Raw genomic sequence first — 288358 nt, forward strand, 5'->3', positions numbered from 1 at the left:
ATGGAGATGTGATATTGTGTGAAACTGTCAGGTCAGGTTTTTTTGCCCTGGTTGTAGGGGGCGGGGGGGGAACAGGTTCACAGTGAATGGATTTAGAAACTACTTTTAAAGACTTGTGAGATAATTGCTCCCCCACCAGCAGCTACATGCAGACCACCCCTTCCTGCAACTGGGTCAGACATTTCTAGGGCACTGGTTCCCCTCTATCTGCCGCGGTTTCACATGTTATGGTGAGTATGAGAGGGAGGAGAACACACCTCTACCTCCTCCCACCACCACTGCTAAACACTCCCCAGTGTTTGTCTAATACCAGGGAAGGGCCATCAGAGCTGGTGCAGAACCTCCCACAGTGTCTCTTGAAGCCACATGATATTTAAGGGAAAACAGGGATGTTTTGGTGGGGATAAATGTTTTGGTTGGAAAAGCTGGGGCAGGGTTAGGGGAGTTTTTCCCCAATTGCGCCATCAGAGATGGGGATTTTACCCACATTTTAATGTAGCACAGATCAAAGGTGTTTTAGGTAAATTTTCAAGTTAAACCTTTCCTGAGGCAAGTGCCCTAGTACCGACACTGTTTTGTCTTGGTTTGTAGGAGTGAGGATGATACCATATGGCTTCAGAACAAATCAGCCACCTGCCCGTTGATAGGAAATAAATATCCTACCGGTGCAGATTACCTGCTGCTTTCTTTTCCTCTTCTGAAACAGAATTCAAAACTTAGCCTCAATGAAAGCAAAAAGGCTGTTTGAACTCTGGATTCAGGAATCATCACATCACTGCACAAGATTAGCTGATCTGCCCTTGGAGTTCAATGATAGTCTCCTTGAGAAGTGCAACATCTACATTTCCTGGAGGGGGCGAAGTTTCGTAATTATTTGTATTGCTGAGCCCTGCAACACTAGAACATATATTCTGGAGGTTTTTATGATAACATTACCAGTTCATTTAACTATACAAGTTGCTTTAAATTGAGCAACGTGAAGCCTCTTTCATGTAAACCCTATTGATGCTGGTTTTTTCTCTTTGCGTGACCAGACTCCATTGCAAGCAAGCCCTGAAATCTTCCTAGAGTAGTAGTAGCTACTGACAGGTTTCAGAGTAGCAGCCGTGTTAGTCTGTATTTTCAAAAAGAAAAGGAGGACTTGTGACACCTTAGAGACTAACCAATTTATTTGAGCATAAGGTTTTCTCATCCCCCCCACACAAACTCACTCTCCTGCTGATACCAGCAGGAGAGTGAGTTGGGAGGGGGGGTGAGAAAACCTGGATTTGTGCTGGAAATGGCCCAACTTGATTATCATACACATTGATCACTTTAGATAAGCTATTACCAGCAGGAGAGTGGGGTGGGAGGAGGTATTTTTTCATGCTTTGTGTGTATATAATAAAATCTTCTAAACTTACCACAGTATGCATCTGATGAAGTGAGCTGTAGCTCACGAAAGCTTATGCTCAAATAAATTGGTTAGTCTCTAAGGTGCCACAAGTCCTCCTTTTCTAGGAGCTACTGAGTAACTGTAAAAAGTACAACTGGATCGAGTAGTGTAGATAGAACTCACCCTGTGCCCCTAAAGAGTTTTCTATGCACACGCCTATCGATTGAGCATATATAAACTTATACCCTAAAGAGTCTGTTCACAGAAGAAGGTTGTGAAACAAACCCCCACTAGAATTTTCCTGCTTCCTACCATTACTGTTGGTATCCTGCTATGTTTTTGGTTGCACTTTCCCCCTCACCTTCTTACCTGTGCATTCCCTGTCTGTGGCCCCACAAAGTCATGGGACCTCCTGGCCCTGGCTAAAATGGCCATCTAGAGGAGGTTGGCTGATGGGGGTCTCCTGTGACTGTGGGGCCTATTTCCGATCCTCCAGCCGCTCACACAGCCAGGCAGCGTTCCTCTGGGGGGTGTTCACTGGCTCCCTTGATGCCTTTGAGGAGCCCCATCAGGTTCCCTTTGTTTGACCCTTTGACCTCACTCCTGTCCCTGTTATTTCATTAGTTGTCCCACAGAATTATTTGGTTTCCAGGTCTTGTGGACACTCCCTTTAGGCAAGGGGAGGTCCTTTAGCAGTGGGCAGGATCCCAATAGGATCACTTGCCTATAGCCATCTGGCCTGACCCTGTCACACAACACTATTACTGTTGGTTCAGTTCCAGCACTGAAAGCAGCATGGCCACCAGCTGTGAAGCAGATTAACAAAAGCTTCCCCCTGACTCTACTTCTGCATGAGCCTCTCTCCTTGTCAGACCTTTCTGAGGAGCACGCCAAGCCTGTAGCCAGCTGAAAAGGAGCAAGACATCCAGGAGTTACTCTCATTTATTGTAGCTCAGGAAGAGCCAAGGACTAAATCCACAAAGAGGATGTAGGCTCAGTGTTTCAACACCTAACTTTAGGTGCCCTGCCCTGTGGTTTGTACTGGCTGCCATGACAGCAGGTGCCTTCCTTTAGCTGCCCATAAACTAGGGCCTGGCTATTCTCAAGTCAGCTGTACAAACGAGATGCCTAGTGCAGCTGTTTTATGTGCCTGCTTTGGGTGCCAGACAACAACTAGATTTCCCTATTGGGAATCGTGTTCCCACCCTTTGTCCCTGCAAACTGGTCAAAGCTCTCGCTGTGCTGCAGGGAGAGAGTTCGGTACCGAAGAAAGGGCTCCACAGCACGCTGAGGAAGGTGCCACCGCACCTAGCCAACAGGAAAGGCCAAGGGTGGGTGTGGTCCAAATCCCTCTCCTGCAAGAGAATTAGGTGCCTATGTCCAGGCCAGAGGGAGGCAGCTGGCTCTGCCTGGGATTCGCAGGCATGAACCAGCTCTTGGAACGGTAGTGCCTGAGCCCTTCTGTGACAGACAGGAGGTGGCCGTTCCCCTTGGCCCAGAGGTTAGAACAGGTTAGAACACTAACCCCTCAGGGGGGAGATGCAGGTTCAAGTCCCACCTCTACCCTGTGGAACAGCCCTGAACACACGTTCCCCACCTCCCTGGTAAGCGCCCTAGGCGTTGGGCTAGTCAGTCCCACACTGATTCAAAGCCTTACGCCAAGTGGAACAGGAGCGACAGCAGGACAGACCTGCTGAAGAATACCCCAAGGCCCGGTGTGCAAGAGCCCAGCGTTCAAGCCCTGCGCAGCAGGCAGTGGAAGGAGGTGAACGGGGGGGGGGGGGGGTGGGTGCCAACCCTGAGTTGTTACAAGGCAGGAGTGAAGCCAGTGCAACTAGGGGTATTCTGGGCAGCACCCACACTCTGAAAACAGGGGCTAGGCCCCAGCTGTTAAGACCAGCGTGGCTGTGAGCATGCTCACTGCCAGCCCCTTAGCAGCCCTGGGGACGTTAGGGACCGGAGCGGCAGGCTCGGCAGCAGCTGAGCAGGGAGTCTGAGGCTCAACATTCTGAACGTAGGCCTGTAACGGCGCTGGTACCTCAGGTCCGTTGGGGTTTGAGCCGCAAGGGAATTGGAGCAGCCTGTGTTAATTGTTCCTCTTCCTGGGGCAATGGCTCCCGGGGCGGGCGGGGGCACAGAACGGCCAGGCAGAGGTACAATTCTATCCACAGCAGAGAGCAGTATAATCCCGCTCATATAATTTACATCCTCCTCCTCAGCACACAGATAAAAAGGCAAATTAGGATGACAAAACTAAGACAGCACCAAATTCCTTCTAAATACATCCCAGGTCACTTCAGGATGCAATCAAAGCAGCCGCAGAAGTACTACAGGCCACCACTCCCCTTCTCCCCAGACCGGGGTGACCTTATCTTGCTCAACCAACAGATGCAGCAAGAGCAGCCCTGCTACAACATCAGCTCTTCCTGTTGAAGTAACTTCCTGACTGAGGCATTTACTCACCATTGTATGGACTCATAACAACAGAAAGTCAAAACTGAGGCCCCAGGCTCATTCAGCTACTTTGCCAAAGCAATTCTTGCACAGAAACCCCTTGCTTGCAGCTTGCAAGGAGCGACGCAGTTACTACGGGGTCCCACGCTACCAGAACATGGTACAGCGTGATCCCATGAATGGAAGTTGAAACTAGACCAATTCAGATGGGAGCCAAGGCACCCATTTTTGAGAGAGGGTGTAATTAATCCTTGGACCAAGGTGGATTTGCCATCACTGGCACCTGGTAAATCAAGCTTGGCTGTTTTGCTAAAAGAGCTGCTCTAGGAATTAGTTTGGGGCAGTTCTATGGGCTGGGGTATGCAGGAGGTAAGAGCTGATGATCACAATGGTCCCGTCTGGCCTTGGAATCTAGTGGCCAGTCTTCCAGCCAAAAAGGAGTTGAGGGAAGGAGACGGGCCGGACAGAAAGTGTTCCTGCTCATGCAAGCACAGACATGGCCCAGCTGCTTTTCAGGGTTGGTCCCTCTTTGTGCCATGGCTGGATCATGGTCCCATGCTGCACGTCTCACACTTTGTGCCCTGACCCTGCCATCCCACGGAGCACTTTCTTTGTCCAAACCGGTCTTAGCCGCACAAAGGTCATCCCCGCCTCCCTGCTCACTGACTTTGCTCAGCCTTGTTTCAGACCATCAGTTCAATGGCCCCTTGAAAAGTCAGGGGATATTAGCACAGGTAGGCACTTTATTTAGAAAAACCGCTGCCCACCCCCCGCCCTAGCAATGGTCGAAGAGAAGCCAAGTCCTGCCTGAGCTGTGGTAACTGCCCTTCTCTCACCTTTAGACATTGCCCCCCCAGCAGGGGTGAAGTATGCGAGGAAGCAGCTAGTGAATGTGTTTCAGAGTAACAGCCGTGTTAGTCTGTATTCGCAAAAAGAAAAGGAGGACTTGTGGCACAAATAAATGGGTTAGTCTCTAAGGTGCCACAAGTCCTCCTTTTCTTTATAGTGAATGTGGCAGCCTCTCACCCTTCAGCCCCACAGCCAGCTCATTAATAAAGAATCAGTCACTCCGCTGCCAGATCCAGTCACAGGCCCACGGGCTTAGCAAGTGACTTTAGCCTGCCCTTCACATTGGCTGCATGGAAGTTTAAGAGCGTTGTTTGGGTTTTGGCCGTAGGCATGTGGCTGAGGGGTGCGTAGCTGCCACTGCCCAAGCACTGGGGCTGTGCGAATTCATTGAACGAGGAAGAGCTGGGATAGCTGAGTGGGGTGGGAAGTGACACTATCCCTCTGCTGAAAAGAAATGGCTTGTAGGCGGAGTCCTAGGACAGAATAGCTGCCAGCAGCCTCTGTGTCCCTGTTCACAAGATCGCTCTGTTAACACTAGCTGGCCCTGTCCTTCCACAGGCTGCAGCGGACAGGAGTTTAGGCCAGATTCATCTCCAGCAGCCACAGTGGGAAGAGGGGTCTCCTGAAAACAGTTTGACCATTCCTCTCTCCTTTCCATCTGCCCCGTTCACCGTGGGGCAGGGGCTTCCATTCACTATTGGCAGAGTTGCCCTTGGCTTCCTCTTTGACCATACATGGATGACTTTCAGTTTTGGTCCCTCTCCTCCCACTTCGCACTGTGTAGGGCTTAGGGTGGGTTCTTTGGCTTGTGCTGCCCCCTGCTGGAATTCCACTGGTCCTGTTCTAAGCCAGAGTCACTTTCATCTCCAGTTCTTCCATCTCTCATTTATAACTCTCCTGCCAAGAGGCTGCAGATACCGAACACCGAGAAGTCTCTTGAAGGACAGAATATGGCACTGTATGGCAGCTCAGGGCTTATGAAAGTCACAGCCTATGCACCCACACCTGGTGTCTTGGAAGAGAGGGGTAGGATATATTACAATGCATTGGGCCATGCAGGAGAGTGGGCCTAGCCAGCTGGTCAGTTCATGAGTAATAAAGTGGAGAGTGAGTGAATTATGGCCTTCAGACAGCTCACAGAGTTAACCACCAGGCTGCTGGGGAAATGACAGTATTGGAATGGTCACTTGAGAAGAAACTATTCTGTCTTTCTATGCCATAGGTCATGTGTCTGGCCTAGAGGATCTAGGCTTGCTTGCTCTGATGTTTGTCTAGTAGTCTATCGTGTAGAAGATATGATATCCCACTGCTTCAGCACTTTACTACCCCACGCCGAATTAGGGTTTCACGTGCAGCAGATTGGAGGGGCCAATCCAAACAGCAGCTGATCTTTCAACAGCTTCTGTCTCAAAGGAGGCTCTTCACTGTGATAAGTTTAACCTGTGGCGCTGTGTGTATTCTGGAGCGAGGGTCACTTAGTAAAGCCAAAAGGTAGTGCAGTAGGATTTCTCCAGCACCTACAGCATCTCCCCCTCCTTTTCATACTACACTAAGGAAAGCCAAAGATATTTACATTTTCATCCTACTCACCACTCCTTTTGCTTCTCAACGTAAATCTCATAGGCGAGAGCAATGCTTGATCACACTCACACTCTCTTTAGGACCGCTGGCTGGCTAATCATATAGCTTTAAAAAAAAAAAAAATCCAAGGTGTGCATTCGTGTGTGAACACTCCCTAGCTCACACAATGGGCTTAGCCCAAATTCTTGGCTCACTTTTCTAGCCAATGGTTCTCAATCATTTTTGGGCTCAAGACCCATTTGCAAAACTTGAGGGCCTGTTGCCACCCAGTAAATGGCTTTAGAGACTTAAAGCCTCACTAAATATGTCTTACCCATGCTATATATTAGACACATTAACATACTAAATAAGTACCCCGTGCATACCCCAGTGGTGGCTCCTGTCCCATGGCACTGGCTGGGCTTAGCTCCCTGCTCCAGTGTTGCGACCTCCAAGTTTGCAGTAACGCTCAGGTTTGACTGGCCCCCCACATGGGATGCTGGGCAGGTCAAATTTGAGAGAGAGACACTTTAACCTGGCACATGGGGGCACAGTGCCACACTTCAAATTTAGCCTGGCTGGAATGACTCTGTCATATTCCGGCACCCCAAATTTTGGGACATGACCCATGGGTTGAGAGACTATGTTCTAGCCTCTACGGTCCTTGCAGAATGGTTGAAACAGCTACAGTGCTGTAAGCAATGGAGGTTTTGCTCTGTATTTCAGTGACAGGCCCATACCCCACTCAGCTCATGTCACCATTATCTTGGCCTTGTTCAGCATGATTTCCAGGTTCCTCACCTGTTTACCTACCTGACACCAATGGCCATTTAAGTAGCTGACTGATGTTAATGCAACAGTACAATTCACCGTGGCATTGTTTTGGGTGGGGAGTAGCCCCTGCATTTTGAACAGTGTTTCCTTTTTAAAGCAGCTGCTGTCTCACGGCGACACTGACAGGAAGCCCAGGTGCAAGTCCCGTGAATTGTGCTGCACAGCCGGCAGAGGAAGTAGGAGCGAAGAAACACAGTCCGAGCCGTGTTGCTGCCACTGATCAAGCCGGGACAAACTGACAAGGTAGCTTAGTTTCAGGGGGCACGAGGCTGGGACAGGGGAAATCGCAATCTGTCCCATGAAAAGGAGCAGTGAGAAGGGAGACTCCTTATGTTCAAGTTTCACAGATGCGGTTTTGCAAACTGCTTGGATGGAGCATTTCCAGCATGGCAGGCTGGGGGTGGAGATGTTGCAGCACCTGCAGTTACTAAGCAATGATGCTTCCGGAATACTGCAGTCCAGTCACGGGTTCCAGCAGCTTTTCTATTCAACTAAACAAAGCCAAGCCCCCTTCCGTACCCTGTGTGGCAGCTTCAAGTCTCACTTTGTCAGGTATTTCTTGGGTATAAAGTGACTCAAGATCAAATCTGGGGCTGAGCCCAAGGTTGCGGGGGCAAAGACGCAAGTAGAAATTCACCTGGAGAGATCAGAGCAGCAGGGGCTGCAGGCCACCTGGGGAGATTTGGTACCAAGATTTCTTTCCTCCAACTCCGTATACAGAGTTGGAGGAAAGAAACAGGCACGCCATATGGGGAACGTACCCAAATCGCCACTGAACTGAAGTGAGCTTATTTTCACCTTGTCCCTTAACATGACCTTAAGTGAAACCTTAACACTCGCACCAGGGTAGAAGTTGGACCAGATCTGACTTTGGGGCTGGTCTGTAGCTGCAGAATAGGTCTAACAAAAACTATGGAGCTTGCATCGCTCCCCTTTGGGTTTTGGGCCTGTGTAGCTTAGACCCATCAAGACTCCTAACAGTCCTTTCCCAGTTGCTGTGGGAATCAGGAGAAGTCTGGGAGGGGCTCTTCCTTGTACCCCACTCTGACAGATCCAGTAATTCCCAAGCTCGAAGAGGTTATTACAAAAAATGAAGGGTTTACAAGAAGGACTCGAAAGCTCACTGGCCCTTTCAAGATGAGGCCACGGCAGGATTTACTATGTTTAAAAGTTGTTCTCCAAGTTTAGACATTTGAATTTTTTAAGCTTTAGCTCAGCAGATTGAGAGTCCCTTAAGTTTTCCTGGGGATGATGGAACAGCTTAAAATATTCTGCCTTTCAAAATGCTCTCCACAAATAGCCTACTTCCAAACAACTGGCTATTTATGACTATGTGATGCGGAGAAGCCTCCTCTAGGAGCTGGAGTTATGGAAACTATTTGACCCTAACTTGCTGCTGGGAAAGTGGCAGGAAGAGTCAGATGAACACCCACAAAGTTACTGCAGTGCAGATCCCTCCCCGTGCCACAAGAAGTTCTGCTCTGCTCCTGCACATGCCATAAAGTTCCAAGCTGGCTCCAGAAGCTTTTCATAAACCCAGGAAACGAGCAACTCTTTACTCTTGCTCTTCAAGCCCTTGTTTGCTTGATGCAGTTTGGCATTCCAGCAGCAAGCCCAACTCTTGCCTTAGCATGTCAACCCTCTCCCACGTCGACTAGCTCCCGGGACATGCATCTGTCTATTCCAAACTCCCCTCGCTCTGGCCTTGTTCGGAGATTAAGATGCAAGATTGAATTCTTGCCTGAAAAGCATTCGCTAGAATTTCCTGTGATGAAGCTGGGCTGGAGTTGATAGATCCTACTTTTGAAAGCGGGCCTTGCCACAGCTCAAGTCCAGAGCCTGGGCAGGGGTCAGCCAGAAAAGCAGATGAACAGCTTTCCCCAGGAGGGCGATCTGATGGCTGGTGTGATGTGCTGCAGGAACACGAACAGGCCCCTAAGGAATGGACATGAACTACAGCCCGATAGGGTCAAGATGCCCTGAACATGGTCTCTCCCATCTCCCCACAGCCAGAGTGGGAACATTTCTCCTGATACATATGAATGCTACAGTGGGCACTGTTCAAAACTCAACATTAACATTGCAGACATTAACACTGCAAAGGGAAATAGTCCTCTCTCTCTCAGCTACCATTGGGTGGGAACTACTGCACATGGGCCAGGAACCCCTCTGCCACAGTCTGTGGCCTCTAACATGTGTAACTAGGGTATCTTAGCTCCACAAAACTATTAAGCAGCATTGAATATGCATTGAAGCAGGGCCTCCCAAAGCACAGGTGAGGATCCAGAATATTCATATTCCATGACCAATAAAGAACAAGCCCCTGATAGGTTTCTGCCATCTTTGGTTTTATGACAACGGGGCAGCTGATACTTCAATTCTCTCCTTCAAAACTACACCTCTTGCTGGTGCCACGATCACTGCCTCCAGACAAACTCAAGACACACATAGGGGAGACTGTAGCAAGATGCCCCAAAGCGGCCATTCAAATCAGAGGCCACTGTGGATGCCAGAGCCACCTCACGATCCTGCAGCATTAGCATTAAGCCAGATGCTATAGGGCAGAGGAGACAACATCTCTAAACACAAAAGGGAGACAATGTCCTTACTGCAGGTGAAAGAGCATTCAGATTAACTTAAAACCAACAATAGAATCATAGAATCATAGAATATCAGGGTTGGAAGGGACCCCAGAAGGTCATCTAGTCCAACCCCCTGCTCAAAGCAGGACCAATTCCCAGTTAAATCATCCCAGCCAGGGCTTTGTCAAGCCTGACCTTAAAAACCTCTAAGGAAGGAGATTCTACCACCTCCCTAGGTAACGCATTCCAGTGTTTCACCACCCTCTTAGTGAAAAAGTTTTTCCTAATATCCAATCTAAACCTCCCCCACTGCAACTTGAGACCATTACTCCTCGTTCTGTCATCAGCTACCACTGAGAACAGTCTAGAGCCATCCTCTTTGGAACCCCCTTTCAGGTAGTTGAAAGCAGCTATCAAATCCCCCCTCATTCTTCTCTTCTGCAGGCTAAACAATCCCAGCTCCCTCAGCCTCTCCTCATAACTCATGTGTTCCAGTCCCCTAATCATTTTTGTTGCCCTTCACTGGACTCTCTCGCTGGACTCTTCTGGGGGGGAATAGTGGATTGTTCCCCCCCAGAAGATTTGTCAGTTTTCATTTCACTACAATGCTGGCTATAAATAACTCAATTGGGTGCTTGCTCCTCAGTAGGCTCCACAGTGAACTTCCTGCAGCTCCAGCCCACAGTAATGTCTAGACTAAGCTCGTGTGTTAGCATTTTACTGCACACAGCTGCGACAAGAACCTGAAACAGCTGTGTGACTTTCCAGGCTTTGACTCAGTGACATTACAATGCAGGCATCATGGGAAGAATGTGATGTCGCAATATAAGTCTCCCTCCCCCACGGATACTTGGAAACAAGATTTGCCAAGCAAACTTTCCTGGGGGTGCGAAAATGACTGTGGCCATCTTCCAAGCCACAGCAACACCTACATACGTGATCCATTAAGGCTACAGCCAGCAAAGCTCTTTGGACCCTGTTGAGGGTAACCAGAGATGCTCTCAGAACATAATCATTTCCAGGAACAAGGAAACTACAATACCGCTGTTACACTACAAAGAAAAGGTGATGCTGACCTGTGTTAGGAGCCCAGGCCCAGATCCACAAGTGTATTTAAGCGCCTAACTTCCACTGAGATCAATGGAAGTGAGGAGCCTAAGTACCTTTATGTGGACCTGGGCCCCAGTGTCTATGCCACAAATTGTTCCACCACCCAGATGCTGCTCACAGAGATGGCTGGAAACCACAGACCTGCTGTCTTAGGGGATGCCACTTCTCCACTAGTAGATGTGAGTTGAACACTGCCATTGCAAGACAGTCTGGCTCCTGTGCGTTTGACTGTCATGAAAAGCCCCTTGATTAAAAGCCAACAACTGGTTGTCACCCCGTGTTCCGGATAAAGTACCCTTCTCTTAACAATCAGAGCATGTATGATTCTGGCCAGTCCCTGTTTCACCAGAGCAGAAAGCTGAATGCAAAGCAGTCCTTTGTTTAGAAGTTCTTGTGCTTGTTCCCTCTTTGGGGCAATTAGTGTCCTCCCATGCTCAGCAGAAAGTGACGCATGGGGGCACACAAAGGAATGGAAGGCCTATCGGTTATGAAGACCAATGGAGAAAGGAAGTTCTGAAACCAGCCGAACTGCGTTTAGCAGCCATTAAGCAACAGTCAGCTGGCTTTTCCACTGGGGTTTAATTGTAACTCATGGCTATTAAAGTCATTCCTTTTCTAGAGTATAAAATGACAGTTACCAGAAACCAATTCCAGGCCCTGCAACACAAGCCTGCTTGTTTAAACCATAGAAACTCCGCGGATGATTTTGATACCATCAGTTGCAGTGCCAAGGGGGAGGGAGGGTGAGAAGTAACGCAGCGATATCCGAAGAGAAGAATGGACGCACATCATCAAGATAATGCTTAGGGATGGACTGACAATTCAGTGCACTGAAAAACAGTAAAAGCAACTCCGGGGCAGGGTTACACTCCTTCCAGTTCAGTAGCCCACAAGCAGGTGAGGGATATTGCCCTCAGAGAATTAAAACAGCCTCCACTAAAGAGAAGACAATCCAAATGGGGCTGATTGAGAATTTCTGTCCTGGTCAGTTTTATTTTGATGTTATTAAAAAAAAAATGCTCCTGGGAGGTAAGAGGGACAGCCCTAAATAGTAGAACTTGGCTAAATGATTTGGGGTGTGGGGCACAAGGAGATGAGAGGCATGAGAACAAGTCACAAATATTAGCACTCACCAAGAGCAAACACCAAAGCTGGGAGAGAGACTGGCGTGGGCCAACTTTCACCTGGACATCGTCTGATAAATCAGTATGATGGCTCCAGAGAAGAAGCCAAACAAATGTCACCTTCTTCAGCAAACAGAGTCCAAGTAAAAGCCATTTTCAGAGCAGAGCAGTCTGGAAAGAGAGTTGGAGTGTGGGCAGGGACAGTACCCACATGCACCATCTACCGCAACTCGAGACCTGGGTTTACACAGCTGAAGCTTCTGTGGAATTCTACCATCAAACCTCATTCTGCAACCTAGGTAGAGATAACGTGAATGAAGTCTGTGAGGTGTAACAGGAAAGTAACATGGTAATTCATTACTTTACATACACACATCTGACTGAGCAGCTGTGCAACCCATCCCAAGTCCCTCGGCTGGCTTTCCAGATGACATTAATGCACAGCCTACAATAAACACAGTACAAGGGACACATTACACATCACTTCTATTTAATGGCAAACAAATCTGTGATATTGGAAGAAAAGGGCGTAAAGAAGGGATTTTACTAGAGGAAGAAAAAGGAGACTCCTGCTAGAAGTGTCCTGATGGAACATTCCACCAGGAGCTAGTCAGCCTGTGTTCAGTGCCGTCAACTCCTCAATGTTCTGACAGACAGGAATGGACTAGTGGGAGTCTTTTTTGTCCCTAACATATATAGCTCTGGGCCCCATCCAGTCCCACAAAAGCCAGTGGCAAGACTGACTTCAATGGGAGTGAGATCAGGCTCTCTGACACTCTTGGCAACGTAAGAGGGCAGCAACAAGCTGGGGAAGTATTCATCATGATCTGTGATCAACAAGGAACCCTGATCTGCTGCCATCACTGGATTCCTTCTCATGAGGAGGAAATTATCAATCTGTCCTTTAAATAAAATAAAGATGAAACATGGAAAAGGGAAAATGCATAAATTGGAATGTTCAACAGAAAAATCATCATTTATCTAAAAAGAGCAGAAATAAACAAAATGTTTTTAAACAAAATCACAAAATATACAAATAAATCAGGTACAAAATAAATAGGAGAGATTGGAAATCTACAACACAATTGGAATAATTATAACATTCATTCGTACGACAATCGGTTTATGAAACGTATACACTTCGTTCATGGATTTCATTTGTGCTTATTCAGGTTTATGTACACAATTTGAAATACTGTAGTCAGAATACTACATCTCTGATAAAAAATGGAGTAATGTACAATATGATACAATTAGTGAAGACCACATATGAAGGAATATAAGACATAGTGAAAAGGCCTAGGAATAGCAGCATAATCTAAAGACAATTGTGTAAGTTTAAACAGTTGTGAACATACATTTTAAAGGTGAACTTCAAAGCTTTTTGGTGGAGAAAAAGGAAAAGTTTTACGAATAGAAGTCAAAGAAAAACTGTACAGACTTCAATACGTAGTCGTACAGGTTTTAAAGGTAAGGTTTAAATGTAGGGGAATGGCTTGATTTTAGGGATTAGGTGATGTAGCTGCTGTTACAGAGAGACAGCTGAATGTAGAACCAGAGGTCTTGGACTGTTAAGTGACAGAGGAGCATATTTGCCAACAATTTGGCTTCCAGATTAAATTAATTTGGCATCGACACATCTGCACCTTGATTTAGTTACTAATCTGGGATCTCAAGTAGCGTTAAGAGCAAACAAAAGCTTTGCAGTTCACCCCCTAGGGCCCAACCCTACAATCCTTGTGCCCTTTAAAATCAGCAGGAGTTCTGAGGACAGGAAATGCAGGATCGGACTTGAAGGGTACACCCGCACAGTGTTTCGGAGCCTACAGCAGCGAGCCTCCCAGCCTGGGACAACAGCCTTGGGCTTGGTGGCACTCTAAAAGTAGCTGTGTAGACAGCACTTTGAAGTTGCAGCTTGGGCTAGAGCTCAGACCCTGAACTCCACCATGGCTATTTTTAGAGTGTTAGCACAAGGCCCACTCGCCTAAGTCCATCAACCCAGGCAGGGCGGATCGCTTCCATGGGCTCCAAAATGCTGCGGAGATGTGCCTTTAGTGTCGGAGGGGCAGGTCCTGAGATTTTCCCACTATCCAAACGCCATGTGAGTGTGCAGCAAAGCTAAGACAGCAAATCTTTGAGTGATGTCCCCTCCCTCTTTAATAGCCACAGTTATTACGGGTGGAGGATCAGAACAGTACAGTCAATTACTGCCTTCTGCAACTGCATGTGGCTAGACGTGCAGCATTTCTTCTCCTTCCCCCTAACTCAACCAAAGCAGTGGGAGGATGGCAGGGAACTAGACACAGTCAGAGCAGCAGCAGTGTCAGAATGTTGCATCCACATACCAAGAGACTATTATCCAGAATGACAGAATGCATTAGCTAAGCAAGACTCCGGCAACGAAAAACTTCCCAGCCCAACCATGGAACATGGACCCTAGCAAGTAGGAACTGTGTTGGAGATTATCGAGCTACCACATGTCTGTTGCCTTTGTGAACACGGGCTCACAAACCTAATTAACTTCTTAGTGATGGAGGCACTAACCTATGGATGGGCCCAGAAGGCATTAATGCAAGTATCTACACTTTCAGTGACAGGTGTAAAACCCAGGTTACCTGGTTACCCATCTACCTGGGTTCTGCACTCACTCCAGATTCAGAACGTGCCCCGCGTGCTGACACACTTCTGCACAGAATGGGGCACTTGAGATCTGCAGCACAGAAGAAACCAAATTTTTGCTCCAAGAGGAGCAAATCAACCAAATGCTGCTCGTCAACCAGATTCCACTTGCCCTATGTCCAAACACTGCCTTACAAAGGACAGAGACCTCTAGAGATACCAGCACATCCCAGTAACTTCTTGAGCGTCACAGCAGCTTACAATCTCAGATTTCGTTCATGTAGACTCTTTGCTGTTGCTGATGTTATGGCTCTGACTTTCCATTACTAGTGTCTATAAAATCTCAACCACCACACTGCAACAGACAGGTTCTCTTCATAACCCTCCAAATCATTTAGAGAAGAGGAAAAAGATTGACTCAACAGCAAGCACGTGTCTAAAATGGAATTAGATTTTCTTAATAGCATTTTCACGGCAGCTGGGAAGGCACTTTACTCTGCAGGATTCCAGCCGCCAGCCCTGTTCAAAGGTAGAAGTCTCAGGAGAAATCACCAACAATAGGTTTGGGGTGGGGAAGGTGAGTCAGAAATCCCAAGAATCTTATCTCAATGTGAAGAAATATTATAATGGAATCAGACCTGAGGGACGCAAACATGACTAATTAACAGTCATCTTGGCTTGCAGATGAAGATATGACAAGAACAAAACCAGGCAATGGAATTTAATCCACTAATATACACACACTGTAGGTTTCTAAGGGTTTGATCCCATCCATAGGTGAGACTTTAAAGCAGCATGTGAATGGGGGTGGGTAGGACGGAAGAGAGGGCTCCATGTGACTCACAGAAACTAGGTGTTCAGACGACATCTAATGTGTCTCACACGTGCACCAGAAGTCAGTGCTAACGACAATTAAACATCTCAAACCAGGCTTCTTCACTGGGCAAGAGGCTGACTGCATCATTTTATTTCCATGCCTCCTACATTCACCTTCCCCAGCTCAGGAGGAAAGAAGCTGGGATTTCCTGCATTACCGAGGTCTTCCCCCTTCTCTCCTAAGGTATGCTCTAGCCACCCCAGCCCAGTTTCCCAGGTGTTAATGTAGAAAAGCAATAAACACATGAAATCCAAACTGAAAATCTAACCTGTGCTATTTAGGAGAGGGAAGTACCATTGCCATAATGCGCCTCGTGCTGAACATGCCCTCATGGTGTGGGCAGCTAACACTGTAGGGAAGCAAAAGGTGGAGAGATTAATCAGAACATGAAGAGTGGCCTTCTGGAGGAGAGGGGCAGAGCAGGACAAGGAGACGAAACCCTGATAATAATTTGGAGGGGGTGGCAAGCCTAGGTTTTGCTCTTAGGCTTCTCAGTGCCAGTCCTCACTTGCTATATGTCAGCTGCCGCATCATGTCGGCGTGCCGTTGGGGTAGCAACACTTCAGAAGCAACTCTCCCCAGGGAGACCACAAAGGGAGGTGCACTGGGACTAATGCGCAGACACACAGCATAGCAGCTCCGCTAGTTACTCATTTAAGATCTCCCACACACGGGCTCGCTTTGCCCCCTAGTCAGAACCAGGATGAGGGTTACTTTCTGCAATAATTCAGCCAGGATAAACCACCTGGCCTTTGGCATCCCTCATCAAGATGATTATTTCCCTGTCAGAAGAGGCCAACCCCCTATTGTTCTTTCAATCCAAGGGTCAAGTACTTCTTTAGATCCTTTTGAAGCCACAGGATGGACAGCCTAAAAAAAGAACACCACACACAAAGCCAAAGCAGCATGAGGTACAGCAAGTCCACAGTGCTATTGAGCATACCCCAGGTATGGCATCAAAGTCTACAATATACACATTTCTATACAACATATTAATGCCAGTCAGACACCTTCAGTATAAAGTCTCAAGTTATAATGTTAACAAAGATACTGTAATGGTAACACCCACCCCTCCCCAAGTTTGCTAGTTCTAAACTAATCCAGTCACTGGATAACGTAACAACTGGTACACAGGTACTAGTTTTAAACCAATGATTTGTGTATTCAATATCCTATCACATATGGTACGTATATCACATGGGAATGATCTGTGTGTCTATTCTATATCAGCACGAGGAAGATGCATTTCCCAGCAGGTCCTGGAGAACTTGGTCACCCCCTCTGTCATCCTTACCTGGGATGCTAGCGAGAAGACAATGCTGCCATCTGCCACTCACAAACAACTCCCTTGTGGCGGAGCTCCACAGAGATCACGTGAAGCACCACTGCACCCAAAGGGGGCGGAGCACTGGTGCTGTCCAATCAGCCACTCCTTTTTCCTTTGAGCCGCTTTCAAACAGAACACAACAGCAGCTCCCTGCATCACCTTCTCCAAGGCCAAATCCCAGCCTGTTTAAATGCCTGCCCATTGAGGGGTTAGGAGCAGCAATGGGGAGATATTAGCGGGTCTCCCAGGTGCCACTCACTTTTTCCCCTTCCCACATGCCTTCTCCCCAGTCATCTTTCTCCCCAGGAGAGGTGAACGCCAAGGGAACATTAACAGGAATATGAGTCAGGAGGAAGTGTGTGTGTATGGCATTACCACCACACTGCTAAATCTGGCGCCAGGTTAGACTTTGACTGCCACATATGGAAACAATACAGGACACCACACGGAGCTCAGTATAGGAACAGTGACAAAATGGTCTGGGAGAAGTTGGAGAGAGAATTGTATGGGAACGAAAGCAACAACCAAGGCAGGGAAGTACTGTGTAAGCCTGCCCCTTCGAGCTTTACTGATGCATCTCAACCCTGATCTATAGCACCCCCTGCTATGCAATCCTGGGTCCCCCCCACTCAGCTTTGACAACGCACATCAATCCCAGGCTGCACTGGCTATGCCAATCCTGGGCTATCCCACACCTCTGCCAATGTACCTCAATCCTGGCCTTCATTCTCTGCTATAACCCAGTCCCAAGTAATCCTTGGGGAAAGGCTTCCCACTTTGCAGGGATTTTGGGATACAGACAAGAAGCAGATGAGGGCCCTGCAAACTCTCACCTGTGATTAGGGTCTGCAGAAGAGAAAGGTTATATGCTAAATCCACCTCCACACTCAGAGCTCATGTGCTTCATATGATCTCCATGTCACCAGAGTCAGCCTTGTTTGGAGCGAGAGATTGTCATTATAAAGCAAGAATATTCCTTTCCTCTTTACAAAGATTTGGCAATACACAGAATTAAAAATCATGGTTACAACAGATTCAGGTTCATTTCATTCAAACAGGATTCAACCAACAGGAGTGTAAAAATTAATTCACAGTTGTGCATTTAAGATATTAGTGTGGAAAACCTCACTTCAAAGAACTTTTGTGCAAAAACTGTATTGACATAAGAAACTGGAGGCATGCCTTCCTGCCTCCCAGAGACCACCAGCTAACAGGCTGGATTCTGCACTTCGTGTTGCACTTCGATGCAGGTGGAAGAGGGAAACAATACAGGCCACAGGAGCCAATGTTGAAAGATACCGTATCCTTTCTACAAATCAAAGCCTTGCAAAAGGACAAGGACTGAAATCAAGTCCAACGGTTCCCAAAGCTTTCAGCTGGTGTCTTGTTTCATGACAGTGACTGATTGACAGCTCTGCTTTGGGTGTGCATGGCACTGTACCGCAGCATCCAGAACCTGAGCTCCCCTGAATTTGGACAGCCAAGCGGAGACTCACACAATGCTATGTCTGCTCTGGGTAGAAGCTTACGGCACAGGAGGAGCTCTTGGAAGCCTGGGGATTTCCACTGCAGCAGTAATAGACGGAACACTATTTTTGCAAACACGGGTTCAAAAACTAAGACTGGTTCTTGAGTTGGGCTTGTCTTCCCTCTGCTTGCATTGGTACCTGCCACACGGCCTGCTAGCCATTTCCCTCGGAAGCCCATCTCTACTGTGTCCCTCTTCGCATTTCAACAGCCCCATGTACTCTTACAGCAGAGAGACTGGATTTTTTCAAGGAAGCCAGTCTATGGAAAGACAGCATGCCTTGTCCCTGAAGCCAATTCGTGGGAGCTCCTGTCCCCCTAGAGAGGATGTCCATTTTCCATAAAAATCACACCTGTGACCAACTAGCTTTATGAAAGTTTCTTCACCTTCTCTTACCAAATTTGGAAGAGTGATGAGGAAAGTTATGTAAAACCAGCCTGGAGAGTTTGGACTGGCAACCCACGGACAGAGACAGGAGTTACTCGCCTTTGGGATGACATGGCTTTTGTGGTTTGTGTTACAGGAGAACAAATATTTTCAAAAAAGCCACAACACAGCATGAAAGCCAGAAATCCAGTCAAATTAGAAATCTCCCCGGCAGAACATTTCCAGCAGGTCTGAGACTAGGCATACTGCGTCCCAGGGTTACCAGGCTCTGCATCGCTTTCAACAATGGTTCACAAGTAGGAACATTAGGGCACAAAGGCAGCTTAAATAAAAGGGACCAGTGCAAGGAAACAGATCACTCCCTTTATGGGGATTAACGTCATAACATTTCATCACTCTGCTCTGGCAGAAAAGGTGCAACGTTAGCAGTCCTCCTTGAGACAGCTAAATGGGGGGCTGCTGGGGCTAGACAATTAGGTGCTGTAAATAACCCTTGAGTTGCCAGCTCCATCTGAGGCATGTGTGGCACATACGTCCACAGGTGGCCGCAGTTCTCTTGCAGCGCTGTACCAGAGCCAACGGGTGGGCCAGAAAATGCTGAAGGAAACAACAGGCACACAGTTTAAAAGGAAAAAGCAGGAGCATTTTTTTAAAGTACAAGGTTAAAAAATGAGGGAGTTAAGTTTCAGGGCCGAATTTCCCAGTCTGACGATTCCACATGTTAAATACCATGCATGGAACTACCATGCCCCCGTGGGGAACTTTATTAACTGCCCTCAAAAGGGCTGGAGTGCCTTCTGTGAAAGGGGCCAGGAACTGCCTCTCCCCATGCCATCTCTCCTTGAGGGGCACAGAGGACCCGTCTGTGGTCCCTTCTCAGAGTAAACAGCAAAATTCTTCTTAAGGCCTAAAGCAAATGGGACAGACTCCCATGTAGCAGCAACACACTCTGGCTTCCCGCAAGGAGTTGCTGCATGAAATACTGCACCTTTCAGAACGTGTTTGCACAGACGTAACTTGTCTCGTAACCACAGAGAAGGTGCTTCCCACCTGGACTAAGGGACGGGGGAGGCAGCTCTGACACCAAGGATTCCACAACTGGGCTTTGCTTTTAAGCTCAGAGTCCGGTAAAGCTTACGTGAGCATAAAGGAAGAAAATGGTCCATGACAATCAGGCCACGGGACGTTCTTGGAGCAGTGCAGACTGAAAGTCAACAGAGGAACCACCATGTAGCATTTGTTCACTGACAGACTCTGCATTTTGGGGGTTTACAATATACAACACAGTGAACTCCCAATGAACGTGCTTCCCCTCCACTCTGAGGCCAGGCTCCAGGATGCCTGGGATGGGCAGGTGGAGTGGCACTGATGGCAGTCATGGAGGACGCTACTGTGGACAGCTAGAAGAACAACAGATAAAAGGGAAGAGGGAAGAAAATCCAGCAGCTCCTCAGAAATAGGGGAATTGCCTGGAGACTAACCTCTCCAATCCCTGAAGTGCAATATGCTCCCTCAAACTCCCTCCACAGATCCAGCTTGTAGTGGAAGTTCTTGGTCAGTCTTTGGGGAGATCAGAAAGGCCCTGACTCCACCATGAAATCCATCTTGCAATGGCAAAGGTTCAGGATCCACCTGGAGGATTTGCTTTGGACATTGTTGTAGCAGCATCTTTTGTCTTAACACAAACAACAATTCTGGGGGAATGGTTCGTCCTGAATTCTTTCCCAGTTATTTAATATGCCCTGCAAATATGCTTTGGGTAAAGAGAAGGGCACTCAGACTACTTCAGTATGTTAGAATTTGAGATTGGACATTTTGGGGTGCACGCTTTCAGTACAGCAGGGGAGGCAGGGAAATTGACCATGTGATTCCCAGTAACATTAATGCAAATCCCAGGGGGACAAAAATTGCCCAGTACACTACTAGGGAAATTTATCCCAGTCTGTAATTTGATGAGACTGCAGTTATGTCGATTAAAAACCCACCTTCATATTCAAAACACACAACATCTGTGGAGGTTACAAAACTGTAAATGTAACAATCTTTTTGTTTGTTTTACAAGGAACCGTCTGAAATTTCAGATATTATGAACGCATGCAACCAAAATAACCACCCCTTCCCTGAAACTCAACTGGGGAGAAAATAATGCCCATTCCCCCAAACTTCCATACTGCTAAGCCCCAAGTTCCTTGAAATCTCATCCATTCTTTGTTCTCAGGACACATATACATATGGGTACCAGTTGCTGTTTTAACAACAGGGCAACAGACAGGACCAAAAGGAGGGGTGGAAACAGGTCTATGACACTGGAGCTGATTCACAAAGTCACAACAGAGCCTATTTGGGGAAGGGGAGGGACAGCAACAATTTAAAACTCTGCAAAATTCTTTTTAAAAACATGATCTCTCTTGAAAAAATAATCAGAGCAGTTTTAAAAACTTCTTTGCGCGCATCTAGGAAGGAGGGAAAACCAATGAGGATCAAAGATACGGCTGAAAAAATAAACACGATTCTACTTTGCGAGGAAGAATTCCATCGTTCTCCAAGGGGCACTCAACATGCCCAAGGTTTGTTTGGTTTTTGTCTTGCTGTGTTCTCGTTTCTTCCTCTTCTGTTCCCAGCAAGGGCGCTAAGTCTTTGGTCTCAGAACACTGGATGCAGCACAGCATTGCAAGCACATACTAAGAGCGTTTGCAGTCAAGAAGGAGCAAGGACTGGTCCTGCTGAAGTGATGGGTGGGAAAGGATGCAGATTGTTAGCTCCTAGATGGAGCCTTCGCTGTGCATACTGTGATTGGACTTGTTGTGTGTCACGCAGTTCTGTTCATTCAGCAGGTTTGCCGTCTCATCCGGCAAACCATCATGTAGCTCCGTAAGAGTCAGTTCGATTTTAGTGTTTTCACTGTCCGAGGACTGAGGTGTCTTGTCCATCCGGGATGCCATCAGGGCATTTTGGTACTGCTGTCTTGAGATCTATTTCATGCAAACAAGGGGGGTGGGGGTGGGAAACACACACACAAAAAAGACACAATAACACTTTGGTTTCTAATGCTGGTGTCCTACAGGACACACTATGAACATAAACTCTCTCCTCTTGCCAAATTCTCCTTTCAGCCCTGTTTTTCATGGGATCGTCCCACTTTCTATAAGACAAGGCTGAGTTCTGCAAGCCTAGCAGGATAACAGAGAATCCTAACTTAATATCATGATGTGGTGACAGTTCAACGTGACACAACATTGTGATGATAATGTTGCCACGTGGTTCTATCCTGTCTCAGTGTTGTGATGCATGGATTTGTCTCACTCTCAAGAGGCCCAAGAGACTTCCAGTTACTCCTAGCTAAAAGCCATTGATGTTGTGATGCAAATTTTTAGGGCCTCATCCAAAGCCCATTGAAGTCAATGCGCTTGGGATCAGATTCTTAGAGCCCTCTGTAGGAAGGGAGTCAAACAAGTGTTGCAATTCTGACACAGTTCAGCAATTCATGGTCTCACATGCAGCGTGGGCCAAATCCTGAAGTCCTTGCTCTGATTCCAATGGGTATTTGCCTGAGTAAAATCTGAGCTCTACATAGGGCCAACATAGATCATAGAATATCAGGGTTGGAAGGGACCTCAGGAGGTCGTCTAGTCCAACCCCCTGCTCAAAGCATTAGCCATTTGAAAAGTATCTTAGGTTAGCCAGCTTTTTGGGGTTTGCTATACTGGAGTAGCATATAAGTCAAATATTTCAATACCTTTTCCTGGTACCTGACGCTCCAGAGGAAAGAAAACCCACTAATTTCACACTATACCCGATAGTAGTGCCATGCTATACATGGGGAAATGGGGAACTCCTTCCTGAAAACAGTGAGCAAACCCCTTGCACTGCATTGGATTCACCTTCCCAGTTATATCAGCATATCGCTGTCTGAAATGATGTACATGTAAGATGACCCCAACTTCTGAGCAGCAACAACAGACCGACATGTGGGTTGGGAAAATGAAGGAGGTGGGAAAGGAGTTCTGCTTCTCCCTCACTAGGATCGTATCTCTCAGAGCAATTTCAAGGCATGCGGGTGCAACATAAACTTGGGTTGCCTCTCAATACAAAAAACTAATTGGCCATTGCAGTGTGTAACAAGGGCCTGTAACACTGACAGTGAACTCTCAATTCACCCTGGCCAGTTTTAAACCCTTATTAATGTAAGTCTGTAAGACTCAGTGCATCAGTTGCTTGGAGCACGTGTCTCTGTGTTAAGACAGCATCACTTAAATCTTATTCCCAGTATACCTGGGAACATAATCAACATCTCAAACATTAAAATAATTTTTTTTATTCTCTCCCTTATTTAAAGAGTTTTGAGTATCTGATTAACTGTGGCAAAGGGCAAAACAAGTTAAAGTGCACTGTTCAAGCAGTGTGCTTACAAAGAAAGTCTGAATGTAAGTAACCAATTGAAAACGGTTTTGTTTAAATTAAGCACCACGATCATTCAGGGACAGTGGGATACCAGCTTCCCTAATCTAACGGGGGACTTCAGCTAGGTTTGAATTTCTGGTTCCATCACATTGGTCTGCTCATCCCACAAGATCTCTACATATTTCAGCACCTTGCCTGCTTATCATGATGGGACACAGAGAGCTGAAAAACAGCAATATGCATGTGCCCAATGGTAGTTAGCACGAGAGGTGGGCCTGACATGGGGAGTCCAGATGCAGAGATGAAGTCAAGACTTCTCCAAAGTTGAGGAAGGGGAACAAGCTGGGAGGCAGGCTGGATTCCAAGTTACATTCTGGGCCAATTTTTAGTTAGAAAAATAAATCAGTTGCAGCCACCAACAAATTCTTCATTCTTCAACTAATGAGAGCGGATTCAGATTGTTCAAAAGGCTTTACAAAACTTCACAGCAATAGATGGGCTTTCAAGACTAACTCCAGTGGAAATTTTCTTTTTAAAGCTTCCTCTGAAGTGCTGGTAACCAGAAAATGAAGTGACCAGTCCGATTTCACTGTCCAAACCGAGCAGTGGAGGAAAGTCAACCAACAGCAGAAACAGGGGAAAGCAGGCAGTTTAAAATGACTACAGCTTGCATAATCTTAGTTGCTCTTTGTAACTCAAGGACATAACAGATCTGCCATCTCCCTCCCCTTGCCTCTCAGCTCTGCAACGTAGTGCAGCTTTTCTGAGAGGGAAGCCCCGCTGACTCTTTTCCTACCTTGACAAACTGAATATCTGAGAGTGCTTTCACTGAATAGTCTGGGACGTACACCTGAAGAAAAGATGCATTCAGCTGATTGTTGCTGCTCCCCAACGTTGGTGTCACTGCTTCAATGCGATCACCTCGATTTAGAGAGTCCGAATGATTCAAGCCACAAGGACGAGGGGGTGACTTGTTTTCAGCTGAAGAATAGGAATGAAGAGAGAAAAACTTTTTAAATAAAGCAGGAAACAGTAATTAGTTCTCAAAGACATTTGTTAACCCATGATATAGCACGGAAGACTGCACAGGTACTTAAGTCATTGAGTACACAAAGTACAGTTCAGCAGCAAAATTACCATGAGTGTTAGGACATTTTAAATCCTGAGCTAACTCGTGACATCACTATAGCTAGGATAACCTGTAAATGATTATGATCACGCACATTGTACAGTGCCTTTCATCCAGGGACCTTGGAGCCATTTACCAATATTTACTTCATTACACCATTTAGTACATTTCACCTACATCACAGGGGTGTCCTCTACTATATCACATCTGGTTGCTTCACAAGGTAGGGTGCATCCACCTTTAGAGGCTAAGGGACGTGGTTCTGATGGGCCAAAGGGCTCTCTCTTTATTTCATCTGTTTCTGAAACATTCTCCCTGACACCTGCCAGGGCTCAAGGTTTGAAGGGATAACTTGGGCGGATGCAGTTCAGAACCTCTGTCAGCCAGGTGAGACAGTGGGACCAGCGAATTACTCTACTCCCTATGGAGAAACACCCAGATTCTGGAAAGGCCTTGGCGTGCTTGTCCTCTGGATAGGGCAAAATCATGACTGATCAGCTTCTTGCTCTCACTTTTTTTTAAAGTGCTGAGCTTTGCTGGCCGACCAAAGCATAGTAGCCATCCCAGAAGGGTGCCCTGGCCATAATGTACCTACTGCAAATGGTCCCTTCTGGCTTTAAACTACGAAAATACTAAAATGCTGCTTTCCTTGTAAGATGACGTTCACTTCCTTAAGTTTCCACCAACTCAATGCCCTACACGGACTGGGGCTCTACGACACAGCAAAAGAGACCCACAGCAGTGAGTCTAAGAGGCCAGGTCAACTGACTTGGGCTCACATGGAAGGGCTACAAATAGCAGTGTAGATGTTCGGGCTGGAGCCCACACTCTGAAACCTGGTGAGGGAGTTGTGTCTTGGAGGCCCAAACAGGCCAGGCCCAAACAGCTACATTGCAATTTTTAGCCTTGCAGCACAAGCCCGAGTCAGCTGACCCAGGCTCTGAAACTTGCTGCGGAGGGGTTTTTTGCTGTGAAGATGTGCCCACAGAAATGCATTCCAAAATGCAACTTGCCAAGACTTTTAGCAGGTCCTCTTCCCTGTCTGGATGCAAATACTGTGTGTGTTGATCAAGATACAGATTATCTGCAAGATCAGCGTGGTTTTGGTCCCTATCAGGCCCAAAGTTCACCTATTCCAAATTAAAGCTAAACCTGGCTTGTTCTGAAGAGCTCATTGGGTAGCAAGTGCATCAAGTGAGAGGTCTCACTTTAAGACGTCATGGTGAAAGCCTTTTTGCATGGACTTAGCAACCAGCAGAACAGCATCTTGACAGCTGGAGCCTTTCTACAAAGGAGCTTTGATCTTAAAAGGTTTCACAGTGCTCTGAGCATTGTCTCCTTCACTTAATCATAAAATTCTTAAAGCCCTCCTTGGTGGCTGGACACAGATCTGCCTTGTCATGGGCAGCACAGCCCACTCTCTGCACTGGCCACATGGATATGCAAACCATGCCGTCCTTGTAGGAAAATGAAATGTGGTTCTTCACTTCTTGCGTTCTTTTACCTTTTATCTCTTTCTAAAGTCCTAGCATCTCAGACTCCTCCTGGCTTATGGCGGAATTGAAGTGACCCTCCATTTGCCAATTGCTTTTAAAATCCAGTGGCTACTTTACATCTTTCATTTCAAAACAGCAAGGAGGAAAATAAAGGTTTTGAGAAACAGGCAATTCTGTGCTGCAATTTCCATCAGCGGGGCAATCATTTTGGCCTCTAAGAGCAATGCCAAGCTTAGACTCAGAGGCAAGCATTCAGATTTCTGTCAGCCCTCCAAGTGGATACTCCCTTGTCGTCTTGGAAAACCACTATAAGGCTACAAAGGCTATTAGCAGAAGCAACCCAATGCTACTAGGCATCTTTCTTCACAGAAAGTAGTCTGACAATATGCCATCATTCTGTCAACAGACCAAATCAGTCAGCCTTTGCTTTGCCATACTGATGCACAAAATACATATCTATGTGGCAAGAATAGCACATCACTAGTTCTTGGAAGAAAGTTTTTTTCTGAAGTAGCTTCAGCATCAGTGTGAATCTGACATGGACTCCTGAAATCCCCATTTATCAAGGGTAAGGAAATTATTAGAAAAATATGGTGAATGAAGGGGGGGAAGTGAATGGAAAGAATGCATGTGCTAAAAATATGGAGTGGATGGAGGAAGAGGACAGAACAAGAACAGCGAGCATGCAGGAGAGCACAAAAAGCAAGGGACTGAAAGCTTGGCTCTTCCCAAATTCCTACAGAAAGGATCTAACGGCACAAACCACAAGCCTAACAGCGAGTTACACATTTGGGATTAACACAATGGAACCATTTTCAGAATGCCCCAATGCCACAGCCGAGAATCCTGGTATAGTCACCTCTTGTACCACATGTTCAGCAACACAACTGACATTGAGCTGCATTGTCCGTTGCCATTGCAACCAGGGTTACCATATGATTTCATTTCAAGTGGTATATCCCCTCCCCCCCTGCATTATTATTTTCCATTATTATTTTATTTCTTTCAGTGGGAAATAGCTAGGAAAAAATATCTGGCATTTATATTGGAAATAGTTTGCAAGTGTGAGGGGTACATTTAATTTGTTAAATGGACAAATAAAAAAAAGATGATCTGGGCACAGCAAAATAATTGAGCAAAAAAGATAATCAAAGCTGCAGAGTTTCAAGAAAAAAAATAAAGCCATCAAACAGTTTAATTAAAGAAAGATTAAACTTTTTCCCCTTCAATTTTAACTGCTGGAAACTTTAACTGGGCATGGAAAAAAAATCCCCTGCAGGGCAATAACCTGTAGTTTGTTTGGAATGTGCGTAATACTAATTTCAGGACAGAGGGTAAAATATAGCAGAAAGTTAAAAAGAGAGAGGAAAAACCCAGGGAGTAGATGCCGCATAAACACCAAAAGCTCAGGAAATGGCCAATGAATGAGAGCTCCTTTTGGTTTGTATATTAAAGTTTGGGGAAAAGGGGACGGTTTTGTTTTTTTAAGCACACACACACATATTGTCCTGTTCATGTTCTGGTTAGAGGTACAGAGAGACAGTGGCATTAACATGAACATGGTAACTTCAATGGAAAACAAAATTTCAGCACGGCTCAGCCTCTGTTGAGGAACAGTCATTCCAGTACACTCTGCCATTTCCCTGGGGTAGCATTTTCATTTATCTCCTAACTAGAAAAGGCACCCCCGGTGCTCACTATAGGTAAGGTTGGCTTCCATCTTCCATTCTGGATTCCTCTCCTCCCTGTTTCCAATCATTCACAAATGCCCCTAACAAGGTCTTTTTGGCCTGATACATTCCATACTTGGTCTCAGCCCTGAAGTGAAACGTTTTGGGGAAGTTTAAGCAAAATCAGCTCAAGTTCAGTCATCCGAGTAACATGGTCTTAAAATAAACAAAAACCCCAATCCCCACATATCTCATTCACACATTACGTGTCTGAATAACTCAAATACCACTATGGGCAGAACTATCAAATTTGGCTTTATTTATAAGTCTCCATAGAAATCTGTGAAATAAATTAATTTTGAAGACAGAGTTTTTGAGCATTTGAAACAGGATATTCTGTGTATAAACAATATATAAATTTAAATTTTGTTTGGAGATAAGGTACCTCTTTCTCAGTTAATTTTTTTTTTTTTGGCAGTTCAGCAGTATGCTTTCCTCCATTTTAACTCCATCTTCTGCAGAATTGAGACATTTTGTATATTTTTACATGAACCCAGGCTAGGGACCAGAATATTATCTTTAAAAAAAAATCACTCTGATACTGTATCAGTGTAGGAGTAAGAGAAGCAAGAAGCTTTTCATTACCAAATATGTTCTCTTTAAACAGTTATTACTTTTATTTCATTTTGATGTGTCTGTAAGTTTGCTACCAATTAGTAATTAGTCATAAAAGAAAGTTTAGGATACTTACCTGTTAGGCATATCTCTTGGCTGAACTTCTCTCTAACAAGTAAAGGGGTCAGACAAATACAGACTGCAATGGGCTTTTTATTGTGTCAGTTCAGGCACAAGAATGATGGAAAAGAAGCATGCGGATTTACCTGGAGAACCTGCTGCTAATAATTCTGTTCTGCTGACAACAAAGGTACGAGACAGGGACAAGGGAACTAGAAGAAGGAGAGAAAAAGGGTGAGATCATGACTGGGAAGGGGACAGCTATCCACATTGCCAGGGAAAGAGTCAATTCACACTCTTTGAAGAAACCAGAAGCACAAATCAATTGCAGAAAAGAAAAGGGGGGAAAAAGCTGATTAGGCAATTTGTAGAAATAATTAAAAAAAATAAATCAGCAGAACTACATACATTCCACTTGGTAATCCTAACTGGCATTCAGTACAGAGATCTCTATTTACATTTCAAGACCCATTCATTTAAAAACAGTACACAATGCAAAAGCAGCAACCACTTTAGCCCAAGAGATGAAGAATAAAAATGAAAACCCGGCAAGTCATCTTGGGGGAAGGCCCAACGGGGGAACTAAACACAGAAACAAAAACAGGATAGATTTCACTATTCTTCAAATTCTTTTTATCAGACCATCGAAAAGAGCCCGCAATTCTCCAAGTTTAGCCATTTTAGGGTGAAGAACATAAGAGCAGCCATACTGGGTGAGACCAATAGTCTACCTAGCCCAGTATCCTGTCTTCCGACAGTGGCCAATGCCAGATCCTTCAGAGGGAATGAACAGAACAGGTAATCATCAAGTAATCCATCCCTTGTCACCCATTCCCAGCTTCTGGCAAGGGAGGTTAGGAACACAACAGAGTATGGTTTTGCATCACTGCCCATCCTGGCTAATAGCCACTGATGGACTTATCCTCCATGAACGCATCTAGTTCTTTTTTGAACCCCATTACAGTCTTGGGCTTCACAACATCCTCTAGCAAAGAGTTCCACAGACTGACTGTGCATTGTGTGAAGAAATACTTCCTTTTATTTGTTTTAAACCTGCTGCCTATTAATTTCATTTGTTGACCGCTAGTTCTTGTGTTATAAGGAGTAAATAACACTTCCTCATTTACTTTCTCCACACCAGTCATGATTTTATAGTAACTTTAATAGTGATAATTTGCACTTAGGTGGCACTTCCCATCTACAGTTCAAACTGGACTGTACAGATATTTAAGCCTCAGCAACCTTGTACTGTCTTCACTTTCTGGATGGGGAAACAGAGGCATGAGGGTTGTTAGGGATTGGGAGTTTTAAAGAGTCAGGTAAGAGCACCTACTCTTGCTCTGCAGTGCCTCTCTCTGGCTATTACCCAGAGTGCTGAAGGGGAACAGCTTCCAGACCTACATGGAGAAATTACAGCCACTTTATTTATAAGAGTTCATCCTGGACATAAAATCTCAAAATAAAATGTACTCTCTTAACATATAGAAAAATGCATCCACAAACTAACGGCTTTGCTACTGGAAAAGGGACTGTAGAAAAAGTAATAAATACAGAGCCACTAGCAGTCAATTTAAAACAAACCCCAGATGTATGCACTTGGAGTTTGGTGAGAGGAAGACCAACATGGATTTCAGAGTAGGAGGGCCCACCCTGGGAAAGATGCAATGACACAATCTATGGTGGAGTGGTGGGATCCCTAAAAAGACAGGTGTTGTCTGAGTGCAAAAACTGGAATGAAGGAAGGAAGAACCCAGAGCATGTCAGCACAAAAAGGACACTAGGAAGTTCACACTGAATAACAGTAGCCAAAGGAGTAGCTGTGAAAGGTTTTCCAGTGAAGTGTTGGTACATGTAAGGTGAGAGATGATGCTCTAACATACCCCCAGACTCAGCTGTATTGTAAGAGCTGAACCTCAAAATGGAGGGAACAGGGAGGGTGTAACACACACACACACACGACTGTTTCTAGAGCACAGACAAAACTCTTCCAAGGATCTGTCATTTAGCAAATCTGCTGTTCAAAAACCTACAGGGTAGCAGTAAGATCTATTTAACTTCAGCACAATCATAATCAAGGAACAATTGCTCTCTACTTTGAATGTGAAATTGATAACATATATTCAGAAAAATGTCAGCTAAATGGCAACATAGATTACTGCTTACATCTCATATGTCCCAAAGAATTGCTTTTGTCTTTGGAATTTACTCTAATCATCTGCTCTTACAAGGAAATGATAATACCTTATTTATATATAGTACTTTTCATCCTAAAGGCTCTCAAAGCCATTTAACAATATATACTGAAATCATTAACCCACTTTTGAATTGCAGCTATTTCTTGGGTGGAACATGGAAGGTATTCTACTCCAGTAACACCAGAAACAAATTTCTGTGTGAGTGAAGAAAAACTTGTTCATTTGAAGCCATTCAAGGAATTTTAGGTTGGCAGAATGTAACTGCTAGACTAAACCACCAATATTTGTGAAAAGTGTTGTGGGATTTTTAATTACTTCAGCTGATCAGAATGTTGTTTTTTTTGTCTCTAGCTGAAAGGCAGCATTTCCAGCAATAAAATATGCCCCCTGGCACCATGGTGGAGGCAGTGGCTCAATACGGTCTAAGATGGACAAGTACTACCCACTGAATCACTAACATCATTTTCTGCAGCACTTGAGATTTCTGGGAGGTTTCCCATTAGACACTGAGCCAGCCCAACCTAGTTTAGCTTGTGAGATTTGACAGAATCACAGCCCAAGATGGTACAGAGAGAACAGCACACTTATAGAGACAATTGAAGTGTTACCTTTACTTCTTGTCATCAGGGTTAGCCCACAGTGAATATCTAATACATTCTTATGTGATGGAGGTGGCTTGACAGGGTACCTGGCTCACAAGATTATGGTTTTTGTAATGAGGGTTCGCCTGGGTCCCAACTTGCTTTTCTCATTGTGATTCCCCACATTTTTACTTACACATATTTTAAAGAAGATACATTTCTGTGCAAGTTGGTTGTACGGGCTGATTTTCAGCATCTTTGCATGATGGGAAAATCTCTCTTCCTCATTCCAGTATAACTGATAATTCTCAGAATCTCAGGCTTGTTTCACAAACTTCAGACTTGTCTACATGACAAGTTACTGCTCCCGCAAAGCAGGATGCCAATCTACAGTGCACCAGCTTGCCACGCAGTAATGCCCGACGTGGACTCTGCTATACTCTGGGGCTTTCAGTATGCTGTAGCAGCATCCACATGGGATGTTACTGCGCAGCAAACTGGTGTGCTGTAGATTTGCACCTGGGCTTGCTGCACAGTAACTCGCCATGTAGATGATTATTAAGATATATCGTTATTCTTTCTTGATATGTGTCATTTTCATTTGACAGCACCATATGTCTTTCTAGTACTTAGTATTACTTATCCTGTTCCTTCAGCCCCTATTGTGCTGCTACTAAAAACAAATAAAAAACCCCAAACCCAACTGTCCCTGTATTCAAACAGAAAAACAGATCACTAACTAGCAGACTTCTTGTCTGCTCACAGCCTGGAATCTGGCAAACTTGTGACAACTGGTCATATTTCATGAGTTAATACCACAACCATGATCAATCTCTCCCAGGTGTGAAACACCAGCCATCTAGTTACATTGGCAGGATGTATTGTGGATGCCAGCCGCATCAAACACAACAGGGGTCTCTCCTACACAGCTCCCTCCATCCACATTAACACTGAGAGGCATGCTTGGGCATGAAAGAATTTCAAAAGCAGAAGGTAAGAGAACATACCTGGCGATGCTGTGAGGGCCATCACCCCATAATAGGAAAAAGCACCAGCTTCAAACTTCATTCCCTCTTTCCCAGCCTCCACTTCCACTTTCCCCTGTTGAGGAAAACGAGAGAACCATAATTAAAAGGGGCCTCAAGCATCCCAAAGATCCAGAGACCTTATAACAGGCTGGCACCCTGAAAGCTGCAGCCTTGCCTGAAGTGGCAATTTAGGGTTAATTCCTGCCTTCTGCTGAAGTCCGTAAAAATGCACAGACAAGGGTAGAACTTTCCACCTCAAATCAGTCCCATTGCCCCACAAAACTTTCCAGCCTCATATCTGCTCCAGCTAATTTAACTCAGCAAGGTGGACGGGCTCATCACTGCAAAGAAATACAGTAGCTTCTCAATGGTACTACTTTTTTCCACTTCCAAAGAATGTTTGTGCCCCATTAAGCCATTTACTTCGAACTGAAGGGAAGGAGTGGTCTCCAAGTCTGAGAAAGCCCATACTTACACACAGTTTGTCCATCAAGCCAGATCTACTCATGTCAGGTAATTGCCCAAAATTCACACAAGGCCCTTCCGAACACAAACACAGGAAATCTCAACTGGGAATGAGAGTAAGCTCAACATATTTTGGGAGGCTGAAGTTAAGGTTGTATGCTTTTCCACACAGAAAAGAAATCCACAATTCCTGAAAGAGTCCTGAGTCTTCTTTCTCAAGGTTCTTTTGGGTTAGTTGGTTTCCAACGGTTTTACAAATTCCACATCCCTTACTATTTGATACTGACATTTATACAGGATCTTATCAAAGGATCCCAAAACACTTTACAAACTATACACAAGTATACCACCACAGAAATGCAGCCGCTTCTGGTGTGGAACACAGAAGTTATTGAACAGCACATAACCACTCTATATCCGTAAGTCTAAGACAGAAAAAGAACAGAAGTATCTATTCTAGAAATGCATTTTTAACATTGAAAGTATAAAATTAGAAGCTTCAGTAACTACCTAGTGGGACCCTATTTTCAACGCCACTCCCAGTGCAGTGACACCACTAGTGGATTTTGGGACAAGGGAAGTAGAAATCTGATTCCATATCAAGCTGAAACTATATTTTGCAGGAGGAAGGAAGGGTAAACAAAAGTTAATTAATTACTTGCAGTGTTCTCAGTCTCTGCTGGGCTGGAGAGAAGGAACAGACTGGGTCCTCCCACATGTAATGGATAAATACGCCACTGAACCCATAGTCAGGTCAAACTGAAGCTAAAATTTAGGTTTTGTAAAAACAAGCTTACACTAAACCTAAGACCAATATCTATGTTTCCAAGTGTTTTTTTCAGTTCAATTAAAAACCATTTAAAAATAATCAGCCTTGCCCAGCAGTATTTTCAATCCAAACTATGCAGCGGTGTGCTGGTACAGTCAAGTGCAATCAAATTATCTAGTCTAACTGTCCAAAATGAGAGTAGCGCAAAAAGGACTCCAACAGCATAAACAGGTCAGAAGTACATTTGATCTTTATAATTATTTCAAAAACATACTGTTAATAATTTGTTAAAAATACTATGCTCAGCCTAGTAGAATCAATTGAGTAATTACTGGCAATTATTCATCACACAGTCAAAGACTCCACCCCTGAAATTAGATGTATGCAGGTGGAATCCTCACTTGGGAGTCCCTTTGAAATTAATGGTTGGAAAGTTTGAGCTGGCAGTTAGCTGTAAAAATGGGCCCTCAATTCTGCGACCTAGTTATGTCATTAGTTACACACTCCAAAAATGTCACCCTTGCCAAATCTGGGCCACACGACGAGCATGTGGCATGCTGAGCAGCTTGATAGCTGAGAATCAGGCAGCAAAATTTCACATGCATGATACTAGAAGTGTCCTGCCACACTTTACAGGTCTGTCTTTGCATTTTTCCCAACATTGTTTAATGACACAACATGGATTTTGAAGAAAAAAAAAATGTTACAAATTGCTACATAATGTATTGCTGTAGAAGAGATGAGCCTATCCAGTGGAAATAAATTACAGTTCAGAAATCAGTAAATTAGACTATTTGAGATTAGATTAAAATTAACTTACAGAACTGTACATTTGTTTTCTTGTATATTTCCTATGTGAAAGAGTATTAATATACCTTGGGACATCCAGATCAGAGACTGACCATATTGCCAACCAAAGGGAAGTACCTATTATACGCTGATACTTATTGTGGTAGAACCAAACCTTAGTACCACTTTTACAGCATGTCTTTTTATACACTCACTTGCAGATGTGCCACACAGCATGCAGAAAAGTTTCTTCTAAAAATAGCATGTTAGTTTTTACTAATCATATGCTTGCTTATTACGAGATGGTTTGTTTGTCTTAATGTGTGCTCTTTATTATGCCCATGCAATACTGCATCCTACAGCACTTGATCTATTATCTTGCCTACAGTGTATTTCAAGCTGCAGTGATCCACTGCAGAAGTGTGGGAGTTCACAGAGCTGATAATTCCTCATGGAAAGCAATCCATATTAACAAAGCTCAACTGGATACACAGCACTACATTTTTGGTGCTCCTTTCATTCTTTATTACTAAGATCATGGAAGAATAAAGACATCTTTATGTTTAATGCCACATAAGAGAGTCTACAACCCTGGTTTACAGCATAAGTTATAGTACTATAATGTTGTTTTGAAAGCTATTTTGTAAACACAACTGAACCCAGTCTACTCTGAGATTTGAGAAGTTAGCACCTTTCCAGCGAGATCCATGTTTAAATACCATTCTTGCTAGAAAGGTGCTACTGGGTTTCAATCTCAGTGTAGACAAGTATTCCTATGCGCCTTATCTCCTGAGGAGTAAAGTTCAGTGTTCATCTCCTGAAGAAATTAATGAGAAAATATACTTCCTAATCTCGAAGACAAAAGAGTATTTCCTCATCGCCTGGGCCTGTAATCTCATTAGATCACACAAATTAAGCAGGGTCAGGCCAGGGTTACTGCTTGGATAGAGGACCTCCAGGAAAACCCACAGGGCTGGAGAAAGCGAAGTTGGCAGTTCAGTAGGTGGCGCTCTTCCCTAAATTAATACTGAACGATTGTGCTGTGATTCTGGAGGTGCAGACTTTCAAACATAAAAAATGAGTTTTTGATCAGCTATCAAACATCCCACGGCACTTTTTGCAAGGAAAAAAATGCATTCACTAGAGTGTCCTGGCCAAATGTCAATTCCAGTCATTACATTTTGCCTACCAATGTTTTCCCAACTTTTTCAACTGGACACAAAATTCTTCGCTGCCTGCCCAAATAATACTGGCTGCATTTCTGTTGCAATTTTCAACAGATGATCCTTTTTGAGAAGTAGGGGCCTATTATCCACACCGTACAGAAGGTTAAAATTGAGTCTGGGAGCAGTTGAATGAGTTGCTCAAGGTTAGCAACTTAGCAAGAGTGTCAGGAAGAGAAGCCTGGTGGCCTGGCTCCATACCTTAAGAAGTAGAATAACATAACAATTTAAGTTTAGATATGGAGGGGAAGGAGTAAGGAGACAGATATCATGATACACATATATCTAGTCATGTGCCTGACCTGTAAAATGAGAACAAAGTAGTCGACAGGCTTGTTTCTCTGGTAGAGGTAGTATTCTGGGGCTTTCTTGTTCTTCTCATCATATTTCAGCTCCTGGATGACATGGGGATGTTTTAGCAGCCTTAGGAGGATCTTCTCTGACATCTGGGATGGGCCAAATGCTTCTACTTCTAGAAACACAAGATATAACTTGGCATTACACCTTACATGCATGGGGATGAATTGGCATTAGTTGTTAAAAAACATGGAAGCAGAGGCATATGTTACAGAATTGGAGTTTTCCTGTCTTTTGAGCCTCTTAGGGTACGTCTGCACAAGGATAAGGACCCAGGTCAGCTGACTCGGGTGCAGGCTTTGGGGCTAAAAATTGCTGTGTGGACACTTGGGCTCTGGAATGGACCACCCTCAGCCCGAGCCCAAACATCTACACAGCAATTTTCCAGCCTGAAGCCTGAGCCCGAGTCAGCTGACCTGGGCCAGCCAGTTTTATCCCTGTGTATACATACCCTGTGGAAGAGTTTCACGGGAAAACAAGACCTACTGCAGTTCCCAGATATTACAAATGTATTTGCCCTCCTTGAGTTAATAACATACATTTCAGATAACTGAGAATGATCTCCCCAACATGAAGAGAAAAGGAAGAGGAATCTGCCCAGCTGAGAGCTCAGAAAGCCATAGTTGTTTGGGCTTGCTCATGGACTGTGAAGGGAAGGGGTTTACAATTAGGGTCCCAAGGACCTTTCAGTTTGGTTTTGAAATGATGTTAACGTGGATTCATTATTTATTGCATTTGTTTCTAAAGGTCCCTGATTGTTCATAGACCTAGAAAATGGCTATAGACGGGCCCACTGCGTAAACCCAAAGAAGAAATAAAGGAAAGGTGCCACAGCCCACATGGGGACAGCGGCTCAAAGTGAGAGGCAGAGTGCAGGCAAATTCACACCAGTGGGATTAATGCATAGCACACAGAACACACCTTATAATCTCTTGCTCTTATTGTTCAACCTTCCCAAGGAGAGCTATTTGAAGTGAAAAAAGCCCAGCTTTTGGTGGGATGGATTAGGCCAGGGACACTCAAGAAGTAGACATGCAAATTGTCAATACTTGCTAACGCTGGTTTCAGATCAGGACTTTGGAGACACAGGACTGTCTGCAGATCCTGGTCTGCATTTAGAACAGTCCAACCAAACTGTAATATCTGACTTACATAGCAATGCCTCCACAGCCAGACTTAGATTTAAATTATAAAATCATTTTACATTTCCTAGACAAGCACAGAAACAGCACCACCAAATTAAGTCAATAAAAATCTGTCAAGACGGTGTTTGGGAACTTCCATCGAACTTCGTGCACATAAATGAACGAAGTGCTATTTGTTATTAAAGCCGCGTCTTCCTGTTGAACGGTTTTCTTTCACTGGAAGCAGCAATGATGAAAGGTGCTGACTGAAAGGACTGTACATGGAAAGCCACTGCCTACACACCAAACAGGTACAGCATGAGCAATAGCAGGTCAAGCTTCACACACGCTGCTGCTAATGGCTCTTATCTCTGATGCAGAGAGACCAACTCTATGATGAAAAGAAAATCCAGTCGCAGTAGCCTACGCAATCTATGGGCTCTCTGCAAAGACTGCCCAGAGGGGGACCAACCATCATGGTGATTTGGGAATGCAGACATCTGCCCACTAAAAACTGGACTGAAGCCACCAACTCATGCCCCAGAGGCCAACAAGAAATCCATTTTAAAAATACAATTCCACAATCTGTTCCATTTGCATTTAATTTGCAAAGAAAGATTTTCATTTTCATTCAAAGCCTCATGGAACAGGTTACACTTTCCCCCTGAAGTCCAGGATCTCTTCCCAGATGAGCCACCAAAGGGGAATTACAGTCAGCAGTCCAGTGAACTGGCCAGTTGGCACAGAGTCCTCATTAGTTTGTTCCCTGAACTCTCCCTAGTGGAGTGTACTTGCTAGTCGTTAACCTGACTGACTCTACACATGCAGTGTGGCACTTGCATTCAACCTTACCTTTCAGACCAATTTAAAGTTACTGGTCCACCCCTTGTAAATGTCTCAGAGGGTTCATGCCGACACCGAACACAGGAGAGGAGAGAATTTAAAAAGAAAACACAGAATACACAAAAGTGGCATTATTTGTCACCCCATTGTCCAGCCTCCCTCCCTGCCAGCACTGCCCACTGGCCTCGCCAGCCTCCACTGACAATCTAGCTCTCAGGCACTTGTGTGATTGCAAGCTGCAGTAAGCCGTACTTGCCTGTTGCCAGGAAACGGTGCATTGCCAGGAGGAGTTGTGGTGATATTTTAACCTTCATCTCACTGTCTGTCTGTTTGAAGGCAGAGAAGTCCTGCTTCCTGTCCCGATGTGCTACTTTCTTTTTTGTCTTGTTATCAGCTGGGGAAGGGAGGGTAGGAAAAGGAAGGAAGCAAAGTCTGTTAGAACAGGGTCCAATATGAGCTTGACTGAATGTAGTTATCTGAGGCCTTGTCTACACTACAGGGAAAAGTTGATCTAAGCTATGCAATTTGAGTTACGCAAATAGCATAATTCAAGTCAATGTAGCTTAGATCTACTTACCGCGGGGTCCACACTATGCGACGTCGACGGGAGACGCTCTCCCGTCGACTCCCCTTACTCTTCTCGATCTGGTGGAGTACAGGAGTTGATGGGAGAGCAATCTGTGGTTGATTTAGTGGGTCTTCACCAGACCCAATAAATCGACCGTTGATGCATCAATCGCCGTGCGTCAATCCCCTGGTAAGTGTAGACAAGCCCTAAGACAATCCAAACTGCAACAGCCATCTAGAATAACAAACAGGACAGAGAGACCTCCCTACAATATACTCAAAGCCGATTATATGAGTGATAAAATTTTAATTATACTACAGAACTCATCTTGCATTTGCTCCACAGGGTGTGGTCTCAGGCAGCAGCCCAGAATCTCACCAATTTCAGTGGGATGAAGGAATCTGCCTGTGGAATTTGGACTGGAGGACCATGGCCTGTATTGTTAGACCTAGTGGAAGGTCTTGTTCTCAACAGTTTTACTAATGATAAACAGAGAAATCATTTCAGTATCTTTAGCAGTCACTTTCGTTCTCCTATGCACATTATAGGAATACCTTGCAAATACTCAGGTTATTTAACTGCAGACTGAGCTATTTAATGTAACTGATACGCATTAAAGAACCACCATGGTATGCTACCCCCTGACGGTACAGATCATTATATCTATTTTCTATGTATTATAAAATATTTCACACACGCTATGTTAAAAGGTTGTGAAGTCAAGCACTCAAAAGTTAGTCTTAATTCTAGTATTTTCTATCTGTGCAACTTTCATTTGGCCTCCTTGTCCATATGTAGTATGGTACAGTCTTTCGTTACACAATCACATCCATTCTTGGGCTTCTCATCTCAGTCCCAGTCTCCTCGGGTTCTTCCCTTCCAAGCTCCTTATCTGATTTGTCGCTTCCCCTTGCCCTGGCCTCCAGTCTTAACCCCCTCTCACACTGCTTGTCCCAACTGCTCTCAGACCCAATCTACCTCTCCTGTCTCCTTATCCCACTCTTTGCCCAGCCAATGCCAGTTCTCCCCCTATACCCCGGCTCCTCGCCAGATCTTCCTCTCCCCCCAACCCCACTGGTTCTCAGTCCCAATCTCTGCCAACCTACTGGTTCCAAGAACTCCCACCTCATCTCCTCCCAGCTCCTGTCCCCTTACCCAGTCATTTCTTGTCCTTCCCCCACATGTTCCCAGAGGCACTCTACCTTTCCCCTTAACCTCCTGGCTATGTCTACACCCCAGTCTCAGGCTATGTCTACACTACCGCAGTAAGTCGACCTATGCTACGCAACTCCAGCTACGTGAATAACATAGCTAGAGTCGACGTACCTTAGGTCAAGTTACCGCAAGGTCTACACCACAGGGGGGCGACGGGAGAACCTCTCCCATCGACTTACCTTACTCTTCTCATTGGGGGTAGAGTACAGGGGTTGACTGGAGAGCCATCTGCTGTCAATTTGGTAGGTGTTCACTAGACTCTCTAAATCAACCGCCGGTGGATCAGTCTCAGAGCGTCGATCCCAGCTGTAGTGTAGACCTGCTATCAGTTCCTTCTCCCCCAGTGGCTCCTTTTTCCATTCTACATTCCTCCCCCAAGTCTACCTCTTGTTCCTTGAGCATTTGAATCAGATGTTTCCTTCTCAACACTGCACAGGCTCCTCCACGCTACCAGGCCTCACTGAGAGCACAGCAGAGACAGACTCCCTGCTCCCAGTTCAGGTGCCCTGACCTGGTACAGCGCAGTGGCAGCAGCCCAGAACTGCATATGCCCCAGGCTGAAGCATGACCAAAGCAGATAGAATCTTTGGGAGTCTACTGAGCATGTGCAAACTGCAATTTTTCAAAGGCTTACAACTTAGCCAAATTTGGGCAGATTTTCATGGAGATGGCAAAAAACCCATCCTTGACACAAAGCCCACCCCTACTGGCAAATTTCATGTCCCTGTCCCAAAGCATGGGGGCACTAGAATGTTTCAAACAAGAAGTTGCTACAAATTTTTAATATGGGCAAAACGAATTTTTGCTTGGCCTAGTTCTTGGAAATAGCTGAGCCATGCTGACTGAAAAAATGTGAGCCTGACGCAGAGACCCAGCAAGGAAAATTTCAGCCCAATTATAACTAACTGAAACCAGATGGAAGATGGGAAGCGTCAGGTAACCTTAATTGTAGGTAGTGCCATGACTCTTGCCTACAAAACTACACACACAGAGTGATGTTTCCCATACAAGAAGCTTGACTAGAGTTCAGGTTGCACAAGAGTTAATTTCCACCCCGTTACAACATAATCACTAAACATTAAGGAAACCTGCAGTTAAGACAACATTAACGTCAAACCCCACAAAATTTATATGCTTTACCTCCTACTCACAGCTCATATACCATGCACAAACCACTTGTACTTTCCATCACTACACTGATTTGGAGTGAATACTTGGAGTGAATACTAAATAATATAAATACAAAATACTGGTGGAATGGATTCTAGTGTTTCATAATGAACCAACAGGTCCCCTGGATGCTTTGTATTAATTTACAGCAGATGGTTTTGGATTGCCACAGCATCTTCCAGGAGGCCAGGAGAGCTCTCTACTATTTGTATTATACTGCATAAATGTACAATAGTTAAACTTTCCAAGGAAGAAAAATTTCACATGGACTTATGTTCACCAGATCTAATTTATCAGCCTACAAAGACCATGAAATACAGAGCCTAATTTTCTGGCCCCTTTCATAGCATTAATACAGTCAACCCCTTTTTATTTTCGGTATAAAATATAGAATAATCCAAATGATCTCTCTTTATAAAAAAGCAAAAAAGCTATACCAAAAAGCATAAACAGTACCTCCCACCTCTGGGAGCACCCCACTATCATCAAAGAGGCAGGTATAATACATCCAAAGGGAGGATGTTTTTGCAGTGTAAATGAAATCATAAGATCCTACTGTAAAGCATTAAGCCACAATCCTATTGAATGGACAATTAGAAGAGTTGATAGTAATGAGAGTTCCATCACACAGATGGTGAATTCTAGATGTATTATAACAACACCGCTCTTATATTGGTGCTTTTCATCAGTAGGTCTCAAAGCACTTTACAAAGGAGATCAGTAATAATATCCCCATTTTACAGGATGAAGAAACCGAGGCACAAAGCAGGGGGCATGCATGACTTGCAGAAGGCCACCCAGGAGGCAAGAGCCAGGAATAGAACCCAGGTCTCCTGAGTCCCAGTCCAGAGCTCTATCCACTAGGCCATATTGCCACCTTATAAAACACACTTAAGGTAAGAATATTATGTCTTAAAGGACTGCCATACAGGAACTTCTGGGCACCTGAATACTGATACGATACTGACAAACTGAAAATGGTTCAGAGAATAACATACTATTAGGAAGCTGAAGAGATGGACCTAGGAAAGATTCACTTAATATTTACAGAAGGGGAAAAGAACAGTGAACCAAAGGATATCTGAATAGCATAGGGGTATTTCAAATGATTATTTGTATTGTGATCATGCTTATAGGCCCCAATGTGCTAAGCCTTACCCAAACACACAGTAAGAGACAGTGCCTGCCCTCAACCAACTTAAAGAACAGTTAAGACAGATAAAGGACGGGAGAAAAGAAGTACTGCATTTGTAACCCAGTTGTACATGTGGGAAATGGGCAGAGGGAAAGATTAGGTAACTGGCCCACAGTGAGACAGGAAGTCTGATGGAGCTGGGAAGGGACCCCAGATTTCCGGGGTCTCAGTCTAGGGCTCTAACCACGACACCTTCCTTCGTCTCAAAATATATTAACATTAAGGAGGGAAAGGAATTGTATTAAGTGGTGCAGGGAGAAATAATTACGGGCTGAGTAATCACAGTACTCTGAAGGAAAGTACCTCATCACTACTGTGTCCCTACCAATTCACTGGCAGTGACCAACTCTAAAGAGAAATCATCCAACTTTCCTCTACGAAAGAATGGGAGTAGTACCGAGAGTTCCCAAGGGTGACGTGGATATTAATCAAGGAGAGGCGTGGAGATCTCGACAGGCGCAATAAGGACACAGAATAGGATTGTTTGAGGTGGGGAAATGATAACTGAAGAAAACTGAAGTTTTGCTCACATAAGCCATTGGGATTGAAGGGTTCCACAAAAAAACTGTCCTGTCTCAGCTAGAGGGTCATGCACAGAGGGGGCCATATTGCAGAAATGAAAATGTCGTCAGCCAGCATGTGGATTTGTGTGGAAATTTGAGTTTCTAGATCTTAAGTAATATGTCATCACCTCTCCCAAAACAAATTAGCTAGACCGAGAACAGAGATTGGAAGAATTCTCTTTGATGTTTAAAGAAAAAGCACAAAATACTTCTACTCACTGTACAAATCAGTTTCATCTAGAATCTCAGACTTGATGATTTCTTCAATCACATCTTCTAACGTGACAATTCCCAGGACTTCATAAAAAGGGTCCCCTTCCCCTTCATTGTTGACTCGCTGTACTATTGCCAGATGAGATTTGCCTGCAGGGAGACAGATTAACAATTATGACTTTAGACTCAGAGATTAGAAATGGAATTATGAGCAAAGGATAAAAATAGACACTCATAAGAAACCGTGTTTCACACATTCTAGAACAGAGCAACCATAGCTTAAAGGGATACTGTCAGGTAGAAGAAAAAATACATCAGATTTCCATATGAAAATGCCATTCCTGTTGCTGTCACAAGTTGCCTCTAAGATTACCAGAGCTGAACAGTTAGACATATTGAACATTCCTCCCAGTTTCGCAAAAAGAAAAGCTTATGCTCAAATAAATTTGTTAGGCTCTGAGGTGCCACAAGTACTCCTTTTCTTTTTGCAGATACAGACTAATAGGGCTGCTACTCTGAATCCTCCCAATTTGTTTACCCTGTGCATTTGTCAGCACTTGGTGTTAAGTCCATTTCACTGTTTTGTTGATGGTCAGCTTCACTTCCTGTCTTGTACACCAGCACCAGGACATCACACCCCTCCACTGCTTTGCACAGAGCTTCCATACATGCATTTCCTCACACTCTAACATCAGCAACAAAGCTGAAACTGAAGTAGCAGCAGGCAGGTGTGTGCAGAGGGCAGATGTGGGGGAGGAGAGGTAGGTCCGATTGTGTTTGGTGGCAGTGGTCTGTCTCTGCCTTCTTCTCCCCCCACCACCAAACAAGAGATTGGCAGGCAAGTAGACAAGCCCATAACATTATAATTTTTTTTTTAAATGTAAGGCATACTATTTAAAGGGATTTTTTTCAGAAAACAGAGTATTTTGAAATTAAAAAGAATTCAGGTTGACGTCAAAGCACGTCAAATTACAGCAAAGAGGCTAAAGCTGAAACGTGACATGCTAGTAGCAATGAAGCTCCCTCCGATGTCATCAGTGGCCGTGCTTATTTCACAGTGCACTAACAACTCTTAAAATCTTCTCTGCCACCTACTTTATCGTTTTGTTTCATAGAACATGATAATGCCATGGACACAGAATGAAAGAAACACATTTGATAGCCGATTTCTATAGCCATCACTGAAACTCACTTAACGGCAAAGCTATGTAGAAAAATGCCTCCGACTCTGGGATCAAAGAGTTTGCCAAGACACAACCAACCAACCAGACCTACATGCTGAAGCACAGGTATAGTGGTCTCAATGTATATGGTCTATTACGAACTGGGCAATATTATGTTGCATCCCCTTTGTTGGTCTCCAGCCTGGCATCTAAGCCACCCATTCTGCGATCCATGGAACATAACCAAAATAGTCCAACTTTTGTTTCCTTTGCTCAGACCCCTTTATAGGCAATAATGTCTGGATGCATAAGGATTTGGATTATTAGACTAACAGGCATTCAAACTATTCCAACCCAGGCTCACTCATGCTCAAAGAATGAAAATATCTTGAACAAATTAGACCAGAGAGGAAAACTTATCAACGACTGATATAAACACTGCATCAGGTCAAGTCAATTCACTTCGGTAAGATTTTCACATCTGCTTTCCCAGGGACCCAACATAAGCAGTTAAAAACAATTCTTGGTGAATGCTGTCTGTCGAAAGTTAAATTCTTTTGCTATTCCCAGCTTGTAATCATTTAAAAGGAATTTTCCAAAGCAAGGTCTAATATTAGACTCAAAATGAAGTTTCCATTCCACTTAGGCGATATTCTCACCAAACTAACTACTGCATAATCGGATTGTCTTGGAGCTACTCGTTTAGATGCAGATGGACATACTTTAAATACCAGCTCCACAGAACCAATGAGTCTTATCTTGAAGGGACCTTATTCAAGAGTGAGTTATTAGAATGATTATTTGCAATTTAAAAGATCAACATGCTTAGTGAGCTGAAAGTCTCACTGATCTCTCTTTACCAGCATTTCTTTCTTTGTGTCCCTGGTGAGATTTCCAGATCTCTCAACCTCTCTCAATTTCTCAGGAGACACCACTTAAAACTACTGGGCTTTGTTCCCCGCAACTGAGATAACATTAGCTAGATACAGTGCTGTCCATGCAATAACTTTTTTGATGTTAGCCTGAAGATCTGGAGGTAACATCAACGCAAGCTCCAGAAGTCAACACATTTATTTTCAAACTAGAAGGCACCACTCTTTTCAATGAGCTGTTGATTTCTATCACATCCCAGAATGGATAGAAATGAGTATGCAGTCATTTAGATGTTAATACAACAGAATAACAGTTCTAGATCTTAATAAATAGAAGAAAGTATGCTCAACTCTATACAAGACAGAGGACAACAAAGTCCCTTTCCCAAACAATTCACAATCTATTGAATTGTTTCAGCTCTAGATTATATAAACACAGCCTTTTACTCCATATCTATTGTCCTTTCAAAATAAGGCAGAACTGGTTTATCTAATTTTACATTTCAAACAGAAAATAAGAATCATTTACTAAGTGTGAGGTCACGGAGTTAGAGACACATCTGCCAAGCATTTGCCACCACTAAACATTTCAAAGTGTAAAACATTCTCCATGACAGAATCCACCTCATCTTTGTATCTGTGGCATCCTTGTTATTTTGGTGGAAGATGCTTAATGTGGGAAGGTGAGCTATTCCATTAACCATCCGTATTTATGCAACTTTCTTTAAGGTTCCTTCCCCACTCTGAACTCTAGGGTACAGATCTGGGGACCTGCATGAAAAACCCCCTAAGCTTATTTTTACCAGCTTTAGTTAAAACTTCCGCAAGATACAACTATTTTACCTTTTGCCCTTGGACTTTATTGCTGCCACCACCAAGCGTCTAACAGATATATAACAGGGAAAGAGCCCGCTTGGAAATGTTCCCCCCCCCCCCACAAATCCTCCCAAACCCTACACCCCCTTTCCTGGGGAAGGCTTGACAAAAATCCTCACCAATTTGCATCGGTGAACACAGACCCAAACCCTTGGATCTTAAGAACAATGAAAAAGCAATCAGGTTCTTAAAAGAAGAATTTTAATTAAACAAAAGGTAAGAGAATCACCTCTGTAAAATCAGGATGGTAAATACCTTACAGGGTAATCAGATTCAAAACGTAGAGAATCCCTCTAGGCAAAACCTTAAGATACAAAAAGACACAAAAACAGGAATATACATTCCATTCAGCACAACTTATTTTATCAGCCATTTAAACAAAACAGAATCGAACGCATATCTAACTAGATTGCTTATTAGCCCTTTACAGGAGTTCTAACCTGCATTCCTGCTCTGGTCCTGGCAAAAGCAACACAGACAGAGAGAACCCTTTGTCCCCCCCACCTCCAGCTTTGAAAGTATCTTGTCTCCTCAATGGTCATTTTGGTCAGGTGCCAGCGAGGTCATCCTAGCTTCTTAATCCTTTACAGGTAAAAGGGTTTTTTCTCTGGCCAGGAGAGATTTAAAGGTGTTTACCCTTCCCTTTATATTTATGACATGAACTATGAAGGATTTTTTTTAAAAACGGGGCTGTGCCCTTTTTCACTTCTTTATGATGCAAAAAGAAGGTCAGAGGGGTTTTTGTTTTTTTCCAGGTTTATTTTTTGGCTTGTTACCTCACAAATATCAATTATGTCAAGACTGCTCTTCTCTGACTTTGCTGGAAGACGTTTTGGCAGGTCATGTTATTGAGAGAGCCAATCCTTTTGTTGAAGGGATGGGCTGTGGAGAGTAAATCTCTAGGAAATACACACTTTATCGATAATGTTAGTCAGTCATTGAAGTAAAACAGATGTTAATAAAAATACATACCCTCTCCCCACATTTTTTATAATTTTATTTTAAAAATAGTTTGACTAAAAGTCCCATCCCATCTCATCCGGCCGACTTGCACGCTCGACTCCTGTGGTATTGTCATTTCACTGGGTTCCCCAGTCATCAGTCTTTCAGCCTAGACAGCAATTAGCAGGGGAAAAAAAGGCTAAGAGGAAAACCGTATGCCTTTCAGGCCTTTTTTATACATCATAAAGATGCATTATAAGGCACAAAACCAGGTTTTTCTTCCCTTGCAGGCCACCTTTAAGAGACCTTCCAGATTTATTAAGCAGAACCAAGCTCCACCTTTATTAAAAGATTACATATATGAAGCAACCAATTTTTGGTCAAATCCTTTAGTGGTAATTTAAAAACAGGTTTCACTGCATCTTTTGAAGCTAAAACTAAAATATATACACAGCTGAGTAGTGATGTAACTCACAGAAACACCTAACCAAACAGACAATCCATAATGACTGGTTAGCATTTTAGGTACAGAACAAAATTTAAAAAGAAATATATAGCAAATATATATGGTATTCTCTTACCTCACCTAGACACCTCAAATGTGCCTTTTGCCATGATAAATAGCAGCCATGCATCTACTACATCAACCTCTTTTTACCTGCCCACTTTAAGTGTCAGTCCGGTGAGATGCTGATTCTGTCAATGCTGCTGAACTGCATAATGGCCCAGACTGCTTGAGAGAGCTGTGATATAAGCAGCTACTGGGAGACAGGAACTCCTGAGTTCTTACCTTAGCTTTACGGACTCGCTCTGTGGTCTCAGATAAGTAGTTTCATATCTCTGCCTCAGTTTCTCCACTATAAAATGGCGGTAACAGTAACAACTCACAATCTTGCTCCAAGAGCTAACGTTTGTACTGAACTCTGAAGGTGAAATGTGTTAACTGATAATTAGGACAAGAAGGAACGGGCTTAAATCTGTAGCAAGGGAGATTTAGGTTAGATACTGGGAAAAACCTTCTAACTATAAGCGTAGTTAAGCTTTGGAATAGGCTTCTAAGTGAGGCTGTGGAATCCCCAACAATGGAGGTTTTTAAGAACAAGATGGACAAACACTGGTCACAGCTGGTCTAGGTTTGTTTGGTCCTGCTTCAGCATAGTTGGACTGGACTTGATGACTTCACAAAGTTCCTTTCAGCCCTACATTTCTATGATTCTAATTATTCAAATTATCTTTAGGGGTGACAATAGCTTCTAAGAGAGAATTTCGTTAAGAGCAAATCCCATCTAATTCTATTGTTCAAGAACTTGCAATACTTTGTTTCAGAGTAGCAGCCGTGTTAGTCTGTATTCGCAAAAAGAAAAGGAGGACTTGTGGCACCTTAGAGACTAACCCATTTATTTATAAATTGTAGTACTAGTACTCCTTTTCTTTTTGCAATACTTTGCTCTCTAGGTAGCATACCAGCATAGTCAGGATTTTGCTCTATGTCATAACTTTTGCCTTCAGTATAATAAAAAGTATTTTAAAATCCTGAAGGCCCCTAACTGAAATCTCAGTATGTCAGTGAATGTTCTAGACACAATCTTTGTTAGATGGGAGCGGATTCCTTGAAGTTTTCAAAGGGAAGTATTCCAAAAAGAACGGAAGGGAGATCAGGGTTAGAAATTATATTTGAAATACAGAACATACCTGGCCATTCTATTTCTGATTTGGGATCTTCATATTTTACGTTTGGGAATATATATGTGTGTTAGGTTTTCAGTACACAAAGATGATATGTGATCAGAACACTGATCTGGATTGACATACTACACTTTTGTAACCAAATGCAATAGCAGAATGCCATTATTAACCTCAGCAGCACCAGAATGCTCAACAGTACTATGCGGCAGCTGCTATTTATACCACCACCACAAATAAAACAACTTTAAAACAGACAGATGTCAGGAAATAATTGAGCCACAAGGGAGAACACCCACACTTCATTCTGGGCACTTTTAACTGGGAAGGGATAGAATGAGTATGAGCTGTCAAAGGATAAACTTGTGTTATGGGTGGATAACTGGAAACTCCTGTATCTCTGGAAGTGCAAGGTTTGCTAACTTTGCATCTAGAAAGGAGAGTGCCTTACGTGAGTTCCACAGAGCAGAAGATCTGGTTTGGCCATTTTATTAAAGCCTTTTAATTCAGTATTATTAAAAAATAAGGGACAACATAAGAATTGCCATACTGAGTCAGAGCACCACTCCAACTAATCTAGACTGGCCAAGACAGTAGCCAACCACCAGGTATTTCAAATGAAAGCAATCCATCAATAGACAATTATATAATAGCATGACTACATGCAGGAAGCTTTTTCCTAACCCTATGCCGTAAATGCTTGATGATTGTCTTAAAGCTTGTAGGTTTGATCTCTTTTACATCAGATAAGATGTATAAATGAATGGGGAAGATTTTCTAAATCATAAATGACAGGTGCCAAACTCTCCTTAACTTTCAGCAGGAGTTTGGCGGCTAACAAGTATTTGTGCCTTTGAAAATCTTCCCTGACATTTTTAAGATATGATGATTTAATCCTCGTTTGAATCCTAAACTTTCAGTAATATCTTGTGGCAGTGAGTTTCACAGGTTAATTGTGCACTGGGTAAAAATTACTTTAATCAGTTTGAAGTTTGTTGTATAAAACTTCAAGTGAGTTAAAATGTTGGTTCACAGATTCTATGTCCAGAAGGGACCATTATGAACATCTAGTTACAGGTCATAGCATTCTCCCCAAATAATTCCTGTTTATCTTTACTTATGTATTCAATTACATCCAAGAAAGAATTATTTAAATTGCTTTCCCTACATTACTTTTCTGCTACATGGTGGATGAGCATTAATGCTCTTCTGCTTTCTGAAATCTCCACCCTTGTTGTTTGCTTTTGCATCTCCACCCAGAACTATCTGTTGCACTTTCTAATTACTCTTTGTTTCACTATCTGGTTTGCATGTTCTAGCAAAACTCTGTGTGGATTCAAAGCACTGCACGAGAATATTAAAAGGTTTTTATTTAAACAAATTCAAAGGTTCAATAGATGCTTCCCTTTCCCTCACTCCAATCCTATCCCCCAAAACCAGAACACAAAACACTTTATAAAATCTAAATTTGGGAATGAAAACTAGTTGCCAGTGACCCTTTAACATCCACAGTAAAATCACCCAGAATGTGTAAAGAAATGATTAAGAATCAGATTGCTAGCACAAGGCAGATAATGATTCTTAGTATTTTATGACATACAGCTTTACAGCTTCAAAATCCTGAACAAATACTGATAAGACAAACACATCAGCTCTTTCCTCATATTCAAAATGCCATATTACAATAACTTCCTAGTATTAAACCCCCCACTCCCTACAATCAGATCTTTCTGATGTAGTGGGATAACACCAAGACAGGGAAAAATTAAACTGAGTTTCAGGGAAAAACTTCCCAACAGTGAGTTGTATTAGTAGCGGAATGGCCTCCCAGGGGAAGTGGTGAAAGGTCAGTTGCTTGGGACTTTTAGAACTAGACGGGACAAAGCCATAGATTAAAGCGTATCCCGTATCTATCAAAAAATCCTGTATTGGCTCTAAGCAGATGGAATAGAATGGATGATCTAATAGGTATTTTCCATCTTTAACTTGTAATATTCTTTCATTCAGTGCACACACACACTCCAACTCAACTGCTGTAGCCGACAATTCAATTTGCTTTTGTATGAAGCTGGTATCCCTGGTGAGGGGGCATTCTGCCAGCCGCCCTTGAAGTAAAAACATCGTTAGAGGCAGCTGCCACCTGCTGCAGTTTAGAAGGTAACTTAGCAAGCATGTCTCAGTCAAAAAAAGGGGCCATGGCCTCACCCATAAAGTAACGTGCAAGTCAGCAAAATCTACAGGAGAAGGACAAAGGTAATTCAGAACTGAGCCCTGCTGTCAGAAATGGAGTCTTAAGGAGGGATCCAGAGAAAAGAGAGAACACTTGGGAGTCTCAAGATCAGAAGACTCTTACCACACATAGGGGACAGTGTCAGTGAAGGTCCAAAGCAAAGAAACGGAAGATATTAATCAGGGAACACTAAGGACATCACTGCATGAAAAATGACCTTCTCTCTGGCCCATATGTACCACTGCTGGCCACTGGTCAGTCAGGCCACCTTTAACTCATCATGCAGCTTGGGCTGACTGTGATTCTAAGACTGATTAGTAGCCCCAGTTGATTTGAAGCTTGCTCAGCTGAATGGGTTACAGTCAGCGCTGGCCAGCACAGCTGACATCTATCTGGTAAACTGGTACAGCTGCCTCTCAAAGTTGTCCCCAATATCTTAGAGAATGTATCCACTAGATCATACTGTAAGAGATTATGAGATTGGAAACAACACAGAACAAGGCTCAAAGAGCATGTTACCTGAAAAGCAAATACTCTACACAAACTGTGAGGAGCCAACTTGGCAAGATTGCTGAAAGGGAGGGACACTTTTCTGTGGGGCACGTGAACTTATCAGAGCACTGACTGTTTCAACACAGAGACAGGTTAGGAATTTAAAACATCAGGGAAATACTTCAGAAGAATTAAGCAAACTAAAGCAGAGAGAAGGGGTTGCAATTTTAATAAGGGAAAATATTGAGTCTGGAGAGAGAGCTATCAGTATTTTGGCTAACTCAAAAGAAAAAAATTCAGATAAAATTTAAGGACAAACAAACATACAGCATTAAAGTCATTTTTGGTCATAGTTCATCCAGGACAATTTAAGATAGTATTATTATTATTTAGACAGTTCTGATTCCCCCACCCCACATGCCCCAATTTCCCATGGTAAAGTGGATCTTTTTGAAAGACTCCTAAAACAGACTTCATTTCCATACAGATTTGCCCCTTTACTAGTCAGTAAATAAAAATTGATTTGTCCCTTGGTGTCTAATTAAGTTTTAAAAACACCACGCTAATTTTATTATTTCCTTGTTTATGCAAGACAGTCCTCACTGATGTCAACATCTCTCTGGGACCAGTAGCAGCCATTAACTAGCAGAGATGTAGCCAGCAGGGGGAGCACAAAACATTAGGTTTTGCTAAGCTAAAACAAAGGTGCGGTAGGTATTCTCTGGATCAAACATTTCATTCTCCAGGGCTGCCACTTTTCAAGGGAGACAGGACAAGGAAGCTGGATTGGGGAGGAAGGAAGGGAGACAATTTTCTGAGAGCAGGGCCTTTCTCCGGACCCTTGTCCATTCCTGCACGCAGGCAACGATCCTCTGGGAAGCATCCACTGACTCCTTTGAGCAGAGGGTGTTCTCCAGGATTCCCCATTCAGTGTCCCCCTCTTTATCACTGTTTTGCCCTTGTGACCTGCTCCTCCACCCCCCCTTTTTGGTACCCTGTAATTGTTGATTTCTGGAGCTTGTGGCAGCCGCCTCACCTCAGGCTTTTCATTGCTTTTGGGCTCCTCCCACCAAGTCCAGTTATCACATAGTTCTGGTGAAGGTACCATGCTAAGTCCAATTTGAAAAAATAAAAGCGAAAAGGTCAGGAGATGTTTCTGAGAAACAAAGATCAAAGCCTGTGATGCTGAAGAATTCTAATTGCCTACATACTGAGGTAGCTCATATGTCAAGTTGAAGAAAGCAAGCACTCTGCTGCTCTTTAAAAGCCAGCATCACAGCATAACCTACATTTAACCCTACTTGGCCCATTTCCTAGGGTAAGTACAATTTAATTTGGGGTGCTTCTAGATCCCAGCATCCACAATGCTGCTGGATTTTAAATCCCTGTAACAGTAAAGCACTAGTGGCAGCAACAGAAACATGCTTAGACTTTAGGAAGAGGTTATCTGAGGACACCGTGCTTATATAAGGATGTAAATAGTGCTGAAAGCAATGTATCAACCCAAAAGAAAGGCCAGCCAGCCTCTCTGGAGAGTGGGTGGCGGAGGTAGGGAAGGGAAGTGGGGGCTGGGTATATTTCCTTTTTATTATCTTCTCTTGCACTTTACTTTTTGTCCATTAAGCACATTCATTTTTAAAAATGACTTTTAACATAAGTGCCTTTGCGTTTCTAAGATCTTAGATCATTAACATTCAGTTTTAATGATCTAATCGACTTTTTGCCATTTACGTTGTTCATGTTTTGCAATTAGGCTGACAATGAAAACAGCTACACCGTCTGATATTCCTGCACTCCCATAAGGCTGCATCATTTCAGTTGCAGACTCTGCAGGGGAATGTTTAATTCTTAAAAAAACAACAACCTACCCTCTGACTTTTTTAAAGTGACAAATACATCTTTAATAGAAGGATTCATAAAAAACTTTAAATACAAAAGTTTAAACAACATGAGAGTAGAGGCTACAATAATGTGTGCAGTTTGGTTACAAACATGGCTAAAGTTAGTGAAGCTACTTCCAATGAACACCAGCATGAAATCAGTACCAGGACAACATGTATATTATCTTTGTATGCTTAATGTACACAGAAATGTACATGATATCAAAAATCAATTAAGCATGGCAGAGTGTTGTGATTACTATTGAAGGTTCATTTAAAATTATCTTTACACTAGACAGAAGATACCTTAGAAGTCTACCTAAATACTTACAACACCCCTGCTTTGTAGTTCCTGAGCACTATGGAATGTATCTACACAAAATCCCTTCTACGAGAACTTTTTCTGGGTTAATTTCATTCTTCTGGAGGTAAAATGAATTGCTGTTATCAAATGTAGATGTCACAAATGCAGCATGGATCACTGTGATCATTTCAGAGAGAGAGGATGGGGCATCACCTTTGGTTGGCCATAGACAAAAGGTGATCTTTTAGTAGCCGTAGGTATTTGGATATCTAAAAGTAACTATGAGTCCAGAAGGATTGGCCATTGTAAAGAATTTTGATTGAGGGGAACATTGTAAAAGTTTTTCCACAGTACTTCCCTTGCCTCCCCAGAAATCACCTCCTACTTTCAGTTTCAGCCAAGTTAATCTTCATCAACATGCTGATAGCTCCTAGACACTGGGACAGCATGGATGATCACTAGAAACCCCCTGTGAACTGAAACATTTGTGCATGTGAAAGGAAAACTCATTTAAACTATCTGAAGACATGCACAAATGATCTGATGTGACTAGTACGAAGCAGAGAATAAATGCCTGCAGTTTCAGAAGAGCTGGGTGTCTGTCCTAACACCTGAGAAACAGTGTTTGAGAGATTTCAGAGTAACAGCCGTGTTAGTCTGTATTCGCAAAAAGAAAAGGAGTACTTGTGGCACCTTAGAGACTAACCAATTTATTTGAGCATAAGCTTTCATGAGCTACAGCTCACTTCATCGGATGCATACTGTGGAAAGTACAGAAGATCTTTTTATACACACAAACCATGAAAAAATGGGTGTTTACCACTACAAAAGGTTTTCTCTCCCCCCACCCCACTCTCCTACTGGTAATAGCTTATCTAAAGTGATCACTCTCCTTACAATGTGCATGATAATCAAGTTGGGCCATTTCCAGCACAAATCCAGGTTTTCTCCCCACCCTCCCCCACCACAAACCCACTCTCCTGTTGGTAATAGCTTATCTAAAGTGATCACTCTCCTTACAATGTGTATGATAATCAAGGTGGGCCATTTCCAGCACAAATCCAGGGTTTAACAAGAACGTGTGTGTGTGGGGGGGGGGGGTGGTAGGAAAAAACAAGGGGAAATAGGTTACCTTGCATAATGACTTAGCCACTCCCAGTCTCTATTCAAGCCTAAGTTAATTGTATCCAATTTGCAAATGAATTCCAATTCAACAGTCTCTCGCTGGAGTCTGGTTTTGAAGTTTTTCTGTTGTAATATCGCAACTTTCATGTCATGCATCACAAATTAAGTGTCTGAGAACGACACTGTCTATGGAAATAGAGACCTTATATAAATTTTAAAAAATGTTATTTCTTAAGTCCATTTCATCCTGACAGAGAAATGTTACTGTAAAACCTATCAAGAAAGGTTTTAAAGTAACACATCAAGATGATTCCAAATAAGCTGTTTGTTTACAGCCCGGTTCCAAAATAGAAAGATCACTCAAAGTTGTCTTATTGGTGAGAAGAATGATGACATTAATCATAAATTTGAACTTATTTTTCATATGGCTGATGAATTAAATGTTGTGACGGGTTTTTTCAAACTTTCCGTAAACTGGTGACACGTCATCTCAAGATCTTTTCACCCAGAGAAGATCATGTTAGCCTCCTCAAATGGTCTCATGTGTACAGATTTTTTGGGGAGAAGACAGGAGAGTGTCTGTAGATATCAATCTCTGTGATATGGAAAACTTTGAATATTTTAAAATTGTTGATTTAAAAATGGGACTTTTTCTAACTTGACACTCGCTAATAAGTGACCTAATTCGAGCCTGACTGCACCATGTTGCATGGCTCCAATGTAGGCTGTGCATCTGATTTGTCCAAAGACCTTTTAGAGAAAGGACTGAGTAAGCAAAGTTCACAAACCGTATGAATCAAGGGTAACACTAAGATGCCTCATCTTTCAGGAAGACTGATTTTCTAGAGTCCCCACACCTGATCACCCTGGGGAGAGGAAGTCACAGCATCAATCACCAGCCCCCTCTAGCCTTTGGCCAGTCGCTCTCTGCATCTGAAGAAGGCCCCACTAGGAATTACTGCAGCCTGACCGCCTGACTCCTTGACTGCCGTTCTAGCGTCTATCCGAACATCCAGAAGATGGCCAGAGCTGAAGATTTTGCAAATCCCCCTTTATCTTAAATATTATTGTTTTTTCCCCCTTTTTTTTTATCTTGTTTTAGTAGCTGGGAGATGTCCCAGCCTTTCTATTTTTAGGGTGTGGAAGAGAAGGTTTGGCTCTGCACATGCACATGAGAGAGCATCCAGAAAGTCCATACAGAAACAGGGCCAGAAAAAAAAAAGTTTCCCATATTTAAACAGCCCTAAACATTGTCTCAAAAGATACTCACTGAAGTGTGTTCTGTCCTTTATTTAAAAGTCACAAGGAGCTGTCAAGATTCTGTTTATTGGAAGTGTTCCGTTAAAGTCTGTGTTATAAAATCGGTTTCTTTTGGGCAGAAGTTAGACACCACACAATAACTGGATTCTAAAAATGGAAACCTGACAATTGGCTCTGAGGTTGTGATTCAGACATTACATAATAATTTGGTTTCAGAATTAAGATATTTAACCAGCTTTAAAGTCACAGATTTGATTGACTCTGGACAATTCTTTCATCAGGAATTATAACCCAACAGCCACCTTCTTAGAATCATCTTTACTATTTATAAGGATTGATTATTTTTAATATTAATTTGATGATTTAATGCATATGATGATTGAATTCCAATCCCACGTTGAGACTAATTTATTGATTTGATCTTGATTTGTGTTTAGTTTAGTATGAATAACAGCTTAGCTTTGATTATATGTTTTCTTGATTTTATTTTCTTGATTTTTAATTGTTACAATAAAGTTTATTAGAAGATACTGGGTTGTGATTCTTTCAATGAGCAACATGGGTCCAAAACCTTTGAGGTCGGTGGTGGACGCTATCCAGTTAATATAAAAGCCTGATCAGCTCCCCTAATTAGTCTTTGATTCTCAAAAGGTCCTGATCCTGCTGCCATTCACTGACATGAAGAGCAGCGCTTACTCACATCAGTGGGAACAGGATCAGACCATTAAGCCTAAACTCACAGAAACAAACATTGGGCCACTTTTGCTGAGTGTGTGAACATGTACTCCTGCACATGCACAGCATTGGTCCTCAGGGGATTCTAGCCCACAGCAAGGACTGAGTGTTACCCACTAGTTGGATCCAAAAGATGACCGTCCTTGGTTGGCTTCTACTATATGAATCTACTCAGCTTAGTTTCCTAGATGTGGGCACTAGAGCAGGTTGCTTGCAAAGGTACGTCTGTATGCGACTGAACAGTATCATGGCATAACGTCGGCTAGAAGGTGGATATTGGTATATAGGTAACCACCAAGACTTTCAGCTCTCAGGGATACTAAAAGCAGAGAGAGGACCCCTCTCCCCCCCCCCAAAAAAAAAATCAAAGGTTTGAGATAAGAATAAGTTTCGGATAATTTGCCTCCAACTGAAAAATAGCAAGATGGTGTATGGAGGAATTACAGTCTGAGTTCTACTCCTGTCCCAAACTCCCCAGTGTTAGCATAAGTAAACATGCTCCACAGACTCCATAACTACATTTTCCCTCTGTTGTACATCCAGCCAGACAAACCTCCTTAGGGAGTTGGTTGCAGCTTCCTGATCCTGAACCACACAGCTCCAGGCACAAATTAAAGCTGCAGAAGAGCAGCTATAGTTTACGCCAATTGGGAAAATCTTTGCTCCACCATGCCCCAACCTGCCCACACAGATTATGCAACACAAATGGTTTTAGTTGATGGGAGAATCTGGCCCAATATCACTCATAATATGCTTTACATTTATGACACATTTCATTTAAAGATCTCAAAGTGCTTTACAAAAAGAAAATAAGTCTTATCCCCATTTTACAGATGGAGAAATAGGCACAGAACGGTTATGGGACTTACCCAAATCACACAGAGAATCCGTGGTAGAGTTAAGAACAGAGACGACGGTCCCACATTTTAACCACAAAAGGATGCTGCCTAATCACTCCTATACAGACTCTACTATCCTTTTAGTTCCCACCCTTGTTAAGGTGTTTTGCTGTGACAGTTATTTATCATGAACAGTTGTCTTAAGCCAGCATGAAGTCACACAAGGTTATCACACTGAAAAATAAACACCTAATAAAGTAACTGGGGTTTTTAACTTCAGGCTTCTTGGACCCAACTTCTTTTAACGATTGTATAAAACCAAGTTAATTCAGTAGCTTTTCAGTTACTGGCTGGGAGATGACCTGATACATATTAAATTTTTGTCTAGGCATTTATTCTGCACTTACTGCCGTATTATCCAAGTATGCCTCTTGGCAAATTCTTTACCAGTTTCCATAGGCATTTCTGACCCATGTCAGTGCTTTGATCTTCGCAAATGGGTGATAATTTCAGTAACAGAGCAGAAATCTATAGATATGGCTTTTTTAGACAGGCTGCCCGGTTAACATTTGAGGAGGTTTGGCAGAGCCAATCTCCTGGATTTCTTTGCAATCCTGCAGAAGCTTGTATTTGATGCTGCTATTTTATCCCCTTCCAAAATGAACCTGGAAATATCTGTACAGAGATGAGGAGAAAAATTGTTAAAAGCACCTACTTGACTTAGGTGCTTATGTCTCATTGATTTTCAGTTGCATATTGTTGCTTTTGAAAATTTTATCTCAGAACAAGGCTGACATCTGAAGGGCATAGATACTAACAGAAGAACAGAATAGGACAGAATAGGAAACTTTAATGCTCAGTCTGCCAGGATTAGGGATACCACTGACCACTGCTTTAAATCTACTGTTTTTAAAAGTTTGTTCACATAGTTTGATGAAGTTGGTATCCTACAGGAGCTCTTGGTTCAGGTGTGTTTGTCTAAGGCATCATCTTTACTCCTTTTCTAGCACTTTAGAGGAAGTGTGTCCTCTTATGACTTTGGCCTTTAATTTGTTTATTTTTTTTAGCTAGGATTAAGCTGAATTCCTCTACCTCCCAATAAATGCTAAACTAAACTCAAACAGCTCTAACCTCTGCTAGTGAAGATATGGGCAAGTAGGTCACTCAATATGCACACACACTTCACAATTGTTTGCTGTGACTACTCACAAATCCAAACACTTTGGATTTGTATATACAAAATCTTACAAAAACTTTCAACACATATATACTGATTAAAACTCAAACTATTATATTCTGGGAGATGTACCCTAAATCTACAAAACAGTGGTACTTATTCAGTATACTAACAGTAGCAGAAAAAATATGTATCACCATATGTGGCTCACAAAGCAATACCCTACAATAATTATATGTACAGATACAGTACAAGAGAGATATGGAACAGATCACAGCTTGGGCAGACGTGTTTGGCTTTAGTTAGTGAGCTGCCTTTAACATGCAAAAAACAAAAGAAATATTTGAATATCAAACTACCCTGTATTAATTACATCTAGAAAGATATGATTTGCCTATGGAATAACCATGTTATTCATCCTTACACAACTGGAGCACTTCTGCACCAAAGATCCACGTACCTGGCTGCATATAAACATTCTACAACTCTTCTTGATTCATCATTGACTAATACTGCACCTAATACTGCACCAAATGCTGTATATAAACTAGCAAATATAGTACTGCTATGTCAAGTGCATACACCAATTCTGTTTACAGATCCACACATAAAACCTGCACACACATTTATGTTAACCTGTATGCTTACATATGCTTCCCTTTAACTATTCCTATGAAACAGTTTTTAAAATCACAATATTGCCACCATTTCATTAATAAGGAGGCCAACATCTGTGAACTCAAAGTAAAGCCACAGAATGACCCATTATAATAAACTGCAACTAAAAATGGTTATTCAGATATTGTTATTAAGACCTAAACCCTATGATGTGCTGTGTGAGCTAAATAACTCTAACCACCTCCTCATTTCAATCGGGGGGACAGATATCATCTCAATAAGAGGAACACTATACGCTCCAACACCCTGCATCTTTCCCATACACAGACAGAGAATTTAAAGAGGCAGAGAGAACAATAGTTCAGTTAAGTTCCACACACTGCCATGTGCACTTAAAGGTTCCATTCCAGGCCTAGTGAAAGTTCACATATCTGGTACTGCATATTGTACTGCTGTCCTTACAAGGGTTAGACAAACAGACCAGCGAATCCTGGCAAAAAGAAAATGCATGCTGAGTTCATGTTGGGGCTATCACTCGGCTATTTCTGGAGCACCCGTAACTAAAAAAAGATCCAGTTCACACGAGTAGTTATTTTACCTTACTATCCCACAAGAACTAAATGCATTTTTTCCGATTACATTTTCCCACAATAAAATACACTACAAAATGTGACAAATACTCCTATAAAAGCATATTTATTAATATATACAGAAACCTAGGCATAAATAGAAACATATAAAAGGGTATGTTTATATATAGACATGTCAATTTCTAACTAAGGCTAGTCCATGGGATTGAAGTCATGTCTCAATTCATTCCTAAAAATTCTTGTTTTACAAAAATCAAATGCTGAAGTTACAGCCATCATCATATCCTGCCCCTTCATTAACAGCTTGCCAACAGTTCAGTTTATCTGAATTAAATAAGGGTCATTACATTTGGATAAAAGGGATTTTAGAGAAGAAAGGCAGTTTTCAATGGTAACGTTCCAGATACTTTTCTGGTATCTCTCAGGGAAATTAAACATCAATAGAAGTGATCTTTACAAAGTGACAAAAAAAGGGAGGGTAATTTGCTCCAGCTCTTTTCTAAAATATGAGAGCAAACGGCTGAAAATGCATGGATTCCCAATCCTGTTTCTCCTGATGTTAAAAACCACCAGTGTAGCAGCCGTGTTAGAGCAGCAGTCTTTCATCAGTCAGAAGAAGAGCAGCTGGGTAGAGAATTCAAAAACCAATTCACATTGTGTGAGTTTACATTAGCCTCCCATTAAAAAGTATCAACAGAGGAGTTGTTAGGAATAGACATCAGAGATCCTTGCATGCCAGCTAATTGCAGTGCAAGGTATAGTGGGGATTTTCTGAAATCAAGAATTAGAGTCTAATGAACTTCAGTAGCATTCTCCCATCAATATGACAGATCAGCATCACCTTTCATGCTTAGTTCTCATGCACAGTGTTACCATATTAGGCTGCTTTGATTTCTTATTTGAAAAGCAGAGGTGTTTTTCTCCCCCTTAGCCTTCCCACTATGTAGGGTAACTGTCAATCAAAGGTCTGGATATATGTTGGACAGTGGACAAATGAATACAAGATTCTTACCATTGTACTTAAACAGTTCTCTGCATCCTAATGAATCCCAAAAGCCCTTTACAAACATTACTTATTTTACAAGTCACTCTGCCCCAGCACTGCAACGCAGTCCTCTTTGGGGAAACATAGTAGGTTCAACAGTTACCACACATATGCCAGGCTGTAGGGGGAACAGTTACACAAACTAGAATTAAGGCCAAGACACTGGGGTAAACAACCTCAGTTCACACCCTCTTGCAGAAAGGCCATGGACCCTTAAGAATTACAAATGGTCAAAATCTACATTCTACATTTCATCCAAGAGATGACATCTCTGACAGCTGAGGCATTAATGCAACTAACAGAAGAAAACCACTTACTGCACTAACCTGTTTCCTGAAGCATTCTGGAATTTCCTAAGAGGTCCCCCATCCAAGTATCACCAAAGCCAACCTGGATTAGCAAATGCTATATGAGGAGATCAAAGCTTGAGGCAGGATGACTACAGGTCACAATAAAGGAGGACACTTCTTACCAGTGGTGTTAGCAAGCAGTGGACCCACAGACGCAGGAAACACTGAGATTAAAGGTCAGACAAATAATGGCATATGATGCCTGGCACTCTTAGCCAATGAGTCTGTTCTCCTCTTGATGCTCATGTGTCACTTTCATTGATATCAATCAAAGCTTCATATACACACACAAAAGTCTCTAGCCTGCTTTCAGAAGCATATGTAATAAAACAGACTCCAGTAGGAACTCTATAATCATAGAATCATAGAATATCAGAGTTGGAAGGGACCTCAGGAGGTCATCTAGTCCAACCCCCTGCTCAAAGCAGGACCAATCCCCAATTTTTGGCCCAGATCCCTAAATGGCCCCCTCAAGGATTGAACTCACAACCCTGGGTTTAACAGGCCAATGCTCAAACCACTAGCATAGGTTTATGGACCAGTTAATGTTACAAGACAGTTGGTCAACAGAAAGCTAGAAAGATTCCCTAGTAGAGATCTAGAGATCACGTAAACTCGGCTTCCACACAATCAGCACTGCTACTAAATTAAGCATCAGGATGATTTGGGTTGTTTTGTTTTCAAAGCTGTTTATTCCCTTTGCACATTAGTCCACAAGGCAGTGGTAGCCATGTAACTAGTGTATCTTGCAACATACTGCTCTGCTTTCCAGCTGAATGGAAGTTAGGGTTTGGCTACAATGTGTTTTAAAAAACATTTGGAGACTTAACAGAAACAAACTATGCGGGGGGGAACTGGATGAGTCTGGGTAGTTGCAAGTGGGATAGTTATTTGTATTATGGTTGTACTTAATCAATACCCAACTGACAACTGCATCTCACTGTGCTGTGCAAACACACAGGGATGGTCTACATTACAAGTTAGGTCAGTTTAACTACATTGCTCGGGGCTGCAGACACCTCTAAGTGAATGGAAGAATTTTTCCATCAACCTAGCTACCGCCTCTTAGAGAAGTAGGTTTACTAAAATGATGAAATAACCCTTTCCATCACTATAGTACCTATGCGACAGTGCTACAAAGTGCAGCTGCAGCTGTGCTCCAGCAGCATGACTAGTGTAGACATACCCAGAGAGAGATCCGGTCCCTGCCTCAAAAAGTTTACAATTTAAGGTAAGAGGAAACAACTAAATATAACACACTGGGGGAAAACATCATAAGAATGGCCATACAGGGTCAGAACAATAGTCCAGCTAGCCCAGTATCCTGTCTTCCAACAGTGTCTTCAGTCAGAATGAACAGAACAGGGCAATTATCAAGTGATCCACCTCATTGTCCAGGCCCAGCTTCTGGCATTCAGAGGTTTAGGGACACCCAGAGCATGGGGTTGTGTCCCTGATCATCTTGGCTAATAGCCATTGATGGACCTATCCTCCATGAACTTACCTAATTCTTTTCTGAACCATTTACAATTTTGGCCTTCACAACAAATCCTAGCAATGAGTTCCAAAGGGTAACTGTGTGTTGTGTGACGTAGTACTTCCTTCTGTTTGTTTTAAACCTGCTGCCTATTAATATCATTAGATGACCCCTAGTTCTTGTGTTATGTGAAGGGGTAAACAGCACTTCCCTGTTCACTTTCTCCACACCAATCATGATTTTACAGATCTCTATCATATCCCTCCCTAAATCATCTCTTCTCTAAAAGGAACAGGCCACATTCTTCTAAACTCTCCTTAGATGGATGCTGTGTCATACCCCAAATCATTTTTGTTGCCCTTCTCTTTCCAATTCTAATATATCTTTTTTGAGATAGGGCAACCAGAACTACATGCAGAATTCAAGGTGTGGCGTACCATGGATTTATACAGTGGCATTATAATATTTTCTGTCTTATTATCTATCCCTTTCCTAATGCTTCCTAATACTCTGCTAGCTTTTTTGACTGCTCAAAAATGTTGATCGGATGTTTTCAGAGAACTATCCAACGACTGCAAGATCTTTTTCTTGAGTGGTAATAGCTAATTTAGGCCACATAACTTTGTATGTATAGTTGGGATTATTTCTTCTCCAATGTGCATTAGTTTGTACTAATCAACATTGAATTTCATCTGCCTTTTTGTTCCCCAGTCGCCACGTTTTGTGAGATCCCTTTGTAACTCTTTACAGTCAGCTTTGGACTTAACTACCTTGAATAATTAGGGTTATAATAATATAAATTAGGGTTATAATAATATAAATCTGCCCACTCTATTTTCCACTGAATGCATCAGATGAAATGAGCTGTAGCTCACAAAAGCTTATGTTCAAATAAAATTTGTTAGTCTCTAAGCTGCCACAACTATTCCTTTTTTTTTGGCGCATACAGACTAACACGGCTGCTACTCTGAAACTTGAATAATTTTGTGTCAGCTGTGAACTTTGCCAACTCACTGTTTACCCCTTTTTCCAGATCATTTATGAATATGTTGAACAGCATTGGTCCCAGGATAGATCCTTGGGGGGACCCTGCTATTTACCTCTCTCCACTGTGAAAACTGATAATTTATTCCTACCCTTTGTTACTTATCTTTTAACCAGTTACTGATCCCTGAGAGGATCTTTCCCTCTTATCCCATGATGGCTTACTTTGCTTAAGAGCCTTTGGTGAGGGACCTTGTACTCGAACTTTCAGAAAGCCTTTGACACTATATCCATTGAATCACCCTTGTCCACACTGACTCCCTCAAAGAACTCTAATAGATTGGTGAGGCATGATTTCCCTTTACAAAAGCTGTGTTGACTCTTCCCCAACAAACCATGTTCATCTATGTGTCTAATTCATTTTTTTACGATAATTTCAACCAATGTGCCTGGCGCTGAAGTTAGTCTCACCAGCCTATAATTGCCAGGATCGCCTCTGGAGCCTTTTTTAAAAACCATCCTCACATTAGCTATCCTCCAGGCATCTGGTACAGAGGCTGATTTAAGTGATAGGTTACATACTGCAGTTAGTACTTCTACAATTTCATATATGAGTTCCTTCAGAACTTTGGGGTGAATACAATCTGGTCCTGGTGACTTATTACTGTTTATCAATTTCTTCCAAAACTTCCTCTACTAACACCTCAATCTGGGACAGTTTCTCAGATCTGTCACCTAAAATAAATGGCTCAAGTGTGGGAATCTCTCTCATTCTCTGCAATGAAAACTGATGCAAATAATTCATTTAGTTTTCTGCTATGGCCTTGTCTTCCTTGAGTGCTCCTTTAGCACCTCGATTATCCAGTGGCCCTACTGATTGTTTGGCAGGCTTCCTACTTCTGATGTACTTTAAAAAAATTTGTTGTTAGTTTTTGTCTTTTGCTAGCTACTCTTCAAACTCTTTTCTGGCCTACCTAATTAGACTTTTACACTTGACTTGCCAGAGTTTTTGTTCATTTCTATATTCCCCAGTAGGATTTGACTTCCAATTTTTAAAAGATGGCTTTTTGTCTCTAACTGCCTCTTTTACGCTGTTTAGCCATGGTGGCATTTTTTTGGTCCTTTTACTTTTTTTTAACATGAATATACATACAGTTTGAGTCTCTACTATGGTGTTTTTAAAAAGTTTCCATGTGGCATGTTAGTCACTCTTGTGACTGTTCCTTTTAATGTCCATTTAATCAGCCTCCTCATTTTTGTGCAGTTCCCCTTTTTGAAGTTAAATGCTACTGTGGTGGGTTTCTTTAGTACAGTATTTTCCCCACTACAAGGATGTTACATTTAATTCTAATATAGTCGCTATTACCTACGCGGAGGTCACTAGAGGGAGGGCAACATTTATGTAGGCTACCAATGTGCTTAACCTGATGGTCTGCATCCTTTACACTTCTTTTTTTGTAAATATCTATAAATAAATGTCAGCAAATTTCCCTGGCCAGTATCAAATGGCAATTTCCTGTAGGCATCCCAGTAGAAGGGATCTTGTGGGAAAGATTTGAAGGAAGAGTCTAATGGCTTTACAGACTAGACTAGGGAATGTGTTCCGTGCATAGGGGACACTGTGAAAGCGCTTGCAGGAAAAGAGAGCAGCTAAAACTGACTCTGTTTGTGCAACCGTGGGGGTGGGTGATTCAATAAAGTACAAGAGCTGTTAAGAAAGGAGCAGCAGAGTGCCTTTACTCCTTAAAATCACCCCATCAAACTTGGTAAAAATTTCTGGGTCAGATGAACAGAGTGAGACCATCTGCTAGGTACTGGGTGGGCTTCAGTAAAAGCCAGCTGGTGTTTGCAGTTCACTTCCTAAAAGGTAAAACAGACATTACATGAACTTCTGTCACTAATCGAGCCCTTTGATAGAAGTTTCAGGGTCCAAATACTGAATGACCCATGGAGACTCAACATCCCTCTTATCCCTTGAGTGTGTGGGGTAGGGGGAGGGGATGGGGAAAGGGTAGGGGGGAGAGAAAAACTTACTCTGTTCTGCCCGTTCAGTACCTGTTCTGTGGGTAAAGGGCTTCAGTCTCCACGACTATCAGCCTGATACCTTTATTCAGCACTGACCTCATGCCAAAGAAACATCACTTTCCCCACCCATCTCTTGCTCCTTTAACCATCTTCCAGCAAAATATGAAGCATATGTGCAAAAAGCATAAATAAACACAGCTCCTTCCCCCATGATGAGGGTCTGATCCAATCTCTGAAACTATGCAAGTAGGAACTCAACATAAAGAAAACTCATACCTTTAACAATGGGATTTCCCCACCCATTAGCCTTTACTATCACACCAGTTTCTTTGTCATAAAGGAGGGGAAGTGGATTCTTTCCACAAGGTAGAGTTAGTCAGACAAAGAATGAGCTAGAGCAAAAAGGTAGTGATCACAAAAGGTCAAACACTAGATGGCACTGTTACTGAAATGTCTAAAGGTACTAAAGGAAGGTGCAGATAGCAAGAAGGTAACCTGACAAAGTAAATGCACTGAACTGAAAGAAAAATATCACCTCAAAGCAGCTTAAAATTTTCAAGGGGAAAGTGCACTTAAATGTTGAAGGATTTTAAGAATAATAACTGGACAGAAAACACTAGTTAATGGCAGAGGTACATTGGGGTGGGGTGAAATGGTGAGATGACAGATAGGACTATCACAAGCTCTGGGTTACTGATGTCAGCAGGTCACTTGCCCCAAGAAGAATGTTACTTACTAGAAAGTGAGCGTGAAAAGCAAGTACCCATGGGACGAGGCAAGAATCTTCCAGTTAAAAGGAAACTATGATGTTTGAGAGATATAACTGAGGATTGGACAGCCTGTGAGAGTTCATGCAGCCCAGGAGAGTTGTGGTGCTCCCCACACTATCTACAATTTGCCTCTCTCTCCTCTTCATTAACTGATCAGTTACCCCTGAAAAGAGAGGGCCTTCTATGTACAGGAATCTCTCCAAATCATACTGACTTGCCCACTGGGTTCCGCCAAGCCTCTCGTGAGAAAGTCTCCTGAACCCTGTGGACAATGAAAGCAGCCCTTTTTCCATCCCTCCCAAAGTATTTAAAGACTTTAATTTTCCCATCTCTGTTTTGGTTCATCTCTCTCTTCCTATAAATAGAGAAGGAGCAGTGCACCCATCTCCTCTTCATTTTTCGGGTGGTCTAATATTGTATGCATGCTGGAATGTTTTTCTAGTAAACGATAAGCGATGAGAAACATGTCACAGACAAAGGATGAGTGACCTTGAGCTCAGAGAGATACGAGAGAGGGGAGCTTTCTCCTCTTTCCCAAGCGGCAGGTATCTTTTCTCTGGACCAAAGGGTTGTGTTTTGGAAACAAATGTATCTATTTCTGTCATTTCCTTTAGACTTACAGTCTTCATAGGGCTGATAGTGAGACTGACTACAGTGTCTGAGAATGACAATTTGGCCCCATCAGAAAGCATTTCCAATCTAAATATGAGATTTTCAAAGGAAATGTGCTCCTGCTGCTAAGCACATGTCTGAGTGGACTAATGCTGTGATCCCAGAGCCTCCGCTTTAATCCAGTGACTCATAATCGAGTTAGCACTTTGGGTGGAGGGCCAAGTCTTCTGAATTCAATTGAACACACCGCTGAGGGACTGAAATAGAACTCAGCAGGCATTCTAGCTGCCATGGGAAAATAGTAGGGTAACTAGTCAACCCACCCTTTTGAGAAGAGCTGAAAGAAGGCATGCAGCCTTGAGCCTCACCCATAGGTGGTGCTGTGGCTAATTATACAACTATGAAAGGTCCCAAGAAAGCCAAAAAATTCCTATAAGTGAGTGAGGAAGAGCCAGAGTGGGGGGAATAAATGCTGGGCCCTATTGGTTTGGTCACAGAGCTGGCTTCATACATCACCCACTCATGAGTGTAGAACATAAGATACTACATGACCAACAGTAAAATATATATTTTAGGCTGTTCACACTGGACTGGTGAACAGGCAGGTCTGCTGTATATTCATTTCAGTTAACTGAGGGAGAAGTTGGAGGGGCACAGGGGAAGAGAGGGAAAGAATTAATGAATTCCAGAAGGCAATGGTCCTCAACATCTTTTTAAGAACAAGAACTGCAGTCAAGGGTTTTAGATGGAAACTGACTGAAACCTCAAAATCTGGCTCTGAATTTGAACACCCCAATGGTCAGAGTTAATTAGATTTGGAACATCTTAAAAATCAAAAATATCCTGCAAGGTCTGGACCAAGCTACCTCCCACTCCAAATATGTGAGCCCCTGAAAGCAGAGGATGGTAAAATGGAGCTTTGATCCAAAGTCACCTGTCCACTTTCTCACCCTGAAGTTGCAATGCTGCCTGCCAGTACCTTAAGAGAGCTGTTGGCAGTGTCACACAGACTGGTTGGCAAAGTGAATGAGTTAACTTTCTAAGCAGTATTCATTGGGCAGTCAGGTTCTTGTAGAGCTGTCAGGGCCCTTGACTCTTGGCTAGCCTAATCCATTAGAAGGTAAATCCTTTCCAGAAAACATTCCTTACTGCCTGAAAAAACTCCTTTGGCAACTGAAGGCCCATACTTTAGAACAGGAGCCTGAGAGGAATGTTCTCTGCTGCTCCTGATGGGGGAAGACAGGACACAGCTGGTGCCCCCAGCCTCAGCATATGAAAATCTCCAATGAACAGCCCTGATTTGAAGGGGGAATGGGAAAGCTGAGCAGAGTATGGGGGGCACTCACCAGCCCAAGATGAAGGGCACCCAGACTCCCAGTCTGCTGTCACAGCCATGGACCTTGTTCCACAAGGCCCTTCCACCTCCCCTGAAAAAAGTCTGAGCCTGGACCTGTACCAATCAGCCTTGAAAGAGTGCAGAAGGGGGCATTATGGTTATGGCAGCAGGAGTTTGCCAGTGAAGAAATTTGGACTTAGCCACATATGTGGCATTTTCTGCCTACCTGGTTACAGCTCCATTAAGTGCAAGATGAACAAACAAGAAGTACAAGTCTGCGCCCTCAATCACTCTGTCTAGCAATCTGAACAACAGAGGGAAATCCACTGGGGCCCAGACTGTGGAACGAGAGGAACTGGACCCATTTCATGCTTCTTGATTCATCATAAGAGCAGCCCCAAAAAAGGTACAATCCAGTTTTTAAAACTCTTCCGCAGAACACCTTCAAGGGAACCGTTTGCCAAGGCCTACACAAAAGGTGCTTCTTTAAATACATTTTCCTACATTCTTCCTTCCTACCTCCCTACAGCAGAAGAAGTTTTGAAATACGGAGAGCTAGCTCAAGTCACATTATCCAGGCATGTTGCTGTTAATAGGCTTTTGACCACAGCGGGTGCACACCATCTTTCTTGCGTGCACATGTACCAAACCTGTTTATCAGCTAGGGCAATATGGTTCACTCTAGATGATGGAACAGCCCTTCACCACTGCTTTGGTACTAAAAATAAGACCACAAAAATATAAGTTTAGAACAAAAAAAAAAGTGAACTAATGGGATCCCACTCCTAACATTTTTCACCCATTCTTGTGTTTAATCCTGTAAAGTCACTGTAACTCTAGTGCAACTTCTCAAATATGCAGGGACAAATTTGATTACAAAGCAAGTACGGTACGACGGTTAACTGTTCTCCAAACAGAGCCATCATTAAGTTGATTCTAAGTTACATTCATTAGCAGATGATGCCTTCTGGGGACACAGTCAAGCCCAATGCACGACGTACTTTAGAAGTGTTGAGAACCTAGGAACTTTCGTGTTGTTTTTATTCTTCAGATCACATAGAAAAAAGTCTAAGACACTGCTGCTAAAAATGTTAAAGGGAACCACATGATATTACATAAAAGAAACTTTACATTAAAAAATTTCTCTCCTCCTGTTATTACAAGACATGCCCAAGATTACTGTAACCAGTAATGGGAAAATACTTTTTTATTCTTACTTTGTGCATTTGACAGCACTTTGTTTATGGTCAGCTTCATTGTTTCCCCTGGCTGTATGGGTTTTTCACTCAGCAACATGGAAGCGAAAAACAAAAGAAGGAATCTTATAGTAAAACCATTCGGAACTAGTAGGGAGACCCAGGGGCACTTATACACTTGTGCTTGCTTTAAACTCAATTTTATGGAACTGACTAAATTTCAAGCTGGTGGTTTCCTATTAAATATATCAAAATTAGATGCTATTTCTGAGCCACCCCTCCTCCTTCCCTCTCAAGAAAATTATACTGCAAGTATGCCCAGTTAAACAGGCCTATCTTCTTCTCATCCTCCAAATTTCTCTGATCACCCATAGTTTGGAGGACCAGCAAAGACCAGCTAGCTACCCTCAGAAATTCTGGCTACAGGGATGAATATATTACTGAATCCAGGCACAGTACTTCCTCCGCCCCTGTACTTGGCACTGTGAAAAATAAGACACATTTATTCAATGTCCAAATGCTTGACACTTCTTTTCACGGGGGCTTATGATATAGCTTACATAAAAAGGGTTCAGACGTGCTGGAAAATGGAGTCCTTACAGATTACAGTTGCTTACTGAAACATGAGGGCACTGCAAGCTGCTCCATTTTATGCAGATACAGCCCTTCTACACTTGGCAAGTTGCCAAAGTGGCTGTCAGCTTGGCAATGTTTATGCCTTCCTAGTTTATGGCACCTTCAATAGCCAGGACCAGTGATCTAGTGCAAGACCTTTAAAAGAAAACATAACCATTCTAGAAGTCTGAGTTGTCAAGTTCCTTCCCCACTCTGAATTCTAGGGTACAGATGTGGGGACCTGCATGAAAGACCCCCCTAAGCTTATTTTTACCAACTTAGGTTAAAAACTTCCCCAAGGTACAAACTTTGCCGTGTCCTTGAACCCTATGCTGCCACCACCAAGTGTTTTAAACAAAGAACAGGGAAAGAGACCACTTGGAGACATCTTTCCCCAAAATATCCCCCCACGCCCTACACCCCTTTTCCTGGGGAAGGCTTGATAAAAATCCTCACCAATTTGTACAGGTGAACACAGACCCAAACCCTTGGATCTTAAGAACAATGAAAAAGCAATCAGGTTCTTAAAAGAAGAATTTTAATTAAACAAAAGGTAAGAGAATCACCTCTGTAAAATCAGGATGGTAAATACCTTACAGGGTAATCAGATTCAAAACATAGAGAATCCCTCTAGGCAAAACCTTAAGTTACAAAAAGACACAAAAGCAGGAATATACATTCCCTCCAGCACAGCTTATTTTACCAGCCATTAAACAAAAGGAAATCTAACGCATTTCTAACTAGATTACTTACTAAATAACAAAAGTTCTGAGACTGCATTCCTGGTCTGTTCCAGGCAAAAGCATCACACAGACAGACAGACCCTTTGTTTTCCCCCTGCCAGCCTTGAAAGTATCTTGTCTCCTCATTGGTCATTTTGGTCAGGTGCCAGTGAGGTTACCTTAGCTTCTTAACCCTTTGCAGGTGAAAGGGTTTTGCCTCTGGTCGAAGGGATTTTATAGCGCTGTCTACAGAAAAGTGGTTACCCTTCCCTTTATTTTTATGACATGAGTCAAGCACAGTGTAAAATGGATTTTGAAACCCAAAATGCTATCCTTGTGGTACCACTCACACCACAGCAGGATATCTTGTTGACATCCAGTTTGGCTGTAAGAATACGCTCTGGGCTAAAATGTCGCCTATGAGAGCTCAGCCTCAGCTCATATTTCCAAATGAATTCACTAACAGTCATTGCCTTAGTCAAGTACAAAATACAGCAAAGAGAAACCATAACACAATTTAAGATGCTTTGTGCTTATTCAATCACCTTATGAATTTTCTGTGGCTCATGTGTTCCTAAAAAGGACTGAATGCACCAGGTACATTAAAAAGGGGAAATCAAGGCTCATTGGTTGTAATGCCATCAAAATCAACAGCTGAAAAAGCTAAGGGGAACTGCCATTTCTGAGGCCAGGCACTGGTAAAGTGGGAGATAGTCCCCAGGATCTAGTTTTCCTTCTACAGCAGCAGCAGCAGTTTTGTGATCTGTTGATATTTCCCTCACATAGGTAGTTCTGGCAATTAAATCTATTTTGGGGTGAATGTGATCTTCACCCCAGAAGTTGCTGTATTTCAGCGGTGCTGTATGTGTTTTTAAAGCAGTTTGGGATGCCTCAGGATATAAAGCATTACAGCAATGTATTAACAAAAACTCATCTCCTAATCCTGACATGAGTCCCAGAGTATCTGCTTAACCAAGGATTACCAAGTGTACTCTATCAATGCACAGGTAGACCGAGTCCCTACTCCAGGAACAAAGCAAGATGTGGCTTCCCTAAATGATATTAATTGACCCCCTTGCTGACAGTCTCAGCAGAGAAGCCAAGAACAGAGTAGACCACAGAGATTTAATGACCCTCTTCATCCTTAGGTAATAGGAGGTAACAGTCTGCGCTCAAGAACTGAAATGACAGCAGTTATTGCCGGTTTTCAAAGCTCGATTCACCAGGAGATGGATTCACTACAAAGGACAGCAACTCCCCAAGAGGGGAAAGGGAAGTCAGAAGGGAGCTGCACATGTTGCAACTGGAGAAATGCCAATGCTAGCCTGGTTGGGGGGGGAAGGGACCACATTGTTTGAAAGCTTGTGGTTAATTACCTCTCTGTTGGCAACAGATATGGTAGCCAGAGGCAGACCCACGATCTAAAATGCACTCTCCTTCAAACCTTGATTTTATAAGTAGCCACCTCTAGAATGAAGGGCAGGGAGGACATAACAAAGATAGGGAGCTTAGGTGATCACAAATATCAACTGTTGTAATTCACTCCTCCAAAACTACTGCATCTCAATATTCAACTGAGAGTGCAGGGAACTTCAACCTCCATAATGCCAAAGGAAGCTCAGTGTTATGGATCAGCCAACAAATACACATTCCCTCCAACAAAATTAGTTCAGAGCGTAACAGGGCTTTGTGTGAGAGCATGTGTGTGGTTTTTCCCAAAAATCTTCCGATTCCCTTTCCATCAGCAGCTTTCCCATCAGAGAATCTGTTGTTCCACTGAAAGACTCAAGTTTAAGTACGCTTGTTACTGAAATCTTCTTTGCTCAAATCCTCTTCTCTCCCTCAAAGAGAAACACATCAACTGACACCTGTGTTCCTGGCCTCTTTTGCAGGAAATGCTCTAGTCTACTGTGTACTACATAGGTTCTTATATTATGCTCACCACTATTGTACTGCCAGTCTAGTACTGGAAGCTATTGGGAATCAAATAGACTCTGCTTATCTCATCATTCCCTACATAAGAAAGATCTTTCTTTAGGCTAGCAGCAGAAAGTATTGGATCTTGCAGCTCTAGCCCACTAGACATTTTCAGTGTAAAGCAGCAATTTCACCATTTAAAAAAAAAAAAAAGACACGTACTGAGTAGAAATTTTATGCAAGAGCTCCGATTAGCGTGAAGGCACAAAACCACTCAGCCTTTTATAGGGCTTTAGAAGTCCAAACGCAACTTTACTGTGAACAGGGAAGGAAGAGTGGGAAGCTGGATTGCATGTTGCTTTTGGCAGAAATGGAGAAATCATGATTGGGGGTCATTTGAACTCTTCCCCTACAAGCTCTTTTACACTAGGGAGCTTAAGGAAAACTGTAGTGGAAAGTAAGAGATTCCAATTGCTACATTCAACTACAAAGAAGAGTCAAACTTTTAACATCTTACAAGTAATTTCAAAAGGTATTAGACCTAATGAACCATTGCAGTTTCCCCTGTAAAAACCTGCAGCTCTGTCTGAATTAAAGTCCAATCTAGCTGTTAACCCCTGCAATGCACAATGACCTTTTTATTTTCCACTGCTCTTGCAATTTTCCAGCAGTTTGAGTTCATTTGGGCTAATTGTCCCAACACAGAGCTGCAGATGGAAAATGTTGCTGCTAAGTTGTTCCGTTCACAGCCCTTTCGGCCTACCCTGGTTGTGTCAGGTTCTACCTATTTTCTCCGTTTCCTTTGGCAGCCCAACTTCAGGCCTCCAGTGCTACTCTACTTTCAGCAGTCACATGCCACAGACTACATGAGCAAACTCTACGAGGAGGCCATTGACCTTTCATCTGGAGTGCTCCATCAAGTGCACAGGGTTTGCTCCTGGGCACCTTTCCTTTGCTGCACATCATGGGTTGGTAGCTGAGCGGACGCACATTGAGCCACCTAGAATTGCTCTCCAGTCCTGTGTAAGAGAACACACTTGCTGACCACTTTGGAAACCGACACTCCTTGCAGTTTCATTATGGAGCAAAAGCAGTCACTCCATAGTTAACGTTGCATTGACTTTCCATTATAAATTGGATTTTTGACCCCACCTTTAAAATCCAGAAAACGGCATATCAATCTCAAAATTAGTATTTTGAATCCAGCATGGAGGCTGAATTTTTCTACTGAATTGAAAGTTAATTGGACAAGCAGTTCTTTAATTCTGACACTACAAACCGGAACTGCTAGATTCAGTTTCAAAGCACATGCACAGAAAGGAGGCCATGCTTCTACACACTTTAGAGATCTGCACGAGGGGGATGGGGATATCAAAAGGCATTTGTCATCCTGTGACCCTGCTGAGGTCTGGAAGGGAGAACCCCCCCAGGTATGTCTACACTGCAGTGGACAGCGAGCCTCCCAGCCCACGTAGACAGACTTGCACTAGCTTCACTCGAGTTAGGGTGCTTAATATAGCAGTGTGGATGTTGCAGCACAGGCCTGGGTCTGAGTACTTATAAACTGCTCTCAAATCCCCAGTTAGTCATTGGTTCAGCCAGGCTATAAATACTTAGCTCTTTTACTCTTTCCTCATTAGTCAATGCCTCCAGCTCCTTAATCATTTTTTGTTGCTCCTCTCAAAATTCTCTCAAGCTGGTTGTGATCTTTCATGTACAGCAGGCCCCCGGAATTGCTGGCAGTACTCTAGGTCCAAAGAGCTGCTCTAGGAAACAAGCAGCGTTCTTTACTACAAAAATACAAGTGTTACAGTGAGATGGATGGTTGCAGAGAAATAGAATTCACTGTATACCATATGTCCAAGTGAACACTCCAGTTTATGCCTTTTAGTGCTTCTTTAACTAGCCCCCTACAGATGGCACTGTACCATCATCTACAGCACTCCTGCTGGGCAAGTCCAAGCTTGGAGCTGCTAAGAGTTCCTAACACACAGAGTCAGCCGTGAACAGCCAGTTGATGCCACATGATGGAGTTTCCCCACTGTCGGATGATGAAAGCACCAAGGATATGATGATAGGGACACAGAACAATGACAATGGCTGGGGGGCACAATGCTCTTGTACATCAAAACCTCTCTATTTAAGATTAGGAGGAGACCTAATGGAGGGGGCAGATTATCCCACATCAGCCTACCACAGGATTCTGGCACCTTATCTGAAGCAAGTGATTCTGGCCACTGTTGGAGACAGGGTATTGGACAACATGGACAGTGGATCTGATCCGGTCTGACAATTCCTATGAGAGGCAACAAGGGAACCTCACAAGAAACCAGGCATCTCATGTGACATACGTTGGACTGACATGTCAGATATTATACAAATGCAATAAAAACTGCAGATATTTTTCCTAAACGATGCCAGGTATTTATATTACCTTCTCTGTGACTGTTTTGCATCCAATAAAAGCACACTGGGTAGAAAACATAGTAGTAGAAGTTACCCTTTGCTCTTGGTGAGAGGAATAATTAATTGATCTGGCACTTCCCAAGACAAGTTCTGCAGAAAAGGACCTAGGGGTGACAGTGGACGAGAAGCTGGATATGAGTCAGCAGTGTGCCCTTGTTGCCAAGAAGGCCAATGGCATTTTGGGATGTATAAGTAGGGGCATAGCGATCAGATCGAGGGACGTGATCGTTCCCCTCTATTCGACATTGGTGAGGCCTCATCTGGAGTACTGTGTCCAGTTTTGGGCCCCACACTACAACAAGGATGTAGATAAATTGGAGAGAGTCCAGCGAAGGGCAACAAAAATGATTAGGGGTCTGGAACACATGACTTCTGAGGAGAGGCTGAGGGAGCTGGGATTGTTTAGCCTGCAGAAGAGAAGAATGAGGGGGGATTTGATAGCTGCTTTCAACTACATGAAAGGGGGTTCCAAAGAGGATGGCTCTAGACTGTTCTCAATGGTAGCAGATGACAGAACGAGGAGTAATGGTCTCAAGTTGCAGTGGGGGAGGTTTAGATTGGATATTAGGAAAAACTTTTTCACTAAGAGGGTGGTGAAACACTGGAATGCATTACCTAGGGAGGTGGTAGAATCTCCTTTCTTAGAGGTTTTTAGGGTCAGGCTTGACAAAGCCCTGGCTGGGATGATTTAACTGGGAATTGGTCCTGCTTCGAACAGGGGGTTGGACTAGATGACCTTCTGGGGTCCCTTCCAACCCTGATATTCTATGATTCTATGTGTGAAAGGGAGAAGTACTTGGCTCACACAGGCCCATGTTTATTAGCAGTGAATTCAATCCATGGTGTATTTTACCCACTGCTTCTTAATTTCCCTGCCTCTCAGCTGAATAGATTTGTAAGATAAGCATTTCATCTCAACATTCCATGACTGCTGAATCTTTTTTGCTTTTGATTCACTACTCTTATTAGGTGAGGGCAAAATTTTACCCGTAGATGCACATATACAGTTCCTACTGACTCCTAAAGCAGATTTTCATTAACTAGTGATTTCAGGTGCTGAGCCTCAGACACCTTAAAGGAGCCTGAGTTTCATGAAGTGCTGAGCAACCACCCTCTGAAAACTGGGCTCATTTAAAGGCTCTCAAGTTAGGAGACTGAAAATTGAGGAACCCAAGTATCACTTTGCACTTTTGAAAATCTTGGACTATGATAATAGAAGACTAGCATTTTATTAACATAATGGTGTCACTGTGCCCACCACTGAAATACATGCACCTCTGGGTGAAACACAGAAGCTGTTTAACAGTACACATCAACATTCTGCAATAGTTTAAGACCTGGAAGTGAAAAAGAATACTGCAATCTATTGAAGCTGTGTAAATGAATTTAGTATCAGAATGCAATTAGAAATTGACCAGGGCTAGCTGGCCTTCAGTTTTACCAACCAATCAAGAAAAGGCACCTCCATTGAGCTACTACAGACTCAGGTGACAAAGAAATACCATTTTCTGCAGCATCCCGATTGTCTTTGATCAGAACTAGCTTTGCCTAGCTTCTGAGATCTGAAGAAATCATAGCCCAGTGTATTACGGAAGTAGACTTACATCTTTCTGTATTATTGGTTAGTAATACCATCGCCCACTGTAACTTTCAACAATCAGCAGCAATCCAGGTTACTTGGGAAGCAAGGAAGAGCAGACACCAAGGATTCAGAACCTGCTAGATTTCACACTTCATATGAAGAAAATAAAGCCACAGGTAGCCATTCAAATAAGCACACAGCACTTTATCTGAGTGATGGTTACCCAACAACGGATGTTACTTAGCACAACACAGCTTTCTGAAACACTTCAGTTCAAGGACAAACTGAAAAGATTCTTCTATCACAAGATGACTTAACTAGGGTGCTTTATCACCCACAATTTGATTTGGGTTATAGATGGATGAAATCATGAACTGAAATATGTTTCTAAGTTCAAAATACCTTCCCCTTGGTCATTTGTTAATGTAAGAAATACTTTATTTTGTAAAATAAATACAATTTCATATGATAGTTATTTTAGTAGGTCATAGTTTAGAGTATCTGTCTTCTATTCCCAGCTCTTCCACTGATTTTTGCTGTATGACCTTTGGAAAGTCACAGCCTCTCACTGTCTCAGTCCTAACTAACCAAACTGGGCTACCATGAAGTTTAATGTCCATATAATACTCGGACTCCCCTGAGGACAGTTGCTATGTATTAACTACAAAAAGAAAAGGAGTACTTGTGGCACCTTAGAGACTAACAAATTTATTTGAGCATAAACTTTTGTGAGCTAAAGCTCACTTCATCAGATGCATTAACTGTATGTGGAAGGAAGATAAATATATTTCACATCCAAAAGAAAAGCTGAGGGAGGGAGGTTGACAGTTCTGGAGCCCCAAACACCTGCATCAGCTCAGTGGTCTGGGGCCCCCACGGTGGCTGACAGCTGAGGGGCCCCCGCTGCCTGCGGTGGCTCAGAGCTACAGGGTCAGCAGCTGACATCTCTGGGGCCCCAGAACCCAAAGCTGCTGAGAGCTTCGGCTCCACCACCTTGGGATATGGTGCTGAAGCTGAAAATGTCACAAAAGTCTCTGAAAGTCATGGAATCCGTGACCTCTGTGACCAAATCTCATCATCCTTACAACACAAAAACAAGGAGACATTTAATGAAATTGAACGTGTGAAATACAAAACCAATAAAACCAAGTACTTTCTCAAACAATGTACAATCAGATTGAGGAACCCATTGCAATGTGGAAGTCATTTAGGCCAACGATTTAGAAAGATTTTTTAAAACACTTGACATTTATATGGGTAACGAGACTATCAAGGGTTGTCATATCTAACCCTAACAAACATTTTGGAAAGGGTTTAAAACCTCATGCTTCAGGGATTCAGCTACCCTGTATTAGAGAGCAGAATATAACCTAATCTGGAGATCAGATTATCCTACACCTGTTACTGTAGGGTTCTTACACCTTCCTCGGAAGCATCTGGTTCTGGGCTCTGTCAAACAGGATACTGGACTAGATGGACCTTGAGTCTGATCTCAGATTAAATGTTGTCCCTCCTAATTCTGAGCAGGGCTTTAGAGAGTGGGAAGAGGGGCAGGGAAGAGAAGACTGCAGCTTCCCTTCTGCAAGAAGCAGAGAGATAAGCACCCCTTCTTTCCCCAGTTCCTGAAAGCCTTGCTCTCTCACAGCTCCCCCAGTTTTGGTTGGTGTGATGAGAGCTCCCCCTCCTGCTTCATTCTATTTTAACAACTGCTTTTGACAAGTCCCCAGGAAAGAGATCAATTCCCATACAGCTAAATTAAACATTGGCTGGGAGATGTTTTGGAATCAGAATTAGTAATGCCTGAATCAACACCCCCCCTCCCCCCAAGAGAAAATGCTAAATGAGTCTTGTCTTCCTAAATATTTAACCATAACCATCAGTAGTGACTAAACAAACAAGGAAATGCTCCTAATGAGGCTTGCGCCTATTTTGGGAGGCTGAGTTGTGTAAGCAACTCACCTCTGAAGTAATGAAGCCGTTTCCCTATTCCCACTTTCCAAAGTGATCACATTGGGGCAAGTATCAATTGGCTTATTTCTGATTTCCTCCCTCCCCAATCACACACACAATCTATTACCCTGGCCAAACGGGAGAGGATAAGATAACTGCTGTTGGCTCTTTGCAAGATGGTCACAGTGCTAGATAACATGTTTTCTGGGGTTGCAAAGCTTCTGGGAAGGTGCCTTGAAATTTTTGACTAAAATACTCCAGGTGGTCCCTCCATATTGCAAAGTGAGGGAGCTCTCTTCCAACCCTAGACCTGAATCCATCTAGCTTGTGCCAAGAAATGTGTGGGTGGGACAAAACAAGTTCTACTGGCATACAGTGACTGACGGGAAGACAATAACATTTATGGAACGGACAGTCCAGGGCAGACCTCTAGAGAGTACTTTTCTTGAGAATGCACAACTGCACAGACCAGCTTGAGGAATGTGAACAGGTGGAATTTCCCGTCTGCTCTGAACAGAGCATACAGTCAACATCTAGTCCAAGTTCCCCCTCACTGGGATTTGGCTTTATTGATAGCCAAATAATACCAACATAAGCCTCAGCCTAAGCTTACTCCTTTAGCCTGGCTGTTTCTAGGGCTTCCCCGCAGAGTCTTCTCTGTTGCAAACCCCAGTCCAGAGATCAGACCCATCTTCTAACCTCATAGAGTTAAGTTGCCCATATCACAGTAAGTCAGCCACACTTACTCCGCAACTTCCAGAGGGGTTCTAATAGGGCCGAATCAACAAGAGAAACCGGACCTCCTCTTACAAGCACACAATCATCCCAAAGAACACCTTTTCCCACAAGACTTTGCATTAACAAGATTTGGAATTCTGAGGGCATGAGCTCCTCCCTTCTCTTCTCAGTTCACCAGCTCCAGTAAAATTCAGGAAAACTGCTAAAATGACAACAAGTTACATGAGAGACACATGAGCTAGTGAGCTACATGGCTGGAGATCAGGAACTTTGGGGTACAACTCCTTCCATGGCTTTGAGCAAATCACTACCGCTAACCATTTCCTCATCTCTAAAATGAAGATTAGAGTGTTATTTAAGTGGCAAGTAATAAATTAGCATCATGATCCCCATGTACATATGGAATTGTGCTGTACTGTGTCTTCCTGAATTTAGGTTTCTCTTCCTGCATCAACAGCAACACAGTGAAAAATGGGAACAATACAATTACTGTATTATGTTTCTTCACATTTTATCTCAAAAACTCAATTGGCAGAGAAGGGGGAATGAGGACTGGACACGCCAATACAATTAGTCACTAAGTTCACTTCCAAACAACATCAGGACGGGGGAGGGAAGAGAGGAAGAGAACCACCATTGATGACACAGGCTGCATCAGGATCTGTCCCACCCTCCAAATCCTTAAACCCAAGAAAACAAGTTAAGGGGGGAAGTTCCCTGTGTTCCTTGTCCCCATCACATTCCCTACAATGTTGCTGCTAACACTACAACACTCCATTGGGCACTGAGTCATAGATTTTTAGGCCAGAAGGGACAATTATGATAGTCTAGTCTGGTCTTCTGTATAATACAGGACTGAGACCCTCATCCACTAAACTCCGCATCAAGACCATGACTTCACTTCTGTTTGAGCTATAGCATATCTTTCAGAAAGATATTTAATCTTGAATTCAAGACTGAAATTCAAGTGATGGAGAATTCATCATATCCCTAGGCAAGCTGTTCCAATGGTTAATTACCAACACTATTAAAATATTATATTTTATTTGTAGTCTGAATTTGTCTAACTTCATCTTCCAACCATTGTATCACTATATATTTCTATGCTAGACTAAAGAGCGGTCTACTCTCAGAAATCTCTTCCCCATATAGGTACTTGCAGATCATGACCAGGTCACCTCAACCTTCTTTTGGATAATCTAAATAGACTGAGCTTCTCAAGTCTTGAATTACAAACACTGCAGCTAGGAGGTATCAGTCCCAGGGCAGGCAGACATACACATACTTGCTCTGCTCGAGCTAGTGTCTAAAAAATAGCAGGGGTGGTTGCAGTGGCACAGGCAGTGGGTCAGGCTAGTCATCCGAGTATGTACCTCGCATCTGGGATAGGGTTGACGAACAAGCTCTGCTGTGACTACTCTGCTATTTTTTAGCATGCCAACTTGAGCATTATGCCTCCTAGCAGCAGTATAGATGTACCCTGTAAAGGCACATTTTCCAGACCTCAGATCATTCTTATGGCTCTTTTCTGAACTCCTTCCAATTTTTCAACAACCTTTTTGAAGTGCTGACACCAGAACTGGCCGCAGTATCTAGCAGTGGTCTCATAGACAGTTAATATCACCTCCCCACAGGCCCCTCATTATGTACCTGAAGGTCATGTTTGTCCTCTCTGGGTACATTTATACTGCAGTCGGAGGTATGATTGCAGCTCATGTAGGATGCCCATGCTAGCTTTAATCGAGATAGCACGTCTAAAACTAAGAGCGAGGATGCAACGGCATCGGAGGTATCAGCCTGCCCAGCACCTGGGCTCGTGTGCCTTTTTTGCCTCCTAGTGGCTAGAATACATTTTAAGCTTTGTGAGTCTAATGTTGCCTCTAGTCCTTTAGCCCTAGTCCTTTAGCTCAAACAGTTGAGGTTCATACTTTTAAATTCAAATCCTGAATTCTGGAATGACTCGAGTAGGGTCACTATTACATACAACAGAGTTACTAGAGAGGAACAACAAACCCCAGCATTGCGTTAATCTGTGTTGCACACTCTCTTAGCCAAGTAAGCTAGTCCCTAGCTGCAGAGATCCCCAGAAATTTTAATCCCTTTGTGCATCTGTAGGAACTGATTCCAAGATTTCTGGATCTAAAAACCCACCACCCTCCATTGCTTGAGCTAAAGGACCAATCTAGTTAGCTGAAAAGCTGTAGCAAACTCAAAACCCTCTACAAATGATTTAGCCACTAGAGGGTGACAGCTAGCCATACTCCATTAGCATGGGCAATCCTCCTAGCACTGGAAGTTCAGCAGTTCTAATCCCCATGTATATCTGCTGGAACAGAACCAGGGACCTCTGGATCTAAAGCACGAGTCCTAGTGCTTGAGACATGGGAGCAGGTCCATTAGCTCAAAGGCAGGAGCAGACTCAAAATACTGTATGTGCTCTAGCCCCAACAGGGACACAACAAGCCACAGAGCGTTAGGGTGGGTCACAATTGCATCGTCTTAAATCCTCTACTGTTGCAGCAAGCATCATGTTGAAAACCTTATTCGGTTGCAAACCTTCTGCCATTACATCCACATAACTTCTATGATGTAATTATATCTTATGTCATCAGTAACAGTGTCAATGCAATTTCTGCTTATATTCAAAACAGCTCCTACTAAACATTAATTGTTCATAAAAACATGTTGCAACTTTTATTAAATCATCCTCCCAACTACTCTTAGCAAAGAATCACACAAATTTAATCTAATAACTCAGACTGCTTCAGCATCTTTTAAAGAGGGGTCGAAGAAGACATTATACATTGGAATATTTTTGGTCAGTTGGTGCTTATAGAAATAATTATAACTAACCTCATATTGGACTCCCCTCCCCCTCCATAATCCCACAGAAAATGCAAGCGGTTCATAACCACAATAAAGCATTTGAAATCGTTCCTCAAGCTCAACACTGAGATTTTAAGTCTTGTTAAAATGAAATTCTAAATGTAACCTCAGGAAACAGGAAAATGGTTTATTCACTGAAGCACATTCTCTTGGTTTTGCTGATTTTCCTCTTATCATTGCACCCTTTCAAATGTCTCCAAAGAAACTGGATTAAGTAACAAGCTAACAGATCTTCCCCAGGCCCAACCAGCTTGTTCACTGAACAGCGTGCCTCCTGGGATCTGCAAGTGGTACCTTCAAATAGCCAAAGTCTTCCCTTTCCCTGCTACCTGGTTCTGGAACTCAACCAACAGGGGACGAAATTTCAGGGCTGCTCTCTTCTACCCTTCCCCCCTCTACCCCCACCCCAGCACACCCCCTGGGCGGGGGATTAACAGAATAAGATCAGGGTAGTGATGGCCCAGGACATTTATCATTAACATTTATTTTTTTAAGCTTTAAAAAAAAAATAAAAAGTGTTTTAGTGGAGGTTAAGAACATGAAACTGTCCCAGCAGGTCTGTCAGAGACTGTGTGTATATCCTGAAGATGTTACAACTAGTTCATGCAACTTTGCAGGAATTTCCTAATTACAGTACCCTGTTTTAAATTAACTTAAATCCAATTTTGTCGCTTGGTGTTTTCATTCCATTGAAGGGATTTGTCGTTCTTGTACATCTGTGGAATGTTAAAGATTTTTTTAGAAAAACATTTTAAGCTGTCTCCACTCCCCTTCACCCCATTTTATTATAGCTTATATAAGCCATAATAAAATGAATGGAATAAATACAATTTAGGCCTAACAATTTTAAGGGTGCAGATTTTTCTGTCCACGTCAAAGAGTTTTTTTGGTCAACTATTATAGTCAAGAGGACCAGAGTTGTTAGTTTTGTTGCCTTTGCAGCATAGCTGGGTGATGTCTTTTGGGGAGGCAGATTAGTGGAAAGAGGAATTTTCTATCCTATAAAGAGATCAGCTACTATAGGCAAGGCTTCAATTCTGCAGACACCTATGAACATGCTTAACTTTAAGTATGTGAGTACTCCCATTAACTAGGCGGTGTTCTGATACAACTATTTCAGAAAAAAAAAGTCACAACCCTAACAGAAATAGTTATACTGGTACAAAAATCAGTGTGTGGACCAGGCCTGAGTGAAGAGAATTCCGTTCCTCAGTAGCAGGGAATGGAATTCCAGGAACCTGAAACTTGGATCCAAAGATATTTTGCAACCCATGCTGGATTCTCTACTGCTAACAGAATGCCCTTTGCTAAATGTAAGTAAGCAGGATCAATGGGAGCAGGACTAGGGACTTACTTAAGGTCTAAACTCACCTGTTTCCCTCCACTGAAACTGATGTAAGTATCAAAATTTCAGGGTTTTCCTGCTCTCACTGCATTGCTTTAGAGGTCAGTCTTCTGCCTGGAGAGTTGTTTTTCCGTTTTAAATAGAATTTCTTTCTGTGCCTGCTTCAGCAATTTTCAATCAGGAGACAGCAAATAACAGCAGTGAAAAAAATGATCTTCAAGGAGCCTGGCAGATGGGGAACTATTTACTTCAGCAATTACTGACCATTGACTGCACTACAAACAGTTCTTTTATTATAAAATTTCAGTTCCTTTGGGCTCCATCCTGAGCAGTGCTGAGCACTTACTCCCGAATGAATGGGAGTTATAGGTGCTCAGCACCTCCCTCAATTCACACCCTGATCCTACTGGTATCTGACATTAGACAGTGTTCCAACCCCAAGCATTTACAACTCATAAGTCAGGACCTAACAAAAGCATAAGATTGGCTTTAAAATCAGGTGGTTTTTTAAAAGTATCAGTTTTGAGGAGTTGGGAGGCAGCCTTCTGGGTTCCGAGTCTTCAGGGGTCATATTGTCAAGCTTTTCTCCACTACACCACATTGGCTTCTTCTTTTTTTAAATGAAAGTTGAGATTCACTCACCTAATCACATGACCCCAGATGCATATCCTCCCCACCACCAAGCGTTACCCTACAAATCTGAAAACCCAAGCAGCACAGAACATCGGCACCACAAAATCAGGAAATGCAATTTACATTAAAAAGTGACTCAGAGAACTGAGTCAAAAGAAAGATGCTAACGGCTCCTAAGAGGAGCCATTTCTTTCATTTCTGATCACTGGTTTTGGGCAAGTGATTTGAAAAACTTAATGGTCCTGAAAGCATGTCTGCAGGTGTCACCAAACATTCTGTGATCCCAGAAAGCAGGGAGATGAGACATCAGACCTTCAGATCCTGTCATTCTGCAAAGCACCTTGCTCCTCCATGCCCACATGTCAACTGGAACAGGATTTTAGCAGCTGCTATCTCATGAACTGCTAGAGTTAGAGATTATTGCTTTACACAGAATTTGAAAACTTGGATTCCAAAGCTGCTTTCAGAGGGAATAAAACACTGGTTTCTTGCTCTCACGGTTCTCAAGGTATCAGCCTCTACAATCAGGTCAGAGTTCAACTGGGGAAATCAAGAAAGATGGTAATAAGGGTTATGGGAATTAAAGTTCTAATATCTTCCAAACTAGCAGAAATAGAAATACATTTATCAGTGGAAAGGTGGGTTTTCCAGCCTGCCAGAGATACACAGCAGCCTTAGTGGCATACAAGATATCGGACCTTAAAATGGTCATTAGCCTCTCAGTCTCACTGGGTTAGTCCATACCTAACAACAGTAAGCCCCAGGTCAAGGTATTTTTCAGTTGTTCAGCCCAAGAGTCTTAACGTTTGTTTCTCTTCTTTGCAGCCATCATGCACAGACCCCTTCTGAATTCACCACTATTATCCTTCAATGGAAAAGTGCTTTATATAGAAAAATCCTCAAGGACAATATGCAGGCAAAAAGCCAGCCCCAGATTTGGCATGTGCCTTTCCAGGGGTCAGTGACCCTGACACTGCTACATGTTGTTAAAGCTCCTTAGTTTGATCCCTCAACTTTGGAAACTTGCCACGTTTTTGCATAATTCCCCCTCCTCCCAGCCATGACCTTCCTCCCCTCCCCCCACTCCCTGGGTTAATTTTACATCAGCCTCCTGGAAAACAATGGTGAGACAGATGCCTGTAGGCCGAAGCTAGCTGCAAACACAATTCCAGAGGACCAAAGCAATTAGCATTTGGCAGAGAGTTCCATTTCAGCTCCAAATCCCATGGCCAATTTCACCTTCTCTCCACCTCCTAGAAAGGAGAGCACTTCGGGGAGTCCGTGCTGGGCTCAGAGCAAAATAGTCCTGCTTTATGTAAGATTCATTTTGGAATCAGGGGAGCTGAGTTCGAACTGAGTGGGTTCTGCACTAAATCGGAGGATTCGGTTCTCCACTGTTTCTTTTGTCATTTCAGTTGTTCTGTGTACAAGGGCAGAAGTGCCAAGTGATCACACAAGCCTATCATCACAGAGAGCAAGGAAAAATCATAAGCTGCATCTAGTCCACCTCCGTCACCCCAGCCAGTAAAGGACTGTTCATCCCTGACAGAGTTTTCTTCAGGGCTTTGCTTAGTCCAATTTTAAATAATCCAAGCAAGGGGGAGCAGATTATTATGCGATTCATTCATTTTTATTAAACGCCAACGAAACCTGTAACCTCTCAAATGCTGGTACGTAACACATGTGCAAGGCCACCCAGTTGAATACATTCCCTGGCTGTGTTCTGCAAGTCCACACAACCGGGCAGTGCCAGTATACTGTCTGTACATCAGTCTATATGCTGGGCATGCTAAGTGGTTTATATGATTATGGTGTATTTTAGTGGACAAGGACCATCTGGGCTGGGAGCTTATACAGCACATTTTTTAAAAAATAGAAACTAAGGTCCACGAGGCAGTGTGTGCCGGAAAGATCCTTGGGAAGGCTCTCCATGGCCTGCCCCACAGCCACTTATGGCCCATTTCCCAGATAAGCTGAGACCCTGTGGAGAGGAGGATGGGAGGAAGGATGCATTGACTCATCATTCTCCCACTCAGGGCTAGAGGAACATTTACTTTGCTGCATGCTGGGATGTGACAGTAACCTGCCACACGCTAGCTATTCACATGGACCCTGCTGACACGCACAAAAGTTCTTTAGTACATGTTGATCAACTCCTGCTTTGAAATGGGAGAAGATCAAAGCACACAAGGGAAATGTTAGTGTGCGGCAGCAGGATCCACACGGACAGTTAGGCTAGTGCAGGACAGAGTCACACACCAGCTTCCCACAAACAAAACGTTCGAGTAGACAAGCCTTCAGAAAAGGCAGTGGTCTTCGGCAGCGGAAAGGGGAGACAGCACTTGGCTCCCAACTTCCATCACCTTCAGAGTAGAAGGAATTTCTTGGGGAGAATAGAGAGGAGATGCTCACTTATTGAATCTTCCTCTACCTTTCTCCATTGAGTTCCTTTTGACCAGAAAGAAGTGGGAAGAAGGGCAAACTCACAGCCTGCCCACGTCCCTCCAGAATGGCAGGGATGGTCCTTGTGAAAGTGGGTTTGGAAGAGACACAGCCCAACTTCTCCTTACTCTCAAAGAAGCAGTGACCAGAGAAAGAATCACGATCCCCTAGAGCAGAATAGCTCAGCTACATTGGACTGACTGAAGCACAGTGATTACTGTGAAGATGGAACTGATATCTCCATGAGCTTTTTTGAGGTGAGAGAGGCAGTTGGGTACTGGTCACAGTTAAAACTCCCCCAGGATTACACTCCCCCAACTCCAATTGGATTTTACTTGAACTGACTATATACAAACATGGAGAGGGGCTGGTCTTGTGATCAAGACAGATGATGGGAGACAGATGACCCGCCCTCTAGTGAGCACAACTCTAGAAAAGTCACTTCCTCTTTATATCTTGGCTTTCCCCATCTGTTAAATGCTGTAATACAGACCTACCTCACAGGTCAATGTGGGGCTTAATTCATTAGTGTCTGTAAAACATCTTTTGACCTTGGAGAAAAGGTGTTAGAGAAAGCAGTAAAGACTTACCTTTATCTTAGATTTATATAACTGCTTTCAGCTCAAACAGCATCCAAAGTGCTTTACAAAGTTTACAAACTATGTATACAAAACATTACATCCACCACCAATATTCAGCCACCTCTAGCTTGGAACACAACAGCTTTTTAATAGCACAAAGGAATGCTACCGAACAGTTCCACTTAAGAAGTGAAGAACTCCACTCCAGTTGCAATTACAGAGCTCATTAGAAAACTAGAACAACCCAAATAAGAATTTGGGCAGGAAATAAGGACAAACTTTTCTGAAAGACGCCGTAAAACCTCTAATAGACACCAGAGGTCAGGATCTCAGTACTACCTCATACTAAATATGGCATCTCCAGACTCAAAGCACCCACTGACACCATGTTTGGGCACCGGCTCATTATTGCCTTAGAGGAAAGAGTGACACCTCCTGCTACACTAAAACCTCTTTTTGTAGCATTTGCTTTTACTTTGAGGTCTTCCATCCAATATCAGTATAGCTCAAACCTGCTTAAAATTGTGCAAAATAATGGGATCACTGCCTGAAATAATTTGGATATGGGATGCAGAGGGCACTATTTTTTGTGGAAGAATATCATGGTTTAACTGAAGGGAGTCCTGATACATCATGAACTGCGTAACAAAGGCTACCATGCGTGCTTGTCAGCAACACAGAGCCAACAAAACATCTGAAATATAAACTCTAGAAAAATCAGAGTTCATATGAGAAAATGCTTGACTAATGACCCCTAACTACAGGAACATGAGCACTAACTAGCCATGTCTGCTCCAACAGTACAGTGTGCTGGGCTGATTGCACACTGTTGTGTGTGCACCAAAGGAGTCAAAGACACTGGTTCCTAATGTTCCAAACGTTAGTGAAATTGGCCACTTTAGTCACCCATAGAGAACATTTATGCAATATCTGCCTTCACAATAGATTTAATGTCAATACACTGGGCACAGATTGGAACCTTTATGAACACAATGTTGATCATTAACCCTTAGAATACTAGCATTTTCCTGCCACCTAAGTAAATCCCTAGAAGAAGGTCAGTTGGAATTGACTGAAAGTAGTTCCCACCCAATTGCTCTTCGGTGGCCTATGTGAAATGAGTTTGTTGATCTCCAGTTTCTAGTGGTCAATAGTTCACATGATGAAAGTACCACCAAAATAGCTGGCATCCTTTTTGGCCGTCTCAGTAAAGACAAAAGGACGGAACGGGCTTGGAGACGAGTCTTATGGGGCAGTGCTGAGGTTCAGTGATGGCAAGGTGAGGAGGTACGTGTGCTGTGTGTTGCTAGCACGGCCTCTGCTCTATTTGTTGGTTAGATAAATAGAGAAGGTCAGTCTCCGAGGGCTGTCAAACCAATAATTTTCACCAATGCTAAAGTATCTGATAACTTTTTAAAATGAATACTTAGAAGAACTACATTAAATATTCAATACATTACCCCACGGGGGCATGCACCTGTAAGCAACATGATTTTCTTTTAGAAAAACATGATTAAATCCAAGCACTATTCTAGTTGACTAAATGGTATCTCCTTTGCATGGCTCCTGTAGCACTGTCTTCAAAGGGTTTGATTCTGCAATGTGCTGAGCATCCTCAGCTACCCCTGATTTCAACAGGCATGAGGTGCTGAATGCCCTCCTTAGGAGCATACTGCATCTTGCAAAATTGAGCCCAAGAGCAGCTGTAAAAAAGGCTAGTGTAAGCTGTCTCCCCAGCGGAATCACCATTCATTTTAATCAGTTAAGCACTGTAATAAGATTAGAGGTGATTGGATTGAGAGTAGTGGGACAAAACTCATCTATTAATCCTCAAAGCTTACTATCCACAGCTCAGATGCATTACCCTTTATGAACAGGATGGGCTCAAACTCAATTTTACAACATGTCATGTTTAGAAAGGAAGAGGAAGTGAACATTAATATCTTGTAAATACAAGATACATCATGCTCCCTGACTCTGGATAACTTGTGCCACAAGCTTACTAGACAGCAGAAATGCAGTTTTTATTAGTTGAATAGCTCCATAGCTGTGCACTCTACAAAGGTGGGGAGGGGGAAAGGAATCTGTCCCTACAAGGAGGGTACAATTTCTCCAGGAGAAGGGGAAATTTTTATAGGTACCACACAGAGTAGATTTATTTTGCATCCTTGATTTCTTTGATTTGTTGAACTTATTTTTTATTAATTTAAATTCATGTTTAACTAGAAACTCCCTCAGATGTGAGGGCAGGGAAGGTGAGTATATGCGGAAGGCAGAATTCTCCCACAAAACCTAGCCAGAACTGTTCTAATGTCCTGGCAGAATGCTGTTTTACAGAAGCAGCTCTTGTATTCCATTGAAGCTATCCAGGTATTCTTCTGCAACATCTCCCCAGTACGCAAGCATCTCAAGTCATTTTACAATGCAAAGCAACAAGAATGGAAGCATTTGTCTGCTCATTTGCTAAGGTCACTTATTCAGAGATCCTATGAGTGTGGAAACCGACTTAAGACAGCAAAGTTAACTTGCAACCACCAAAACTTTGCCATTTGATAGAAACATCCATTTGGAGATAGTCATATGTGATTCTCCCACCTCCTGCCCCCCCAATACAAGACCTGGATTCAGAGTAACAGCTGTGTTAGTCTGTATTCGCAAAAAAAGAAAAGGAGTACTTGTGGCACCTTAGAGACTAACCAATTTATTTGAGCATAAGCTTTCGTGAGCTACAGCTCACTTCATCGGATGCATACTGTGGAAACTGCAGAAGACATTATATACACAGAGACCATGGAGGGACTGAAGTCGTTAGGCAGGCCAATTAACTGCCCAGGCTACACCTGAGTAAGGAGACAGGGAACAGGTCATTAACTGGAAACGAGCTCAGCTGGATAGGAAAAGGAGGGGCCTGTATAAAACCCAGGAGCTGTGAGCAGCAAGACATTGCAAGGAAGTAGTCTACACTCACTCTCTTGGAGGAGGGAGCTTGGGCTGGCAAACCCAGAAAGAGGGGGAAGCCAGATAAGTAGGAAGCAGTCCAGGGAAGGAGCAGTGAGGGCTGAGAGAGTAAAGTCCAGAACTACTGGGTTGAGGGTCCCTGGACTGGAATCCAGAGTAGCATAGAGACCTGGGTTCCCCTACCAGCCACTGGGAAAGTGGCACAATCATGGCACTACTGGACAACACTTCCTGAGACTGTGCAGGCCAGAGAGCCGAGTCACAAAGAGGAGGCTGCGGTTCTTGGAACAAGAGGGGCCACTGGGTGAGATGAAGATGGGAGGGACTCTGCCGGAGGAGAGTGCAACATCTAGCCAGAGCTAATCCCCAGAACGGCCAGGAAGAGGTGCCACCTGAAGCCTGTGACACAATTTATTAAAGCTCATCTGTGAAATGAGGCTAATAAAGATATGATTAAATAACCTGTCCAGCATTACGAAGTGAGACTCAGTAGCAGAGCTAGGTGAAGCCCAACTGTTAGTCCCTGCTCCAACTACTGTATCAAACTGCTTCTCAATGATTCTACTAAGCCAGTTGTTCCCAAACTTTAAAAACCTGTGAACCCCTTTCACTAAAATGTCAAGTCTCAAGAACCCTCTCCTAAAAATAAATATTTCCAGGGATTTTCTCCTTTACCTGACTATAAATTATAAAAGCAGTGATCTTGGAAATATAAAATTTGTTTTTATGACATGCTTATTACACACTATTTATTGTTAATTATTATTTATCATTACAGTATTTTTATTACATTATGAAAACGGCAACACTCTTCCATGATCTCACTTTTGTAGCTTGTATCACTTTAAATAAGCCTGTTCTAAAACAAGGCTCCTATGTTTCATCAAGAAGCATCAGATGTGAAACAGCATGAAGGTATTTAAGAAGCCAACTCAGAGAGTTCCTCCTACACAAGCATTCAGGTCTTGAGCAGTCCAGGCAAACAACGCACGTTACAACAAAGCTTAAACTTGTTCTTCATAATAATTTTAAAAACAACACTAGCTGCCTATTTAATTTTAAAAACAGCAAAAAATATCCACCTCCCTTTCCATTTTTATAAGGAGTCTTGAAGTTTAAATCTCCTCACTGTGATGATATGCTTGCTTTGATCTGCTTAGCTCTTAGAAGTCCAGGGGCTCCAGGCTACTGGCCCCATACTGCCCAGAGTCCCTAGGGACAGCTCTGTCCGCCATTATGGAATTTTTTCCCGAGAACCCCCTGTAACATTTTGCGAACCCCAGTTTGGGAACCACTGTACTAAGCTACTTAAATTCAGCATGAATCACCTACTCTTTTCGAAGATTACCATACGATTTAACATCCTTTCAGAATTCCATTCAGATATATTCTCCCTAGAGTCAATATTCATCTCTTTTCCCTCTCCCATAGGCCACCAGTAATCAGATCATGGACTAACCTCCTAATAAACTTAATTGAACAATTCCGGCAATTATAGAAATTCATAGATACTTAGAAAACGAAAACTTCTTACTTTATTTTGCTTGTCCAACGTTAAAAAAGACAGCATTATTGAGATTTCAGAAATTTAGCACAAAAACAATAGATATCAGGGATCTTGAACGTGTTAAAGACTTGGGGTTGTAGTTGCACAGTTAAAGTTATACAGTATGACACCTCCATTCTTCTGTAAGAGAGGATGAACATACTCAGGGTGGAGGCTCCATGCATTAGCATTCTTTATTGCCCAACTCCCTTACTAACATTCCCAGAAATGTTCTTCCACCATTTCAGACCCATGTAAAAGAAGAAAGATGAGTCTGAAAAGGACTAAGTCATCAGCAATTAGAAAGTCAAATGGAATAGGTGCAAAACACAAATTCAGAGACATCCACTTGGTCTCTTGTTGACCTTTGCATTAAAAAAGATTCTATTATTAAGTCAACTTGTAGTGCTTAGAAGCTCATGCATTGAGTGGGTGTCCACTGACCTATCATTTCCAAGGACATCAATAGAGTCTAGAATTTCTGAAACTGGCAAAGTGCTGGACTCTGCATGAGTCACAAAGGCTGAAGCATGGCAATTTGTGACTTCTTTTTTTGTTCCGAAGGCTATAAGCCAGCAGGGCTTCTACTGTAATTATTGTTCAGGGAGACACATTAGGAAACATGCTCAGCATGCAGGCTCTTTTCCCTAAAGCAAGCTTTTCTATCTTAAGATGTTAAAGATCCCTCCAGCATGCTGATTTCTGAAACGTGAGAAAAATAAGAGCAAACTGAACTGCTCTTAAAGCTAGTGCAGCTGAGCATTTCTAAGCTTATTCCACTACTGCAGGTGAGATAAGGCACAAAGCAAGAGACAGCATGCAGCATGTACCAGCCTAGAATGAAGACTGCAATGACACAGTTGTTACTGATCACACAAGAATGCAACTAGATAACGTCCTTCAGCCAAAGATCTTGAAGTGCTTTAAAAAAAAACACTGATAGTTCTACAGACATCCCTGTGAGGAATAAACCTCTCGGTGTTTTCCTTTACCACTTGTAAAATGGGAGTAAACAATTAATCCAAAGCCATACAGCAGATCAGTCAAAGTTGGGAGCAGAACCCAAGAATACTGACTATCCCTTGCTCTGACCATTTCAGAACATTTCCTTCCCTGGAGGGTTACAATGGAAATGCCTCCACAGTGCGTGATGTGAACTGCAAAGACGCAGATGACTTGGCTACATGCTCACTTCATATCATACTCTTCAGAGCACGAGCACAGAAACAATCCTGACAGGAAGACAAGTACAGCAAAACGTACATCGTATGTGCAGCAAGTCTGCATTTCTGTAATGGGAGAGAAACTCCAACCAGCTACATTATAGTAATTGTTAACATAATGCCAACATGAAGTTACAGCACAGCCACCTAATACTAAATGAAGAGAAAGTGGAAACTGTTGACCTTAAAGTATTAAGTGCTCTTCACATCAATTATGTATTCCAATGAGGTTAGTGGAGCAGTTTCCTTCGGCTCAGCACTAGACGAAGCCTTAGGCATAATGTTCTGTACCTGATACCCACACAACTGCCATTTACATTAATGAGAGTTCGATGTAAATCACAGGATTATACCCTTTAATGTAGCTGTTCTTACATTTACAATTAAGTATCAGTAAAAACAAATTATTGTGATCTCTTTTTTCAGGGACGTGATAGTAAACAATAATTCTACACACAGCAGGCTGGTGCAGTTAACAGCGCACGTTTAGCCAACTGTAAAAGCTGTTAAGAATTTGGACCCTAACCTTTTTGTGCTCAAGGAGGTCCAGTACCAACAAGCCTAGTACTTTCAACTTCAGTAACATTGTTCTTTCAAAGTTCTTTGACTAGTTTCTCTGCATTTCCACCCGTGCAACCAGCCAGCACTGCTGTATCAGACAGAGCAGACTGTTTTCCTAAAATGGGACACTGATCTCTACCCCCAACACAAATTTTTATTTTTTTTTCTGTTTTAATATCTAATTTACTGTCACCATTCATACTGTTTACTTTTTTCATTTCACTCTGTTTGGACAGCGATAATCATTCTTCACCTGAGGAATAGCACTTCACAAGACACCCCCTAGGACTGTTCCTATTTTACAGATGGGAAACTGTGGGACACAGAGGCAATGTGACTTGCTCAAGATTACACAGGAAGTCTGGTGTGGAGCCAGGAACAAAACCCTGGCGGTCTGATTCCCACTTCTGTGCTTGAGCCACTAAACTATGGTCCACCTTCCACTTGACTTGCACTAGCTAATGGCTGGGTTCCCAACACTGCAGAGGAAGAGAGTTAAATAAAAATAAATCTTGCTATTGACGTTTTTAAGAATTTATTTTTTTCATTTAAAATAAAATCTAGCTCTGGAGGCTAAAACTACATGTCAGAGTCCCTTCAAACTTGCTCTGCAATATGGCTGCCGCGAACACTGCAGTAACAGGAATATAAAGGAGATGGACACTATTTGCACTGGTTCCCATCTTTTCAGTATCCCACAGCTCATGAATAGAGAAATCTGTATCCACTTTCGATCCGTGATCCACAAACATAGTCCGTGGATGCAGATATCTGCATATATAAAGTAGACATTTGCAGAGCTCTACTCAAACGGTCTCAAAACTTGGATAATAAATAACTCACCATGGAAAGAAAGTGGCTACTGGCCTTTTTCTCTCTCTCTCTCTCTCTCTTCCCAAAAGGGATTCATACACGAGGAATATTTACATGGGGCAGGTTATAGAACTAGGGAAGACTGTAATAAACCCTAGGTAATAGCAAGCCTGGAGATTCCCATCCCTATCTCTAATATCACCCTCTTCCCACCTTTACCCCTTTTTGTTATTTTTGCTCCTTTTTCAGCTCCCTTCCCTAACTCCCAAAGCTACATGCTGATCAAAGTGGGTGTGTGCGAGTCACCTTGTGGCCTCAACAGGCTGGAATGGCATGATCTCATAGCTAAGCAATACAAGAGCAAAAGAAGAGCACTTATAGGCCACTAGGCTGCTGCCCAAACATCCCAATGGCTAGCTGCATGAAGGCCCACTGTGACAGCAGGGAGGGAAAGCAGGCAGTATCCCAAAAGGCCATCTGCAGCTTTCTCCATGTCTGAAGAAACATTTGCCGTGGAGATGTGAGGCAGATCTAGAGCTCTGGAGCTTTTCCCCTGAGCTCAGAAGAGGATAAGATAGAACAATAGCTATCAGATTTCTTCAGCACTAGATTTAATCCTGCTGAACTGCAGCTTTCGAGATGAGGCAATGAGAAGCCTAGTCTTAGTCCTAATCTTTCATTTCCTACACTAGTACAAGGCCCTGGAGGAGTCTGACTGCCAGCCACAAGAGGCTAAGGCACAGGCTGCTGTCACCACTTCAGGAAGGCAGCATTTCATGTGGTTATTGCAGCTGTACAAACTCAACAGGCTACAGCTACAATTCAGTGAGTGAAGCATTGTTAACCTTGTGCTATCAAGCTATACAAATAACAGAGGAAACAATCTACTAATCCGGAGCCAGTTTTTGACTGTGCTAACCCATGTGTCAAAAGGAGTGGTTCTGCCAACCTAGGCAGAAATCCCAGTGCCAAGGCAAAGATGTTTCTGGTTTGAACGAGCATACGGAGTTCCAGAAATTCTTTGCTGTAACTCCCTCTGATACTTGCTCCTTTTCATCAAGGTGATCTACTTCAACAGCTATATAAGTTGGCTAGTGTTTTTCCTGGGCTCCTTTGCAGCCCTGCTCAGGTTTGGTTTGGCTGGGCTCCCCTCATGGGGCGGGGCAGGCCAAATCTGTGTGAGTGGCGTTGTGCCCTGGCACCTGGAGTCGCAATACCACTGACTCAAATATGGTCGAGCTAGCCCCCCGGCATCATGGAAGAGGAGCAGCTGGGCCAATCCTGAGCAGTGCTGCGACCCGTGCACCAGGTTGCAGCGCTTGGACGAGGGAGCAGAGCAGAGCCTAGCCAGTCCCATGGGATAGGAGCCACTACTGTGGGATGAGTGCTGAGCAGTCTCTGCAATCGCCTTCTAAGAGAAAAGACCCATTATCCCCTCACTGATACATTCTGACAGGTTTCAGAGTGGTAGCCATGTTAGTCTGTGTCAGCAAAAAGAACAAGGAGGACTTGTGGCACCTTAGAGACTAACACATTTATTTGGGCATAACCCACTTCTTTTAGCCCACGAAAGCTTATGCGCAAATAATTGTGTCAGTCTCTAAGGTGCCACAAGTCCTCCTCGTTCTTTTTGCTGATACATTGTGGCATCCCATTTTTAACCCACAGGTTGAGAAACCCTGGCCTAGAGGCCCCAAGCAAGGTGGGTGGGGCCTGAGGAGGAAATTAGTAAGAAGAGGTGGCAAAGGAAGAGGGAGGGGGGATAATGGAAGGAGGTAAGGGGGGAGGCAAGAAGAGAAGTAGGAGTTAGGGAGGGAAGAGGGTGAAAATCAGCCTATCACCAGAGGGAAAAGCCTGTGCAGACCAGAGACTGCAGAAAGCAATCTGAGAGCACCCTCAGCATCCCAAAGCCCCTGCTGCAACTACTTCCATTTGCTGCTGCAGGCAGGGACTCTGTCCCCCAGCTGATCCCACCCTGGAGTTTCTTTCTTAATCTGTCCCCTATTCTGAGCAGTCCTTTGCAAAGGAGCTCGTTACTTGAGTACCTAATCCAATCAGCTTTTGAGATCACTCAATGTCTTATTTTCAGTCTCAAATAGGAGGTAACCATTCATCTATAGACAAAGTCCTCTGGAGCTCAACCCTACTGAATAGCCTTGTAGGATGACTGGGATGCCTCTACTGGCTGGGTCAGATCTTCCAACTGAAGTGTTAAATCAAGGCCTATTCTGTACACTGGACTACTCAGATAGACATTTAAGATCTCAGCAGCAGAAGCAGCTCGTGCACCAATTGCTGCACTTGGTGGTGGGAAGGAAAAATTGGGCCCAGCCAAGGCCACTGCTCCCTACCAGCAGACCCTGGACAGAACTCTGCAGGAGAGATCCCTACTCCTCCAGGGGCAGTAGGACCCATGCTGTGCCTTCCTTCCCCACAGCCACCTGCACTTTGAGAAAGAAACTATAGGGAGAAACCAGCCAGAGAAGCTGCAGAAGCAGGGATCCATGTACATGGATAATGTTTTCTACAGTTTGATTGACTTCAGGCAGAGAAAGTTCAATTCACTATCTGCTCCAACCTCTTCCCATCCCAGCCTCAGTCTTCCACTCAGTCTCCCTCTACACCTGCCCCTCAGGCCTTTCTCCCTTCCCTCTTACCATCTGCTCTCTCCCTCTCACTCCTCTCCCTTTCCTTATCTTTTTGTTTCTCTAGTTACCCCCCTACACACACTAAACCACCCCCCAAAATAGCTGTGGCCCTAGGATGACATTGGTTGCAATCACAGTGAACACTCTGTATGTTCTATCCCTTTCTCCTACCTTTTGCTGGTCTTGCCTATTGATATTGCAAACTCTTTGAGGCAGGGACTGTCTGTTACAGCACCTAACACAATGAGGCCCTGATCTTAGTTAGTCCCTAGACATTAGTGTAATAAATATGATAATAATTATGCTGTCCCAGGCAGCCTGTTCTCTCTCATTTGAGAGCAATGCCCGAGAGATTACTGAATCACATGCACTTGTTCCACTGCTGAGATAGATAAACTGTCAATGGCCTCAAGAAGAGTGACTCAAAGAAAGCTATTGCCATTGACTCATTTTTAGAGTGCTCTAATCAGGGATGACAACACTGAGGGTTATTTACCAAGACAATATATAAACTGCAACTGTTACATCACCTCAAGGGAAACAGAAATTATCTAGTTCTAAAATCTTCCCAATTGAAATGCAATCCGATTAATTTCAGAGTAGCAGCCGTGTTAGTCTGTATTCGCAAAAAAAGCATAAGCTTTCGTGAGCTACAGCTCACTTCATCGGATGCGTTCAGTGGACACTGAATGCATCCAATGAAGTGAGCTCTAGCTCAGAAAGCTTATGCTCAAATAAATTGGTTAGTCTCTACGGTGCCACAAGTACTCCTAATCTGATTAATGCAACTGAAGTCACAGGTTCTCCTTCCATCACAAACATTTGAGAACTTTTAGTCCTGCTTTTGATATACACCTGCCTTCTTAATGCTAATGCTAATAGAGTGATGCCTGCCCAGTAGCTGCTGCAAAAACAAGGATGTTATTTCATCCTCTACTGTAGGAGCTACTACAAAGAACACATTCAAAATCCACAGGTAAGGCAAGACTTGCTTAACAGAGGTCCAAGTACCCAGTGACCACAGAATCATGAAATATCAGGGTTGGAAGGGACCTCAGGAGGTCATTCAGTCCAACCCCTTGCTCAAAGCAGGACCAATCCCCAACTAAATCATCCCAGCCAGGGCTTTGTCAAGCCTGACCTTAAAAACCTCAAACCAAGGAGATTCCACCACCTCCCTAGGTAACACATTCCAGTGCTTCACCACCCTCCTAGTGAAAAAGTTCTTCCTAATATCCAACCTAAACCTCCCCCACTGCAACTTGAGACCATTACTCCTTGTTCTGTCATGTGCTACCACTGAGAACAGTCTAGAGCCATCCTCTTTGGAACCCCCTTTCAGGTAGTTGAAAGCAGCTATCAAATCCCCACTGATTCTTCTCTTCTGCAGACTAAACAATCCCAGTTCCCTCAGCCTCTCCTCATAATTGGGGATTTAATTGGGGATTGGTCCTGCTTTGAGCAGGGGGTTGGACTAGATGACCTCCTGAGGTCCCTTCCAACCCTGATATTCTATGATTCTATGATAAGGCATGCGTTCCAGTCCCCTAATCATTTTTGTTGCCCTCTGCTGGACGCTTTCCAATTTTTCCACCTCCTTCTTGTAGTGTGGGGCCCAAAACTGGACACAGTACTCCAAATGAGGCCTCACCAATGTCGAATAGAGGGGAACGATCACGTCCCTTGATCTGCTGGCAATGCCCCTACTTATACAGCCCAAAATGCCGGTAGCCTTCTTGGCAACAAAGGCACATTGTTGACTCATATCCAGCTTCTCATCCACTGCAATCCCCAGGTCCTTTTCTGCAGAACTGCTGCCAAGCCATTCGGTCCCTAGTCTGTAGCGGTGCATGGGATTCTTCCATCCTAAGTGCAGGACTCTGCACTTGTCCTTGTTGAACCTCATCAGATTTCTTTTGGCCCAATCCTCTAATTTGTCTAGGGCCCTCTGTATCCTATCCCTACCCTCCAGCGTATCTACCACTCGTCCCAGTTTAGTGTCATCTGCAAACTTGCTGATGGTGCTGTCCACGCCATCCTCCAGATCTTTAATGAAGATATTGAACAAAAGCGGCCCCAGGACCGACCCCTGCTGCACTCCGCTTGATACAGGCTGCCAACCAGACATCGAGCAGTTGATCACTACCCGTTGAGCCCGAAAATCTAGCCAGCTTTCTATCCACCTTATAGTCCATTCATCCAGCCCATACTTCTTTAACTTGCTGGCAAGAATACTGTGGGAGACCATATCAAAAGCCTTGCTAAAGTCAAGGAACAATAACACATCCACTGCTTTCCCCTCATCCACAGAGCCAGTTATCTCATCATAGAAGGCAATTAGATTAGTCAGGCACGACTTGCCCTTGGTGAATCCATGCTGACTCTTCCTGATCACTTTCCTCTCCTCTAAGAGCTTCAGAATTGATTCCTTGAGGACCTGCTCCATGATTTTTCCAGGGACTGAGGTGAGGCTGACTGGCCTGTAGTTCCCCGGATCCTCCTCCTTCCCATTTTTAAAGATGGGCATCACATTAGCCTTTTTCCAGTCGCCCGGACTTCCCCTGATCGCCATGAGTTTTCAAAGATAATGCCCAATGGCTCTGCAATCACATCCGCCAACTCCTTTAGCACTCTCGGATGCAGCGCATCCAGCCCCATGGACTTGTGCTTGTCCAGCTTTTCTAAATAGTTCCGAATGACTTCTTTCTCCACAGAGGGCTGGTCACCTCCTTCACATGCTGTGCTGCCTAGGTGCAGTAGTCTGGGAGCTGACCTTGTTCATGAAGACAGAGGCAAAAAAAGCATTGAGTACATTAGCTTTTTCCACATCCTCTGTCACTAGGTTGCCTCCCTCATTCAGTAAGGGGCCCACACTTTCCTTGACTTTCTTCTTGTTGCTAACATACCTGAAGAAACCCTTCTTGTTACTCTTAACATCTCTTGCTAGCTGCAACTCCAGGTGTGATTTGGCCTTCCTGATTTCACTCCTGCATGCCTGAGCAATATTTTTATACTTCTCCCTGGTCATTTGTCCAATCTTCCACTTCTTGTAAGCTTCTTTTTTGTGTTTAAGATCAGCAAGGATTTCACTGTTAAGCCAAGCTGGTCGCCTGCCATATTTACTATTCTTTCTACACATCGGGATGGTTTGTTCCTGTAACCTCAATAAGGATTCTTTAAAATACAGCGAGCTATATTATCTATATCATTCATCCATTATCAGAGATAATGTCATCACGAAGTGACCAAAAGGAGCATGGAGAGACAGGTAAAAATACATTGCATAAGACATGGACAACGTACAAGTTCAGCAAGAGAATACACAGCATGAAGGAGTGCAGTAAGATTTTTTTTTTAACCTCCCACCCTAGCTTACTGAATGTACCAAGATGACAGGAGCAGAGATCAAAGGTGAACAGACAGCGGTTACCTTATAACAGAGGGTACACTACAAACCATTCAGGTCCAGAAGTGTAGGAGAATCCCCCAGACAGTCAAACCAACACTGAAAATTTGAAGACATCTGAATGCAGTAATTTAACTTGGAATTTGGTCACCACCTAGGCTATACAAACCTACTCCTCTGAAAGTAGCTACAGAATCTTTAGTGACCAACACAAGTTATCATGAACTCTTGGCCTCCATCCCAGGAACAACACCCATAACACAGTGTCTCCAAGCACCATGCTGCAGCAGTAGGAAGAACCTACATTTGCCATCCAGTTATTGGCACAGAAACAGCTTGTGGGATCCAACACAACCACAGGTCAGGGTAATAAGGATGAGCTTTTTGCTGCATTCAAAGTTTTAAAAAGATACTGGACTCCTTAAGGTGACACTATGGAAACAGTCATGGGAGATCAGGGTTTGGGGAGTTTTTTGCTTAATTTTGACAGTTTTCCTGGAGGAAAGTTTACATTTAACTTATCTATTAATGCCACAGACTGTAGGGTCTGAAAGACAGTACAAGGGGAAGGGAAGAGAAACACATTTTTCTTGTTTTGTTTAAAAAGTAGTTTTAAAAAGTGAGGGTAGGAGAAACAGTCCTCGTGGAAGTCCACGAATGTTCACCCAGCTGTACCATATAAATGGTTTAGCCAAGGGACTGAAGTCTCTCACTCTGGAGCTATTGAGTTAATATATTTTTCAACGGTTTTTAAATGCACATTCTTCAAACTCAGGGAAGAGCTTTGATTTACGACAGATTCTAGCCTTCTGGAACAGAAGTGTAAAGAAAAGTAGCTACATACTGCATTGAAGTTAAGAAAGCTCACCCACTTCAACTATACCCAAAATTACGCCTAGCTAAATTCAGTTAGAACATATTATGAACTAGTGTGCTACCCAGCTGATTTTTCTGGTGAACCATTTCATAATTATGATGGCAAACACAGCATCTCTAAGGCATAAAATTAAGGTAGCCCGACTTGAGCATTTGTAGGATAATTATCTTCTCATTCATAAAAATATCTATCAGCCATACCATCTTCAGGCTGTTTTCAGAGAGACCACAAACAAGGCCTGAGCAAAAGACATCCAAGAAGAGAAATTCTACACAGGAGGGTAAAGCTACACATCAAAATGCAGAAACCTGCTTATTCATCCTTTTTAAAAATCCTTCCTTACTCTGAAACCTTCCTTAGAACCTATCTCTGCCTGATGCCAACATATCACTCCCATCTGTCACGGATTAGGCTAGTAGAAAGCTGCAAATTCTGTTTTTCGGCTCAGTTCTGTTCAACTTGGAGCATTTCGACACTGCAATTAAAAATCCATGGCTGGCCCGTGTCAGCTGACTGGAGCTCGCAGGGCTCCAGTTAAGGGACTGTTTAATTGTGGTGTAGATATTTGGGTAGATATTTGGGATAGCCTGGGCTTTGGGACCCCATGTGTGGGGAGGGTCCCGGAGCTCAGGCTCCACCCGAGCCCAAATGTCTATACCGCAACTAAACAGTCTCTTAGCCTGAGCCCCACAAGATGAGTTAGCTGACACAGGCCAGTGGTGGGTGTTTAACTGCAGTGTAGACATCCCCTTGATGGTTCTCATCCTCCCAACTCATCTCCAAGTGCAGATTGTGAGGCTGCTGGGAAGACGCTGTTTAGTTACTTGTCTGTACAGCACCTAGCACAATGGGGCCTGCTCACCGGCTGTATTACAGTAGCATCTAGGAATCCCAAATAACCAGGGGATTACCTGCTTTATTACTTCTGTAGGCCAAGCTTATCGCACACCAGGAGCAGCTTGAATCCCTCCATTCTCTCCCACAAGCTCTGTGCAGGCCACCCTTTCATTCCCACTCTGTCTCCAGGGCTCCCTGCATCCCAACACTACACTCATGCCAGTGGCTCTTTGCCCCCTTCCCATTCCTTCTTCCTCACCATTCCAGGGGCTGCAGACATTTGTATCTGACTCCCCGCTCGAAAGTTCCTTTCTTTTCCCTGGATTGGAAGGAATAGGCAGATGGCTGATGGCCTCTCCCTCCCTCACCATGGAGTAGACTTTCAGGAGGCAGCACACTAGGAGAGAGGAAGGAATGAAGCCACCACCTCTCCTGACTCTACCTCCTGTTAGGTGGCAGGAGTTCCATGTGTCCCCCACTTTCCCCCTTTTGATTTTCTCATTTTCCCCAAAATCAATAGCCTAGCACAGGGGTCGGCAACCTTTCAGAAGTGGTGTGCCGAGTCTTCATTTATTCACTTTTAATTTAAGGTTTCGCATGCCAGTAATACATTTTAACATTTTTTAGAAGGTCTCTCTATAAGTCTATTTATTATATAGCTAAACTATTGTCATATGTAAAGTAAACAAGGTTTTCAAAATTTTTAAGAAGCTTCATTTAAAATTAAATTAAAATGCTGATCTTATGCCACCAGCCCGCTCAGCCCACTGGCAGCCTGGGGTTCTGTTCATCTAGGCCGGCAGCGGGCTGAGCGAGGTCTGCGGCCGGGACCCCGGCTGGCAAGGGGCTAGCAGCCAGAACCCCAGACCGGAAGCGGGCTGAGCGGCTCAGCCTGCTGCCATTCAGCCCGCTGCTGGTCTGAGATCCCGGCCCTGCCCACATAGAGTGGGTACCTACCTTCTCACTGGTTCTAGCCCATTCTCTTCCTCTCTCTCTACACCTAGCTGAGGGTGGGAGTGCACTGAGCACAGGGCTGGGGGTGAAGGAGTGGGCCGGGGGTTGGGGTGTAGGGCCTTGCCAAGAGCTAGAATGAGGGAGGGGGCTCAGGGTTGGGGCAGGAGGTTTGAGTGTGGAGTACTTACCTGGGCAGCTGGGGGTATGGGGTGTGCAGGGGTCAGAGCAGGAGGCTGGGAGTGTGTGAGGGCAGTGCAGAGGGCAGGGGGTTGGGGGTGAGGTCTAGGGTCATGGGGGTGCTCGCAGCCCGATTCCACACCCCTTCCCCAAGGCTCCGTCCCCATCTCTTCTCCGCCTCCTCCCGAAGCAGCCAGTGCACTGCGGCACTGCTTCTACCCCTCCCTCCCAAGGGCCATCAGCTGATCCGGTGGCAGGGAGTGAGAGGAGGGGGGGCAGGAACCCAGCACACTGGGGGAAGGGGGGGGGGAGCTTGCCTGCCCTGCAGCAGTAGCCAGTAGGACTAAGCTTCTTCACCCTGCCCCCGCGACGGGGAGGCGGGGGGCGGCAGAGGAAGCAAGCCGGGGTGGGCAGGATTTTTAATGGCACGCTGCTGCCTGCCAGGGTCCCAGCCTGGGTTCGGCAGCGGATTGAGTGGGGCCGGCAGCTGGGACCCGGCAGGCAGCAGCGTGCCATTAAAAAATCAGCTCACGTGCCATAGGTTGCTGACCATTGGCCTAGAACATTCCCAGAAATTCTGAAATTGATCAGATGCAGCATTCAGAAATGCCACCATGATGAATATAGGGCCTTACAAGATCAGCCAAAAACAATCTGTTGATGTTGCAGTAAGAGGTGGCCTTCTTGCCAGGTCAATACAAAACAAATATCCCAGTTAGATGCATCCTGCAATTAATACCCAGAGGGTTGCCCACTTCTGGTCATTAGAGATCCCATATCTTTTTTTTCTTTTTTTTCTAAAAGAACTATTAACACCATTGCCATAGCCAAACTCCAGTTTAGTTAACATTCTGCTACTCAAAATTCCCTCAGTTGCTTCAGGCCCTTACCATAGCCTTTATTTCTTGTTCTGCACTGTGTAGTGTAGCTTTGCTGTGAACTGTTAAACAGATTCCATGTTCCAGCCCAGAGGCAAGTGCAATTCCATTGGAATTTATGCAACCAAATAATTGACATAAGAAAACTAGGAGTCAGTACTTGTGAGTCCTACTCCCACCTCTGCAACTAACTTGCTCTGTGATCTTAATAAGTCACTTCAGCTCTATATGATTCTGTTTCCCTTTCAGTAAGATAGGAATAATCAGGAATGTTGTTAGTTTTATAGAGAACCCCAGGTAGAAAAAGAGCATACTACTATTTCAGTGGTGGTGTGACGCTGGCAAACCAAGTGGCAGCTCATGCCAAAGTCCCCATGCAAGGGGACACTGCCAAATACATAGCTGGACTCAGGCTGGATCACCTGTGTGCTAACACACTTAAAACAGATATTTGAATCACAAGAATGTGTTTAGTGCTTAGTCTCTATTGAATGCTTGTGAGTTGCTGCATGCATTAATCTCTCTTATAGCATCTGTATCCCCTACTGTAAGGTAATATTTGAGCAGTTGTCTTGTGAGCCTCTGTGTGCGTAAAACACCAGACAGCAGAAAGACATTAACTAGTGTGAAGACTGATTGTCAATAAAAGGTGTTATGTCCTGCCCAACAAGAAAGGTCCATTGACCGGTTGTGCCCTCCTTCCTGTGATGATGAGTCACGCAAGTAGATTCCTCCCATCATCTGAGTTTGCGGCTCAGAAAACATGGCAGGAGGGAGATAAAATTCCCAAACAGAAGAAACTGATTATCTCTATCCTATTTGGACTTTAGGGGGCTGGGTTTACTCTGCATAAACAAGAGATCCCCAGTGCTTAGCCTGGGTTAGCCCTAAAGGACATATAGAGCTTCCTTATTATAGAAGCTTCTACTACCTTTTGAAACTTAAGATTGGAATTATTTGTGTATATGTTTGTTTACCTGTTTTAACTCTGTAAATAACTCTTGTTTCCTTTTCCTATATAATAAATCTTTATATAGTTTACTATAGGATTGGCTACAAGCATGGTCTTTGGCGTAAGATCTAAAGTGCAACTGATGTAGGGTAAGTGACTGATCCTAACATTGCTGTGATTTTTGTTGTGAGGGATCATCTATCACAAGGTACTCTCTCCTGGATGGCAAGACAGCACTGAAGCCAAGTGTGAAGCCACCTTCATCTCTTACCAGCGGGTGTGTCGGGGGAGGAGAGGAGTAGACACAAGAGCTACCAAGAAATGCAATTAGGGTAATGAGATCAATCTGATGCACTGCTTGGTGGAACTTGCAGAATGCAAATACTACTCCTCTCTAGTCGAGAGAGAGACACAAATGACATTCTTGCCACCCCAAATTTACAGTTTAATAAAAGACATTGAAGTCTATGGGTGGCAACAGTCAGGCTCCTGAGGGAGCTACTGCACGCCAAAACTTGTGTCCAATTCCTCATTTGTAAAATGAAAAGATCAATGCTCATGCTGTGAAGTTTATTGTAAAAAGCTCACATCGGAAGCACGTGAGAAGTATTTACTATTATACCAATAACCTAAGGAAGTGCAACAGTGGGTATGCCACATGGCTGGCTGGGGCAAGTCAACACACATTCTGTACATGAATTGTGTGTTTTTAAACAGGGTCTGAACAGACCTAAAGGAAAAGAGTGTTTTGATGGCTGGAATTGAGTGGATTGCTTTTGCTGCCTGTTTCCACGACTTCCACTTCAAACTTCACCTTAAATGCAGTATTTATTGTACTAAAATATCAAACAGTTTAAATGCCACAGCAGAAAGCTAGCAGAAAGCAGCGGATTTCTGTAGCGACTGAAGAATGGATTGACTAGCCAAGTAGAGCTAAGGAACAAGGAGGACCTTGCAGGGGATTTCTTTCACGTTAACAGGGGCTTGACCAAAGCTTTCAGGGAACAGACCAGATTCAATGTAAGGCAACTGCTGCCACCACGCTCAGCTGCTGGGATTTGTGTTTTCTCTTTAGTGGCATACAATGAAGTTTCCAGAGGTCAATCGCAGGTGCTGGCGCTCATGCACACACATTCGCTTCCTGTCCCGCAGAATGAATAGCAGAAGAAGTTGACTACAGGAGCGTAATGACCTACTTTTACTAGCAATCACAATTTAGACCCATCTTTCACTGATAAAGAGCCCACACTAACTGATGTACCTGACTCTAATTTGTACTCCCCCAAATATGTCAACCCTGGCCTGAAGCACTCCTGCTATTTCATTATCCTTTTTGATTCTTGAGCTTAAAAACATGTGGAAGTTGTGATAAGACTTTTTTTTTTTAAAGGAGGACAGGCCTGCAAGTGTTCTGGAGAGGCATCACCAGAGTGATGCACAGTGCTCTCACCAACAGCGCACAGAGGTCTTTAAACATCTGTTCACTCGGTACATGCACTTCTAGTAAGGAGTACATAGCTCCCCTATGGTCAGGAAAGCAGCCAAGTACAAATATCACCTTACCCAACCCTGTTAGTTTTAAAATGTTATTCCCTGAGTGGGAAACCAGAAGGTATGATATTAGAAGATTTCAACACTGACTTGATAAAACCAGCCAAGTGGGAGTAAAGAGTAAAGTGGGAGTAATTTTGTAGTAAAATTATACACTTCCTCCAGAACGAGAGGATCACATACACCATTGCTCACACAGGCCAAGCACTGCGTGTTAGCCAACTTAATGTGCAAATAGCTTTTCGGGTTTAAGGACCATCTGAGAAGGTATTCAGGAGGCAGAATCTCAGAGTGGCTACCACCAGTAACTGAGAATTTAGCTGTGGAAGTTGTAAGAGCTGACATTTAGGAACTGATCAAATGCGGTATTTCAAAAATTATCACATTACATCCACAGAGAGAGAAATACCATCAAACTGAGGGTAGATTTGCTTCACTCAGCCAACAAATAAAACCAAAACTTTACTACCAAAAGGGTTTGTGTTTATACAGTGGAGGAAAGCTTCTCTATAAGAGCATTCTGCAGATACTGAGTATTAACCCAATGCCATGATGCCTTTCCCTAAGGGGCCTCCTCTTACTCTGACGTCTGGAAAGTGAGAGGCCAAAAACTACCACGGATAGTATTGCTGATGGTATATAAAGACCTTCATTGTCTAGAACAGGGAACCATTTGTATACTGGGGGTGCTGAGAGCCATTGAACCAGACTGGAAACGCTATACATGATAGAAACCACTTCAAGGCAGGGGTGTGGCAGCACCCCCGAAACCCCTAGTTCCAGCACCTATGGTCTAGACCCAGAGGTTCTCAAACTGGGACCCTCAGGGGGTCAAAAGGCTACTACATGGGGGTCACAAGCTGTAAGCCTCCACCCCAAAGCCTGCTTTGCCTCTTATAATGGAATTAAATATATTTTTTTAAAAAGTGGTTTTAATTTATAAGGGGGGTCGCACTCAGGAGGTGTGCTATGCGAATGGGGTCACCAGCACAAAAGTTTGAGAACCAGTGGTCTAGACCCAAAATATTTGGTCAGCCTTTTCCCATATGTTTTGCCAGGGCAACTGAGGATGGCTGGTTGATCCTGTACACTTAATCCTCACTTAATGTCGTCCCAGTTAACTTTGTTACGTTGCTGATCTATTAGAGAACATACTCATTTAATGTTGCACAATGTTTGTTTATAACATTGTTTGGTCATGGGGGCCTGGAACCAGGGTGGGCTGGCAGCCCCCCCATCAGCTCCCCTCCACACACACACCCCAGCACCTCCTGCCTGCCAGCGGCACTGCAGATCAGCAACTCCCTCCTCCTTGCCCACACCTCCCGCCTGCAGCAATCAGGAGTCTTGGGGGGGGGGGGGGGGAAGTGGTGGAGGGCGGAGGAGTGAGGACGCAGCGTGCTTGGGGGGCGGGGGTGGGAAGAGGCGGGGCAGGGTGGAGCTTGGCATGAAGAGGCAGGGTAGGGGTAGGCCTGGGGAAGAGGCAGGGGTTGAGCACCCCCTAGCACATTGGAAAGAAGAGCAAGAGGAGCAGCTGGATGATCCATCCTCTTTCACCCTTTGACTCCACCACCTCAACCAAGCTTCACAATCATCATTGCTGAGTACAGTATTAAATTGTTTAAAACTTATACCTGTATATGTATATAATGTCTTTTGGCTGGCGAAAAAAATTTCCCTGGAACCTAACCCCACTCCCCATTTACATTAATTCTTATGGGGAAATTTGATTTGCTTAACATCGCTTCACTTAAAGTCGCATTTTTCAAGAACATAACTACAACATTAAGCAAGGAGTTACTGTCTGCCATTCCGAGATTCTCTTTTGGTTCATGGGCACCATCTACAAACCATCCTCCACTCCTGAGGGACTCTGTAGCTGTCTTGAAGATTCTGTGCAAACCCTTTTCTGGGTGCATACTTTGGGCATTTAGGCCTCCTTTCTCTCTCCCACTCCTACCCTCCAAACACACACAGCTGCTCCTTCTCACACTGCTTTCTTTTGTAGGTCTTTTTTCGAGGAAATAGTTGGTTTCTCAGGGTCCTGAGCTCAGACATTTAAACAGAAGCAGCTTATGTCTGTTCATATCCAGAGAAGGGTGATTTATTAGTAAGGATATGATTTTGTCACAGATTCCGTGACTTTAACAGACCTCCATGACTTCCACTTCAGCTTCAGCCACAGGCAGGACTCCAGCTGTCTCTCTCACACACACACACACACCCCCCATGCAGGGCTCTGGCTTCCATGATTTACGGTTTATTGCCTACATCATACCCATGAATTTTAATAAAAATCCCTGTGCCAAAACTTAACCTTATTTATAAGGCATCAATAAATGCTACGTTAAATGATGTCTATGAATGAGATTCGTGGACTAGATTGTGTATCTGAGGTACATGGCATTCTGTTAGTTCTACCTATTTAATATGCCAAAGGTTACTTTGAGATATGGATGAATATTGTATTTATTCCTGTAACCAAGTACTCATCTTGACTTGGTCAAGTTGCACTATTTGTGGGGTTGGCACAAGTTTGCAAGCACTCAATTATCCAGAGGAGCACGTGTGGCTTATTTCACTGTTTAAATTAAGGAGATTTTGAATAGATTTCAAGGGAATTTTAATCACTTGCTTTTTTCTCCTCCCCCTCCTACAGCAGGTTGCTCTCTGTATAAAATGTCAGCTTTCTGGCAGAGAGCTAAGCTGAGAGCTCCTTCAACAGTACTTTTCATAAACAATTAAACTCAAGTTTGAAGATTGCCAACCGGTTCATCTAATGGTATCGTTCTAGGAACCCAGCAGCCTGGACAGCTTTCGATTAGGGCCAAGAAGAAATAATGAGTTCTTAAAGATTCAGTGGCCACGGTAAACGTGTAGAGGAAAAGCTACTCCCTCTTGAAATGATTGTGTTACCATGCACACAAGTTTCTGTACCCACAATTCATATGGTGGGTTTATTGTGCCTTTCCTCCTCTTTTACTAAACACCACTACAAAAAAGTTTTAGTGTAATATAGCTTTAATAAATATATTTCTCACAATTTTTGCTCAGAGAGTTTCTGCACCTCCCATAGCTAGAACAGCAAAAGCCAGACTACACAAATGAGTTTCACTTTGATAGGTACACATTAAAATACAGCAGCTACACTGTTTGCAATCACAAGGGAAGGGAACATTCAAGACAGTTTTTAAATCTAAGATTTTGCAAAATGAATTTCCACATCATTCAACCGAAATTTGAGGGCTAAACTATCTAAGTTATGGATGTGAACACAAAAGAGTACTGCAGCCTAAAGTCATGAAGACTTCATTAACAATCCATAATAAAGACCTACAAGTAACTAGCTGTATCCTTACAGCATTTACACAGCATTACCACTCAAGATTCAAAGAAGGCAAGGGGCCTGCTTAGGAGTGGGTTGGAACTTAAAGTCAAAAACACAGTTATGAGCTGGGATCCCCAAGAAAGAAAATGTTTATTTAATTGTACTCTATTTCTCATAACAGAGGCATCAATGGTCTGGACATCACTGTTGGACTGAACCAGCTATTTCACCCCACTAGTAGTATCCAGAACAGTGGAAGACCATGTATGAGTGGGCTTTTACCATAACTTTCTCTCTTGGCCCTGGTCTACAGGTGTGTGTGTGGGGGGGGGGGGTGTCATCAACCTAAGATACGCAACTTCAGCTACGTTAATCGCGTAGCTGAAGTCAGTGTATCTTACGTCGACTTACCTGCCGCTCCCTGTCGACTCCGCTTCTGCCTCTCACGAGCTGGAGTTCCGGAGTCGACAGTGAGCGCGTTCAGGGATCGATTTTATCGCGTCTCATCTAGACACGATAATCGATCCCCGAGAGATCAATCACTACCTGCTGATCCAACGGGTAGTGAAGACGTGTCCTTGGTTTCACCTCAACCTCTTGTTATCCTGCTGAACAAGTAGCCCACAAAGAAAAACAGGGAGCTTCAAACACAAAAAGTAGAGATAGGGTTGCCACAAATTATACATTATCATTTCATAAATAATATTTCTATTTAGATTTTAGTGAGAGATTATACAGTGCCAACATGAAACCTGAGATTTGAAACAGGTAGTGGAGCCAATAAAAAAAATGGCATGAATGAGATATCATTATGAGTGGTTGGTATTCAACGTGTTTCAAGGGAATGGTGAGAATATTAGTGATGACAGAATTATTCTTCTACACCTAAAGGAAACAAACGTGAGCATTTTTGAAGCTAAATGTAACCACACAGATAAGGGACTGTAGCTTTAAAAAGTAAAACTGCATAACTGGAGGTCAACATTTTTTGGTTTTAGTTTCAATCTAAGTATCATTAACAACTTTCTATTCTTTGTCCAGGTGCCTGCTAACACCTCAGTAACCTATTATTTACTGTTTGTTAAGTGGTAAGCACTTTCTTTTCTTCAGTCTTGGATATTCTGTGTTTTAAAACTCTTGAAATCTAAAATAAATAAATCAGACACAAAATACAGAGACAAAGCCAAAAAGCAAAACATTCTTTTTGTGACTCAGAGTCTATATTAGTGGCAGAATGGTTACTTTTCCGGGTTAGCATGGCTGCTATGAACTTTTGTGAGTAGTAAGTGTTAATTTTAGGTAGTGTGATACTGACTTTGGAAAGGAAGTGGGGGGGTGGGGGGTGGGGGAAATGAGTATTCCTGAACTTGGAGCTTGGCACTTAAAAGAAAAATTGATTCTCACATACCACACATTGCAGGAGTCATATCTGGAATTTAGTCTACCCATAAATTCTGTTTAATGATGTAGGATCAAAGGATTACCCAAGTTTTGCAACTCACTGAAGTGCATTCTAGATTTGGACATAAAAAGATTTTAAGTGTTTAGTTCTGAAGTCAAGTATATTGTGACTAAAAAAGAAAAATGAAGGTTTATTAGTTTAATGACGTTTCGGAGCCAAATTTACTGTCAGCCATTATGTAATCATCCCTTTTGATTTCCCAAGGCAAGGATGATGTGTGGCCTGCCAAAGACAAACCTTCATATTACTTAAAAGCTGCAATAATCCAAGTGAGAGGGATTGACCGGGAAGTGAAAATAATAAATGAACGAAAGTTAACAAATGTTTTCTGCCTGGTAGGGAAGTGCTGAATTTTCCATGCTGAGTCAATAAAGGAAAGTTAAGAGGCCTTCTTCTCACAAGCAATAGAGCATCAAGGAATTCCATCCTTAATTAAATGTGAACTGAATCAAAAGTAACTGGAAACTTTACCAACAGGAGTTTTAGGTCTACTCTTCCAATTTAAGTGGAAACTCAGCAAGGGCAGTACACAAAGCCAGCCCTCAACCATGGGGGCCCCATTTTGGGGGACAAGCAAAGTATCCACTTACAAAAAGTATATTTGAGTCAGAGTTAAGGTTATCCAGTGGTATATCATCCCCTTCCAGAACACAGAGTTCAGGAAAACTCAAATCTTTGAAAACCAGGAAACAGAGAGATTTAAAGTATGTGCCAATACAACTTTAACTCTGCCCTGCTGGAGCTGGCAATAGCCAATGAGAATTATCTGCAAGCACTCCAGCTGCGTTCACTGTGTTAGTGAACTGTATTGAATGATGGAGAGCCTCAAAAAGCTCAGCAGAGCTGTGAATGTGGTATGAGGCAATTCGGAGGGGAACGATATCCGGGGGCGGGGGGAGGCCCGAGGGGGAGGCTGAGCACCTCTCCTTGCCCCCTCATCCTGTTTGTGAGACAAAGGAAATAGGTGTAAGTACCGTAGTAGATGTGGTTTAACTCGTTTCAGCACTCAGTCGAGTAGCATGTGTTACTAATTGTACTCAAAGCTGTTTGCCATAAGGACTGTTAGCAGTGAAGGGTGGGATATGAGAGCCGTCTATGGGTTTAATAATGGGTCAGTGAAAGTATATTGTTAGATGGCACCCTGGGAAGGGGGTGAACAGGTGGAATTCTTTCTGTGGAATATGCTAACTGAGAAGGTGAGGGGAAGAGGTGTGAAGTGGCCCATTATTCTCAGTGTGGTGTCCTCGGCTAAACAAGAACACCTCATGGAGATGAATACAGCCTGAAACACTAGCTCAGATTTGCCAACTGCTCAATTCACCTCAGACTAAATTCTGCATTTAAAAGGCTACACTACAGCACATTGTATACCTACACCGACTGGAAGGCGTCTCCTGTCCATTTAGGTAATTCACCTCCCTGAGAGGTAGTAGCTAAACCAGGGATTAGGCAGTATGGCTATGTCTCAGGGGTGGGGATTTTTCACACCCAAGACATGCAGCTATACCAATGTAAGTTCCCAGTGTAGACCAGCTCTCTGGAGGTGTGCTCTTCCCCCCTGTGTGTCGTCCATGCTCATGATATGTACCAAGCATGCCTGTTCTCAGCTCCCCATGCTAAGAAGCTCAGACACTCCCTAACCCTGAGGAGTAAGGCCTGCCCAATCCCCACACACAGAAACATTGTTTGAGACTGACAGGCCCTTTGCACCCCCCTCCTCCACTCCCCTCCAATCCCCACTCACTCCCTAGGGCCTAAATTCCCTAATGCAGCTCCCCTACTCCTCCTCCCTCCCCTCACCGCAGCACCAACCTCCTCTCTTCCCAACAAGCATACACATGTAATTTATTTTCTTTCACAAACCCAAGCCCCTTGTGAATTATCTACTGTAGTCAGAATACATTTTCCAGAAGTTAAATAAAAAAAGAAACCACCACCAGAGAGCTGGAGGGTACCAACATACCTACAGATGGTCATTCTCGGTTTTCTCCCAGGGCAGGACTTGAAGTTACATTGCCTCAGTGTAGCTTAGTTTCAATGCCCATAGCATCTGCCCCTAAGCCGCCTTGGTCACACACAAGTGGACTGGTTAGGAACCCTCTTACCTAGTCTTTCTACATGTAACCCTTCTGCCCGTCAGAGTTGGCAGCAACAAGGGCCGGGTTCAGTATCTAGGGGATCCATTCCAATAACACAATGCAAACCGGCTCGAGCCCCCACCCAGTGACCTGGGACAAATATATACCACCCCCGCTGGGCGCCTCCAAGAGGCAATACTTCCCCTCTCGCAAGCACATAGTCTGAGTGTAGCAAAAGTCTTTTAATAACAGAGAGAAACAATGTGGCATTATGTTGGGGAAACACCACCAACCGGATTCATAACACAACCCATGAGCAAAAAACAACCCCACCCCAGGCAAATTGGGGCATGCCCTTTTCCCTTTGGTTCTTGAGTCCAGCAACCCCAAATCACCCAAAGTCCCAAAAGTCCAATGCCCCAAAAGTCTCTGTCCCTGGTCAGGGCAGCCCCAGAGTTCGAAAGTTTATCGGCGGAGCTTTACCTCCCAACCTGGGTGGAAATGGGACGGGGGTAAGAGGCACCTTACGTGATCTGAAGCTGACCGCCCCATAGCTCCATAGCGGCGCTCCGCCAGCCGCCCCACGAACTCCTTCGCTCAGCTGCGCTCCGCTCCGCCAGCCGCCCCACGAACTCCTTCGCTCAGCTGTGCTCCGCTCCGCCAGCCGCCCCACAAACTCCCTCGCTCAGCTGCGCTCCGCTCCGCCAGCCGCCCCACAAACTCCCTCGCTCAGCTGCGCTCCGCTCCGCCAGCCGCCCCACGAACTCCTTCGCTCAGCTGCCCCACGAACTCAGCTCCACGGCCCACAAGCAGCTCCTGCCATCCACACACTGCTCCGCGTCGAACTGCTTCACCAGCCGTCCCGCAAACTGCTCCACAATATATCTTCAGGCTCCCCCACTACTTAACACAACACTCAGTGATTTCAGCTCTTAGGTGAATTCAGCTTATAGTAGGGGAGCCCCAGTGCTGGTGCACTGTCAGCCCAAAGTGAGCTCAGCAGCCTATAACTAGACTTCTAATGAAATCAAAATTAGCTCTGATAGTCCACAGTGGAGAGAGGAGGAAGTGCAATCAGCATGTAAGGCCCTCACCAAGGGGCCCATGCCACCAAGTACTACTACTTGTCCCCAGCCTCTCTCCATTCACACAGTTTTGGAACCCATGACCCTTGCCTAGCGAGTGCTACTTAGTTGATGGTGAATCCCTCCATCATAACAAAAGGCCACGTACAGTTCCAAGCACAGTTCCCATAATCAGGGTAATAACAATTTATTCTTCCTGCCCCAATAACAGAGACACTGGGGATCCCACAGCAGCCAAAGTGACCATTTGGGCAGCTATGGTCTCATTCTAGGCGTGGTGGGTGTGCCTATGCAAATGAGATCGGCCCCTGAAGTTCTTTTCCACAACTTGCCACACCTCACCACCAGATGTCAGGGTGGAGCTCATCCTGACACTGCTTACATACACATTGCAAATCTGATGGGTGTGAGAGACTTTAGCATATGCCAGTCAAGAGCGCTCAACTCTTCCTTCAATAATGCTTTCAGTTATTGCTTCCTCAAAGAAGGAGCGAGTTCCAGGTATGATCTGAGATAAGCGTCAAGTGACGGAGATCAGTTGGTGGACAATTAGAGCCACACGTGCCAAAAGAAGTTGGTAAAATCTGCTGACTTCATGAAATCCTGTTTTTACTGAAGGTCTATCTCAGGAACTCCTAACTCAAATAACCCCAAATTTGCTTCACTAACCCTGCCCTGTATCTCATAAGGCACAGCAAATTCCAAGGCAATCTTAGTAAGCATGCAGATTCTGGCATACTTTGAGTGGACCTTTAAGCAGAAAGATTTCTCAAACTCAACTATAACAGAGCTGGTGCTCCACTATGATATTAGGAAAGTTGTTTCACAGACCTAGACAAAAACACTAAGACTGGGCTCCAAAAGTCAGATCACTTTTGGACCCTCTTTTAGGTTTTGTTCTGTATTTGCAACCCCTTTGGCTGCAGTGCTGTGTAAAGGTATGAGGACCTGAAAGTGAAACTGACTAGAAGCGGACACATTTTACTTGTCCAACCCTAAGAGAAATGCAGAAACTAAACAAAGCATGAACAAAAGTGTATTAGATTTCCAAACCTTCAGTTTTAATAATCAAACTATAATCTGTCATTCATAGACAGAAAATTGTATTTAAAATGTTCTAACATGACAGCATCATTTAATGGACAAAGACACACATCCAGAGATATTAACAGGAAAGACTTGTGTATTTAGAGTGTTAGTGAAGTAATAGACAACTCTCCTGCCAGCTTTAACAGCTGTTACATGTCACTATAGCTCTTATGGTAGGTACCACTCCTAACCGGAAACATTTTACAGGCTGGTCTTTTAGATTCTGGGTGATTTAAGATTAAAGTGAATAAATCCGCTTAATTCTGGCTGTAATTTTTTTTAGAACACTAGAGACTCATTAACTAGTAATGCAGTAATGAATATTTGTGCAGTAACTTGCTGCCTTGGCAACAAGGGACTGTATTTATCAAGCGTGAAATTAGCCTTAGAAAGTAGCCTTCTGTGGAAATTTAAGTGGAAGCTGTTGTAGCACTGTAGTTTGCTATTCAACATTTTAACAGTTATTGTGAGCCAAACCAGAAAAAGAAGAGTAAAGTAAAAATAAATCTCTTCTTACTTACGGTGGTGAAAATTAAGAGTAGCTCCACTTAAACCAGATTATACTGGTGTAAACCCAGCCTGAGAGGAGAATCTTTATTGCTGGAGTGACACTTACTACTCTGCTGTAGTTAAGGATCATACTCAGTTTTCTAGGGGGCAGTTCACTTATAGGACATTTCTACAGCACTCACTGTAATTTCTAAATGCCCTTGATATGAATATTCTAAGCAGAAATCTGAAACAAATCTGGTTTGAAGTTGTGTAGGCAGTTAGTCCATCAAGGGGATTAAATACCGCAGGTAATTAAAAAACAAAAGGAAAATAAAAGACCAGCACATTTAAGTGTTCAGTAAATGTTTGAAAGTGAATTTTAGTGCTCTTGAAAAAGCTTCACTGGGGAAAATGCTGGAAACTGGAGTAATCTATCCACAAATACAGCCTAGGTAGCTGAAGGGCAAGTTTCCCTGCATTCTGACCCACCAACAAGACTCAAGACTGTCTGGAAGGGACCCACAGCTAGTGGCAAGAGGAGAGAGCTGAGTCTAAGGGCAGATCTACACTTAAATCACTGCATCTGTGCAGCTGCATCTGTGCAGCAGCACTGCTGTAGCACTTTAATGAAGATGCTCTACGCCAGTGGTTCTCACCCAGGGGTACGCATACCCTTGGGGGGTACACAGAGGTCTTCCAGGAGGTACATCAACTCATCATCAACAGTGTACTGTAACACTTTTGTATTTGTTTGATTTTGTAAGTAAGCAGTTTTTAAGTGAGGTGAAACTTGGAGTACACAAGAAAAATCAGACTCCTAAAAGGGGTACAGTAGTCTGGAAAGGTTGAGAGCCACTACTCTATGCCGACAGGAGAGAGCTCACCTGCCAGCATAGTTAATCCATCTCCCACAGGTAGTAGCTATGTCAACGGGAGAAGCTCCCTCACCAACATCACACTGTCTACACCAGGGGTTACGGTCACTATTACAACATCACTCAGGGATGTGGATTTTTCCTGCAGCGCTTCAGTGTTGACACTATAGCGAAAGGAACATTTCTCCCATCATCACACGTAAACCACCTCCCTGAGAGGTGCTCGCTAGGACTATGGAAAAATTCTTCCATCAACCTAGTACTGTCTACACTGGGGTTAGGTCAGCTTCACAACATCTCAGGAGTGTGCATTTTTCACACCCCAGAGACACATAGCTAAGCCAATGTAACTTTTCAATGTAAGCCAACCCATAGGTTTTTCTGAGAATCAACAAGGAATCTAGCCATGTCAGTTGTAATGCAAACGCCTGCTCACCAGGAACTGCAACAGAGGCCAATAATTTGTTTCACTGGGCAGTAAACAGAGGGATGACATCTATTGGTCACTACCAACCTATACAAGATTCAAATCAGTGATCTAGAAGCAAGAGGATCTATATTGTCACTTTTAAACTACACTACTTTTCATATATTTCTTAGTCAGAACTCATGTTCATTATACCGCATGCTGCAGGGTGACCCAGTGTATTATTTCTTCAATATGCAAACTCTCACTGACATTAGAGATAGTAGGTATAGTCCATTACAGACATTAAGAACAGAAGAATGGCCAGTAGTTCAACTAGCCCAGGATCCTCTCTTCTGCAGCGGCTGGTACCACATGCTTCAGACAGAATGGACAGAACAGGGCAATTATCAAGTGATCCTCCTCTGTTGTCCCATCCCAGCTTTGGCAGTCAGAGGTTTAGGGGCACCCAGAGGACAGGGTTGCATCCCTGACCATCTTGGCTAATAGTAATGGATACCTAGCCTCCATGAATGTATTTACTTCATTTTCTAACCCAGCTATACTTTTGGCCTTTACAACATCCCCTGGCAATGAGTTCCACAGGGTGATTGTGTGTTGTGTGAGGAAGTACTTCCCTGTGTTTGTTTTAAACCTGCTACCTGTTAATTTCATTGGGTGACTCCTGGCTCTTGTGTTGTATGAAAGGGTAAATAACACTTAAGTATTGACTTTTTCCACACCACTCATGTTTTATAGACCTCTGTCAGGAACCCCCCTTAGCCATCTCTTTTCTAAGAGGAACAGTCGCTGTCTTTTAAATCTCTCCTCCTATGGAAGCTGTTCCATACCCCTAATCGTTTTTATTGCCCTGCTCTGTCCTTTTCCAATTTTAATATATCTTTTTTGAAATGGGTCAACCAGAACTGCACACAGTATTCAAGGTGTGGGTGTACCATGGATTTGTATGGTGGCATTATAATATTTTCCATCTTCTTATCTATCCCTTTCCTGATGGTTCCCAATATTCTGTTAGGTTTTTTGATTGTCACTGCACATTGAGTGGAGGTTTTCAGAGAACTATCCGCATTGACTCCAAGATTTCTTTCTTGAGTGGTAACAGTTAATTTAGACCCCATCATTTGATATGAAGAGATGGGAATATTGCCCCCCCATGTTAATTACTTTGCACTTATCAACACTGAATTTCATCTGCCATTTTGTTACTGTCATAAATATAAAGGGAAGGGTAACCACCTTTCTGTATACAGTGCTATAAAATCCCTCCTGGCCACAGGCAAAACCCTTTGAGCTGTAAAGGGTTAAGAAGCTAAGGTAACCTCACTTGCACCCGACCCAAAATGACTAATGAGGAGACAAGATACTTTCAAAGCTGGAAGGGGGGAAACAAAGGGTTCTGTCTGTCTGTGTGATGCTTTTGCCGGGAACAGATCAGAAATGCAAGCTTTCCAACTCCTGTTAAGTTAGTAAGTAATCTAGCTAGAAAATGCGTTAGATTTTCTTTTGTTTAATGGCTGGTAAAATAAGCTGTGCTGGAGGAAATGTATATTCCTGCTTTTGTGTCTTTTTGTAACTTAAGGTTTTGCCTAGAGGGACTCTCTATGTTTTGAATCTGATTACCCTGTAAGGTATTTACCATCCTGATTTTACAGAGGTGATTCTTTTACCTTTTCTTTAATTAAAATTCTTCTTCTAAGAACCTGATTGATTTTTTATTGCTCTTAAGATCCAAGAGTTTGGGTCTGTGTTCACCTGTACAAACTGGTGAGGATTTTTATCAAGCCTTCCCCAGGAAATGGGGTGTAGGGCGTGGGGGGATATTTTGGGGGAAGACATCTCCAAGTGGGCTCTTTCCCTGTTCTTTGTTTAAAACACTTGGTGGTGGCAGCATACTGTTCAAAGACAAGGCAAAGTTTGTACCTTGGGGAAGTTTTTAACCTAAGCTGGTAAGAATAAGGTTTCATGCAGGTTCCCACATCTGTACCCTAGAGTTCAGAGAGGGGAAGGAACCTTGACATGGTGGCAGAGCGGTGGGATCATTTTGAACCAGAAGCACAGCAGGATTTTAAAAGGTTTTGTAAAAGGTGATTGCAGCTGTTGATTCTGTGTCTCTGCCTGCAGGACAGAGCAGCAGGCATAACAAAAAGATTTTCTGTAGGCCGAGAACAGCTATCAGAGACAAAAGGTATCGGGTTACAGACAGCAAAATTTTACAAGCCAGGTTTTTTGTTTTTGTTTTCTTTAACTTTCGGGTGTAAAGTTAGTTAAAAACAGAGGTTAGGATGACAGAATGCAATGTTCAACAGAAGCTGGAATTAGCCAGATTTGAGGCTGAAGAAAGACAAAAGGAACATGAAAGACGGGTAGAACTCAGACAGATGGAAATGGAGGCAAAAGAAATGGAGGCTGCCCACAGGAGAGAAATGGAGGCAAGAGAAAGAAATGGAGGAGAGGGAAAAAGAGAGGAAGCATGTTGAGGAGGAGAAGGAAAAAAAGAGGAAGCATGCACTGGAGATGGAGAAGGCAAGGGCTAAGCAGAATCTACTGGATAACCCTAACAATCCTTCCCCAACAATCCACAAATGGGAGCGACTATGTCCACAGTATGATGAATCCAGTGATATTGCTGAATATTTTCTCACCTTTGAGAGACTGTTCACTCTCCATAAAATTCCTGAAGCTCACAAGATGACCACACTGGTCGCAAAATTGACTGGAAGAGCTCTGGACATATTCAATAAGATGCCAATTGATGAGGCTTCTGACTATAATAAATTCAAGGATTTGGTTTTAAAGCAATTTCAAGTTACACCTGAAACTTACAGAGTAAAATTTCGAACCCTTAAGAGAGGGCCTGGACTAAGTAATGTGGCTTATGTAAACCAGATGACAGATCTGTTTGATAAATGGCTCAACGAACAGGCCGTAACTAACTTTGGAGGAATGCGGGATTTGATGATACAGGAGCAATTCCTGAATATGTCCAATGTCCAAGGAGGATATAAAACAGTGTTTATGGGATAAGAAAATGGACTCAGCAGGAAGTCTTGCTTCTTATGCTGATCAATGCGAGCAGTCCCAGACCACCAGAGAGATGGGGCAACCCAGAACAAAATGGGTGGATGGAGGAGAGGGGAACAACCTTGATCGCAGTTGGAGCGGATACCAGAAAGGACACCCTCAGACCACACCCTACTACCAGGGGCAGCCCAAGGCCCCAACTACACTGCAAGGAACACTCCAGAATGTCTCATTATCATCATTCCACCAAGTTTCTGTGATGTCTATTATATCAATTTCCTCATTTAATACCAGGCAATCAAGTTCACCCATCTCAGCCTTTACACTTCTAACATTTGTCTACAAGCACTTACAAAATTTGTCTATATTTATCTGCCTTCATGTGATGTAACTGAAAGGGACTCTGTTTTGTTTGACTGTTTCTCTTCAGTTTCTAACTGTACTTTATCAACTTCTATCCTTTCTTCTTTATTTGGATACAAAGTATCCCCTTTAACAAAACCTCCCCTAAGGGAGGTCTCTGTCCAAACTGTACAGTACTAGCCTGCAGAAGTTACGTGACATGGCTCGGGCTGGAAATTTCTATTTTACCAGTAAAATCAAAGCCATGAAACCATAGGATGAGGAATTTAATCTGCTTATTGTAGTGTACTTCAAAGAATGCGGGTTTTTTTTGGTGGAGCTGAGGTATTCTGTTCATTAATCCATTTTGATTTTGGATGTGTTCAAGAATTACAGTAATGCTGGAATAGCTATGATATTAAAACCCAGGAAGACTCAACAGCTGAAAACCAACAGCCTTGGAGTGCTGGCTGTAATGGAATGCACCCTTGTATTCACAACCTACACTACACCCTAGTGTAGTGATCTTTGTACAAAATATGGTTTGGAAGGTAACATTTGAAAACTAAACCTGCTGGTCAATAATATGATAAAAATGTATGTAGTAATATTACATATAAAGTTATGAATCCCCCCCACCTTCCCCGGAAGATGTTGGTGATGTGTTCAAACCCACATAACCCAAATTAGGCAGAACTGGTCAAGCACGTCTCAAACAAAGGAATGTGTATTTACTTCAATTTACATACAAGTTGGAAACAATGTCCTCAGTAAGAGGGGGAAGACAGAAGACAAGGAAAATCTGCATTTCAGCTTACAGAGGTAGGAAGAAACAGCATGGAACCTCCTTTCCTCTGAGTAAATTTTGGTTTGAGGGGTAACCCTCAAGAAAATGTACCTCAAAGGGGGAATGGTCTATAAAAGTGAGGGGGAACACACACCCCAAGTTCTCTCTCTATCCATCTCTCTCTTTTCACTTAAGATGACAAAAAGAAACAAGTCTAGTTTGTTAAGTTTAAAAAGCATTTTATCTTTATTTTTCTTGTAACCATTTCTGACTTTAATGCCTCATTATTTGTACTCAGTGAAAATCTCTAAGTACGTAAATAAACTTGTTTTATTCTTTAATTAAAACTAATCCAGTGTTGTGGATTGTGTGGGTACTCCATTTAAGGTAGCAAACTGTTGTACGTGGAACCCGTTAGAGGGACAATAGACCTAATATATCTGGATCATCCAGGGGAGGGCAGGACAGTGCAGAACACACCTTTTTGAGGGAAAATCCAGAACTGGGAGTGTATTAGGGTCACCCTGCAAGTAGTATCCAAAGCTGTTGGAAGATAGATACCCAGGGTGTGACATGCATGCTGTTTGGCTGTTTGTGAGGAGCCCAGGTTGGGAGTTACAGCAGCAAAGCAGTGTAAGGCATCCCAAGTTGCAGGGCAAATAGTGACACTGCCCCTCACTGGTCCGGATCGCAACCCAGAATGTCAAACTGGCCTCAGTTTAAAACTCTCTAATCTGAATGGCAACTACTACATGAGTGCTGGCAAATCACAGCTGCTAGTTAGTCCTGGAAAAAGCATTGTAATACATGCAAGGTCACTCTGTTCAACAATTGCTAGGCCTCATTCAGAGCCCTATGCTGGGAACCATTTCCTTCTAAAGCAGGACTGCAACAAAATGAGGAAAGGTCTAAATATATGACAGGTTTCAGAGTAACAACCGTGTTAGTCTGTCTTTGCAAAAAGAAAAGGAGGACTTGTGGCACCTTAGAGACTAACCAATTTATTTGAGCATGAGCTTTCGTGAGCTACAGCTCACTTCATCGGATGCATACCGTGGAAACTGCAGTAGACATTATATACACACAGAGACCATGAAACAATACCCCCTCCCACCCCACTGTCCTGCTGGTAATAGCTTATCTAAAGTGATCATCAAGTTGGGCCATTTCCAGCACAAATCCAGGTTTTCTCACTCTCCGCCCCCCCCACACACACAAACTCACTCTCCTGCTGGTAATAGCCCATCCATCACTTTGGATGGGCTATTACCAGCAGGAGAGTGAGTTTGTGTGTGTGTGGGGCGGAGAGTGAGAAAACCTGGATTTGTGCTGGAAATGGCCCAACTTGATGATCACTTTAGATAAGCTATTACCAGCAGGACAGTGGGGTGGGAGGGGGTATTGTTTCATGGTCTCTGTGTGTATATAATGTCTACTGCAGTTTCCACGGTATGCATCCGATGAAGTGAGCTGTAGCTCACGAAAGCTCATGCTCAAATAAATTGGTTAGTCTCTAAGGTGCCACAAGTACTCCTTTTCTTTTTTCTAAATATATGGTACCAGGAAATGTCTTTGAAAATAAGACCACCAAGAGGAGACATGTCTACAAATAAGACACACACCCTGGGGCATGAATGAGAGTAACATGATAAACTCAATCTGGATAGAGCAAGGTCATTATGGTGGACAGGGGAAGCAAGTGGAAGAACTGGATGAACTTATATTGCCCCCTCATTGAGGGTGTACACCCACTATTGCATCCGATGAAGTGAGCTATAGCTCACGAAAGCTTATGCTCTAATAAATTTGTTAGTCTCTAAGGTGCCACAAGTCCTGCTTTTCTTTTTACGGATACAGACCAACACGGCTGCTACTCTGAAACCTGTCATTATTTGTTTTGTTTAGAGTCCCTCTTTTTCTAGGGAATCAAACAGCAGCAGTGACCAAAACTGCTCCTGTCTCCTCCATCATCTGCACTTGACAAAGCAACTGCATCCTTATTTTCAGATGCTACAGGGATCTTGCCTTTGGCACCTCTAGATTGTGCTACTTCAATACATTCTATGGGACTACACCTTTCAACCCATTCCCAACATGGTTTTAGTGCATAACACGGCACTTTGTTTGAGTAGAGTAATCTGCCAGCATTCTGTGTTCTGCAATGGCTACCCACTGGCTTTTGGGTGGAATTTAATAGGTGTTGCTTTTGATCTATGAAGTCATAAGTGCCCTGACACCATCCTACTTGAGAGATCAATTCTCTCCCTCAGACTAATATTGCAGCTGAGATCAGCAGAGCCAGTGGAGCCAAAGGCACAGAGTCAGAGTTCACACCTCAACCCACTCTGCTACTGTCAACAGTTTGTTGATTTTCAAAGCTTCTACAAAATCCATTATTTAATCAAATGCCGGGGGATCCTTTTGGAAATTTAAGGGGGTATGGAAGATTATATTTTGCTTCCTGGAGACTGTAGGTATGAAAGGGAAGAGGCATATTCTGTTCTCTTCTTAATGATGTAATCAAATTTTTAACTGATAACAGGAGCTCCTAGAAGCCATGAAGATGTTCCCATGTATGATTTAAATTTAAATAAAGGGGGAAAAAATAGGGAGCTTGATTCTTCACATGCCAAGTGCCCTCCCCTGAAGGTCAGTGTGTTATGTACATCACAGGCCACAGACAAACAGTTTACAGAGGGCAGGGATCAGTTATTAGTCAAAGATGGAATCACAGTTGGGGATGGGGGTCGGGGAATAGTTTGAACACTAGGAAAAGTTCTAAGAAGGGTTCCAGGAAACTTGCTGCCAAGGGAGGTAACTTTCATTGGAGATACTCAAAGCTAGACTGATAGCTAACTGTCAGGGATGGTTTATGGATAATAAAGTCAATCTTGCCACAATGTAAGCACTGAATTGATGGCACATAGGAATCCTTTCCCACCAAATGACCCCCATGATTTCCACACTCCAACTTTACATGCTTGGTACACCCACAAGTAATAGCCATCGTTGGCCAGAACTCAACCATTCAAAACAAGGAAGGAGAAGAATTGTTTAGCCTGGTCCAACAGGCTACATCTAGGAGTAATTGGATTAAATATAAGCAACAGAAAATTTAGAAAGATTAATCAGTGAAAATCTTTCTGACAAACTCTATAAAACTGATCTCCCAAGGGAAATGCTGGGAGCTCTGCCCATGAGAATATCTGCAGCTTGTCTGGACAAAGCACTAACATACTGAGGGAAGTGGGTGGGGTGAGCAGGTAGCGTTGGAGTAGACGGCTCAATTACCATAATGCTTAATAGGAATTCCAACACCCCATAACAGAATGTATCAGGATAACTTTTAACAAGAGAACTCAATGTTTTGCTTATTATCTATTGTATAGGACAGACTGCCATCCAAGCCAAAACAGTCTCATACACAATCAAATAAGATCATGTAAGGCAGCCACGTGCTAGTTTTCACAGGAATTAGATACTCTGTTCAAGAAAGAGGCAGATAATGCTATATACAACTTCAGCCTGAAAGAACCAGCTCATCCATGACAATCATTTAGTTGCACTTCATTGAACAGACTATCTCAAAAGACACGGATCAATCAAGATATGTAACTTCATTGCCAGGAGGCAAACGGATGGGCAATGTAGAATTAAGTGGACTTATTGCTTCGTGCTCACTATTGTAAATAATTTTTGAAGTCCTGTAACACCAGAATGTTTCCCATTGATGTCACATTTACAGCCTGGTTTAACCACTGTGGTTTAATCACCAAAGGCGCAGTTTTTTTTAAACTCCTTCCTTGCCTTTTAGATGAAATCAAATCTCTTTTCAACTTCCTATAGTTAACCTTAATACATCTGATGAAGTGAGCTGTAGCTCACGAAAGCTTATGCTCATATAAATTTGTTAGTCTCTAAGGTGCCACAAGTCCTCCTTTTCTTAATGCAAGAATGACTAACTACTGACCCATCACCGTACAAGCAGAAGGGACAAAATCCAGGCTATATTGAAAAGAACAGAAAAAGTCCCATTCAACGGAGTCATAATTTCACCCAAGAACTATAGTAATCTTGGGGCTCTCTCCAGTTTATAGCTTCTTGATGTTCCTAATCAGCAATGAGTGCTCAGCAAAAGCCTTTCATTAGTGAAGTTACCTCAATAGCAAAGGGAATTCTAAAAAGCTGCCTAGCAAGGTTGAACTGGTTAAGAGACTCCCGGGTGGACACTAACATTGTCCAGCAGACTGCAGGGAAAAGGTCACTGCCCAATAGTGCAACGGGTGTCATTTAATGCTGTGCTCACTTCCCCACAAAAGGTAACACAAAGCCACAACAAAAATTTGAGGATCAGAAACAGGAATCATATCAACCCATTTTATTAAAACAGTGATCCCACAATGGAGATTTCCAAGAAGTGTGACCATATTGCAGTAAAGCAAAATCATCCAAAGGGACTTTACAAATTTCACGGAAAACTTTACTGCAAGATTTTCAGTGCTGCTAACAGAACAAAGATTTTAGTGTGTACTCCACTATATGTACAGCTGACCCTTGTTATGGTTATGCACGCTGGCCAAGAAGAATCTTGTCACAGTTCAGGGCAACCGAACCTGTATTTCTCCTCTGTGAGTCAGTGAGGGCACCCACTTTCAGACTTCAGGCGCCCTAGCCATTGCCTTTCTTGGGTGGAAACCCACATCTCTACGCCACCTGATCAGGGTATTTGCAAGGCTGAATGGTTCCCTGCCTTCACTGTGTTATTCCCAGCAAAAGACAGTCTGCCTAAGCAGACAAGCTGCTTGCTTTCCCTTCAGACACTGTTAACAGTGTAATGTGTACATTTACGCTACCACCGAGCTCTTTCTATGCAAGTTTAATTATCCTTTGGATAAAAGCATTCCAAAGGAGACATAATACAAGCATTCCAAAAGAGACATAATAAGAACAATAAAATACATGCTAACAAGCAATAAGACAATAAGACAACAATAAGACAACAGTGGCCAGCATGACAGGCACTGGTCTCAGCACTCCAGCAGCCTAACCATTTTTTTGTAGACATCAAAAGAGAGTTTTTAGGAGGATTTCAAAGGAGAACAATGTGGGCTTTGTGAGCGTTTGCAGTGCCCTCCCTCAAAGTACAAGAGGCAGCATGGGAGAAAGCATGAAGATGCATGTTTGAAAATGTAACAAGTGGACAATAGAAGCTTGCATCATGGGCTGATCAGAGTGGGAGCCAACCTTTCAATACTGAATGAGAAATGATAGGTAGCGTGAGGATATGCCATGAAAGTAAAGAAAAGCAGCTTGTGGTTTGGTGTGATAGAGAAGGGGGAGCCTGTCCAGGGATGTTAAGAGAGGGGTGATATGGTCAAGGTGACAGCCTAGGGGAATGATTTTACAGCTGCATTCTGAACAGATACAAACAGAGCAAGGCTACATTTATCAATCAAGGCAAGAGAGAAAGATGTTGCAGTAAATCGAGATGCAAGATGAGAGCCTGATTGAGGGCTTTAGTTGTGTGGATTGACAGAAAAGGTCATATCTTAGATATTCTGTAGAAAGTATTTGCAAGACAGACACAGCTTAGATTGTGAGGACCTAGCCAGGTCTAGGTCAACAATGACACCCACGTGTTAGGCAGGATAGTGGTGTTGTCCGCAGTGGTCGAGGACAACGTATACAATAATATAAAGTAAACAAGGTCAGGTATTGACCACTGAGTCCTCTAATCATGTTCTGAGCAGAGTTAGATGACAGCAGTAAAAACAGCTGTGACTTTTCTACACTATACATTTCCACCTCTGCTATAACCAGTTAGACAGCATTGGTAGTAAGTTTGAGGACTTAGGTTTGCCAAGGAAGACAAAACCACAATGACGCAAATGGTCAGGATTTCAACCGCAGCCCTTTAGTGGAAGGCAACACTTCCAAAAGCACATCATGCTGGGGGCCTGAGTTGTTTGTTGAGGAGGTGCCAGCCTTTTGACCACTGTCTGTATTTCTTTACCATTACCTATAAAGACTCTGGATTCCATGGAAGCTGCAATCTGAGTACTAGCCAGGTCCAAATGTGCTTAGTCTATGAGATCAAAAACCAAGATGCTACAAGTAGAAGCAAATCCATATAAACTCTAAAATCATGTACCCAGCTTTCCCCCTTTTTGTCTGACTAATCAGCTCTTTTGCAAACTGAAAATCCACAATTTCTGGAAAGACTACCTTCTGCATTGAGCCAAATGATTATGGTCCTTTCCCTCCTTCTCCATAAAAGGGAGTGCACAACACACCGATTCCATTTACAGTACCTTAAGCCACACATGCCAGACCATTTCATCTTTCTTTATATCCTTTTACTTTTGTACAAATCTAACGAACAATTCAATTACAATATGGAATCTCTTGGGGCTTAACCTTCACTGGAGCAACAGTAAGAACAAGTTGTGCAGTTACCTACTCTCTGTATCTCACCAGAAATAAATGATTTAAGATGCGCTTTTTAAAATTTGGCTGTATTCTCCACAAAACAGAACTTCAAGATTCAGCACATTCTGAAACTGAGCAACTGCATGATCCAGTTTTTTTTTAAATGCATACATAGTCAAAGCCTACATTTCACCAAGGTCTTTTTGAGGCTGCAGCACTGGGGAGAAGTTTGGGGGCAGGTCCGTAAATGAAATCAAAGCAGAGTAAGCGAGAAAAGCATGTTTTGGGAAGACAGGAAGAATATCAACTTAGGGTTGTTTTGCGGGGAAAAAAACACAAGACAAACAATCCCAAGTAAAATGCATTTCTCATGATCTACAAACAATGCAGAAGTTTTGTCTATAGTCTAGACAAGAGGAAAAAACAGCTTCCTTTCTTGCTGGATAGCACAACTAACAAAGTGTAGCACTGTTCTGACCAAAACAGCAGCTCCATTTGAAATGATTATCACACAATCCAATGTACACATTAATATTTAGAGCTCTCATTTTGAGACACATCCTGAAACTATCCCCCAGACATCAACTTTTTATGGATAAGGGGTCAGACCCTGGCTCCACTGAAGTAAATGGGAGATTTGCTATTGACTTCAATGGAATACAGGATTTCACCCAAGACCTTAGTCTGGTATCGTTGAGTGAAAAGGGTCAGGAACCAATGCTGGAGTACTGTACTCCTATATTGTAGAAAGGCAGGACACTAAACTGATGTGTTTACTGAAATAGTAAGTCAAACTCAAGTGTATTTATAGTTGATGGTATTCAAAAACATTGAACATTTTGGCATATGTTCTCCAGAGGTGCTTTGTTTTGTTTTTTCACTACTCACCTCTATCTATTCCATAAATTACTGCTCCCCAGACTGAATGTTAAATCAGAGTGCCTATAAAGTAACTGGGAGGACTGCTAACTCTATACTTTCCCACAGAGCTACATAGGCACTCAAAAGCATCTATGAGGTTAAAAACATGTTTTCCCATACACTTCTTTGCAATAACAATGAGGGCAGTGTCGAGCTAACCCAGAGCTGAACAACAAAACAGTCATATCTGCAGTCCTGCACATTCTTGGCTATAGCTGTTTACAGGTTTGTGATTCATAATTAATACCCCCAATGACAACAATTACTTGTGTCTGAAAGCCCTAAAGCCACAACGAGCTAATTACCAATCAAAGCTCTACAGTCTCAGTTAAGCTGTGGGAATGTCGCTAGGCACAGCAAATAGCCCAATGGTGAGCAAAAGTTTAAACTCTCTGGGAACTTTTTTGATAAATGTTCTACAGTTTTACTCTTCCTCTTTTCCTCTCAGCCCCCCCAGGCTAAAACACACACACAGCAAATAACAGTGCAGAGAGATTAACGTCAACCAGAGGCAGAACATTCTCTAAAGGACCCTAAAGGAACTTCAGGGCAATCTTCATTCCTATTCAGGTGACAGCAGATATTTGGAGCAATATTAGACTCTGTTCATCCAGAAAGGATGTCTGATTTGCATTCTTCCTCTTCAGGACAGACCAGCTGGGATCCTCCTGAATTTGTTTGGTCTTTTTTATACAAACTCTGTAGATGAACTAAGTACCATGTTGTCCAGGAAGAACTGACACTAGAGTTCCTTGAATGATAGATACACCCCTTCCCCAACTCACTCATTCTCTTAGTTGAAGTGTGACAAATAAAGGAGACACAGGGATAAGTAAAGAGGCCACCAGCACTTCAAAGGGGTTTTGTGAAGGCCTGTAGAACTGATTTTCTTAGTGAAGTCCGCTCTTATTGATGCGCCTAGATAACAGTGATAGTTACCTGCAACTGAGAAAGTCTAATAAAAAAAAAAGATGGTATGAAAAAATATTTTAATTAATAACCAAGGGTTAAGCTCTAAGTTGCTGGTTTAATAGAGACTTGGTCCTTATGGAATCAAGCAAAATCAGAAGTACTTTTTGCCAGGCATAGGGGGCACATTTAAACTACTGTGTGCACGCACTAAGTGAATCTCCAATCCTCTACATCCACACAGGCTCTGAACGTGGAGAATTTCTGAGAGACTTTAATAATCAGTTAACCAGCTCTGGAGTGTATCCATATTGAAAGCTCAGCCTCCATGATTTGAGATTTATTGGAAGGTGAGTGGGATTCTAAGGAGCCCAATGAAGAGGACCACTGAAAACTGGCCTCCTGTCTGTCTTGTCTTCCAAACCCCTCTGATGATGAGAAAACAGGGAAAACACATAACAGTGAAAAGGTAAAGTAGTCTGTCAGCCACAACTTGGGATGTCAATGTCAGCAGTAAGACACTGGTTACTTTATGCTGATCCCAGTTGCAAACAAGCCTATGTGAGGGAGAAGCCAATTGGTAGATTTTAGTAAAGATCTCCTGGTTCACCTCCCTCTTGTCCGCTGCCAGTTCATATCAACTACACCACATTTACTATGTGCTGGGTGTATGTTAGGACAGTCAAATCTTGATTTCCGGATACTGTCCTGGTGGCATCTCCATTCAGAGCGGTTTTTTACGCCTGATGGTTTATGTACACCGTTCTCCAGGATCGATCTGCAGAGTGCAAAGCAAGTGATGTCTCTGGGCATTTTGTGAAGCAGTGCTTCAGTGACATTGCGGAGTGCTTTTGGGGGGAGAAGCGGGAGGCAGAAAACAGAGTAGGGATAGCTCAGTGGTCTGAAAACGGTGCTTCTCTGAGAAGTGCCATTCTTCAAAAGGAAGAACTGAAGAGTCTGATGAGGCCAGAGTAGATCATATCTTACCACCACCATTATGAGTATCTACTAAAGATAACACTGAAAGGCAGTTACCTAAACAGAAAAAAGATTTTTTTTAAAAAAAGATGATTTAAGAAGTTTTCTTACTGAGAGCTACCACTTGTGGTATTTTCAAAGTGTATCTTAAAGTTTGATAAAACCAAGAAATTCCAAAGACATGCGTCTCTTTTCTTTAATTGATATTCCCTGCTTTGCGAAACTTCCTGTAAGTATAATTTTTACAACAGATATTTCAGATCATATAAATATAAATACCCTCCCTTTCACAGGTTAGGCTACCAAAAAACAAAAAAACAACAACAAAAACCCCACACAAGCTTTGAGAACTGTGGGAACAGGTGATACACCAAATGACATAATTATGATCATCAACAACAAAAACGGTTTCTCAGAATTGCAGAAAGTGACAGTGACCAGGTCTGATAAATAAAGGCAGGATTCCCCAAAACTGTCATGCATGAAAAAGACAATTAACATTCTCTTCTGCGTAAGTCTCAGCATTTATCAGGGATGTATGCATAACATCTTCCAGTCTTCCATAGGGTCTATATAAAGAACATATTTAGATGTTGCTCCAAAGATGGCCAGTTATTTTTTTAAAAATGAGTTATAGCCAGGGAACAGATGGAAGAGGAGAAGCAATCTCTTGGAAATATTCCTTTTTACATGTTATTTAGAACCCATCTGCCTGAAGCAAGATTGGTCCCAAAGAAACAAGGAAAGGTTTAATTGGCCCTTTAGTCTTGAGGACATCTGGACTGACAAGTTAAAGATTTGTTTACTGGAGGAGAAGTTATGTTGAGTTTTGCCCTGCGACAATGGAAAAATTCTTCTGGGCTCCAGATGGCCAAAATGATCAGAAGAATTGCCCAAGTTTTCTGGCCTAGCATGTCAGCATGTACCTCCTTCACAGAGGGTTTCATCCCTATTAGAAAAGGTGAGCTGAGGAGGTAATCTGTGAGAAAGCTTGAAGGTGGAGTCTCTAACCAGGATTCTTTTATTTCGCAAGCTACTGCAGTGGTATCTGATCCCTACCATGACTCACTTATATGGTGGAAGATTAACCTCTATCCCAAGCAGAGTTTGAACAGCAGAAAACCAAAAGAAACGGGCAGAAGCACCAGAGTTTGGGAACTTTCCCTTGCTCTAAAATGCTCTTAGTGTAGATCGGCCTTCTGGCTTTAAAGCTTAAACTACTTTCTGGGATGCTTTTCTCCCTTAGGGTGTACTGGCCTTTGCCTGAAGAATTACAACTGATGATGATGCTGGAAGGAGTTACCTGAGGGTGCAGTATATAGGGTTCCCATCACTCTTGTGCTCAAGGCAACTTTGTAGGCAAAGCTTCACTCTAACAACGACAGCGTGCAGGCACAAAGCAGCTTTATATGGGATGGATAAGATTAATAAATAGTTAAAGAGGATCACTTTCCCTCCTCCTCCCCCATCAATGGCTGAGTTGTAAATTAAGGAGACAACTGACTCCACAGTTAAGTTTGCAAGACCTTTTCCATTCTAAACTTGACTGTACATTATCATGTTGGATGAACTCCTTGTCGAGTATCAGATACCATGCATCAGACATCTCTCAGCAATTAAGATGGGTTATTTTTTTTAGCAGCCAAAACTATCTGTTGTACCTCCAGGAAATTACTGAAGGGTGGATGAATAGCCGTGGGATGGGATTAACAAGGCAAATCAGTGATGTGATGATGCGTATATAATTGCTTCTATAACTGAAAACCTCAATGTGACAAGACAGTTTTAACATGAAATCAAATTCCACTCACAACTACATAATTTCTTTATACTGTTTGTCTACTGAGCTTCACTAGTTAGTATATGCCTGAAAGATGTAGGATTATTCCGGTTAGTATCTGATGAGCTATTTAAATATTTAAATGCTGGTCACTCAATCCAAGCCTTAGGCAGAGACGGGAAACCAGATAATTCAAAACAGCCGCCTGCCAAGACAGAAGTTGAAGAGCTCTCCCAGAAAGCAAAAACAGGCTAAGTCCCTCTGTGCATTCCTGGAAAGCAGAGGAACAAGAGCTCCTGATTTTCTTACCCTATGCTTTCCCGTCTGTCCACTATTCAGTCACCCTTTTGGGGGCTGCAGGTGAATTTAACTGTGGCAGGACCTGAGCAATGAAGGTCCTTTAGCAATCAAAAGGATAGTTTAAGGCCAAGCTGCATAAAAACTCAATAGCCATTAGCAGAGGAGAAGGGGGAGGAAGAACCCCAAGAAGACAGATGAAAGGTTGCTCTCCCACAGGGAGGTCTGCCTGTCAATTGCAGCTGTGGAGACAGAGCAAACTGACAGACATTTCAGTGGTTGGGCCAATGACTCCCAGGTCTGGTTCTGCTTCCAGACTTGCAAAGAGACTGAAGGATCTGTAGACCTGATTATGAAAGCAAGTGTTATTTTACAATACAATAGCTATACAGTCCCCCACAAAATAGGATCATCTTCTTTCAAGTTACCACATGAATTTCATAAGGTTGGGGAACATTTTCTAATTTTACATTGAAAAACTATGACTCAATTTTCCACCTTCTACTCAATATTAAAAGCAATTTAAAACTTGTGATTCTCTCAAAAAATTCTCATTAGATTTAGCAGTACCCTGGCAAAATTCCAGGATAAGTAATTAGATTCAGGGTATGTTTACACTGCAATTAAAAACCCACAGCTGGCCTATGCCAGCTAACTTGGGGTCGTGGGGCTCTAGCTAAGGGGCTGTTTAATTATGGTGTAGAGTAGACATTTGCGCTCAGGCTGGAGCCCAGGCTCTAGGACTCAGAGGTAAGAGGGTCCCAGAGCTCAACTGCAGCCCAAGCCAGAACATCTACACTACAATTAAACAGCCCCTTAGCCAAGACCAAGTCAGCTGACACGGGCTAATCTCAGGTTTCTAATTGCAATGTAGATATATACTCAGTGTCCCTGAATTACTCTGCTGATTTAATGGGATATGGTGCTCTTCACTTCCTGTCCCTAGGTCACTTTGCAATTAGAATTCTATTTCAGGATGTTTTGAGCAGTATTTTTATTGGCTTGCTGCCATATTATTAGCTCTTAGACTTTGCAAGCTAAACAAAGTCCTGGTGGGTCACTACATGGATGGGACACCTCAAGAATGCTGCAGGAAGAGTTACTGGTGATTCAGTAGGATGTACTCTTTCCTGACTTGAACAGAATTATCCGGCACATAGACAAAAGTGATATGTTAAGGAAGAGTCAACAAGGCTTTTGAAAAGGGCAAATCATGTCTCACCCACCTATAAGAATTCTTTGAAAAGGGGTCAACAAGCACATTGACAAGGGTGATCCATTGGACATAGTGTACTTAGATTTTCAGAAAGCCTTTGACAAGGTCCCCCCAAAGGCTCTTAAGCAAAGTAAGCAGAGAAGGGATAAGAGGAAGGACCTTTCATGGATCAGTAACTGGTTAAAAGATAGGAAACAAAGGGTTGGAATAAATGGTCAGTTTTCACAATGGAGAGAGGTACATAGCGAGGTCCCCCAAGGACCTGTACAGGGACCAGTGCTGTTCAGCATACTCATGGGTGATCTGGAAAAGGGGGTGAATGGTGAGGAGGCAAAGTTCGCAGACAATACAAATTTATTCAAGATAGTTAAGTCCAAAGCTGACTGTAAAGAGCTACAAAGGGATCTCACAAAACTGGGTGACTGAGCAACACAATGGCAGATGAAATTCAGTGTTGATAAATACACAGTAATAAACATGGGAAAACATAATCCAAACTTTACATACAAAATGATGCGGTCTAAATTAGTTGTTACCACTCAAGAAAGATCTTGGAGTCATCATGGATAGTTCTCTGAAAACATCAGCTCAATGTTCAGCAGCAGCCCCAAAAAGCTAAACAGAATGTTAGGCACCATTAGGAAAGAGATAGATAATAAGACAGAAAATATCATAATATCACTATATAAATCCATGGTACGCAGCACCTTGAATACTGTGTGCACTTCTGGTCACCACATCTCAAAAAAAAAAAAATAGAACTGGAAAAGGTACAGAGAAGGGCAACAAAAAATGATTAGGGGTATGGAAGAGCTTTCACATAAGAAGAGCTTAAAATGACTGGGACTGTTCATCTTAGAAAAGAGATGACTGGGGGAAGGGGGAAAGAGATGATAGAGGTCTATAAATCATGAATGGTATGGAGAAAGCAAAGAGGTAAGTGTTATTTGCCCCATCATATAAACACAAGAACCAGGGGTTACCCAATGAAATGAATAAGCATCAGGTTTAAAAACAAACAGAACACACAGTCTGTGGAACTCATTGCCAGGATATGTTGTGAAGGCCAAAAGTATATCTGGGTTAAAAAAAAAAAAAAAGATAAATTCATGGAGGCTAGGTCCATCAATGGCTATTAGCCAAGATCTTGGAGTGGCAGTCAGGGACTCAACCTCATGCTCCAAGTGTTCCTAAACCTCTGACTTTCAGAAGCTGGGACTGGAAGATGGGATGGATCACTCAATAATTGCCCTGTTCTCTTCATTTACTCGGAAGCATCTAGCTGGTCAATGTTGGAAGATAGGATACTGGAGTAGGTGGACCTATGGCCTGACCCAGTGTGGCCACTCTTATGTCACAAACCTAGGTGCTAGGTGCACTTTGATGCTGAAGATCTTAACACATGTAGTGATGGAATAATCCATAGCAATTATCACATGAGTAGGAAGAAAAGGAGTACTTGTGGCACCTTAGAGACTAACCAATTTATTTGAGCATAAGCTTTCGTGAGCTACAGCATTATGGACAAATTAGACACAGGAGGTCCTCCCTCCCATCAGCAGCTTTCCCTTAAGAATATAGGATTTTCTGACCAGTGAGCTCAAAATGCTTTACAATCACCACATTTCAGCAACTTTGAAAGAGGCAAGTCATATTCAAAATCCTCATCCCTCAAGTCATTCAGCAACAGCTCCCATTGACATTAGCAATAGAATTCAAGAGTCACTTAAAATTCCCATCTAAGGCATGCAGAAGGTCAGCAGCAAAAGGAGAGACACACCAAGTTAACAATGTTAACATGTGATGGAAATATCAAGCTGAGGATAAAGAAAAGTCATCATTATTTTGCAGTGGAAAAGTTTAAACTATAAAAAAGTGACCCACATGACTTATTAAATAGTCTATTCTGGGACCATGGAAAGAAACAAAACAGATTTCCCTTGAAGCAAGACACACCACAGTGTATCTCAACCATCTACACACAACTGTCCATGAAGTTCAAGTAAAACATGTTTGCCTTGCTGCCAATATGTCAACCCAGTCAACCAGATCTTAAGGTTTGACCTTCTACCCATTTTGACAATGTTTCCAAGCTAAACTACAAGGCATCTATAGCCAAGCTTGAATACTTCTGTGGCAGGGAAAGATTAGGGGATGGTAGGAGACTATTGTGCTGCAGCATATCTCTAACTAATGAAAACTAAACTAGGGTATAGTGCACAGAAGTGCATAGCAAATGGCCATAATGAAAGTCAATTAAAAGGAACAGAGGAATTTTGGCTGTCAGTTTTCTGTAAAGTCAGGCTTGTTTCAGGACATCTGAAGTCCAAATTTTCCACCAAAAAGTCTGTTCTAGAGAGTGGTAAAATCTGATCCTAAGCAGGAAACGACCATGGCCCAGAGCACACAGCATAAATCTGAGTTGGGAGACCCATTTTCTATTACCAGCATTGCCACTGACTCACAATGTTGATTTCTGGCAAGTCACTTTATCTATATTCCCCTGCCTAATGTGAAGGGTGATACTTACTCAACTTTGAGATCGATGGATGAAAAGTGCCATATTATTATTTGTATTTCTGTAGTGCTTAGGAGTCCTAGCAATGGACCAGAACCCCTCCGTAGAAACAGAGAACAAACAAAAAAAAGTCCCTGACTCAAGATGTACTATATAGATACTAGTAGCAAAGGGAAAGGAGTACTTGTGGCACCTTAGAGACTAACAAAAGTGTTAGAGCATAAGCTTTTGTGAGCTACAGCTCACTTCATAGGATGCATACATGGTGGAAAATATAGTGGGGAGATTTTATATACACAGAGAACATGAAACAATGGGTGTTACCATACAGACTGTAACAAGAGTGATCAGGAAAGGTGAGCTGTTACCAGCGGGGGGGGGGGGGGAGGGGAGGGGGGGGACATTGAGGTATTTGGCATCTCATCACAACCTGATTAGCAATGAAAGTCAAGGATTGTCAACATCAAGGCTGTAGCTTTTGAGTGGAGGCCTAACACATGCTTCCTCTATAGCAGAAGCTCTCAAACTGGGGGTCAGCCCCCCCAGGGTGCATGGAATGTATTTGGGCTGGAATACAAAGCTGTAGGGAAAAAATTTACTGCACGCATTTTACCCACAGAAATTAATAACTAGCAAAGCTGGTTCCTCCAGACATATCAGGTCCTCAGATGGTGCTGTTCATTTTAATGGATTTCTGTTAAGCTTGCAATAGCATTATACAAAGTCATTGCCATCTGTACATTAACCCATTTGCTACGACACAGCGTGCACATTTAATTGTAAGCATTGACCACAATCATAGTTTTGCTTTTGCTCTTATTACAATGGCTTGTGGACTCTGTTTAAATCAATGCCTTACTGGTTTTAATATTTAGTGAGAGATGCATGGTGATTTTTTTTTTATCAGTATATGTACTTGTGTGGTGGGGGAAGGGGGATAAGAGAAACACTGCCTTTCTTAAGGGGGACACAGTACCAAATACAGCCTCCCACTATCTCACCCTGTTGTAACAAGCCCCAGATCCTGTAGGGTTCCAACCCAAAGCCACAGAACAACATGTTGACACCCCACCACCTCTCTGAGGTTTAACAGTTCCATCCTATTCCCCACCTCCTGAAGCTAAAGGACAGGGCATTTCCAACCCCAGTATTTTAATTTCTCCTTCCCTTATTGCTCCATCCACATAGGGAATCAGTTCTTCCTCAACAATTCAAACCAACCTCCCCACACTCCTGCAGAGAGCCTTTCACATACACAGAAGGAGGGACATCAACCTAATCCAGTGTAGAACTCCACCTTTGAGAATGGATTAAAGGGTATGGTCTAGTACATTGGTTCTCAGTCTGTGGGTCAGCACCTCAAAGTGGGTCGCCAGGGCTGACTTAAACTTGCTGGGGCCCAGGGCCAAAGCCCAAGCCCAAGGGCTTCAGGTGAAGGTTATAGGCACCCTGCCTGAGGCTGAAGACCTTGGGCTTCAGCTTTGGCCCCCCGGCCTGAGACAGTGGGGATTTGGCTTCCCCCCCCCCAGGGTGGCAGGGCTTGGGAGGGATCCGGTTTCGGTCCCCCCTCCTGTCAGAAGTGGGTCCCGGTGCAATGAAGTTTGAGAACCCCTCGTCTAGTATAAGAGAGGAAAGAACCAACTTCCCGAGCCTCACCCTAACCTCACTGGTCATGCACATCACCATGCACAAAGAAAAATAAAAACAAAAGGTTCCCTTGTCTTTGTTCCACCAACGATGTGACGGTAGTCCTAGCCAGTCCTGGTGTATGGCTGGGTCCCTCTAAGGGGCATCCTAACCCTTAAGGGCTGTTTTATTTTTGATCTGCTTCTCGCAACAGCCTTGGTGTTATCATGCCTTTGGACTCCCATTAGACAAAGGCCCTCCTATTCGCGTACTCAAGGTCAGACCACAAAGTACTTTAAATTCAGACCACAGGACACTCCTTTTTTTAATCTCAGAAGATTTTACCAATCAATCTTTTACAGTCTAAATCAAGACAGACACCTCTGTATTAAGAATTAGCAGTTTCTACAAGGCTAACTTGTATGTAAATTAGGCTATGGCTACGGCTACACTACGAGGCTTTTAGCAACACAGCTATACCGCTACAGTCGTCCCGCTAAAAGGCATGCAGTGTAGCTGCTGTTACAAAAAACTTCCACCCCCCCCCACAAGCGGCAGCGACTTTGTCAGCAGGACAGCGCTCCTGCCAACAAAGCGCTGTTCACACTGGCACTTTGCATTGGTAAAACTTCTGTCGTTTGGGGGGACGGTGAGTTAAAACCCCTGAATGACAAAAGTTTTAACGACTAAGTGCCAGCGTAGACAAACCCTTCGGTACAGTCCTTATGCTCCAGGAAAGATGCCAATGCAGCCTTCCTCAGGGATGTTTGGTGGACCTAAAAACAAAACACCCTCATTCATGTTTTTTAAAAAAGGACACCAAGCCTGAGACTTTAAAGTTATACCTCCACCTTTCCTTTGAGGTACATGGTGCAGTCTTTCCACTCCCTTTTGCTGCTCTATTCTAACAAACAGCCAGGGAACTGAAATTTACAAGAAAACTGCTCTTAGAGAGTGGGCACTTTAAAGCTGCAAAGCCAAGTGAAGCACGCACACACTCATGCACTTTCCAACATCTTAAAGGACTTCATTTGACTTAGACTTTTCAGTATCAGTTACTCCACTGGCCTGATTAAAGGCTCAACTTCTGACAGGATTTGGCAGAATTCTGCAAGAGACTGGATTAGATCTCCAAAGTCAAGAGACATGTTTAATTTGGCATTAAAATCCACAATAGCATTTCCAGAAATTTGAATTGTTCAGCAGATAATTTAGTAAAGCAAGGGTAAGCCTTATGTAAACTGGCTATTCCAAACCTACGACAGTTACATTATGATCAAGTCAAAGGAACAGCAAATATGAACACTACTTTTAATTCTGGCAAGTCTAGATAGCAGTAGGAAGCTTTGCACAACGAAGTAGGGACCCATTTTGCATTCTCCTCCATGGCTTTTTAGCTGAGCTTTAACTCCTTCTGTGTCATTTGGCAATACAAGTGACACCTGTAAGACCAAAGGCCATACAGCATCACGGGAAAATTCACTGCCCTAGAGTCCTCCAAGGGCTCCACCTTGCAAAGTACCCAGCAGTCTGACCCCCATCCAGCACAGCTTGTAAGCACATGCTTCACTTTAAGCACACATATACGCACTGACTTCATCCAAATCAGAATTCTACAATTAGGGACCATCCCTAGTTCAAACACCAAACAGCTTCTGGCTTGCCCACATACTCAGAATTAGCCATTAGTTGGATCTAATTCAGTACTGGAAAATGTTTTGAGATGCCTTACGTGCAGTTATTTTATTTTGATTTCTACAACAGACACCAGTCCAGTGCTCTGATTATTATGAGTATTATATAGACCATATAAATATGTGCAAGTCCGGATATCTAGCCTCAACCCACAGTCAAGAAAGAAATACTCATCCCCCCTAAATACCATTCACTATGTTCTTGCCTTCCCCAAAGCCTGTGATAATGCAGTATGCCCCAGACGTCAATAAGTTCCAGCTATTTGGGACCAAGGGGTTATCAGCCAGATTCTATTGTGTTCTTGCCAAAGGTTTCTTGGATTGCATGTCCTTATTCTCTCCCAGACACTGGAATCCAGACAGATGATCGTACCATTTCCCACTTCCCCAGATGAGTTTGGGTAGTTGCAAGAGATCAGTATAAAGTGCACTCATCTGAACTGTGGTCTCACCTCGAGGTCCAAGGGCCCCAAACTGAACAACAGTTAGGCAGCAGGTGTGCCAAGACCATTGCCGATCATGATGACCAGCGTTGTCTCACTGTTTCCTTGTATTCCTCTGTCTGTCTGTCTCCATCTATTGTCTCTTTTTATTCTTATATTGTAAGTTCTAAGTGTCTTTGCTCGGTGCTGGACCATGACTGAGGCTCCTAGGTGCTACAGGAATACAAATAAATAATGGTTTATCATCCAGTAGACAGGACGGGGGCGGGGGGGGGAGCTTAACAACACAACACAATGATTGTTTGCCAGAATCATGTTAGTTAGTTCTACAATTCCACCCCACCCTCAACTTGTGTATGTTTATTGTAACTAACTAGTTTTTGGGTGGAGGAGCCTGAAGAGAAACTAAAGGAAGTGGTTCAAGCCAGCAGCCAATCAGAGGAAAATGAACCTTCTAAGCTAGATTCTGAGGATAGCGTTAAGGTCCATGATGAGGCTGCTTTCTGCAGTTGTGCTGACTGGAGTTTCTCTGGTCCTTGGAATTGTCTCATTTGTTCTTCCCCAGGGTTCCTTTCTTCTCCAAGCCCACACAAGTGGGATACAAGGAGGGACACCACAAGGTCCTAGACCTCGGAGAGGGGAGGGGATCTCTACTGCGCCATTCTATGTCCAGGGAACACGGGGGTGGGGAATGTATGAGGCAGCACTGGCTCATCAGGATGGATATGTTTTATAGCCTGATCTGCCTCAGTGGAATGGGATTTTTTAATCACTCACTTCAATGAGAGCTGGATTAGATCCTTATTACAACCCTTTACTAATCTTTCCCCCTCCCTCCCCACAAATGAGTATGCCTCTTTAGTTGATGGCACAATATTTGAAATCCCAATAATGTTTGAATTTTAGGAGCAGTCAATTGCAACTTCATAAATTTTACTTAAAAATAATAAAAATAATAATCAATCATCATCATCCCAGGCCTATAACAGGAATACTTAGGGCTTGTCTACACTTACCGGATGATCAACACCGCAGCAATCGATGCATCAGCAGTCAATTTAGCGGATCTAGTGAAGACCCGCTAAATCGACCACCGATTGCTCTCCCGCTGACTCCTGTACTCCACCCGATCAAGTAAGGGGAGTTGACGGGAGAATGTCTACCATCGACATTGTGTAGTGTGGACCCCGTGGTAAGTAGATCTAAGTTATGTCGATTTGAGTGGTTTCAGAATAACAGCCGTGTTAGTCTGTATTCGCAAAAAGAAAAGGAGTACTTGTGGCACCTTAGAGACTAACCAATTTATTTGAGCATGAGCTTTCGTGAGCTACAGCTCACTTCATCGGATGCATACCGTGGAAACTGCAGCAGACTTTATATATACACAGAGAATATGAAACAATACCTCCTCCCACCCCACTGTCCTGCTGGTAATAGCTTATCTAAAGTGATCATCAGGTTGGGCCATTTCCAGCACAAATCCAGGTTTTCTCACCCTCCACCCCCCCACACAAATTCACTCTCCTGCTGGTGATAGCCCATCCAAAGTGACAACTCTTTATACAATGTGCATGATAATCAAGTTGCGCCATTTCCTGCACAAATCCAGGTTCTCTCACCCCCTCACCCCCCTCCCAAAAACCACACACACAAACTCACTATCCTGCTGGTAATAGCTCATCCAAAGTGACCATTCTCCCTACAATGTGCATGATAATTAAGGTGGGCCATTTCCAGCACAAATCCAGGTTCTCTCACATCCCCCCCACCCCCATACACACACAAACTCACTCTCCTGCTGGTAATAGCTCATCCAAACTGACCACTCTCCAAGTTTAAATCCAAGTTAAACCAGAACATCTGGGGGGGGGGGTAGGAAAAAACAAGAGGAAATAGGCTACCTTGCATAATGACTTAGCCACTCCCAGTCTCTATTTAAGCCTAAATTAATAGTATCCAATTTGCAAATGAATTCCAATTCAGCAGTTTCTCACTGGAGTCTGGATTTGAAGTTTTTTTGTTTTAAGATAGCGACCTTCATGTCTGTGATTGCGTGACCAGAGAGATTTGAGTTACGCTATTCATGTAACTCGAATTGCACAGCTTAGATAGATTTTTCCTTTTAGTGTAGACAAAGCCTTAGAGAATACCTGCCATTTGGAGGATATTAAAATGCTTAAAATAATTAATTTAAGCTCAACATCTCTGCACAGTCCCCTTTTACATAGAGGGGAGCCAAAAACCGAGTTTAAATAACTTGTCCAAAGCCACAGAATCATTGTGATTGAGTTGGATGGAGAACCCAGATCTCTCAATTCCAACTCCTATTTTTTTCCAATCAGTTTGCTACAAACTATTGGTGTTTTCTACCATGGCTATCTGAATTACAGGGAACAATCAGTCTTGAATCAAAATTAGTTTCTATCAGCAGCTTATAATTAATGATTTCAGTTAAAGCAGATGGAGACCAGCTTTTGTCTTCATGCTGAGTTGGTCCTACTCCGGTGAAGGCAGCACAGGAAAATTGTTTTGACAAGCCAACTGAACAAACATGATATTGGAAGTCACTCAGAGAGTCTCCTTTCCGCAAGAGGTCTATCTGAACCTGATCAGAAGGACAAAGTACAAGTGACCTGCTGAAGTACACATACTCTGTAAACAGAAAGGATTTAAGACAGAAAAATTAATCCCTGGACAGGAGACAAGGAGTTCACAGCTCGCCTCACGACTAAGTTGAGACATCGAAAAATAGACATCCAATATGGCCACTTTTCTTTAAGTGGATTTTATGCTAGTGAAAGTTGTTGGATTGACAGCCATGGAGTGCACTGATCCAGCAGTGACCTTGTCTACACTACAGAATTTTTTTAGACAAAAGTCAGGTTTTGTCGACAAAATAGCAGAGGTGTACACACAACAATGCTCTTTCCGCCGACAAAACTGTCCTGCTTTGCTGACAAAATAAAACAACCTTGATGAGGGCGCAGAGCTTTTTGAGGCAAAGTTATAACAACAAAGTGTCAGTGTAGACACTGTGCTTGGTTATGTCGCTGTAAATGGCCTCCAGGAGATGTTTCACAATGCCCATCCTGACCACTTTGGTCAGCAGTTCGAACGCCACTGTCCTGCATCCAGCCCTCCCTCTTTAAAGGCCTGGGAATTTTTGAAATTCCACTTCTTTTGCTCAGCATGGACAGCTCACATTACATCTTCCCAGCTGACCATGGCGGCTCCACGCAGCAAATGCTCTTCTGCTTGGAGCACACCTGAGTTGTTGGATCTGCTGGCTCTGTGGGGAGAGGAGGCTGTGCAGTCCCAGCTCTGCTCCAGCCATAGGAGCTTAGATATTTATGGTCTGATTTCTCGGGGCACATTGGATAAGAGCTACAAACGGGACATGCATCAGTGCTGTGTAAAGATAAAGGAGTTGAGGCAGGCACACCAGAAGGCAAGGGGTCATACCGTCGCTCTGGTGCTGTGCCAAAGACCTGCCACTTCTATAAGGAGGTGGGCGCTATACTTGGCGGCGACCCCACCTCCACCGCCAAGAGCCCAGTAGATACCTTAGGGAGGCGGGGGGCTGGATACAGTGGACTCAATCCCGAGGATGAAGTTGTGAACGAGGAGGTCAAGTTGGAGGATGAGATAGGACAGGGTCATCTGGTACCGTTGCAAGCCAGGACTTCTTCTTGACCCAGGACGGTTCAAGCCAGTCCCAGCACTCCATCTCTGGTGCACATGATGCAGGAGAGGGGAGAACATAAGAATGGCCATACTGGGTCAGACCAAAGGTCCATCCAGCCCAATATCCTGTCTACCGACAGTGGCCAATGCCAGGTGCCCCAGAGGGAGTGAACCTAACAGGTAATGATCAAGTGACCTCTCTCCTGCCATCCATCTCCACCCTCTGACAAACAGAGGCTAGGGAGACCATTCCTTGTCCATCCTGGCTAATAGCCATTAATGGACTTAACCTCCATGAATTTATCCAGTTCTCTTTTAAACCCTGTTATAGTCCTAGCTTTCACAACCTCCTCAGGCAAGGAGTTCCACACATTGACTGTGCGCTGAGCGAAGAAGAACTTCCTTTTATTTGTTTTAAACCTGCTACCCATTAATTTCATTTGGTGGCCCCTAGTTCTTATATTATGGGAATAAGTAAATAACTTTTCCTTATTCACTTTCTCCACACCATTCATGATTTTATAGACCTCTATCATATCCCCCCTTAGTCTCCTCTTTTCCAAGCTGAAAAGTACTAGCCTCTTTAATCTCTCCTCATATGGGACCCATTCCAAACCCCTAATCATTTTAGTTGCCCTTTTCTAATGCCAGTATATCTTTTTTGAGATGAGGGGACCACATCTGCATGCAGTATTCAAGATGTGGGCGTACCATGGACGTATATAAGGGCAATAAGATATTCTCCGTCTTATTCTCTATCCCTTTTTAAAATGATTCCTAACATCCCGTTTGCTTTTTTGACTGCTGCTGCACACTGCGTGGACATCTTCAGAGAACTATCCACAATGAATCCAAGATCTTTCTCCTGATTAGCTGTAGCTAAATTAGCCCCCATCAGATTGTATGTATAGTTGGGGTTATTTTTTTCCAATGTGCATTACTTTACATTTATCCACATTACATTTCATTTGCCATTTTTTTGCTCAATCACTTAGTTTTGTGAGATCTTTTTGAAGTTCTTCACAGTCTGCTTTGGTCTTAACTATCTTGAGCAGTTTAGTATCATCTGCAAACTTTGCCACCTCATGGTTTACCCCTTTGTCCAGATCATTTATGAATAAGTTGAATAGGATTGGTCCTAGGACTGACCCTTGGGGAACACGACTAGTTACCCCTCTGGTAAGTGAGCTTTTTGAGTTGATGCTGCTCGGTTATGAGGTAGAGCTGCCCTTTGCTTTGTTATATGCTAGAAGTGGGTTCAGGAATAGAAATATAAAAGAGTAGCTTTGTCTTCTACATTCCCCCATGCAGTTACAGAGAGGGGTGGAACAGTATGCTACTGCACCCCAAGATTTCACATGAATCCTCTACAGAGAGCTCTAGGAAACTTTCCTGGAGGTACTCGCCAATACTCTGCTGAAGGTTCCTTGGCAGAGCTGCTCTGTCCTTCCCCTGCTATAGGGCACTTTCGCGCACAAATCACTGTGACACCAAAACGGTACACAGTCAAGCCGCATAGGGACCTGGTTTGAAGCCGCACGCATGCAATAGATGCATCTCTGGGTCCTTGATTATCCTCAGGAGTGAGATATCGGCTTCAATAACCCCCAACTGTGGAAAATGGTGTCAGAATTTACAATTTTGTCCCTAGTCACTTGCAGTGATCTCCTTAAAAAAACTGCCTAGACCCTTTGCCCCATCTTGAGCATTCCCTGGGCTGAACTTACCATGTTTAGGGCATATGCTGAGCTGTGTGTTGGCCAAGAGACAGCAAGAAACTGATTTGTATTTTAAAAGAGGTGTATTTTATTATCATGATTCGATGTTGTGAGTGCATTAAAAGTCATGCTTCTGTTTATTGTTTTTTTGTGCTTCACCAGATGTGGCCTTCCAGGGATCCCCCTACACATCGGCAGAGCTCCTCCGCCAGATAAGAAAGTGACCGAGAACATGTTTTGAGAGGTGCTGCAATTCTCAGATGCAGAAAAGCAAGAATACAGGGCACGGAGAGAGACTGCAAATGAAAATCATAAACTAGATAGGTAGGACAGGAAGGAGAACCAGAAGCATACTCTACAGGGCCAGGAGCCGATGATAAAAGTGATGGAGGAAGAAACAGATGTTGACGTCCCTACCCATGGTGCAGGCAAAATACGTGTGCTCCCTCCTCACCACCACCACCACCACCCTGCAGTAGATACAGAACTGGTTGGCATGCCCTCCCCAAAATCCTCCCACGCATTCCTTGCATCTTCCCAACCCATTTCAGGACCCCGTTCACTCCACCCCTTTGGACAGCTTCCAAAACGATAGCTGGAGTTACACACAGCTATGAGAGCCTATATCAGGATAAGCTTTCGTGAGCTACAGCTCACTTCATCGGATGCATACTGTGGAAACTGCAGAAGACATTATATACACAGAGACCTCATTATATAAACAATACCTCCTCCCACCCCACTCTCCTGCTGGCAATAGCCCATCCAAAGTGACCACTCTCTTCACAATGTGCATGACAATCAAGGTGGGCCATCTCCAGCACAAATCCAGGTCCTCTCACCCCCCCCCTCCAAAAACCACACACACAAACCCACTCTCCCGCTGGCAATAGCCCACCCAAAGTGACCACCCTCCCCACAATGCGCATGACAATCAAGGTGGGCCACCCCCAGCACAAATCTAGACCCCCTCACCCCCCCACACACACAAACTCACTCTCCTGCTGTGTGTATATGGGGGGGGGGGCGAGAAAACCCGGACCCGCACTGGAAATGGCCCACCCCGACCTCCACACACACTGCAAGGAGAGCGGTCACCCCGGACAAGCCACCATCAGCAGGAGAGTGAGCCCACGCGCGCGGCCCCCGGGGAAAAAAGGGGGGGGGGTGAGAAAACCCGGACCCGCGCTGGAAATGGCCCACCCCGACCACCACACACACTGCAAAGAGAGTGGTCACCCCGGATGGGCCACCACCAGCAGGAGAGTGAGCCCGGGCAGGCGGAGGGCGAGAAAACCCAGACCCGCGCTGGAAAGGCCCAACCCGATCACCACACACACTGCAAGGAGAGCGATCACCCCAGACAAGCCACCACCAGCAGGAGAGTGGGGTGGGAGGAGGTATTGTTTCATGGTCTCTGTGTATATAATGTCTTCTGCAGTTTCCACAGTATGCATCCGATGAAGTGAGCTGTAGCTCACGAAAGCTTATGCTCAAATAAATTGGTTAGTCTCTAAGGTGCCACAAGTACTCCTTTTCTTTTTGCGAATACAGACTAACACGGCTGTTACTCTGAAATATATCAGGATATTGCCCTTCCCTGTTATAGCCCTTTCCACCAGAGTTTTTGGTTTCTTGTTAATTGGTATTTAATAAAAACACACTCTCTGAAAAATAATATTTAGTGTCTCCTACACACAGTGGTTTGCTGTTGGAATTAATACACAGTTGTAACTAGGACAACTGCAAACTATAAATCACAGTCAGAAAGCTATCATCAAAATTTTTGTGCACAGTGGCAAATTAAAGCATGGCAGTGTTATATAGAAAGACAGATTACTGGTGTTCACTGTCAAAATGGTGCCTCAAAGCCTTCCTGATCCAATAGTCCCCTGTTGTGCCCCTCTAATAGCCCTGGTCTCTGGCTGCTCCAAATCAGCCACCAGGCAATCCACCTCTGCACTCCACCCTGCAGGAAACTTTTCACCTGTAGCCTCACAAATACTATGCAGTGCACAGCAGGCTGCTATCAAGGAAGTATTTTCCTCATTTAGGTCTAGCCTGCCGTAAAGGCAGCATCAGCATGCTTTTAATCTGCCAAATGCATTCTGCACCTGCTCAGCCTATTGCTGAAGTGCTCATTGCTGTTGTCTAGGTTTCTCGTGTAAGGCTTCATGAGACATTGGAGTAAGGGGTTTGCTGAGTCTCCCAGGATCACTATGGGTATTTCAACATCCCCCATTGGAATTTTCTGGTCTAGAAAGAAAGTCTCTGCTTGCAGCTCTCTGTTCAGACCCGTGTTCCTGAAGATGCATGCATCATGCACCTTCTCTGAGTACCCCACGTTGATTTCAGTGAAAGGAACACAGTGATCAACAAGCACCTGCAATACCATAGAGAAGTACCCCTTTCTATTGATTTATTCGGTGAAAAGATGGTCCAGAGCCAAAATTGGGATGTGTGCACTATCTACTGTCCCACCACAGTTAGGGAATCCCACTGCCGCAAAGCCATCCACTATCTCACTCGCATTTCCAAGAATCACAGTCCTTCATAGCAGAATGCAATTAATGGCCCTGCACACTTGCGTTAATGCAGCCCCAATGGAGGACTTCCCAACTCCAAACTGATTTGCGACTGACCAGTAGCAGTCTGGAGTTGCCAGCTTTCACCCAGTGATCACCACGTGCTTCTCCACTGAGCTCTCATTTTGATGTCCTTGCAGCACAGTTCTGGGGCGAGCTCCACACACAGTTCCAGGAATGTGGCTTCCCTCATGTGAAAGTTCTGCAGCCACTACTTGTCATCCCAGAGCTGAACAACGATGCAATCCCATGACTCAGTGCTTGTTTCCCAAGCCCAAAAGCGATAGTCCACCATGTGCAGCTGCTCTGTGAATGCCAAAAGTAATCTGGTGTTGTTTCTTCCCATGGCACACAGCAGATTAGCTACCTCGGATTCCTCTTCAGATTGCTAGCCCATGATATACCTGCATGACCAGCCACGATATGTTCATAACAGTGACCACAACAGTACAGAGCAATGCAGAATCCATCCTTTCTGACAGAAATGGCGGGTGCACAGTAAACAAGGGCCATTGAAAAATGGCACGAAACACAGTCAGGAGCCCATGGAATGATGGGACAGAAAACACTGCATCATGGGACAGTGAGCACGCACCCATAACGCACTGCGATCCACTCTGTCTTCCCACAACTCTTAGCTGCAGAAGATGGTGAATAGCACACTTGGATAGCCACCCACGGTTCACTGCGCTCACTGTCGATGCTAAAGCACCAACTGGGGATGCACTCCGCTGACAGAAGGAGCATTGTGTGGACATGCACAAGCAATGTAACAATAGCAGTTTTGGATCGTGGGCGTAACTTGTGTCGACAAAATGCTGTAGTATAGACAAAGGCAGTGACAGTGCAAGCTGTCCCCATGCTGCTCCTGCTTTGACTAGAAGGGAAGGAATTTTAACATTTTTGAGACCTTCCATGTAATCACAGATCAATGTCTTTTTTTGGTTGAAGTTTTATGGAGAGCTAAGACATTTGAACAATTTTTAAAAATTGCATCTGAAAAAGTAATTATGCACCCACGAAATTCAGTGATGGAAACCTCAGCAAGAAGACTAGCTGAAGAGGATGGAGAGAGAAATCCCAGCCAGAGGTGTCCAGCCACCCTACCACACTGGAGGCTGTACCAACCCTCATATGAGTCATTCAATACTGAAGGGAGCACTCTGGACAATGAGTCTCTGCATCACTCAGTCCAGAAGTGTCACTCCTAAATCAGCAGCATGAATGGTCAAAGCAGGGGCTCATCTTTTTAATGTTGTGACCTCACATTCAGTCACTCAGTCCTTCCTCAGAATCTTTGCACCTTCCCAGTCTTATCTCCTGGAAGAGCCGAGTGCTGAAATGCAGTTGATGGGGCACTTCTAGAATCTGAGGACAGCCACTATGCAAGTTATGCCTTGGCTGCACTAGAAAGGATTTGCCAGTATAGACGTAGCAGCAACCTCTCCTCGTGAAAATGCTTTCTACCAGCAAAATGAAAAACTGCATCTACAGCGTAACTGCATCTGTACCAGGACTTTTGCCAGCACAGCTTTGTTGGCGGGGTGGGTTTTGAGGGGGGGTGGCAGCAGGGGGCATTTTGTCATTAGACAAATGGCTTTTACAAGCCCTATTTTATAAAACAATGAAATTAGAGTAAGAGCAGGAAAAGCAGATTAAGTGGCCAAACCAAACAGAAAGAAAGAAAAGTCTGGTGTGGCTACCTGATGAGGGACCAGCAGGATCTGCAAATTAGCCATGCTGATTATAAAGCATCTGGCAACAGAACTAATCTAGAAAGACTGACAACAGAAATCCCCTAGAGAGAAAGATGGATGAATTTGCCTAAAATTAAAGCCTAGGTCTGTTGACTGCAATTTAGCTTTCTTCCCTCCTGCCCCATCTTAAGTAAAAATGCAGTGGAAAATCAGATATAGTAGGCAAATCCAGTCATTTGTTTAAACCTCCTTAGCAAATATGCAGTTAGAGTTGAAAGCCTTCACAGAAGCGGGTTTTATGGAGGGATTATTTGAGCAATCATCTGGTGCAAAAGAAATGGGACAGTCCTAGGTATCATTCTCTCTCCACCATTCTTTAATGTCATCAACCGTCAGGACTGTGCTAAAAAGTCATTTTTTTCTAGTGGAAAGAGGTCTTGTCCCCAGTGTTTTATCACGCGTGGTCTGAAATTGTGTCATGTTAAGTTATTGACATAAACATGAAATATTTGAAAGCCTTTTATACACTAGAAACATGTAGCTCTAATTTCAATCTATGAATGAAATGACCACCTAGCCTAACAAAACTAATCAGATTACCACTTTTCAGGAGTCTTGATAATCAATCAATTTCTAGACAGTGGATCAAAAAACTCTTGGACTTTGTATTAGTTTTTGGCTTATAGATGTCAGGTGTGAAAATTGTGGACTTTGACAACAATATTCTAGACCAGCGGTTCTCAAACTGCGGGTCGGGACCCCAAAGTGGGTCGCAACCCCTTTTTAATGGGGTCGTCAGCGCTGGCATTAGACTTGCTGAGGCCTGGGGCCGAAGCCGAAGCCCGAGCCCCACTGCCCAGGGCTGAAGCTTAAGGATTTCAACACTGGATGATGGAGCTCAGGTTATAGGTGTCCCGTCTGGGGCCAAAGCCCTTGGGCATCAGCTTTGGTCTCTCCACCCAGGGTGGTGGGGCTCAGGCTTCGGTTCCGCCTCCTGGGGTCGTGTAGTCATTTTTGTTGTCTGAAGGGGCTCACGGTGCAATGAAGTTTGAGAACCCCTGTTCTAGACCATGTTTAATCTTGAGAAAAGAGAAATTAAAAGTTCAGCAACAGGGCATTGTAGTAACAAATCAATACCATGAGTCAAGTTAGTACTTCTCTAACACGGATAATAGAATAATTTGTTAGTGTCGGTTTGCTCATGAGCAAAACATTTGCACATTTCTTTTAAAGTAGCAGCAGCACAGCAACGATGAATTTGTTCTAAAAAGTAAGACTAGTCACAGATACAGCAGATCTATCTTGGCAGGTACAGCACTATCTGTCAAGTTCTGCCTTCCCAAAGCACAACAAAAGTCCATTTATAAATACTGAGATTTTATTTTGGATCCACAAAGGAATACCTTAAGGGTGGCGCCTTAAAGGGGTTTTTAAATGGTGATCAGTCAGTACTTTCTGAAAAAACCCCTTATAAAGTGTCTCAATTTGGGCCCCCAGGAATGGAGACACATAAAAAAAGCGTCATTTTCCAAAATCTTAGCTTTAATATATATAATGCTGTGACACTTCTTTCTTTTTCCCTAGAGTGTGAATGGTAGCACAAAAGTAGAGGTTATCTCAGATACAAAATCATACTGAAACTTGTTAGGTGATCTTACCTATACTGCAACCACAACCTTAGATTTTAAATTTTTCATTTTTCTAGTTTCCTGCACTCTCTTTCAGTGCAAAAAAGGATGTCTTGTCACTTTTACTTGACAGTTTCAATTTCTTATAGTAGGATTCTGTATTGTTCAGGTTGCAAAACACTGCAGAAGAATGCTTATGTATTGAAAAAAGTATTTCTAGAAGTTCTCGAATTTCACAGAAACACTCTATTAGTCTTAGGTTCTGAACAATATCTCTGAGAAAACCATGGAGAAATGGGAGAGGAGTGTGTAGCAGAAGATTGATAGAAGGTATCTTGAATAAAACAAAAACATACACCAGTCAGAGGACTGAACCTTTAGGTGACAGAGACTTAATCTTTATGAAGGTCATCCTTTAGAAACTGGAGGATGTCTGACAAGCATGTAGAATGAATCTGGTGGAGAGTCAGACAGTTCCCCAAATCCTCTTGTAGCGTTCTGAGATTTTAAACTAGAAAAATAATGAATTCCTAGGAGCGGTCAGACTTTGTTTCACCAAAATCCAGTGCTTCCTCTGTCCATGGGGAAGATTCCAATGTTTGCAAACTGCCATTTTTGTGCCCAGGGATCTGCTGCTGGCCCCACTAGCCTTAATTTCCAAAAGGAAACAGGGAGGGTTCCTATATGGTCCCATAAATTTATATTTAAAAATACATAAACTGAGAGAAGATAGAGAGAAAAATCCCTTGAAATTCCTATGGTACCATTTGTATAACATTTAGAATTCACGTGTCTTAGGTGGCACTGGTCCAGAAGAAAGGAAAGTGTTTAATTTTCTCCTTAGGCATAAGACTGTCTAAGATTCCAAGTTTACATTATCTTTTGTCATTTGAGCTGTTGAAGGAAAATCTGTGTTGACCTCTGTCCTCCGAAGTTGGAAAAAATACTTCCTGGCTTCACAACAAAACAACAGCTTGAAGGATTGCCTGTTAAGTGGAGCGCTCACCCTACATCAAACAGCTGGACTGAGAAAATATTGTTCAATTTGGATGAATCCTTCAATGCCTCAGCAAATAACAGTCCCACTCAAGAGAACATGAATGATATTACTACAGTTTAAAAAATGGGGGGAGGGGTTCCAGATGTGATTTAGGGTTTTATGGCACCTTACACCAAAGCAAGAGGACTGAGTGAAATTATGCAAGGTCGTCATCACTTGCAGCTAATTTGGCTCTGAAATCAAAAGGTTTGTTTAGGGGCTCAGCAGTACTGGAAAAATATAAACTGATCATTTTAGATTTAATAGAACAGTGAAAACATGACAACATTAAGAAGTTCACTGAAGAGATTCCTTCCCCTTTTGGTTAGAGCATTATAATTAAAAATACTCTCCAACAAGTTGGCTTAGGTTTGGGCTTTCAGGCCTGGATGTTTGACATGAAGCTGTAACTCCTGTTGCAGGATTCAGAGTAGCATCCGTATTAAGTCTGTATTCGCGGAAAGAAAAGGAGGACTTGTGGCACCTTAGAGACTAACAAATTTATTTAGCATAAGCTTTCGTGAGCGACAGCTCACTTCATCGGATGCATTCAGTGGAAAAAAACTTTACAGAAATCTTCTAGGGCAGTGCTTCTCAACCAGGAGTCCGGGGCCCCGGGGGGCCTTTAACAGGTTTAAGGGGTCCGCCAAGCAGGGCCAGTGTTAGATTCACTGGGGCTCAGGGCAGAAAGTGGAAGCCCCGCTGCATGGGGCTGAAGTCCGGGGCCCTGAGCCCCGCCACCTGAAACCAAAGCCTGAGCAACTTTGCTTCATGGGAGATCTTGTGGCATGGGGTCCCAGGCAATTGCACTGCTTGTTACCCCTTAACGCCAGCCCTGGCTTTTATAGGTAGAAACCCCGTTGTTGTGGCATAGGTGGGCCATGAAGTTTTAGCATGTTTGGGGGAACCTCAGAAAGAAAACTGTTGAGAATCCCTGTTCTAGAGGGTACATCAACTCATCTAGAGGTTTGCCTAGTTTTACAACATTAAAAACACTAGCAAAGTCAGTACAAACTAAAATTTCATACAGTTACTTGTTTATACTGCTCTGTATACTGTACAAAGAAGTATAATATTTATATTCCAATTATTTTATAATTATATGGTAAAAATGAGAAAATCAGTCATTTTTCAGTAATAGTGTTCTGTGACACTTTTGTATTTTTATGTCTGATTTTGTAAGCTAGTAGTTTTTAAGTGAGGTGAAACTTGGGGGTATGCAAGACAAATCAGACTCCTGAAAGGGGTACAGTAGTCTGGAAAGACTGAGAGACACTGCTCTAGCATGCATATGGAGGAATTCAAGTTTACCTTTTCCTGCAGATTCCATTGGTTAGAATGGTCTGCTGACAAAAAACAGGTTGCTACTTCTGCTCTCTAGTGTTAAACCAGCAGAAGGCTGGAACAGTTTGTCAGGCTGGGCAATGTTTATAAGAGCATTGTGGGAGCTGGCCCACTGGCATAGGCAAGCAGGTGGTATGGACTAGGATTCTCTAATGCATGCCTGAGGAAAGCCAATGGAAGGTGTAATAAAATGAGGAGTTGGGGTGGGCTGTGAAGACACTCAGAACTGCAAGCAATGCAAAATTCAGATCATAGAATCTGCAAGCTGCTCTTAAAAAAAATAAATAAAAAAACCACACAACAGGCCATCAGGTTCAGATTACTAAAAATCGAATCCAGATAAGTTCCCAGCAGTTAGCATGAAGAAATCCCCACACTCTAAACCTCTGTTATGGAGAAAAGGTGGTAAAGTCTGCTCTCCACGGAGTAAACTTGGATCAGAGTGTAATGTTGCAGCAATCCAGTAGAGGGAGACTGAATTCAAAGGAAAATAGCATTAACCACCTCCCTAGGGGTGGAAAGAGCTGCTCCAACCCCTGTAAGTTAATTAAGTATCCAGAGCAGTGGATGCCCATAAGGGGGGCGGGGGGAAAGCAACCCAAAGCAAAATCCTACTCTTCAATCTACAGGGCAGTTTTGACTCCACTATTCTGCTGATATCAGTAGAGCAGAAGAGGATGAACAAACTGTCCAAGCAGAGTCCTCCCACGCTAAGCCAAGCTGTGGTTATCTCCAGTCCCCTTTTAGAAATCAAATCAGCATTTTGTACTGCAAGGGACTGCATCCTTACTGCTGTGGAGGGGGTTGTCATTCCTGTAGGGCATTAACCCAGCCTCTCCTTTCACTCAGTCACAAATCCAACACAAGCTATCAAGAGCCAGCTTTATAAAACCAATTATAAGCTAAAAAAAAACCAACAACCAGTGAGACAATCTTGTGCAAAATCTTTTTGTTCCAGAAGATTTTCCCGACATTATGTAATTTTTAAAATTATTTCTGCTCCTAACCATGAAAATAAATATAGGCTGATCTCATTAAAGCTTCCCAAAGCCTTTGATGTAATTTTAATATGTTACTACACTTCTGTTCCTAGAGCTCTCTTGGGCTGCACTGACACAGTTTTGCAAATATTCTGCTCACAGGAACTATAGAACATAAGTTGGCATGAGTCAGCCACCTGCTCCGTGCTGTTTTATTTGGAGAACAGAGTGGGGCAGGGGCAATTTTTTTAATGTTACATTTTCTTGATACAGTTTAACTTTCTTTAATATTTATAGCTGGTTTCATCTCTCTTGATATGGGAACTGCAAATACTTGACCTAAATGTGATTTGGTTTCACAACAGCCTACGTCCCACTGTTGAAGTGCTGTTTTGTAACTTCTTACAGTACCACCCTTCAGTGAATCCCCACAGATACCAATATGCCTCCTGAAATACCAGGATTTTCCCCCTCTACTACAGGCGACAACATGGTTTTAAGAGGCTATGCAGTTTTCTGCACTGTGAGTAGGTGCTATACTGAGCAGTGGCATGGACCCCAAGGAACCTGGATCAGGCCTAAGCAAGTCCCATTACATCCAATCAGAATCAAAGATTTTCAAGAACCAGTTGCTGGACAATCAGCAAATTGTGTTACAACATTCCAAATGCTGTAGGCAACAGCTGATTCAATATAAAGGCTCTTTAAACATTCATGGGAGCCAAGTCCACACCCTTTGTCTAAACGCGGCTTTCTCACATTTTTCATTTGCTAATAACTATTTTAATTTTGTTCCACTGTAAGTTTTGCATCTACCTTAAAAATAAAAGCACCATGCCATAAGTTGCACATAAGATATTCTTTATCTCACTCCCCAAGTTTCATCTGTGACAGTGAATGAAAGTGAAAACTGAACCCACTCATGACTCAAAGTAGCTGTTTAATTTGGAAGTACCAGAGATTAATGATATCATACATTTGATTTTTCTTAGCGGGACAGTAGTTTGTAGAAAACCAAAGACACTGATTTACCTTAAAACGCTGCACTGATTTATTCACTGCAACCAGCTGACAAAAATCAGTGTCAGTCTGGGATAAGTAAAATCCTCTGGGCTGCAAAAATAGATTGTTTGACAGACCAACCAGAAACACAGTTTCTCTCCAGTCACCGGCACACAGGCTGAGAAGCCACAGTTTGCCCTGGCTTCTAAGTCAAAGAAAGCTACAATCCTCCAACTACTTAAAACAAGGCACAGCAATCAGAATTTTCAAAGACTAGAGAGCCCTTTGCCCAGTCTGAGAGCTTAGGCTGTGTTTGTGCTAATCGTGGAGGAGAGGACAGTGCAACTGGCTTTAGTGCCCTAGTGTTTCAATGCCTGGGGAGCTTTTTATGGGATACAATCCCCACCCCCCATGCAGATATACAGCACCAATATAAGCCACTTTACTAGTGTGGTGTGTGTACTCTAGAAGGGGGTTTTCACAGGTGTGCTACATTGGTGTGGCTACCTCAGAGATAAAAACTCCAACACAGACGAGACCTAAATGGCTTTCATCTCGGTCATTGCACCATGGCATTTGCATCACTGTGTAAGAAGTTTTTTGCCCAAAAGATACAGATAACTTTGTATTAGTTTGGTAGATGAGTGGGATGCAAATATTGTGTGGATTTTGCAGCAAGGAGTAGGGGACAGGAATATGGATGTTAGGACAAAATTTGTCCTTAGTGTTCCTTTCAGAGTGGCCAGTATTACAATTTACACATTGAATTTACAAATTCAAATCAGTGAAAAGAGGGAATTATCCCTTTCCACACAATAGGGATGACAGAAGGAAACCAAGAAACTCTTTCACAGTGGCAGAGCCAGTAGCAGCCTCAACTTTGTTCAGGCTCACTCTCAATTAGACTTTGGCATTTTCCATCTTTGTTCCTTTCAGCATACTGTAGTTGTTTAAGAACAGGCTGGTGTGGAGAAAGGAAGTGGGGGAATATCACAAGGCACAGGCTTCCCAGTTTGCAAAAAAGGGTGTTTTGTCTTATTAGATCTGTGCAGTGAGTAATTAGACTTTCTGGCTCCCAGTCCTGTACTCAGTAAACACTTTCAACCGAGATCTCTTCAGTGATATAGTAATGACCCTGACGGCAATTCTCTAGCCGTGGAGAAGAGGACTAGATTTATTTCCACCGTGTACATCCCACAAGAAAATGCCACTGAGTTGGAGATCTAGCATTAAACTAGAGCCAGTTATATTGTCATCACCTCTGTCACTAGCACCCACACAGCTCTAGAGTTCTCAGGTTAGAACAATGTATTGTTAGTCCTGGGAAGCTTTGATCCAATAAGGAGGAAGATTATCAGTTACCTGCAGCATTCACCACTGAATTCAGGAATGGCAGCTTTATGTGAATTACTGTTGCACTTGCTTCCAGGGAAAAGCTCAGCAACGCAACACACATTGGAGGACACAGAGTTCGTATGACACACAAAAACAATTAAGGAACCCAACTCCCAGGTATAAACTGCAGCCACCAAATGGGGAATTAGGTCACAGGCAGCATACCAGGTAGGCACAAGGAAGAAACCTGCTGTATTTGAAGATTTCACACCCATCTCCCATACCAACCTTTACGTGTCCTGGCGGCAAAGCAATTATGGATTGGAGACCTGATTTCCGCTTAAGTTTTACCGATACAGCAACATTGGTTGAGGGTAATTTTTTTTTTTTTTAACTGACATAGCTATGCTGGCAAAAGCCCTGGTGTAAGCATGGTTATACTTATATAGTTGTGCTTATAACACCATAAGCTAAACCAGTATAAGCACATGCACACAGGCAGAAATGCATGCACACTAGAGGATTTTGCTGTTATAACTATACAAGTGTAATTATACCAGTAAAACCCTCCTCTAGTGTAGACAAAGACTGAGACTCCTGGTCATGACTCCCTGCATTAGGGGAGCCACTGCGCTTTACCTTGTGCCATATATTCTTAGCTTGACTACATACTAAAGGTCACCAGCCATTTGCCCTACATTTACAACAAGGTTAAATAAAGTGACGGTGTATTTATGACATGAAATGTTTCAGTGCCGCATCACAGCATCCAAGAGAATCCCCAGCTAATTTAGGTGTCATTACAAAAGGGGGGACAGACACATTGTATTAGATAGCAAACATTCCATTATTTCTGCTTTGTCCTATGCCTGTCACTGAGCTTCAGTCCTGGTCAATCATGATTACAGGAGCAATGAATGAAAGCAGAGATCTGTTGGTGCTACACTAGTCACATGTTCTGTTGACATATACACATTGGCTTGGCTCCTTTCCAGGTACTGTACTGATCACTATGGTGGACCACATGTCTCCCAACTTGCATGCAGTTTGCCCTCCCCCTCTTCCCTGAAAGATCACATTATCTTGCAATTCCACAATACACCACCTTACAAACTACAATAAAAAGGAATATGCCTAATTTTAGGCCCACTATAATGTTGCAGACTTTAAGATCACTATTCAAGCAGGGATACAAGGTCTGGAAGAATCTTTGATGAGACACTGGGCACAAAAGTAGTCTTCAGTTTTTCTGGAAGGGGCATAGGAAGGTCCTCGCCAATTCAACTTATGTTTGATGCCACCACCATCACCCCTCCAAAAAAACCCACCACCACCACCCATCTCAAAAACATCATCAAGTCAGCCAATCCTTCCAGACAAGGAGGGCTACACATAAAACTAACTGGAAACAAAGACACTCCTAGGTTGCATAGATGAGGAAATCACATGGGAATGAAAGGTTCCAGAGTAGCAGCCGTGTTAGTCTGTATTCGCAAAAAGAAAAGGAGTACTTGTGACACCTTAGAGACTAACCCATTTATTTGAGCATGAGCTTTCGTGAGCTACAGCTCACTTCATCGGATGCCGTAGCTCACAAAAGCTTATACTCAAATAAATTGGTTAGTCTCTAAGGTGCCACAAGTCCTCCTTTTCTTTATGGGAATGAAAGAGATTCCCCAAAACTAGGCTCCCAACTGCTGCTAGCCAGAGAAGCAAATGATGCATATTTTTCTATAGGTCAGTTAATACCGGCTATGGAAGCTAAAATGAGCTATAGCAAGCACAGCTCAGCTAACCCCCCTAGACTGAAGGAAAGAGCTGTACAGAGATACTGATTACTAGTCCCCAACAAGGAGGCTCAGAAGGAGGAGCAGCAATGTTTCCTCCACCTGCCCTGAACCTCTCCCTTGGAAGCAGGAATTGATAATCTTTCCAAGTGAGAGTTACAGAGTCCTGCACGGCCAGGATTAAGATGTAAAGGGGGAGGAAGGGGAGTCAGATGGTTGGAGCCAGCTGGCCTGTATGTGGCAGAGATGAAGGTAAAGTTTTAATTTTGCTTCCATGGATTTTAGCAACAGCCAGGACTTACTTAATTGGGATTGCTAAAAATAGCACTTGCATACCTAACCACACAGGACCACATGCAGTTCTGTTTTCCTTCACTAGATCAAAAGCAAGCTGAATTCCTCAGTGAAGTAATAAAGGAGGCCTGGACTGGTGGTTAAAGCACAGAACTAGGGGTCAGGAGATCTGGATTTGATTCCTAAATCTACAGTCATTTCAGCTCTCAGTGCCTCAGTTTCCTCATGTATGTTGGAAATAACAAAACTTGCCTCCCAAAGATATGGCAAAACTAGTTCACTAATGCTTGTAAAATGTTTTGAGCGTCTCTGCAGATGCTATAGTAGAGCAAGTATAGTGCAGTTGCTGTGATTTAGCTGACACCCACACCACAAAATCAAGTATCAGTTTGGCAGGTTGCAGAGAATAACCTATTTCCCCCACTCCCCAGCTTTCCTCAGGGCCATCTGTAAAGAAAAGGCAGTGACGGACAACTGCAGCAGGATGGAAGCTATGCACACAGGTATTTTAACTGGGACTGTTGATTAATCACAGTTAACGCACGAGATTAACTAAAAAAAAAGAATCACGATTAAGATTAATCGCATTGTTAAACAATAGAATACCAATTGAAATTTATTACATATTTTGGATGTTTTTCTAAATTTTCATATATAATGTATTGTGTTGTAATTGAAATCTAAGTGTATATTTTTTATTACAAATATTTGCACTGTAAAAATGAAAAATTGTGTTTTTCAGTTCACCTCATACAAGTACTATAGTGCAATCTCTTTGTCCTGAAAGTGCAACTTACAAATGTAGATTTTTTTTGTTACATAACTGCACTCAAAAACAATGTAAAACTTCAGAGCCTACGAGTCCACTCAGTCCTACTTCTTGTTCAGCCAATTGCTAACACAAACAAGTTTGTTTACATTTACAGGAGATAATGTTGCCCTCTTCTTATTTACAGTGTCACCAGAAAGTGAGAACATGCATTTGCATGGCAGTTTTGTAGCGGGCATTGCAAGGTATTTACGTGCCAGATATGCTAAACATCCGTATGTCCTTTCATGCTTCGCCCACCATTCCAGAGGACATGCTTCCATGGTTTCCAGTAAAAAAATAATGTGTTAATTAAATTTGTGACTGAACTCCTTGGGGGGAGAACTATGTCCCCATCTCTGTTTTACCCACATTCTGCCATATATTTCATGTTACGGCAGTCTTGGATGATGACCTAGCATATGTTGTTCATTTTAAGAACACCCTCACTGCAGATTTGACAAAATGCAAAGACGGTACCAGTGTGAGATTTCTAAAGATAGCTACAGCACTTGGCCAAAGGTTTAAGAGTATGAAGTGTCTTCCAAAATCAACATTTGCAAGTTCAACTTTCATGATAAAGAGATTACACTATATTACTAGTATTAGGTGAACTGAACATACTATTTCTTTTGTTTTTTTACATTGCAAATACTTGTAATCAAAAAATAAATATAAAGTGAGCACTATACACTTTGTTTTCTGTGTTGTAATTGAAATCAATATATTTGAAAATGTAGAAAACATCCAAAATATTTAAATAAATGGTGTTCTATTGTTTAACAGTGTGATTAAAAAAAATTAACTGTGATTAATCCGCGAGATTAATCACGCAATTAATCACGATTAATATTTTTAATCACTTGACAGCTCTAATTTTAATACTTTTATTAAATACTTCCTTGCCTGAGCACACTGGCCAGTTCAGAGGAGTTCTACCCTCTCGGGACTGGCCAGTGTCCTGGCTTTGCAGGAAGTTGCTAGGACTGTGTGGCAGGGAAGGAGATGGGAGAAGGCTCTGAGTTCTGCAAGTTGAGCCATTTCCTCCCTACTCTGCCTCCTGTGGCTCAGAACTCACCTGACACATCCCAGGAGACTTCCCTCATCTTCCACTACTGCTGCATCTCACCCTCTGCCACACATGGAAGCAGCAGATTCAGGCAGCCAGGTCAGGGGCAGGGATTTCCTGCCACAGAGCAGTCCTGTGCTAAAGAGGCTGGCCAGCAGGAAGGCAAGCTAGGCAGCGCCACTTTCATCACCCACTGGGTCAGGCTGTACTCTCAACAGCAAAGGGAGCCAGAAGAGAAACAAGCCTGGCACAAATGGAGAGGGAAGACGACACATTTCTGAGACCCCATCCCTTACAGTAGAATTCCAAGGATGAGTATAATACACCTAACAGTTAGATGGGAGGGGTTTCCTTCCTGATGCCTTCAACAAGTTAACTTGCACTTCCCTCTCACATACATCCACAAAAGCCTCCTGCCAAGCTGTCATCATGGGCCATGATGCCAAAAGGCATAGAAGCCAGTGGCTTTAAGGCCAGCACTTACTACTTCACCCGTATTTGAAAAATAATATGCCTGAGAGCTATACCACCCTTTTAACAATAAGCATGCAGGAGCCTCACCTTGCAAGTGGACACATTCATTGAGTACCACAGTTAGTTTTCTAACAATTCCCCTACTGCTATAAAAGCCATAAACGCTGCAACAGAACATTTGCAAGCAAACCTTAAGTGCTCTACAGGTTTCTGCTATCTTTATTAAATGAACTCTCCAAGGAGCACTTTTTTTTTTTTTTTTTTAAGGACACATTAGTACCAAGATGTCAAGCAAAACAACACCACCAACACAAGGAGAGATACTGAGATTCAGTAAGTGAGGTCTTAAAGACACAACATGAAATATTTAAAAGGGCACTATCAGAGCAAATCTGACCCCAAGTTTAGGATTAGTAAGAAAGATTTTTGCAAAAAAAACAAAGGACCATCAGAAAAGTTTCTTCTCCACTCTTCTACCTCAAAAAGCCCTCATATTTGCATCCCAAAAATTGCAGCCACATGCTAGTGCACGAGAGCCTACAATGAAACTGGCCTGAAAACAAGGGTGGAAACTAGGGTGTTTTACTTGTCTAAAGAAAGACAAAATTCAAAAAATAAAGGGAAAGCAAAGTAATGTTGCCATAGGGAACAAAAGAGGTTTTCAAAGCTACACTGAACAGTCACACTCACACTGCAGGTTTTAGAAGGAATTCTGTTTCCTCTCCGAGGAGCCGTTTAGGAGTTGTACAACAAGGAAAAGGGCTGGTCAAATCCAGACTTTTTATAAGCTCTGCATTCACACTGATGCTATCAGCTAGTCAATCATGCACATAGTAAGCAAAGGAGCTTTTATATATACTTTCCCTATTACTATATCCAGAACATGCAGTTCTGAAGCACTCAAAAGAAAGGAAGACAGATGGATTACAATGTAACCCTTGTACTAGAAAGTGATTAAGGAACCAGCATTACAAAATTCAACCACTAAACAAGTTCCAGCCTGGACATGAGGAACCGCCATAAGAACGTAAGAATTCCCACACTGGGTCAGACCAAAGGTCCATCCAGCCCAGTATCCTGTCTACTGACAGTGGCCAATGCCAGGTAACGATCTAGTGATCTCTCTCCTACCATCCATCTCCACTCTCTGACAAACAGAGGCTAAGGACACCATTCCTTACCCATCCTGGTTAATAGCCATTAATGGACTTGGCCTCCATGAATTTATCTAGTTCTCTTTTAAACCCTGTTGTAGTCCTAGCTTTCACAACCTCCTCAGGTAAGGAGTTCCACATATTGACTGTGCACTGAGTGAAGACGAATGTCCTTTTATTTGTTTTAAACCTGCTACCCATTAATTTCATTTGGTGGCCCCTAGTTCTTATACTATGGGACAAGTAAGTAACTTTTCCTTATTCACTTTCTCCACACCACTCATGATTTTATAGACCTCTATCATATATCCCCGTCTCCTCTTTTCCAAACTGAAAAGTCCCAGCCTTTTTAATCTCTCCACATACGGGACCCGTTCCAAACCCCTAATCATTTTAGTTGCCCTTTTCTGAACTTTTTCTAATGCCAGGGCAATAAGATATTCTCTGTCTTATTCTCTATCCCTTTAAATGATTCCTAACATCCTGTTTGCTTTTTTGACTGCTGCTGCACATTGCGCGGATGTCTTCAGAGAACTTTCTCCTGATTAGTGGTAGCTAGATTAGCCCCCCTGCCCCATCATATTGTACGTATAGTTGGGGTTATTTTTTCCAATGTGCATTTCTTTACATTTATCCACATTACATTTCCTTAGCCATTTTGTTGCCCAATCACTTAGTTTTGTGAAATCTTTTTGAAGTTCTTCATAGTCTGCTTTGATCTTGACTATCTTGAGCAGTTTAGTATCATCTGCAAACTTTGCCACCTCACTGTTTACCCCTTTCAGTAGACAGGGATGTGCCAAGTATCACGCAACTTCTGAAACAGCCAAACAGATGAGCCTCAAAATGTGGAAAGGAAAGGCCCAGAAAGATGGCAGCTCCATTAAGACAGCAGATCCCAAACTCATGCACTGCTTTCATCAATGTTAAAGTTATCTTCAGAATTCTGGAAGCCAACATAAATCCCCAGACACCAGAGTAACATGCTACATTGATTGCGTGGGTAGTCAAGTTCCATAAGCAACCATTGTGTTTTATACTTTTGAGAAGCAATCCTATTACATGGCATTGAACTCTTTCTAGTATAAGGTTATTGTGCAGACTCAGCATCAGAAAAAATAGGCTTAATCCTTCCAGCGATATCAGAATTTGGCCAACTACAGTACTGCTATAACATCTAAATGTGAGTCCAGCCCAGCATTGAGGCATTTTAAGGATAGCGGGATTGGTTCAACACCAGATGACACACATGAAGAAAGATATTGAGACTGGCCCAGTAAATAAATTCAAAAATTCTAACAGATTGTTTTACTTGTGTCCTCAATGGATGTGCTTACCTCACACATTCATTAATACTAGTACCCTAATCATTCTGCAATGAGAATACTCATTCCTGGATGTCTCAAAAGTGACAATATACAAAGAGGCTGGAGTAACCCAAGCCAAGATGAAGAGGAAACCTGCAAATACTAAAGAGAACTGCGTCCTTAGAGGACAGATGTTGCTCAATGGCTCTAAATTAGATGTCACACTGGAGTCTGCCCAGACACATATAAAGACACACTAGTAAGTGCCAGACACCTGGAACATTAATGGACCCAGTCATCTGCTTGATCCACAAAACGTGGTGGCTAGAGCCAAAAAGTGATACTTCTTAAGTATCAGGAAAAAGCATAGTTGCAGGATGTTAACTAGAGCCGTTTCATCACTATATCCCACCGGCAACACAAATCACAAGTCCAATCTGTTGATTAATATCCACAACTTTTGCCAAAAATATATTGGGGGAAAATGGCACATATGAACTGGGACAAAAGCTGTCAAGTTAATTTGATAGCAAAGGTGGCATACTGAATCAATGCCAAGGCCTCCAGGCATCTACAGAGAAGCCAAGTAAGATTAAGTACTAGGCCAAAAAGTGGACATAGATGCCCGAGATAGAAGAATGCATAGGGACAGCCATGGCCACCTGACCTGAATTTCTCAGAATTTCCTAAGCAGAAGATTCAGAGAAACAGTCCAAGGCAGCTCTCCCCACCATGGAGACAGCAGAAGATCAGCATTTTGAAGACTTGTCATAGTCTTAAGGATGTTTGACAGATAATGGAAAATGCCCTAAGATGCCCCAGTAGTAGAACACCCAAGTAGAAACGAACAGAGGAGGAGGAACTGGCTGGATCAAAGGACCGAATGTTAACTCGGATATAGCGCACATTACCAGCTCAAATGTAGCCCAGATTGGTAATCACTAGAACCTGTTTGTGGCAGCTCAGGGGCTTATATGAATTAAAGTCAATGGACTCAGATCAATTCTTAGGGTGCAGGTCTAAGAGTTTTCCATTATACCCATCATCATAGCACATCAAAATCAAGCTATCACGACTGGCACCCTAGACAGTTTCTGCACATTTAGCCTGTCGCCTCTATGATAAGTCAACCGCCGCTCCAGGTCATAATCGAAACACTCTGGTGGAGGAATTACAGCATAAATAGAGGCAATATACATCTACTCTGTGTCTGGAGGTCTTTAGGAGCACCAAAGCAGCTTAACAGATCACTGAAAGTAAGTGATGGAAAAACAAAAACACAGTAAAATGCACTAAAGTTTAAAACATGCACTAGGTAACTTTTAGTGTGCACCAGCATGGTCCACATGGATACTTAGCGCATGACACATTGGTGCACACTAGAATTTACACCCCCAGCTGGTGTGTACTAATGCACATGTGAACCACCCCTGAGTCAGGAGTGTCCTAGTTGCAGGAGGAAGGGGGGCAGAGGAGAAGACATGGAACATTCAGAGGCAAGTTATACGCCTCTATCAATATCCTAAAGTTAGAGCAATATCGTATTGCTCTGCTACTTCTTGAAATGAGCATTTGCATTAGATCACTAAAAATGATTTAGGTATCTCGATTTCAAGTATCATTTCCCTCTTAAATTTTATACCACGGCATATGTAACTTATGGAAAGAGGCATGACATTTATATTACTTTGCACTATGTGAGAGGGGGAAAAAGTAATAGTGGAGCTATTGCAAATCTTTGTACACACACGAGGAGGTATACTGTAAAACCTATTACACTTCTACGTGCCACCATTGTTCAGCAGCCAGCAGTGCATTTATTAAGAAAATCTCCTCCCCCTCTCACCCCACTTTCTAGATGCATGGCACTCAGCCCCTCCGACATTCAAGTTTGTTTTCTCAGCATTCTGATAGAAGTTTATAGCATTTAGAGGGAAGAGATCAAAGCAAAGAGAAATGACAAGAGCTTTGTTTAATTTAGTTTTATTGTCATCTTCTAAAAAAAAGTTGTGATGTGCCAAGAAGTGTCCTGGTGCACGTGATACACACATGCAAATGGCTGTCATCGAACTCTGTGCTTCTGATGGAAAACTGCCTTCACTTTGTGCCTCTGGTTGCACTTCAATGCAGTCAGCTATTATAAAAGTCAAAGATTATTTCTTAGATTTCCAAGAGGGAAATTAGGAATTTAACAGTAATACACTTATTCCAAGAATTGCAAAACACTTCACAAACTGCTAATAGCAGCGAGTGAATCTTCTGGATCATGTCTAATTTTAAAGCTTAACTGCAAGTCCAATCCTTTAAGCATTCAGTTCTGTTCTATGTGGGTTCCTATATCATGCTCATCACTGAGTATCTAAGAGCCTGCCTCCACAGTATCCGAGCATCCTTCCCCTCATGAGTCCACTGGCTTATTAACTTGTTGCTGTAGGGTCAATGACAGGCATGGCAGCCTAGAACTGCCTTGTTTGACCTGGGGGACTTCTGGCACCAATTTTTAGGCTCAACAAAACCTCATTCAAAGCACTAAGACCTGTATTCAGTGAAAATACTCTAAAGTAACAGACTCAAGCAGAAAAAAAAAAGAGCTAGGTTAAATCGTGGGCCTCCTGACCTTCGCACCCAAGGAGGGAGAAAATCCACAGAATGCCTGACTTGAAGTCAAACAGGTTTGACAACCACTCACCCGCCTTGATGCGGAAGGTAATTCACTCAGGGTATGTCTATACTGCAATTAGACACCTGCAGGTAGCCCATGCCAGATGATGCAGGCTCACAGTGCTCGGGCTAAGGGGCTGTTTAACTGCAGTGTAGACTTTTGGGCTCAGCTACAATCCAAGCTTTAGGACCCTCCCCCCACAAGGTCCTAGAGCCCGGGCCACAGTTCAAGCCTGAACCGCTACACTACATTTAAACAGCCCCTTAGCCCATGCCCCACAAGCCCTAATCAGCTGGCACAGGCCAGCTGCAGGTTTTTAATTGCAGTGTAGTCATACCTTGAGCGTCACAAGTCAGGAGGAGGTGGTGGAAGCTGCATGTGCCTAAGGAGGACCACAGTTCACTGAGCACATGACTTCAACTGTTACTTTAAAAGCTGTGCATTCCCCTACATTCTTTCTGCCTTCTCTGGCTGTTCCCACTCTTGCCTTCCCAACACTCCCTTCCATCTCCTTGTTTGTAACCCCACTGTATAGACAAGCCCAAAGTAACACACTCTACAAGAGTGTGATTTCTAAAGCACACTGTTATGCAGACCTTCCTGGTGTGCTTTAACAGAGTGCAGTTAGAAACAGTACGACATGAAAGCGCATTAGGGAATCTTTAATGTGCTCCAACAGAATCTACACAAGCCTATTAACCGGAAACACATTAGTGCGCTTCAGGCATCCTACTCTTGGAGCACACATTACCCCGCCCTGTAGACTAGCCCTTTGTTTCACTGCAAAATAAAACTAGTCTGTCAGAGATTAGAAATCCAATAGGACTTCTGCAGTGGTGGAACTGGAAAAATTAGTCCCAGAATTCATCTGCTATTGGGGAAGGATGAACAGCCCCTCCCAATGCCAGCCACTTCCTTCCCTGGGGCTCTCACCTCAGATCCTTTTCGCTGGGGTGGGGGTTGGTAAACAGCTCTCCATTCCCCCAGTCATATCTACATCTCTCAAGGGGGGCAAAGGTGGTGTCACAAGCACTCTGCTCTACTTCCTTTACCTTACCACTAGGTCAGGGAAGTTTCCTGAGCAATTCTTTAGGAGACTGACTTCAAAGGGAAGGGGAAATTTTTCCCCAGTGATCTAACTAGCAGTGGAGTTCCTTCTTCTGCTCCCTTACGCACAGATGGAGCCAAAGAGAGAAGCTCCCTGCAAATCCAGCTCCTCTTTAGTCACAGATCCAGGCTGAAGCACCTTGTGCTGCTCGCCAAAGTGAGAAGCTGGAGAAGGGAGGCAAATGCTAAAGATGATCATACGTCAGAATGAGAGTTGGGGTCAAGTCTTTTCATGGCAGCACATCACTAAGCTTCTAGTACAAGTCCAGCTCTAAGTTTCTACACTGACAGCCACTTCCAGCAGTCTTGGCGGGAGCCATGAGTGGAGTGTGTGGGGAAGAAGTGATATTGACTGCAAGGGACTGGACAGTTTGAGGAACTGTTAATAGAATACAGAGACTTTCACTCTGAGGTCGCAGGTTTGAATCTAGCCTAGATTGGCCTTGAAAGATGTGAAATGAAGTCAGCAAGTCTCTTGTCCATTCACAAAGGGGTATACATACACAAAACATTTAAGCCACCACCACACAATTGCTGTTGACCGGTCCATTTGTTGGCAGACTCAAAGGAAGCTAGAATGAATGGGTCTTGGAGACAGCTTCTGCTGTACAGCCGGAGAAATGATCCCTATAGACCAGGATTCAGTGGGGGAGGGGGAAAGAAGAAGTGAGAAGAGCAGGGGAAGGATGAAGAAGCTTGCACTGCCTCTACCTATGCTGTATCTGTTCAACAGATGAATTGGGGCCACAAAAAATGGAGGATTATTGGACCAGCACCTCTCCAGAGTGCTGCATCTCACACAAAAATAAAAACAGGGAAAAGACTTACCCAGTCATTCCTCTCCATGCTCCTGTTCCACCAGTGGACAATATTGAAGGAAACAGACTAGAGAACACATATTTGGATGTTCTCTCGTGCCTCTCACCAGAGGTATTCAAAACCCAGAAAAGGTACTTAAGAAGCATACTTGGGAGGCAGGGAGGTATTATATCCCCATTAGCATAGTGTTAAAAAAAATTAAGTACATCAAAAGCAGGAAACCTGCCAGACAATCAGTGGGGCCAGATGCTAAAGGAGTGCTCAAAGAACACAAGACCATTGTAGAGATGCTAAATGAATTCTTTGCATGGGTCTTCACTGCAGATGATTCCAGGGAGATTCCCACACCTGAGCCATTCGGTTTAGGAGACAATCTGAGGAACTGTCCCAGATTGAGGTGTCAATAGAGGAGGTTTTGGAAGACACTGATAAATTAAAACAGTAATAAGTCACCAGGATGAGATGGTATTCACCCAAGAGTTCTGAAGGAACTCACATGAAATTGCAGAACTACTAACTGTGGTGTGTAACCAAATCACTTAAGTCAGCCTCTGCACCAGATGACTGAAGAACAGCTACCTCGTATAATGTGGCACCTTAGAGACTAACAAATTTATTTGAGCATAAGCTTTCGTGAGCTACAGCTCACTTCATCGGATACAGACTAACATGGCTGCTACTCTGAAATCTAGTATAATGCTGACTTTTTAAAAAGGCTCCAGATGCGATCCTGGCAATTACAGGCTGGTAAGCCTAACTTCAGTACCAAGCAAACTGGTTGAAACTACAGTAGAGAACCGACATATGACACACAGATGAACATGACATGTTGGGAAAAAGTCAACATGGCTTTCATAAAGAGAAATTATGCCTCAACAATCTATTAGATTTCTTTCAGGGGGTCAAACACGTGGACCAGGATGATCCAGTGGATATAGTGCACTTGGACTTCCAGAAAGCCTTTGACAAGGTACCACACCAAAGGCTCATAAGCACACTAAGCCATGGAGTAAGAGGGAAGGTCCTTATGGATCAGTAATTGGTTAAAAGACAGGAAACAAAGGGTAGAAATAAAGGGTCAGTTTTTGCAGTGGAGATAGGTAAATAGTGGGTTCTCCCATGGATCTGTACTGTTCAACCTTTTCATAAATGATACGGAAAAGGGGGTAAACAGTGAGGTGGCAAAGATTGTAGATGATACAAAGTTACACAAGAGAGAGTTAAGTCCAAAGCGGACTACAAAGAGATCTAACAAAACTGAGTGAATGGACAACAAAATGGCAGATGAAATTCAATGTTGATAAGTGCTAAATAATGCACACTGGAAAACAATCCCAAATATACATTCACAAAATGATCTGGCCTAAATTAGCTGTTACAACTCAAGAAAGCTCTTGGTGTCATCACGATTAGTTCTCAGACATTGCTCAAGGTACAGCAGCAGTCAAAAAAGCTAACAGAATGTTAGGAACCATTAGGAAACGGATAGCTAATTAGACAGTAAATATCATAATGCCACCATATAAATCCAAGGTACCTCCACACCTTGACTATTGTGTGCAGTTCTCGTCATTCCATCTCAAAGATATATTACAACTGAAAGTACAGAGAAGGGCAACAGAAGTGATCGGGGTGTGGAACTGCTTCCATAGGAGGAGAGATTAAAAAGACTGGGATTGTTCTGCTTAGAAAAGACAGGACTAAGGGATGTGGTGATAGAGGCCTGTAAAATCATAAATGGTGTAGAGAAAGTATTTACTCTTTCACATAAGAGAAGAACCAGGGGTCGCCCACTCAAATTAACAGGCAGCAGGTTTAAAACAAACATAAGGAAGTCCTTTCTTCACACAATGCACAGTCAACTTGCAGAATTCGTTGCCAGGGGATGCAGTGAAGGTCAAAAGCACAACTGGGATGAAAAAAGAATTAGATAAATTCATGGAGAATGGGTCCATCAATGGCTATTTGCCAAGGTGGTCAGGTCTGCAACCCACACTCCGGGGTGTATCTAAGCCTGCAACTGCCAGTAGCTGGATCTGGATGACTGGGGATGGATAACTCGATAATTGCCCGGTTCTATTCATTCCCTCTGAAGTATTTGGCTCCAGCCACTGTTGTACGACAGGATACTGGGCTAGACAGATCATTGGTCTGACCCAATATGGCCATTCTTATGGGGCAACTGAAGCACAGAAGTGTTAAATGACTTGCTCATGATGATGGCAAAGCAAGTTTCTAGTGGTGCCACGAACAGAACAACCCGGGGTCCCTACCTGGCTAGAGAGCCTAGACTCTGATTGCCATTAGTGCAGGGTAAATAGGTAGCTCCTCTCTGCCTTCCCAAATGGCCACAGATGGATTTCATGTGGCATAGCAAAACTGGAAATATTTAACACCCATATTCAATTAAAAACTGAGTTTTTACAATTTGAAAATAAAAACCAAGAAGCACAGGATAAAAGGATTATAGTGCCTCTGACACAGTAGGAAAATTATTAAAAACTCATGTGCCAGAGCAGGATTAGACAGCATGTGACATTGGACTCTATGGCAGTAGTTTTAGTAACCATTAGGCTGTTCAGAATAAGCCACCATGTACTAGGCAGTTAGTCTTGTACTAGGCAGTTAGTCATACTTCCCCACCCCTTGCCTGGTTGATAACTTCATGCCCCACCAATGTTCATTCTTCTTTAGTGTACCATCTTGTGCCAGAGATTCATCTGCAGAAAGAAAAGACCTACTGGGCATGAGAAACAAATAGCTATCATCATGATCTGCCAAGGGCCTCGTGGCAGGCGGAGCAAAAATATGATTCATTAGAGTGACTGTCAGCCCACAGCAGGTTAAACACATCAAACACCAAGGAATCTTAGCAGAAGAGTGAGATTAAGCTGTATAAGTGTTGTGCACCTTATGTTTCACTTATACGACGGGACCATCTAGATCAAACACCTCTCAATTATAGCAATTACTTAAAACTTACAGTCTCTTTAGAAAAGGCAAAGGAAAGAGGAGGAAGTAGTATTCCCCATTTCACAGATGGGGAAACTGAAGCAGAGAGAGAGCTATGTCCAAAGTCACACACCAAGTGCAACAGAGCTGGGAACTTGAACTCAACTCTCTCAAATTCCAGTCCACTGGCTTAACCCCAAAACCATCCCTCCTGTCCTGGATTCTTGCGACTTTTGGGGGATGGCATGGTATGGGGATACCACCAAAGCCCTCAGCACAAAGACCTTTCTTCTAGTAAAGAAGAGCAGGAAACTGACCTATCTGGAGCTCATTGGGTTGCTTCAGGCATAAATTGCCATCCCAAAAGTCATCAGGAGGCACTCCCTAAGGACCAACTTGGATGCCTCTGCTACATTCTCAGACTACCCTCAGGGAGCTGAGCAATGCCTGCAGTAATCTTTGTAAATGTTGTTAAACAGTCAAATGCTTTTAGAACTACCATCAGGCCACCACGCATTCTTTGACATGTGGCCTCACTAATCACTGTATCAAAAGTGGAACTTGCATGCCAGAATTGGGTTTGATTTATTCAGAGTTTGGGCCCAAATCCCGATTTACAGTCAGCTACTTAGTATCCTCCTGCTCTAGGTCTGTACAGAACTTTTCAGTTTTTACAGTTCCATCATTTGCGCTAATAGCTCTTACCTCTTCCCCTTGTTTTGTGACAAATTCCAGCAAAGAGATGCATATTCACACGCTATTTTTTCATACACACAAACACACAAAATTAAGGCCTCTGCCAGAACCAGATTCTTGTCCCATCTGCTCAAAATGGAGAATGCCCCTGAGGAAGCTAGAGGGTCTTTTGGTGAATACTGGCTCCAAGAGCATGTTTTTTCTGTCTCCACCTGCTGGTTTACCCTGCTGTCTGGACTGAAACAAAGAATGTAGTGGAGCTAGTGGTAATATTAAAAGGATAATAGTTACCAGCCCTCTAGCCTCCACCAGGCCCCATCCCAAACTGCTTCCGACAAGCTTTCTTCATCTGATAAACTTATTTATGATCCACTCAAGCAGTTCTTAACTATGAATCTGCAAGTTCTCCTCCTCCAGTTCTTTTAATAGCTTGGGGTGCACTTGGGGTGACTCAAGTCCTAGTGAAAGTATGTTCTTGACTTCCTCATGTCACCTTTTCTCCTTTTGGAGGAATTAAGAAACACCCATTAGCTGAGGATGATCTCGCATATGTAGCCGCATGCCAAGTCCTAGCCTACCTTTAGTCTTTTGCACCAGGTTAAGTAATTTTTTTAGGTTTGTGGTTTCCTGATCTTCCCCAGAGCCAAGCACTGTGCCACATGGTGGCTGGTCCCTTTAAGTGAAGTGGGTTGAGAGGCAGTAGTTGGAGGAGGAAATGCTGCAGAAGGGGAGTTTGCTCCTGAGGGAAGGGTCAGGTTCTTGGAACCCTTTGGAAAGAAGGTAAGCTGGTCTAAGGAAAGCAGATACAAACTGTGAAAAAGACTGCAGTTAGCCTGGGCTGGAACCAGAAGGAACACTAGGACACCACTGTGAACTCTTTGGAAAGGTGGTACATTCAGGGAGAGCTCATAAAGATTTTGAAAAGACCGATTACCCTGGGACAGGAGGCTATCACTTTGAAGGGACAGTGAGGGCTGAGCCCAGGAAAAGAAGCTGAGTACCTAAAGAACCTAGTGCAGAGGTCAAGGAGTTAAGTGAGGCCTTGAATGTTCACTTAAAACTGTGGACAGAATTATTCAGAATATTAATGAATAAAGCAACAACAGTGGTTGCTTTATACATTAAGAAGGTGTCTGAAGCGTAACTGGGGAGAACCTCGGATGGGGCACAGTTCATATCTGCAGTGCCATATTTGGGCTACAAGGGTGTTCAGAGGCATTCTGGTGACGAGTATCAGAATGGAGATCAAATCCTCTATTTATTAGAATGATTACCTCATGAGCAGTAGTATGGTAAGCTCCCCTCTAAAATGGTCCACCATCTCTAGATGAGGGAGAATTTGTCACTATACTGTAAGACCCTGTAAGTCTAGAACCTAGGCCTGCAGAGATACCAAGCAGCAGACATCTTCAGGCTCCCATTCAGTGGCAGCTGTAACCAGCTTGCGCTCCACAGTCCATGAGCTGACGTGGACAAAGACCACACTTCAAGGGGCCTGACAGGCCCCTGAAGAAGAGTTCAGTATAAGCTTGAAAACTTGTCACTCTCACCAACAGAAATTGGTCCAGTAAAAGATATTACCTTACCCACCTTGTCTCCAATATCCTGGGACCAACAAAGCTACAGCAACACTGCCTACAACATGATGTTTACAAGGATCCTTTCAGACAAGGTGAACCTGACCATACAAGGATAATGTAAAAGACTAAATGCAAACATCTGTCAAATGCAAGCTTGGGAGGAGGGGGGAATACTGTTAGCTTTTCAATTCTGATCTTCAGTAACAATATTCAGGCAAATACGATTTCAAAGTTAGTCAGGCCCCTTGCATTTCAGTACATTACATGAATGTCTCTCTAGTGCACAGTATCTTTCCTGTTTCCAGATTGGTCTGTAACACATAAAAAGTTCCCCTTCTCTGACCACTTCCCTTCAGACTTCTGGGATGGAACTTGTTTGTTCCAGGGGTTGACAGCGCTGCTACTCTTGGAAGCTGTCTTCCAGTAAAGAAAAGAATCTGGAAGTACATGAGGTTGATGATTTAGAGGAAGAAATGCGGTAAAGCCTCTTGCAATTGGACCCTGTTCAACCAGCAGCCCAGCAACAAGTTCAAACCCAGCTTTCAGACTGGAGTCAGTAATGCAAGTGCCCTGAACACTCAGATAGGCATGCTGCTGCTCTCTCCCCATTCTGAAAGGAAAGGCTTGTTTTGAAACAAGCACTGTCCAATTCAAAATGCCTGTTCTGAAAAGCAAAGAACTTTAACTGACCCTATTCCTTACAGACAGGAGATATTTTTTCCAGATAAACCATTCATTCTGTACACAGAACAGGTGTCATTTTGTACAGAGTAAGAAGGAAATGCTAATTCCTAGTGGCAAAGCACTAAACTTGGTCTGGGGGAAATCACCATCTTTTTCTCCCTCCCATACCTTTAGCGGGAGGTAGAGATTATTTCACATATTTGTCAGTTACACAAAAGGTCACTGAAGCACAATCATTAATATAGTCCATCAAATTGCATTTGAATGCTAGTGACATTCTTCCATGCAGACAGATGCTCTTCACTCAGTGATCTCAAAGCTCTTTGATAAAATGGGGTAACTCGATTAAGAGATGTAGGTACATAGGCGTGAAGTGACTGTTCAAGTCAGATAGGTCATGTCAGAACAGTGGGCTCCCTCGGCCGGCATACAAGTCAAAGCTGATACTGGCACATCACATGTAGGATGCTTTCAAGTTAAAAGCTCGTGTAAGATGCCAGATGAGCTGCCTTAAAGACTGGAGCCCTCTAGCTATACGTGCTGTACCAGCTTGCCTCAAACACTGACCTTAGAGGGGACTGCCCTCTACGGGTGTGAATTCAGTGTACTATATTTAGCTTTCATTAGCCCTCTGCTGAGACTACTGACAGAGGGACGAACTGTGATGATCTGGTGATTTGATTTCACTCCATCACATGGCAGCTTTCAGTCAATACCAATACAAGTTAGATTCAAATGGATGAGCACTTGGTGAGAGGTCACAAATCATCCTGCACCACCTTGGGCCTCCGGGTGCCCAAGAGGAAGGCCCCTAAATAAAAGTTAGGGCTGGTTGCGATGAAGGAGCTTCTACCACAAAGAATAGGACCCACAAAGTGTCGCATGTAGGTAAAATGCCACAGCATTGCATGGACCTGAGAGTTTCACTTTCACCTCCAACACAAGAGAGGGACACGCTATCAGCTACTCTGAAAATTATCATCTCACTTTTCTTGAAAGTAAGTACATGTAAAAGGAAATACTCTACCCAGCTAACAGAACAAGAGACTACATTTTTGTCTTCAGCAGCAGAGAACTATTACAGCACAGCCTATAGTGTGCATACAAAATACAACAGCTGTGGAATTCAACTTATAGATGTTTACCTTCACCATTCAGTAGCTTTGCTTTTTGTTGGTTCACTTGCCCTGACCCACCTTATGAGTTTCCTAAGTTGTACGCTCCTCTGGGCAGGGATCTTGCATTTGTATATGTCCGTTAAGTACCCAGGTCACTGCTACCACTTAACAAATAAGCCTCCTGTTTAGCGTTCTAACGTGACTTCGAGAATGGCAGAGTTTACACATCGAGTGGGCGCAGTTACAATTGTTGGCACAATACGATGCTAGGATCTGAGACAAAAATATTGTACTAATGTGGTCAGATTCTAAAAAGCATGCTACATGATTTTCCATAAGAGAGATTTACTATTTAACAATCACTTCTGTAGACACAATTGCTTCTGAAAAATCCAATTCACATGGTGCAACTAAGGAACTGCTTACACCAGAGGGAAAGCAAAGTTACACTCTTTAGTGAACAAAGTCCATGGATCCAGCCAGGAAGCTATCACCAATGCTTTCAAAGTAAGCAGTAAGAAAGACTCTTCTAGACTATGTGCTAGCAGTAAACATCCTGAGTGCTTTGGATGAATGAGAATACTAAGCAGGAGTAAAAGCAGTCTCCATACAATGACAGAGGACTATCATGCAGCAAGAAATCGCATCCCATATACTGAGTACAGTATCTCAGAGTAACCAATTCCATACAGCATCTGTAGAAGAATCTGTGCACTGGATTTCGCACTCCAGCACTGCCCCAGTCCTTACTGATGGGAACATCCCCACCCCCTACTGCCCCATCCCAAGTTTCATATGCTAGCTAAAGGCCGGCATTTGTTTGGTAAGTTTTTCCATGCCTCCTATATTTAAAGAAGTTTTTATTCTGTGACGGCTTTAATATTAAAGCAATTAGAATGGATGTCAATAGACCTATCAAGGGTATAGAGAGAGAAATCAAGCACTCAAATGAGGGACAGTTAGCCTTAACTCTGCTCCTTCGTGCATATGCCTGAACTTACAGGTAGATACAAGAACATTTTGACAGATAAGCTAATATAACAGGAACCAGGATTTACCTAGCCTTGGGCAAAAATAAGTTAATATCCCTTGAAGACCATATCCCACCATAAGCACCAGAGCTATGGGAGAGGGTAAAGTTGTGAATTCATAGAATCATAAGGTTGGAAGGGACCTCAGGAGGTCATCTAGTCCAACCCCCTGCTCAAAGCAGGACCAACCCCAACTAAATCATCCCAGCCAGGGCTTTGTCAAGCCTGACCTTAAAAACTTCTAAGGAAGGAGATTCCACCACCTCCCTAGGTAACGTATTCCAGTGCTTCACCACCCACCTAGTGAAAAAGTTTTTCCTAATATCCAACCCAAACCTCGCCCACTGCAACTTGAGACCATTACTCCTTGTTCTGTCATCAGCTATCACTGAGAACAGTCTAGATCCATCCTCTTTGGAACCCCCTTTCAGGTAGTTGAAAGCAGCTATCAAAACCCCCCTCATTCTTCTCTTCTGCAGACTAAACAATCCCAATTCCCTCAGCCTCTCCTCATAAGTCACATGTTCCAGTCCCCTAATCATTTTTGTTGCCCTCTGCTGGATGCTTTCCAATTTTTCCACATCCTTCTTGTAGTGTGGGGCCCACTGGACAGTACTCCAGATGAGGCCTCACCATGTCAAATAGAGGGGAATGATCACGTCCCTCGATCTGCTGGCAATGCCCCTACTTATACAGCCCAAAATGCCGGTAGCCTTCTTGGCAACAAGGGCACACTGTTGACTCATATCCAGCTTCTGGGCAACTGTAACCCCTAGGTCAGGGGTCCCCAACGCGGTGCCTGCGGGTGAAATGGGGCCCGCCGGGGCAGTTGTGTGTCCCCACAGGACATCGTGCCACTGAAAGGCTGCTGCTGAGCGCGGCCGCCGGAGAACCAGCCACTGAAATATGGCAACGCTTCTTGGCGGCATTTCAGCGGCGGGGCGTCTGGAGCCCGCCACCGTCTTCTGGGAATAGGAATACGCTATTCCTACAGCAAGTTTGGGGACCACTGCCCTAGCTCTTTTTCTGCAGAACTGCTGCCTCACCATGTGGTCCCTAGTCTGTAGCGGTGCATAAGACTCTTCCATCCTAAGTGCAGGACTCTGCACTTGTCCTTGTTGAACCTCATCAGATTTCTTTTGGCACAATCTTCTAATTTGTCTAGATCCCTCTGTATCCTATCCCTACCCTCCAGTATATCTACCACTCCTCCCAGTTTAGTGTCATCTGCAGTCCATCTGATCATCCAGATCATTAATGAAGACACTGAACAAAACTGGCCCCAGGACCAACCCCAGAATTAGGCCTGCTTGTAGGATACTAAATTCTCTAGAAGTCCCCTACGGGTTATAAATGTAACATTGTACCAGCCCTTACTTGCGGTCAACAAGAGTCCTAGCTGACAAGAGCTGCTGCATTCACCTCTTAAGGCAAAGACGTCCCAAACTTGGATAGCAAGGCCTGCACTGGAAGGCTGCCCAACACCCAGAGCCACACCCACTTACCATGCTACCTTACAATTTTATCAAAAACAATTCACACTGACAGAATATTTTTTCTCTGTAGATGGTTAAAGACTGCCAACTCCATGTTCACCAGCAATAAAGCTGGCAATTGATCATCCTGGTCTCTTATATGGGGAGGGGAACAGAGGCTCATTTTCAGCCATGAAGGACTGCACCTGGAACTTCGCAGTGCAAAGGTCAAGCAGAAGAATTCCTGTGACATTCTTGGGAGGGTGGGAGGCAGAAGGAAATAAAAAATGGTGATATTTTGTGGTTCACTTAAATGGGTTCACTGGCAGCACATAGCCTAGTGAAGCGGCAGAGTCAGCCTTTTGTTACTGTGATTACTGATGGACAGATAAAATAAAGCTTTGCTCACCACTATAAAGATCGGTTTCAGAGGAACAGCCGTGTTAGTCTGTATTCGCAAAAAGAAAAGGAGTACTTGTGGCACCTTAGAGACTAACCAATTTATTTGAGCATGAGCTTTCGTGAGCTACAGCTCACTTCATCAGATGTTTACCGTGGAAACTGCAGCAGACTTTATATACACACAGAAATCATGAAACAATACCTCCTCCCACCCCACTGTCCTGCTGGTAATAGCTATTACCAGCAGGACAGTGGGGTGGGAGGAGGTATTGTTTCATGATTTCTGTGTGTATATAAAGTCTGCTGCAGTTTCCACGGTAAACATCTGATGAAGTGAGCTGTAGCTCACGAAAGCTCATGCTCAAATAAATTGGTTAGTCTCTAAGGTGCCACAAGTACTCCTTTTCTTTTTACTATAAAGATCGGAAGTCTATATCTGCAGCCTGTTCTTTCATATCACCATAAAAATGTTACACCACGATAGAGAATTAGAGAACGATTACATTCGCTCTCTTTCCAGTAGAGAACCATGGGAAGGAAACAAAGCACAGCATTTTAGCAAGACACAATATTCAATGTACTGATACTCCTGAAATCTAAAATGAAGCTAGTTTCATACCAGACAAACTGGCTGAAATTATAGCAAAGACACACAGACAAACGCAATATGTTTGCAAAGAGTCAACAAGGCTTTTGTAAAGGGAAATCATTCCTCACCAATCTATTAGAATTCTCTGAGGGGGATCAACAAGCACTTGGACAAGGGTGATACAGTCAATATAGCATACTTGGAGGGTAGGAATAAATGATCAGCTTTCACAGTGGAAAGAAGTAAATAGCAGGGTGCGAGGATCTGGACTGGGACCAGTGCTGTTCAACATATTCATAAGTTATCTGGAAAAGGGAGCGAACAGCAAGAAGGCAAAATTTGCAGATGACACTAAATTATTCAAGTCTAAAACAGACTGTGAAGAGTTAATGGGATCTCACTAAACTGGATGACTGGGCAACAAAATGGCAGATGAAATTTAATGTTGATATATGCAAAATAATGCATACTGGAAAAACAATCCGAACTATACATACAAAATGATGGGGTCTCAATTAGCTGTTACCACTCAAGAAAGTTCTTGGAGTCACCATGGATAGTTCTCTGAAAACATCTGCTCATGTACATCAGCAGCCAAAAAAACAGAATGTTAGGAACCATTAGGAAAGGGATAGATAAGAACAGTCATCCTGGTTCAAACCAATGGTCAACCTAGCTCAGTATCCTGTCTTCCGACAGTGGCCCAACAATTAAATGCAGCCACCTCTGAAGATGACTGGGCCTCTGTTTTAGCACTAAGTAGTACAGTTTGGGTTAGCAAATAAATTATTGTATCCCATTAAAATTGCAAGGGGAATTGAGGCAACCAGAATTAGATTAGCCAAACTGACATTGGGCCAAGATAGTGGGATCAACATCACCAGCAAATTAGCAGCACCACCAAATATTTAGTGTCCACAAGCGGACACGTCCCGTGGTTTAAATCTCATCAGCACTTTCTGAAACAGACAGCAGTTCTTTGGGTAGCCTCCCAGCCAAGTACAGTCTGCTTTCTTATGAGGTCACAGCTCAAATTGGTGTGATATACAAACAAGATCATCCACAAAGTATTTTCCATCAAAAGTCTTTTCAGATCTGGTTGGCTCTTACCAGCCTTTAAAAGAAATCTTAATTTCAAGAAAATTTATGTTACCACAAACAAATACAATGAACAGCCTTGCTATTATTTTTTTACTGGCCCTTTTACAGAGAAGCAGAAACACTAATATGGGTGAAAGCCCAATGTTAGGACTTTTAAATACACTAGTCTTAATTCAAGAATAGCCAAGACAAGCACTTCAAGACAGTAAGTATTTTAACTTCTGATCTGCCAGAAAATCTGATTTTGAGAGAAAGAGTGTATATATTACATACACACATTATGTAATTTAAGATATACTAGTATTCACCTGGAAGACAGTCATCCTGTGAACACCCTGATCAGTGAGGAAATGGGCCATGCACTTCCTATGAAGTTGTTCTGTTCAATGTGAATTGGCTATGAAAGTTCTGGCTGGTTCCCGGGTACTTAAAAGCAAGACAACTGCTCTAACTCCTCCCAGGCTAATAAAGGGCCCTCTCGGGGTCCTCTAGAGTGGAAACCCAAGAGACAGATGGTCACAAACAATGGAGAAAGCACCTTCAGAACTTCTGCAACAGACTTGCATAAGCAAAAGAAGGAGACAACTTGGAAAGGAAAAAACCAAAACAAAACCCAAACACCTGAAGCCTCTCTAGATCAGATGACACCAAGGAAGTAAAGGTAACATGGTGGCGAGCTACGTGTAAGTGAGGGAAAAGGGGTGTCTAGTGCAGAGACTGAAGGACACTATGTTCTGTTCCAAGTATGTCAAGTACATTATTGCTGTGTGAGCTTGGGTCAAAGGATATCACTGTGAACTACACCTTCAAATGCCAAAACTGGCAATTTCATCTGGAATGCCAAGCTGAGAACTGCTTCTTTGCATTGCCAAGAGCCTCTGCCTTAAGAATTTGGCACACTATTTTGTGGAGGATGAGAGACTAAAGCCTCTGGCAGGCTTGCTCTCCCACAGCTGTACAGGCTTTGCAGTTATATTTCGTTTCAGGAAACTCTGAGTTAGAAGGAGTCTTTAGTCATTTCTCTGCCTGCACTCATGCTTAAATCCTGAGGACCCTGCAGATAAAGTCTGATCTTCATTAATAAACAAAAAGAAAAGGAGTACTTGTGGCACCTTAGAGACTAACCAATTTATTTGCACATAAGCTGTAGCTCACGAAAGCTTATGCTCAAATAAACTGGTTAGTCTCTAAGGTGCCACAAGTACTCCTTTTCTTTTTGCGAATACAGACTAACACGGCTGCTACTCTGAAACCTGTCATTAATAAACAAAGCACACATACGCTTCTGGAAATCCTGTGCTTCCTGATCTACCCTTTCCCTATTCCACCAGTAACAGACCTGGTCTATTACTTATTTTAATATAGTTCCCTTCCTTCTTCCACCTCTTTAGGCCCCCTGCCATGGTCTTTGTTCAGCACAGAGGACCCCCCTGTCCTGCTCTTCAGCACACTGGGCTTCACATTAATAAGCTCCAGTTCATCTCAATCCTAGCAGAGCTGAGGGAGAAACTGGGTTCCACTAGCAGACAGATTACTACAGATTACAACCAACAAAACAAAAAAACCACTAACAAATGCACCTGAATTGATCAAGTGACCTCGGCAGAAGCTAGGTTGGACTGGCCAGCTGATTTGGGGCTGTTAGCCATGTGCTGGTTGCTGCAGCTCATTAGGATTTAGTATTTACTCTACTGTTTGTAACTGGCAGGCTGCAGTTTTGGACCTTGTCAAATCCCTGCGAGTTCCAGGTCACACTCACCAGACATGGCATGGTTCAGAGCACTGCACTGCTCCAATGTCAAGGGCCACTTTTATGAGCTCGATTAGTGGAACTGGGAAGGACTTGAAGTTAAAAGTGTAGTCAGTCAACACACAGCTTTGGAAATCCACATCTCAGAGCTCTCATCTTTCATTAGCTCACATATTAATGGAACAAACAGGGTTAGGACCAGACGTATGCACATTCTGCAACACACTTTATAGATCCTTTAGTCTAAGCCAGCAGTTTTCAAACTTTTTGCATTGAGCCTCCCTTTGAGTTACAATTTATGGTTGCGGCCCCCAACCCAGACAGGCTGGGTGGCCCTCTGAGGTGAGTCGGGGGTGGAGGTGGCGCTCCCTCCTCAAGCCCTGTCACATGGAGTTGGCCCAAGCCACCTGGCAACACTGTCCCGAGCCACCTGGTGTCACCATTCCCCCACCCCAAATGTTCCTGCGCACCCCCTGGGGGGGAAGAAGACGTGTGCCCCACAGTTTGAAAACCTCTGGTCTAAGCCCATATATGCAACCTAAGTTAATTTAAATGCCAACTGATGCCTTAACATTAACGTACAATGCAAACTGTTTAGATGAGGTGGGATTTCAAATTCTCAAGATTTTAATTCCTTTACCTTCAGCACTGGAGCAAGAAACTTAGCAGAATGTCTGCTTCCCAAATGGAGAAAGAGCAAAATCAGTACCAGCTATTCAAAGACATATAGACTACGTTGCAATCTTCTAAATAGGCTAAAGATGTTTAGAGCTGGCAATATAATTTGCAATGTACCAAGCTAAACCAGCTAGTCATCTCCACATACTCCTCCACCATGTTGCATATTTTGAAGTATTCAACAAAGATTTAAATGCAAGCCAGAGCCTGCTCAGCAAGATGTGAAAGAGTTAAACTACCTCATTTCCTTATTTAGGACAGTGGCCCATATTGCCAAGTGGAAGGATTGCTGATGAATTCCACTGTAACCAGATAAATGCTAATGGTTCTGAGAGCATTTCAGTGGAAGAACTCTGATATACCAGGCTGACGGAGCGGCCATTATTTGTCCCACGCCCCTGCTTTAGTACACAGTACTAAGGAGGTTGATAAGTTTCTCAAGCTCTTATTTCTTCTCTCACATTCTTCCCCAGGGATCTTGTGGTAAAGATAGTATGTGATTATATAGTGAAAGATTATCACAATTCATATGCACAACAGAGTCAAATTAAGGATGCACAGTAACCCTTAATTCTGGCATTTTGTAACTCATAAGTGCTTGACTTTCCACTCAATATTTCTTTTAACATAGGTTGCGTGTGTGTAATTTTCTAGTTTTTGAAAAATGCAAACTGAAAGAAACAAATTCTATCACGTGGCAACATTTTGACACCAGATGGTTCAAAAGCAGAGTTGGAACCATCAGCTCAAGTGCTAGAGTCCTTCTGGGGACTTAATGGAGTACTGATGGAGGATGACAGCTTACTTCCGCTATGTGGACCAGCACAAGAGGGGGATGGGACACTACCAGTAAGTTTCACAGCTCCATGCTGACAACAGAGGAATGGCAAGACTCAGGAATCTTGGGTACCATTCCAGGCTCCGGAGAGGAATTTGCTCTTGTACTCAGACACTTCAGCCTATTTCCCTCCCCCCATCTTGACCCATTCCGTCCCATCCCCTCCAACCTGTCCCCGGACCAGTCCTGTCTCTTTCCTCACTCCACCTATCCACACTCTCCCAAGTTCTTTGTCACAAGTCTCATCTTCCCACTTCATGGATCCTCATCCAACCTGTATCTCGCCCACCACAGCCTCCAGCTGCCTTCTACTGCCCACACCTCCTGCTTCCATATGCTCCCACTCCAATTTCAATATCACCCCCCCACTCCCACCAACGGCTCCTTTTCCTAGCCTCTTTGCCCAAGCTTGCCAGTTCTCCCCAGACACCCTGATTCCTTGTCAGAGCTTACCTCCTTGCCCATCCAATCCTAGACTCCCCACCCTGGCTCCCAGTCTCCTTGCCCATCTAGTCCCAATCCCAGCCTCCACACTCACCCAACTCTTAGTCCGTTTTCCCTCCTTCTCTACGAGCCTCCAGTCCCCACCCTCACAGGCTCCTTGTCCCAGCCTACTACCCAGGTCCAACTCTTGTCCTCTACACATTCAAATTAGGTAGCTTACTCCTCCACACTGCCTGAATCCAGCATAGGGATCGCTAAAAGCACAGGAGAGACAGGCTCCCTGCTCAATTCAGGTGTTCAGCTTCAGCTCTGGTCAATGCAGCTCAGACCTGCAACTGCAGGAAAGTCCTGCCCAGCCCACTGAGGACAGAATAGTTAGGGAATTTAGCTGCAAAGCTCTAGCAAGCCTCTCCTTAGCATGTGAGAGCTGCAAATTTTCAAAGACTGCCTTATAACATTCCAAGAGGACAGTGCAATGGATTCAAATTAAGCGACTATGGGTTTGGATTACAGAATACTCTTGCATCCTACGAAGTGGGTATTCACACACGAAAGCTTATGTTCCAATACGTCTGTTAGTCTATAAGGTGCCGCAGGACTCTCTGGCGCTTTTACAGATCCAGACTAACACGGCTACCCCTTTGATACAGAATACTCTTAGACACTGAAGTAACTACATTAAATTTGACTGTGCTTCAGTTGTAGCCACTCAAGTCCATGGACACTATCCCCTGCCATGTTACAAGGGTATAACTTTTTTGTAATCCATATCAGTCTGCTGGAGCCTGGAAATTAAGATCAGCCTCTTCATAGCACTCCTGTGCGTCACATCTTCATTACATATTCGGTTCTATTGCACTAAGGCCTGTGAGACCTCAATAGGCAATGGACACTTATTTTATCTTTACTAGAAGAGGAAAAAAAAAAAAGATTAAACAAAAAAAATGAGTGGAGAGTTTCATTCAAATCACAGAAATAAAAGGACAAGATGTAAAGTATCCTATTTAATATTTACATAAACCAGACCATCATATTGCCTTAGAGACTTCTGTCCCATCCATCAACATGGATATTCAGAGACTCTGGGCAACAAAGCTTCAAATATCAACAGTACATATGAGATATATTCATGGGAAAGAAACCGCTCACAGCCTCAGGTTGCAGTGTGGCCTACAGGCAGTCAACTAAGTCAGACTGGAGAGGAACAGTAGAGTAGTCTACTCTGCAAGTCTCCCTCCCCTTCCATTCTCAATTGGATGTTCCACCCCTCTGTGTCAGCTACTGTGGCTATTTTTCCACCAGCACATAAGAGATTCAAGTAAGTAACCTCCATGAATATTAAACAGATATTCTATGCAGAAGCATCAATAGAAAAAAAACAAAAAGAGACTGTCAAACTACACAGTGGAGTCATCTTGCAGTTGTGAGTCATATTCTTTGTTACTGCATAAGGAGACCAAGTATTGCCATGCCCCAATTCATGGCCCTCACCATTTCAAGGCAAAGCAAATATCTCTGGAAGCAACACCTCTTTTTTCGCCCTTTAAGCGTGGCCACCAATAACCTAACCACGGTGGTGCTGCGAGGACTTGCCACTGACAGCAGTTATTTGGATGCTCCTCATCTCCATGATGCAGGTCAGTTCCAAGACAAAGAAAGTGACTGACAAAAATGGCATGATCTTCCACCAACAAGGAAGGGACATAGCCTGTCAGTAAATTCAGAATGTCCTACTCTGAGGTCGAATTTAGCAGCGTTAAATCGATGTAAACCTGCACCCGTCCACACAATGAAGCCCTTTATTTCGACTTAAAAGGCTCTTAAAATAGATTTCCTTACTCCACCCCTGACAAGTGGATTAGCGCTTAAATCGACGTTGCCGGCTCGAATTTGGGGTACTGTGGACACAATTCGATGGTATTGGCCTCCGGGAGCTATCCCAGAGTGCTCCATTATGACCGCTCTGGACAGCACTCTCAACTCAGATGCACTGGCCAGGTAGACAGGAAAAGAACCGCGAACTTTTGAATCTCATTTCCTGTTTGGCCAGCGTGGCAAGCTGCAGGTGACCATGCAGAGCTAATCAGCACAGGTGACCATGATGGAGTCCCAGAATCGCAAAAGAGCTCCAGCATGGACCGAACAGGAGGTACGGGATCTGATCGCTGTTTGGGGAGAGGAATCCGTGCTATCAGAACTCCGTTCCAGTTTTCGAAATGCCAAAACCTTTGTGAAAATCTCCCAGGGCATGAAGGACAGAGGCCATAACAGGGACCCGAAGCAGTGCTGCGTGAAACTGAAGGAGCTGAGGCAAGCCTACCAGAAAACCAGAGAGGCGAACAGCCACTCTGGGTCAGAGCCCCAAACATGCCGCTTCTATGATGAGCTGCATGCCATTTTAGGGAGTTCAGCCACCACTACCCCAGCCGTGTTGTTTGACTCCTTCAATGGAGATGGAGGCAATACGGAAGCAGGTTTTGGGGACGAAGAAGATGATGAGGAGGAGGAGGAGGAGGTTGTAGATAGCTCACAGCAAGCAAGCGGAGAAACCGGTTTTCCCGACAGCCAGGAACTGTTTCTCACCCTAGACCTGGAGCCAGTACCCCCCGAACCCACCCAAGGCTGCCTCTTGGACCCAGCAGGCGGAGAAGGGACCTCTGGTGAGTGTACCTTTTAAAATACTATAACATGGTTTAAAAGCAAGCATGTGAAAGGATTACTTTGCCCTGGCATTTGCGGTTCTCCTAGACGTAGTCCTGAAGCCTTTGCAAAAGGTTTCTGGGGAGGGCAGCCTTATTGCGTCCTTCATGGTAGGACACTTTACCACTCCAGGCCAGTAACACGTACTCGGGAATCATTGTAGAACAAAGCATTGCAGTGTATGTTTGCTGGCATTCAAACAACATCCGTTCTTTATCTCTCTGTGTTATCCTCAGGAGAGTGAGATATAATTCATGGTCACCTGGTTGAAATAGAGTGCTTTTCTTCAGGGGACACTCAGAGGAGCCCATTCCTGCTGGGCTGTTTGCCTGTGGCTAAACAGAAATGTTCCCCGCTGTTAGCCACAGGGAGGGGGGAAGGTTGAGAGGGTAGTCACGCGGTGGGAGGAGGCAAAATCCGACCTTGTAACGAAAGCACATGTGCTATGTATGTAATGTTAACAGCAAGGTTTACCCTGAAAGAGTGTAGCCACTGTTTTATAAAATGTGTCTTTTTAAATACCGCTGTCCCTTTTTTTTTCCTCCACCAGCTGCATGTGTTTCAATGATCACAGGATCTTCTCCTTCCCAGAGGCTAGTGAAGCTTAGAAAGAAAAAAAAACGCACTCGCGATGAAATGTTCTCCGAGCTCATGCTGTCCTCCCACACTGACAGAGCACAGACGAATGCGTGGAGGCAAATAATGTCAGAGTGCAGGAAAGCACAAAATGACCGGGAGGAGAGGTGGCGGGCTGAAGAGAGTAAGTGGCGGGCTGAAGAGAGTAAGTGGCGGGCTGAAGAGAGGGCTGAAGCTCAAATGTGGCAGCAGCATGATAAGAGGAGGCAGGATTCAATGCTGAGGCTGCTGCAGGACTAAACCAGTATGCTCCAGTGTATGGTTGAGCTGCAGCAAAGGCAGCTGGAGGACAGACTGCCACTGCTGCCCCTCTGTAACCAACCGTCCTCCTCCCCAAGTCCCATAGCCTCCACACCCAGACGCCCAAGAACGCGGTGGGGGGGCCTCCGGCCAACCAGCCACTCCACCACAGAGGATTGCCCAAAAAAAAGAAGGCTGTCATTCAATAAATTTTAAAGTTGTAAACTTTTAAAGTGCTGTGCTTCAAGTGCTGTGTGGCATTTTCCTTCCCTCCTCCACCACCCCTCCTGGGCTACCTTGGTAGTCATCCCCCTATTTGTGTGATGAATGAATAAAGAATGCATGAATGTGAAGCAACAATGACTTTATTGCCTCTGCAAGCGGTGATTGAAGGGAGGAGGGGCGGGTGGTTAGCTTACAGGGAAGTAGAGTGAACCAAGGGGCGGGGGGTTTCATCAAGGAGAAACAAACAGAACTTTCACACCGTAGCCTTGCCAGTCATGAAACTGGTTTTCAAAGCTTCTCTGATGCGTACCGCGCCCTCCTGTGCTCTTCTAACCGCCCTGGTGTCTGGCTGCGTGTAACCAGCAGCCAGGCGATTTGCCTCAACCTCCCACCCCGCCATAAACGTCTCCCCCTTACTCTCACAGATATTGTGGAGCACACAGCAAGCAGTAATAACAGTGGGAATATTGGTTTCGCTGAGGTCTAAGCAAGTCAGTAAACTGCGCCAGCGCGCCTTTAAATGTCCAAATGCACATTCTACCACCATTCTGCACTTGCTCAGCCTGTAGTTGAACAGCTCCTGACTACTGTCCAGGCTGCCTGTGTATGGCTTCATGAGCCATGGCATTAAGGGGTAGGCTGGGTCCCCAAGGATACATATAGGCATTTCAACATCCCCAACAGTTATTTTCTGGTCTGGGAATAAAGTCCCTTCCTGCAGCTTTTGAAACAGACCAGAGTTCCTGAAGATGCGAGCATCATGCACCTTTCCCGGCCATCCCACGTTGATGTTGGTGAAACGTCCCTTGTGATCCACCAGAGCTTGCAGCACTATCGAAAAGTACCCCTTGCGGTTTATGTACTCGGCGGCTTGGTGCTCCGGTGCCAAGATAGGGATATGGGTTCCATCTATAGCCCCACCACAGTTAGGGAATCCCATTGCAGCAAAGCCATCCACTATGACCTGCACATTTCCCAGGGTCACTACCCTTGATAGCAGCAGATCTTTGATTGCGTGGGCTATTTGCATCACAGCAGCCCCCACAGTAGATTTGCCCACTCCAAATTGATTCCCAACTGACCGGTAGCTGTCTGGCGTTGCAAGCTTCCACAGGGCTATCGCCACTCGCTTCTCAACTGTGAGGGCTGCTCTCATCTTGGTATTCATGCACTTCAGGGCAGGGAAAAGCAAGTCACAAAGTTCCACGAAAGTGCCCTTACGCATGCGAAAGTTTCACAGCCACTGGGAATCGTCCCAGACCTGCAACACTATGCGGTCCCACCAGTCTGTGCTTGTTTCCCGAGCCCAGAATCGGCGTTCCACAGCATGAACCTGCCCCATTAGCACCATGATGCGTGCATTGGCAGGGCCCATGCTTTCAGAGAAATCTGTGTCCATGTCCTGATCACTCACGTGACCGCGCTGACGTCGCCTCCTCGCCCGGTATCGCTTTGCCAGGTTCTAGTGCTGCATATACTGCTGGATAATGTGTGTGGTGTTTAATGTGCTCCTAATTGCCAAAGTGAGCTGAGCGGCCTCCATGCTTGCCTTGGTATGACGTCCGCACAGAAAAAAGGCGCGGAACGATTGTCTGCCGTTGCTCTGACGGAGGGAGGGGCGACTGACGACACGGCTTACAGGGTTGGCTTCAGGGAGCTAAAATCAACAAAGGGGGTGCCTGTACATCAAGGAGTATTTCAGGCAGGACTGCACGGAGGGTTCCAATAAGAAATGGTGCACCTAAGTTATTGTTCTTATTGGAACGAGGAGGTTAGCCTGGCCTCTGATTGATACATGGCTAGATTTACCTCGTTGCACCTTCTCTGTGAGTGACTGCAGTGTGATCTAGAGGAATGAGTCCCCTAGACAGGGGAGGAGGCAAATGAGTACAAAACAAATCTGGTCTATTTCTTGTTCTGACCCACTCCATCTATCTTTTACATCTTTGGCTGGCAGCAGACGGTGCAGAAGAACTGCATGCCATCCACATCTCATGGCTGCTCGGCAGAAGATGGTACAGTACGACTGCTAGCAGTCCGTATCGCCTGCCCGCTCACCATAAGACGGTTCAATAGGACTGACTGCAGGACTAAAGAGAATGACCTGGTCAAGTCACTCCAAATTTAGTCCCTGCACCCATGTCTGCCCAGGCGCTCCCAGCCGACGTGGCCAGGAGCACCTCGGACATGACGATGACGGCTACCAGTCGTACTGTACCGTCTGCTGCCACAAGGCAAGGGGTTGCTGCTACTGTGTAGCAATGCCGTACCACGTCTGCCAGCACCCAGGAGACATAGGGTGACGGTTACCTGAGCGGGCTCCATGCTTGCAGTGGTATGGCGTCTGCACAGGTAACTCAGGAAAAAAGGCGCGAAATGATTGTCTGCCCTTGCTTTCACGGAGGGAGGGAGGGAACGGGGGCCTGACGATATGTACCCAGAACCACCCGCGACAATGTTTTAGCCCCATCAGGCATTGGGATCTCAACCCAGAATTCCAATGGGCAGCGGAGACTGCGGGAACTGTGGGATAGCTACCCACAGTGCAACGCTCCGGAAGTCGACTCTAGCCTCGGTACTGTGGAAGCGCTCCGCCGAGTTAATGCACTTAATGCACTTAGAGCATTTTCTGTGGGGACACACACACTCGAATATATAAAACCGATTTCTAAAAAACCGACTTCTATAAATTCGACCTTATTCCGTAGTGTAGACATACCCTGAATTTCCACCCGAGGCGTTAGTCACGTTTCCCTCATTTGTTTCAAAACAGGCTCTTGTAGAGATGTTCATCTCTCAAACTTTTGCTGCTAACAAATCATCATTCCTTGGTGAGGAAGTGAACAGCTATTCATTACATTAGACAGGACACACTCAAGACGGAAGACAGAAAGACATGCAGAGTTTGAAAGGACTGACTGACAGTGACTCCTTAGGGTCTTGGGTGAGGGGAGAGCACCTGTTACTTATTATCTAATCAATTAGTTCTTTCAGCCATGAGAGCTGACTTGTTTTAACACCTGTGCTTAGAACTGATGGCTAGGGAAGGAGGAGCCAGATAGTAACCTGGTTAATTCCCCAACTGAAGTGCAGACTCACTACCATCTGCTTCCTTGGAGGCTGTAAGGGTTTCCAGACTTCATAAACAAGTGCAGGAACAAACAGGTGACTGCTTGTTCCATCTGAGTGCAGACCCAACAAGCTACTGATCATTTGTAAATTCAGAGAATCCTGTGAATGTCACTGATTCAAATTGCAACTGTTCAAGGAAAGTTTTAAAAAGCTGCTGATTTGCTTAAACCTCTCTCTAGTAGTCTCCTAACCTGGACCTGATGCCCCCTATCACTTCTGAGCAGAGCCTACATCTGTGATTCTGACATGGGGAGGCACAGAAGGCAGGGCTGACTCAAAACAGCATGCTCCCCTCTTTCATAGATACTAAGGTCAGAAGGGACCATTATGATCATCTAGTCCAACCTCCTGCACAACACAGGCCACAGAATCTCACCCACCCACTCCTGCGAAAAACCTTGTTAGTATATCATCTATCCACTTGTTAGTATATCAGAAAAAGCCCTGTTGTCAGGGTCATGAAGAAATTATTCCCTAGGGCCTGCAGAAGCCTCACACCAAGGTGGGGGTTCCACACCTGTCTGGAAGACAGGAGAACTGGTGAGTGCTCCCCAACATGTTGTTCTACTCCTCACGCTACCATGCCAGAGCAAGGTCTGCCTGCAGCAACCTATATCTTCCCTCTATACAGTGTGGGAATGAGCACATGGCCCCAAGAAGTCGTGCAAGTCCAGCAGCAGCTGAAGCCTCTGGCAGCACAGTAACTGCAAGAGCTATGCTGTCAGAGAGACATACTGGGTCAAACCAATAGCCCATCTAGTCCACCATCCTGTCTTCCGACAGTGGCCAATGCCAAATGTTTCAGAAGGAATGAACAAAACAGGCAATCAGTCAGAGGCAAGGACACCCACAGCATGGGGTTGCATCCCTGACCATCTTGGCTAATCACCATTGATGAAACTATCCCTCCATGAAATTTAATTCTTTTTTGAACCCAGTTATACTTTTGGCCTTCACAACATCCCCTGGCAATGAGTTCCACCGCATGACTGGGAATTGCATGTAGAAGTATTTCCTTTTTGTTTCTTTTAAACCCGCTGCCTATTAGTTTCATTGGGTGACCCCTGGTTCTTGTGTTATATAAAGGAGTAAATAACATTCTCCATCCATTCATGATTTTATAGACCTCTACCACAACCCCCCTTAGTTGTCTCTTTTCCAAGATTAAAAGTCCCAGTTTTCTTAATCTCTCCTCATATGAGAGTGGTTTCACACCCTTAATTGTTTTTGTTGCCCTTCTCTGTACCTTTTCTAATTCTAATATACATCTTTTTTGAGATGGGGTGATTAGTACTGCACTCAGTATGCAAGGTGTAGGCATAACACAGATTTATATAGTGGCACTATGATATTTTCCATCTTACTATCCCTTTCCTAACTGTTCCTAAGATTGTTAGCTTTTTTGACTGCTGCTGCCTATTGAGTAAAGGTTTTCAGAGAACTATCCACAATGACTCCAAGATCTCTTTCTTGAGTGGCAACAGCTAATTCAGACCCTCATCATTTTGTATGTCAAGACTCAAGAGGAAGTTTGGTGCCACGTGGCATTTGCCCCTCATATAGATCCCAGTCTGGGGCTAGAGGCAAGAGGAGAGAAATCTGCAGTCTCAGAATGCTAAAAGCCTCCTATTTCATGACAGCAAATTCCCATCCCACTGCCCTCCACCAATGTCCCATTCCCCCCAAATAAAACATTTCACAAACTCCAAACTGAGCCTCTGTATTTCCACTTCTTTATGCACGTTATTTCTCTATAAGGCCCATGGAACCCTTTTATTAACACTGCAACAGGCAACTTTAATGTACATTGTTTTCCAAGAAACAGTTTTACAAGCCTCTTATAATCTCCATGGGGGATTTATTCGGATTCTTTTCTTATTTAGGCCTATGACCACAACATTAAATCAAGAAACTAACTGCACAGAAGAAACAGATCCTTGTGGGTTAACTGGTAGAAAAATGGACATTTCACATCCATTAGTCAAGGCCTGCCCATGTGAGAAATTATAAATTACAGTTTGGCTTGACTGGAGCTCATTTTCTGAATCACATTTCTCAGCCACTTAAAAATATTAGGAAAATAACTGCACAAAGTTTTGAGCTATAGCTATATCAAAGAGGTACCTAGCTTGAGCGTAAACAGAGTGAATATCTGACTTGATCTACTGTTGCATGAACTGAAGACAAGGAAAATACATAGTTTTGCATCCTTATGGCTCTAATCATCCACTACTCTACCCTTCCAATAGAGAAGACAGCTAAAGTAGAGTCCTGATATACTTACGATTAAGAACACACCCCTATTATATAGATCCTGTGCACTGGGTAGTGCCTAGACTAGGAACATGGGCATCAAATATATACACTACTCAGAGACAAGATGTCGAGTATGTGAAACCAAGCAAAGCTCCTAGATCACTGTTAAATCTGACACGAGTTCCCGGGAGGGGAAATTCTCAGATTCCAGGTTAATTAGCACTGATTTTAATGAGGAATCAAAACACTTTCTAGAACTGCTCTGTAAATATGAAAACAAACATAACAGCTGCATTGCTGCAGAACTGTAACACACGGTTATCTTGCATTACCACTACATTGATGGAACGGGTTATTTATTCCCCACTCTGATCATCAGATTAATACAGTAGCAAACAGATAAAACAAGATCAAAACACAAGATTCAAAGTCCCCAGATCTCCTACTGCAACAGATATTGAGAAACTGCTGCATACCAAAGCTGTAAAGGGCACCATGAAAGCTGCTGTACAATGGTTCATGTTAAGCGTGCCAGTTTTAAACTATTAGTATTACAACACAATTCTTGCAGCTTTGGCATGCAGGGCGCTAGAAACAGAACGCTTTGGATTTAGGATCACACATGCTAAGATCAGCCAGCAAGAAGAAACAGCAAGAACAAACGCCAGATAGCATTTGGCTAGGGCCTAGGGAAACAGTGTCACTAAAAACACTTGTCAACTGCGAAAGGGATGCAAGTGGAGAGATGTCCACTAGGTTCTTTCCAAGACATAAGATTTTCTTCTTTCACTCCCCACCATGGATTCTAGGCCACTGATTCAACTCCTTGTATGCTACATTCCCTTGCTCCTCCTTACAGCGACAGAGCTGATACCAATACAGAGTGGAGTTATTCCAGTCTATGGGACCTACCCTCCCATTAATGGGGAACATAGTTCAGCAGTAGTAACAAGTGTCACATATATATGCATGCCCTTCTTCCTGTGCACTGACAAAAAGTTATGTCCCCTATGTCTACCAGAGAGGCCTCAATTTATATTGTATTCTTTCAAAACAAACAGAGAGAGAATGATGCGCTAAAACAGTGTGTGCAAGTCACATACAGAAGGATCTGACAGCAGTTATTCAATGACTTGTGGACAAGAGCAAACTGTTCCATTTTCAGAAGCTTTTTTTGAAACCATCCTCTCAAAGAGAAGCTCGTCTTCTGCTTACTATTTTGTAAGTGACGTTTATTCATACTCTAAGGCGTTAAATGAGAGTGGGTGGTGGTGCAGTTCCATTTGTTTCATATTTTTAACTACACTCAAAACATTATAGATTTATAATTTGCTCAGCACCACACCATACAGGAGCACAGCCCCGAGGTCAGATCATGTATAAAACCATCAATTCCTCTTCCAAATGAATCTGGGGTATATACCCCACAAGGCCCCAGTGCAGGTGAGTTTTTCCAGCTTTTTCTTGTAAGTTTCCATTTTATGTTATTCAGTTTAGAAACAGAAAAGAAAAAAAAATCCCTCTTAAAAATGAGCTTCAATCCCTGTCTGACAGACTAACGTGTTTTCAGAGAAAACAGGTCATTTCTTTACCAATTTAAGTACTCACTCTATGACAGAACTGTAACATTTACTTGCCCATGACAAGAAATTGTACACAGCATATGGGGAGGGGAAGGAAAGGGATGATTAAGATATCTTAAGCTTTCTACGGTGCTGGAAATGAATGAAGTGCAGCATAGTAAAATAATTTTCCTTAAAACTAGCTAAATTCCCATGAAAATATGCAAGTGTCCCCTAGAGAAGTGTTCCCCAAAAGGTTTGGGAAATTCTTGCAGAAGTCAGAACCTATCAGGCAAGTTATCAGGTGTTTACGCTAGTTTCAAAGGGCACAAAAGAAGCACTTCTTCTCCAGCATATCTATGCTTGAACAGGAGTCTGGGTTAGGACAGACCTATTATTTTAAGGAAACATTTCTTGGGGGGGCGGGGGGGATTGATTTCAGTTTTAAATGGAAAAGGCACTAACACCATGGCTTGTCTACACAACAAAATTGACAGGCATACCTATTCTGTAATAGTTTAGCTATTCCAAAGTAACTTCCCCATGTTGGCACTATTCCAGAAAAGTCACTTATTTCAGAAGATCTGAATAGCCATACTGGGTCAGGTCAATAGTCCATCTAGCCCAGTATCTATCTTCCAACAGTGACCAATGTCAGGTGCTTCAGAGGGAATGAATAGAACCAGCAATCATGGAGTAATCCATCACTTGTCATCCACTCCTAGCTTCTGGGAATCAGAGGCTGAGGATACCCAGAGCATGGGGTTGCATCCCTGACACATCAATGGCTAATAAAGGAAAAAGAACAAGAAGATAGTTTCAGAGTAGCAGCCGTGTTACTTTGTATTCGCAAAAAGAAAAGGAGTACTTGTGGCACTTTAGAGACTAACCAATTTATTTGAGCATAAATTGGTTAGTCTCTAAGGTGCCACAAGTACTCCTTTTCTTTTTAAGAAGAGAGTTGTTAAACGGTAACGCTAATAGCCTTTGATGTATCTGTCCTCCATGAACTTATCTAATTCTTTTTTGAACCCTGTTATACTACAACATCACTTGGAAACAAGTTCCACAGGCTGTGTGTTGTGTGAAGTACTTCCTTCTGTTTTAAACCTGCTGCCTATTAATCTCGTTGAGTGATCACTGGTTCTTGTGTTATGTGAAGGAGTAAAGAATACTTCCTTATTCACTTTCTCTATAACATTCATGATTTTATAGACCTCTATCATATCCCCCCCCCATCTCTTTTCCAAGGTCAAAAGTTTGTCTTTTTTAATCTCTTCTCATATGGAAGCTGTTCTATACCCTTAATTATTTTGTTGCCCTTCTCAGAGTAGTGTGTTCACATGGGGGAGTTATTCCGGAATACCTGTGACATTCTGTATGGAATCTGGGGGACACTTTCTGTTATCATTCTTGCAAAATTGCAAGGAATCTGACCAGATATGCCCTGTAAGGTATCTTGAAAATTTTATGTTTTGCAAAGTATGATCATCTTGTTTATATCTTTGTGTCACCTTTGTATTAGGAGTTACAGATATGTAATGTATATCTGTATTTCCAAACTTGTGCTGTGTTTCTGGGTGACACCCCAAGACAGATTGACATCAGCACTAGGCTTGCTTCATGGCATATCAAGGGACATCAGCTGTACAATGAACCCATTGAAAGCAGCCAAGGACTATACCTTATGACTCAGCAAAGCATGCAGGGGCATGCCTATGGACAGAACTCTAAGGCCTTTCAATGCCCTGATTTCAGAGTAACAGCCGTGTTAGTCTGTATTCGCAAAAAGAAAAGGAGTACTTGTGGCACCTTAGAGACTAACCAATTTATTTGAGCATGAGCTTCGATGAAGTGAGCTGTAGCTCACGAAAGCTCATGCTCAAATAAATTGGTTAGTCTCTAAGGTGCCACAAGTACTCCTTTTCAATGCCCTGAGTTTGCCTGTGAAACAAAGGAAGTACCAGATACATGACAAAAGGACTGTAAATGGCAGCTGCTTCATCTGCATTTTGTCTTCAGTCCTGCTTCTTACCTCTGGAGGAACTTTGCTACAAACAATCTCTGAACAAAGAACTGAAAGACCCATCCAAGCTGTGGATGTGTTCCAGAGGGACTTTCAAGCCAGCAAACTCACCAATACCGCTAAGAACCTGATATATGGACTTTGAAGTCTTTTTAGGTATGTGATTGCTTTACCATTTAACAACTCTCTTCTTGCTTTTTTTCTTTATAGTAAACCTATAGTTTTAGACACTAAAGGATTGGCTGGCAGCGTGGTATTTTGGGTAAGATCCAAACCTATATTGACCTGGTAAGGTGGCTGACTCTTTGGGGTCAAAAGAACATTTTGTAAATGTGAGCAGAGTTTTTTAAATAACTTCTCATCATATTGGACCTATGTGCTGATTGTGAGCCAGAGAACTGGAATGCAATACAGGGGGCTGTGAGATTTCTTTTTTGCTTCTTGATAACCAATGTGGGGGAATCAGAAGCACAGTTTGTGACTGGTTGGGGGAGTTACCCACCAGTCTTGGGAGTAACACTGAAGTTATCTGCTCTCCCTTTTGCAGCCTGCCCTGACCTTGGCAATTCCAGTGACAGTTGCTCTAAGCACACTGGGTCAGAACCTGTGCTGGTTAATTTCCCCATGTATACAAAAGTCCTCAGTGACTACAATGGAAAGATCTCCAGAGTACATCTTCTAAGATACACAAAGGAAGCAAAAGATAACCTCTTTTATCATAATCCTCATGAATCACAACAGGGAATATTTGGTCACCCACACTGAAAGGGCTGAAATTCTCAAATCTGCTTCTCTCAACAACCAAACAAGGAACCACAGGCTAGCAGCAAACTGGTGGGATTTCAATTCCTTCAGCGAGAGAAACAGCGCTTTCAAAGTCATTTTGACTCCTTGATACGCACACCGCTACTCAACCAAATTTAAGACCATGTGACCCTGACCTTGAGTTAAACAATTAAAGAGGACTGAATGGCCTTATAGAAAAGAACACTATTGCTAAGAAATGTGAAATCAATATTAACTAGCCAAGAGTTAAGTTTTGAAGCTAGACAGCACATAATTCAATTTTCCAAAGCTCTTTTACACTAGAGAATCTACAAGTCAAAGAGTCAGGAGACAGGCGAGTCGCTCTTCCCCCTTGATCAGCTACAAAACCGCGGGTAGGAAATGGTCTGTAAAGCTTCAAATTACTAGCTCAAGTAGGCAAGGTGAACAAACCAGACACTTACTAATGTTTACCAACTAAGATAGCTCATTTGTTTTTAATGAAAAGGAAATCCAAAATTTGCAGCTTATGGAGTCTGCCTTTAAACCCCAGTAACCGGTTTAAATTAGAAATCAAAACATAGGGATCATTTAAAGCTTAGCACACAAATCAGATGCTGAACAGAAATTTAAATGGCAGAGCTTATTGTCTAGAAAAATCCCAGGTGCAATTTACAAAGTTCATCTAAAGTGCAGAAGTTACCATGAGAAAAGGTTAACTCTAATATTCCCCTATTTACCTGGGCATAATGCTCCAAAGAGCTCCTCCTTCAGTGAGGTTATCTCCCAGTGACTGAACTTTTCAGTAGTACTTTGATCACAGCTCCCAGGGTATGACAGACTTCAGGAGATCCACACTGCTCTGCGTTTCCTAGCAAGGGTCTCCACAAACATGCAATTAATTTGGAACTTCATTTTTCCTTTGGAAAAATTTCCCTCCACAATGTAAGCAGCCGCTCTATTACTTTACAGAGGAACAGAGTTGAAACTTGCTGTACCATTGTTTACGACAAAAGAAATCCAAAACAGAAGGACAGATGTGTCTGCCAGGAAAACTCACCCCACAACTAAGGCAAGACTGGAAATTCCTGGGGTAAACATTACAAAACTGCAGTGTAGCTTTGATCCAACATTTAGACAACCAACACACGGGCTATGTTACACACCAGGACGTGTAGATCAGTAAGGATTGTGCATACCCGCGGCTACCAGGCAAAAGACCTGAGGGAAAGGGAGTGGGGGGGGGGGTGTAACCCTGGCGTGTGGCATTAACAAGCAAGTATAATATAATTGTAAGACACGTGCAAAAGCCCTGAAGCTATTTATGAGCTACAGACCCTAAACGTCAATCAGATCAGCTGGGTGAACTAACACAAACAAGCATGCCACAGAAATAGCCCAGCTGAATCTATGAATGAAGTTTAAAAGCCTTGTTTATCTCAGCACGTGTGCAACGCCCAGAAGCTTTTAGGGATCTACAACAGCAACCCAATTTCCTTACTCTCAGACTAACTGAAAGAGAGTGTGGACCACAAACAATTGGGGGGGTTGCAGATCTATATCAGCAGAGCTCCTATATGTGCACATATAAATGGGGAGGGGGGGGCAGAAAGAGGTTTACCAGGAGCCCCACATCTATGCAGACCCACACATCAGCCTTTGGGGAAGGGGGATAGACAAATGCCCATCTGCAGCATACTCCTCTACTCTCAACCCAGCTTGCTAGGGAGGGTAGCCACAGATGCCCTCAGGGCCCCTCCCCCCCCATTCTCCATGGCCACGGCCCCACCTTTCTTGAACTCCTCCAGCATGGCATCAAGCTTGGTGTCATTGAAGACAAAGTGCAGCGGGTGGTTGTAGAAGCGAGTGATGGTCTTGAGCGGGGTGCAGTCATCTGGGTCCACAAAGGCCAGGTCCTTGACGAAGAGCAGGTCCACAATGTTGGAGCGGTCGCCCTCAAAGACAGGGATGCGGGTGTAGCCACTCTCCATGATCTCAGACATAGTGTTGAAGTCCAGAACAGCCTCGGCGGCGATCATGAAGCAGTCTCGGAGTGGGGTCATCACATCCTCCACCGTCTTGGTGCGCAGCTCCAGCGCCCCTTGGATGATGTTGAGCTCCTCCTTGACCAGATCGTTGTAAGGGTCGGTGACCCGCAGCATCTCAAGCAGCTTCTCACGGTTGTAGACCGTGCCGATCTCCTGGCCCAGCACACAGTCCAGCAGCTTGCTGACAGGGTAGGAGGCCGGAAAGGTCATCATCATGAAGAACTTGGTGAGGAAGATGGTGTTGGCACCCACAGCCAAGCCATGACGGGAGCAGATGGCCTGTGGCACGATCTCGCCGAAGATGACGATGCCGATGGTGGAGACCACCACGGCCACCAGCCCGGAGCCAGCGATGTCATCCAGTAGGATGGTGAGGGTGGTGTTGACCAGCACGTTGCCCAGCAGCAGGGAGCACAGCAGGTAGTTGCCCTGGCGGCGCACGGGCTCGATGCGCTTGGCGTAGTTCTTCTCCTTGTCGGTGCCACAGTTCTGCACGATGCGCAGCTCCATGGGGTCCAGGGCCATGAGGCCCAGGTTGAGGCCGCTGAACATGCCCGAGAGGCAGAGGAGCAGGGAGATGAAGATCACCTGCAGCCAGAAGGGCAGCAGGAACTTCTTCTCCTCGCCCACGATCATCTTCGTGTCCTCGCCGTCGTGGTAGATCCAGGTGGTCTCGGTCCAGGGCGGGGGGCCGGCGGGGCCGTCGGCCCCGACCAGCCCGCCCCCGGGGGGGCCGGCGGCCCCCAGCGCGGCCGGGCCCGACACGGAGGTGCACAGGTAGTAGGACTTGCTCTTCTCGGTCTTGCGCAGGGGCTTGATCTCGATCTCGATGATGCCCGAGGTGCGGCGGTTGAGCACGATGTGCGGCAGGATGATGATGTCCGAGGTGCGGATGCCGCAGCGCTGCGGGGAGCTGCTCTCCGGCGGCCCGTCCTCCTGCTCGGCCGGCGGCCGCCCGCCCCGCCGCCGCTCGTGCTCGGTGAAGGCGATGCGGGACCAGGTCTCGTTGTTGATGTTCTGCCCGTAGACCCGCAGCTTGACCCGCGTCCGCTCGCTCACCCGCAGCGCGCCCCCCTCCATGAAGGAGACGTCGTCCGTGTCCTCCAGCCGCAGCCCGATGATCACCGTCTCCTCCGCGTCGCCCGGCGCCCCGCCGCCGCCCCCGGCCGAGGAGGAGGAGGAGGAGGAGGGGACGCCGGCGGCGGCGGCGGCGGCCGGGGGCTGCTCGCCCAAGCAGCCGCTGAGGAGCAGCAGCAGCAGGACCCGCGCCCCCCGCCCGCCCCCCGCCATGTTCCGAGCGGGCAGCGCGGCCGAGCCCAGCGCCATCTTTAGTCAGGGATCAGAACCGCCGGGGCCAAACATAGCGGGACGGCAGCATCCCGCGGCAGCGGCGGCGGCAGAGGCTGCCTGCGAGAGCTGACAGGCGCCGACTGCCGGACCCTGAGGGGAGTCGCTTCAACCCCTATCCCAGGGCCGGAGCCGGCAGCGCGCGCGGCCAATCAGGGCAGGCACGGGACCAGCGGGCGGGGCCCCGAAGCCGCCCCCCAGCCAATGCCGAGGCGACAGGGGCAGGGCCCTGCCGAAGCCTGCCCCACCCCCTCCGTGCTGAGTTTCCAACCGGCGAGCGCGTGACTCCTGTGTGTATGCGAAAGGGAGAGGGGCGTGGCTACCGGAACTCTGCGAGCCAATGGAAGAGACTCTCTGCCTCAGGGGGCGGGGACTGCCAGGGGAGCGACCCGTGTAGGCGCGCGCTCCTCTGCGAGTCTGTGCCCAAGCGGAGCTGGCGCGTGCTGGCAGGGAGCTGGACGGGGACTTGGTTGCCCCGGGGCCCCGGCAACCACCCGCCCCCAGTCGCCTTCGGCAACGGCTCTTTAGACGGGTCTGAAGCTTGAGTGCATCTGTCTATCAATGCTTCATGCATTCGCGTGTGCAAGCGTGCATCCGTCCGTGCATCACGCCGCTCCATGCACACTATGGCGCACGCACAGACCTGCAGACCTCGGCCTGCGGAACCTTTGCAGCGGACCATGGAACACGAGCATCTCCGTACACGTGCGCCTAAAAATGCATCCATACGACTGTGCGACTTAGCGCTGCATCCACACGTGCCTGCAGGTAGTAGATGCTTCTGCTCGTGCGTGCATCTCTCCCTTTTGAGCATGCATCTATAAATCCATCTCCTTAACCAACTCTTTATTTACCCTGAGATAATACACACGGGCTTTACTGACCTCCCCGCCTCTGCACGTGGAGCTGGGATGTAAGTCCCATTTCCAGCGGGCATGCTCACGCTAGCTGCCCCCGCGCAGGTACCCACAGCATAGAGGCAGGTCTGCATTCATGGCAGATGGCCGGCCCCGGTGCTCTGCCTTTGCTATCCCAGCCACGCTACTATTTCTAGCATGTTATCTGGATGAGAGAGCTAGCGCCAATATGTCTGCCACAGCTGCCTGGGAATCACATCCCCACTTCCAAGTGCAGAGGTAGCCTTTAACACTTTGCTCTGCGCAATCATCCGTTTAATAAATCCGCGTAATTCTGCAGGGGTCTCTCTACTAAGCTATTTAATGCAGGCAGCTATCCATCCATCTACTGTAAATGTGTGTCAGCCAAAGAAGCAGAATTAGAAACCAGAACGGACAAGAAGAGTCAGCTATTCAGATACCAACCAGCAGCTCCTGCAATTGCAAAGTGAAATCGCTGTAGCTTGCCTGAACATCGCTCCTGCTGAGGTATGGGGAAGGGACAGAAGCCTCCCTCGGCTCCAGTAACTCTATTTTCATTCATTGGCTCGGTGTATATTACGCTAAACCCTTTGCGATAAGCAATGCTGCAGTCAGAGCTTGGGTCTACCACAGGACGGGATGCGTGCTCTAAAGGGTTATTGCTTTGGGGTGTGTTCCTCACAGGACCAGGAGTAGTTTTAGCAGTTCTCCAGCGCAGAGGCTCTGAATGCTTGTGATAGTTGTGCAGCTCCCCCTAGTGACAACAATAAGTATTTAAAAATACGGTTAACATCCATAACACTTTACAAAACAAGAACAAGGAGGAGTCCGGTGGCACCTTAAAGACTAACTGACTTAAATCTGTTAGTCTTTAAGGTGCCACCGGACTCCTCATTGTTTTTGTGGATACAGACTAACATGGCTACGCCTCTGATACTTGGTACAAAACAATGTGTCTGGCATGATAAGGGAACAGAAATAGAGGGGAAGGAACCTGGCTGAGGTCACAGAGCCTGTGCTGGAAATATTTCAGCATCTAAGACCTTTGTTCCAGTGGAACAAACCAAGCAGCTACTTTCTCAACACTGGGCTATCTAATGGCTCCAAAGAGGGCAATACCACAGCATGAAGCTGTCAGCACAGGGACATCTTTGGCCCCACGTTCAAAACATCTGATAGTCTATCCTATGAGGATCCATTGGTACCATCTCAGCTGGCCTCAAACACAAGGGCAAGAAAAGAAACTGCAAAAGGTCTCCAGTGTCAGGCTATGCCGAGCCTTAAGTCTGAGGAGGAGGAGAAACATCATAATGAGTCCAGGAGGCATACTGTACAATTCCTATCACAGTAGCATAGTGCTGAGGCCCCCTTCATCTTTTCCTGAGCTGCCAGTCTTGAGGTGGCAATGTTAGTTTTTTCGTTAGGTGGAGGGTGGGTATCTTCGAACATTGCCAGCTGGGCTTATTGTTATATCCCAGGGCAATTGCTCTTCTGGGAGGGGTTGAAGTCATCAAGCACCATCTGTTCCAGGGATCAGGAATGAGTCTTTATCAAGATCTCTGTTCAGCACATTGTACATGGGCAGCCACGCTGCTGCTGCACGAGGTGGGCTAGGAGCCTCAACAGGACAACTTCGGGCAAGGATGATTTGGCGCGTCCTGATCACCCTGCTTATACGTTGCATCCCGTGGTCTATCCTGTGACCGTCAATTTAAATTGTGATGCCTTTGGAGCAAAGACCATGCCAGAGTATCTATTTGGACAGAGCTTAGCACAGTGAGGCTCCATTCCTGGTTGGGGCTTCCAGCTGCTGTTGTAACTGTGATGCCTCTAATAATTACTAAGGATGAAAGTCAAGTAAGAATAAACAAAGGAAACAATTATGCCGCAGATCAGAAACCACAATGTTCAACCAGCCTCAGACTAGTTAGCGAAGTTCAACATTAAATACAATGGTTCAGATGGCAACTGGTCATCTGCATTAGACACAAAGTGTATTGACTCCATACTCAGACACATAACTTTCTGCTCATATTTGTTTAGATCCAGCTTTAAATTGCAATCTCAAACCACACTGTACACATCAGATTCAGCTGCTTGTAATGAGATCCTTAGCCAAGGCGTGTACATAATTATATTTTGCATTTTACGTTAATTTGTAGGTTAGCTTAACTGAAATTAAAATGCATTTCCTTTACGTAGTGCTGGTGAAAAGGGTTGTTTTGGCAGTTCTGGAGAGTGAACCCTTCTATTTAACCAGTAAATGTTGAGTTCGCACTTAAGCTCAGTCAGAGGATGAAGGGTAGACATGAAATAGGTAGATGTTAAGAAATGTTGTTTCCCCAAACCAGCCAACACTTGTGACAAAAGACTGCTCACCAGTCAATAGTCAACTGTGCATCATTTCCAGGTATTAAGGGTCTGATATTTGTTTAGCTTTGAGCTGTAGCAGAGGTCTCTGATTACCACCTGCCAAGCTATTATCAGCAGGCACAAGACCAGTGGCAAGATTTCTAACCAAAGCCATTCTAACCAAAGTCAGGCTGCTATCAAGCCCTCCATGCAATGAGGAGTTTGCCTCTCTTCCCATGGGTGTTTCACTGTTATTTCTCTTCTTGTGCTTTATCCCTTTCTCCTCCCTCTGTCTCACATGCTGCTCATCTCACGCACTGAGGACCTGGCCTCTTAACTTTTCCTCCTGGCCTGTTCTCTGTTTCTCTACCCACAGACCCCAAATGCTGTCCTTGCCTGTCTTCAAACCTCTCATTCTCTGCTCCTTCAGTTCAAATGGACTAATGCAGCTTCCCAACTGCCATTACCAGAAATTTCTCACAACTGCCCAGTTCAAACTCCACCCTCGCCAGCCATGCCTGGCTCCCCGATTTCAGCCTGTGACCCCCACCTGCCACTTCCTGCTCTCCCAATTCAAAATGGTTCTCAACTGCCACTCGTTACTCCTCCAGTTCAAAGGCCAGGCTGAGCTCCCCCACTTTGAGTTGAGACTCTCAAATGTTCACACCCAGCTGCCCAAATCATCCTCTCAAATACTCCCCTCAGCTGCCCAGTTCAAACAGCCCAATTCCCCATTTACCCCCCTCACCGCCCAATTCAACCAAAGCGTCTCCATTCAAACTCTGCCCCCCCCCCCCCCCAGTGGTCATGCCTGTCACTTCTCTCATCCTAATTCAAACGGTCACTTTCAACTGGCAAATGCAACCTCCCATTTGACCAGTTCAAACTGCTAAGGAACCTTTCAGTTGCAGAGCTGCTCATTAAAGGGGTATCACCTGAAACAGCCTACTGGATTTTTGAACAGTAGGAGAGGAAAAACATAGGACTCCAGCTGTCCCCTATTTATCCATTAGGATGCAGGTTTAAATTAACTGACCATAGTAATTAGTTTCCTGGAATCCATTTATTTTGCAACATTTGAATTAGCTGGTTCTAGTAACAGATGCCTTTGGAGCTTTTCCTGGCAATCCTACTGTGTCCATTCATGGCGCACGAAAGTATAATGAGACCAGTACAGCTATCATATCAGCACAGCCCACACACACAAAAAGGAACTTAAAAGGAATCTCCTGCTTTAATGAGACAATGCACAGTAACATGGGTGTTAGGAGCAGAGGTGGGCTAAATTTTTCACTGACCAGTTTTGGCCAAAATATTTTTTTCAAGACTTAGATGACATTCACAAAATGGGAGGAGGGGGTGGTAATGCCTCCCTTGTAACCTTTAGCCCAGTGGTTAGGGCACTCACACAGGAACTAGGACACCTCAGTTCAATTCTCCACTCTGCCCCCATTTCCACACAAGGAGAGATATAACCTGACATGCAGATCAAATGATGGGTCGATGACTTCATCTGTCTTGGAAGTACAATATGTACCAACTGCCAGTTCACTAAAGAAGGGAAGGCAAGAACTGGCAAAGATAGTGGCTCAGTGTCCTGTTTGTCAAACATCTGGAAGAAGATGGAGAAGAAGATACATCTACACACTAAAATTATATTGTACTACACTCTTGCCCTCCCAACAGTACTGAATGCCTCGTTGTCTGGCACATGGTGAAAGTACGGACCAGGAAGCTGAATGCCTTTCACCAGCGTTGTTTAAGAATACTGGGAATTCCTTGGAGAGATCGTGTAACCAGTGTGGAAGTGTTGCACTACATGGGTCAGTAGGCTGAGGACTTAACAATCAGACAGACAGCTGTGGTAGTCTGGCCGTGCCATCAGGCTACCCTGTGGCAGAAGCACAAGGTACACCTTAGATTGGATCCCATCTGGAAAGAAGAGACGGCATGGGGGACAAAGAGTGACCTCTCAAAGCATGATACAGAAGGATGCTGCCGTCACGGAGACAAAGATGGAGTCAGACGTCTTGCTCTGGACAGACAGCAGGGGGGAAAATCAGTTGTCTCATGTACCACAGGAGATTCTAGAACAACTAAAGCTGATGTGGAGAAGGGATTTGAACTTGGGTCTCCCCCCATAGCCTGAGACAGGAGCCTCTGGGAAACCCCCATATTCAAAGCCCTGGCCCACATCAGGCATGAGGCAGAGGGGAGGAGAGGAAAGGAAATTGAACTTAAGTCTCCCGCATCCCAGGTGAGTGCCCCTAACCATGGGGCTAAAGATTATAAGGGCGGCAGCTACCCCACCTGCCATTTTATGAATCTACCCTTTCATTTCCCAGAGTGCCTGGAAACTAAACCAAATGTTTCATTTCATATCAGACAAAACATTTTCTTCAATACACAGCAAATCTTGCCAATTTTGTTGATTCGCCAACGTTGTTTTGGGTCAAACTGGTTTTTGTTTTGTTTTTTTTTGGAATTGCCACCAACGCAAAAAATCAGTTATTCGCCCATCTCTAGTTAGGACGGTTAATGTATTGTTCTGGGATCCGTGGATGAAAGACGCCGTGGTAGTAATTAATAAATCATTTGTGTTTCTATGACCACAGGTAAGAATAGTAAATGTTCCTTTTGGAATCCAGCCATCTGTGACAGATTAGTTACTTTCAAGCAGCAGCGGCTATTGCTTGGCTATTCCCAGACTGGCCTAGCTGACCGCACAGCTTTACCACAAACCCTCTTGTTACATTCCCATCACAGCCTTTGTGTGTCATTACAAAGAAGTAATTAAAAACTAGCCTGCCAGGTTCCCAGCCGCATGAGCCCACTCCCCTTCCTGCAGTGCTCATGTCCCCACACCCAATGTGACATTTCTTTTCCTTTGGCATTCCTACGGGCCGAGCATTTAATATTGATGAGGAGCATGTCTCTAATGCAGGCTTTTTAGCAGAGGGCCCAGGGCTCAGCTGCCCAGGACATCTCCCCTAATCAAATTAGATTGAACATTATATGCCAAGAATTACCATAAATGGGACTGGCTTTTTATATCTCCCAGGAGGAGCACTGAAAGACTCCACATGCCCTCTGTGGGTGTTATGTTTAATGTATTAATATATAAAATGGCTGAAAATAGAACTTTAGGCCCCAATTCAGAAAAGCACTTAGGCGTGTGCTTAACTTTTAAGTACAAGCTTATGTTGCATTGACTTGAATGAGCAGGGATGTGTCCATGAATCAGGGACCAAAGAACATAAGATCGGCCATATTGGGTCAGACTAGAGGTCCATCTAATCCAGGATCCTGTCTTCCGACAGTGGCCGGTGCCAGGTGCTTCAGAGGGAATGAACAGAATAGGGAATCATCAAATGAGCCATCTTAAAATAGAAGCACCATCAGTGCCTTAACTAGAGTTACCACCACAATGCTGCAACTTGAGAATAAGAGGATAAGTCCATTGCTGCCAAAGACTGCATGGTTGTCACTATGCTGCCCACCGTGACTGCTTGAGTTTCCATTAGCTATTAGCAACGTAGGGCCCACAGTTTGGCAGTTCTTAGCCACTGCTGGGTATGGAATGGGGAAACAGATTACAAGACAAGCCCATTACAATGCTTAGCACTTCTGGAGTATCCTCCACCTGAGGATTTTACCACACTTTTCAACCATTAAGTCTCACAACCCCCCTGTGAAGTAGGTAAGTGTCATCAGCTCTATTTAACCAACTATAAAACAGAGGCACAGAAAGGTTCAGTGATTTGGCAAAGATCCTACAGCAGAACCCCAGCTCTAGGCCCTAGAGAATGGTTACACCAAAGTAACTTGATTAGCCAAGAGCATCACGGAGATGCCCTAAAGTCCCACTCCTCTGGGAAGGGGGTAAAAAACAGAAGTAGTGCTCGGAGCAGGCATGGCCCTGTGCTGCATGCCTCATGAGTGGCATGAGTCCTATGCAAGGGATGCCTCCATTGCATCATGAGTCCTATGCAAGGGATGAGAGAGAGAGTGTGTGTGTGGTATGATCCTCCCAGAGGAAGGACTTGGTGCTTTGGTCTGGTAGAAGAAGGGAAAGTGGCCCAAGCCACTATCTTATAAAGCCTTTGATCCTCTACAGCAGGGTTCTCAAAAGGCCGCCATTTATGGGGACCACAGAATGAATTCAGAAGGGTAGCTGTATGGGATGCAGGAAACTTGGCAGATCATCTGCGTGTTCCTCATGTAGAATGATTGTGCTCTATTCATAGAATCATAGAAGATTAGGGTTGGAGGAGACCTCAGGAGGTCATCTAGTCCAATCCCCTGCTCAAAGCAGGACCAACACCAACTAAATCATCCCATTGAGTACATGGGCAAAGATCTCAACAGATGAAAGCTTCTGCAATCTGTGTACCAGGTTGGGCCCATTTGTTCTCACAGCTTTCGGCCCTGAAGAATTCCAAGAAGAGGCCCTCTGTGCTCATTTCCAGGTGATGAGCCTCTGTTCAATGCCTACCACCACAAGGGGAACCAGTACAGTTCTGTGAAGTGCTTCCTCACAGTTCTCCCCAAAATACCAGCAGACGATGGACAGACAAGGTTATGCAAATGCTCTGGCATTTAGCTGTGGCCTTTTTACATATGCACGGTGAGCAGGGGGAGTGCGGGGGCTGGAGTCGCTAAGAGTGCCTCTATCAATAGGGGAGCTGAAAAGCTCTGGCAGGATTTCATTACTTTTTAATGAAGCCCGTTTCACAGGTAGGAAAAGACTCAAATCTGCTCTTTCATTGTCACTCCAAAGATTTTCTTTGATGACAAAAATAATGACAGTGAATATGCCAGCAGGGGTTTGCTTGGGTTTTTCAACACATTTATGAGAGTAGCAAAAGAAGGATAAGTTTGGGGTGGTTTATTAATTCCTGAGATCAGGACCTTGATCACATTATCAATAGGTGGTTTTAATAAATACAAAATACTACTGTCCCTTACACTAACACCACATCTTTCCTCCTAAAAGATTGCAGTGTTGTTTGCCAGTGATGTACTCGGGAATCACTCCCCCACCAGTGAAGTGCCCCCATCTCTGGGGTGGTGCACCACAGATAGTTAACAGTACAGCAACACAACTCCTCAAGACAGAAAGAGGAGATTCATGGGTCGTGTACTAGTTATGCAAACTGGATGTAGCCAGGAAACCAGTGTCAACACCCATCACATGGTCAGAAGCTTCATTTTATGTGTTCTCTGGCAGACAGCAGTGACAAGACCAGGTTTCCCCAGCTCCAGGCACCTAAGTCTCCCAAATCATAAAGTCCAGCCCCCTTCCAGGCAGAACAAAAAGTCCAACAAGACAATGAGTCATCCAGCAACCTCCTACTGGGTCTTCAGCCTGATTCCAGACTCAATAGCCCTGCCACCATGGCCTTCCCTCTACCCTGGTTGCAATCCAGGGACCCTGTAGCAAGCAGAGAAAAATCTACTTCTATTCCCTTTGTTTCAACTACCTGGAGCACTTCCTGCTTTGGCCCATGCCCTTTCTCTAGACCCCCTTCCCTATCCACCCCACTGCTGACCCTACTCACTGCAGATCTTTCCTATTGGCGAGCTGAGCAGGCTGCCTCTGACAGGAAGCCTCAGTACACATCCTTGGGGAGGCAGTTAACTAGGCACAGGTGGGGCGGAGCACAATTCCCAGGAAGCCCACCCAGCAGCACAGCCCCTCTCACCTCACCACCACACTGAGCTTGTAACAATGCAGAGGACAGAGCACCACCTACCAAATCATTATCACCGCTTCCAGAAGCACCTGGATTTTCCTGAGTGGTCTCCTATCCAAGCAGCAGCTCAGCCCAACCCATCTTAGCTGAGGATCAAAGCCCAGGGCTAGATGGGGACAGATTTGTTTAGCTAGGGAAGCATTTGGCGTGCGCGATACTTCATCACATTTAGCTTGATGGTCTCTTCCCTCTTCTTTCCTCAGTGGGATGTGACTGGAGCTGGATGTCACAGAATCCCAACCCCACTTCCCATAAACCCTTGTGTACAAGGATCTCCGCGCACATGCCTGTCACTGCATAGCCCACACGTGCATGTAGGAACCAGGCAGACCCATGCTAGCCACATTCTGCTAGATGTGTTGCAACTATCTGGGTAACTGCGCATTGGCTCCTTGTGTCTTTCAGCTGGGGGTCCTCTGAGAGGAAGTGCTAACAGGGCAATGGCTGGGAGGAGGGACGGTGGCCGGCTGAGCGGATTTTACACCGCTGTTCGATCGAGCAGTAAAAATGCGAGACAGAAAATGGGATTTATAAGAAAGGTGGCTGGGAGGTGAAAAGCTTCACTGCCATGGTGGGAAAATTAGGTGTCAGCAGCAGCAAGAGCATCTAACTGGTCCACCCTCCCAGCACCCACCTGGGTAACCAACTCCACATGTTGCTGATTTGCGTGTTGTTCAGGGGTAAGCCCATGGCTATGCAAAGGGAGAGTAAAACTGCCGGTGAACTGACTGATCACTCCAGGTACTGACTAATTGATGTCTCTCAGGGAGTTAAGCACATGCTTAAGTGCTCTCCTGAATCAGGACCTCACTCAGTGGAGAACAAGAGATCTTTCCACCCCATATTTCACTAGGGACAGGCTTTCAGCCCCCACCTTCATGGACAGAGGATAACTCAGAGCTCACTTATCTTGGCAGGGCACTGCTCATGCTGTTCCTCTCGCTTCTCTCAGGGTATGTCTACACTACAAAATTAGGTCGAATTTATAGAAGTCGGTTTTGTAGAAAGCATTTTTATACAGTCGATTGTGTGTGTCCCCACGCAAATGCTCTAAGTGCATATAGTCAGCGGAGTGTGTCCACAGTACCGAGGCAACCATCGACTTCCGGAGCTATCCCACAGTTTCCGCAGTCTCCATCGCCCATTTGAATTCTGGGTAGAATCCCATTGCCTGATGGGGCTAAAACATTGTCGTGGGTGGTTCTGGGTACATATCGTCAGGCCCCCCCTTCCCTCCCTCCTTCCGTGAAAGCAAGGGCAGACAATAGTTTTGCACCTTTTTTCTTGAGTTACCTGTGCAGACGCCATATCACGGCAAGCATGGAGCCCGCTCAGCTCACCGTCACCATATGTCTCCTGGGTGCTGGCAGACGTGGTACGGCATTGCTACACAGCAACATTTTATTGCCTTTTGGCAGCAGACAGTGCAGTATGACTGGTAGCCGTCGTCGACGTAGTTCTGGGTGCTCTTTTAACCAACCTCGATGAGGTCAGGGGCGCCTGGGCAAACATGGGAGTGACTCAGCCAAGTCATTTCCCTTTTAAGTTTCGTCTCATGGCGATTGTGTCCTACCGGCAGTGCACTGTCTTTTAATCAGCAGCCAGCAGAAGATGATGGCCAGCAGTCATACTGCACCGTCTTCTGCCAAGCACCCAGGAGATGACGATGGCTACCGGTCGCGCTGCACAGTCTGCTGTCAGCAAGATGTATAAAGATAGATGAAGTGGCTCAAAACAAGAAATAGACCAGATTTGTTTTGTATTCATTTTCTCCTCCCTCCCTCTGTGAAATCAACGGCCTACTAAACCCAGTTTTGAGTTCTATCCTTGAGGGGGCCATTCAGTTTCTTGCAAAGCCACCCCCTTTGTTGATTTTAATTCCCTGTAAGCCAACCCTGTAAGCCATGAAGACTGGAGAATTTATGGATCTAAAGGTAGAGGAGGCCTGGGATTATTTTAAATCAAAGCTGCAGAAGCTATCGGAAGCCTGCATCCCAAGTAAGGGGAAAAAATTCATAGGCAGGAGTTGTAGACCAAGCTGGATGAGCAAGTGTCTCAGAGAGGTGATTAAGAAAAAGCAGAAAGCATATAGGGAGTGGAAGAAGGGAGGGATCAGCAAGGAAAGCTACCTTATTGAGGTCAGAACATGTAGGGATAAAGTGAGACAGGCTAAAAGTCAAGTAGAGTTGGACCTTGCAAAGGGAATTAAAACCAATAGTAAAAGGTTCTATAGTCATATAAATAAGAAGAAAACAAAGAAAGAAGAAGTGGGACCACTAAACACTGAGGATGGAGTGGAGGTCAAGGATAATCTAGGCATGGCCCAATATCTAAACAAATACTTTGCGTCAGTCTTTAATAAGACTAAAGAGGATCTTAGGGATAATGGAAACATGACAAATGGGAATGAGGATATGGAGGTAGACATTACCATATTTGAGGTAGAAGCGAAACTCAGACAGCTTAATGGGACTAAATTGGGGAGGGGCCCAGATAATCTTCATCCAAGAATATTAAAGGAATTGGCACATGAAATTGCAAGCCCATTAGCAAGAATTTTTAATGAATCTGTAAACTCAGGGGTTGTACCGTATGATTGGAGAATTGCTAACATAGTTCCTATTTTTAAGAAAGGGAAAAAAAGTGATCCGGGTAATTATAGACCTGTTAGTTTGACATCTGTAGTATGCAAGGTCTTGGAAAAAATTTTGAAGGAGAAGGTAGTTAAGGACATTGAAGTCAATGGTAAATGAGACAAAATACAACATGGTTGTACGAAAGGTAGATCATGCCAAACCAACCTGATCTCCTTCTTGAGAAAGTAACAGATTTTTTAGACAAAAGAAACGCAGTGGATCTAATTTACCTAGATTTTAGTAAGGCATTTGATACTGTGCCACATGGGGAATTATTAGTTAAATTGGATAAGATGGGGATCAATAGGAAAATTGAAAGGTGGATAAGGAATTGGTTAAAGGGGAGACTACAACGGGTCCTACTGAAAGGTGAACTGTCAGGCTGGAGGGAGGTTACCAGCGGAGTTCCTCAAGGATCGGTTTTGGGACCAATCTTATTTAATCTTTTTATTACTGTCCTTGGCACAAAAAGTGGGAGTGTGCTAATAAAGTTTGCGGATGATACAAAGCTGGGAGGTATTGCCAATTTAGAGAAGGACCGGGATACCCTCCAGGAGGATCTGGATGACCTTGTAAACTGGAGTAACAGTAATAGGATGAAATTTAATAGTGAGAAGTATAAGGTCATGCATTCAGGGATTAATAACAAGAATTTTAGTTATAAGCTAGGGACGCATCAATTAGAAGTAACGGAGGAGGAAAAGGACCTTGGAGTATTGGTTGATCATAGGATGACTATGAGCCGCCAATGTGATATGGCTGTGAAAAAAGCTAATGCGGTCTTGGGATGCATGAGGCGAGGTATTTCCAGTAGGGATAAGGAGGTTTTAGTACCGTTATACAAGGCACTGGTGAGACCTCATCTGGAATACTGTGTGCAGTTCTGGTCTCCCATGTTTAAGAAGGATGAATTCAAACTGGAACAGGTACAGAGAAGGGCTACTAGGATGATCCGAGGAATGGAAAACTTGTCTTATGAAAGGAGACTCAGGGAGCTTGGCTTGTTTAGCCTAACTAAAAGAAGGTTGAGGGGAGATATGATTGGGCTCTATAAATATATCAGAGGGATAAATACCAGAGAGGGAGAGGAATTATTTAAGCTCACTACCAATGTGGACACAAGAACAAATGGATATAAACTGGCCACTAGGAAATTTAGACTAGAAATTAGATGAAGGTTTTTAACCATCAGAGGAGTGAAGTTTTGGAATAGCCTTCCAACGGAAGCAGTGGGGGCAAAAGATCTATCTGGCTTTAAGATTAAACTCGATAAGTTTATGGAGGAGATGGTATGATGGGATAACATGGTTTTGGTAATTAAATATTCATAAATAGGCCCAATGGCCTGTGATGGGCTATAAGATGGGGTGAGATCCCAGTTACCGAGAAAAGAATTTTCTGTAGTATCTGGCTGATGAATCTTGCCCATATGCTCAGGGTTTAGCTGATCGCCATATTTGGGGTCAGGAAGGAATTTTCCTCCAGGGCAGATTGGAAGAGGCCCTGGAGGTTTTTCGTCTTCCTCTGTAGCATGGGGTCACTTGTTGGAGGATTCTCTGCGCCTTGAAGTCTTTAAACTACAATTTGAGGACTTCAATAGCACAGATATAGGTGTGAGGGTTTTTTTTGTAGGAGTGGTGGGTGAAATTCTGTGGCCTGCATTGTGCAGGAGGTCAGACTAGATGACCATAATGGTCCCTTCTGACCTAAATATCTATCTATGAATCTATGTGGTCAGTTGCCCCTCCCTCCGTCAGGGCAATGGCAGACAATCATTCTGCACCTTTTTTCTGTGCAGACGCCATACCACGGCAAGCATGGAGCCCGCTCAGATCACTTTAGCAATTAGGAGCACATTAAACACCACACGCATTATCCAGCAGTATATGCAGCACCAGAACCTGGCAAAGTGAAACCGGCCGAGTAGGCGACATCAGCACGGTGACAAGAGTGATGAGGACATGGACACAGACTTCTCTCAAAGCACGGGCCCTGTGGGCATCATGGTGCTAATGGGGCAGGTTCATGCAGTGGAACGCCGATTCTGGGCTCGGGAAACAAGCACAGACTGGTAGGACCACATAGTGTTGCAGGTCTGGGACGATTTCCAGTGCTGGCGCAGTTTACTGACTCGGTTAGACCTCAGCAAAACCAATATTCCCACTGCTATTACTGCTTGCTGTGCACGCCACAATATCTGTGAGAGTAAGGGGGAGACGTTTATGGCGGGGTGGAAGGTTGAGGCAAATCGCCTGGCTGCTGGTTACGCGCAGCCAGACACCAGGGCGGTTAGAAGAGCACAGGAGGGCGCGGTACGCATCAGAGAAGCTTTGAAAACCAGTTTCATGACTGGCCAGGCTACAGTGTGAAAGTTCTGTTTGTTTCTCCTTGATGAAACCCCCCGCCCCTTGGTTCACTCTACTTCCCTGTAAGCTAACCACCCTCCCCTCCTCCCTTCAATCACCGCTTGCAGAGGCAATAAAGTCATTGTTGCTTCACATTCATGCATTCGTTATTCATTCATCACACAAATAGGGGGATGACTACCAAGGTAGCCAGGAGGGGTGGTGGAGGAGGGAAGGACAAGACCACAGCACTTTAAAAGTTTAAAACTTTAAAACTTATTGAATGCCAGCCTATTCTGTTGCTTGGGCAATCCTCTGGGGTGGAGTGGCTGGGTGGCCAGAGGCCCCCCCAACCACGTTCTTGGGTGTCTGGGTGTGGAGGCTATGGAACTTGGGGAGGAGGGCGGTTGGTTACACAGGGGCTGTAGCGGCGGTCTGTGCTCCTGCTGCCTTTCCTGCAGCTCAACCATACGGTGGAGCATATTAGTTTGATCCTCCAGCAGCCTCAGCATTGAATCCTGCCTCCTCTCATCACCTTTCAGCTTCAGCCCGCCACTTACTCTCTTCAGCTGGCCACCTCTCCTCATGGTCATTTTGTGCTTTCCTGCACGCTGACGTTGTCTGCCTCCGTGTATTCATCTGTGCTCTGTCAGTGTGGGAGGACAGCATGAGCTCAGAGAACATTTCATCACGAGTGCATTTTTTTCGCCTTCTAATCTTCACTAGCCTCTGGGAAGGAGAAGATCCTGTGATCCCTGGCTGGGATGATTTAACTGGGAATTGGTCCTGCTTTGAGCAGGGGGTTGGACTAGATGACCTTCTGGGGTCCCTTCCAACCCTGATATTCTATGATTCTATGATCCCTGAAACGCATGCAGCTGGTGGAGAAAAAAAAAAGGGGGACAGTGGTATTTAAAAAGACACATTTTATAGAACAATGGGTACACTCTTTCACGGTAAACCTTGCTGTTAACATTACATACATAGCACATGTGCTTTCGTTCCAAGGTCGCATTTTGCCTCCCCACCACCACGTGGCTAGCCCCTCCACCCTCCCACCGCCCCGTGGCTAACAGCGGGGAACATTTCTGTTCAGCCAGAGGCAAACAGCTTAGCAGGAACGGGCACCTCTGAATGTCCCCTTAAGAAAAGCACCCTATTTCAGCCAGGTGACCATGAATGATATCTCACTCTCCTGAGGATAACAGAGAGATAAAGAACGGATGTTGTTTGAATGCCAGCAAACATACACTGCAATGCTTTGTTCTACTATTATTCCCGAGTAGGTGCTACTGGCCTGGAGTGGTAAACATGGTGGATGGAATAAGGCTGCCCTCCCCAGAAACCTTTTGCAAAGGCTTTGGGAGTACATCCAGGAGAGCCTTGAATGCCAGGGCAAATTAATCATTAAACATGCTTGCTTTTAAACCATGTGTAGTATTTTAAAAGGTACACTCACCAGAGGTCCCTTTTCGGACCCGCCAGGCGGAGAGGCAGCCTGGGGTGGGTTTGGGGGGTACTGGCTCCAGGTCCGGGTGAGAAACAGTTCCTGGCTGTCGGAAAAACCAGTTTCTCCATTTGCTTGCTGTGAGCTACCTACAACCTCATCATCATCATCTTCCTCATCCCCAAAACCTGCTTCCGTGTTGCCTCCATCTCCATTGAAGGAGTCAAACAACACAGCTGGGGTAGTGGTGGCTGAACCCCCTAAAATGGCATGCAGCTCATCATAGAACGATGGAGTACGTCTTATGTTTTGGGCACTCCTTGGCATGCCCTACAATGCTGCTGTTTGTGTTGGGGAGGGAGAGGATGGTGGCAGATAGCAGAGTCCCTGCACAGTCATAAGCCCCTGCTGTGGAGCTCAGAAGGGGAACCTGCTCACTCCTTGCCAGAAGGAGCTCTCCTTTGATGTCTACGGGCCCAGAATGAAGAGCGCGCTAGTTCTACCATGGCCCTGCCTCCACGGGCAGAGTGTCATGACTGGGGTCTGCGCAGTTAGGCCTAGTGGTCAGGGCTGGTGCCAGAGGCCTAGGTCAGGGGTCAGACCAGGGTCAGAGTCTAAGATCAGTAGCCTGAGTTCGGTCTGATGTCAGGTTCCTAGTACTGATGCAAGGAAGTGGGACTGGAGTCAGCGTTCAAGAGCAGAAGCTGAGGGTCCGAGCAAGAGCCAAGTCCAGCACCACAGCTGGCAGGGGAGTCCACCTCTTTGCACAGATATTTCCTGGGCCTCTTCGTGGGCTTAAATAGGGTGTGTGGACCAATCAGGGGCCACAAGGGAAGCTGTCAATCCGGCCTTCTGAGGTGGTACTTCCTGTGCTGTTTATCCCCACAGGGACTATGGGGTAATGCATGGAAGCTTACCATGGCTGCTGGATAGCAGTGTGGAAACATGGGATGTCCCCCGGATCTGGGATCTAGTCCCATCCCCGCTGAACCTCGCCCAGAGCTCCTGAGCACACAGGGAGGCATGGCCAAGCAGACTAGCCTGGCTACTAAGCAACAGTTGGAAGTGGCTCTGGTTTTACTGAAAACCCCAAACAAGCCAGTACTGCATGGCCCAGTGGGGAGGTTAGGAAGCAGCACTCAGAAACAACAGCTAGGAGAAGACGACGATCAGGTCCAGTCAAAGAGAAGTAGGCTCTTGTCCAGACTGGATTTGGGTCAGAACACTGTGATCAGGGTCAACACCCTGACTCTTGAGGAAAAAAAAGCAAACCAACATCTCTTCGGTCACCTTCCAGGCAAGGTTCTCAAAGCACTTGACAAACCTCACAATGTGCTGGCAAGGTAGGGAAACATTTAGCTTCATTTTACAAAGGGCCACACGGACAGAAGTGACTGACCCCCCCATCCCACAGTGAAGCCAGGAAGAGAGTCAAGACCTCCCAGTAACCTCATGCCCAGTCTTTCCTCAAATCATAACCTCAGTCTTTCCTCAAATCAGGCAATTCCAGCAATACGATGCCTTCAAATGCAAGGCTGGGTAACTGGCTCCACAGGGAGAGCATCACTTATGGAGTTGCCAATGTTCTGCAGCCCCTAGATTTGGGGTGGGGAAGAATCACGAAGAACCAGGTTAAGCAAGACGCCCTGCACGGCACCGCAGGAGAGATTTTCAGAGGCAGTCCTCCCCCTTTGTGCTGGCACAAAAGCCACACAGCCCCTGGATACTGCCTTGCACCTGTTAACATTTCTGTACCAGGCCATAAACCCAGGAACAGCAGAGGAAAGAAGATACAAATTCACAGGCCCTTATAGTCTGTCAGCAAGGCGGACTGTATTACAGCTGAACATCTGTGGGAGGGGCAGGAGAGGGGGCCAGACGCTGTCAGATGAACACTACAGCAGGCAGGAATGTGTACAGACTAGCCAATGGCAGGGAACAATGAAGTCATTCTGAGTATTAGTATTACGTAGCACCTACAGCCCCAGTCATGCAGCGGGACCCCACTACTCTAGGCACCATAGGAACAATGTCACTATAGCAATCAGTGAGATAGTCAGTGGTCTCAGTGCACCAGCCGCTAACTGGGGTCAAGTTTTCTGGAGGCACCCCGGCAAAGAGTTTGAAGGAGGGAGATGAAGGAAGTTAGTTCTGTGGATGTTTCCGGGGAGCGTCCCAAGCATGAGGGGCAGCATGAGAGGAAGCATGAAGATGCTTGTTTGAACAGTTACCGTCGACGACGCATCATGAGCCAATCAGAGTTTGGACAGACAGGTGTGGAGTGGAGAGGTAGGTCTGTGAGTCATCAGCATAGAGATGGTAGTTGAATTTGTGTTTATGCTGAGATTATCCAGCAATAAAGTTTAGAGGGAGAAGAGAAGGGATGGAGACCAAGGACGGCACCCTGTGGAAGCCCAACACTCCCCTCACGGTCTGATCCAGGGCAGGGTTTCTCTATAAGAGAAGGCAGCTGCAGAAGCTGTGCCCGACCGAGGGATCCAGGTCTCAGGGAGCCAGGTGCTGGATAGAAACCTGGATGTGAATGGCTGTGATCTTTTCAGAGATGTAGTGGGCATTCCCATCAGCCAGAGAAGGGGAGAGGGCTCAGCGTGAGATTAGAAATGGTGGCACCTGTAGAGCATAGGCGGAAGCTGGCCAGAGTGTGGGAGAGCCAAGGCCGAGGGAAAGAGGATCGGGTACAGCGCGTGGGAACCCTGGAGGGCTGAGGGTAACCAGGAAGAGGAGCTGGAACCCGTGCGGGGAAGGGAGGGTGGAGAACAGAGGTTACGATGCAGAAGAGGGTGTGGTAAGAGCCACGGGAGTGGCAGAGGGAGAGACGAAACGGGAGGCTTCTTACTAGCTGGTCCTGGCTGAAAAGGAGGCATTGTTGGTGTGGGGCAGTGCAAGCAGCACGGGAGAGAACTGCTAGCCAGCCCTTTGATACAAGGGCATCCGCAGCACAGCAGGTGAGCATCCTGAACTGAGCAGAGACACCAGAAACGGGGGGGATGGGGTGTCTCGTGGGAAGCCCTCAACTCTGCGCTGATTTAGACGGAAATGGCGTAGTCAGCTAAGTAGCAGCTCCACAGAAGCTAGACGCTCCCACAGCCACGGAGGTGAATCGCTGCAGAGCTGGCTATGCCCGGCCTTCCAAGGTAAATCAACTGGGTGGGTTCTTTGTACAAGATTGTAAAAGAAATTCTGCATGGACATTGAAGATTATAGGGCCCTTTCCAAGTTCAGGGCTTGCCCAGTGTCTTTGGCCAAAGTGTTCCCTCTCCCTCTATTGCTGGGCACCCATAGCGGTCTGTCTCTACCCCAGAGGTGGCTGCGTTTCAGGGGTGATGTACCTAGGATAGAACCTCACTGATCTCCATATTCTGTAAGACACACTCACGAAAGATGCCTCTTCCTGACTCTCTGCAAAGATTTAATAGCAGGGTCTTCCCCATGAAGTCTACTACGAGCAGCACTTTATGACCTAAGTCCTGAGAGCACCCACAATGCCCACGGAAGTCAATGCTCAGCTCCTTTCAGGATTTGGCCCCATTCTTTTTAAGGTATGTTACTTACAATACTTGGTTCATTTAATCTGAACTCTCCCAGTTAAATAAAATTTGCAACCATTTCCACTCCCCTCTTGTACTTTCCAGTCTTCTCATCCTTCAAGCTCCACTATATGGTCCCTTGTTGAGAGTGGAATTAGGCATGCCACACACTGTCACCATGTTGTGTTCTGATTCTGACCTGACCCGGCTCTGAAGTCCTGTTGTGTTCTATGCTTTGCAATGGTCAGAACTTCACCCTGGTTTAAGTGAATTAATGAGCCTCTGATGCATAGTGTTTGCAAAGCACCTTGGGAGGGAAAGCATCCTGTACCTGGTAACAATATTGCCAAGCTGCCTGCATTGGCTATGCCCACTGTAATCGGTGCAATCTCCATGCTGTATATGGCCATGAGGAAAAGCATATTTTTCTGGGCTTACAACAGACACCAACATTAAATTAAACCATCCCACTCTGAGACTGCAGCTGGCTCTTCACTCCTCACACAGATCTGCAAAAACACCCTCTGTGTGAGGATGTCTGCATGCTTTATAGACAACTTCTTAATGGTCATAGCCTTTGGCATGCTAAGCATTATTGTCCTCATTTTACAGATGGGGAAACAGAGGTTAAATATTTGTTGCTGACGACCTCTGTCTCCATTAATGCAATTTCTGGCTCCTGAAGCCCAAAAAACAGGCAGAGGCTTCAGGAGAATTTTAAAGGAAAAATGTGTTTTTACAGTGTGAAATTGGGAGAAAGATCATCAGCACATGCCCTGCCTTGTGGCCACTAGGTGTCAGTCTTTGCCCAGCTCCCAGTCCTCTTCCTGTCACATATACCCCTGCAAGGTTAGCTGTATTTACAAATGCAGCTGCCAAGTTTTGATTCTTACATTCTTGCACAAGCCCAACTATTTCAACACAGTATAAAATAGGCAAGTCCAGCTCCTCTTCAGTTGTCATGATCAATGTGGAGAGGGATTTACCTGCTTCCCAGCAGCAGTCCCTTTCAACGCTGCAATGCTTTACTGTCCGCAGAAGGGAACGGAAGGAGCTATTTCGCTCCAGATCCTCATTCTTTTTAAGAGTCCCCCGCCCTAACCACCGTCCCCCCTGCCAGTCCCTGAGACTTCAGATCCAAGCGCTAAAGGGGGTTCTGCAAGCCCACAGTCCATTTACAATGCTCCTCTCCCCCCAACACCTACAGAAAGACCTGCAGTGTTTGGGTCAAAAGACCCATACAGCTGTTAGGAAGCAGGGAATGGGGGGACGGGACAGTAGGGCGGTCCTCAGACATGAGCAATAGACGGCCTCTAGAGGCTGATGCTAGAAGGCGCTGAGTGTAACAGCAACTCCGCTGTCAGGGGGATTCACCATTTGTAACCCCAACCTACCGCAGGCCCCTGCAGCCAGGAAAGGAAGGGCATTCTCCTACCAGCTGTGTGGGGGGCATAGCCCTGCTTACCAAGCCCACCCCACGAGAGGCCGAGGGCTCTCAACTCCCACTCACTCCACCAAGGGAGGGCGCTCAGCCCCACCTAAGGCAGAGCTTTCCTCTGGAGATGCTGGGTGAGCATGGAGATGGGATCTGCCCCTAGACTAGCTGTGGTAGGTGTTGGGCCCATGGCCCTGGAAAAGCAATTCCCTGCTATTATTCACAACTGCTCTCTCTCAGCCTCCTCTCCCCTACACCCGGACCCCAGGCGCCTCTCCTCCTCCTCTCCTCCATCCCGCCAGGTGTCTGCCCGCAATTTGGCCTGGATGCAATGTGAGATTTACTGGCTGCCAGATGCTGCCACTGAGCACATTACACCTTCTTACACGAGGCTGGGGCCTAGTTTGACCTTCCCTGCTCCGAGCTAGCAGCAGAAAAGAGAGGCTTCCTGTAGTGCTTGGCCCATCTAGCCCCCCAGGTCAGGGCTGCCAAAGGGAGCGGTTCCATTTGAATGGCCAGATATGTAACCAATCACCACATCCCAGGCGCAAAGAGCAGCTGGGTGCCCTCAGCACGCAGCCTAAGAGTGCTTACTCAGGGAAGAGGCTGAAGGCAACAGAGCCAGGAACTTCCACTGTGGGAAGGAAGAATGCATGCAAGGGGGTGCATTGCACAATACCATGTGGCTGCCAGCTTCCCCAGCGCACCAGGAGGGTTTAGGGGCAGAGTGGGGCTGGAGCTGCACTTCCCACATGGGTAAGCCAAGGAGAGGGGACAGTGTAAGCCTCAAGGCAGGGAACAGCTCCAAGGACACACTGCAGGCTGAGAAGAGCGTATTCCCTCATGCTGTGCCCTGGGCCTTACAAGGGGTTGGCTGGTCTCAAATAGCCTCAGTAAATAATTTTGATCCCTGGGATCCAGCCTCATCAGAGTCTATTCTGAGTTAGACAAAGCATTGGTCAGTTTCGTGCCCCTGCAGTTAATTAGGTCCCATGATTAGATCTTCCTCCTGGCTTGAACAGAGATGGGTTTGCTCTGAACAATTAACATGGTGCCTACAAATAAACGGGCTATCTTCTGATTGCAGCCATGCACCAGGGCTGGAGCCTGGGGGACGGCTGGGGTTTATTTAATCTCATTCCACAGTACCCGCACAGTGCTGCGAAGCCGTGAAGTGCTCAGCATCATTACCCAAGTTATTAATTTTTAATTGCTTTGCAGTGATGAGTAACAAAAGCGGCTCTGATTCTTCAGCTTCTGCTTCGCTGGCTCTGGCTGCTGGATGCTCAACTTTTCAGCAGCACTCTTTGGGGCCACAGCAGCCCGTCGCCTTGGGAGCGAGGTCCTTTGCCTCCAACTGCTCCACTAATTGGAATGGATCAACAATCTTTTCCTACAGCAAGGAAACAAAAACAGCACTAAGTCAGATTTGAAGGAAAGGCTGCCACTGTCAGGCGGTTTTCCCTGGTGCTGGGGGGAGGGCTGTGAACTCCTGGGAATCTCCCCATTGTCTCACCATTACGCAGCCCCCATCAAGTATTGCTAGTACCCTCTCTCTGGCTGAGCAGGACTGGATGGGACCCCTTCCTGCGCTCGTCCAGCCCCCTCTTCAACTGGCTGGCGAGCTCATACCTCAGACCCTTCCTACCATCCCCTGCTCCCACAGCTTTTAACGTGAATCCAATTGTTGGGCACCCACAGAACCACCTCCCTCTTCATTCCCCTACCGCTCCTCAAAGCCACACGTCTTCCTCCGAGCCTCGCAACAGCAGCCTCACCAGCACAGGGAGAGTCACAAACCTGAGCCCCAGGGGCCCAGCCACAGGAATTTTGTGCCACTGAGCTAGTTGGCTGGCAGGCTGCATGCTCCTGGGGGCAGGGACCATGTCGACCGCGCTGTAGCATGTCAGCAATGAGGCAAACTGTAACACTGCTCCCTCCACTTGGGCTGTGACTGCATCAGCGCTCCAACGAAGCAGGCTGGGGTGAGGTCAGTCCAACCATCAGCCACAGCGGTGGTGGTGTATCAGTAGACGGAGCTCTTCCCTCTCCCACACTTACTTCTCACTAGAGCACGTGGGACTCCCAGCCAATCCTATTGTGGGTAGCTGCACCCTGCATATTTCAGCAGCTCTGCCGCTTCTACTGGATACAACCCCCTACTCCACTGCCTGTCCTGCACCATCACAGGGGACTGGTCAGATCCTTACGTGGCCTGCAGCGTTCCACCCCAGAGGTGGCTGCCTGGGCAATGGGAGCCCCGTGAGGATGGAGCGTGCAACGCTGCACAGCCTATGGGCAGCTCTATCAATCAATGACGACTCTCTCTGAATCTGACTGTTCAGGTTCCCCCCAGGGAGACGTGCCCCTGACCACAGCAACATGCAGGACTGAGCCAAACCCACAGTGCTCTCTTTCGGTTCACAAAGGGGAATCCAGTCCCAGTAGGAAAAGGAGAGGCGCAGGGGGAAGGAAGTGGGAAGCCAAGCTGTGACATCAGCCACTGGCATCAAGGGGCTAAGCTCTTAACCACTAGCAATATCCCCGAGAAGAGACGGGTATCAGTCAAGGGAACATTAGCAGGCCACAGGGCTGAAGGTATTTGAATTCTTCACCCGCTGGGTGGGCCAGAGTTAGAGTGCTGGAGAAAGCGGATTGGTTTAGAGAGCTCAGCCGGGGGTCTCAGGCACCAGCCCAATGTCCAGGCTGGGAACGCTGCAGGGAAAGGTGAAACTCAACCCGGCTCCCATTGCAGCGGGAGGAGCTGTAATTTCATGAACATGTTTCTGTTAATAGGAGGGTTTGTAAAAAGAATCCTCCCCTCCCCCAGCCCGCCCTTTGTGAGTTAATCCAGCCAACCCCCTCTCCCCGCAACGTGCTCTGGCCCTCACACTGTGAAGGCTGGGGTTTCCTTGTTTCAGTTATTAACAGCCTCCCAGCCCTGGGCGGAGGGAGGTAAACTGCAGATGCCAACCCCACGCAGTCAGACACCAGGAGTCAGCCCCTGCCACCCACAGCATCAGCGATTTGGAAATCTCTTTTGCTTCTGCTTTTTGAGCCCGTAAGGCATCACTTTGAGCTTTTCTCTGCAACCAGGAGGGCTAGAAACATCTGTGTCAATAAAAGCCAAGATTCTCCTGTAATCACCTGCCTACGGGAGTTGAGGCTTTAAGCAAAACATCAAATATTGCAAGGCCAGCAGTAAAATCACTAGAGCTGGCAAGACTGCTGAGATGGGTACGACGAGGTGAAGAGACTTAGCCGAGGCAGCACAGAGAGGCGATGGCCTGCCCAGCTTCCATGCCTGAACTGGTATCATCCTCCCTCCCTTTACAGTACAGACAGAATTCCTTTAGTCCTACCCTACCATCAAGGCTGTAAGAAAGCTTCTCCTAGCTGCTTTCCCAGCCTCCCCGGCTGTTTAGGCTAATGAGCCACGAGCTATCACCAGTGGCATAAGCCCCTGCTCCACTTGCAGATCCCTGCCATTGCTGGCTGGCCAGTAAGCACACCCGGATCCTTTCGTTAGTTGGAGAACTAACCCTTAGCCCACCGCACCAGCTGTCTGAGCTGTGGCAAAAATACACTCCTGGAGAGAAATCCACAAAGCAGCCCCGCACAATGCTGTCCTTAGCTGGGGCTCCTAGGGCATGACACTTGCACCCAGTGACAGATGATCTGCGGGGCTCTGCTTTGCTCGGTTGCCATGAAGAGACAAAGAGAAACAAAAAATGTGCCTGTGCCTTTAAGAAACAACTCCAAATGTGGCAAGGTCAGCAATTATGAAGCCCTCAGTCCCTTGAGCACATTCCTGTCTGCACAGGGCCTATCTTTCCCCTCCGATAAGCCCAGCAGCCTATCAGCCACCTGCATCAGCTCTCCAATTCACTGGAATATTTTCAGTGCTGTGCATGAGATCCTGTCTCCTATGCTCCAGGGGGAGGCTGGGAGGTTTTTTAATGGTCCAGCCTGTCATTCCCAAGAGTGATGAATGTCACAGAGCCTTTCGCAGGATGCCAAGGAAATTCTAGTCCCCACGACATCGTTTTCTTTTTTTAAAACCAGTCTGGCCTTAGCAGAGATAGGAATCTATGGCAGGGCTACAGCGCACACTCGGGGCAAATGGATCATCAGGGTCAGATGGTTCTGAAGGGGCTGAAATGCAAGGTCAGGGGAACTCCCAAAAAGGTATGTAAGGTCAGGAGCACAGTCTAATAGTTAGAGCCACGGACTGGTAATGACAATGTCGGGTGCTATTCCCACCACTGCAGCCATGTGACCTTGGGCAAGTTACTTCCCTACTCTGTGCCTCAGTTTCCCCATCTGTATAAATGGAGGTGATGCAACTCACCCTTCTCCCAAGAACTGTACGAGGGTTCGTTCACATTCGTAAAGTGTTCAGAAAGCCATGGATGTGAGTCTCCAGAGAAGTGCAAAGTACACGAGTGGGTTGAGTTTCAGAGGCACTGAAAGTCCGTGAGAGTTGGGTGCTTGACATCTGTGCCTCTAAGAATCTCCCCCCAGCTCCCTACAAACAGTTTGTTTCAGAAGAATGGAAAGTCACCCACTTGGTGCCCAGCCCAAAACAAACGAACCCTGGGTGAATGGACTCAGGGAGCGTCAGGCCAGAGAGCTCACTTCACTAAAAAGAAAACTGACAGTGTATTTACGGAGAGAATCATGAACACGCACCCCCTCCTCAGCCCACTCATGCAAACACCTCTGGGATGGTTTAATTGGCCTTTCAAACAAGCTAAGGGGCTTCAGAAAGAGTTAAACAGCAGCAAAGAAGGGCCCAGCAGCTCTAATTTACTGGCCTTCCCAAGCGTCTGACTGCATCCGGCACAAGAAACTACTACGGAAATAGCCTCGCAATCAGCACGTCCACAGGGGAGTGCTCTGCCCACATTTACTCACACCGCTCCCCAGCAAAGCCTTGGTAGGGATGAGACAGAAGAGAGAATTGCTGCCTCTCTGCCTACAGAGGTTACCCACAGGGGCCGTATTGGCACCAGCCCTGCTTAATGAACCAGATTCATCCTCAGGGCCATGCCACTGACTGCCTCAGAACATGGGAGCTCTCGGACACAAGCTGTGAGGTGCTGAAATCTGAGCCAGAACTAAAGGAGGACTGGACTTTTAAATAACTAAACGACCCAGTTATGAATTAACGCCCACTAAAACAGACTAGACCTGGCAAATTCCTACGGACATTTCCACACGAACAGCTATTTAAGTTTGTGACAACGAAATGGGGTTTGTGAGAAACTACAGAGGAGCCAAAGCTTGGAGCAACACTACTATAGCATTCCATACTACAGATCCCTTGCGATGTCTGGGGATCAGGACCCCCAAATACGACAGTACCGCTCTTGCGGGGAGTGGGCCAGTACGATGGCAGAGGAGGGGCGCCGTTTCTAAATGCCGGGTATGTCCACGTTGCAATCAGGGGCGTGGCTGCAGCTCGTGTGCACATACCCAAGTAGCTTTAATCCAGCTAGCTCATGTCCCAAGAGCAGCGATGCTGGGCGGCACAGGCCCGCCAGGGAGCCAGAGTACGTACTCGGGCAGCGAGCCTGCGCTGAAATCTGTGCTGCTTTGGTTTCCCTGCTATTGGCACTCCCTCCAGCCAGATTAACGCTGCTCAAGTACGTCTACGCATGCTGCTGCAATCACCGCTTTGACTGCAGCACAGAGAAAAGCAAGGAAGCGCTCTGAGAAATTGCATCGGCAGAGGGCTGGCTGGTGCTAGAGCTAAAGCGAGGAGCTCAGCCTGGTACACAGCAGGGAGTGGAAGGAGTGTAACATGGGGGATTCCCCAATTGGCCCGAGCCTGCAGGACCCTGGGGGTTAACAAGTGCTGACTCATTGGGCCACCAGTAGCCACCTAGAGGAGGGCGTTAGGGTTAGAGGCAGAGATGCACTAAGGGAAGAAACCCTGGGGCCACCCCACTCTGGGGAGAAAGGTTAGGCAGGGGTTGACGTGGGATTATTTTTGCCATTACCTTGTTACTAACCCAGACCATAAGAGGGGTGATGCTTTTCTGGCTCTCCACTGAACGTGCAGCTTTTGCATATAGGGACGGAAAACAAAAGACAAGCTGCAAAGGCAGGGTCCCCCTGCCTCACGACACTCTTGACAGTTTCGGTTGCCTCACCTCCAACAGACTGAAAACATCCAGAGAAAAGCAATGGCAGTTGTGACTGATGGGATCTATCCAATGACTCGAGGGAGCAGTGAAGAGTTATAGGCACCACAGGGCACTGGGGGGCAGGACAGCAGGGCCCCCCAGGGGTCAATTGCCAGGCAATATTACTACACTGCTGTGTCACGGGGCTTTCCCCCCTTCCCCCCACTCTGACTGGCTGGCCATTGTTGCTCCATGCTTATTGGCTAGTCATTTTTTTTCTTTTGGCTTGGCTGGTGTTGCCAAAAGCGTTTTCCAGGTAATAAAACAGCGAGGGCTCCTCCTGCAACAGGGCTTGGAATATTACTGTGATGCGATAAAGGCAACAATACAATACTGCACCAAACTCTGGGTGGGGGAGACCCCTGTCTCCATGCAGAGCCACACGGATGTGGGGGTCTGGCCACATAGAGCTGATGGCATGAGCGAGGCCTAAGATCATTTAGGCGAGAAAGGGGAAGAGATTTCCCTGACACACAACGCAGGGAATAGCGATCATCAATCCATCTATCCATATTCTGACAGCATTCCATATTCCTAGGAAAATGAATGAAGCAGAACGGAAGGACCTGCAAAGGAGGCAGGGTGCTCTCTGGCCTAACTGAGCTCAAAATTAAGGGTTTGTTTAAAAAATAAATAAATAAAAAAGAAGCTCTGTTAAATATTTCCATGGAGCTCCTGGCCTGCACAGTGCTTTACACCATGAACTCCTGATACGGTCCCTGCCCTGAAGAGTGAGGTTCAGATCTGCTAGGCATTCAGTGCCCTCAACTCCCATCGGCTCACCACTCCTGGGGTCAGACCCTACATTAAAAAACATAAGAACTGATGACAACAAAGGGAGGAAGGTTCCATGAAGATAGAGTAATCGATATCTGTGTAACCCTTCTGCGAGGTGGAGCCAGCAGCAACAAGGGCCGGGTTCAGTATCTAGGGATTCCTTTTCAACAACACAAAACCGGCTCGAGCCCCCACCCAGTGACCGGGACAATTACACACCACCCTCTGGCCGCCTCTAAGAGGCAATACTTCCCCTCTCGCAAGCACCGAGTCTGAATGTAGCAAAACCTTTTAATAAAAGAAGGGAAGTAGCAGCATTAAATTGGAAAAATCTTGCAACTGGGGTTCATAAACATAAACCATGAGTAAAAAGACCCACCCTCAAATAAGTTGGGCACGGTCCTTTTCCCTGCAGGTTCTGAAGTCCAGCAACCCAAAAGTCCCTTTAACATGCCAGTCTCTTCTCTGCACCCCACTCACCGTTTCTGTCCTTGGCCAGTGCAGCCCGAGTTCAGAGGTTTATCCGCAGAGTTCACTTCCCACCCTGGGTGGAAGCAGCAGGTTAGGAGGCACCTTACACACTCCCCTGCTCGGGCACTTGCTTGTCGCCCCAACAGCCAATTGCTGCACCTCTCTATGGGGCTCTGCTCTGGCCCTCTCCTGCTGGCTGCGCCTCTCTGCCAGCCTCCCATTCACTAAGATGTCTTCAGGGCCCCCCACCTAACACAGCTCTCAGTGATTTCAGCTGTCAGTGGGGACAGTCTCTTGCAGTACAAACACTGTCCCAAGGCAGGTCTAATACTTAGACCTAGATATCAGTGATTTCAGCTCTTCGGTGTGTGACAAGACTCTCAATGGAGTCTAAATTAGCTCTTATTATACGGTGGAGAGAGGAAGGGTCAAATGATGTCTAGGGCCCTTAAACAGGGCTCACACCACCAGGTACAAGTACCTGTCCCCACCCTCTCCCAACGCATTGGGCATTGGAACCCATGTCCCCTGCCTCGTGAGTGCCGTTCAGTTGAGGGCGAGTCCCTCCACTGGGGTATGCCAAGTACAGTTCTGCTACCCTCAGTTCACACAACAGGGATAACACCACTTTATTATTCCTGCCCCAATAACAAGACTGGGGATTCAACACCAGCCACAAGTGATCATTTGGGCAAGCAATCCCATCATGCTGAGCACCTAGGCAGAGTGGGTGTAACCATGCAAAGGAGATCAGCTCCTGAAGTAGTTTTCCACAGCTCGCCACTAGATGTGAGGGGAGAGCTCATTCAGACTCTGCTTACACTTGTAAATTCTGGATTCCAGACATTTGAATGGAGAACACAGTAGGGAAAGAGAGGTGACACCACCAATAGAAATGTTCAGTTAAATTAAGAACAGAATCAGTGATTTTAAAACAAACCTAGCATTTTCCTTTTCAGTGTCTGCAACCCAACCATTGGGTATGAGGACCTGAAAGTGAAACTGACTAGAGAGGGAAGGCCAGCTGGTCAGCCGCAGTAAATCACCTGACTTCAACTCTTGCTGATTTTCAATAGTGGAGGCTCAGACAGGAAAACCAAAGTGACCAGTCTGGGATACATTCACCATCCAAGTCAAGAAAAATGCCAAATATACCTGCAGCGGAATCAGTGGTGAAAAGCACATTCCAATGTCAGATGTATCGCTCCAAGGTATCAACTGTCATTTAGGCACAGGGGCTTTGTTTAAAACTATGACACTCCTTAAAGCATACAAAGGGAAATGCTTCTTTCTGCAGTACATAGGCTGCCAACAGAACTCCCTGCCACATGACTCTAAGGGGCTGATTATTTTATGACCACTAACCCTGGTAACTATGCAAGTTGGAAAGCAGCCTCCTACACCAGGGCATAGGCTGATCACCTGTGGAGGATTGGGAAAATCTCCCCTACCAGCGTTGCAGGTGGCAAGGGAGGAGATTCACATTCCTCTCTGCAGCAGGATGCTTGACTAAAGATTGGATACAGGATTCTTCTATTCTTAACGGGGGGAAACGTGGCTGTAAGGGAGCTCCTGTACCACCTGGAAGCGGAACACGCGGGGGAAGATGGGAAAGCTCGGGAATTCCCAAAATGCTACAGGGCAAACCCAATCCAAGAAGCAGAGTCCAGAGGATGGCAATAAAAGATACAGCCCCACACATTTCCCATCAGACCCTCAACTTAACTGTCCTCCCTTCCTCCTTGACATGCTCTGTCCGGGTTCTTTTGTGGCCCCCACCAGGTAACGTCAGAACACTTCCCTCCCCTCAGATGTCATTTCCTTTAACTCACTTCTCCTCCTTCAAGTCGAAAAAGCTTTTCTGTAATGCCAGAGAACTGCGGGAGCCAGCTCCAGCTCCTGCTAAGCTCTACAGCAGCCTGAGGGGCTGTGCCTAGAGGGCCACACAGCTGACTCCACGATGACTGTGCACTCCACGCTGACAGCAAGGTTCCCTGTTACAGCAGGGGAACCTCAGGGCCCTGCTCTGCTGGCAAATGGACCCCTTTGCTCTAAGAGCCCAGTGGCAGGTTGTTATAGGGAGGAAGGAGCCTACAGAACATCACTGCAAACCTCTCTCCAGTACAGCCCTTCATCTGAAAACCATCTCCTGCTTGGGGAAAGACAAGAACGTTCCTCCCCTCCCCCAGCACACACAAGGTCACACTTCGAGGACACACAGCCGCTTGGATTTATCGTCTTCCCCTATCAATTATTCCCATTTCACGGACTCGTGGCAGGTCTAAGGACTCGTCAGACATCTGCAGGCTGAGTGGAAGGTGACAGGAGGAGGAGAACAGTTTTCAGCAGATAAAGCAGCTCTGAGCTGTGGAGTCAGGGTTGGCAGGCTAGGGTCAAACTCCCATCGAGCAAGCTGGATATGCATCTGCATGGGGTGTGGGTGGGGCAGCGAGCTGGCCTTCAGGAATGGAAGAGCATGCTGCAAAAAACAGCACAGGCAACCCTAAATTAACAACAGCCTCTTACATGGGGCCATGTGTTACCGGGGAATTGGCCTCTCAGCTCCCTCCCGCAAGTCAGAGCTCCAGAAAAGTCTCCTTGTGCTGCCCTGGGCTTCCCATGACCAATCTGACAGCACAGGACTTCCCTCACTCCAGATCAGCACTCTGATTTCCCCCTCCCCACAGCTCCGAGATGTGCATTAGCACCTGGCAAAGCATCCCAATTCCACACACTCCTAAGCATTTCTCCTTAAGGATCCCAAGATGGCATCACAGTCTTAATTCCTGTACTTAAACCTTTTTCATTATTAACTCTTCAGGCTTTAATGGCATATTCAAACGCATGAGGATCTTACGGTTTGTAGAGCTGCTTTAGCTGAAATGGATCCCAAAGCGCTTTACAAACTGCAGCTGATACAGAGGATATGCATGGAGCAGTTCAGCCACCTCTGGTCAGGAGGGAAGGGGCAGATATGCAATAGCACTAGATTATAGTTTAGGACAGGAAGTGAATGCTGTAGCCAACTGAAATTACAGGGGGAATTTTGCAAGGCAGACCATGATTAACCCACCATACAGAGGTTAACACCCTAGTACTTGTGAAAAATGTCTTGGCTTCTGTGAAGCATTGTTGGACAGGACCTCGGGTTTATTAGCATCTCCAGCAGCACAGCACAACCTAGCACCAAGTTTTGGCATTGGGAAATGGGGTATGGATAGGTTAGGAAGGACAGCACCCCCAGCAACAGCACCCCTTACCACTAGGTTAGGTCATAGGGTCCACACTAACAGAGGGAAGAGCTCCCCGGGCTGTGTCACCAGCATCCCTTCCTACAGCAAGAAATAATCTCCTTCCCTCATGAGCCCAATTCATCACTGGGTTAACTCCCTGGAGGGCCCCTGGGGGCTGTGTTTACTCTAGTTCCAGGGAGCATCAACAATGTAATTCAGCAAAGAAGCGGTAACACTGTTTGCACATGCAATGGGAGCGGCAGAACAGCGAGGACTGAGTGCTGCTCAGCAGGAAGCAGTTCCTCTCCGCTCACAGGCACCCTCTGCTCCTGCCAAAGCAAAGAGGATTCCCAGTCCCGTTACACACATGCCAAGAGCTCTCTGCCCGTCCCACCAGGCATGGCCACAGAGGCAGACGCTTTAAGTCGAATCACAGCACCTTATTTAGGCTGGCTGGAGCTCAGATTCGATCAAAGGAGGAGTAATACCAGCACCCCCCCGCCAAGGCCATGGATGGCGGACGGGCTTAGGCTGTGTTTTCTTAAGAATCGCTGCTGCACTCTCCAGGCTGTACAGGGAGGACACATGTCTGCTTCTGGGCAAACCACCCACCTTCCCAAGCAGTCCCTGTGCCGGCAGGCTCAGTGGAGCGGCCAAGGAGGGAATGAACCTTGGAAAAAATCCCTTCAGCCCCTAGAAGGGCTGCTTCAAGTCAAGCATTGACACACCGAAGTCTGTGCTGGACCTGCTCAGTGGAGAACTGCAGAGATCAGGGCTGCCAGGCTGGCACTTTTCCCCAGCACTGAATTCTGGATTCAGAAAAGATGCCTTCTCTGAGCCAGGTCTGCCAGAGAGAAGTTATTCTTTGATGTCCACAGCACCCTCCAATAGCGGGTCTCAGCTAATTCAACCACAACCTCCTCTGAGGTCTGGAAACAAAAGCATAGAGAAAAAAATGCAACTTGTCCAAGGCCACAATGCAGGTCAGCAGCAGAGCCAGGTGGAGAAGCCAGAACTCCCATCTTCCAGTAATCCCTCTCCTCAGATGGCCCATCAGGAAAAAGTCATCTTAAGGTCTAGAGCTATCTAGGAAGTATGGATGCAGTTATGAGCTGTACCAACATTCTCTGACACCTTCTGTTCCAGAACATCCCAGGGGGCTTTGCAACTTCGACTGACGTGCGAAGTAATCCTATAGGGATTACTTCATCCGCCACTGAAATGCAACCACTTCTGGGGCAGAACATGGCTGCCAGTAAAAAGCCCAAGAAACATTACACAAGAACTGACAAAAGGAAATGAAGCACACAGTATCCAATGTATGTAGCAGGGGAAATGCACGGGGGAGCAGGATCAAATTGCACTGGGCTCAAGCCCCCCAGCCCTGTTAAAGGGCCATGAGAGGATCTTTAATGGTCCAGGAGGCCAGGATCTCAGTTTTACATCTTATATAATTATACAGAGACACCTTGAATAAATTCTTTTGTTTGTGCATGGATGGAGCAAACTGTATTTCATTTGCACCTCCCCTGTATCCTAATCCATCAAACCCTGCGCAGCTTCAAACCACCACCCTCTGGTAGCCAGAATGGGGTTAGCCCTGCTTATCACCAGAGAAGCTGACTCAGAGCCTTGCTCCTACCAGACTTTGATTTGGAGAACTGCCTTAGCTAACCGGCTCTGCATGGCCACACCTGAGCTGGGAAGGGCCCCAGATCCAGACAGGGGACAGGAAGGGGGAAGGAGGGAAAATCTGGGAGTTGGTTTAGCCCAGCTCACTCTGAGCCGGTCCCAGTTTGCCAGGAGCTGACTCCATGAACTCTCCCCCCTACCAGCCTCCATTCAGACCCCAAACTGGATTATTCACTGGCACATGTCATATGAAGCAGCGACGCTGAAGCCAGGAAAATCTGCCCACGTGGCATGAACAGGGAGACCCTTAGGTATAGTAGCCGCCCAGCTTGTCACTAACCTTTGGTTTGGCAGGACAGCAGCCCCCAGGTGCCGGTGCCCTCCCTGCAGCCAGTCGGATCAGAAACTCCTCAGCAAACCTAGAGCTCCGAAAAATGGCTGCGGTTTCTGCATCCACTTCCACAACGTCCCCTTCCTGGGAAACAGAGGGGACATCACACACAGCCGAGAAGAACGCGGCAGGACCAAACACCCACCAGGCTTCCAGCTCTGTAGTGAGAGACGGAGCAGGCTGGGGGCATGTGCATTTGCAATGCTGAAGGGAAACCATCAAAGCAGGAGTCCCCCCAGCGCAGCAGCTCTGCAAACAACCCCACCGACCGCCCACAGTCACTTTGGGATCTAATTCAGAATCACACTGCTTCTTTTCCCCAGGCCCTCCTTCGAATTGCCCCAATCAAAACCACAGGCCTGGCCTCTCTACTCCCCTCCCCATTCATCCTGTGCTGGCCTCTTCTCTGTCCCATCACACAAACTTGCCGCTAGCGGCGCAAGAGCCTTCTTCTCTGCAGCTCCCACCATCTGGAACAGCCGCCCTGTGTCTGGCCATCATCTCTCCATTCCCTCCCACTCTTCCCTTGCGTCAAGTGTTTTTACGATACAGGATGCTGCTTGATAAAGCTGCGTTGCTGAATTTTGGAACCACCTCCGCTCAGGGCCCCTTCTGTACAGGGCTGCTGAGCAGCAGGCTGTGCCATGCTGCAATCAGGCAGTGCAGAAGGGGAAGTGTAAGCAAAGCCATGAGCTCCGGACTTGGAGATCCGGCGAAGAGATGCAGTAATGCTGACACAGGCATGCCAATTACCTAGGCCTGGGGGGCTTCCCGGTACCTTGAATGTGAAATTGGCATCAAACTCCAGCTCTTTCTCATGCCCAGTGATCCCGCCATTGTAAATAACCTGACACTGCTCGGCTGGGCCTTTCTTGGGTACTTTGAAGAGACGGAAAGTCGCAGAGACAAACCGACAGTCACCTGAAAGCAAAACACCAAGGGCATGGCTACACTTGCAGATGTAGAGCGCTTTGAGTTAAACCCACCTTCGTAGAGCGCTCCATACTCCAGCGGCAAGCCTCACGCATCAGTACCATTGTTCATTAAACTCCAGTCACTTAATTCTTACTGTTAGTGATGTGGGAGAGGGAAACCGGCCCATGTGACTCTGAGATCTCAGGCTGAGTTTGCAGGGCTAGGCAGCTAGAGAAGCCAGCAGTTCTGACCTGGAATCACTGACCCCGCCCAAACATGGCCCCTCATGATAGGTCCCACTTGTCAGAGAAAGGAAGCAAACTTTAAACAGAGGCCACATTCCATTCCACACCTGGCTGAGTTCCACTGAGGGCTGGAGTGATCCCTGCCTATCTCTCAGGGGTGCTGAGAGGCAGAATTTCTGCCTGTAAGATGACCCAAGATCCTCGGAGAAAGGGTGCTGTGGAAGGGCAAACTGGTTGCTAGAGACAAACAGCACATTGCTCTGGCTCATCCTGTGCTTTCTCACAGCCATATTATGGGCTGGAGTATTTAGTCTTTTCTATTCTTGGGCTTTAAAAAGCCCCAATTGCCTCTTTTCTACATTTGCATTTCCTGTCGCTCACAGATGGTCTAGCCTTGGGGCTATCAAACGAAGTCAAGGCTTGCTGGGGCTGCGGTCAATGGCGCACTCCCCACTCAAGCATTGTTCACTTGCTGCAGATGATGGCACATGTAGATTGCAAGCTCTGTTGGTCAGGGACCGCCTTTTTATGTTGTGTTTTTACAGAGCCAAACGCAGTGGTGGTCCTGGTCCATCAGCTGGGAATGTGCTTTCCAGCCCTGGTAGACGGACTCTTGCGAGCTGAGGCTACACCACTTTGCTTTCTCCTAGAGTAGAACCATGGAACCCTAGCCTGTACTGCTAGGGCGGACCAGGGGTCGATGCTCGGCCAATGGCACTCACTCACCAACGATGCTCTCCAATTCCTTGTTATTGATGGTTATTCGGCTGGCGGTCACCAACCGTGGTGGGCAGAATCCAACTTCCTCAGCAATTCTGTAGAGGTCTTTCCACCACAGGGCTCCTCCCAGGCACTCGCCTATGATCACAGAGTAATTACATGTGTGGTGCAGCCAGCCACGTCAGGGCAAAATGAGTGGCGCACAGCCTGCCATCAGGTTTTTAATAGGGCTGTCGATTAATCGCAGTTAACTCACGCAATTAACTCAAAAAAATTAAGTGCCATTTTAATTGCACGTTAAACAAGAGAATACCAATGGAAATTTATTAAACATTTTGGATGTTTTTCTACATTTTCATATATATTGTATTCTGTGTTGTAACTGAAATCAAAGTATATATTATAAATATTTGCACTATAAAAATGATACAAAGAGAAATAGTATTTTTCAATTCACCTCATACAAGTACTGTAGAGCAATCTTTGTCCTGAAAGTGCAACTTACAAACGCAAAAATAATTTTTTTGCGCGTAACAACTGCACTCAAAAACAAAACAATGTAAAACTTCAGAGTCTACAAGTCCACTCAGTCCTACTTCTTGTTCAGCCAATTGCTAAGACATACAAGTTTGTTTACATTTATAGGAGATAATATTGCCCTCTTCTTATTTACAATGCCACCAGAAAGTGAGAACAGGTGTTCACATGGCACTTTTGTAGCCGGCATTGCAAGGTATTTACATGCCAGATATGCTAAATTTTCATATGCCCCTTCATGCTTTGGCCACCTTTCCAGAAGGCATGCTTCCATGTTGACGACGTTCATTAAAAAAAATAATGCATTAAATTTGTGACTGAACTCCTGGGGGGAGAATTATATGTCCCCTGCTCTGTTTTACCCACATTTTGCCATTTATTTCATGTTATATCATTCTCGGATGATGACCCAGCGCATGTTGTTCGTTTTAAGAACACTTTCGCTGCAGATCTGACAAAACGCAAAGAAGGTACCATTATGAAATTTCTAAAGACAGCTACAGCACTCGACCCAAGGTTTAAGCATCTGAAGTGCCTTCCAAAATCTGAGAGGGACGAGGTGCGAAGCATGCTTTCAGAAGTCTTAAAAGAGCAACACTCCGATAAGGAAACTACAGAACCCAAACCACCAAAAAGGAAATCAACCTTCTGCTGGTGGCATCTGACTCAGATGATGAAAATGAACATGCGTCAGTCCACACTGCTTTGGATTATTATCCAGCAGAACCCATCATCAGCATGGACACATGTCCCCTGGAATGGTGGTTGAAGCATGAAAGGACATGTGAATCTTTAGCGCATCTGGCACATAAATTTCTTGCAACGCCAGCTACAAGAGTGTCATGAGAATGCCTGTTCTCACTTTCAGGTGACACTGTAAACAAGAAGCGGGCAGCATTATCTCCTGCAAACGTAAACAAACTTGTTTGTTTCAGCAATTGGCTGAACAAGAAGGAGGACTGAGTGGACTTGCAGGCTCTAAAGTTTTACATTGTTTTATTTTTGAATGCAGTTTTTTTGTACGTAATTCTACATTTGTAAGCTCAACTTTCACGATAAAGACATTGCACTTCAGTACTTGGATTAGGTGAATTGAAAAATACTACAATATTTATTTTGTTTTTTTACAGTGCAAATACTCGTAATCAAAAATATAAAGTGAGCATTATGCACTTTGTATTCTGTGTGTTAACGGAAATCAATATATTTGAAAATGTAGAAAACATCCAAAATATTTAAATAAATGGTATTCTATTATTTGACATCGCGCGACTAATAGTGATTAATTTTTTTAATTGCTTGACAGCCCTAGTTTTTAAGTGAGCCGCAGGGCATGATGGGACAGGGCATTCTGGGAGATTCTATCAGCTCTGGGTAGAGATCTCTCTTGGGAAAGTTAAAGGGTATCAGTTCAAATTCCAAGGCACCTGGGACACAAGAGGCAGCATGTGAGGAGGGGATCCTTCTAACCAGGTTCCTAACTTCCAGCCTCCAGCTCACACCACTAGTCCTTATTACCTCAGGTCAGGTAAGAAAATCACTCACCCCAGAGGACCCTGTGTTTCCTGACGTCCTCTGGCAGGTTATGGCTGGCATAGACATCGCTGAAATACATCTCCCCGCCAGCCTGGAAAAGACCAATGCTTAGCCACGGCAAGAGCTAAAAATGACACCAGCCCCTGATAGGGACAGCATTCACCAGAGACCACAGACAGGACAGCTCGGCTGGGGCCACCCTTGCTGGCAACGTGATTGCTTATTCCAGAGCGATTGTGTCTGCCCCAGCATTCCTGGCCAGCGCACCCAGACAGCCCAATGAGTCAAGGTCTCCAAGATAATCAATTAAGAGCAACCACCCCTCTGCTCCACCACCTTTGGCTCTACCCAGATTAAATTCCACCATCACCCTCATTTTGTTTCATAAGCTGAGTGTGAACATGGTGCTCAGGGGCGGAGAGGCTGAGATCACAGGCACGTTGCAGACAGGTGCTGGGCAAGATTCCCTGACAGCTCTGCCAATACAGCCCAATCCTGCCCTGCAGCACCCCCTGCTGGCCCAGTCCTCAGGCACCCCCTTAACCTGTCCATCTGGGACTCATGGGCAAAGACTTCCAATTGTGATCTACTATTTGACGGTGGAGAGGATGTGGACAAAAGGAGAGCAAGGGAGCAAAGCAATCACTACACTGTGCCAGACCAATGGACATCTAGACCAGTATCCCATCTCTGGCAGTGGCCGGTACCACTGCTTCAGAGGAAGGTGGAAAAATGGACAGTTACAGAACAACCTGCCTAGAACGGAAGTCTCTCATAACCTGCTCATCTGTTAGCTGCTGACTTCTCCTTTCATCATTCATATAAACATCTAACCAATTCTTGGACTCTGCTAAGCTCTTGACTTCAGTGATATCTTGTGGCAATGAGTCCTGCAAGTTAACTGATCATTATGCTAAAAAATATTCCAATCTTTAATGCGTTGTTTTTCTGTGTCATTGGTCGCCCTCCTGGTTTATAACAATGGGAGAACAGATGCCCATTGTTAGTTTGAGTACCTCTATTGCCTCCTCTGTTGTCATACAGGGTGAAATCCTGCCCGCTTGAAAATAAAGGCAAAACTCCCACTGACGTCAACGAAGCCAGGATCTTCCTCTCCCATGAGCCCCAGAGCTCATCTCTCCTCATATGGAAGTCTCTCTGGGCCTGTGTTCCATTTTGCTGCCTGTCTGTGGACCCCTCTTGCCCCAAAAGGCAGGATGGGATGCAGTGTTGCTCCCCAAACCCCCTGGTGCTCTCTCTCACACACACACTCAGAGCGTATGCCCCACTGTTGTGTTACCTTTAGCACTCGATAGGCCTCCTGCAGAACTGCTCTCTTATCAGGCGAGAGGTTAATCACGCAGTTTGAGCTGGACAGGAGATAAAAGCTCAGTGAGGCACCAGAAGGAGGAAAGCATTGTGGGTTTTAATCAAATGTTTAGGCCTGACCTTGCAGCTGAGAAACACGGCAGCTTTTGATCTCTAACACTGGCAGGGAGTAACGGATGTCTGGACACCTTTCACATCCCCCAAAGGAGACTAGAGGGTCCTCAGCCATCCTTCAGCAAGCCTCAAGGAGTGTTTGCAGAGCCGAGGCTGGCTGATAGGATCTAAATTTAGTGATGGAGAAGACTCACTAGTCTACCCTCCACCCACCCCGAACAGGCTAGGGCAGGAGTGTTGCCTGCAGATCAGTGTATTCCCTAGTACATCATACTATCTGTGTTTAAACCCACACCATCACTTCAAACCCTCACTCTCACTATTTGGGGCTGCACTCCTCATTTGAGACCCTGTATTTAAAGGGCCCTTTTCAGGTTAAGAACATCTCCTTAACTGTGGTAATATCAAGGGTGCCATTTCAGATTTTGGTGGGTGAGGGGCAACTTTAACTGTGATTGCAAGGGCTACTTAGGCACCTGAAAACCTCTAGGGTTGTTGTTTTTTTTTTTGCAGATAAGAATTTAGAAATTAGCTGAGAGGAGCGCTGTATCTAATTCCTATATTAAAAAAAAGAGGATTTAATAAATATTAGACCCACTCAACTCTAATAACATGTTCTCACATCTTGTGTCAAGTTATTTAAGGAACACGGGTTAGGTTTAAAATTGTAATGTATATTCTTTGTTACTAACTCTTGAATACAAGAACTGAAACGACTGTAGAAAAATCTGGATGACTTTCTATCACTTTTTTGCAGTTCATCAAGCTAGGAATAGATCATTTAACTTTGGAAACATCCTACTAGGGCAAGGCCCCGTGAGTTTATACTGCACCTGCCTGCCTGGGGCTCTGGAAGTGTTACCGGGGTGAAAGTAACTTAAAGGACTTACTGGTATGCAGGGCGGCCAGGGTCCTGGACAAGGTGGGCCTTTTGGGCCTCCAGAAGGGGCATGGCCTCGGGCAGAAGGGGCGTGGCTAGGGCCAGACTTCCCCAGCCAGCCCTTCAGTGCTGCCCGGCCTGCGCTGCCTGGGGCTCCGGCAGCAATTTAAAGGGCCCGGGACACCGGTTGCTACCACACCAGCAGCTGGAGCTCCAGGCCCTTTTAAATCACTGCTGGAGCCCTGGAGTAGCGGAGGTGGCCAGGAGCCCCGGGCCCTTTTAAATTGCCAGGCTCTGGGGCAGCTGCCCCTTCCCTCCCTCCTCATCAGCGGCCCTGTCAGTACAGCGCTCTCTCCCAGTGCTCTGCCGCGACTACACAAGCCACGTCAAAGCGCTGCCGCTGTAGACTCAGCCCTAAGTTCTGCAGAGGAGAGGTGCCCAAGGCAGGGAATCAGTATTTTGTTTAAAACAGAGGCAGGGTGATTAAGATAAGAAAGGGCTAGTGATTAAATTAAGGATCTGGAAGTTTAGCCTGAAAAAGAGGGTGGCAGGGTTGTTCTAGAGAGAACACGGTGGGGGGGGGGGGTCTCACAAAAAATACAGCAAAGCACTGAGCCTAGATAACATTCAGAAAAGGGGGAGATTTGGGGGCGTAGCTGAAAAGAAGGGGTCAAACCCAGAGCAGGGCTAGCAATGTATAGAGAAGTTCCCACTCTCCCTATAGTACTTATGTGGCCCAATCACCATAGTATCCGAGGCTGTGCCTCACAATGTCTAACCTATTTCTCCTCCCAGCCCCTCGGTGAGGTAGAGCAATGCTATTATCCCCATTTTACAAAAGGGGCACTGAGGCACACACAGACTAAAGGCCAAATTTTCAAAGGTATTTAGACACCTAGTGAGATTTTTCAAATGCACGTAGGTCGTTAGATGCTTTGTAAACCCCATTAGATGCCTAACTTCACCTTTGGGTGCCTAAAAACCTTTGAAATTCTGACCTTAGAGCACTGGCCTGGGGTCAGAGAGGAAGCCCATGGGGGTTGTAGAACCCAGGTCTTTCAGCTCCCTATCCAGCAGACCAGCCTCTCTCTCTGGTACATGCTGCAAAAACAGAGAGGACTCAAATAGATGGGAGCAGAACCAAGGTGGCCAGTTCTCTGAGACTCCAGCAAATGGTCCCAGGATGGATGCTATGGTTGACAGCATGAAAAGCAGCACAGAGATTAGGAAGGATGGAGAATGAGAGTCAGATGAGAAGAGACCATTTAACTCCCCATGGGTGGCAGGTTTTGCCTCATGCTGGGCTGTAAAGCAATGGCTACTGGGCAATTTTACATTTTAACTGAGAACCATTTTGTTCAGTCATTTTTTGTTCTGAGTTTGATAAAAGGAAGGAACGAGAAAGTGCTGTAGGAGTATCCGATGTGTTTATGCCTCAAATTCTTAGGGTTTCAGCTGTATTCAGGCCAATTCCAGAACAAAGAACAGAAACTGCATCCACAGAGTCCATAAAGTTGATGATTATTGTCATGATTTGCATTAAGAACATAAGAACGGCCATACTGGGTCAGACCAAAGGTCCATCAAGCCCAGCATCCTGTCCCCCGACAGAGGCCAACAGCAGGCACCCCAAAGGGAATGAACAGACAGGCCATCATCAAGTGATCCATGCCCTGTCACCCAATCCCAGCTTCTGGCAAACAGAGGCTAGGGACACCATTCCTTCCCATTCTGGCTAATAGCCATTGATGGACCTATCTTCCATGAATCTACCTAGCTCCCTTTTGAACCCCATTATAGTATTGGCCTTCACAACACCCTCTGGCAAGGAGTTCCAGAGGTTCACAGTGCGTTGCGTGAAAAAATACTTTCTTGTGTTTGTTTTAAACCTGCTACCTATTAATTTCATTTGGTGGCCCCTTGTTCTTGTATTATGAGAAGGAGTAAATAACACTTCCTTATTTACTCTCTCTATACCACTCATGATTTTATAGACCTCTATCATACCCCCCCTTAGTCACCTCTTTTCCAAGTCCCAGTTTTACTAATCTCTCCTCAAACAGAAGCCCTTCCATACCCCTAATCATTTTTGTTATCCTTTTCTGAACCTTTTCCAATTCCAATATATTGGTTTTGAGATAGGGCGACCACATATGTAGGCAGTATTCAAGATGTGGGTGTATCATGGATTTATATAGAGGCAATATGATATTTTCTGTCTTATCATCTGTCCCTTTCTTGATGATCCCCAACATTCTGTTCGCTGGGCACCATCTGTGTGCTCAGCACTGTTCAGAATATGCCAGAAAATCCAGTCCCTGAGCCAATGCATAGAAGATGTGTAACTCTGATATTTAAGTATGAAGTGTATAGTTATTGACCACAGTATGATGTTTATATCTATGAGCGGAGGCACTGAAGGCAATAGACGTTTTAGTTGATTAAGGACGAGAAGATTTGACTCTCCAACTTTCTTTCTAAAGGAAGAGCTGCCCAGAGCTCCAGTGCCAGTTTATTTTCCTTTCCTGCCTGCAGTGGCCCCGATATACCTCAGAAGTCTACGTTTTTCTCAACTTTAAAATACAGAACTTTCTTGGTGTTTGGTTCAAAATATTTTCCTGTGAAAATTGTAACTCAATCGCTGTAGTGTTGTATTTAAGAGCCTTCCGGAAAGTAACTAGCCTTTAAACAGAAGTAAAAGCAGTGTTGTCAACTCTCATGATTTCATCATGAATCTCATGATAATGGTTTTCCTTAAAGCCCCAGCTCCTGGAGTCAAGTGGATATGTGATGATTTCAGCCTTTATTCTTAAAGAAACATTAAGTTTCCAGTCCTCGTGGCTGTGGAGAAAGCTTCAAAATGTGACCCCAGTGCACCCTAAAGGCCCAGAAAGCAGAAGGCAAATAAAAAGAACCCCAAATCTGTTATTTTTACATAATCTCATGATTCTTGGTGAGCCTGGCTCAGGATTTTTGAACATTTGGGACTAGCAATACTGTGAGAGTGACCTGAAAGTGTCAGTTTCACTCCTGTTTAAGATTAGTTTCCAGTCTAGCATTTGTAGTGAGGTAACACCCATGGGTGAAAGTAAGCCGGTACGATGCACAGGTAAGAAAGTAGCGGCTGGTACACAGCTGATGTTAAAACACTGCCATGGCAGCACTTTAATGTGGCTCGTGTAGTCGCGGCAGAGCGCTGGAGAGAGCTCTCCCAGCGCTCTAAAAATAAAAACCCACCTCCATGAGGGGCGCAGCTCCCAGTGCTGGGGCACTGTCTACACTGGTGCTTTACAGCACTGAAACTTGCTGCGCTCCGGGGGGTGTTTTTTCACACCCCTGAGCAAGAAAGTTGCAGCACTGTAAAGCGCCAGTGTAGACAAGCCCTTACATTTCACACTAATGCTGTGCTATAGTTAAGAACTCCATCTGGGAGCTTGCACACCTCTTGAATGAAAAATGGGGGAGCCTCCCATCCTCCCCTGCCCCCCCAACTGGAACCCTTGGATAATACCATCACCTGAAATTACTAAAACTGAAGAATCAGACCATTTTTCACCCTTTTGGCCAGCCCTTTATTTACTGCATCCCATGGACAGCTAAATCAGTCTGGCCAATTTAACACGTGCATCTAGTCAGTTTTACTTTCTGATCCTCATGTACTAACCTAATGCTGTAGTGTCCTTGCAGCAAACACTGCAGTGGGCTGTTTAAATGCTAACAAAAAACTGTTTCAATTGAGCATCTTAAAAAGGTAAATCAAATGTAGGGACATTTCTAGTCATCTTACATTCTATTAAACTTTGGGCCAGATGTTAACTTGGCATTTTCCCTTCAACAATTTTAGAGCTAAAACCAATTATTCTGTTGGACAAGGGTCAAGGACATTCGATTAGAGGCATCAATAAATGGAACAAGTCTGATCTGCCTCCTATTCCCAGCCCTATCCTGGGCTCTGAGACGCCACATGGTTTGAAACTATGTTTCACCTTTTAGTTTGACTGGATCCAGCCACCTGTCCTTTCTGTGGGCACTGTTTGTTTGACAACACAAAACTCCAGCCAGGTATCCAGGCCTCAGATTAGTGTTTACGGTGTATTTTTTCAGTGTACAACCCTGAACTGAAACCCAAAGAGTTAAAACCTTGGGCAGGGACATGGTTCACTGATGCGTGGGAAACAAGTACCCAACCCATCGTATAGACCCCTGCAGGAGCTCTGAGAATGGTACTCACATAACTATATCATAACTCTCGTCTTTAAGGCCAGCATCTCCCAGCTTTTCCATGTAGCCATGGATGAAGTCCACGTTAGGCACCTGGTAGCCAAATTTCTTCATGTGATAGTCAACGTACTTCTTTGCCACTTCTACCTGGAAGAGGGAAACAAATAAGCAGGCTGTAAACTACATAAACTCTTTAAAATGTTTCTAAAGTCTCTTCCCCTTCATGTGGCAGAGGGCCCGCATATTCTCATTAGGGCCCTACGCATCTCCCTTTATTTCCCTCCAAACCCCAGCCATTTTGAGTCCTAGATCACGGCTACCAAATCTCCTGGCCAAAGAAGAACAGATGGGATTCCCTACAGAGACTAATAAATGGCAAGACCAAGTCTCGGACTGGCCAGGGATGGGGCGGGTGGGGAGTCTCTCTATTTGATCAACAAAGTGTGGGACTAGCAAAGACTTCTGATCAACATAAAGCCCAGCAAGGGGCTGTGCATGTTGTCTTCACCACAGCACTCTGGGAAGGTAGGGAAGAGGCCAGTACTCATGCCAGTGTCTCATGCCTCATGATGCAGGGTATTATCCCTGCATCTCCCTCCCCCCCACCCCACACAGGATAGCACATGCTGCGTGATGGTCTGGAAGGTGGAAGGAGTGAGACGATAAATGGCAAAATACATTTACCCCATTTCCACACTCAGGTCTCTAATAGGGCTAGGAGAAGCTGAGAGTAGGGAAAGCATGACTCTCAGTGACTATCAGAGGCAGGATCTAAATGACCGAGCAGCTACAAAACAATCACTCAGTGTCTTGCACTACAGGTACTTAAACCTGACCCACACGTGCACTGTATTAAACCTTGTAGCTTGCATGAAGGTAAGATTATTAAAAGCCAATAGCTAAGGTTACTATCTGCATGCAGCTGAACCCCCTACATCGGGCAGTCCCCATATACCAAAGGATCAACTTTGAACTCTAAGCACCATGCAGTTCTGCCTTGGTGGGACGAAGTTATTTTCACTTCCAAAGCTGAGAGCCATGAAGATAAAGACCCGGACTTTGATTAGCACTATTCAATTCGAAAACATACCTGGGCGTCAGTCATGTCTATTCCAGTGACATGCCCTTTCTCCCCAACTAGTTTACTCAGCATATAGCAGTCCCTGCCACTCCCACTGCCCAGATCCAATATCCAACAGGTCTCCAGGCACTCTGGGACCACCAGGCCACAGCCATAGTACCTGAGGGAAGAAACTCTCGAGATCAGTGATTCTTGAACCACGGAATCTCACCACACCTCAGTGGTGTGCAAGGGAAGGCTTTTTAGATGGGGTGGATGAAAATGTGTCATGAAGAGCAAACCATCAGGAACAGCCAACCCACATATGCAGATATGGATTAATTAAGCCTCACTGCTTATCTCCATTTTATATTGGGCAAACTGAGACACTGAGATGTGTGATCTGCCCAAAGGCTCTCAGCGAACAAAGAAAACGACAGGCCAAGGAAAGCATTTTCTGGTCGAACATCCTGTAGCCTGACCTTGGAGGTTAGAGCAAAGGTTTTTACCAGAACATCTAATGGATTTCTGATAGGGGATATATGACCTGTAAGGAGAGTGACATTTTTATGTCTATTAGCTTATCTTTTCATCTCCAGATTTGAATAGACAGGGTTTATGGGGAGCTTTTTAACTTTAATGTTCTTTGTGTTAATTTTTCCTAACATTTGCTGCTCATTGTAACTTTAAATTAATGACTTTGTGTCTAGAAATGGTTACTAAGGTTGATTGGAATTCATTGATTCATTTTAAAGCTCTAAACTACATTAATTTGTTTCTCTCTCACTAATTTGTTCTCTGCATTAATTTGTTCCTCTCTGCCTCTGCTTTTGGTAGGAATTTCTCCTTTGAGCTGGCAACCTCCAGGCCCCAAGGACTGTGGAGGTGGTAGGCTGCCTCCAACCAGGAAGTTATGAGAGACATACAAAGATAAACTGGCTACTTTCTTCCCCACTGTATTCTCTGGATAGAGTGACACCACTGGGCCAAAGACTGTTTCAGTGAAGCACATTGAGTGAGTGAAGCTCTATTAAAGAGTCAATTGTCAATTCTTTACCTTGACACTACATCATCATGGACAGACTTCAGAGCCTCCTTTATGAACATGGGCAAAGACCTAGCCAAGGTGACGCAGGCATTGGTTTGCAGATCCTCTGATTTCTGCAACTTTTTACCATAATAATCCTGAGATGGGAACACAAAAAGTCCATATATCTCCATAGCACACCAGAGCCTACAGATTCTAGTTACCACCCTGCCCCCACCCCAGGGTTACTCTTGCTCCTCTTTGCAGGGAGGATGGTCATGCAAGACAGTATCAAAAGCCTTACTAAAGTCAAGATATACCACATCTACTGCTTCCTCCCTATCTACGAGGCTTGTTACCTTGTCAAAGAAAGCTGTTAGGTTGGTTCGACATGATTTGTTCTTGACAAATCCAAGCTGACTGTTACTTCTCCCTTTATTTTCTACCTGTTTACAAACTGATTACCTGATTATTTGTTCCATTATCTTTCTGAGTACTGAAGCGAAGCTGACTGATCTGTAATTTTCCAGGTTGTCCTCATTCCCTTCATCCTTTTTTTTAAAAATAGATGGGTACTATATTTGCCCTCTTCCAGTCCTCTGGAATCTCTCCTGTCTTCCCTGAGTTGTCGAAGACAGTCACTAACAGCCAGTTAGCTCCTTGAGTATTCCAGGATGTATTTCATCAGGGAGGGAGCACTTAATTGCTGCTATAACCAGGGCTCAGGTCATGGGCTGGAGGCATAGGCTGGAGGCATAAGAGGCTTGCGGAGGCTGAGTGCCCCCAAACAGGGCAAGAAATGCTGTATGCAGCGCACCTCCCTTTGGAGGTGTGCTGGCCCCGCTGCCTTTGAAGTGCCACCACTGGAAGTTCCCAAGAAGTGGGGGAGCCACCGGCACCCGGACTATGGCCCTGCCGCACTCTGCCCAGGCTCGGCCTCCTCCCCCCGATGCCCCACCCTCACTCAGCCTCTTCCCCCCCGAAGCCTCCCCCCACCTGCTACTTGTGCCTCGCCGGGGAAGAGGGTGGACAGGCCCGAGCAGCAGGCCAGGTGGGCCTTGGTGAAGGAGAGGAGCAAACGGTTGTAGGAAGAGGTGGAGTGGGGTGTGGCCTGGGGGGGGGGGGAGAAGAGGCCAAGCGGGAGCAGAGCAAAAGGCGGGGCCACGGTCCAAGCACTCACTCCCATTTCTAGGGAGCTTCCTGCATTTGCGCCCAGCCTCCCCAAAGGCAAGAGTAACGCGCGGCCTCTGGCTCAGGAGTAACGTATGGAGGAGAGAAGGGCAGCTGGAGTCGATGGGGCAAGCTCCAGTGCAGGATAGGCCCTAGCAGTGCCCTCTCCTCCACCCGAGCTCTTACCTGTACCTCTCTGTAAATCTGCTCTGCAGATGGGGCAGCCACTGCAATGAGAACCACCAGAAGCCTGGGTCAGGCAACCTGATGCAACAGTGATAGGCGCCAGCGTCGAGCCCACATAGAGAGTGGCACCAAGCACCCCTCACCGCGCAGGGCAATGCAGCGCTGGGGGGGGTCCCCCACAACACCTCCTGGGGGGGCAAACCCCTATCCCCAGAGAGACGCGCAAGACAACCCCTCCCCCACCCCGAAACCCTCCCTCCCCACCCTGCCCTGCTGGGACCCCCTCCCACCAGAGAGCCTATCCCTAGAGAGACCCGCAAGACAACCCTTCCCCCACCCCGAAACCCTCCCTCCCCACCCTGCCCTGCCGGGACCCCCTCCCACCAGAGAGCCTACCCTCCCTCCCCACCCCACCCTACCCTGCTGGGACCCCCTCCCACCGAAGCCTACTCCTCCCCCACCCAGAGACCCTTCTCCCCACCCCACCCTGCTGGGACCCCCTCCCACCAGAGCCTCCCCCTCCCCCACCAGGAGACCCACGCTCCCTACTGGGACCCGCTCCCACCAGAGAGCCTACCCTCCCTCCCCACCCCACCCCACCGGAACCCCCTCTGACCAGAAAGCCTACCCCTCCCTCCCTCCCCACCCTACCCTACCGGGACCCACTCCCACCAGAGAGCCTACCCTCCCTCCCCACCCCACCCTACCCTGCTGGGACCCCCTCCCACCAAAGCCTACTCCTCCCCCACCCAGAGACCCTTCCCCCCCACCCCACCCTGCTGGGACCCCTTCCCACCAGAGCCTCCCCCTCCCCCACCAGGAGCCTACTCTCCCTCCCCACCCCACCCCACTCCAGCCTGCTGGGACCCCCTCTGACCAGAAAGCCTACCCCTCCTCCCCTCCCCACCGGGACCCCCTCCCACCAGAGCCTCCCCCTCCCCTACCAGGAGACCCACACTCCCTACTGGGACCCCCTCCCACCAGAAAGCCTACCCTCCCCGCCCTGCTGGGACCCCCTCCCACCAGAAAGCCTACCCCTCCCCTCCCCACCCCACCGGGACACCCCCCCCACCAGAAAGCCTACCCCTCCTTCCCCACCCCACCCTACCCTGCTGGGACCCCCCCCCACCAGAAAGCCTCCCCCTCCCCGCCCTGCTGGGACCCCCTCCCTCCAAGCCTCCCCGTCCCCCACCCAGAGACCGACCCGACCCCCCCGCGGGCGAAATGCCCCCAGGCGACCCGCAGAGGCCCCGGCCCCGGAGCGCGGCGGCGGCGCGTACTGCTCGGCCGGACCGTCGGGCCGCGGACTCTGCCCCGCCACCCTCAGCAGCCTCGCCCCGCGCTCGGGTCAGGGCCGGGCTACGAGGGAGGCGGGACTTCCGCTTCCGAAGGGGGGCGGAGCTAGGGAGCCCCGCCCCCTCCCGCCCATCTCCCTGCCGGCAGCGGCCGGGCCCCGCCCCCTTCCCAGCCCCGCCCCCTTTGTGCCCCCTTCCCAGCCCCGCCCCCTTTGTCCCCCATTGCCCCCAGGTTTGCCCAGCCCCGCGTGCTGGGCTGTCGGGCTCCGTGAGCGCCGTGCCAAGGCTGCCAGGTGGTGACGTGGTTCCTTCTGCTTCCCCCCCGGGAACGCCTGGCAGACCCGGCCCCGCTCCAGCTGCCGCCATCCGGGCTCAGCCCCCCGGGCAAGGGGCCCATTCAGCACCCCCCTCCCATGCCCCCCGCCCCCGGCTGCAGTGCGGGTCGGTGGAGAATTGGGACCATGGGACATCAGGCCCTAGTCACCTCCAGACACCCAAGGGCAGGATTCAGCGGGAAGGGCCGGCCCAGCGACCCTATTCTTCACACCCCAGAACACACTGTGGAGATCCCAGCCCGGGGTGCTGGTTTTCTGGGCCAGCTGGAAGTGTTGCATAGGAAGCACATTCACCCCAGGCAATGAAGCGGCGTGTGGGGCTTTGCACGGATGCCGGTTTTGTTCAATATCTTCATTAATGATCTGAGGATGGTGTGGATTGCACCCTCAGCAAGTTTGCAGATGACACTAAACTGGGAGGAGTGGTAGATACACTGGAGGGTAGGGATAGGATACACAGGGCCCTAGACAAATTAGAGGATTGGGACAAAAGAAATCTGATGAGGTTCAACAAGGACAAGTGCAGAGTCCTGCACTTAGGACAGAAGAATCCCATGCACCGCTACAGACTAGGGACCGAATGGCTAGGCAGCAGTTCTGCAGAAAAGGACCTATGGGTGACAGTGGACGAGAAGCTGGATATGACGAGAAGCTGGCATTGCCAGCAGATCGAGGGACGTCATCGTTCCCCTCTATTTGACATTGGTGAGGCCTCATCTGGAGTACTGTGTCCAGTTTTGGGCCCCACGCTAAAAGAAGGATGTGGAAAAATTGGAAAACGTCCAGCGGAGGGCAACAAAAATGATTAGGGGACTAGAACACATGACTTATGGGGAGAGGCTGAGGGAACTGGGATTATTTAGTCTGCGGAAGAGAAGAATGAGGGGGGTTTTGATAGCTGCTTTCAACTACCTGAAAGGGGGTTCCAAAGAGGATGGATCTAGACTGTTCTTAGTGGTAGCAGATGACAGAACAAGGAGTAATGGTCTCAAGTTGCAGTGAGGGAGGTTTAGGTTGGATATTAGGAAAAACTTTTTCACTAGGAGGGTGGTGAAGCACTGGAATGCGTTACCTAAGGAGGGGGTAGAATCTCCTTCCTTTGAAGTTTTTAAGGTCAGGCTTGACAAAGCCCTGGCTGGGATGATTTAGTTGGGGATTGGTCCTGCTTTGAGCAGGGGGTTGGACTAGATGACCTCCTGAGGTCCTTTCCAACCCTGATATTCTATGATTCTATGATGCTATGGCTGATTTAGGAACAGTGGTGATGGTGTCTGCAGGCAATCCAGTCCTCCACATCTACTGGAAAGGTGGTGGTGGTGATGTAGCACCTTGGGGCCAACAGGCATGTTGTGACATTTTGGGGCTCACCCAGACATGTAAAGCACACGTAAAGCTGTCAACACCTGCCCTATAACCTTGGGGTACCTTAATGCAGCTATAACTCAGATCCCAGTAGCCAGCCCACAAGCACAAGGTCTCACCCCGACGTCCAGCAGCCTAGTTACTCCTTGTAAGGTAACACCAACAGCCCTTAATCCCATGTCTCCCCAAATCTGATCTTCCAAGTTCTTAACTGACAGACCCTCAGACTTTTCCCCTCCAGTTCATCATCCCTGAAGGTGTGAAACCAGCCCCCAGATACCAGTTTACTTTGGTACACCCGCCCCAACAGTTTGTACAACAGAGACCTGCTTGGGGGTAAAAATAAACAAAAAGTTAATTTAATAGACTAACCACAGACTCAATGACGAAATAGTAAGGGAAGCAAACATGTACAAGTTCCACAGCAAATAAACATGCAGAGGAAACTTTAGACTTTACGCTTCCATTGTAGATAAAATCCTTTTTCTCATACAAGCTACCTATTGCCTTTGAAGGATCCCAGCATACCTCCTAACTATATAGAGGATCCAGCATTTCACAGAGAGTATCCCGCCTACAGCCTGTCCCTGTTTCTGGAAGACTTCAGTTTCAAGTCTCCCTTTCCCTTCCCCCACTTTTTTGTCTCTCCTGGCACCGTGACTCATGGTTAAGGCTATGTTTTAGTCAGGGGTATTTTTAGTAAAAGTCATCGACAGGTCACAGGCAGTAAACAAAAATTCACGGCCCGTGACCTGCCCATGACTTATACTATATACCCCTGATTAAAACTTGGGCCAAGGGGCAGCGGGTGCTCTTTTGGGGTGGACAAAGGGCGCTGCGGGTGTGTGGGGGGGAAGCAGGTGGCAGCACACAGCCCGGGACCCCTGCTGATGCTGGGCCGGGCAGCAGCACACGGCCTGGGACTCCCACTGGACCGCTGCTGGGGGGAGGGCTGGCAGGCTCTCTACCCAGCTCCACGCAGCTCCCCAGAAGCAGCCGGCATGTCCCTGCAGCTCCTAGGGGGAGCAAAGGCATGGGGGGCTCTGCACGCTGCCCCTGACACAAGCGCCGCCTCCACAGCTCCCATTGGCTGGGAACTGCAGCCAATGGGAGCTGCGGGGTGGTACCTGCAGGCAGGAGCAGCACACAGAGCCCCCTGGTCCCTCCACCTAGGAGCTGCAGGGACATGACAGCCGCTCCTGGGGAGCCCCCCCCCCACGCCCTAGAGGTAAGCATCACCCTGCACCCCATCCCCCTGCCACAGCCCATAGCACCTTCCCACACCCAAACTGCTGCTGGCCCAGGGCTGACCAAGCTGTTCGGGCAGCTCTGGAGCCAGCCACACTGGCCACTGCAGAAGTCACAGAGGTCCCATGACACATGCAGCCTTACTCATGGTTATTTAGAATGGAAGAAACTCTAGCCAGGATGTCTCAATGTCTTTCCATTAACTTTAATGATCCACCATTTCCTGGGCTAGACAACAGATGGGTACCCGAAGCTGGGCCAAGTCTACACTAACACTTATGTTGGCAAAACTTTTGTCCCTCAGGGCTGTGAAAAACACATACCCAAGTGACATAAGGTTTGTCAGCATAAGAGCTCACGTGCACAGCACTATGTCAGCAGGACACTCTCCCACTGACAGAGCTACCGTTTCTCATTGAGCTGGTTTTATTAGGTTGATGGGAGAGCTCTCCCCCATCGGCATAACGCAGCTACATGAGTACTCTTACAGCGGCATGGCCTTAGCTTTGTGTAAACTGGCTTGGGAGATGCCCCTCCCAGCCTTACCTCTCTGCTGTGAAGTGGAGCAGAAGTTTACAAGCAGAGTTTTCTATATCCACAGATATATAAATGAATAACCAATCTGTATAAATATCTCATAATGACCAACAAGTTCAGAGAATTACCCGCTTTCATAAACGACCTTCCCTGATACACTTCTATAGTACAATGTGCAATCAGTTGGTTCAACAGTTCATGTCTGAGGTTTAAACCTTCTGTTCTCCCATGGGGTGTCTGGATCCTGACTGTCACACATGTACCAGGAAAAGATGGAATGGTTCAGCCCTTCTCACCCAACAAAGCAATGCTGCAGATGTTCATCTTGAGATGACAGACCGGCAGGATGACATGGGGAGAAACACTGCAAAGGGAAACTGGTGAAAGAAAATCCTTGACCTCCACATTCAATAACAAGCCTGCCTAGGGTCTGGAATTTCAAGGCAGCAGCTGTTGCAGTTTTAGTAAGAGTCAAGATAATTTTTGTTTTTACAAAGCAGGTGTCAGCACTTACAGGGGCTTGGAGCTATATTCTGCTCTCAGAGCTGCATGCACAGCTCCCAGTTAGGCTACTGGAGTTAACTGGTGTGTCTAAGGGCTGAATGAGCTGTGGTGTGTCAGAGGCCCAAAGAAAGATTATTCTGCTCTCAGTAGTTGCTAGGTGAGCATCCTGCTCAGGATCACTGATTAGCCAATGAGTTTGTTCTCGTGATGGTTTCCATTGGTCAAGTGTGCGCCATTCAATATCATGCAAGGGACAGCTGGATGCAGGTGATGCTCTGGAACAAATGCAGAATATGCCTCTTTATGCAACTGAATTTAGTGTTGCATAAAAACAGCGATTTTTAAATTCCTCTCTGGGCTTTTCTTAACAATTAACCTAACACACCATGTGCAGAAGGAGCAAGCATAACATAAGATATAGCACTAACCGTCAACCTATTCAGGTCATTGGATCTGCCAGTATCCTCTGGACTAGTTTTCCTCAGCAGCTAGCTATAGCACTGTATCATAATGACACTCTCACTATAGGCTTTATATTAAAAAAAGAGATTAAAAATATCTAAATAGGAATGCAAATCTCCTCAGAATTAAAAAATAATCAATCAAAACAGCATGTGTGTTTTTTAAACCTTCCTCTGCCATGTAGAAAGCCCAACCTAACTGCACTGCACAAGAGACTCACAAGTGAAACTGACTTCTGAAACAGACCCAAAGGAAAGCTCTGCATACATAGATGCTGGAACTAGGGGTGCTGCAGTACCCCCTGGCTTGAAGTGGTTTCCATAATAGACAGGGATTACAGTCTGGTTCAATGGATCTCAGCTCCCCCACTCTACAAATTGTTCCAGCACCCCATCTGCATAGCTCGACAGCTTGTCTCTTTCGCCCATAGAAATAGGTCTTCTCTCTCCCTATAGAATCATCATCATATAGAAATATTTCATCTCATCTCACTGATCAAGCTCCATGGAATTTCTAAAAAGTGATGAAAAGCACAGTCAGTGAATAAAGTGCTTCTCCTATGACTAAGTGGAGAGGCTATTAGTAACATGGAAAAGCAATTTACAAAAAAACCAGCAACCACAGACAACATATTTGTCTTGGACCCAAATTAAAGTCAATGGGAGCTTTGCCACTGAGTTTAATGGAAGCAGGTCCATTGATGGCATCCTTTAAAACACACTATTAGTACCTCACAGCTGTATATCTGAATAGTTTACTGATTCTGTACAGAGTTACAGAATGAATCCAAGGCTGCTTGATCAAGAGCCATAACAGCAATGAAATAGGAAGAATGCAGTTCAAGGCCAAAACAGACAGCAGATGTACTGGCAAAAGATACAACATTCCAACCCTGTGTTTTAGATTATATACAGAAACTAAGGAACAGTACAGTGCTAATGACATTCATGAAACAGATATCCTATTGGACAGGTGACAAAGGACCAGTACAGCGCTAATGACATTCATGACACCCAGGTGACAAAGGGCCAGGCAAGTCGTCAGATGCTGTATGTACCTACACACCTGGGTTTGAAAATTCTGGCCCATATTAGGTTCCCTAAAGCCATATTTAAGCAACTGATTTCCAAAGGTGATGTGTGTATGCAGCTCCCACTGACCAAACTCGTAGTGGTGGCTGCTCAATTCTCCAGAAAAAACAAGAAGATTGTTTATGTGTCGAAATGTGAATGTAGGTTCCCATGTGAAAATGCTGGCCCTGCTTTCTGTACTTTGCGGGTGGGGAATGTAAACTTGTGTGAAGAACGCTGGGCAGTGCATCTCCATCACCGCACCTGTTAACTCTGTGAAGAACAGCTCTATATTCAGCAGAAATTATAGATGGGGGAATTCACCCTAGAGCAGAGGACCCAAGAAAGCTATATGGGTTTGAATGGGACCCAAGTCACGTGTTTGGCATTGGGCTGAATATAAATAATAACAGACGTTGCCTTTGATTCATTAGCTGAACATGCGCAATGCCTTGGGGAAAGGAAAACCCCTATTCAAATAGTACTTTGCATAGAAAAGAACACAGACATGAACAGTGTTAGTCACAGGAAAGTTTTGGTAAAGTCTGCTTTAAATTAAGCACAAGCAAGTGATCTAGCCTTTGGTATAGGGAGAGAGTTTGTGATGAGCAGGTTACAGAGCCATCCCACGCCTATCCACAGCCCTGCACGTTCAGTACCACACACGCTGCATTTTCACAACTGACTTTCAGCACAGCTCAGCCTTGCAATGTAACTGCTGAAGCAGGAAGAGACTCTGAAGCTCCACCGACACAGGTCGTCCCATCAGCTCCCGCTAGGTGTGCTGGGTATTTCGGTTCTCCTGCTTCATTTCAGAAGGTGACTCAGCTGGTCCTGCAGATTTGATGAATGCTCGACACTGGGGACCAGACAGACGGAAGTGTTCAAAGTCAGATCAGCTCCCCAAATCTCTGTGTTTTGGTTGCTAAATAGATGCACATGCCATTACCACTTGTGCATGAGGGAACAGAACTGCTCTGTTAAAGAAGTTAGGAGGGGAAAATACCTTGTGAATCAGACAAGAGCCATGAGAATGACTAAAGGATTAGAAAACATGCCCTATAGTTATAGTCTCAAAGAGCTTAATCTATTTAGCTTAACAAGGAGAAGGTTAAGAGTGACTTGATCACCATCTATAAGTATCCACATGGGGAACAAATATTTAATAATGGGGTCTTCAATCTAGCAGAGGAAGGTATAATGCAATCCAACAGCTGGAAGTCAAAGTTAGACAAATTCAGACTGGAAATAAGACGTAAATTTTTAACAGTGAGTGTAATTAACCATTGGAACAATTTACCCAGGGTCGTGGTAGATTCTCCATCTCTGACCATTTTTAAATCAAGATGGGATGTTTTTCTGTTCTCGGAATTATTTTGGGGACGTTCTGTGGCCTGTGTTATACAGGAGGTCAGACTAGATGATCAAATTGGTCCCTTCTAGCCTTAGAATCTATGAATCATCCAACCCATACCACATGCCATCACAAAGGCGAATTGTCTGCAAAGCCTGTGACTGGACCAAAGCCAAAATAACTCAGCACATCTATAAGCACAGAGCAAAGCTTTTCTTTTGCTCAAAAACCATCACAAATCAGAAACAGTGGCAAGTGAGGAACAGTTACAAAGATCCCAAGTGACCTGCATATTCTACTTAAACCCTGCTGAGAGGCTGAATGTCAGACAGGGGGACTAAACTGAGCCCTGATACAAGTGGGCATAATGCACCTAGGAGGCAATGAGGGCTCCATCCACTTATGCCAGAGCTAAACTGGACCCCGAGCATGGAATAAAGAGCAACCAGGATCTGGCTTACGATGCCTAGTGCATTTCATCTGGAAGGATCACAAAGGACTTCACAAACGAAATTACTAGTTGCGGAGAGAATGAGTAGGGTTGGTGGCAACTTAAATTTCTTCATAACAAATTTTAAAAGAAAAATTTTGTTTCATTCAGAATTTCAGGGTTTTTTTTTTTCATTTTTGCAATGAAAAAATTCAAAACAAAAAGTACATTTCCATTTCAAATTTCAAAATGTTACTTGCATTTTTCCCCCTTTCTCCCCTTACACTGCTGCTAAGATACCATGGTGATGGGAGCTTGAGATAGGAACTTGGCCAGGATACTAGGATGAACACCCGACTCCTGCAAAAAGCGCAAGTGATCATGAGCAATCAGTGCCTTGGTGTTGTATCTCATCCAAATCCCCGCTAACAGTACAGCATCCCTGAGAGAGGAAAGATCGCCCCCTACTGAGTCATCAACATGACTTCATGCAGCACCCTGAGTTTTCCTTGGAGGTTCCTTATCCAAGCAATGACCTAGTGTGACCCCGCTAAGTTTATGAGCTGATCGTTCCCTTCTTTGTACCTTGGGGCTACATTCAACTTCCTCTGGAGAAAAGAAAACATCACGCCATGCTAGGACATGCTGCCTTCATGTCATTGCAGATTTACTTGCTGAAAATAGAAAATCCAGCCAGGCATCATGCAAACTATGAGAGGGAAACAACATGGACTATCTGCTGAGGGTTAGCAAGAGAGGTATAAGCTTAATAAATCGGCTAATAAAACAGGCTATACTCACTTCTTCTGAATAGCTTCTTGTCTAGACGAGGAAAGAAGAGAAAAAGTATTGTTGGAAAAATAGCAACAGGGCTAATTAAGTGCTGGTAAAAGGGGCTTGACTGACTGCTCCGAAAACTGAAACCATCAATTTGTCTTTAGAACAGGCCCAGCAGGGGCAGCAGCAGGGCAAGCTGCCCCCACACTGCCCTGGCACCATGTCTCAACCCTGACCTGGAGGACAACCTCTTCAGGTGAGAGGGGAGTCCTGTCTCCATGACCTATTCAGTCCTCAGCTGATTGCTAATGGGGGTGCGTGCAGAGGTGCGGACGCCCTCACCCACTAGGAACTTGATGGAGACTCATCGACTCATGTCTCACACACACCGAACAGCCATCACATGGTGATGACTACAGGTGACTAGCGTCCTGGACAGAATTCATACTGGTAGCCTAGAGCTAGAAAGCATCATGTTGAATATGGAGATTTTTTGCTGGCACTTGTCTGCTTCTATCCCATGTGACTCATTCAAGTGACCATGGCTCATGCAGTTTAGCACCAACACTTAACACCGAAGGGGACGTTGCAATGTTTTTTATCTGAACAATGTCCCTTTAACAAACTGTAGGCCAGCACGGTGAGCTAGTGATACAGGGTTCCAAACCGTGGCCTGCTCAGTCCCAGCAGAGAGGAGGACAGGAGCCCTCCCTCATGCTGGAATGCCCCATTTTGGCCAGCGCTCAGACCAGGCTCCATGCAAAGCCACCAAAATGTGGGGCCTTTAAGGGGAATGAAAGGGGTTTCCCCGCAAAACCCAGAGTACCCAGTGCTCCCTACTTACTGGTACTGGAGATGAGTGGTTATGATAGCCATCTTCCTTAGACTCTGCAAAGCACAAAATGAGGAATTACGGACCTTCTCTGTCCTGAGCATCTCGGCAGAATTAGTGTGAGCTGTTCTAGAATGATGACAACTCTGCATATTCCTGCAGCAGCTTTTCCCCCCTCCCCGTCCCTCATCGCAACCCAATGGAGTTTATAGGCTGCACGGGAAAAGTTCACCTCCCTCACCCTGAAACCCAGCTACCTCAGGGGAGCTCTTGAACAACTATCACAGATAACCCCGAAAAGACCATTTCTCCTCTGCTCTTTTCAGGCTCTTTTGCTGCGCTCATCTTGGCAGCACCTGAGCACTTTCCATTAGTGCATTAAGTGATGGGACTGACATCTATCGTGTGTGGTTTGTTCTCTCATTCTCTCCCCAGGATGCAGGGAAGGGTCGTATTTTGGTAGGATTTTAAAAAAATACACACACACGTTGCTATGTGTTTCTGTTAGAGGAGGCAAGGTCAAATAAACGCGCCTTGCACTTGGATTGGGCTCATCGGCCTGACCTCTTGTATTCAGCCCTGTTAAACACTACATCATTCCCACTAACGCTGTATCCAGCCAGCTCTCAAATTTCTGCCGTGCTACTGCCTTGACCAGCTCCCTTGTGAGCCTAATCCACTGCCCAGAGGCTTGTGTTATTCAGAACTAAACATCTCCTGCATTAGCTTCAGGCCACTGCTTCTTGCCTCGTCATTTTGACCTTGCAAGGACAAGCTCACCAATCCTGGAATACTACTGTGTGGAGCTGCCTCCCTTGAAAGCAAATATTCTCCCACAGAGATGTGAGAGAGTAAACAAGTCCAGAAAACAGCAAAGGGGTCATTTCTACCTGATCTAGCAAATTTCACTTCAGGACTTCACTCATCCGTCAGTGTCATGAAATGTAACAAGCCAGGGGCCTACAGGAGGTGAAATATAAGTCTGCAGAGGGTAAGCTAGAAAGGGTGCAACAATAATAAAGACTCTGAAGCCCTTCAGTAATGGGATAATTCAGCACAAACTACTATTACCGCTCTTGAGGTCCAAGCTACTGTGTCTACTAGGAAGGATTCTGGTGTTGTGAGCTTCAGGGGAATCCCACAGTTTTGCCTCTGCAGTTCAGGAAATCATAGCTGGCAAGTTCGGTGAAGAATTCCTAGATGTAGCAAGCCCATCCCACTGCATCAATGCAAGACTGGCCTATAGTGAGCTCTATTAGAAAGAACTACACTACAACAAAAGAGTAATAATCTGCACTTCTATAGCACCGTCCATGCCACGATCTCAGAGTGCTTTTCAAGTCCCCGTGAACTGAGCTTAACAACACCCCTGAGAGGTCAGGGGACATTATCACCATTTTACAGACAAGGAAACTGAGGCCTGGAGAGATTAAGTGCCTGATTTTCACGGACTTCAATGGGAGCTGTGTGTGCTCAGCACCTCCTGAAATTAGGCCATAAATGACATGCCCAAGTTCATGCAGAAAATTGACAGCAGAGCCAGAAACAGAACCCAGGTCTCCAAAACCATGCTCTGATGTGTTCCCAGCCTCTGTTTGCCAGATGCTGGAAATGGGCAACAGAGGATGAATCACTTGATTACCTGTTCTGTTCATTCCCTCTGGGGCACCTGGCATTGGCCACTGTCGGAAGACAGGATACTGGGCTAGATGGACCATTGGTCTGACCCAGTATGGCCGTTCTTATGACTCCTAGCTCTGTACTTCAGCCACAAGATTCCCCTTCCGTACTCTGCACTGCCTTGCAGCCCCACGCTCTGTGCCAAAATCCAGTCATTCCTATTAATCAGAAATGCCATTACTTCAGCAGATAAACGTTCCTTACATCTTCCGAGTGCAGGATGGCATCTTCTTGCATCACCATGTTTCTAGCCGCATGACCCAGGAGCTGAAAAACAGACATGCAAACTGCAGGCAGAAGTCCCGGGCCACCGGGGATTTCTTGTGGCTGCCACTCAACAGATCAGCACACAGAACTGATTGAATTGGGAATTCACTTCACTGGGATTAACTCTGCAACGATCGTGCCTTGGATGAAACAGACCAGCAGAGAATGGGGTTTCCTGCAGCATCTTTCACAAAAGAAAAGGAGGACTTGTGGCACCTTAGAGACTAACCAATTTATTTGAGCATGGTTCGTCTCTAAGGTGCCACAAGTCCTCCTTTTCTTTTTGCGAATACAGACTAACACGGCTGCTACTCTGAAACCTTTCACAAAAGAGGTGACAATGCGTTTTACAGTGAGATATGGTGTCAGCAGTGACGGTGATGGTGTAGGCAAACGCAGCAGCCAGTGCACTCAAGAATGGTTCGGCAATAAAAACCCGTTTGACTAGACAGGGGGTATGCTGGACTTGGGGATCTGCCATCTCTGGGTCCGGAAGTATTTTCCACTCCCTAACTCTTGGGATTTGAGGACGGCCAGGCTCCAGGTCTCCAACGCAGCGAAGACGCCAAATGCTGGCCAGCTCTGGCCCGCATTCTCACGGGATGGGTTTCCTGAGGTCAAGGTTGCACGTGTGGGTTCTGAGCCAGCGCTCCACACCCACCTCAGGTTCTCATTCATCCCCTGGGCCCTGCCCCACGGGGCAGATTATGCTCTGCCCAAGGAGGGGGCAGAGTGACCGCTCCCCGGGGGGAAGGCTCCAGGTCAGGGCCTGTGTCCAACGCACACGAGCTGTATTAATCCAGAGCCCCCAGGGGTGTTTTGCCGGGAGAGCTGAGTCACACTCGACCCCTCCGATTGGGGCGGGTAGCTGGGGCAGCCCCACCAGGCTCAGGAGGGCCCCACTGATGGGGCCGACCTGGGCGCAGCTCGCAAGCCCCGCTGGGCGTGTCCCGCAGCACAAGGCACCGACGTGACATTTTGACCCCGCTCCAGCCGGACCCAGAGACCACGGGCCCCGGCTTCCAGCCGGACTACACTTCCCAGCACACCCCGCGGCTGGCGCGCTGCATGCTGGGTGTTGTAGTCCCGGCGGCGGGCCCTCACCTCGGAGCTCCGCGAGCCTTTCAGCACCTGCTTGGTGAGGGCGATCACGTCGGTGCCGCAGCCGGTCACCCTGTCGATCAGCAGCCCCTTCACCGAGCGGCCGAACCGCGCCTGGGCATCGGACGCGCCCCCCGCCGGAGCCGCCGCCATCTTGGGGCTGCCACAGCCTGCGCCCCGCCCCCTCAAGGCCGGGCGACGGCGAGCGCCGGAGGACAGACTAGAGGGGAAGGCGAAGCAGGGTGTGGGCGACTCCTGCCTCGCCATGGGGATGGGGCTGCCCTGCTAGGGGTCGGTGGCACCAGCCTCCAGAGGTCCTGCCTGGTGGCCCAGGTCTCTGCAGCAGGGGCAGCGAGCCTTGCAATGAGGGGCATGGCCCTGGCTAGTGACCCTTTGTGGAGTCCCATGGCACCCCGCCCTGGGCGAGGTCCTAGGCCACATGTTTTTATTGGAGGGGGTTTGCCAACTCCCTGCACTATTAAAGCAGAGTTTCCTTGCAGAATCCTTGCTATGGCAGCCCGGGCACAGACTGATTTCAGCCGGATCCCTCCCAGGTCCCGTATGGGAAAGGAGACAATGTCGCTCCCCTTTCCTCTCTCCCCACCACCCTACTCCCTTGCAGTGATCCAGGTTTCTGGGGCAGCTGCTCCTAATGACTCAGTTGTATGGGGATGTGCAATCCCTGATCACACCCTGGCCCCTTTCAAACAAGCTGTTCCTCAGCCCCAGCCCCTCCACGTGATTTTTGGCAGCACGTTGTCAGTGTGGTGGGGAAATTGAGGCGGGGGAAGGGGGGGGGGCAGTGTTCTGCAGCAACAGGTTCAATAGTGAGCTCTCCACCGTGACATACGTGTGCCGAGCCACAGGCAAGGAGCCTCAACCCCCCAACACACAGCTGCCCTGCCCAGTGTTCCCAAACTAGGGCAGGCAACGACATAGAGGAACTTCCCACCCCCAGTGGGGCCCTGCCCCAAAAACAGACAGCATCTGCCGGTGGGAACACTGACCTGACTCCCCCATCCCGTATGACCCCGGGACTTTCCAATGGCCATGTGGGACCATGGGGCAACTTCAAAAATCAGAGCCAGCTGTGGGATGTCCTGCACAGCAGGGGGCTCTTGAGAGGTATGCCCGGTGGTTGTGCCCTTCCTGTTGATCCCAACCAGCTGGCAGTGCTGAGCCCAGCTCAGAGGCTGGGTCAAGCATGCTCAGTGTCTGCCAGATGCTTAGTTTTGTGGTCCCCAGCTGCAGGGCTCTTGTCTGTGGGGATGGGAACAGGGTACGGATAACGCTCAAATTCCTACCTTGGCAAATTTCTTTACAACCATGTAGCTAATTCTCCCTAGTTGAATGATTTGAAATCAGACACTTCTGCTGTCTTTAAAATAAAGGCACCCGGGACAGCAGCCCAGCACTTGCCAGGATGACCAACACTAAAATAACAATCTTTTGGCCTCAGCCCAGCCCTCCTCATCTACCCTTTGCTAACAAGCAAGTGTGTGCAGTGCTCCTGGGCCAGCTTGCACTAATAAACCAGCATGTACAGTGCAGCAGAGCCATCCAATTCAGCACTTGTGAGCAACCTAGAATAACAAAACTGCCTTGGGAGCCAATGACCTGTATGTGCCCGGCTGTTGGTTACTGCGCTTCTCGTTGATTACTAAGGCTTGTCTACGCTACAGGGGCTAGAGCAGCGTAGCTACGCCACATAGGTATGTCAGCGTAACCTGTAGTGTAGACGCTGTCTGTACTGATGGAAGGGTCTTTTCTATCACTGTAGGAAAACCACCTCTCCCAGCAATGGTATTGAGGTCGGAGGAAGCATCCTTTCATCAACCTAGCTGCATCTACAAGCTCAGCTTTGCTACAGCGGTCAGCAGCATGGATTTTTCACACCCCTGAGAGCCATGGCTAAGCTGACCTAAGCTCTAAGCATAGACCAGGCCTCAGTGTGCACAGGAAAAATTCAAAGCGTCCACTTCACTTCAGAACTATAACAATGCGTCTTACTTACTTTTCATCAGAGGATCTCAAAGTGATTTACAGACACTAGGGAATCAGTCGTCCCGCAAGAGGCAGGGGAGTATAATGGGGGGAGGGATAGCTCAGTGATTTGAGCATTGGCCTGCTAAACCCAGGGTTGTGAACTCAATCTTTGAGGGGGCCATTTAGGGATCTGGGGCAAAAATTGGGGATTGGTCCTGCTTGGAGCAGGGGGTTGGACTAGATGACCTCCTGAGGTCCCTTCCAACCCTGATATTCTATAATTAACTCCATTTTGCAGATGTGTAAACAGGCACAGAAGGGCTAAGTGACTTGCCCCAATTCTCATAGCAAGTCAGTGGCAAAGTTGGTCATGGGACCCATGAGTCCTAGCTCCCAGACCCCTGCACTGCCCACTGGCCAACACTCCTTTGGTATCATACCCCTCTTCCCAAGCTTTCACTTCTTGAGATTGCTTTCCTTCTTACACAGGCTTGGGAAGGACATTGCTGGTCTTTGCCCAGGGAAACATGTCATCTTTTTTCTCGTAAATAAACTGCTTACCAGCTGCTTTAAAGACAGGATGACTGCTAACATACTACCAATGTACTGCTGTTAATATAACTTTTTGCACGGCTATAGCACTTGAGAGTCTCAAAGGAGATTAGAGCAGATGATCATGTGCCTCAGAGCTCCCCTCACTCATTCTCATAGGTAAGTCTTATCCTTTTTATTTGGGGGAAACTGAGGCGCAATGCAGGCTTACATCCCCTCCCCTGTATTGTCATTTGCATTACTTCCCCTCCCACTGCTCCCATCTCCTTCCCCCAAGTAGTAGCTTTACAAACCCTTGGAAAAGTAGTTGACTTTGTGCACCTCTTCGAGGCCACTCTGCTGAATCTGTCCCCAAGGGTACAGTGGAAATCAGGTAGCATCAGAGAGAGAACTCGGAGCTCGGCCAACACGACAAGCCATTAATTGCAGCACATGTGGTTTATCTTCACTCTGGAACATACCGTCTTGTCCGTGCCATTTAAGTGTACGCTCTGAGTACTGTCCCGGCCATTACCTTGAGGTGTTCAAGGGAACCCAGCCACCGAGGACAGCTGTTGAGGCCACCAGAATGGAAAAGGGGGGATGCTAGGAAGCTGAGACAGCATCAGCCTTCCCAACGGTAGGTGGAAGGATGTTATGGAGTCTTGGATCCATGGCAAAAAGGAACCTGACCAGACTTAAACCAGATGTAAACCCAAGTAGCCTCAGCAAGATGCTCATCGTAAAGGGGCAGCTAGTCATTCATAGAGCCAAAGGGTTAGAAGGGACCACAAGGGTCACCTAGTCTAACTGCCTGCCAAGATGTCAGATTTGTTGTGGCTAAACCATCCAAGACAGATGGCTCCAGCTTCCTTTTGAAAACCTCCAATGACAGAGCTTCCACAACCTCCCTAGGCATCTGTGCCATTGTCCTACTGTTCTTACAGTTAGGAAGTTTTTCCTGAGATTTAATCTACCATGCTGTAGTTTGAACCCATTGTCCCTTGTCCTGCCCATTAACACAGTAGCAATAATATTCATAAAAATACGTTGCCCTTCTACAGAACTTTCCATCCCACCATCTCAGACTGCTCCACAAGTTAATTAGACTGCACAATACCCCTGCTGACGTATGTTCCGCACTCTCCAATCTTAGAGCAGTTCCCTTTCATGGTGACGGCTGGATCCGGCCATTAAACCCAGTAGGTAGGAAACTGCCCTCCGGAAGACCCCTTTGAGCCCCAGTGTATTGTAACCCTGGGTGGCAGCAGAGCGGTCTTGTCTTCATTCACGTCAGGCCGGGTTCATTTCCCTCGAGCAGAGGGAGAAGTTGCACTCACGGTACATGTACACAATACCCCGAGACTGAGCCAGAAAACAAAGCGCTGCTTTATCACACAGCTCACAAGCTGTAAAAAGGCAGAGGTGAATCCGTACTTAACCACAGCACTACACCTCACGTTGTCTAACCCATGGGGAATCGGTGCAAAAGGAATCCACATTCATTGCTAAAGATTCAGGGCTGCTAGGCTCACCTTTTCCAGGCTACCTTTCGAGAGGAATCCCACTTTCCCCACCACGCGGGATCCTGCCCCGCTCCGTCCTCTGCCTCGGCTCTTCTTCCGGCTGGAGACCTGTCCCCGCCTCATTGGGTCAACCCCTGGCTAGGGCACCGCCGCATTCACCCAAAGTGCTGTGTTCACCCAATGGGCTGCCAACACAGCAGTAGCCGTTATATGGCACAAGGACTTTTTTAACGTCATCTAGTCCATCTGCCATTGTGGTACTTCCTACGCACCTGGAAAGGCCATGCATCAGAGCAGGAAGAGTCCTTTAAGGCCATTCCAAAAGAAGCCAGTTCCCTTATGAGTTGTTTCCTGTTTGATCGAAAAATAACTGCCTTTCTTTCTATACAGTGGAACTATGTAATGGTAGAGCCTTGGTATTTCAAAGCACCCCAGAGGCACTTGCTTTTCCTTCCCACTCACTGGAAAGCTGCACGGCTGGGTTCAGGTGAGATACCTCTGTCAGTCTAATATCCCTCAGCGACTCTCAGCTTAGCTGTGCTTCCAGTTGGGTTTTCTATCTCAGTCTGCGATCTCAGAGTATAACTGAGTTCTTCCCCTCCCACTCCCGCTCCCCGCATGCATCACCCTGTCTCCCACTTACACCTATGCAACCCTGTGGGAGCACAGAAGATTCAAAGAAGAGCCACGAGAATGATCAATTGATTGGAAGCCATGCCTAATAGTAACAAACTCAAGGAGCTCAACTGGTTTAGCTGATGAAAGAGACTGTTAAGGGGTGACGATCACCGTCTGCAAATACCTATGTGGGGAACAGAAATTTGATATTAGAGGCTGCTTCAGTCTAGCAGACAAAACCATAACAAGAGCTAATGGCTAGAAGTTGAAAATGGACAGCCTTAGACTAGCATTAAAGGTGCTATTTTTAACAGGGAGGTAATTAAACACTGGAACAACTTACCCAGGGTTAGGGTGGATTCTCCATCACTAGCAAATGTTAAAAATCATAGTTGGCTGTTTTTCTAGAAGACCTGCTCTAGTTTAAACAGGAACGAATTCAGGGAAGTCCCATGGCCTCTGTTATCCAGGTCAGCAGGATGATCACTTGGGGAATGGACGCTGTTAATGTACCTGTTGTGACTAGCCATAAAAGCTGTCCTTCTGTGCTATTTAGTTATCTTGGCTGTTCCCTATAGCCCCTATGCAGATACTTTGGCAATATAAAAACACAGCCGTGGTCCCTTCTCAGAGCTCTGATATTTGGCGTCCTCTTTAGCTCCTTCCTCCCAGAGTATGCAGTAAATCAGGCAAGAATTCCACAGGGGAGGATGGCTCTAAGAAGTGGGTTTTAAGGAGGGAGATCCAGTGGTGTTGGCTCCCTACTGATTCAGGGGGAAGACCACCCCTCTACTGGATTTCCAACACCACTTCCTGCAGCTCTTCCAGCAATGTGCTGCTGAACTAGCCCAAGGCTGCTTAGCTCATGAGAGCTGCCCAGATCCCTGCACAAGCAGGCTGGTCCCCATGGAGTTTATCTGCACTAAGGAAGGGCTCATGATTATTAAAGCACTGAATTAGGACTCTGAAGTCCTGGGTTCAAGTCCCACCTTTGACCAGTCTCTTACTCCTTGAATGGTCCCCATCTGTACAATGGGGTCAAAATCTTCCTTTGTCTAACTGGATTGTAAATGGTTAGGGGCCAGGATTGGCTCTCACCATGCAGCTGTACAGCACGTGCTCCAATGGGGCCACGATCTGACTTGGGGCCTCTAGCTGCTACCGTAATGCACATAACAATAAGAAAGTCTTGCCACGCATCCTGGCAAAGGTAACTCTTCCTAGGTTAGCTCTGACCTTATGAGGCACTGCTGATCCTCCCTGCCTGCCAAACCCACAACCCATGTTGATATTGCTGGGGGTTTGCTGGGATTTTTAGGAGCTTGCAAAGACTAGCTCAATTAGCCAAACTTACTAAAGACGGATTCTGCTCTCGCTGTGCTGGCAGCCGGGAGGCTGGCTGCATTCCAGCCCAAGTGAGTGGTTATCTTCCAAGCTATTGATAACACAGCCCTCCGCAAGGCAACAGGCAACCCCAAGCCAAGGCAATGTCAGCGAAAGCCCTTATAAGGGACCGCTCCTCACTTGCTCCAGGGAGAGCCGACAGCCACAGCGAAGGACAATGGTCCCACTCCTGGGAGTGCTGCTCCTGATGCTGGCGCTCCTCTCCTTCTGGAGACTTGCAAAGGGGAAAGCAGAGCCCAGGCCCAGGTACCCCAGGAGCCTGCCTTCCCTGCCCATCATCGGGAGCCTGCTGCACCTGACCGATAACTGCCAGTTCCATCTCCTCTTACACAGCCTGCAGAAGAAATACGGCAGCCTCTACTCCCTGCAGATGGGCTCCCAGTACATGGTGGTGGTGAACCACTACCTGCATGCCAAGGAGGTGCTGCTGAAGAAGGGAAAGACCTTCGCTGGCCGGCCCCACACAGTAAGTAACCCACATGGCCCTGTCTCTCTAGCTGCCTGGGAGAGAAAGGAAGCAAAGCCTAGAGAGTAGAGCACAGGGGTGAGAGACCTGGGTTCTAGTCCCAGCCAGCTTGGGGTCCTTGGGCAAGGCACTTCCCTGCTGTGCGCCTCAGTTTCCCCATCTCTAAAAGCAGGGGGATAATACCCCACCTTGCGGTGCTTTGAGGTCATTGAATGACAGGTGCTAAACACACTAGGGCAGTGGGTCAGACCCTTTCCACTATGGTGACCCCCACATTTCCCCTCCTTCCCATCTAGCCAGAAAGAAGGGGAGGGGTGATTGTGAGACCCATCCACCCCCTGACTCCCCAACCCGTTCATAGCCCCCAGTTTGAGGTCCCACACAGGGGGGAACCATGCTCCTGTTAACCCTTGAGCTGCTGTGCAGGAACTAAAGCCTCTTTATTCATATGGGTGGCACCCTCATGACAAAGGTGGCTGGTTCTCGGGGTACCCAGGCTCGTGAGGCACCTGGTTACCCCCCAACCTCCAGCGTACAGGAATCCTGCATGTGTTTAGCTGGAGGCCAGCTCCTAACACCACCAGCCTGTTAGCCAGCCAAGCACTCTCCTCCGGGCTAGGTCTTACTTTGATTTGCAGGGCAACAATAGGTGCACCCCACTCCCCACATCCCTTTGAAGTGTTGCCCTGGACTAGCCAGCCCCTGACACTGGCTACACTCAGAAATCCCAGGCTTGCTGTCCCCAAAGGCACAGTATATGCACCAGATGGTCAGATTCAGCCCCAAACCAGCGCTTGATTTAACACCACAGCCCAGAACTACATTTATAGTGAAAACACAACTAAGTTTGTTATCAGAGTTTAGAGCTTCAGGAGCTGGTGAGTAAGGAGCCTGGAAACAAAGAGGTGCACGTAAAACAAAATGATACCATACTTTCCAGAGACTAACTCACAGGTTCACCTCCTGCCTACAGCAGTTTCTCTCACCCCAAATTTTGACCGAGGCTGGTTCTGATCCAGTTTTCATGGGTATAAATGCACTGCCTGTTTACTTCCTAGGTGCAGGAGAAGGGGGTGTCCTCTTTGTCTTCTCCGTGCATCCCCAAAGTTCATTATCTGTCCTCAGAAGCAGTATCACCCCTCACCCCGGCCGTCGCTTGTTTTTTCTGTGTGCTCGTCCCTGTTGCGTTCATGTCTCTCTGTTGACTTGGAATGTCGATCTGCACCCGTTGTGTCAGCTTCCTATGCTTTATTTACACGCCGACAGAGAAACAGGGGAACAAACATCCTTTCTCTGACAGAAAACCTGTCTGGCCAACACTGTCTTGGTACAGACGTTAAAACGTATTTCCAGTCTCTGGGCTTAACGCCTCACGTAGTCTCTGTACATACATGTCACAAGGCCTCTGATGACCAGTGTGACCCCAGCTTTCCCTTTAGACCTCACCAAACATTCTTTGATGAACCAGAATATACAGCCCAGAATCCGGCTATGCCTGTAACCCCTTGTCAGCTGGCACTGAGAGGGTCTCTTGGGTCACAGTAGGGTTACTTCAGTATGTGACAGTAATGACCCCACCGTGGCAGCATCTCTACTCACAGCTGGCTCCTGAAGGCCGCTCAGCTTTTCCCCTCCTTTGCTTTATTTATCCCCACAACATTAGAGTGACCCTGCTGACCCAGGCTGTGTGTCCCTGAGGAACCTCCTGCCCTGACCACATTCCCTTTCTGGTTTCAATGGGGGAGGGCACGCCACTTCTAGTCCCAAACTGTTGGGTGGTACTGGCATGCACTGTTAAAGTGGGGCTGTGTCCCATCCCAGAGGTGGCTGCATTTCAGTGCTGGGTTAAGTTGCTCTGGTACCTGCATAACATGCAAAGCGCTCGTAGATGCTCTGGGATGAAATGTGCTCTAGGGATGGTTTCACTGACTCTGTGTAGGGCTTTACAGAGCCCCAGAGGGCCAAACTTACCATTGGTCCAAGAGGTGTGCAAAAGGTGCAACTCTGCCAGCCCCAGAGGCGTTGCACCTGTATAGGGCCAGAAAGTGTGGGGTGGGAGGAGGAGGGCTCTGTGGAGTGGAAGACTGCTCCCCCAACACTAACCAATCAGACTGGAACTGCAGCCAAGTGTGCAGGGCAGGAAGACATGCTCCCACACCACGCTGCTGCTCCATCAGCCTTGTAACTCCAGCTGCAGACAGGACAAAGCTCAGGCACCAAACCCCAGAGACCTGCGGGCCAGAGGCCAGGCTGCCCCATTTCCTCCCGTCGAATCCCAGCCGTGCTGTTCCTTAAATATCCAGAGGGGGCCTCCAGTGCCCAAGACAAGGTGCTTCTGTGTGCCATGCAGGTTACAGGCACTGTCCCCATTGTTCATCCCGCAGCGCCCTGGACTTGGAGGCAGCCCCATGTGTCCGCCCTGGCCATGCAGAGCACTAGACCTTGGCTCAGCCGTTTGGGCCCGGGAGGAGCTGGGCACTGCACAGCTGCTTCAGGTCAGCTCCAATGCTCAGGGTGGCCGGGCCCGCAGGCAAACAGAATGGGCTAAAGCAGGGTGCAGAAGAGGCAAGGTGACATCGCTGGCTCCCAGGCCAGGCTCCCCCCGCCCCGTCTCACAGTCCTGCCAGCAGAGGAGATTGCTATGTGCCTCTCTTTGCCCTCAGGTGACCACGGACATTCTGACCAGGAACGGCAAAGACATCGCCTTCGCCACCTACAGCCCACACTGGAAATTCCTGCGCAAGCAGGTGCACGCGTCACTCTCCATGTTTGGAAAAGGGACGCTGGCCCTGGAGAAAATCAGTAAGTGTCACTTCCCTGCCTCTGCATCAAGGGAGGCCGGCCAACCGCGGCAGAGGGGGAGGATGGGCTAGCAGGTAGGGTGAAGTGCTGGCAGCCAGGAGAAGTGGGTTATATTCCCTGCTCCGCCACAGATTCCTTGGGCAAGTCACAGTGGTGCTCTGAGACTCAGTTTCTCCCATCTGTTCACTGACCTACCCCTGAATCATAGAATCATAGAATATCAGGGTTGGAAGGGACCCCAGAAGGTCATCTAGTCCAACCCCCTGCTTGAAGCAGGACCAATTCCCAGTTAAATCATCCCAGCCAGGGCTTTGTCAAGCCTGACCTTAAAAACCTCTAAGGAAGGAGATTTTGGTCCACACCTGCTACATCCCTCCCCAATCCCCAGGCTTGTCTGGGGCCAATTGCCGTCAAACCCTAGGGGAAATCTGGGTGCTTCACATTTGCCTCCCTAAGCTAATTACGTGGCAAAGGTCACCCCCCTGCACACCTCCTTGTCAATTCCAACCCACAGCTCCCCCGGCTGTCCCAGGCCCGGGTTCCCCACACACACAGTACTGCCAGAACCTCCCAATCTCGCCTTGCAGGCCCCGTGCTATCCCAGCCCTGGGCTCTGCATATCACAGCTCTGCTGACACGCCTTAATCACCACTAGGGTCCTGCGAAAAGCAAGATTTCACTGCCTGCGTGGAAATCGCAGCATTAGCCCTGTACTGTGGCTTTTCCAACAGCAGGGTGGTGGAAGTGGCCATCCACGTGTGCTGGTCTTGTGCTCAGTGGGGCTGGTAGCACGGCAGTGTCACGGCAGAGCAGCAGTTCGGAGGGGGTCAGCAGCTGGTTGTAGACGAGGCACATAGCTAGTGCCACTGCTGCTTGGAAAACAAGCTACGAGCCACAGCGAGCATGAAATCAGCCCACATGGATGCCTGGTACTGCCTCCTCCCTGCAGGGAAATCACATCCGTCTGGGGAGGACTTGGTGGCTGTGCTTATTCCGGGAAAATCGATACTTTACCCGTGATGCTGCTGGGAAATTTTTAAAAATCATTCATGCGTTTTCCTGGGCCTGACTTATGAGCTGGGACACATCTTGCTTTTCCAGTCTCATCTTCCTTGCCTCCCGCACAGCCCCCCTGCCTTTCCAGTCATGGGATCCCCCCACAGCGCTGCCAGTACCCCTCGATCCCGACCCACAGCCCCCCTGCTATTCTAGCCCTATGCACGACATGCCCCCCCTTTGTCCAGTTTGAGCTACCCTCACCCCAGTTGTGTTGACACACCCCAACTCAACGCACTCTCCCCACTTGCTAGGCCCCAGTGCTCTCCAGATGCACCACCATCTCTCCCCTTCCTTCTAGTCTGTCGGGAAGCTGCCTCCTTGTGCGAGTCTCTCAGCAGTTTTCAGGACACCCTCCTGGACATGGCCCCGGAGCTCAACCGAGCTGTTACCAATGTGGTGTGCTCGCTGTGCTTCAACTCCTGCTACAGGCGAGGGGACCCCGAGTTTGAGGCCATGCTGCAGTATAATGAAGGCATCGTGAACACGGTGGGCCAAAAGAGCCTGGTGGACATCTTCCCCTGGCTGCAGGTGAGAGCTGGAGGGGGTGGTTGAAGAGGGGAGATGGTCAGTCGCTCTTAGTCCACCTCTAGTTTGCCCCTCCTCGCTCTTCACTGGCCAAAGTGGGCTGGCTGGGACTCTCCTAGTAGCCCATAGAACCTCTCTCTGCTCAGCACCAGGGTGGCTGGAGCTGCGCCAGGCATGAATTCACTGAAGTTAGTGGGTGACTATAGAATTGTCACTACGTTCACTGGGAGGTCAGTAAAACGACATCCAGTGGCCAGTTGATGACCTTGGTACGTTGGTGGATTTGCACAAAACACAGAGCACACAAAACACCAGAACTTAACAAAAGCACCAGGCAAAGGTTGTCGTCTTGCTCCCTGAAGGACATTCCCCAGCTCACTGTGGCAGCAATGTGCTGGCTCTCAAACATCGCTAGACATTTGTAGTTGTTGCTACCTACCCTAGCCATTCAAAAGAAGAAGTGGGTGACTCTGGACCACAGCGTTTCGCTGCCCAAACAGGGCACCTGACACCAAGGGTCCTATGGACCCCGGTGGGCCACCTGCCCCCCTCTAGCTGGACCTGCTGGGAGACCCAGGGCTCTGGAGGAACAGGGCTAGTTTGGGAACCAGGGGGGACTTGCTCTGGATTGGGATACACACCTGCCACAGATGAAGTGGAGTGAATGGGTGTCACCGCTGGTCTTTCCTCCTGCAGGTTTTTCCCAACAAGGACCTGGCGTTGCTGAGGAGTTGCATCGAGGTCAGAGACCAGCTGCTGCAGAAGAAGTTCAAGGAACACAAGGTAGGTAGCTCAGTGTGGCCGCTCACAGGCTGCACAGATATGGGGCCAGGCCTGGGGAGGGGCTCAGACCTGGGACCCAGCCGCCGGGCAGGGGGATGTATTGCTACAATCTGCACCCCACGTTTCCAAATCATTGAGGCCCTGCCAGCCCCAGTGGGGAAGCAGCAGGGACCAGTGAGGGATCTGCACCCCACATTGCTGATCTGTCCCCAGGCAGCAGGATCCCCAGCTGACCAGCATGACCCTGGGGATGGGAGTACACAGCACCTGCTGTGACAGGTGGGGCTGTATGAAGGGAGGGGTTTACAAGTGCTTCCCCACCCATTACAACCCCCACCTTGCTCTAAGGAAAAGAAACTTTTCCCACACCCTCAGTGCTTGGTGTACAGCGGGGAAGGGGTTACAGCATGGGATTGCGTGCCCCAGCCCTGCTAGCGCACCCCCATCCTGAACTCCAGTACCCTGCTGCTACCCCAGTTCTGGGCTCCCCACACTCAGCTCTACCACCACACCCCACTCTGGAGTGGGTAGAATAGAAACGTCCTGCAGCAGTGCAGATCTAGGTCCAATTCCCAGCTCTGCTGCTGACCCAGTGTGCAGCCTGCGCCAAGTCACGGACCTGCCCCATGCCTCAGTTTCCCACCTGTAACATGAGGCTAATGCTACTTTCCAGCCACATTGACAGGCCTAGTGAATAGGAGAGCTGGGTTCTGCCGCTGGCCTGCTGAGTGACCATGGGCAGGTCATGTCCCCTCCCTGTGCCTCAGATTTCCCATCTGTAAAATGGGGCTAATAGTACTGCCCCCCTCCTTTGCAAAGCACTGTGAGACCTACTGGTGAGAGCGAGGTGTTACTATCCGGGATTAGTATTGTTACTCAGTCATTTCCAGGCAGGGCCGAATGTTGCCCTTGTCCCCAGCCCCTGCTGGGCGGGGGAAAGGAGTGCTGGGGAGGTGGGAGGTTTAGCCACAGGTGGGGGGCAAAGAAGCTGCTCCTGTCCATCTTGAATGGCCACCTTCACATGGCTTGGAGTGTCAGGCCCACACCTCCTCATCCACTCCTGGTGGGGGTCCTTCTGGGTAGGGAGGGGACAGCCACCCCCTAGGTGGCTGTCCCCCCTAGTATGAACTGACACTGAGGAGTAGAGGGGGGCCAGGAGGGGCCCGGCTGCTTAGCTCCCCTTGCGGCCACCTCTGACCCCTGCTGTCCTGCCCCCCTTGCAGAAAGCGCTGGGCAGTGACTCGGTCAATGACCTGATGGATGCCCTGCTCCGCGTCCAGCTCAACATGGAGAACAACAACAGTCAGCTGGCCCTGCCGCTGGAGCTGACAGACGACCATATCCTCATGACCGTGGCCGACATCTTCGGGGCGGGCGTTGAGACCACCAGCACCGTGCTCAAGTGGGCCGTGCTCTACCTACTCCACTACCCACAGGTGCGCGTGCCCCCCCTGCCCACGTGGCCCTTCCGCCCCACACCCACCCCCAAGCACAGAGCCTGCTGGAGAAGAGCGCTCAGATGTCCCTTTCTAGGGTGCCCCCTCCTCCAGGCCATTCCTGGAGTGGCCCCAGGGCTGGCTGTTGAAGATGGAGGGCGGGATGAGCGTGTCCCCAGCGGCCTGGTCCACAGGCGTTTCCTGTTTGTCCTAGACTAATAACCTCCTCTGGAATAGCTATCCCTTACCTGGCTTGGGCTAGGGTCCCCCTCAATGACGCCGGGGTCCCTGGAAATCCCGCTCAGACCCAGGCAAGCATTTAACAGCGGTTGTTTGGCCCACCAATCTTTCACATCTGTCCTGCTTGGAGGGGCCAAACAGGCGGTTTTGGGTCAATGTTGTGACAAAGCCCGGCCCCGCCGGGACCTATCGATTGGGGCTCTGCTGTGCACCAAGCTAGGGACAGATTTCAGACAGTCCTGACAGAGAATCTCCATTAGCTTTTGGCCTTACAGGGCCCGAGACACACAGTGAGGGGTCCTCATTCGATCCACTAGGGGGTAGTAGTATATGTACCCTACCCAGGTCATTTAGTAGCTGGACCAAAGTGCCATGCTTTGCCATAGGGAGACCTGTAGCCCTTAGCAATCCCCGCCCTTGGCTAATGCTGGCCTGGCTGGGCTGTGCCCTCAGGTGCAGAGAAAGATCCGGGAGGAACTGGATCAGAAGATCGGCTTCGAGAGACACCCCCAGCTCAGCGACAGGCAGCAGCTACCCTACCTGGAGGCCACTATCAGCGAGGTCCTGCGCATCCGGCCTGTCTCCCCTCTGCTGCTCCCACATGTGGCCCTTACGGACACCAGGTGAGACTTCTCTGGGCACATCCCAGCTCATGACCCAGCCCTGTCCCTCCTTTGACAGGGGGAGGAGGTGATGGCAGAGTGACACACTGAATTATTCTCTCTCCCACCACATTGCAGCATTGGGGAATACACCATCCGAAAGGGAGCCCAGGTCCTCGTCAACCTCTGGTCCCTTCACCACGACGAGAAGGAATGGGACAAGCCAGAGGAGTTTAACCCAGGTGGGTCCTTTTCTCTGGCCTTCCTGGCTGAAGCTTTGGGCTTAGTATCCGCACCTGCCCATCTCTGCCCCCCAGGCCGAGGGGGTCATTGCTGAGCCAGGCTGGGTTGAGAGGGAAGTGCCAGACTTTGCCTCTCTGTTGCCTCCCAAACAAAGCTTGGAGCTGGCTGCGGCCCAGATCACTGGCGGAGAGAGCTGCGGCCAGGGGCTCATTCTAGCTTGGGGGGCTCCCCGGGCTAGGTGGTGCTGCCCTCCCTCAAGTCCCCAGTCCCCATCCTCCCAGATGGAGGACAGCGTGGGGCTGTGTGGAGCCTAGTGACGCTGGGCTCCACATTCTCAAGCATCCAGAAGGGGGCGCTGCTGAGCAATGGGACCCGCTTCCCTCTGGGCAGTGCTGGGCCCACAGGTGACCAGCTGCACTGGAGCCTCCTGCGTGCAGCACCAATTTGGCCCAACTTGGATTAACCTTACGCAGGCTGGACTGTGCCAGGCTAGAGCTTCTTCCCAGGAGACAAGAGCGGTCAGGATCAGGGGGCACACAGGGGCTGGCAATAAATCAGAGAGGCTCCAAGTGCAGAGGCCTTGTCTCGCTCCTTCGAATGGAGCAAGGGAATCAGGACAGGCCCAAGTGGGATGGGGAGTGTAGAAGACCGGGTCTAGGGTGCAGTGCTCACGCCTTCAGGTTGCTGCTACAAATTGGGCCTAGGCACCACAAGCTGGCACCAGGGCACAGCCCTTTGGATGGACGTGTGAGATGAGTTTGGCAGGTCTCTGCCCTTATGAGAGGCACCAAGTGCACCATGTGACTGGGCCAGGATACACCCTACACCTCTCCCTCCGGGCTGGGGCTGTGGGGGAAAGCCAGCACTTCCTGGTCCTATGCCAGCTTCAGCCTGGAGACCCTACTTCCCCCACACAAGTGGGGGTCTGCCCAGGCCCTTTGGCCAGTAGCTGAACATGAAGGAAGGGGGGAGAGCTGGCTTGATCCTGCTGTAGAACAGCTCCGTCCCCCAACCACAGTCCCAGGTACCCCACACATAAGGAAACATCTCACCAACGATGCTGTCCCACCCTTTAATGAGGCTGCTGCGCCCCCTGCAGGTCGCTTCTTGGATGAGGAGGGCAATCGGATCTACTCACCCTCGCCCAGTTACCTGCCCTTCGGAGCCGGGAGCCGGGTGTGCTTGGGCGAAGCCCTCGCTAAGATGGAGATCTTCCTCTTCCTGGCCTGGATCCTGCAGAGGTTCACCCTGGAGGTCCATCCGGGCCAGCCGCTGCCTGCGCTGGAGGGCAAGTTCGGCGTGGTGCTCCAAGTGCAGAAGTTCAAGGTGAAGGCCAGGCTGCGGGAAGCCTGGCGGGATGGCATGTAGAGCTGCCCGCACCATGGACCCAGCCAGCCGCTCCAGGGACACAGCATGGGAGGCAGCTGCACTGGGCAAGTCTCTGTCCAACCCCAGGGATGTTTCTATCCCCTAGACCAGGGGTGGCCAACCTGGGCCTCTGGAGCCACATGCGGCTCTTCAGAAGTTAATCTGCGGCTCCTTGTACAGGCACCGACTCCGGGGCTGGAGTTACAGGCGCCAACTTTCCAGTGGGCCAGGGGGTTGCTCACTGCTCAACCCCTGGCTCTGCCACAGGCCCTGCCCCCACTCCACCCCTTCCCGCCCCCTCCCCTGAGCCTGCCCTGCCCTCGCTCCTCCCACCCCCAGCCTCCTGCATGCCATGAAACAGCTGATTGGGAGGTGCAGGGAGGGAGGGGGAGGCGCTGATCGGCAGGGCTGCTGGTGGGTGGGAGGCGCTGGGAGTGTGGGGGGGGGAAGGAGCTGATGCGGGGCTGCTGATGTAGTACGGTGGCTCTTTGGCAATGTCCACTGGTAAATCCTGGCTCCTTCTCAGGCTCAGGTTGGCCACCCCTGCCCTAGACGGATGAAAGGGGCGCCGGTTGGGTCATTATTTAGGCAGGGATGAGCCCAGTGGGTCAATGCCCCAAAGGAAACCGCTGCTGGTGCCAGGGTATCTGAGCCCCTGCAACACCATTCAAAAGCTGTACCTTGGCTGCATGGCCACGATACACTGTGCTGCTCCCTCCTCATTGCTCTGCCATGCCTGCGGGGGGCGGGGGGGAATATCAGTCCCTCGGGGGACAGGCAAGGTGCAGAGGGAGTGAGTTGGTGGAGGGGCTTAGGGGACTAGCAGAGGCAGGTTTCCTGTTCCACAGAAGCAGACGGGGAACGCCCCCCATAAAGGGGCCTCGGCCCTCTGGAACCCAGCTCAGCCCCTTAGGGGGCTGAAGCTTATCACCCCAGCACAGCTCCAGCCCTGTGTGTGGTGGGGAGGGCCCCAGCAGCTTGGGAAGGTGCTGGGAGCCCCAGGCGGGGTTGCCAGCCCTGCTCAGATCCCCAGCCCAGAGCCTCAGTTACTGCAGCTTCACCGGCCGCCTTGGTCTCTGGCCCACACCCATTTCCAGAGAGGATCCGTCCTTCCCCCAGATCAGGTGACAAGGCTCAGGTGCCAGGTGAACAGGAGCAGGGCAGCTGGCGGCCCTGTCCCATTGGAGAGGAACCGCCACTTCAGGAAGGTGAAACAGAAGAGCAGGTGAAGCTGGCTGGGGCAGACCTGATTCTCTGACTGGCCAGGATTTTCAAAGGCGGGGTAGGCATGCAGTTAATGAGTACATTTGCTCTGTGGTTTATGGCAAGTGCAGCCCTGGATCCCTACACAGGAGCTGTCATGCAGTCGAGAGGAAGCCTGGCCCAGTGGTTAGGGTGGCTAGCCTGAGACTTGAGAGACTAGCTTCAATTCCTGCATGAAATTCAGCAAGTCACTTAGTCTCCCTGTGGGTTCCTTCCCGTCTGTACAATGAGTGTAACAGCACTGCCCTACTGCACAGGGGTCTTGTGAGAAGAAATACATTAGACTGGGACGGGGCTCAGATACAGTTGTAATGGAGGGCCAGATAAATCCCTTACATCTTTTCTACACATGGAGTTATTCTGGACTAACAGTTCCACTTCGAGTTCACACCCAGCCTTAATCCAGATTAAGATTCATGTGTAGACAAGCCCTTACACAGACAGTAGCGTAACTCACACGTATACTCTAGTGTAAACCGTTGGTCTGTGTATTACATGCTCTCTGCCTGATGTGCAGAGGATGGAGGTCTGTTACAGCTCCCACCTGCCCAGAACCCCCAGAGGAAGTCACTGGTTCAATCCCCAGTGTCAGCCGAGATCTTGCAGCCATCACACTAACAGACACACATTGCTTAAATTCAAAAGGTCCTATTAACCTCCTCCTCCTGGAAAAATTGGAAAGAATCCAACAAAGGGCAACAAAAATGATTAGGGGACTGGAACACATGAGTTATGAGGAGAGGCTGAGGAACTGGGGATGTTTAGTCTACGGAAGAGAAGAATGAGGGGGGGGGATTTGATAGCTGCTTTCAACTACCTGAAAGGGGGTTCCAAAGAGGATGGATCTAGACTGTTCTCAGTGGTGACAGATGACAGAACAAGGAGTGATGGTCTCAAGTTGCAGTGGAGGAGATTTAGGTTGGATATTAGGAAAAACTTTTTCACGAGGAGGGTGGTAAAACACTGGAATGCGTTACCTAGGGAGGTGGTGGAATCTCCTTCCTTAGAAGTTTTTAAGGTTAGGCTTAACAAAGCCCTGGCTGGGATGATTTAATTGGCGATCGGTCCTGCTTTGAGCGGGGGGTTGGACTGGATGGCCTGCTGAGGTCCCTTCCAACCCTGATATTCTGTGATTCTTCCCCACACCTGGTTCAAAAATAGGCTGTAGGTTTGTGCCCCACACTGCTTCCCCTAGAGAGAAGCTGTAGGAGGAGAACTAGCTGCATGGGGTTTGAGCCATGTATTTTCACTAGCTACAGCTGCTTCAGAGCGATTGTACTGATGGCACAAAGCCTGAATGCATCCCTTAGCTAGTGAGAGACAATGTCATTCCCAAGCGGCCTTTGAGACAAAATTTCATCCAAAGTGCCCCTGCCTTCTCTGAGCTAGGCCACCCCAAAGGATCAGGACTCTGGAAATCCAAGTGCAGGGATTTTCACCAGTGCAGGGCAAGTTCAGCCTGGGAATGGCTCCTCTTTTTCTCTTTTCATCTGATGGAAACATGAGGGCAGCTACAGCCGCGGTGCTTTGGAAAGCTAATGCAGCCTATCAAAAAGGCAGCTGCGACCCTGGGGGCGGGTCAGTCGAGCTAGAGAAGCGTCAATGCCACTGAACAAGGCACTGAGGAGGCCTCATCTGGAATACTGGGTGCAACTCCAGAGAGATGAATTCAGAGTGGCACAGGTGCAGGAAAGGCCTCCGAGGACGGTCAGGGGAACGGAGAGCCTGTCGTGTAAGAGGGGACGAAGAGAGCCTAGGAAAACAAAGGCTGAGCAGGGCTCTGGCAGCTCGCTATAAATACAGCAGGGGAGTGGGGTAAACGCCGGGGAGGGAGAAGAGCTAGTGCCATTAACGGACAATGCTGGCAAGAAACAAACGGGGATAAAGTGGCCATGAACAAATTCAGACTGGAAATTAGTGGAAGGTTTCTACCCAGCAGAGTGTGGGAGGGTCTGGAGCAGCCTCCCACCAGGGAACAAACCCCCTAAGCCAGCTTTAAGTGTATGTACTGGGGTTAGCTAGCAGGAGACTGACCTAGGAGGTCCCTTCCAGTCCTAGGCCCTGTGATGTTTGAGGGAGGGGAGCTGATCCCAGGCTGCACCTGTCACAGCTAACACCACGTGGCTCTTCCAAAGAGCCCTCAGACCCCTCTCGCTCACTCCGATGGCACTGTAGTAACTGAGCACCTCACAATCCTCCATTGTTTGTTCTCACAGTCACTCTTATCCCCATTTTACAGATGGGGAAACCAAGACACAGGGAGACTGAGGCAGAGCAGAGAATATAACCCACTTCTCCTTAGTCCCAGGCTAGGGCTCTAACCACTAGGCCAGCCTTCCACTTTCCTACAGCTTGTGCTCCTGTCCCCTTGCAGCCATAAAAGGTTCACAAAAATAGCTCTGCTGTCCTGAGCAGATTCCAACATGGGTAACCACATTCTGTCTCTCAGTTTGTCCTGCTATCCTAATTAGCCATGTAAGGTTGTCGTGTGCTGGTAGACATCCACCATATTCCACCCAAAGGTTGGCACTGTCAGTTGTAGGAACATGACTTTGGTCCACATTATTTATATTACAGTAGCACCCAGCAGCTCCAGCTGGGATCAGGGCCACTTTGAGCTCTTAGACACTGTACAGACAGTCCTGAAGTTCTCACACTGGCAGCATTAGCCCCAATTTACATATGCGTAACTAAGGCACTGGGAGATTAAGTGACTTGCCCAAGAACCCACTGGAAGTGTGTGGCAGAGCTGGGAATCAAAGTCATCTCTGCCCATTCCCGGGCAAGAGTTTTAGCCACAAGACCATCCTTGCCCCCTGTAAAGTGCGTTGCTATATAAATAAAGGGTATTATCACCTGTCTGCTGGTGCCTTTTAACATTTACCCTGCAGCGAGCTGGCATTTTCACTCTCTGTGGTTTTATGATACACAGCTATTCAGCAATCTGGTTGGATTACAGCATGTCCTCAGTGATCGGGATAACCTTTTAATAGAGTAAAGAGTCTGTGTTTGCTCTCGCCGTAAAAAACAGCCTGTACAAGAGGGAGCCGTGCAATTAGATTTTTCCCCCCCATTACTTGAGCTCTTAATATTTAACTAAATAGCAACAAGGCAACATCTTAGAACTAGAAAAAAACAAACAAACCAGCAACAGCAGAGGGTGCATAGAAAGAGATAAATTCTTCCCCTGTATTCAAAAACAGGAGCTGATATGAAATAAATAACAAACCCACACAGATTCTCCCCCAACTCTCATATAACTTTTTATAGACATTGGCAGATTTTAAAATAATGTTTATTCGGATCCCTCAGTATGTGTGTTACTGACACAGTGTTACCCCAATGAAACCAGAATGATTTTGTTAGCACTGGCAACAGGGGAACTTTCACTTTAAAAAAAATAAAATCATGTTTTAAGTTCTGTTTAATTTGTGTTCTTAAGAAAAGGTCTGGACAAATTTCTGTTGACGATGAGATTTTATAACACACACACACATCTCTGCCCATCAAGTGACATGGCGTTAATGGTACTGAACTCCTTGGTTAAATCCTTTAAGATCTGCAAAGCACTGTATAATAACTAGGGATTATTATTATTAATCTGGAAAGATGCCCTTTTGAGAACATCTTCTCTGTATCAGAAGTGGCCAGGGTTGTCAAAGCCACTTCAGTCTGTGAATCTGATCCTGCACAGTGCTTCACATGAGCAGGATCTGTGCATCTGCAGGGGAATCGTTGAAGGAGTGGGGCTGGCGGGAACTTCAACGCCTCTGAAAAACCAAGCCCTCACTTTCTTTGCTTCCTAGAATCCCTGTGTATCTTCTGTCTCCTCCTCAACAGTCCTGTCCCCGAGGAGTGGTAGAAGGGAGCGAAACCAGGAACATAGCATTTTCAAACTTGATCCCCGGCCCATGTGGCAATGAGGTTTACCCAAGGCATTAGCTAGATGGCGCCATGCTCATATGTTGCTTGGAAAAGAAAGGACTAAGGCGGGATATGATAAGAGGTCTATAAAATCATGACCCGTGTGGAGAAAGTAAAGAAGGAAGTGTTATTTACTCCTTCCCATAACACAAAAACTAGGGGTTACCAAATGAAATTAATACGCAGCCGGCTTAAAACAAACAAAAGGAAGTATTTCTTCGCACAATGCACAGTCATCCTGTAGAACTCTTTGCCAGAGGCTGTTGTGAAGGCCAAGACTATAACAGGGTTCAAAAAAGAACTAGATAAGTTCATGGAGGATAGGTCCATCAATGGCTATTAGCCAGGATGGGCCGAGATGGTGTCCCTAGCCTCCGTTTGCCAGAAGCTGGGAATGAGCGACAGAGAATGGATCACTTGATGATTACCCGTTCTGTTAATTCCCTCTGGGGCACCTGGCATTGGCCACTGTCGGAAGACAGGATACTGGGCTAGATGGACCTTTGGTCTGACCCAGTCTGGTCGTTCTTATGTTCTTAATTTTTGTTGGGAACCCCCTTCAAAAATAGGCTATTCAGCGCTGCAGCTTTGTCATGGTCATAGGCACCAACTTTCCCTGGCGCCGGTGTGTGCTCGCCCCCCCCCCCCAGCTCCTCCCCGACTCCACCCTTTCCCCGCCCCAGCCGTGCCCCCATTCCAACTCCTTCCCCAAAGTCCCTGCCCCATTGGGCCCCTTCCCCAAATCCCCGCCCCAGCCCCACCTCTTCCCCGAGCATGCCTCATTCCCCCTCCTCCTCCCTCCCTGCCACACGAAACAGCTGTTTCACGGTGCAAGCACTAGGAGGGAGGGGGGAAAAGTGGGCACACGGCACGCTCACGGAGGAGGTGGAGGCCGAGCGGAGGTGAGTTGGAGCGGGGGGGCGGGGCGGGGAGCTGCCGGTGGGTGCTCCAGAACTCCGAAGCATAGACCAGGCCTGTGTCTGCAGGAGGAAAAGGAGCCATTTGAGGTCATTGCAATGACTCCACTAAGGGAAACTACCATCCCCTTCAGCCCTATCCCCACTGTCCTATGTGGTGGGTAGATGACTTGTGCCTGCCCACAGTGGGGGGCACAATTTAAAATGGAAGACACGTGTCTGCCCCGCAAGTCTCCTCTGCCCAGTGACACTCTCCCTGCCCTGAGCCACTGCGGCGCTCTCCCGGCCCCATGTTACCTGCGGGGGTGGGGAGAGGAGTTTGTGTTCCTCCCATGCCCCCCCACGCAGCGCCTTGGACCATCCCTGACAAGATTTTGCTAAGTGAGCTGCTCTGGTTCAAAGAAGGAGGACTTTGGGGAAGCTCTGGGCCTGTTCTGCAGAGCTCAGACTAGATGATCACAGTGGTCCCTTTTGGCTGTACAATCTAAGACCTGCCGGGGAGGAGATGCAGGCACATACCCCCTCCCCCAGCCAAGTAGAGGAGCAGGCAGCAATCTCTGTGCAAAAAGTCTGCCCTGGGCAGGCGCCTGGCATCTGGGAGACACCAGTGGCATGGCAAGCCAGATGCAGCAGGGAAGCTGGATGTGAGCAGGGAGGGACACAGCCAGGGAACCACATGCGAAGCAGGGTGTGACTGTCAGATGCTGCAGCTGGGAGCAGGTCAGTGCAGGACACATGGGGAAGCAGCAGAGGCGGGGCCGGGGCCAGTGCAGAGGGGCACCCATGAGACACAGCACTACCTGATCCTGGCCTGGAAGCCTGCAAGCTCCTGTTTGCTTTCAATGGAGGACTAGCCTAGAGAGGCACTAGACCCAGAGAGCCCTAACTTTCAACTGGACGGCCCCAGGGGCCCACATAGGACCAACTACCACTCCCTTTGAACTGCAACTCTGCAGCTAGGCTAGTGCCACCTCTCCCTTTCGTGCCAGCTGGAGTAAAACACCCCTTCCCTTTAGCCATGCATCTGAATGGTAGGGCGAGTGCCACCCCCTCCCAGGCCTAGCTGATGAAGCATGGACAGTACTTGCCTCTGAGCTGTGGAACACCTGGCATGTTACTGGCCCTGCAGAGGTTTGGTGCCCTCCAGCACTGAGCAGCTCTGAAAGTGCTCCCTGTGTGGCCAGCCCCAGGAGTTTACAAGCCAGGAGTCAGGCCCCAATAATCACGAGGTTGACTTCAAAAAATCATATGGTTGAGCCTGTGGGCATTGCAGGGGCAAGCTTTTCTCTGTGACGCCGAGCACTCGAAACACACGTGGGTTTTGTTTTGTTTTAAATAAAAGCCAAGATTCTCACACCATCACCTGACTCTAGGAGCTGGGGCTTTAAAAAAACCCACCAAATATCATGAGGGTTGTCAACACTGATCTTCCCTCCTCAGCACAAACCTGGCCTGGGGTCCAGGGAAAGTAACTGACCTCCCAAGCCCACACAGGGAGTTAGTGAGAGAGCAGGAAACAGAACCCAGGGCTCCTGATATGCAGCCTCCTAACTCTGACCACTAGGAAACACACCCCACTATGGAATTAGCTTGTAGGTTAATAAAAGCCATTAAATGAGGTAGGATCCTTTCCCTTTATCTCGGTCTGTGCCCATCACAGTGGTAACAGGGCCTTTCCAGCCACTTACTTTCATTGCTCTAGCAATAGAGTAACCTACTTTGGAAGTATCTAGGTTAGTCGCTGCCATCCAGAAAAACATGAGCCAGACTCAGCAGCAGAAACGAGCCCTTTCCCCCTGTCTGTCAGCAGCGCCCCAAGGGCCCAGCCAAACCCCAGTGCTTTCGGGGTTTGTTCAACCCCCAAAGCCAGAGTGAAACTGTCTTGGGGAAGTGAACCTGCAAGAAGCAAGACACAGGGAAAAAAGCATTCTCTGATTCTGTAGTGCTCGTAGAAAATTGTGGATGCAGACAATAGGCAAAATGAGTCAAACCCTGGACCAATGGCACCACAAGCCCCTGCCACTTGTCTTGAACTAAAGGAGCTAACTCATTAATTATTCGCAAAAAGAAAAGGAGGACTTGTGGCACCTTAGAGACTAACCCATTTATTTGAAAAAAGAAAAGGAGTACTTGTGGCACCTTAGAGACTAACCAATTTATTTGAGCATGAGCTTTCGTGAGCTACGGCTCACTTCATCGGATGCATGCCGTGGAAACTGCAGCAGACTTTATATATACACAGAGAATATGAAACAATACCTCCTCCCACCCCACTGTCCTGCTGGTAATAGCTTATCTAAAGTGATCATCAGGTGGGCCATTTCCAGCACAAATCCAGGTTTTCTCACCCTCCACCCCCCCACACAAATTCACTCTCCTGCTGGTGATAGCCCATCCAAAGTGACAACTCTTTACACAATGTGCATGACAATCAAGTTGGGCTATTTCCTGCACAAATCCAGGTTCTCTCACATCCCCCCCACCCCCATACACACACAAACTCACTCTCCTGCTGGTAATAGCTCATCCAAACTGACCACTCTCCAAGTTTAAATCCAAGTTCAACCAGAACATCTGGGGGTGGGGGGTAGGAAAAAACAAGAGGACACAGGCTACCTTGCATAATGACTTAGCCACTCCCAGTCTCTATTTAAGCCTAAATTAATAGTATCCAATTTGCAAATGAATTCCAATTCAGCAGTTTCTCGCTGGAGTCTGGATTTGAAGTTTTTTTGTTTTAAGATAGCGACCTTCATGTCTGTGATTGCGTGACCAGAGAGATTGAAGTGTTCTCCGACTGGTTTATGAATGTTGTAATTCTTGACATCTGATTTGTGTCCATTTATTCTTTTACGTAGAGACTGTCCAGTTTGACCAATGTACATGGCAGAGGGGCATTGCTGGCACATGATGGCATATATCACATTGGTGGATGTGCAGGTGAACGAGCCTCTGATAGTGTGGCTGATGTTATTAGGCCCTGTGATGGTGTCCCCTGAATAGATATGTGGGCACAGTTGGCAACGGGCTTTGTTGCAAGGATAAGTTCCTGGGTTAGTGGTTCTGTTGTGTGGTATGTGGTTGTTGGTGAGTATTTGCTTCAGGTTGCGGGGCTGTCTGTAGGCACCCCTCAGACAGAGACAAACACCTACAAGATCTCTGTCAAGCTTTCTTACAACTACAATACCCACCTGCAGAAGTAAAGAAACAGATTGATAGAGCCAGAAGAGTTCCCAGAAGTTACCTACTACAGGACAGGCCTAACAAAGAAAATAACAGAACGCCACTAGCCGTCACCTTCAGCCCCCAACTAAAACCCCTCCAATGCATTATTAAGGATCTACAACCTATCCTAAAGGATGACCCAGCACTCTCACAAATCTTGGGAGACAGGCCAGTCCTTGCCTACAGACAGCCCCGCAACCTGAAGCAAATACTCACCAACAACCACATACCACACAACAGAACCACTAACCCAGGAACTTATCCTTGCAACGAAGCCCGTTGCCAACTGTGCCCACATATCTATTCAGGGGACACCATCACAGGGCCTAATCACATCAGCCACACTATCAGAGGCTCGTTCACCTGCACATCCACCAATGTGATATATGCCATCATGTGCCAGCAATGCCCCTCTGCCATGTACATTGGTCAAACTGGACAGTCTCTACGTAAAAGAATAAATGGACACAAATCAGATGTCAAGAATTACAACATTCATAAACCAGTCGGAGAACACTTCAATCTCTCTGGTCACGCAATCACAGACATGAAGGTCGCTATCTTAAAACAAAAAAACTTCAAATCCAGACTCCAGCGAGAAACTGCTGAATTGGAATTCATTTGCAAATTGGATACTATTAATTTAGGCTTAAATAGAGACTGGGAGTGGCTAAGTCATTATGCAAGGTAGCCTGTGTCCTCTTGTTTTTTCCTACCCCCCACCCCCAGATGTTCTGGTTGAACTTGGATTTAAACTTGGAGAGTGGTCAGTTTGGATGAGCTATTACCAGCAGGAGAGTGAGTTTGTGTGTGTATGGGGGTGGGGGGGATGTGAGAGAACCTGGATTTGTGCAGGAAATGGCCCAACTTGATTGTCATGCACATTGTGTAAAGAGTTGTCACTTTGGATGGGCTATCACCAGCAGGAGAGTGAATTTGTGTGGGGGGGTGGAGGGTGAGAAAACCTGGATTTGTGCTGGAAATGGCCCAACCTGATGATCACTTTAGATAAGCTATTACCAGCAGGACAGTGGGGTGGGAGGAGGTATTGTTTCATATTCTCTGTGTGTATATAAAGTCTGCTGCAGTTTCCACGGCATGCATCCGATGAAGTGAGCTGTAGCTCACGAAAGCTCATGCTCAAATAAATTGGTTAGTCTCTAAGGTGCCACAAGTCCTCCTTTTCTTTTTGCGAATACAGACTAACACGGCTGTTACTCTGAAACCTACTATTTCTGGGCGCAGTGAACACAAAATACGGATGCAAGACCCAGGACCTTCTACCCTCCGGCTAATTGGAAGCCTTCGAGGAGGACCACGGGGAATCCCGAAGATGGATGGACTTCGGCGCAGGCGGGGAGACCCTCTGGGATGCTGACCACCAGGGAAGCAGCAGGACCCTTCACAGGTAAGGTGGATTTGCCGTGGTGGGGGATGGCGAGGGTAGGCCTCTCCTTCCTCAGTCTCGCTACAGGATGGCTGGTGTTCTTCTCACTGGCTCTGGAGCGGTGGGAAGACCCGACCGTACACGTGCTGCCACTACAGCCCCGCGCAGACGCTGAGCAAGGTCTTATATAGTCCCTAGAGCGGGAAAGTTCTGAGGGAACGGAATGTTGGGAGCTGGCTCCGGCGGGAAAAACTGGTTCTGTCCGGTTTGAGCCAGGGGAATCCAGTGTCTTAGCTGTAGACAAGTCAGCTTTCAAAGATGGAGTCTGAGGGTCACAGTTCATATACTCCATGTTGGATTTCATTAAAACCAGTGATTCACATAACATTACCTCATAAATACAATTAAGACAGCTAATGGAACACATTAATCAGTACCAACATTCCTTACTTATTTATACCTAACACAGGGTAGAATGAAGAGATGTTAAGGAACTGGTTGAAACCAACCCAGATTAATAAGGGGGGGCCAGAAAGACAAGACCAGCTTGAAGGACTCAGAGAATTCCCTTGCCTCTCAGCTGGGAGGCTGAGCAAAGACCCCCACTTGAGAACCTGATAAGTGTAAGGGGGGGATGGGTAAAGTGCTGGCTTCTGGAGGAAGCTGGGAGCTCTCTCACCTGGAAACGGACTAGGAAGGCAAGCAGAGTGGACAAATCTCTAGCAGGGCCTGTCTCAGCTGGACTTGCTGAGCCGAGCTCATGGTGTGAAGTTGGAGGGCTGAAGCCCAGCGATTCAGTCTCAGGAGATGGTGAGGCTTGATAGGAAGAGTGAGACCCCTCAGGGGTCTGGCACAAAGGGATTCCTCCAAGAGACTGTTCCAAATTTGGGAGCGTAGCACTGATCCCATGGATCCGGGACACCCCACTGCAGCCGACTAATTCCCCAATCACCTTTTACTAAGATAAAATCCTGCTGATGCCTCACAGCAAGTGGAGCCAGAGGGAAG

The 288358-nt window shown here is 45.7% G+C and overlaps 5 protein-coding genes across 9 annotated transcripts; 2 read left to right on the forward strand and 3 right to left on the reverse strand.

The window, feature by feature from the left end:
• Window positions 1–12357: 12357 nt before the first annotated feature.
• On the reverse strand, window positions 12358–200991 carry CNNM2 (cyclin and CBS domain divalent metal cation transport mediator 2). Of its 3 annotated transcripts, XR_012160090.1 has the most exons (9): window positions 199154–200989; window positions 42362–42505; window positions 37688–37825; window positions 35410–35579; window positions 31841–31934; window positions 28204–28269; window positions 23824–24008; window positions 19765–21598; window positions 12358–19223 (listed from the first exon to the last, which is right to left on the reverse strand). XR_012160090.1 is itself a non-coding variant. In XM_073354482.1 (8 exons), the coding sequence occupies exons 1-8, from the start codon at window positions 200736–200738 to the stop codon at window positions 21389–21391; spliced, it is 2592 nt and encodes an 863-aa protein (XP_073210583.1). In that variant the 5' UTR covers window positions 200739–200989; the 3' UTR covers window positions 12358–21388. The 3 variants fall into 3 exon arrangements, 2 of the variants coding, with proteins under 2 accessions (XP_073210583.1, XP_073210585.1); XM_073354482.1 differs by having other exon boundaries at window positions 12358–21598; XM_073354484.1 differs by lacking the exon at window positions 28204–28269 and having other exon boundaries at window positions 12358–21598; window positions 199154–200991.
• On the forward strand, window positions 185656–187398 carry LOC140915152 (uncharacterized). Its single transcript, XM_073354728.1, has 2 exons — window positions 185656–186482; window positions 187073–187398. Exons 1-2 carry the CDS (start codon window positions 185921–185923, stop codon window positions 187396–187398), a joined length of 888 nt encoding a protein of 295 aa, XP_073210829.1. The 5' UTR covers window positions 185656–185920.
• Window positions 200992–222231: 21240 nt separating the features above from the next.
• Window positions 222232–249159, reverse strand: AS3MT (arsenite methyltransferase). The gene is made up of 11 exons (XM_073354485.1): window positions 249072–249159; window positions 247792–247832; window positions 246466–246593; window positions 245439–245589; window positions 244359–244495; window positions 239105–239174; window positions 237814–237895; window positions 235738–235869; window positions 234630–234772; window positions 233801–233935; window positions 222232–222549 (listed from the first exon to the last, which is right to left on the reverse strand). Coding segments are annotated over exons 1-11 (1119 nt in total). The 5' UTR covers window positions 249073–249159; the 3' UTR covers window positions 222232–222450.
• Window positions 249160–252220: 3061 nt separating this feature from the next.
• Window positions 252221–261226, reverse strand: BORCS7 (BLOC-1 related complex subunit 7). 3 transcript variants are annotated; one of them, XM_073354488.1, is made up of 5 exons: window positions 261049–261226; window positions 259882–259944; window positions 258010–258053; window positions 257190–257210; window positions 252221–255463 (listed from the first exon to the last, which is right to left on the reverse strand). In XM_073354488.1, the coding sequence occupies exons 1-5, from the start codon at window positions 261196–261198 to the stop codon at window positions 255412–255414; spliced, it is 330 nt and encodes a 109-aa protein (XP_073210589.1). In that variant the 5' UTR covers window positions 261199–261226; the 3' UTR covers window positions 252221–255411. The 3 variants fall into 3 exon arrangements, with proteins under 3 accessions (XP_073210589.1, XP_073210588.1, XP_073210587.1); XM_073354487.1 differs by lacking the exon at window positions 252221–255463 and adding an exon at window positions 256566–256748 and having other exon boundaries at window positions 261076–261226; XM_073354486.1 differs by lacking the exon at window positions 252221–255463 and adding an exon at window positions 256566–256748.
• Window positions 261227–267267: 6041 nt separating this feature from the next.
• Window positions 267268–276680, forward strand: CYP17A1 (cytochrome P450 family 17 subfamily A member 1). Its single transcript, XM_073354978.1, has 8 exons — window positions 267268–267576; window positions 270240–270378; window positions 271736–271965; window positions 272659–272745; window positions 273969–274181; window positions 274875–275044; window positions 275162–275265; window positions 276366–276680. The coding sequence occupies exons 1-8, from the start codon at window positions 267268–267270 to the stop codon at window positions 276632–276634; spliced, it is 1521 nt and encodes a 506-aa protein (XP_073211079.1). The 3' UTR covers window positions 276635–276680.
• Window positions 276681–288358: the final 11678 nt, after the last annotated feature.

Source organism: Lepidochelys kempii, chromosome 7 (genome assembly GCF_965140265.1).
Source record: "Lepidochelys kempii isolate rLepKem1 chromosome 7, rLepKem1.hap2, whole genome shotgun sequence".
Taxonomy (NCBI): domain Eukaryota; kingdom Metazoa; phylum Chordata; order Testudines; family Cheloniidae; genus Lepidochelys; species Lepidochelys kempii.

Bases quoted from the DNA above. Each gene is read 5' to 3' on its own strand.
- CYP17A1 (XM_073354978.1), top strand. From the start codon at position 267,268: ATGGTCCCACTCCTGGGAGTGCTGCTCCTGATGCTGGCGCTCCTCTCC. The intron at 271,966-272,658 runs GTGAGAGCTGGA...TTCCTCCTGCAG, and splicing joins ACATCTTCCCCTGGCTGCAG to GTTTTTCCCAACAAGGACCT. The intron at 275,266-276,365 runs GTGGGTCCTTTT...CGCCCCCTGCAG, and splicing joins GCCAGAGGAGTTTAACCCAG to GTCGCTTCTTGGATGAGGAG.
- BORCS7 (XM_073354486.1), bottom strand. From the start codon at position 261,198: ATGGCGGCGGCTCCGGCGGGGGGCGCGTCCGATGCCCAGGCGCGGTTC. The intron at 259,945-261,048 runs GTGAGGGCCCGC...TCTGTTTTTCAG, and splicing joins AAGGCTCGCGGAGCTCCGAG to CTCCTGGGTCATGCGGCTAG. The intron at 256,749-257,189 runs GTGAGTATAGCC...CGCTTTTTGCAG, and splicing joins CAAGAAGCTATTCAGAAGAA to GAGTCGGGTGTTCATCCTAG.
- AS3MT (XM_073354485.1), bottom strand. The intron at 246,594-247,791 runs GTAAGAGCTCGG...TTCCCATCTCAG, and splicing joins AGATTTACAGAGAGGTACAG to GATTATTATGGTAAAAAGTT. The intron at 222,550-233,800 runs GTTAGTGACAAG...TCCTTGCTGTAG, and splicing joins GCTGTCCTGCCAAACCAAAG to GAAAAGATTGTTGATCCATT.
- LOC140915152 (XM_073354728.1), top strand. From the start codon at position 185,921: ATGATGGAGTCCCAGAATCGCAAAAGAGCTCCAGCATGGACCGAACAG. The intron at 186,483-187,072 runs GTGAGTGTACCT...TTCCTCCACCAG, and splicing joins AGGCGGAGAAGGGACCTCTG to CTGCATGTGTTTCAATGATC.
- CNNM2 (XM_073354482.1), bottom strand. From the start codon at position 200,738: ATGGCGCTGGGCTCGGCCGCGCTGCCCGCTCGGAACATGGCGGGGGGC. The intron at 42,506-199,153 runs GTGGGGCCGTGG...GTCTCCCTGCAG, and splicing joins GCTGGAGGAGTTCAAGAAAG to GCAAATCTCATCTGGCAATA. The intron at 35,580-37,687 runs GCAAGTACGGCT...TTGTGTTTCTAG, and splicing joins GCACCGTTTCCTGGCAACAG to AAGTAGAAGCATTTGGCCCA.